The sequence below is a fragment of the Hippoglossus stenolepis genome, chromosome 14 (genome assembly GCF_022539355.2).
Source record: "Hippoglossus stenolepis isolate QCI-W04-F060 chromosome 14, HSTE1.2, whole genome shotgun sequence".
NCBI lineage: Eukaryota > Metazoa > Chordata > Actinopteri > Pleuronectiformes > Pleuronectidae > Hippoglossus > Hippoglossus stenolepis.
This window is the reverse complement of record NC_061496.1, coordinates 27,617,230-27,905,587: the sequence shown is the minus strand read 5'-3', so window position 1 is coordinate 27,905,587 and position 288,358 is coordinate 27,617,230. Positions and strand designations below refer to the sequence as shown.

At 40.3% G+C, this 288,358-nt stretch overlaps 2 protein-coding genes across 5 annotated transcripts; both read left to right on the top strand.

Moving 5' to 3' along the window:
• Window positions 1-68,973: 68,973 nt before the first annotated feature.
• ptprfa (protein tyrosine phosphatase receptor type Fa) lies at window positions 68,974-255,393 on the top strand. Its single transcript, XM_035177244.2, has 33 exons — window positions 68,974-69,130; window positions 85,178-85,323; window positions 95,854-95,995; window positions 138,323-138,511; window positions 145,248-145,358; window positions 156,330-156,599; window positions 158,409-158,990; window positions 163,100-163,236; window positions 163,508-163,652; window positions 168,366-168,671; window positions 173,349-173,542; window positions 189,579-189,696; window positions 190,053-190,634; window positions 191,804-191,913; window positions 194,209-194,465; window positions 198,245-198,326; window positions 202,052-202,264; window positions 209,312-209,475; window positions 212,391-212,402; window positions 214,387-214,496; window positions 216,747-216,782; window positions 217,450-217,547; window positions 228,998-229,121; window positions 229,291-229,466; window positions 236,454-236,573; window positions 237,875-238,029; window positions 240,631-240,916; window positions 242,339-242,517; window positions 245,582-245,708; window positions 247,469-247,594; window positions 250,449-250,603; window positions 253,022-253,157; window positions 253,296-255,393. Exons 1-33 carry the CDS (start codon window positions 69,037-69,039, stop codon window positions 253,362-253,364), a joined length of 5,751 nt encoding a protein of 1,916 aa, XP_035033135.2. The 5' UTR covers window positions 68,974-69,036; the 3' UTR covers window positions 253,365-255,393.
• A 5,918-nt stretch (window positions 255,394-261,311) lies between these two features.
• Window positions 261,312-283,360, top strand: kdm4aa (lysine (K)-specific demethylase 4A, genome duplicate a). Of its 4 annotated transcripts, none has more exons than XM_047342887.1 (22): window positions 261,312-261,430; window positions 262,716-262,885; window positions 263,896-264,071; window positions 264,246-264,360; window positions 264,617-264,810; window positions 268,081-268,130; window positions 268,437-268,540; window positions 268,916-269,053; window positions 269,262-269,494; window positions 270,081-270,235; window positions 271,647-272,047; window positions 273,072-273,177; window positions 273,323-273,507; window positions 275,299-275,503; window positions 275,787-275,863; window positions 276,815-276,870; window positions 278,204-278,312; window positions 278,672-278,860; window positions 279,792-279,962; window positions 280,559-280,678; window positions 281,876-281,968; window positions 282,115-283,360. In XM_047342887.1, the coding sequence occupies exons 2-22, from the start codon at window positions 262,748-262,750 to the stop codon at window positions 282,253-282,255; spliced, it is 3,156 nt and encodes a 1,051-aa protein (XP_047198843.1). In that variant the 5' UTR covers window positions 261,312-261,430; window positions 262,716-262,747; the 3' UTR covers window positions 282,256-283,360. The 4 variants fall into 4 exon arrangements, with proteins under 4 accessions (XP_047198843.1, XP_035032252.1, XP_035032253.1 ...); XM_035176361.2 differs by having other exon boundaries at window positions 261,312-261,434; XM_035176362.2 differs by having other exon boundaries at window positions 261,312-261,434; window positions 262,713-262,885; window positions 273,075-273,177.
• Window positions 283,361-288,358: the final 4,998 nt, after the last annotated feature.

Sequence of the window (288,358 nt, the reverse complement as noted above, 5' to 3'; positions counted from 1 at the left end):
GTTTGCCAATTATCTACAAAGCCCACAGCGTTTACAGGACACCACCTCGACAGCCAGCGGTTAAAAGACAACATGCGGCTAAACATGTCATCACCTGTTGTGTTAGGGAGAGGGCCAGAGAAAATTACTGTGTCCGACATCGTTTTTGCAAAAGCACACACCGACTCCACATTAACTTTAGTGACCTCCGACATACGAAGCCGGGAGTCGTTGCTGCTGACGTGAATTACGATCTTACTGTATTTACGTTTAGTTTTAGCCAGCAGCTTCAGTTTGGATTCGATGTCGCCGGCTCTGGCCCCTGGAATACAATTGACTATGGTCGCTGGTGTCGCTAACCTCACGTTTCTCAGAACCGAGTCACCAATGACCAGAGTTTGCTTCTCAACGGGTGCGTCGCTGAGTGGAGAAAATCTATTTGAAACGTGAGCTGGTGGGTCTTTAATCGTGGGCTTTTAAGGGTAGCACTATGCCCCTCCGGACAGTCACCCAGCCGCCCTGGGCTCCCGGCTGCACGGGACAAGTCGAGGGACTGCTAGCGGAAGCTAAGCTAGGTGGCTCCGCGGCGGCTAGCGGGGGCTGGCTAACTACAGCTAACGGAGGTTCTAAGCAGCGGAGCCGAGCTTCTAAGTCGCTAAGCCAAGCCTCCATCGCTACCAATACACTACATTTCATTACATGTAATAAAATGTAATGTAATGTGAAGCGATTTGAGTGGCTATATAACTCTAGTCCATGCCACTATTCCATTACAAACATCCAAAGACATTCTTATAGGTTAGTCGCAGGTTAGATATGCTTTTTCAATTAAGTTCAATATCATGTCATTAGATGAAGAAGAAGTGGAATAAGGAGATCAAGGAGAGGAAAACGTAGATAAAGAAGAAGAATATATGAAACACTGTCTGTATGAATCAGTTTGTCTGAGATTGTCATCAGTGCATTTCTGAGGTGATAATATAAAAACATCATATGGACACATAAACAAGGCGTAACACTGGATTTGCATTAAAGGGGGACTAAATTCTGTTTATCGATGTGACACAACCTGTTCAGCTGCATCTATTTCAAAAATGACTATTTTGATTTGAGTGTGCTTATAAAAGTGCTGTATTATGTGCATGATGTATGGATGAATGTGAATTGTAGTGCAAAACACTTTGAGTGGTCGTTAAGACTAGGAAAGCGCAACCGAAATGTCTTTTCAACCAGCTTTTAGGGAACAAACAGCGCAACCAGGGCTGTAAGGGGGGCTAAATGATGGAAGCGCCATTTACATACCTTTGTAAATATAAAATAGCGTTTATGCACCTTTTTATGGTGGTTTACTCACTTGTTATTATCCGATTTTTTAAAGTTTTAGTCAAATTCAACACCATTGTTTACTGAGCATTATTTGACAGTTCAGAGCACAACCTTCCCTTGCCCCCGCCCCTTCTCACTGTTGCCTGGCACCCAACCCATTGCTCTCCCGTCTCCTTAGCATACAGCCCTCACACACTCTCAAAGTCCAGAACTCTCTTGTAAACTGACGGTTTCTGTGGGTCCCACCTGTATGCTGTATTAACGGTTTCAAAAGATGGAACAGCTCATTTAAACGGGACACAGACATACGGTGGACTTTACCTTTTTAACAACCATACACAGATCAGCTGTTTACCCACCTTTTTTTGTTACCACTACAGCCCTGGCCACACCACAGGTCTGTTTGAATCACAGACTAAAATAGATAGTCTGATTTGTAAAGCTGTGTAAAGGACAAAAGCTTCTCCACATGATAGAAGTCTCTGGCGCAATTGCTATCATGTGAAATAACAGGTTTTCTTCATCTTAAATGTTTGCGGAAAAGATTTTGCACTGTTTTCCTCGCACTCATCACCCAGCTGAGGGCTTATGCTGCGGAAGGACAGAGCAGTTCTGCTTATTTATGAAGGGATCTGGCTGTGCCCCTTGAGGCCCACTGGAACAGCAGTCTTTATCAGTGGTAATGCATCTGAAAATGGTTTGGCCAAGACAGGCTCACCACTGCCTGATTTATGGCAGTGCTGTTTTAACATTTAGTACTACTGCTGGCAGGGATTAAAGCATTTTAAAGCAAGATAATTTATGACTCAGGGGATGTTGTTTGGGAGCTGTCAGGAGGAGGATGTGTTTTAATAAATAGTCACAAGGATTAATAGTCAGTCTGCCCTCTTATCTGTGTTATTTGTCCAAAATAGTGTCAAAATAAATATTCTTATCCTACAATAAAAATCAAACATATTTGTCTTAAAGACAAAGGGTGTTATAAAGTGAGTATGACTATTTTAAAGCTGATCAATCAATCAATCAATCAAATTTTATTTGTATAGCCCATATTCACAAATCACAATTTGTCTCATAGGGCTTTAACAAGGTGTGACATCCTCTGCCTAATAAATATGACAGTGCTGTATGAATGCTTATTGGGAGAGAGTGTTTCATTCATTCATTCAGTGAGATGCTGGATATCCTTTGTGAACAGTTTGTATCACAATTTTTTGTATTAATTAAAATGTTTAATATTTTGTACGAACCTGTTGTTGACACTGAGATGCAAAAGAAAACCCCACTACAATCAGCCAAACTCTGGGATATGTATATCATATAAATGTAAATAGCAAGTGCAAAGGTTAATTTTCTCGAAAATTATATTTGAAAAGGTCAGGATCGTCTATGTGAGGACTAGACAATAATGTGTTCACAACATCAGATAGAGCGATGCTGTGTAACACTGTCTCATAGTGTCTTGTTTGCCCAGTTAAACCTACAAAATGTTTTAAATGCTCAAGGAAAATGTTTCAGTTTGATTTAATTGAATTCAATAAATGTTTTCAAAGGAAAACCTGACTGGTTATATTCTGATCCCTCCAGCCAGTTTAATTGACCAACCCTTGATCTGATCAAAACACCTGATGGCTTAGGGTGAATTCTGGTAATCTGGGACATTGGGTAAAAATCTGTTTAACAGGACATTTAATATAAGTTAGCATGGACATCATGTGACTGAAATCAGAAAGGGGCAGGGCACATGTCAATCAGAGGCTCCCCCTCGGAATTGCATGACAAGTTCAATGACATAGGATTCTGACAAGATTAATGTAAAGGATATAAATCTGTCATAAATTAGACAATGTTCTTGATTCTTATCAACATATGTTTGTGATGTATTCGAGCAACAAAATATGCATTAAGTTGTATGTTTGTGTTTTCCTATATTTTTTGTCTCACTTTATGAAAACATGATTGATAATGTGGAACAGCAAAAAATGACCTTTACATGTTCATACAAACAAATTACATTTCTATGAATAATATACATTTTCTTATTCCTTTTGTTAGTCATTTTTTCATTATGCTTACAAATGGGTAATATTGAGCTTGGCATGCATAAAGCAAGGTGATTTAGGCTTCTTTTTAAAGCCAAATACAAGTGTCCTAAATTACAAAGTGACATATCCAGGCTTATCAATTGAATGCAGAATTTTCTTATTTGCCACAAAGAAGACTAAAAGCTGTGCCATGTCTACTCTGAGTGTGATATCTCCATTCTTTCTTGTGGTGTGGTTAGAAAATATCTTTGGGATTACAGAAAGGTATAATATGTTGATCTAATGTGTAAAACAGGTATCGGAAAAAGCAGTGTTGTGCATGAACGTGTTCAATGAACATGTTCATATTTTTTGTGAATGCTGAACTGAACTAATCAGTTTACTCCAGCGAGAGTGAACGCCGCTCAAGTTCACATTCATTTACGACACCGTTTTACCACATGCCGCATGAAGTCTCGACAGACACGTCCCAGCATCGCTGGTGTTAGCTGTACAGACACAGTTACTACTGCTGAAGCCAGTTTGTTTGAGATTGGGAGCGATGAAAAAATGAACACAAACTAGTTCATTTTTTGAACTGTGAACTTAGATCAACATTTTTGGAAATGAACTATGTTCTAGTTCATTTTCATCCTTATGAACTGAACTTTGAACTAGTTCTAAATTAATTGTGAACTGGCAAAAAACTGGGAATAATTTCCAAGATTATCTAAATTCACCCTAACTCAGAGGCATCAGCAGAGTCGTCGTCAGAACAAATCTAATTGAGGGGCATTAGGGTTACTGCAGGGGGCACAAACTGCCGTTCGAATACTCAATCTATGATGTAAATGCTTGATTGTATAAGTTTGCCGTCAACAACCAACACACCAACCCAGCTCCGATTCCAAAACATGCTAAAAAAGCTCTCTCTTCCACACACACACACACACACACACACACACACACAGACAGCACACTCACACTGCACAAAATATAGCCTTGGTGCAAGCCAAGAACATCGTTTAAAATAGACCTCATACTCCAAACTTGCCAAATAAATTCAGACAGACCAAAAAATCATTCAACATTTTGCGTAATAATCATGAAAGCCAAGGCTGGCTTCATAAAGTGAATTAAACCCATGGCTCACTTTTAGAAGGGTTGCATGCGGTGAGTGTTGGTGCTGAACCTCCTAAGAATGGTGTCTTTCCACTCATTTTCGAGTTAAGTCCCTCTCAAATGCTAGCTGAACCAACTGGGCCTTTCTTTTGTGGAGCATTGCACGTCTGTGGACGCTTCCTTCCACTGAAAATGGTGGCAGGTTACTGTTGTAAAACGATTTGGTCGGGCTGGTCAGTCCCGAGGTCATCGGTGGGTGGTCTTCCACAGCTAGCGCTTATGCTAGCAGGTGCATAATGACGGCTCACATGACGCGGCTCTTGCTCTTCAGAGGTGGCAGTGCTGGGCATATTTGCTCCCTCTTCCATAGGTGGAGCTGGAGGAGGCCGTGAAGAAGCAGCACTGTGTAACCACTTTCTCACAATAACTCATTTTGGGGGGCATGGCCCACGAATGCATCAGTGCTGCTGTGACTTCTATCTGGTTAGTCAACCTGTGAGTGATTCACTACACCTCTCCAAAAAATTAGGGGAACACTTAAATCACACATGGAATCTCAATGATCAAAATATTCAGAATGAAAATCTTTACTTATGTACATTGTGTAATTGTGGAAACCATAATCATTTGCCCTTGAGGGCTGGATTCAAAATCATACCTAAATCAAAGTGATAATTTTCATCACAGGATGATCCATCCAAATTTTCATCACAACAACTCGTAAGGTTGTTCAGTAGTATGGCCACCACGTGCCTGTATGCAATCCCAGGACAGACTGTGGTGCTACTTGGCGGCAACTGATACACCGATACATAATTTCCCAGATGCTCTCAATCGGGTTCAGGCCTGGGGAACATGAGTCAGTCAATGGCATCAATGCCTTTGTCATCCATGAACTGCCTACTACACATTGTCCCGCAGCAGGAGGAACCCAGTGCCCACTGCACCAGCATAAGGGCTGACAATCGCTCAGAGGATTTCATCCCACTACCTAACGGCAGTCAGGGTACAGTTGGCTATGACAGGTTTCTCCTCAGCACTGTAGCCAGGCTGACAGAGAGTCACACCTCCACCGAACCAAGTATTCCTAGATCCCTAAATAGAAATATCTATATGAAGTTCTTTAATGATAAAATTATCACTATTATAAATAAAATCAACCATCTCCTGCCCTCAATTGGCACTAATACCCTATCAAGAACCAAAATAATCTCATGTTCTAAACCAACAACTTGTATCTTAGATCCCATTCCTACAAAATTACTTAAAGAAATTCTGCCCCTAATTGATAGTACGTTACTGAACACAATCAATCTGTCATTATCATCAGGATATGTACCACAGTCCTTTAAACTAGCTGTAATCAAAACCCTTCTCAAAAAACCCACCCTAGACCCAGAGGTTTTAGCCAATTACAGACCGATATCTAACCTCCCCTTCCAGTCTAAAATCCTTGAAAAAGTTGTAGCCAATCAGCTGTGTGAGTTTCTCCAGGAAAGTAATGTATATGAAGACTTTCAGTCGGGGTTTAGAGCCAATCACAGCACAGAGACAGCCTTGGCAAAAGTCACTAATGACCTTCTAATAGCTTCAGATCAGGGGTTTGTGTCTGTCCTCGTTCTGTTAGATCTTAGTGCAGCATTCGACACAATTGACCATCACATTTTATTACAGAGACTAGAACAGTTAATTAGCATTAAAGGAACCACCCTAAACTGGTTTAAATCATATTTTTCAGATCGATTCCAATTTGTGCAAATTAATGATGAGTCATCTGTGCGCACCAAAGTTAACCACGGTGTTCCACAGGGCTCTGTGCTCGGCCCAATTTTATTATCATTATATATGCTTCCACTAGGAAACATTATCAGGACACACTCGGTAAATTTCCACTGCTATGCGGATGACACCCAGTTATACTTTTCAATAAAACCTGAACAATGTAATCAATTAAACTAAACTCCAAGCATGTCTCAAGGACATAAAAACCTGGATGACCCGCAATTTTCTCTTATTAAACTCAGATAAAACAGAGGTTCTAATACTTGGCCCTAAACACCTTAGAGATACATTATCTAACAATATAGCTGCGCTAGACGACATTGCCCTTGCTTCCAATGAAACAGTCAGGAACTTGGGAGTGATCTTCGATCCTGATTTATCCTTTAATTTTCACTTAAAACAAATTTCTAGGACCGCCTTCTTTCACTTGCGTAATATCTCCAAAATCTGACATGTCCTTTCTCAAAAAGATGCAGAAAAACTAGTCCATGCCTTTGTTACATCCAGACTGGATTATTGTAATTCCTTATTATCAGGCTCCAGCAGTAAGTCGTTAAAGACTCAATGCTGCAGCATGTGTCCTGACAAGAACCAAGAAAAGAGACCACATTTCTCCAGTATTAGCTTCGCTACACTGACTTCCGGTTAAATCTAGAATAGAATTTAAAATTCTCCTCCTCACCTTCAAGGCCCTTAATAATATGGCACCATTATACCTCAAAGAGCTGATAGTACCATATCAACCCACTAGAGCACTGCGCTCCCAGAATTCAGGCTTACTTGTCGTCCCTAAAGTCTCTAAAAGTAGAGTAGGAGCCAGAGCTTTCAGCTATCAAGCTCCTCTCCTGTGGAATCATCTCCCACTTTCAGTTCGGGAGGCAGACACCATCTGTACGTTTAAGAGTAGGCTTAAAACCTTCCTTTACGATAAAGCTTATAGTTAGAGCCGGTCCAGGCTTGTCTTAGACCTGCTCTTAGTTAGGCTGCTATAGGTCTAGAATGTCGGGGGACACATGACACACAGAGCTTCTCTTCCCAGCTTCTCCTTCCTCTTCTCCATCCTTATCACATCAAAGAAATTAATATCTCATCAATACATGTAACTGACTTGACTTCTTCCCCGGAGTCCCTTTGCCTTTGCGTCTGCAGATCCAGGGCCGTGGCTGTGGCCACATCGTGGATTATGATCTGTGGATCGCGTATCAGAGATCGTGATCGTAATGGTGGATCCTGTATGGCGGATTCTGTATCGTGCTGGCTGATCGTGATAATAATGGCGGATTTTGTATCATGTTGGCATCTGATAATGGTGGTGGACCACGATTGAGGTGGCAGCTGATGATGGATCCTGATGGCGGCAGTGGACAATGACTGAGGACTATAGTGGCATCCGATCTTGATGGTGGATCATGATCGTGGTGGCTGCTGACCATAGACTATGATTACAACAAGACTGCTTGATATATAATATTTCTCCTCACATACTCGACCATTACTGACAATAATCCATCAATTCATTGACCTTCCATTATGCTACAAAATGTTTATTCTAATCAATGCTACAAAAACCCTTATCTTTCTGATGTTCTCCTTTACACATGACATCTACTGCACTTCTGTCCGTCCTGGGAGAGGGATCCCTCACATGTGGCTCTCTCTGAGGTTTATACGTTCTTTTTACCTTGTTAAACGTTTTTTTTGTTTTTCCTACGGTTAAAGGCAGAGGATGTCAGACCTTGTTAAAACCCTATTAGACAAATTGTGATTTGTGAATATGGGCTATACAAATAAAATTTGATTAAAATTTTATTGATTAATGTCTGTGCAACCCTCCAATGATATGCCTCCCCAGACAATCAATCAATTGTGCAACCCAAAACTGTTTTGTTCACTGTTGCTAATTGACATGTAAATCAGCGTTAAGCAGGACTTCAGTGGAGATCCATTGTCTTAGAATCAGTTTAACACTGAATATTGGGGAGAAAATTTGCGTTAGGAGGTATTTAATTTTAAATAAAGTAGTGCAGTGCAATAATCCTGCCAGTTTGGAATATGCGGTTTGCTTGGCCTGTGGTAAGGTTAGTTGCACCTTTCTTTCTGAAACTGTAAAAGTTACCTGCAGTAATTTAACCGCAGTATGTAAAGACCGGCTAAGGGACTCAGTCCACAGAACCCTGAGCCACTGCTGCTGCACAAAGAGCTATTCGCCTGTTTATTTAAAGTTCAGTGAAGCTAAACTCAGTATGCAGAACCTCAAACAAGAGAACCAGTTTGTCATGAACACGCTGTTGTATTGATCAACACATAATCCATTACTTGTCACGCTGTTTATACAAAGTGTAGTATTTAACATGTTGTGTGTCCAAATCAAAATAAATTCAATGCACTGCACTTCTTTGAGCCCTAACAAGACACATGTCAACTGAGGAGCCAATAGGAACTTTCCTCAAGATATTTGAAAACGAGTGAAAGATAGGTGCTGTCTTATAATCAGGGTCATCTAATGCCAGGTTACTTTGTTGATACATTTCCCTACAGAGCTTTCAGTGTCTAAATCCAGCCTCCTCTGCTCTCTCCCTTATCGCCCATTAGGGCTCACAGACTGCAGTCAGTTCCTGACATTTGTTGGCTGCAAGATAGTCTGCGGTTTAGTGAGCTGAATGGAGTGAGTTGTTTGCTAAACCTAAGACAGGAACATGAACAGTTTAATTAGTATCTCTTTACCTTGTTGATTGAAAGTAGAACCACTGTGCATTCGTTTTTTTACTTGACACAAGAAAATCTATTTACAATCCCTCTTGTTCAATGTGAAAATTGACAATATATATTTTAAATATGTTAAAATAATTTTGCTTTGTACTTTCTTTGATTTGACATTCATTTGTTGTCTATACACAGACATTGATACAATCTAATGTTGCAATATATAATGCACTAAATCATAACACTAGTTAGAAACTATGATGTTCAGGATTGTTGCTTGAGGAAACTTTCTCTATCTGGATTTCTCTGCATTTCAATTGACTGCCCCAGCTATAAATATATTTTTTCAAATGCCAACATTTCTGTCTTATATAGAAAGAAGGCACTGGACAATGAACACACTGTAAATTTAAGGCCATTCTACTGCAGAGACCAGAGAGTGAACAACACAAAACCAAAAGCTCGGATATGTATGTGATAAAGGAAGCTGTTTCACAGGCAGCAGGTATCAAGGCTGATAAACAACCCTGTGGCTGCTCAGAGTTGAATTGTCTTACAAGGAAACTGACAGTTGCTGTTCTCTGAAAGCTCTGTACATAAGGCCCAAATGTCTTTTTGCTTATTTCAAACACCATGCTCCCACAGACAGCTCCCCCATGACAGTGGCACCCTGAATGCATCACATTACAAAAGGATCTACAAGCAGAGCTCATTTTATTATATTTTGCCAAAATTTGTTGCATTCCAAGCAATCTAATGGACTAATCTGCCTCAAACAGCACAACTAAGTGGTTATTTTAGTTGTTAGGTTAGATATTAGTTTGCCCTCCTAATGCAATATCATTATTTTGAACAATAATGACATGTTACAGGTAAACAGGATTCTTTTAGTCCTGTTTTGTCATAAAGTTGTCATTTCAATTTGATCACCCATCCATTTATTATTTATACAGCTTATCCTTTAATGCAGCGGTCTTCAACGTTTTTCAGGCCAAGGACCCCCAAACTGATGGAGAGATGGAGCAGGGACCCCTACTATATATATGTGTGCATTGCTGACCGAAAGATAACATCTTCTTCCTCCATTTATCCGTTCGCTACAATATGTTGGGTTCATGTTAATGTGTATTTAAAGACATTTAAATTTGTGGGGAAAAATTTTTATTAATAGAAAATTTTAAATTCTCTAATCAACCAAATATTTTGCGACCCCCCTGCAGTACCTCTGCGGACCCCCTGCGGAGTGGGTAAAACTTTTTTTTTAAACTGCTGAGCTGGTGATAACACACATATGATGCATTGTTAAAAAAAATGCAGCTTTAAAGAAATTATGATTCAGTGAAGAAGATAGAAAAGGACACAACGCAGACACATACTATACACACTTTAATGTGAGTTAGCATGCAATAGGGATAGAGATAATGAAGAATGGGTGGTCATATAGCTGACATATCCATCCGTCCATCCATCTACACTGCTTATCCTTCTTACATGTTGAGAAGGATATTTCGGGTCCATGCAAAACTCAGCTCATCTTAATCATCAGCACAAAGCAAAGCCTTTGATACGGTCATTTTTATTTTCACACCTGCATCTTCTCTACTGCTAATGCTTTCCTAGCAATAGAGGGTGCTGGGCCCCGGTATAAAGTCTGCAGAAAGTCCATCGGAGCCGATGTGAGAACACAGCAGGAGGGGGCAGCGCAAGACCCTAAGCGTCCAGAGGTTGGTCGGGCTGCCTTGGTCGACCGGGGTCAATCAGGCTGTACCGGTAATGACCCCTCCGCAGGTTCACCTTCAGAAACATTGTTTAGAGTTTTACTTCCTCTAGATAGTCAAGTTTGATCGTCTGCTCGGCGCTCAGCCAGGGCCGTGACCAACTCTGGAGGGGCCGATCCGAGGACCTCACTAAACCATCCAATGGGTAGTAGCGGTGTGTGTACAAAGGGCAGGGACTTAATCAACGTGAGCACATTCCTCATCCATTTATTCCCTTTAGAATTATCCAGGTGCTCATGCAGGAGCTCGGTTCAGTTCAGTCTGTATTATTCTGTCTGAAATTTGGCCTGCAGCAAAACTAGACTGTCCAGTGATTTTTTCTTCTCTGTACTAGCACTGTCCAAGTTGTTAACAACAGAGGAAAACTATCCTATTTTGTGTGCCTAGAACTTGTTTCCTTTTGCTGAGTTATCATAAGGGGCATTGTGTGTCATTCCTGCTACTGATTAGAGAGTGCAAGGTCCATGTTTAGTGATATTTGCAGAAGTTTGTAGTGGTTATACTGTGGTCTATTAGTGGTCTTAGGCAGACACAAGAGGCACTTGTTTATTCTGTTGTGTTGGTTCTTTGTTGTCCCTAAAAGTTCAGATGCACAAGTCCATTACTATTTGAACCTCAGCATCTGGGGTTAAAAATTTGTAAAATTATACAGTATATGTATATTTTTGTTATAACTTTTCAGTCAGTTGAAATAAAGCCTGAAGAGAACAATTTTGGGTTGTTTTGTGTCTGTATAGGCCTACTATAAAAAGCACTTTGCATTTTTAATTTTGGTACTTTTACTTTTGATACTTAAGTACATTTCAACACCAGCTACTTTTGATACTCAAGTACATTTAATATGAGCTACCTTAAAAGGGGACATATTATGAAAATTCCACTTTTTTAGTGCTTCTACACGTTAATGTGGGTATCTGGCATGTCTACCAACCCAAAAACTCTGGAAAAAAACCACTCGCGCGTTTTGTTATGGTTCCTCTACGTCAGAAACGTCATGCTTGAGTGACTCGAATGAGCTTCCTATGTATTGTGTTGTCACAATATAGTGGGAGTCTCCCTACATGGCCTTGGCCCACCCCCCACCTCATCCCCCCCCGCCCCCCCACACTCGTTACGCCAGGTTTACACTGGACGTGTAAGCGCCACGCCGCGCAGCGCCGTTCTCCAGCACGCAGCCGCCTGGCTGTTCACACGGGACGCGCATTTCTCCGCTGGTCAGCCCCATAGACTGTATATATAAGGTCAGCCCGCGATTCTGCTTTCTCCGCTTGTTGTTGTACCTGTTGAATGTCGGGGTTCGGGGGTAAATGATGGTCTTCATAGCCCCCCCCCCCCCTCTCTTTCTCTCTCTTCTGTCTGCTTGTGTGCTTGTAGTGGATGGGCAGAGGGGGACATTTAATTATGTGATTGGGAAAATTGGGAAAATTAAAACTCCAGGACAACAGAAGGGGAATACAAAGTATGGGATGCATATTTGATAATTTATATCATATAAAATATGTAATTTATATCGTTTAAAATCATGGGGGGGGGGGAGGGGAGCTGGCTCATTAGCATTTAAAGGAACAGGCACTCAAAACAGGTCACTCTGTGGAGGGCTGTTTTATACAGGGTAAAAAGGGTGCTGTTTTATATGATCCTTGTGGTATTTTGACCAAAGTATGTTACAGACATTTCATTAAGACCCCAAGGAACCATATCAACTTGTGGTAAAATGGGCATGCTATGTCCCCTTTAAGACTTTGACTCAAGTCATTTTCTTACGGGTGACTTTAACTTTTACCGGAGTCACTTTCAGGTGATATCTGTACTTTTACTCAAGTATGGCTTTCAAGTACTTTATACACCACTGGATTTAACGCAAGCGAGTTTGATCAAGTGATTTCTGCTGTGGAATCAATACATTACTGCCTGCCTCCACCTGCTACACCACCCCTCACCTGAATCCTCCGTAGGATTTGTTGCTGTTGTGAAAGCTTCTGAGCGGAGAACCTCCCGCTGTGTTGTTCATGTGTTAAAGGCAAACTGTGGAGAAAGTTCGGACCCTATTCTCCGGAGTTCCTCTGCAAGTCATGCCTGAAAAAAGCTGAAGTAAAATGAATCTTATCTCCATCAGTGTGGTTTAGCATAAGCCAACCCTATGTCGTAACGATCACAAAAGCAGTTTACACCCACCTGTTTACTTATTGAAGCACAACAATGATTTACTTAAAAGCTAACAGCAGCATGCCAACATGCTCACAATCACAACACTAACGTAGTAATGACTAGCAGATATAATGTTTACAGTTAATAAACTTTGCCTGATCCAAGAAGTGTTTTGGGTTTACCTAATCTTGGAACCCGGTGTGATAATGTTTGTATTGTGCATGGAACCAATGTTTGTTCTCTTACTAATGATTTAATTCATAATGACAAAAAACAGTTGAATTAAATCCAGTTTAATTGAACTTTAATGTTGCAGTGGTAAAGGTGTAATTCACATTTTAAATATAATGATGGCAGCTTCTTTGGTGCCAAATGAGGTTGTATTTTCTGTAGTTGCAGCTATACACTCATTTTGTTGTGTCTAAATTCTGCTCTTGACGGTTTGTTTGGTGTACTAAGACCTAATAGTTACAGTCTGAGCTAAATGATCAATAAGCATAGTAGGATATTTGAGCACATATAACATTCATGAAAGGCAGCTTTTTGTTCACGGCCACTGATTTGTATGCCTCTGACACGAGCTGCTCTCCTGCACCAGTTGTCTTGCAGAGCTCATTCTTTTCTGTCACAATTGTCTTTCTCTTATTTGTCTCTACTCTGAGGTTTACTGCTTATATTGTCACATGAGTGATTTCTGTGGTGGATATGAATCATGACCATATGTCCAGTACATGATGTGCCCATGCAGTCAGCTTCGAGCTGAATAAGGAGAGGACTGGCAGGGTGCTGGCTCTGTTTCTCAGGGAGCGTGACGTCCCTTGTGGCAGGAGGTTTGGCTTCTGGCTTGACTACAGCCTGGACCGGGCTCTGAGGGGATGTGACCCACTGAGCCTGGCAGAGCCCCTGGCTCTGGCAATCTGCTGCTCCCCTGGATACTGCTGGGCAGGGCTGTGAAGTAACGTCTTGTATATGACAGAATCAGGATTATATCATGCACAAAAAAAAATAAGATAAACAAATCAGTATATAAGCACCAAGTCAATTTCCTTAAAGCCATATCAGTATATTGAATGTTAATTTTTTTAACTTTTCAACTTTTCCCAATCTAAAGTCACTATATTTACAAGTACAATTACTGTAAGTCAGATGTCTTTTGGTCGCTTTTGATCTGCAGACAATACAGAAATATTAACATAGATGGACAGGATAAGATATCAATGCATGAGTTGTAAAGTGACTAATTTAAAAAAGCTTATGCTTATGTATTTTATCTTTTACTTCACATGAGCATTTTGAATACTTATCTATAACCCCACCAATTTAATGTGAAAAGTAACAATAAATATTGTTAAATATTATTTACTGACTACACATAAACATTATTACATCTAATATTTCAATTTATATTAAACAGTCACAACGCCTATTTGATATTTTAATATTCCTAACCTTGAAGATTTTTTTCTATCTATCTCTTTTAATTGAATACCCCTTATTTACATTAATATTAATATTAATATATTAAATAATAACTTTAATTGACCAGCTACCTCGGGGCACCACCCTTCAAAAGAAGGTAAAAGATAGTAAGAAAGAAGTCTCATTAAAGTACTAACTACAAATTTGGAACTCTGATCAATAATTAAATTATTCACTATAACCAAAATGAACACATAAGTAGTTCGCAAAGTTGAAGGATATGGAGTTCTTAACATTGTAGAGGTTGGAAATGCTGGAGTGCTTTTATTTTTAAACACATACAGGAAGTGTTGCAACCATTTATGATTGTTACATACACTACCGTTCAAAAGTTTGGGGTCACCCAGACAATTTCGTGTTTGCCATGAAAATTCACACTTTTATTTATCAAATGAGTTGCAAAATGAATAGAAAATATAGTCAAGACATTGACAAGGTTAGAAATAATGATTTTTATTTGAAATATTAATTTTGATCTTCAAACTTTGCTTTCGTCAAAGAATGCTCCATTTGCAGCAATTACAGCATTGCAGACCTTTGGCATTCTAGCTGTTAATTTGTTGAGGTAATCTGTAGAAATTTCACCCCACGCTTCCTGAAGCACCTCCCACAAGTTGGATTGGCTTGATGGGCACTTCTTGCGTACCATACAGTCAAGCTGCTCCCACAACAGCTCAATGGGGTTGAGATCTGGTGACTGCGCTGGCCACTCCATTACAGACAGCATACCAGCTGCCTGCTTCTTCCCTAAATAGTTCTTGCATAATGTGGAGGTGTGCTTTGGGTCATTGTCCTGTTGTAGGAGGAAATTGGCTCCAATCAAGCGCTGTCCACAGGGTATAGCATGGCGTTGCAAAATGGAGTGATAGCCTTCCTTATTTAAAATCCCTTTTACCTTGTACAAATCTCCCACTTTACCAGCACCAAAGCAGCCCCAGACCATCACATTACCTCCACCATGCTTGACAGATGGCGTCAGGCACTCTTCCAGCATCTTTTCACCTGTTCTGCGTCTCACAAATGTTCTTCTGTGTGATCCAAACACCTCAAACTTTGATTCGTCTGTCCATAACACTTTTTTCCAATCTTCCTCTGTCCAATGTCTGTGTTCTTTTGCCCATATCAATCTTTTCTTTTTATTGGCCAGTCTCAGATATGGCTCTTTCTTTGCCACTCTGCCTAGAAGGCCAGCATCCCGGAGTCGCCTCTTCACTGTAGACGTTGACACTGGCGTTTCTGGGTACCATTTAAAGAAGCTGCCAGTTGAGGACCTGTGAGGCGTCTATTTCTCAAACTAGAGACTCTAATATACTTGTCTTCTTGCTGAGTTGTGCACGGGGCCTCCACTTCTCTTTCTACTCTGGTTAGAGCCCGTTTGTGCTGTTCTCTGAAGGGAGTAGTACACACCGTTGTAGGAAATTTTCAGTTTCTTCGCAATTTCTCGCATGGAATAGCCTTCATTTCTAAGAACAAGAATAGACTGGCAAGTTTCACATGAAAGTTCTCTTTTTCTGGCCATTTTGAGAGTATAATCGAACCCACAAATGTGATGCTCCAGATACTCAACCAGCTCAAAGGAAGGCCAGTTTTATAGCTTCTCTCACCAGCAAAACAGTTTTCAGCTGTGCTAACATAATTGCACAAGGGTTTTCAAGGGTTTTCTAATCATCCATTAGTCTTCTAAGGCGATTAGCAAACACAATGTACCATTAGAACACTGGAGTGATAGTTGCTGGAAATGGGCCTCTATACACCTATGTAGATATTTCATTAAAAACCAGACGTTTCCACCTAGAATAGTCATTTACCACATTAACAATGTATAGAGTGTATTTCTGATTAATTTAATGTTATCTTCATTGAAAAAAACAGTGCTTTTCTTTGAAAAATAAGGACATTTCTAAGTGACCCCAAACTTTTGAACGGTAGTGTAAATTCACAGATAAACATCAAAACTCAGGTGAAAGAAAATTTTCTCTGTTTATTCTGCTGTGAACCACAATGTTTATCTGTCTTTGTCCCATACTTACATATTTCGAACACTTCCTGAACCAATTTCAAAGTAAAAGCACTCCAGCCTTTCACTTTCTGAATCCATACATTTTTTCTAACGGGGCTCTGATTGTTATCGCAAGACCGAAGATGCACATTTTCATACCTATAATACATAAACAGACTTGTGTTCAAGGAAATGCATGAGATCTACCAGCAGCTCTGCCGCCAGTAGTGAAAATGCTGCCCGTGTGAACAACAGACAACCAACACACAGCTGATCTGCGGCGCAACCGCGATCGACGGGTTTGCGACCACTGTTCTAGACCTATTGCAGCATAACTAAGAGCTGATCCAAGACAGACCTGAACCAGCTTCATCAAAAAGCATGATTTTAAGCCTACTCTTAAACGTAAAGAGTCCACAGGAGAGGAGCTTGATAGCTGAAAGCTCTGGCTCCTTCTCTAGTTTTAGAGACTTTAGGGAAGACAAATAAGCCTGAATTCTGGGTGCGCAGTGCTCTAGTGGGGTGATTCACTGGTTACAAGTGCCCAAATCCGCTTCACGACACTAGTAATTAAGTAGCTTGCTGTGAACGTATCGGGACCAGCCTACATCCAGGACATGGTTAAACCTTACACACCCTGTCCCCTCTGCTCTGCATCGGCCAATCGGCTTGCTGCCCCCTCACTGCGAGGGACACCTAGCCACTCTACAAAATCACGACTGTTTGCTGTCCTGGCTCCCAAATGGTGGAACGAGCTCCCCATTGATATCAGGACAGCAGAAGGTCTACACATCGTCTGTCGCAGGCTAAAGACACATCTTTTACGACTACGCCTTGGCTAAAAAAATGATGGTCTAAAAATAATTAATAAAAAAATAAATTAAGTTGCTCTTACATGTTGCACTTACAAATTGCACTTTGTAGTTTGGCTTTTTTGAAGCTATTGTACTTTTGTGCTTTGGACAAAAGCGTCACCTAAATTTAAGGGAATGTAATGTTATGATATGGTACTATGAGCTCTTTAAGGTATGATGGTGCCATATTTTTAGTTAGATAGTTAGTTAGATAGTTCACCCAGAAATGAAAATTCATTCATTATCTACTCACCCCTATGCCCATGGCGGTGCGGGTGAAGTGTTTGAGTCCACAAAAAACTTTGGGAGTTTCAGGTGTAAACAGTGTAGCTGATTAATGACCTATCTTCAGACGTAATAAAACAACAGAAAAAACATAACGTGCCTCCATACTGCTCGTGTGGTGTCTTACAAGTGTCCCGAAGCCCCGACTTTCATATTCGACTTGAAACGAGGTCATTTACACCAAGTTTTAAGTCTTAAAGTCCACCAGAAGTGACTAAGCTGGCAGACGTTAGCATTTCCGACAGTCCCTGAATGCACCTCGTCGAAAAATGTCAGAGGACATTAAGGCAAAAAAAAAAGTTCTCTGTGCCATTTTGAGTCGAATTTGAATGTCGTGCTTACGGACACTTGGATGACACCACAGGAGCAGTATGGAGGCATGTTATGTTTTGATTCTTTCGTTTATTTGTTTGAAGAAGTGGTCGCCGTTTACTTTAATTGTATTGGAGTCCATCCATTAGGATGGTAAATGGTTTGTACTTATATAGCGCTTTTCTAGTCTTGATGACCACTCAAAGCTCTTTACAGTACAGTTCTACATTCACCCATTCACACACACATTCATACAGTGCATCTATTAGCAGCACTTTTTTGTTCTATGAGGGGCAATTTGGGGTTCTGCATCTTGCCCAAGGACACTTCGGCATGCAGATTGGGATCGAACTGCCGACCTTCAGGTTGGAGGACGACCTCTCTACCCCTCAGCCACAGGATGAGGCATTTTGAAAATTGGCTATTAACACCTAGGTTTTTGGTGCTGTTGGACCCCTTTCATGATTCACTTGGCAGAGAGGCTTTACACGTTGATGTTGTGAAAGGGATTCTTTCAGGGGTGTGGAACCTCTGATCTGTGGGCAATTGATACATAGTGGGTGATTGTGTCTTAGGAGGGAGAGTGGATCATCCACTAACTGGATGGTCGATGGTGGTTTGCATGCCAAAGTGTCCTTGTGGAAGACACCGATCCCTGAAAATTGCTCCTGACAGCTGTGCTGGCACTGTGTGAATGGTGTGTGATAGAAAAAGCACTGTGTGATTTTGTGTGTAAATGGGTGAATGCGACATGCGCTGTGAAGCGCTTTGAGTACTTGATAAGACTAGAAAAGCACTACATAAATGGAGTCCATTTACCATTAAGATACAAAAAACAACTCAGCATAAAAAACAACCTCATGACAATAATTACTTTTCTTAATCAATAAAAGAAAATATCCTTGCACAGTAGTGAAAGGGTGAAGGAAACGCTCACTTTGCTGTTATGTGTCATTAGTAATAAGCATCATGGCGAATGTCGTCAAAAGAGCAGTTAATGCGTAATGTTTTTCTAAGACAATTTTTTGGTTTAAGTAGCCTGAAAGACAAGCCAGTGTTACTAGTTTGTGTGAATGCAGCTTCAGTAAGAAAAAAGATAAATATCTGCATCTGATATAGCTAAACGAATGACCTGCCAGGACAAATGATTTTGGATAAATATAACATTTTTAAGTGGACTTTGGTGCTTGCTTTCACAAGACCACACTCTGACAGAGACAATGTTACACGAGCGAGTTTATTGTTGAGTGAGCAATGAGCTAAGAAGTTGAAACCTCATTTGTTTAGATGCCTTGTTGCGTACAAATATAATTGAATTGCTGCTGTGGCGGTGCTAGAACCAGACAAAGCAAAGTATCAGTTTGTCTCCAAGAACCATGAGCAGATTATAGATAGATATAAATAAGATATTTTTAAAAAATGCTAATGGACACTTCAAGAAATGTTATTTTTTTCTCTGATCTACAATGTAACAACAAACATAAAAATACAGACCAACTGTGAACTACTCTACTATAAGTATAATTACAATTCTGTATGTCTCTCCAAGGATGTTACAAAAACCGAAATGATCCTTGATCTATTTTTACCTAAACCATGGTCTTCTAAGCTAAACCAAAATCCAATATAATGACAAATAAATGAAAAACTCATCTAAATTTAAAATAAATCAATACATATTTTGATTCCATACAGGAGTTGAACCCCAGTCTCCTCTTTGAAAGGGTGACTAAATCAATCAATAAATAACATTTTATTTGTATAGCCCATATTCACAAATTGATGACGGCTGTAAGGCCAGAGAAATTCTAAATATACTTTATCTATGATGCATAACCCCTGACTGTTTTTTAATTAGATTCACTGGGTCCAGAGACTCAGAGATTCAACTGTCTAAGACAGCCTGTTTGGACTGCAGTAGTTTTGCTCTCAAACAAATCAGCATCTGCCCTTGAAAAAATTATCTCCGACCTTGGCCAGGTCAGAGTCAGTTCAACATCATGTGTTTTTAATGTTGCCGAATGAGCAACTGGACAAATTAGATTAAGTTTCCTTGTTGCATTTGTTCACTGCTTTGAAAGAAAAAACGTCCTGAGTATGTAAACCGAAACCTGAGTAGAGAGAGACACTTGAGCTCTGGCTCAGGAAGAGAAAACACAAAAGCAATGGGCCTCATTCCCTAATATCTTCTTAAGAATTTTCTGAAATTTGTTCTTCTAAGAAAACACTACATCAGATTCACGATGAATTCTTCAACTGCCGAATTGTTTGCATTTGTTTTCTTATATTGGCAAATTCACTGTCTTCATAAGTTCGCAATTAGCATAGGTAAACACCCCGCCAATGCCCATAAAAGGGCATGAGACTGCAGGGTTGTGTGCACACAGAGAGATCACGGAAACTGAAAAGGATATGAAAGAAGTAAAGAATGTCTAGACGAAAACCTAAAGACGATGACACACATGACTCAAACCGTAAAAAAAAGCTGGTATATTTTGTATTGTCAGCAGTGGATATAAAAGAAGATACATAGGATACAATTAAACATTAAGTTAAAAGCTGTATCAGGAGAGAGTCACAAAGTGGAAACTATTTTTTTTATTTGATCTCAAATCTGAAGTCATAAGAAATATTGTCGAACACTGAGCAGAGAGAAAGAAGGGTTATCTGAGCTGGAACAGCGCATCATTGGCAACACAGTATTACCTGTTTTAAATAATATTTGTGTTCAGTCGGTCACTTTGGCTGGTCAGAATTTTTACACTGCTTGTGTTTGTAATCTGTGAAAACAAGCAATAACCATTCGTGTCAGGGACAGAGTAACACAAACCCAGTGCAGCTTACTTTAACTGCCTCAGGCTCGGGTCACACAGGTTAGGGTTGGGCTCGGTGCGCGGTGCACTTTGCACAAGTGAGCACCATTACCTCCCTGGGCATTTCCTATCTCAGAGAAAGAAAGTCACCTCGTCTTTCAGAATAAACAGGCTACAATTGAATGGGACATTTTAACTAAAAGGAAAACGGTGGAACATGTGACACATCTAACACATTTTACACAACCAGTGTGTAAAACCTCATGATGGATGACTATTTTTGTGATTGAGTGTTCCCCTTTTTAACATTTGGAAGTATTTAAAATCACACACACACTTAAAGAAGCGAATAAAAAGTTGCAAATAAAGAAATATACATTGCAACCTGAAAATATTATGGTAATTCAAATCTTATTATAGAACTGTACATTAAAGAAAACGGATTATTTTGCTCAAGTCAGTAGTCAAATGTGCTTAAGAGTGTGCATAGACTTTGTTCTTACCTAAGAACAAATCCCATATAAGAAAACATTGGTGAATGTCAGAATCATTGTAAAAACGAATAAGTAGTAAGTGGGTCTATGTAAGGACTATGTAATCATTAGACTGCCGCCATACCAGTGCCAAATCAATGGCACTCTCTGTGTGTGTCATCTCTACTGTAGATGTGCAGACAGGTTCAGGGGCCCATCTTCATCATCATTTTATGACCGCACAGAAGTAGCCTGTAAAATGACCTCAACTACAGGTCAAGGTTACAGATATTGTCTCCTTGAAATAAAGATAATAGTGTAGTGTCCATTGTAAACATGTCTTTTTGGAATGGGCTGTTTGTTTGGCCTGTAGTTATAGTCCAGAGCCAAAATTATTGTTTGTCATTAGTGACAGTTCTACAATATACTTTCTGTTGTTTTCATGCTGTACGTTGTCTGCAGAGCTTTTTATTTACAGTCTATGGTGCAGAGTGAAGTTAGAAAACTTTGCTTTCATCATACTGGTTTGTCTGCAATGAAGATTTTATTGTCAATATTTTCCTTAAAAACTTTTAAAAATGTATTAATGTTCATGTGTATGGTTTATATATAAGTTGGAATGATTTACTGAACTGCTGTATATTTTTCGTACATTACTGTTAGTTTAGAGGTCTTTTAAGTGAGCGACAAAATCTCCCAAGGTTTACAACTTTGCGAAAATAAAAGCTCTGTAAAAGCTCGATATAAAGCATTGCAGCAACAAAACGAACTTGCTTTAACTTTGAAGATAAAGTGCTACGTTATAAAAATGTGTATTGCAGACAACAACATAAAGCACACTGTCTTGACAGTAGGACACTGCATATTTCTGTATTGACCTTGAACTGCACTTGAATGCTTGTGTTAAGTTGTCTACATGAAACCTGGAGATGAACTGTGAGGCTCTTTAATACAAATCTATATCAGTTGCTACTGTATGTAAACTGAGGCTGCAGCAAGTAGCCAGCAGAGACCTTATCTTTCTCATTGTGCCGCCAGGACATGAATGTGCACGCGTTGTCTGATGTTTCACTTGGCTGTGGTTATCAAAAGACAAGAAAATCCTAAAACTTTTTTGTTGCATATCCAACTGGAATTGGTTGAGTTTCTTGAAGACGTTTCACCTGTATATATCTCTCCTCATTTGTTGTTGCTTTCTACATAGCAAACTACACATCCTAGACATTCACAGTGATAATAAAGGTCAGCTGAAACAAAACTCAGAACTTCTTTATCAATCTTCATTAGTCAGCTAAAAATCTGGATTTTGAGTAATTATGAGTTAAATACAGAATCGGATCAAAATAATCCTTAAATAACTTCCTCTCCATCCACAAAATCCACAACAGAAGCACTGTATCTTCACGCACTGGTGTCTGCCCAAAATCACTAATACCACATTGTAATCTGGTACTAACATGAACTCTTGATATCTCTATCAGAAAAGTTCTCTGTAGTATGATTTCTGACTGTTAGACTGGTTTGTTTAAAACCAGTACAAACCACCCAAGTCCATTCTAAAGAATGGTCTTAACAGAGCCAGACTTAACAGGTAAGACCAGTCTTAGCAAACGGCAGTTGGTGATACCATCCTCATGTAGACAATCAGTAGGACATGATAAGAAAGAGGTTTTGTTTGGCAAGGACTCCAGACTGAATCAGCAGTCAGAGACAGAGCTGGATGTGATAGTAAACTGCCAGGAGGAGAACTGCCAGGTGGACCTAGAGCGCCGGTCTGCACTCAGCTCATCAATTTCCTCAACTATCGTTTACAGTTGGTGCACCAATCCCACTAACCAGTGCCTCGAACAAACTACATTAAATGACACACATAATCTTTTAAAAACTACACAATAAAGGTTTTAAATTAATGGCTTGTCCTCAAATTTTCTTTTGCAAACAGCCCTGCAATTAACAACAGTTAATGGTCAGAAGAAAGAGCCCATTAAAACCCACCAAACAACAAAGCCACTGCAATCCTGAATATACAATTTTCTTGGGGCAATTTTCCTTGAGTTGTAGAAAAGCCATTTTTATCTGACAAGTAGATCAGAAAGAATACCTCAAATAAACATGAAGCAAGTGTCTTGATTCAAGGGAAATATTATTGTAAATGTATCGAACTAGCAACAAGTACGTTGCATTTCTCCATGAATATTAGCAGAACCCTTATCTGGGATATTATTCAACATTAAGCAAGATGCTAATAGAATCTCACAAGGGAAATATCCTACAGGTAAATGATGAACATAACCAGGTTTGAGTGAAATATTGTTTTAATGCTGATCTAAGTAATATGACAATATGAGCTGAAACACGACCACACAACCTTAAACCATAAGGACAAAATATAAGTTAATTCCGCCCATAAAATTGTATCAAGTTATCACTCAGTATTAGCAACAAGGTCAACACGTGCCAGGCAACAGCAAAAGAGATAAGTTCAACTGCTACATGAACTTCATTTGAATAGTACAAATGCAGATGAATACACATACTTTGCAAATTAATTCAGAGAAAAGTCAGAAATTCATCCAAAGCATAGCATCACCTGCAAGCATGTAGAAGCTATTAATGCCATTACTGGCTGTCTTGTATTGCCAAGAAAATACTTAAATGTAATGGTCAGAGTGACACTAATGAGATCTCAGTCTGCAGTGTACACTTAAATGAATATGTCACAAACATGAATAAGCCACACATATATATAATACATGATAATTAATTCCTCTCACCCTAACCTGTATCCAAGTTCTGCAAGTACTGTATGATGCACTACAGTGTACAGGGATTTTATTTTGTCTTAATTCTTGAATTCCTCAGTACCTTTTTTCGCACCTATAAGAGTTCCACAGCTCCAACTTATGTGCAGTTGGTTGACGCTGTGGATATGCTATAACAGTACACACTCATCAACTGTAAAAACTCAAGACTGAAAGGGCAGGGAGTCAGAGAGAGGGGGCACATGAGGACTGAAAATATGACTTACTGTATCAAACAAGTAATTAAAGTGGCAACAGAACAAAAGGGCACAGAGGACAAGGCCCTACTCATTATTTACAGCTCTTTATCCCAGATTTAATAGGAACTCAGTGTTGAAACTGCTAATTATTTAATATGCAGTGCTGAGCCTTTGACAGGACTAATTTCTTTGAAAACTGTCTTTCGGGTGAGAGCACACAAGTATATAACTCCTAAAAACCATGTAATTCACAAACAAATGCAAAATTGGGAACAGCAGTGTACAAAGTCAATAATGTCAATCAACATAGATGAACTTATTTGAGCAATGTGCTAACACTACACACCATCATAGAGGTCACTTAAATGATAAGTTGGCTCCTATTCTATATTTTTGTTATAAAAATCCAAGTCCACAAATCTCAACACTTATTAACTTCCCAATAGAGTTTATGGCTTTTTATCTAAAAGCCTGATGGTTTCTTCTGAAGGCATAAAACAAGTCACATACTGTAAATATGTGACATTTTAATGCATATGCGACGGCAATAGCCAGTGGCCGGAGGCATCAATATTTTCTGGTTGTCCATTTGTCAATCCCATTATCGTGGACGCGATAACTCAAGCATGACTCAAGGGAATTTCTTCAAATTTGGAACAAATCTTTGCTTGGACTCAAGAATGACCTAAATAGAATTTGGATGTCAAAGGTCAAGGTAATGGGGGCCTCACATGATATCTTCAGCTTGAGGTAATGTCTTCAAATTTGGTACAAACTTTCACTTCGACTGAAGATTTTGGTGCCTGGAGGTCAAAGGTTAAGGTCAAAGTGACCTCAGGTTCATGTGAATGTGATATATTTAGGTCTGTCTAGTGAATTTCATTACATCTGGTACAATTCACTTGGACTCACTTATTAACTGAGGGTCAAAGGTCAAGGTCACAGTGGCCTCAAAAAACATGTTTTTGGCTTCTTGAATGTGATATCTATAAAGTGATTATGTTTAAGTGTTCAAGGGTCACAGTGACCTAATAGGAATCTATTATTTGATCATATACTGATCAATCTGTTCAATTGTCTTCACCAGACAACGAGGACAACTGCTTGACACACAGATGACATCTTAACCAAGAACCTGAACAACCTCTTTATCCTGATCTTGTGTAAATACAAATGATAAATAATGTAAAGAAATGTAAAACCATGATTTTACATTCACCATTTACTATGACTGTTTTCTATAAGATTAGATAAAATCCCCTCAATTCATAGAGCCAACACTGGTCCTACAAATTATCACAACTCATTTTATAAGTCATCAAAAATTTGTTTATTTTTATTTTATTTTTTATCAGAGGATGGTTGTGTAGTTTGAAATTTGGTATGGATATTTTGGGTTAGATGTCTCAGATGCGATGTTTTTTGTGTGCACTGCACATACACTCACTGACGCATACACATGCATAAAGCTTAATAAAAGATTTACATTACTTCTTTATATATAACTTGCCATTTTCTCTGATTTTATATAGATATTTTACATACATGACATAGTTTTTAATATAAAAGACCAAGAGAGAGGCCAAATTATTATTATTATCTAAAATTTAAACATGACAGACTTTCAAGATAAATGGTATAAAATTAATATGAAATTCAATTCCAAACTGTCTGCTGTGAACCACATCTTCTTTCAGTCCACTGCATTGAGCTGCTTAACTCCTGTACTAATGAGTTTCCTGTAGCTAATAAAGTTATGCTCAAACCAATGTTTAAATGTCCTAAACAAATTATATTTTCTAATGAACCTTTGAGACTACAGCCAGCCACTTCGCTATACCACTCAAGCTCAACTCAGATGGTGTAGCTCCACCTGCCTGCTTTATATATAAAATGATGAAGATCATACACAAACAATGTAATGAAATGGAAAAGGCATTGGTTTTCCTGACCTCCTTCCTTACTGTAACAACTCTGGTAAGAACAGAGACCCAGGTGCTCATGCCCAATATCCAGTGTGAACTGGCATCTGGTATCAGTGTTCTCTATATTGTTAGTGCTAGCTTGCCTAGTGTTGATAGACAGGTATTTCCTTTACTTTCCAAGCAAGATTTAAAGTTGGAGTAAGTGAATCTGGGAATCTGTTGATATTTGAATACAAATTCAGCCTCCCCTCCCTGCTCCTTCAAAAGCTCCACCCCATGTTCATGCACAAGCATTGCCAAGGCAACCACTGATCTCAAAAGTTGAAATTAGCCACCTCAAACATTTGCATTATCTGTAGACAAAATACAACCTCTGTATTTAAACTATGTGTTCAATGACCACAATTATCCGCAAACGTGGGTGTTTGTATGCCCTCGAAGAAGTAGACTGTCAAGATACCATTGATGTACCACTAGCGCCCCACACCAGGAAGTATGTTGTATATGTATTTAGACAGAAATTAACCAAATACAATTTGAAAACAATTTCTGTTGAATGCTCACAGGTGCTTATGGTCTACCAGGTGCATTGTAGGAGTAAACTATTATCATATATTTAAATTATGTTTAACATTTTTAAATATATAAATTTTGTCTCAGGATGTTGGAGGGGTGGCGCCCCACAGCCCCATATTAACAAGCCCCCACTGACTTAGTCCAAAGTGCATCGGTCCCAACTTTACTCATCATTCTTCTAACTTATTATTCTCACGTGTTACCGCCAAGTAGAGACAGAAAATTCACCTGAAACAAGAAACAATGCAGAAAATGTATTATCTTATAGGATAATGATTGAATTACTGACATTTTAAATAGTGATTTTCAGTTCCTTCTCTGTTCCTGTTAAGTCATAAAAGGCCAGGGGTCTCTTTATAAAACAGTGCGTGGGATTCATACTTAAAGTGTACGTGCGCACAAAAGCCGGAAATGGTGAATGCAAAAGAAAATTCTGATTTATAAAACCATGCGCACTCACACCTGTCCGCAATGTTCACTTTATAAATCACAGTCCACCTGGAAACGTTCGTACTTGGATCTGCCTCATACTCCCCCCACTACATGCCCACTTTATTTCTATTTCATTCATTTATTATTGTTCTTCAAGTGAAGATGCAGTGTATAATGAAAGCTGTCAAAAAAATAAATAAAACAATAAAACACAAATTAACATCACAAATCTCAGATAAAATTAATATTAGATGTATGTTCAACAGTATTAATTTATGAATGGGGTGTAATCTCTCATTTTGTTACATCTTGCCAAGAATGAAACAATATGATGGAAAAAGCACATCTTCATACTGTACAAAGGACCACTTTTAGACAAGGAAATACAGTGATCACACCAGAAATCTCAGAAAGGCTTATTATAAAAAGTTATATTAAAGGTTAATGTAAAAAACCTAATGTGAAGGACATTAGGCTCTTTCTCTCTGTCTCTCTCTCCCTTGCTCTTTCTCTATCTCTCCCATGCTCTCTCTCTCTGTCTCTCTCTCTCTCTCTCTCTCCGTATCTCTGTCTCTCCCTCTCTCTTCCTCATCTCTCGCTCCCTTGCTCTCTCTCTCTCTGTCTCCCTCTCTCTCTCACGTACACACACAAACACATTTATGGCCATTTTCAAGGTAACCTTACCTGCTTTTGAAGGGACCCCCTCCCCTTCGCCTTCACAGTGCTGGGAAAAAAAAGAAAAACCCCTAAAGCACGTGGTTGCAGCTTCACATTCACATCAGTGAAGTTATGCTAATAGCTGCAGGACAAGTTTCTGCCATGTATATCCATAAATTTAAGGTTTTAAAAGCTGAACCCTCTTTTTGTACCTAAAATACTTAATTAACTATATTTAATTAAGGAGTGTCTGCTTGATGTAAAAAAGTGGATGTTAAATCATTTTCTTCTATTCATCCAAATCAGAAATTCTTATCAATGGCCCCAGCAACACAAAATACTATTTCTACTTGATATCTGTCGGAACACATCAAGCCTGTTGTCAGAAATCTTGGTGTTCTGTTTGACTGCAACATGAGCTTTGAACAGCACACAACAAAACTTGTAAACACACGTTTTTATCAACTGAGAAATGTTACGTGTTAAAGATACTCAAATAACTTTACATTATTTAATCTCATCACGCCAGGGTTACTGCAACAGCCTTTTTACATGCTTAAAAAGCAAAACAATATACCCTCTACAAACTGTACAGAACTCAGTGGCCAGGCTTTTAACCAGGGCTAACAGGTTTGAACATATCACAGAGGTTTTGTAGGCTAACACTATTTGTCAACAAGTGACTCTGCTCCTCTGCTCTTTACTAATCACTCACACTTCGAACTGATCTTTAGAAAAAACTTTTTATGTTCCTGTGTTACGGGACATCGCTTCTTCTGCAACAATGAAGTTAAAACACAGAGTTGCTTCTTAATCTGCAGGGAGAACTTTTCTCCTGTCTGCAGGAGTATATGTCTGCCCACCGTCTCAGTCGGTCTTCACACAAACAAAAACAATCACATTCATTTCTTAATTAATCAATGATGTCAGATCCTGAATCACTTTAACCCTGATGTCCCGGCTGTGTGCGTCAGGTTTTGTTGCGTTTTGTGTTTAGCAGGTGGACATAGAACAAAATGGTGAACCTTTTTGTCAATGTGTTAAAATACAAGTAACATAAACTCTTGAGTGAATCAAACTAACATCAAGTAAACTTCAGTACTATGCGTGTCCTAATAACTTCTGATTAGTGTCTGTGTTTATAATAATAGTGTAAAGTGAGCACAGGTCATCAGGAGTGTAAGAAAGGAAGACATGCGGCAGGTACAGCACAATACAAAGATACCGGGTCTATAATGTGTCTGCCGTGACACCTAAGCAGCGGCGGCAATTATTTTGCATAACCGACGGGCAAAGCAGAAGTTCGTCACAAGTAGAAAATAAGTTATCAATGAAAACACACATTTTTAAAAATCTGATCTGTAGCCTAAATGCAATTACAACGATGCTAAGAGAGGTACTTATACCTTCAAATTGAACCAATTGGACCTTCCAGCCTCAACAAATGTGAAGAGGATTTTCTGCAATAAATGTAAACAAAACACAGATTTCTTAAGGATTAAAAGCGACATGATTTAAAAAGACTATTTTATATGTCGAAGGGCTGAGTAGGAGTTCAACAGTCTTACAGCCTGGGGAAAGAGGCTGCTCTGCAGTCTGGATATGCGGCAACGGATGCTCCTGAAATGTTTTCCAGATGGCAGTGAACAGGCTGTTGCTAGGGTGGGTCCTGTCTTATAGGATCTTTTGTGCTGTGCGCATGTAGTAGTGGTATGTTGTTGCACTATATTATGAACAGGGTTAGAGAAAATTCCCACACAGAAGTACATACTTTTATTTTGAAATATGCAGATCACCACTTCTGTTTATTTTGTTTATTAAGTATTGTTGAAATCTCATTAGTGTGTTATTTCATAGTTGGTTGGGCAATATATCAAGGGTACATGTTTTTCTAAGGGGTAAAATGGTAAGGATTATTGCTGGAAGTTTAGCGCGCTTCATGGAAATTTACTTCCTCTTTATTTATGACTTTCCTGCATTTTCTTTGCTCTTGCTACTTTCTTTGTTTTTGAGTAGTAAATGTGACGTTAAGTTACTGAAGATGATATGTAATGTTGTAGTAGTGATGTTATGTTTTGTCATTTGCTTTTTTTTTATGTATAAACCTGTTAGTTGGAGAAGAGATTTGTGGAGACATGTTTGTGCTGCGGAGCTGCTGTGCAGGTGTAACGTTAGGATGCTCTGTGGAGAACGTACTTCTTAGTATTAAGCAAGTAGTAATATTACTCATGTTATGCAAGCGCTGAGTCCATAGTATCCACACAAGAGAGACTGTGAACATGTTAATCTTCACGATTACAGATGTTGAGAGCCAGTGTGCCAAAGAAAGTCTGTGAAGGCCCTGGTATCTGTTACTTTTCGCAGAAAAGTTTTAGTAAAATTCAACAACACATTATAGTCTAAAAGTTAGGTAAATGTTGTAATAAGTTTCATCTCGGAATTATATGCAACAGCTGAAACTTCTTGTTTTGTCTTGCCTGCTTATCACTTAAAGGAATAGTTCACCAAAAAATTAAAATTTAATTGTTTGAGTCCACAAAACACTTTGGGAGTTTCAGGGGTAAACAGCATTGCAGCCAAATCCAAGACAATGGAAGAAAATGGTGATTAATTAACAGAAAAATTTGCTGCACACAAGAGCTTGTGTTCACAAAGATGCACTGTATAATTCTGTGTGTGAATGGGTGAATGGCAAAAACTGTACTGTAAACCTATATAAATACAGACTAATTACCATTTACCAATGGTTTGTGCGAGGACAACTCCCTTTCGTGTAGTAGATTGTGGCGGTAGAAACATCACTTGAAAAGATTGTTAGCTTGCTGATAAAAGCTGTCCATGTCTCCAAGACAGTTTGCCCTGCACCTTGCAGTGGGAGAGTGTGCTTGTTGAGGTGTGAAAGTTTCACAACCCACTCCTCAATCCTGGAGTTAGTTTAGGCCTTTTTCAGCCAGGAAGGCCTTGATGGCATTAAAGCAGCCGACAAACTGCTCCAAAGCCTTTCCACAGCTTAGCCACCTGCTGAGCACAGAGGAAAGTCTTTGTATCTTTGTGCAGTCCACTTCCTCTAGCAGGGAGTGAAACTGTTGGTGTGTCAGAGAAGATCACTTAACTATGAAGTTACTAATGTTAACCACTGTAGCCATAACCCCTTTATGATCTGAATTTGACATCTTTGCAAAGAAGTTTTCTTGGTATATTATGCAATGGAGATTCATGATGAGGTGCCCGACTTTTTCCTCAATTAATCTGACTACTCCCCTCTGTTAATATACAAATGTGTTTTGAATAATAATGAAAAAATTATGTATTGAAAGTAAATTTATTGCTGTGGAATTATTCATATTTTTTTAGTGGTTTTTCCTTACTCTTGTTAAAGCCCTATGAGACAAATTGTGATTTGTGAATATGGGCTATACAAATAAAATTTGATCTGATTGATTGATATTGAAATATTTAATTCCTGAGTACTCTACACAGCTCATAAGAACATAAAAGCATACTAACCTTCGTGATTAAAATAACCCAAAATATATGTGTACTGTAATTAGTAGAAAGAGCATTGTACAAGAAGTCAAAGTTGATTTTTGAAAAAACTGCTGGTAAAGATTAGAAAAAAAAATATTGATCATTAAAACAGCCCTACTCAGAAGTTTGCATTGGTTGGTGACATGTAGGAATGTTCTCAAGGCTAAGTCGAGGAAATTTCATTGATTACTGCCAAACTTAAAAACAGGGAAAAGGGATGTGTTTTGCTACATACAGCTGGGATGATACTACATAGCAATCTCTGTCTCTCCCTCTCTCTCATACACAGGGTGCCTCTCTCCTGACCACTCTCACCTGTTAATCCATTCCACATTTATTTATTTTATTTATTATCTTTGTTCAAGTCTCTTTTCCACTTTTTTTCTCTTTACCTTGGACTTGCAAGGTTTAACTTTATTTAGCAACTCTATTTAAGCCTTTTTCAGTGGATTTGGATCTCTACATTAATTTGAATTAGATCCACATTTAAAATTACATAATTGTGGTTCCCAATAGGAAATAAATGGAGCAGGTAAGGTTTACACAGTAAGAAGAGTAAAGACTAAATGGCCTCAGGTTTTCTCAGTCAGTTCTGGGATTGAAACAAATAAGTTTACACTGGAACCATATGATGGTTTCAGAGAGTGTAAATGTTTTCGTGTGTGGTCTTGGTTTCTGTCAGAAGTTTCATGTGAGCAACCTGCCCCTAAAGGGGGTGTCAGAGCTCTCTCCTGGAGGATAAGAATGATGTCAGAGGGTTTGTTGACAGGCAGGTCACGTCAATAATCACAGATGCCAACCTGAATGAAAGGAAAGAAATTGCAGCCTGTTTCCTATACCAGGTGGCTGCTCTCTTTTTGGGGAACTACAGCTTGTTTTATGTGCCTTTTGAGCCTGTGAAATTGCAGGAGTTAATTTAGCTGAAATGATTAATCTTTTAATAATCATGTTTTAGAAAAAAAAATACATTTCAGCTACATACTAACATCTAACACTTATTATGTATGTGCAATGTCAATGTTAGTTGTAATACTTTCTAGATGTGTATAAAATTTGTGCAGAGGGGAAATTAATCTGCTGTTTTTCACCGATTGATTGTATATTTCATCAGTTTGAAGCAATTATATATGAATATATAAAGTAGACTTCAGCTATTTGAATTAAGGGTGTTCCGATAAGGATATTTGGGGCTGATCGCCGCTCACATTGTTTGAAGTTGTATCTGCTGATACCGATCACTGATCACAGGGTCTATGGCCCTGTTTATGCCTGATTAATATGCGTCTGGGGTGATCCAAGTGACCACTTATGATCGTATTTCTCTTCCCTGCTCTATATGCAAATAAACACTACAGGGCTGAATCCTACTCAGTTTTATCAGTAAATGTCCATTATTTCTGTCAAGTTGTTCCTTTTTTTCAATTCAGCGCCACATTAAACTACTGTATCAGCCTGTCTGTGTCACATATTTCACCTGTGCTTTCAGCGCTGACTGTGTGGAGATCAGAATTTTACACATAAGAGATAGATGAGGAAGAAAAGCATTAATACCAGAGAAAGGAGAAAGGTGCATCCTGTTCACACCGCATAGCATCTTTCCTGCCGGGGTGTGACAGGCTCTCACCCGGGAGTCACACACAGTGGGCCGCTGTAGAGGAGTTTATACCACCTGATCAGACAGACCACTCGTGATAGAATTCCCTGCTCTATATGCAAATAAACATGTACATCACCCCATTTGCAAAGATGATAACTGTTAAAAACAAAAAAAGACAAAATGCATTGCGTTTTAACCGACTGCAACAATACTGAGCTAACAGTAGGACAAACGCACACAAACGTTGTTTACACAGAGAAAGAAATAACTTTGTGTATAACATTTGCCTAATTTTCAAGAAGGCTCAAACGTGCGAAGCCTATAATGCAGCCATTACCATGTTTAATCGATACTGCGCAGAGCAACTCTATACAGAGATGAGAAGAGAAGCAAGATGTCTCTCTTGTTAGCTATTTCCACCATCAGCTCCAGGAAAAAAATATAAAGTTGTCATCAAATATCTACCTAAGTATGACTAGTTAGCCATCACAATTCCTTCTCAACTCTGTTGAGAGTTGAACTTCATGAGTGGCAGCTGTTTCTTTTGCCTCATCTAATCGTCTCCTCTTATCTGCGTTTATAGAAATTGCTGATCAAACTAATTACAGGGAATATTGGCCGATACTGATCGGTGGCCGATCAATCAGAGCTCCTTTAATTTGAAATATAATGCAACTCAAAATGTATTTGTGTACCTAGATTTCCTTATGGACAGGCATGCGTTTTGCACAAGGTGAGATTGGAGATGGCTAGTGTGACCTTTCAATTGTGAATTTTTGCTGCTCAAGCTATTTTCTGATAATTTACCCACAATTCACGAATTTATCCAGGCGATTGATGTTTAAACTCTCTGTCTCATGACAGCTCTATTCAACCCGCAGACAAGACAGGAGCATCATCACAAGCATCATACGAGCACTCATACAGTGGTAGAGCGCACAATTGGTGATGAAAAGTTCAGGTGGATGTACCTTGCCAAAGCTGGTCTAATCAGCATCAGAGTAGAACACCACCCATTATTGCACACTTATTTTTTAATATATACCACTGACGTAGACTTCACCTTGATCTTCTTCTGTTGCAGTCATCAATCGAGACTCTTTTTTTTAAAAGCCAATTTCAACATCAGACCAATTCTTCATTTCACTCACACACGACCGACCCACAGCTGACATTTTGACACAGCTGATATAAGCACATGCCATGTGGCTGAGGATGTAGAGCCGTTGTCCTCTAACCAGAAGGTCGGCGGGTCGATCATAGTCTTCATCCCAGTCCCCATTCCGCATGCCGATCTGTCCGCATAACCATACTCCTGCACAAATTCAGATACAGAGATGTAGGAAGCATAGTATCTAACAAGAAGAGGATGTTCATCCTCATCCACCTATTGCACCAATACATTCCGTGGTTCTAGCGTGGATGGAATACATTTCAGGGGAAGATGGAGAAAAGGGGACTAAATGTTGCCCTGTGCATTGTCCATAACAGAAATCTTCACAGGCACCAATTGGCCACACCAGGTCATAACCATTGTTTCATCCACATTCCAAAAATCTTAGGTTGAAGTTATACTTACAATATGCACAATATGATAATACGAACATAAGTGTGATTAAACTAAATAAACCATAAAGAATAAAACAAAACACTTGAATTAAGCAGATGCTCTTTCTAAGTATTCTCCGTGCTCCTGCTCTGTGCTGAGGACCTGGCTGTGTCTGAAGCAATCCACAGTAGCAGAATTGAGGCTGTCTGCCTGAAGACTGCCTGTCTGCAGTCCATCTCCTCTGGGTTACATATGAATGGAGGGTCAGATGGCAGATCTCCCTAGCAGCCATACTAAACAACTCTCCACTAACTATACCCTAGTTGTTTTTCCTATTTGGTGTCTTAGTCTTTTAGTAATTTTTATTTTTAAATGAGAGATAAATAAGTTCTTGTCTTTGTTTAGGACAGGTGGCTTAGTTGTAATTGCTGTTTAACACCCAAACCTGCTGTGTAGAGGTTGTACCTATAAAAGCAACAAGATGTTGATTAAAGTAATATAAGGTTGAATTTTAGGATTTAAACACAACTCACACTTCTTGACATTGTGGTACATCATAAAAAGTCCATGTTAAATGTTGTGTTAAGTTGTTTCTGCCCTCTGCTACTGCTGCACAGATGATACATGGTCTTGTTTATTTTAACAGGACAGTCTCTGCAATGAGCCAACAGTAGCCACAACAGTTGAATGTGACAGGCCGTGACATCCATCAAGCAGAGACTTGTACAGTAAGTGGCTCATTCTACTGTTCTTTTTCCTTCACTAAATCAATAGTGCTACTTCTATTAACACAAATTTGGAGAAGTATTGCTTGACTCTTTGTGATTATGTCATTTCTCCAGTGGCTGAATTTGGAGGAAATTGCTACTTTGCTAGTCATTTTGTCTGTGATTAACAGAGCAGGTATGTTTATCTGAGGTTCATATTCAAATCCATTTGTCTGCTGAGAACAATCACATATAAAAGCAATTCAAAGTGCACACACACACTGTCACTGATACATGCCTCCTGTACTAGGTCTCATTAGAAACTTCGATCCCAGTCTTCTCCATTCCTAACGCCGAAGTGTCCTTGGGCAAGATACTGAACCCCAAATTGCCCCTTCTCAGAGAGAAAAGTGCTGAACATAGATGCACTGTATGAATGTGTGTGTGAAAGGGTGAATGTTTAAAGTCAGTTCTGATAAACAGTTTCTTCCATTCTTTATGTTTAAATCAGGGCTCTTCAACTAAAATTGCAAGAGGTCTAGAAATCAGCCCTCCTCCCCTTCTGGGGTCCGGATAATTAGATACGTACAAATACAGGCTTATGCTTTTAACCAGACTTAATCAGTGTTATTAACATTTTTATTGCACAAATGTTGTCCCAAAATCTACTGTATTCTCAGTGAACACTCATATGTCTGCTGTTGTGCAGAGAGGGACTGAGAGAGGACCTGTGTAGATCGCTCGTCCTGACCTCGCACTGCTACGGGTAAGGGTTTTCAAAGTGCCTGTCTTTAGTTTCATAATGGCATTTCAATTTGCCACTTTTGACAACCGCAACAGACAGAGCAAATGAGACACACCAGTCTCGTTGAGCTCACTGCAGGAAGAATAAACACATACTTTTCTGTCCACTGACTTTTAATAAGGACATTTTTCGCCTACATCTGAGTGTCTCCGTCTGCGTGCTTCTCACTACCTATTAACCTACACGGTATATGATATTAACACATAGGACCCAGATGGCTCCACTGGGCTGGCGTCATTATGCCTGATTAAAAGTCTTTAATATATAATATATCAAACTAGGGCCGATGTCTTTTTTGTTTAGTTTTTTTGAGTGAAGGGGTCCAGATGGAAACCTCTTGCATTCCAGATTTGGACCGGAGTCCGTCAGTTGGTGACCCCTAGTTTAAAAAACCATGTCTCCCACAAATTGGTTTGGAATACACTACATTTCTGCCACTGTTTAGAATCTAGTGCCCATAAGGGCTTCTTTTTGTACTTTTACATTTACTTCAGTTATTGACCATGATCATGGCTAACCAGTGTGTTACCACAAAGTACAGTATAAAGAAAAAGATGTAGGTATCTGTAAAGATTGGACCAGACTCAGAGAATTTTAGAAACAATGAGAGTCAAGAGGATGGATAACCATAGTGAAATAGAAACATAGAAACAAAGGACACAACTATAAATTTTAACTGCATGTATTAAAATGGTTGAACAGGATAATAAGCAGGTGGGACCCCAAGATAAGTTCAACAGATCAACTAAACAGATTCACTTACCAAATAACAAACAAAAGTAAACTGTGTGCACAAAAATAATGATGATCCAGGTATATTGTTCAAAGTCTTTTTAAGAGTCACAGTTCTCAAATTGAAAGTTCACTGTCTCCAGAGATGTGTGAGTGTACAGTTTCTTACTGCACTTGACGTAAGTGTTCGGTTCACAACCTCCTTTTGCAGGCAACAGATTCTGTATCTCGTCGGCTAGGCTCACCATCCAGTACTGGAAAAGGTTTTCTCTGAAATTTCCTCTGATGGCACTGAGATCTTCTCTGTAGCCTCAGCTCATCTCAAAGAGGACTCAACAAAAAAAAAAACGGACCAGTGCAATGCTGCTCATTAGCTATGATAATGGCGTCAGGCCGTGGCACACATGCTGAAACTGATAGCGTTCTCTCTTTTTTTATCCACACACTTTGACTTCAATGGTTTGCTCACATCGCAGATACAACAGGCATGATTCTTAAGGCCTTTCCACCAGCGTGGCCAGTCAGGGGACAGTCGGGAGGTGGGCCTAAGCATTGGATTAGCTAAATTGAAATTACACTTAAACTCATCGGCTATTCAATGAGCCATTAAACAAAATAATAACATACATATTTATGTGTTATTGCATAAAAGTGTTTTTCCGATGGAAGATATTTATTTCATGGCCCTTTAATCAATCTGGGGTACACCAGGCATTCTAATTTACTGACAGAATGGATTTAAAAGCAAAGGTCAATAACTAGAGTCCTTCATATATTGAAAAAAATGCATCAGTGCTATTGCAAAATTAATAGCTATTAACTATTAAACTTACCAGAAATTATGACTTTAAAAAGAAATACATCATAAATTCATGGCTTTTACTATCATATCACAGTTATTTTTAGCAGTTATAGCAGAAAATCTGAAATATACAATGAAATTATATCATTGTTATGTATTTATTTTATTGAAAACTAACCTATAATCTAGAGAATCACCATTAAGAACACAATACTTCATTGCCTATAAAAAATAATCATTCAGGGGGATGGACTGTAGCCTAACAAGATATTGATGGACAGTGAGACATGTTGGCATATGATGGAGGAGGATGTCAATTTACTCTAGCTAAAGAATTAATTATTTCACTGTATTGAACTCTGATTAAGAGTTATTGCACTCTATGCCAGAAGGGGGAGACAGTAGTTGTGCACCGCAAGTTAAGAGCTGATGTTGTTTTGTTTGTAACATCCAGTTTTGTTTCTGATTTTGGACCCCATCACTATGGAGGTGGCTGGGCTGGGTTGTTTATCGTGTCATTTACTTTTTTTGCCGAATGCTTTTTTGTGCTTATGAATCAGAAAGTCCATTTGGTCTTTTTCCAGACAAAGCAAGCAAATCTCCCCTGCTATCCTCCTCTGAAGGAGGAGCCTGTCTCACCTGTGCTGGGTCAAACCCTCAGCAGAGTGTTCCCCAGCCTCCAGCTGAAACCCAACACCTCTGACATCATGCACATAGGCATTGGCTGCTGGATGACTTGCCCTAATCACAGAGTTGCAGGCTGTTCACTACACTTCCCTCCCAGGAGAGCTCAGCAGCTTTGACCTGCGCTACCAGACACAAGGAGGTGATCCGTGTTCAGATCAATCACACTGCCGCAGAGCTGTGAAGCCTCTACCTGTGGCTGACCTCAGCGGCTGCACACCTCCCCCAGGCTCAGTGATCCGCTGGCTTGGAGGAAAACTGTTTTATGGGTTTTGTTGAAGAATTTTTCTGTCACTTCTGAAGAAAAGAAATGAAGGCATCCAGCACTAATTCTCGTCAGGATACTGTTGTTTTCTCCATGGAGCTTGATGCAGGTAAGCACTTGCCATTCAGCAACTTGCAAAGTTTTCGTGCTGAACGTGGCCACCTGCTCTCAATCCTTTTGAGACTTTTTATAATAGCATTGAAAGGGGCTCATATCATCCTGTCAAGTTTCAAGGTTCTTTATTTGTCAGAAGTACAGAAATAAAGAGTAAAACATGCATTGAAACATAAGAGAGGCTCAGTTATGGTGCGAGAACAGATTGATAAGTAATAATGTTAAGTGTATACAACTTGTGCAAAATCAATTAACCTACAATAAACTACATCTTTACATGCACATATATATGAATCTATACTCTACAAATTGTATAGATCTATATACATAGACTTGTATTAATAAAAGTGACCTAGTGTGCAAGTAAATTGACAGTGGCAGAAACAGTCAGCACTGCAGAAGTGGTGATGTCTGTGTGGTATTGAAGAGTAAACATTGAGGGTCCAGATGGCCTGAGGACAGAAACTCTTCTTCAGCTTTTTGGCTTTATCCATGTGACCGCACAGCCAATTGTTGAGGAGTGAATTGTCTCTAATAATGTTTTGGGAATTAATCCTCACCCTCCTGATGGATTAGAGGGGGTGTTCTGGTGGTGAGTGCAGTCCAGGGGCCTCATTTATGCACTTCTCACGCAAATGTTTGCGCATTTCCAGGCAAACTGACCCATGCGTACGAACATTTGGAGACGGGAAAGTAGCGACGCAGATGTGGGGTGGTGAACTGAAGCCAGATTATTGATCCACTTCATCATTAACATTAAAACCAACAGCTTTAGTTGTGCTCGCGTGACATAACTGTTCCACACAAACCTTTTAATTGCAAAAATATAAAACAACTTACCGCAAATTACGTTCAGATTCCATTAAACAGCAGAGTTACAGAGCCGAGTCATTAATAGTTTTTAATAATATCTTCTAACTGTGTGTATCATCAAATCACTGCAGTGAACGTGACTGTGCCACCAAGTGCACAGAGCGCACTGGAGATCACTGACAAAAAATAAAGAAAAACTATTCACTTTCCAAATGGTTAGGATCCACTGATGTGTGGTTATCGGTCCGATTGCTCTAAATAAATAAATACTGCCATGACACTCGAGCGTAATGCTGCGTGATGGATGCACGCGAATGGAAGGATGAGGAGGAAACGAGGGTTCAGCGATCATAAAGTTTTTGTCCCACTGATCAGCTGATATACACAATTGGACAAAATTGTTGGTACCCTTCCGTTAAAGAAAGAAAAACCCACAATGGTCACTGAAATAACTTGAAACTGACAAAAGTAATAATAAATAAAAATTTACAGAAAATTAACTAATGAAAATCAGACATTGCTTTTGAATTGTGGTTCAACAGAATCATTTAAAAAAGAAAACTAATGAAAATGGCCTGGACAAAAATGATGGTACCCGTAGAAAAGATTGAAAATAATTTGACCATAGGGACATGTTAAACTAAGGTGTGTCCTCTAATTAGCATCGCAGGTGTCTTCAAACTTGTAATCGGTCAGTCTGCCTATTTAAAGGGTGAAAAGTTGTCACTGTGCTGTTTGGTATCATGGTGTTTACCACACTGAACATGGGCCACAGAAAGCTAAGGAGAGAGTTGTCTCAGGAGATAAGAAAGAAAATTATAGACAAGCATGTTAAAGGTAAAGGCTATAAGACCATCTCCAAGCAGCTTGATGTTCATGTGACTACAGTTGCACATATTATTCAGAAGTTTAAGGTCCACGGGACTGTAGCCAACCTCCCTGGACGTGGCCGCAAGAGGAAAATTGATGACAAAATTGAGAGACGGATAATACGAGTGGCTACCAAAGAGCCCAGAACAACTTCCAAAGAGATTAGAGGTGAACTCCAAGGGCAAGGTCCATCAGTGTCAGATCAAGACAAAACTGGAGCTTTTTGGCAAGTCACTAGCTCTATGTTCACAGACGCAAAAATGAAGCATACAAAGAAAAGAACACTGTACCTACTGTGAAACATGGAGGAGGCTCGGTTATGTTCTGGGGCTGCTTTGCTGCATCTGGCACAGAGTGTCTTTAATCTGTGCAGGGTACAATGAAATCTCAAGACTATCAAGGCATTCTGGAGCGAAATGTGCTGCCCAGTGTCAGAAAGCTTGGTCTCAGTCCCAGGTCATGGGTCCTCCAACAGGATAATGACCCAAAACACACAGCTAAAAACACCCAAGAATGGCTAAGAGCAAAACATTGGACTATTCTGAAGTGGCCTTCTATGAGCCCTGATCTAAATCCTATTGAACATCTGTGGAAGGAGCTGAAACATGCAGTCTGGAGAAGACACCCTTCAAACCTGAGACAGCTGGAGCAGTTTGCTCACGAGGAGTGGCCAAAATACCTGTTGACAGGTGCAGAAGTCTCATTGAGAGTTACAGAAATTGCTTGATTGCAGTGATTGCCTCAAAAGGTTGTGCAACAAAATATTAAGTTAAGGGTACCATCATTTTTGTCCAGGCCATTTTCATTAGTTTGTTTTTTTAAATGATTCTGTTGAACCACAATTCAAAAGCAATGTCTGATTTTTATTTATTATTACTTTTGTCAGTTTCAAGTTATTTCACTGACCATTGTGGGTTTTTCTTTCTTTCTAACCCTAACAAACACTTCGTTGTCAGTGTCAGAAAGTTTTGCTTCCTCTTCTCTGAGCATTGGTAAACAGTTAACAGCTTAAATTAAATCATAGCTTTCCAGTGGTAGGAATACTCATGTTATATATAACACATGTTTGTAAAATGTTAGTCTGTAACTCTGTACTACAAATTTCAGAGAAATGAAGTGGAATAAGCACTTTCCAGGAAATTGAAATCAGCAGAACACTTAAAGAAACAAGGAAGCCAAAATATCCTTGGATACAGGCGCTGCCATCTTGTGCTGGTGGCATCATTTGGAGCCATGTGTGGGCTCTAGTGACCATGGTGTGGTGCTGCTGTATTCATGTCCTCTCAATGCACATACCTGACTAATGTTAAGTAAATCTCAGTTCTCAATCATGATTTCTAAGTCTGTTATAGCATCAAATAATTGATTAAAATCAAATTTATGTGAAACATTAACTCTTGAACACTAAGATTCACTGTATTTAGAATTACCTCAAATGTCAGAAACCGTCTGTGAATAAATTATTTAACTTGTATTTTGATTTTAATTTGGTCCATTACCCATCTGCTAATAGTATGACCTATACTGCAGTCACCAGATGCCGATTGAGATGCTTTGCCTTCACTTTTGGGGGGCTGTCATATTGTCCATCCTAACATGCAGTCTATGTTTAGAACCCACAAATAGCCAAGTTTTTAAAGTTTGTGGATGAAAAACTTAATTATCATCAAGCATTGAGATGCTTTACTGGCAGTGTTTAAAAAAAACAAGGAGAGAGCATGGGAAGGCACTGGAAGTGGAACAATAGTTGAGGCTGGGCAGAGATAAAATCTTCCACTAGGATCATGTGAGCCAGTGTTAGCTGCTGGAGTCGGTCATCACCTCATCACTGCTTTGTATACCTGCTGACATGTGTTTTTGACTCGAGCATTAAGAGCTTTCAAAAGTACCCCCCCCCGACCTCCTGTCGCTCTGCCTCTTGGCACCACATGCTGGAATCTGAGAAAGGGCTTTGCTCACGGCGGGTTAATTGCCTCTAAGATTCCTGTGCTAATGGAGCTAATCCTGCTTTTGTGTAGTTTGCACTCCAGATTTGAGCTTGTTTGCCAAGTTACTGTGTAGGGTTGCATGTATTAATTGATTAGCATTGAGGTTGTGTGCGCTCTTGTCTGTATGATGAATTAACCAAGACACAAAACCACTATTAGAGACAGACACAAGGAAAATACATGCTCACTCATACACACATACATTCTGATGTCTTAATTCCCTTTTACCAATGTGGGATGGAGATCAAACTGACGTTGCCATCAACACTGGTAATGTGATTGCCTTATCAAGAGAGCATTTCACTCTTAATCTACTTTATAGCGACATACAAAACTTTTCTCAGACAGAGAGGAAGGGTACAAATTTTCAGTGTCTATTTCTTTGCTCTTGGATCAGTTGCCATGCAACTGGGGGGACTCGGCTCCTAGCTAAAAACAGTGTGACACAAAACCTCCTGTAAACTGCCAAAACTGTTTTTATAGTTTCCCTACAGAGTAAACAATGTTTAGCCTCATGCTAAGCTAAACTGGTAGCTTTATATTTAGAATTCATACATGGGAGTGCTTTTGATCTTGTCATGTAACCCTCATAAGAGAAAATCCAAACCACCAAGGGCAAATGACCACATCACAGAAAACATTTAACAGCTCAGTTAATAAGTTTGTAAAAATAAACTAAACAGGTTGGTTGATTCCTCACAGTCCCAGAAGAATGAACACACACACACACACACACACACACACACACACACACACACACAGTAATGAGGGAGTTAGGAAAATGTACCTGTATTAGGTTCTTGTCTGGCAGTCAGCTTGGAAAGTTTGATCTTCAATATGGATGGATTTCTTTGCCTTTACGTCAAGCTACAGAATAAGTAGCAATCCACAACTCACACATAATGGACAATAATTAAAAGAGGACCAATATATACTAATTAAACTATATAAATAAAACCTGAAAGACAAACGGCATATGACAAAACAGTACACCAACCACTGCTCGTGATGAAGATTGATGATTGAGACAAAGGCCTTTTTACACTGTTGAAACAGTGAGTGTAGTTATGATAGTCGAGTCTGTGGACGTCCAAAGCTGATGCACAACACCTCTTGTCTGTCAAGTCACCAGGAAAGGATGAGTCTCAACACGCCTCCTGAATGCAGCAGGGGGAGTTCACCTGACTGTTAAGACAGGATTCATGGTCCAAGACAACCACTCTTCTTTCATTTCACTAAGCCAGGCTGAATTCTACAATGAAATGGAGATCAGGGGAGGGCTGAAATTCTTTGAATATGTGTTATCATTCAAATACGAATGTGGTTTATCCACTAAGGGGCGATCCTGCTCACAGCCAGTTTGTCTGTCAACATTAGTATGCCAATGGCTGATGGAGAGGGAAAAGGTCCAATAACAAAGGGACTTATACTTCACTATTATGTTGTATATGACAATATTTGGATTTGAAAAGGGTCATGTAAACAGCATATTCTTTTTGTATATTCCAAATTTTCAATTAAGATGTGTGAAATGCTAATGTTATTCAAGTTTTAGGAGATTTCTTAGGACATGTGTACAATAAATTCAGAATGTGTTCTTGATTAGGGTTGAAGATAAATAGATAAAACAAAGTTAGGGAGGTTCTAGAGGAGATATGTTTAGGCATCATCTCCAAGTTGCTTTTTTCCTCACTGCAAAACTCATTTATTTTCACTTATTTCACTATAACAATTAATTGAATCTAAATATAACAGTTTTTCAAGTGCAGTACAGGCTCTCTGAATAGCGCAGCATAGGGGCAGCTGAGCTCTCATGAGCGTATGATAAACAGGAAGATATCTTGGCAGTCCATTGGTCAATTTAAACATTTGATCCCTCTAAAGGACTGTTACAGCCAATAGAGTCGATGAATAGCCTCTACATCCATACCAGCAACGCCATTTGCCAACTTTAAGAAAGCGATAACTTGCACAGTGACAAGCCATACCATGGATAACATGGCTGCTTTCGAAAAAGTCAATTTTCTCTTGTTCATACCATAGACTGTATATAAAAGATGGACGTAGCTTCCGGCTCCAAAAGAAGAAGCCTATGCGGAAGTGCTTAAAAGTGTAATACCGCCGGAGATCCAGCAGGAGCTGGCTCAACTGGCTCAACTGGCTCCAAGAAAACTTTGGCTGCATAGACTGCCGTTCAGAAAACACCAATTTCTCCCATGAATATTCCGTCAAAACCTTTTTTCCCCAACAACAGACACGGTTTGTCCGGTGAGTAAAGTCTTGTTCTCTTGAAGTTTTACAGTCTTAATCTTCACATGTGTTCTCTATGCTCCACAAAAGTTACTGTGTGTTTCTATGTGTTTTGACCAGAGTAGAGGAAACTGTTAGCATGCTAGTTACTGTCCCAGTGAATGTGAATTACGATGCCAATAAAGCTAGCTAGTTAGCCGATAGCTTTGCAATGCTGGGCCTATCAATTCCCTCAGGACTGCAAATCTGTGTTAACCAGGTGTGACAGTAAAGCTCAATAAAAAGGTAAATTTACAAAGTCCACGACGACGTGGTGATAGTTCAGTTTAACATGATGCTAAGGTAACTTCTTACATGTGGTTAAACTAAAGCATTAACTTTCAGTGTTTTGTTGTGATCACTGCTCTATGTCTAAAGCTATTCAGGTAAAACGTTGTGGGTAAGTCTACTGTATATAGTTATGTAGTGAAGCTGTCAGATTATACACTGTGTAGGAAGCCCAGACAGTAAGTTAACTACATTAGATTTTTATGATTACATTCAGTTTTAGGATTTCTCCTGGATGTTTGATTTCTTGGTGCCAGTGTATCTGATGATTTAATTATGATGTAATAATGTCTGATTGTTACCAACTAATTCATTAATTCTATTTCTCTCTGCTGACGTGCTTTTGTATGTTTTTTTAATTATCCATGAATCTACCAGAGGCTGAATTGAAAGAAGCTTTAGTTGATGATGATGACGTGAAACAACTGGACCTCATCCAACGATCAGATGGAAGACCTCATGTATGCAGCAGAATATTTGGTGCCATTCTTCAGGATGTGGAGGAGAGAGACTGGATAACAACATCCTTAATTCTGTATTTAGATGATGTCAATAAACCACCTTTAGTTGCCTCTGAGATGACAGACCAACAGTGTTTGGTTCTCTATATTCTCAGATTCAGTCTTACCTTTTACGCAGATCAGGTGGTAGTACAATTTCTAAAACATAACTTGCAAATGTATTTACCTAGAATTAGTAAATAGATCACTTTTAGCACTCACAACCTTCACACGAAGTGTTTACCAATGTGAAATGAAGAGTCCTCAATTGTAAACAATTGGAACTGTACAACCTGAGGTTCACCGGGATTAACTGTGACTAATATAACAAATGTTTACTGCTGTTAACACTTTAAAAGTATGTATTAGATAAACATGATTTAATTTGTACTTAACCTCTGATATTTATGATTAAACTGTATTTTACATTGACAGATGACTTGCCTGGTTTTTGCACATTTACCCTTTTCATAATAAATCAAACAGGACACTTTGGTGGATTCATGTTTTCATTGCCATAAAATGTTGTCATAAGACACATAATCAAAGTATTAACTCATATCTTAACTATCAATGATTGATTTGATTAAAACCAAAATGTAAAAGGCCTGTGATTAATGTTCATCAAAGTGTTTTTGTATGATTACAATACTGTGCATGTTGCTTCTGTGACTTTTTACCAGACGTGCTCCTTAGAATCATGAGTAGTAAAATAGAGTTTCATAGATAACTTTATTGATACACATTGGCTCATGTTGTGCAAGGAAGGTCACAAAGTTCAGCAGTTGCAGTATTTATTTTACAAAGAAAACTAACTTAAAGTTAATCGTGATAACCAGTTCTGTGGGTGGGTGTATAGAAGTAAGAGTCACGCAAATGCCAAGCTGGGATGTCCATGGGGAGGTAGACCTGGTGAAGGAGAGAGAGCCAGAGCCCATATTGGTCAGCCCAGGTGTGCCACATCCCTGCTGATCACTAGGGTCTGACTCCGCCTACAGGAGCCTGAAACACAGACACAAGCACAACCCCACAGCAGGACAACTCCAGGGTTGTCACACACATTAAACTACATTAATTTATAATCCGACAAAAAATGTAATACAGTTGTGGATCAAGGTAAACATGATCTTCACTGTAGGAAGATTCATATTTAGTGCTTAATATTTAGTGAGTATAATTTACAGTAGAAAAGTTAGAATTTAGAAAGCACAATATAAATGTTACAGCACTTGATGCAGTGGTCTGTTTACTATAAGAGTTAAGTCCAAAGCCCGGAGGAACACGAGCTTTAAACGTAAGCGTTTAAAATGTTTAACAGTGTGTAGTGTGTAGTGTGTAGTGTGACTGTAATGATGGTGATGGAGGAAAGATGCAAACAATCCAGGAGCCATTCATCACAGTTCATGTAGCAGCTCACATCTGTTCTGCAGATTAAAACACAGTGTTAAACAACACTATTTAACGTTAGCTCACATGCTAATTTCAGCTACAACTCTGAAATATGTGGACACCATTGGCTTTTCACATTATTAAACATGAACTTTACCTCAGACGATGAAGCAAACTGTGTTAGCAGCTAGTTCTCAGTACAGTGAGGAGCTCGGTGGTCAGTAGCCAGTGTAGGTGGCCGGGTTGAGAGGTCAGAGTTCAGACGCAGCTCCTCCCTTTTATTCAAATATGGTAACATCCACCTCAGCCTGGCTCAAAACCGCCAAGATGGCGCTGATCAAATTCGAGTTCACAAACCAGTGGGTGATGTCACGCTAGGTTGCCACTTGGTTGTAACCCTTTTTGTGACCATGACAGAAAATAAGAGAAAATCTGACTCTTTTTTTTTTTTTTTAAACCAAATTTATTTATAACAGAAGGTATGACAAATTTGGTACAAAAGTGGAAGCAACGATGAAATAGATATTTAAAATAATATCTTTCCTTTCATAAAGAAAGGTCCAGTGTTTCCTATACTTAAGGAGATAAGATAGGAAGCTTTGGAGGAGCCTTTAATCACGTCTCGAATGCAGCCTCTAAACGTTGGCGCCAGTTAATTGTGACACAGCTAAAAACTCGACAGAAACAGCAAAGGAATTATTCTAATGTAAAATAGTGACTGTGGTCTCCCAAAAACAGCCAGACAACAAGCAGTCACCATATAACATTATTTAAGTGCACCTGAACCAAAATAAATTACATCAACATAAAATGTCCAAAACAAAACCTTTTCCAGTGGCTCGTCTCATCTCAGCCTTTATCTCCTCAGTCACTGCATGTCTGTCTCCTCTTCAGTTGTTTCTCCCTCTGTAGCAGCTTTTTTTCCCCTGCTGTCTTTTAAACCTGAGGAGTAATCAGCTAACAGCCATCAGTTGAGCTGATTACTCCCCTGGTACAGCTTCAGGTGCACTCTGAGCCTCCACAGTGACATTAGTGTGTTTGCTAATTGCAAAATATTGATCAAAACACAACTTATGTTGAGAAAACTACAAAGGCAAGACGTGATTTACGTATATGGTTCTTTGAAATAACAGGCTGTCCTTCAGCTACTGGCTCAGTGAAGTTTGATTGTAGAGCGCATATGACATATTGTATGGCATTTGTGTTGTTAGTATGTATCAGCATGATTGTTAGCTGCAGGAGATACAGTATGTGTGTTTTTGATTCATGCTGATTTAGTCACCTGGAGTTGGGACTGTGGTTTGGGTGAATATGGTTGAGTGCATTTAGTGGAGCTTCTCCCCATTGCAGCTTGCCTTTGTTGCTTCATATGTAGCATTCTCAAATATGATATGCGAGTTACAGATACCGTTCTGCTTTGAGTACTGGGGGCTGTCAGATATGATGGGTTTTTGAAGACCTATTTCATATCCAAACTGGCCAAAAAGTATGAAGGATATTTCCAGAATAAATAACCGAAAATGACATGTGTGGACATTTGTGTAGGGAAGAGTGATAATGTGTGTATATCATTTAAACCCACAGTTTTTAATGGGTATTATTTTGGACAACGTGCAGCGGGCTTCAAATTTGTTATTCTCAAGAGGCTTAAATCAAGTAGTAAATGTATTGCCCTTTAGCTAGATCTCATTCAACTTGCACTTATCTACATTACAGCTATGTAACATAAACCAAGAAAGTTTTAATTCTTAAGGTAGATATTATTTTGATGAGAGGGGATATCATGTTAGCCTACACACCACATTTTACACACTAGCTTAGTGTCCTTTGCTGAAAGCTTATTGTTTCCATATTAGTTTAGTCCTGGGATTGATTCACACTTTTCCCCAAAACACATTTAAAAGTGAATGTGATGTAGCTACAACTTTTTAATCCAATCAATCAAATCGTATTCAAGAATAGGGCTGCACCTATCAATTATTTTGTTATCGATTAATCTAACAGTTCTTTTTTAGATTAATTTTACGATTATTTTGTAAGGTTTTGTTATAATATAATAATGAATTTATCAAAAATACAATTTAAAAAAGTTGTGCCATTTATATTTATGATCTTCTCTTAAATACAAACAAAATATGCACTGCAAGGCATAATTCCACAACAAAAAATAACCCAGTCTGAACTGCTAATCAGCCTTTTACAGTCCAATACAAAATCTCTCCAAAATAAAATGAATGCAAGAGCTTTTTCCATTCAAGTGAAAGGAATGTATCAATCTACATTAAGCTGTCCAACAACAAAATAAATGAAAAGTAACTTTCTGGGGGAATATCAAAACACTGTGTAAATTCAAGTTTAGCAGTCTATCAAAAAGACTAAATCATTTTCACACTGAACTGGAGGGTACTAACAAAATAATAAAATAATGATAAAATAAATGTTCTTTACTCGTTTCAAGTAAGCAAGTAAGGTTTTCATTTAAAAACAAAATAAAGAGCTTTTGAAAATGTCTTCTTAAAATGAAGTGCTTCATTTTAGAAAAAATAAATAAAAACATGTAATTGAGTTTCCCCTTTTCTTCTTTTTTCTTGATATATAACTACATTACACATATAAACAATCTCAACAAATATTAACAACTAAACAGCTTTAACAACATTTCTCTTTGTTCTCACTTTGTCTTGTACAGTGAGAGAAGTAAAGTCTACTGTGTGCAGCCAGGATTTACAGTACTACCCTAGACCTCCAAGATGGAAAAAGCTGCTCAGGTTAAAATAAAAACGGTCCGTCAGTATCTAATAACAGCTTCTGGGTCCATATAGAACAGCGTCTGGGTCCGGTCCATCCACGGTCCACCTATGCTAGATGATTGTGGGTGATTTTTTATGATTCAGCTTGCTCTTCGGGGTCAGTCCATGCTTTGCCTGTGCGCAGCCAACTTCCTTACGACGTAATTGACATTTTAAGGATTAGACATAACAGACATTTAAAGACCTGCAAAGACCCTGAACCTGACTGCCTAGTGGAGGCATGCAAACACAAGGCTCTAATTCTACTCTGTATGTTAAACCAAATCACAGTATTTGCCTCACCATAACTAAGTGCTATTGATGCATCTCCATCCTCCACCTTCACCCAGTACGTCATATGCCACACCAGAGACAATAAAACACTAGACCTTTTCTATGCCAACACCAAGGAGGCATATAACTCAACACCCCTCCCCCTTGGGAGATCTGATCACAACCTGGTTCATCTCCTGTCTGTGTAAACCTCTGGTGCACAGGATGTGACCAGCACAGTGAAGAGGTGGTCAAAAGAGATGAATGAGGCTCTGAGGGACTGTTTCGAGTCAACTGTGTGGGAAGAACTCTGCGAGGGTCATGGGGAGGATATCGACAGCCTCACTACCTGCAACACGGATTACATTAATATCTGTGTGGAGAACACTGTACCCACCAAGACTGTATGGTGCTTCTCTAACAACAAGCCATGGATTCATCCGGACGTAAAGGCCCTCCTCAAGGAGAATAAGAGGGCTTTTAGGTCAGGAGACAAGGAGTAGCTGAGAGCTGTTCAGAAGGAGCTGAGGAGGAGGATCATGGAGGGGAAGAACAGCTACAGGAGGAAGATGGAGGACCAGCTGCAGCAGAACAACATCAGCGGTGTCTGGAGAGGCTTGAAAACGATCTCTGGCCACAAGAATTCTGAGTCCCAGGTTGCAGGGGACCAGAAGTGGGCAATGACCTGAATTCAGTAGAAACCTATACACCACAGTCATAGTGTTCATCATTACTGTGACTCCCCTCAGTTAAAACACGAACACAAGGCGTTCCTTTTGGTTACTGGCATTTATTTGCAGTCAAGCATGCCGAGAGAACTAAATAAAATAAATACAAAAACACAAAATTACTTGTGATTGAGCAGCTACAATTACACACTCAATTGTTCCCAATCTGGTTGCACGAGTTGCAATGGATCACGTCAAGTCTTCACGATCAAGTCTTCAGAGGCCTACTTAGACCAATTGTATTTAGAAGTTAACAGAGTATCATTAGACCACACTGATCATTTGCGAACAAGCCCATCCTCTGCCTTCAGTGCTTGGAGAGGTCACACATATAATTTTCAGGAAATGCTTCTATAGTTACTAAATTAAAACTGTTATAATCCAACTGATGTTGACTCAGGTGCATTTTTTTTACCTTTTTGGCCATAGTAAAAGATGTATGTAAAAACAAGTATTCACCTCAGACTAATTTCTCACGAACTTTTAGGAGAAATGCAAACTGTCAACAGCATATCTGTGACAAACCGACCAAAACATACATGTTCCAGCCATTTGATTCTTTCATTGTGCTATTTCACCAGTGTCAACAGGTAACTGTTGACACTGGTGAAATAGCCACGGTGATCCCAAACCCTGCCACATCTGCCCTCAGGTGGTATTGATGTTGCTGGCCACAGAAACACTCAATACTACAATCTCTCCTTGCAGTATTGGTTGCTTCACTGACTTGTAATTTGCTATAATATACTGTACTGTTGCTGTCTAATTACATCATAATTATGGAAAATTGGAAGTTGTAATTAATAGGCCCTACCACAAAATGTAATCAGCAGCTTTTCTTCTAGGGGAACATTTTAATTTGAGCCTGTCCCACGGTAATACCAGGGTTGCATTGTGTCAGCACAAAGCCTTTCATTTCACTCTGTTTCATTTCATTTTTAGCACCAGCGATGCTAGTGGATGTAGCGATGCTAACGCGCACCCCGCGCTTGGGTGAGAGCTTGTGTGCTGATGGGACCAAGTATTTTTTTGAACTATAGTTCGGCTTACATGTGTAGCCAAAGCCTACAACCACATGTTTCTTTGTTCTGGAGACAAAGGAGAGCCTCCAGAACTCAGTCTCCCAGGGTGCTTCAACTTCACACCTAGGTGTTAAAACTGCCCCTGGACATAACTTTCAACCACTATTGGTCACTCTGGGCCCCATGACCCATGAGGTCCCCAGGCCAATATAAGCCCAGTTCCCTCTCTCATCTTCCTCTTTCTACTCAATTCTCCTGGAGGAGGGGTGTAGATCTCCAGCTCACCCAGCCAGGGAAACTTCCTCCCTACCCAAGCTCTACCAACCTTCAAGCAGGCCTGCCTGGAGCAGGCTGCTGAAACCTTCCAAAAGGCAGCCTGCCTAAGAACTTCAGCACAAGAGCTGCATCGCACAGCAGAACCACAACAACAGGAGCCACAAACCAGCAAGACCACTTCACTGGACTTCAAACAGCACATAAACCTTTTTCCCCTTTTCATGGACTGGTAACACAACTGGGCTTAATAATTATACTCGGCTAAGCAAAGACTGTTCAATTCTATTCATGTCATGTTTATAAGTTTGATTTGTGTTGTTGTGATATTTGGTTATAAGTTATTTGAAAGTTAATGTTAGTTATGTTATGCTCTTCACGGTCTTTCTTTGCATGCAAATAACTACTTTCTCTAACCTGGCACCAAAACACACACACACACACACACACACACACACACACACACACACACACACACACACACACACACACACACACACACACACACACACACACATCTCCCAAAACTTAACACATACATGTGATCTCAGCCACATGTTGTAAACACTCCAGGGAGTCTTTTGTCTTCATAGTGGCCAGCCGCCATTTTGAAAGCACACTCACTCACTCACACACACACGCATACTCACATACATCTGTATATAGTAAGTACACTTTTAGTAGTTTGTGTTTTTATACTTTTATTATCTTCATAATAAATGTTTTTTCTTTAACAAATGTTGTCTTCATTAATGTTGCATAAGTGTGAATTTTGCCAACCTCTACACTGTCAAGAACTCCATATCCTTCAACTTTGCTAACTACCTATATGGTAATTTTGGTTATAGTTTAATTTGATTATTAATCAGAGTTCCAAATTTGTAGTTAGCACTTTCATGAGACTTAATCGATAAATTGGCTATCTTTTCCCTTCCTTTGAATGGTGGTGCCCCGAGGTAACTTTAATCAATTAAAGTTATTATTTAATATCAATATCTTTAATATTTTATATATTTTAATTAATTTAATGGTGTCACGCTTAAGGTATCATATGCACAACAGTGCGTTTTTGGTGTGTGCACGTGAAAAGTTGATCACCAGTTACTTCAGTTGTTTTGGATTTGGCTGCAACAGTGTTTACCCCTGAAACTCAAAAAGTGTTTTGTGGATGCTTCACCCACCTCTCCGTCTGCACGGTGGTGAGTAAATAATGAGCGAATTTTCATCTTTTGGTGAACTATCCTAAGAGCAGATTATGCACACTTTGTTAAGCCATGTGAGACAAACATTACACAAACTACTATTTATAAAATGAAGTTTTGTCAATATGAATATGATGTACCTCATTAGAATGGGTAGACGTAAAGTAAACAATTCAAACACCAAGCAAAGAAATCAGCAACAAACACAGACCTCAGATTCCAACAGTATCTTTTTTTATCTTTCTACGACCACTACTCACTGAACCAGCAGCTGAAAAAGATCAAAAACACCCATGTCTTTACCCCTTTCTCTTTCTCGACAAAAATTGTGTTTTAATCCATAGGTTCTCTTTCACCAAAAACTGTAATGCCTCTTTCATTTCAGAATCCTGTATTACAATATTTTCTGCCTTTTTTAGTTTGAAATGGTCCCGAACTTTGAACAATTTTTATTTCTCCGCATCAGCGACAGCCAGTGGCCCAGAGCCATTATGTTTTCGGGTTGTCCGTCTGTCCCATTCTCGTAAACGTGACATCTCTTGAACGCCTTTCAGGGAATTTCACTTGCACTCAAGGATGAACTGATTACATTTTTGGGGTGAAAGGTCAAGGTCACAAAATGACCTCATAAAGTATATTTATGTTTTTCTTGAACGTGATAACTTAAGATCAGCTCGAGGGAATGTCTTCAAACATAAAATTAGACTCAAAGCTGAACTGATTAGATTTGATGTGCCTGGTGGTCAAAAGCTAAGGTCACAGTGACTTCACAATTTTATTTTTGACTTGAACACAAGTGAACGCAATATCTGCTGAATGGCTTGAGGGAATCCTTTCACATTTTCACATTGGGCACAAACATTGACTTAGACTTGGATTTGATTTTGACGGCGAAAGTCAAAGGTCAAGGTCATGGTGGCTTCTAAAGATGTGCGGATTGGCTCTGACGACTTTATGTAGAGTTTATTTTTGTAAATTAAAATGGTAACAGGTACTTATACCTCCCTTTAAGGAGAGTGTGTGGTATCTTAGGTCAACTTGAGGTATTGTCTTGGTACAAAAATTCTCAAAGATGAATTAGTTCGATTTTAGTTCCCGGAGGTCAAAGGTCAAGGTCACATTAACCGCATGTTCCTGTGAATGTATCAGGACTGTCCGTACGGAATTTTATTACAATTTGGCAATTCACTTTGACTCATGGATTTGAAGGTTAAGATCACTGTGACCTCCAAAACACATGTTTTGCCTTGTGAATGTAATATCTCAGGAACACCTAAAAGGAACTCTTTCAAATTTGATACAAATGTGCATTTGGACTCACTGAGGTCAAGGTGGCCTTAAAAAACAGGTTTTTGGCCTCTCGATTGTGATATTTCAAGACCGCCTTGAGGGCATTTCTTTAACTTTTGATCAGTTGTCTCTTGGACTCTAAGATTAAGTAATTACAATAATCTAAAAATAAAAATGTAGAAATATGTAGACAGAAACTAGTTGGCGGTAGGCATCAAACTGCCTTGGGGTAATTATAGTTGTCTCCTTCTGTGGCTTGTCTTGCGGCTTTGCTCCTCGCTATTTTTGTGTTTCGCAATCGCAAATTTTAATTAAGGATTTTTGTAGTGGAGTTATTCGAGTAATCGTTGCAGCCCCTGTGGGTGAATGAGACTTTCACTGTAAATTTGAAGATATAAATATTGATACAAAATGTAAATACAGTCTATTTACAGTCTGTTTTTATAAGGGGTGTCAAAGGTTCAGTAGTAACTGTAGATGCGAAATTTGAATAAGAGAAGAGATGCTTCAATAGTAGATCTGAATAACAAGAGGTAGCTGTTTCCTCTTGATTGTAGTCAGCTCCAACCCACTATGTGACAGGGATAACAATAATAAGTATGATATTTGTCATTTGTGAAATTGTTGTGTACTATGATACACACGGTTTAAGTGCTGCAGTGTGGATTTGGCAGCCTGACTATACTGAATATCTCCATAGTCAAAGACAGATATGAAATTGAATTGCACAATCATTTCAATGTTACTTAGAAGCAACCTAATTCCTTCGAGAACTTTTTGGATTTGTTTTGGGATTTTTTAATAAATTGCTGAATATGGGCTACTGTGTAGTTATTCTTTAGCGTTTGACTCAGACTCATGACTCATGACAATGTGGTGCCATTTGAAGTTTTAATAGCAAGATGGTCAAGTCACTTGTGGAAGTGATTGGAACCATGTAATTTATCTTCATGTAAACCAAGTCTGTGGATACGGAGTGAGATTAGGTTCAGCGTATCTTCTGGTCATTCGATTTTCCTCTCATAAATAGTAAAATAGTCTTGTGACACCAGTGTAATACATGAAATCCTGCAGATACAGGTCGGGACCTTCAGGTGAGGTTTACATTAAACAACAGAATGATTTAAAAATGTCATCTCAGTAACTTTGGCCCTGTTTAGTATTTATATCCGTCCTGCAAGATCTGATCACAAGTGGGTAGTGTTGAGTTCATCTGTTCAGACCTAGTATTACAATGCGTCCTGAATATGTCTCCTGTGATCACTGATGATCAGCTCTCACTTCTTCACTCTATATGCAAATACTCATACCAAATTATATTGTCTTACCCAGTCTGAGTTAACAGATGTGTCCAACGTCACTGCGTTTCTGTGTGTCGAGAGAGAGAGCTAAAGAGTGAGTGGTAGAGAGAGGGGAGTCTGGAAGGACTGAGTGAATCTCATGCAGCTGTGCTTTGAAGAAAGATTTGACCAGTTTAAGAAAAGAATCGATCATTGTGTGGTGGTGTTGATAGATTGTGGCGATGGCCACAAACGTATGGGCACTGATTTGATTTATTGCATCGTGAGGACATCAGCTGAGTAGGTGGTCCTTCATTTGTGGCCCAGAACGCATTCACATTCAAATTCACACAGCGAAAATAATTTGGATACCAAGTGGCAACCTCATCATACATCATGTGATAACCCTCACTCTCCACAATCAATTGTAATACACACCCACTCTATTAGGCGGTCTATTTAAGCTGATTAAATTTCCCATTACTCCCTTTGCTTGCCCCTCTGCTGCGTCAGTATTGCTGCCAGTTGCTTCAGCCCTTCCACCACCCCAGTATCCACCTGTAGGCTCCGACGGGGGGTTATAAATATTTGCTCTTCACTCCCATCATGTATATGTAATCATATCTGGGGGAGTGATTAAGTCGGTGCCTAGACGCCAAACAATAACATGTTCTACTGCAATAAACCTAGCTCCTTAGCCTGAGCTAACCAGGTTTGGTTGAGCACTGTGGGCGTGGTTCAGCAACCAGTTTTCATTCGGCCTACCTCAGCTCTACTCATTTTCCACTTTATTGCCCATTTTTGGGCCAGGAACGAGGTTCCATAACTGTACTGTACGTCGCCATCTTGCCAGTAAGGCACTGGCAAGATGGCCTTGTGTAAGCCGCCCACCATGAGATTCAAATTTACTCTTCAGTAACCTATGGTGCATCCCAGACAACTCTGAATGTGGAATGTGGTGAGTTATTGAATGTCAGGAAGCATTCAGGATGCATTTGGGTGCATTTAGACCTGTACTTAGCTGACTACTTGTGATCGGATCACTCAGGACATACGTTAATACCAGGTCTGAACAGGTTCTTGTGACATTATGGTCGGTTCAAGTGTTCCTGCTGGTCTGCCGGGGATTTTCATACACAACAGTTTTTACTCAGAAGGAAGCCAAAAGCAAAAACCATCCTGTGTGCAGCAGAGGAGAATTATCACACTGTTTGGAGCTGACAGAAAGGCTACTCAGATAACCACTGACCACTTTACAAAGCATCCAACAACACATCCAACCAAGAGGTGGATGAATATTTATTCTTCCTAATGTGGTCTACATGTTAGGTTCCACACCTGTCAGCCAAGAACAGAAATCTGAGGCTGCAGTGGACACAGACTTGATTAAACCCTAAAATATCAAGGCTAAGCTGCATTTCTCTCTGGAGCCAATCTCCACTCACTGGCTCGGACCTTTTTCTTTCCATTTAGCTGAATTCCTTGTGGCCTCCTCATGATTTCCATTTGCCTGTGGGATCCCAAGGTATTTATAGCCATCCTAAACATCTGCTATGGTGCCTTCTGGTAGGTCAATCCCTTCAGTTCTGATAATCTGGCCTCTGTTAGATACCATCCGACTGCACTTGTCTAGTCCGAATGACATTCTGATGTTGTTGCTGTAGATTCTGGTGATGTGGATCAGTGAGTCGATGTCTCGCTCACTCCTAACATACAGTTTGATGTCATCCATGTAGAAGTGGTGTCTGATCACTTTGAAAATCTGTATCTGTAGCCACTATTTGTGATGATCTAGCTCAGGGGGTCATTATATTGACTTTACATCAAAGAGAAGCTGGAGTTTTTTCTTTGGTTGTGTCGTGTTCTTTTATCCCGAGATATGAGAAGAGCCGGTCTCGGTTTGGTTCAACAAGTATTTATTCAGAAGCAATGAAAAGGTACAGCATAGCTATGTGCACATACAGTGCCTTGCATAAGTATTCACCCCCCTTGGACTTTTTCCCATTATGTACTGTTACTAACTGGAATTCAAATAGACTTAAATAAACTTTTTCCCGTTTGATCAACAAAACATGCATAGTACTTTGGAGGTGCAAAATAAATTTTATTGTGACACAAACAATAATGAGAACAAAAAAGTTGACATCTGTTGGGTGCATAAGTATTCACCCCCCTGTGTCAATACTTGGTAGAACCCCCTTTCGCTGCAATTACAGCTGCAAGTCTTTTGGGGTATGTCTCTACCAGCTTTGCACATCTAGAGATGGAAAGGTTTGTCCATTCTTCTTGGCAAAAAAGATGAAGCTCAGTCAGATTGGATGGAGACCGTCTGTGAACCGCAATCTTCAAGTCTTGCCATAGATTCTCTATTGGATTGAGGTCTGGGCTTTTGACTGGGCCATTTTAAGACATTAACATTCTTTAATCCAAACCATTCCTTTGTAGCTCTGGCTGTATGTTTAGGGTCATTGTCCTGCTGGAAGATGAACCTCCGCCCCAGTCTCAAGTCTTTTGCAGACTGCATCAGATTTTCTTCAAGGATTTCCTGTATTTGGCTCCATCCATCTTTCCCTCTATTCTGACCAGTTTCCCTGTACCTGCTGAAGAGAAGCATCCCCACAGCATGATGCTACCACCACCATATTTCACTGTTGGGATGGTGTGCTCAGGGTGATGGGCAGTGTTGGGTTTCGCCACACATAGCGTTTTGCATTGAGGCCAAAAGTTCAATTTTGGTCTCATCTGACCGAGCACCTTCTTCCACATGTTTGCTGTGTCTCCCACATGGCTTCTGGCAAACTCCAAACGGGATTTTTATGGATCCCTTTCAACAATGGCTTTCTTCTTGCCACTCTTCCATAAAGGCCAGATTTGTGGAGTAGACGACTAATAGTTGTCCTGTGGACAGATTCTCCCACCTCAGCTGTGGATCTCTGCAACTCCTCCAGAGTAACCATGGGCCTCCTGGTTGCTTCTCTGATTAATTTTCTCCTTGTCCGACTCTTCAGTTTGGGTGGACGGCCTCCTCTAGTAGGTTTGCGGTTGTGCCATATTCTTTCCATTTTCTTATGATGGATTTTATGGTGCTCAGAGAGATGTTCAAAGCTCTGGATATTTTTTATAACCTAACCCTGCTTCATATTTCTCCACAACTTTATCCCTGACCTGTTTGGTGAGCTCCTTGGTCTTCATGATGCTGTTTGTTCAGTAATGATCTCCAACAAACTCTGAGTCCGTCACAGAACAGGTGTATTTATACTGAGATTAAATTGCAGACAGGTGGACCCTATTTACTAATTATGTGACTTGCAAATGTGACTTGTGAATGCAATTGGTCGCACCAGATCTTTGTTAGGGGTTTCACAGTAAAGGGGGTGAATACATATGCACTCAACACTTTTCAGATTTTTATTTGTAAATAATTGTGAAATCCATGTAATATTTCCCCCCATTTCCAAATGATGCACTATTTTGTGTTGGTCCATTACATAAACTCACGATGAAATAAATTTTAATCTGTGGTTATACCATGACAAAATGTAGAAAAGTCCAAAGGGGGTGAATACTTATGCAAGGCACTGTAGCTATGGGCACTCAATACACAGCCTCGGCTTTCTAGTAGCACGGGGTAGTCAAGAGTCGCCCCGAACGGACGGCGGATGCAATACTTATAATAGTAGGTAGAACTTCATTGGTCAATAACGTGGGGGAGTCACCATGGTTCAGACCTTGGCTCTCCCTTGCTGGTGCGCAGGTGTGGTTCCCATCCTCTTGGCCCTGGAGTCTGCGAATGATGAGGAGCTGCTCCCAGGTTCGCCCCTCCTGTGACAGTAGCTGGGAAAATCTTCACATTCTGACAGTGTTTGGCTTCTAGTTTTACAGACAGGCCTTCAGCTGAAGCCTTGTGGGTCTTCAGTATTTTTGCAGATATGGTGTTGTTGTTCATTGGAGTGAGAAACCTTGCGTTCCTGCTTTATCGGCTGTATGTTCTGTGTGCGTAAGCATGCACATTTTCTAGACAAAACAACGCCTTTCCCATCTGTCCTTCAGAACCTAGTGGCAGCTGCTTGAATTCTTTCTAAGGGTAGGTCACAGTTTCTTATGAAAACAGTGCATTCATGTATGTGTGATGTTTGAATAAAGCTAATGGAGTTTAGGCTGTAATATAGTAAGTTAGGTATGAGAACAAGTTAAAGTACAGTGTATTGTATGCCACAGATGTACAGTCTCCACAACAGGCATTATCAGACAGGTGCGAGACTGAACTGCGATGTGACGCACACACACACACTAACCAACTTCAAGATTAAAACCAGCCAGCAACGGCTACTAAAAGTCACTATGTGAAGGCCACACATTCTCCACATGTTCAGCCCAAACTGCCCCTGCCCCCACTCCTGTCTAACATACTGCATTTGTTTAGAGTGCAGTTTCATTGCCATCTTCACAGACACACACACAAAGAAAAACATAGATTTTAGTCTTAACAGTTGTTAGGTTTCATTTTGAATTCACCCCCATCTCAACCACTGTTTAACATTGTCAATAAAGTCTACCCTCTCTTTTTTTCTTTATTTATCAGATTTCTTTTGCAGACTCAGCAGATAATTTTCCTTTTAGAGCTTTAGGTCCATTTAGACTGAATTGAGTGTTTATTAATGCAAATTAAACCCCTTCAGATTTGCAACTGATGGTTTAAGCAGCATTACTGAAAGACTACAATTGGCGCCCCACAGCACTTTATGTGAAGTGTTGTCAATATAAAGACAAATCCTTAAAGTTATGTTAATTAATGCTTATTCATAATCAAAATAGATTAATGTCAGAAATTATTTATGTTAACTGTACATATGGAAATGGCAATGAAAGTAATACAGCCTGCAATTCTGAATTGACATAACAAGCGAAAATAAAATGATGAAGTGCCTCTTAAGTGTTTTGTGGCATTGCAACCTTACCATCTGAACTGAACGCACCGCACTGCAGTACTGGGTCACATGTTATTACAATATATTATTAAAGTTCCACCCAGGGCATGATAAAATAACCATCACAAATGTATGTATCAAAACCTTTAATTTGCTGGAACACATACTGTAGAGTTTAGCTCTCTGCATTAGGTCTGCCTGGTATTACAGCCTAACTCGGCAATCATATATATTCACAAAGCTAGGCTGCCTTTAAGGAACTCCCTCCAAAACAAGTGTTTCTGCTAATGGTTGTCTGGAATTTAAAATCACTCAGCAGCAGAGAGATTATCTCCAATTTACAGTATTTCTCTGATTTCTTTGGGGTGTTTTAGCCTTGGCCCCACAGCTTGAAAATATTGCAAGATACTTTTTAGTATCAGACCACTTAGCGTTTAGGGTTTGTGGTTTTTATTACCTCAGTTCTACAGTAAACACAGCTGTTTTTTCCACTTAAGAGCACAAGGAGATTCTTCAGTCAGACGTGTTCACAACAGACATCTCCAGAGCATTCAGGCAAAGGATGGGCCAGCAGGTAGGTGGCAAGACATAACCTATAAATTCTACTAAGATCACGTGCAAATTGCAAGTGCAAAAAAAGTGTCTCCGAGAATTTAAACAAACGCACATTTTGAAAACACTTTCACAAAATGTTTTACTCATCTTCAGCTTGCTGTTTATATATTTAATGTTTCTCATGTGACATGGTTTTACAGCTACAGCTTTTAGTTAAAATGTTACATCCAAGTGTATCCTGTTAATTCTGATAAACAAGTTTATATCTGATTCTGAAACAAGAGATAACGCAAGAAATGCAACCGCACAAAACGGTTTGCATTAAATCCAGGTCTGTAGATACACTGTGCATCAAGCTAGGCCTGAACCCGGCAGGTATTCGAGCCCAATGCAGTTAATGTGGCTGCACAGAGATTGTTTTACTGAGTCCCTAACACAGATGGTTATTGCCTACATTCCTAATTTACAGACCTGTGAGTGAAAAAATAGGCTATAGGGTGTTTAGTTGAAAAGAAAATTATCAGTGGCTATTTTGATAGCTGCATTTTTTAAAATAAACACGTTAATCTCTGTTATAAATGACAATTAACTTTATATATATGCCCAAAGGCTGTTGGTTTGACAAACAAGACACGTGAAAGTGTTCAAACAGGTTTGTTTCCTTGTTTTACTTACACAACAATATATTGAATGGGAAAATATTCAGCAGAATAACCTATTATAAAAGAATATGTGAATTGTACTTGGATTTCAGACTATTGTTCAGACATTACTTGATATCTAAACTAGTCAACATGGGTTTGAGGAAGTTCTAAATGTCATTTTCTACATCTTACAGACCTGGCGATCAATTGATTAATCGGGAAAATTTTACCTGAAATTGAATGGAATGACAATAATCGACAGCAGCAGATTTAGACACGTTGGTAACTGGATAAACTGAGCAGACAACTGATTGTCAGATAAGAGAGGCCTGGTCCAGCTGGTAAACTGATAAATGGATAATGATCTCTGTAGGTGTGAGCCTGCTAACAACACCCTAACCTTTGCAAGAGGCCGACGATCCGGCTAAACTGAGCTAACGTAAATGTCGATCCGATGAATTCTGTGTGTGAATTTAACGTTTGAATGTTTATTCATTTGCACAACTGAACAAATTAAGTTATGTAGTGTTGGTCTGTCACTACAACTCAAAGCAGATTACCGTTGCCTCCGTGGTCAGGTTCAAACTCTTTTCTCTCTGTAGCTTTTTTGGTCTTGTGGGAACTGCATTAGCGGCCAGGCTAAAGGAACAGCCATGAGCTAAGTGCTGTGTCACCGTAAAGAAAGCGCATTGTGATGTAGCATTAAATGTGGAATAAAAAACGCGCTGTGACCATTTGAAATGCCATTAAAACTATCTTAAGATATCTTGTTCAAGATGCCAAATAAAGTGTTTTGGCAGTTCACTGTGATGTAGGCATTGGACTGTTGAACACAAAATTCAAATTCAATTCAATTCAATTAAATTGTATTTGTATAGTGCAAAATCATAATATACATTATCTCAAGGCACTTTACATTGACCAAGTCAAGACCTTAAAATTTCTTACAGAGAAACCCAACAGTTCCCACAATGAGCAGCACTTTGGCGACTAAGGAGAGGAAAAACTCCCTCATTAACTGGAAGAAACCTCTAGCACAGAGGTCACTAACAGGCGGACCGCGGTCCGGCTCCGGACCCAGAAGCCGTCCCGTACGGACCCGGACCTACAGCCAAAACAGAAGGTTATGATTTAAAACCTGACGGGGCGCTTCTATTTGTAATCAGCGCAGCTTTTGTAGTCTTTACGGTAGTGGTTTAGCGGATGAGAAACGCACAGACCAATTGCATGCGAGTTAAGCCATCCCACGTGATACTACTCAGCCAATCAAGTCTGTGCATTCCAGGCAGTAAATATTGCGACTCTACAGTGCAGACAGATGAGAGAGTTAGAGGCAAGTTACACACGAAAAGACGGTAGAAAGAAAAAGAAAGATAGAGAAAGTGGAGAAACAGGAGTGAGCCGGAGAAAGGGAGAGAAACAGACGAACAAAGTGGGGGAGTGAGATATAAGAGGGGAAGAAAGTGATTCTAAAACTGTTCAATTGTTAAGATGTGTTGAGATTCATTATCTGTAAAATTGGTTGAGACTTTTGAGTCAAGATGTGAAACAGAAAAAGGGAAATTCAAGCTTTTGCTCCCTTTATTTAATTTTTCTGAAGTTAAGCCCTTTATTTGAACATGGCCATCTGCCTCAACCGGTTGGTGTGAGCAGGGAAAAATGGGGAGGAGAGCAGAGTTGGGAGGAAAAGAGGGGACAGAAGAGAGAGAGAGATAGGGGGCGGGGGAGAGAACAGAGAGGGAGACCAGGAACACTTGTGCAGCATCAGGTATCAGCTCTGAGTAGTTATAATGAAAACAATAACAGTGTAAAGATGCTATTGATTATTAATGATAGCAGCAACAGTTCATATATTAATTAAGTAATAATAGGTATTATTGTTAATAATAATAGTAATAATAATAATAATAGTTGTTATCCTGCACCTCTGGATTCGGGGATACCTGCAAAGAGAGAGAGAAAGAGCGAGAGAGAGAGAGACTATGGGAGGAAAAAGACACATAGTTAGTAGTATCACAAAGTTGACAAATAAATGAATGTGGGGGCAGAGAGACAGAGAGAAGGGTAGAAATGCTTAGTGGATGATAGGAGTTCCCCCAACAGTCTAGTCCTATAACTAAGGGATGGTTCAGGACTCACCTGATCCAGCCCTAACTATAGGCTTTATCAAAAAGGAACGTTTTAAGTTTAACCTTAAATATAGAGATGGTGTCTGCCTCCCGAACCCAGAGTGGGAGCTGGTTCCACAGGAGTGGAGCCTGGTAGCTGAAGGCTCTACCTCCCATTCTGCTCTTACAAATTATTGGAACCACAAGTGAGCCTGTGTTTTGGGAGCGAAGTGATCTATTGGGATAATATGGGGTTATGAGCTCTTTGATATATGAAGGGGCTTGATTGATTATTAAGGGCTTTATATATGAGGAGCAGGATCTTGAATTCTACTCTGAATTTTACAGGCAGCCAATGCAGAGAAGCTAAGACTGGAGTAATATCAGTTCATCCTTGAGTCCGAGTAAATGTTTTTACTAAATTCCCTCACATGCATTCTTGAGTTATTGCGTTCAAAATACTGGGACGGTGGACGGACAACCCTCCAGCTTCTGGCTGTTACTGTTGCTAAGGCATACAAATACACAAAATGTATTATGCTAGCTCATGCTAACGACAACCAACAATATGTAGAATATATATGAAAGCCCGGACCCTACAGATCTCAACAGTATATTTATCTACGCTCTAGAAAGAAACTTCACTGAGCCAGCAGCCGAAGAAGAGCAAAACTAATGTTCACTTCAAACTATCCTTTATACAAATCATGTCTTTTGTTTGTTGTTTTCTCTCTATAATTTCCATTTTAATTCATATTTTACTGCTAGCGGATACAATAACATGTCACTTCGAAATGATTCCTTTCTGCTTACTAGTATGTAATATCAATAAATCAATCAAATTAAATTTGTATAGCCCATATTCACAATCACAATTTGTCTCATAGGGCTTTAACAAGGTGTAACATCCTCTGCCCTTAACCCTCAACAAGAGTAAGGAAAAACTACTAAAAACCCTTTTAACAGGGTAAAAAGAACGTAGAAACCTCAGAGAGAGCCACATGTGAGGGATCCCTCTCCCAGGACGGACAGAAGTGCAACAGATGTCAAGTGTAAAGGAGAACATCAAGATAAAGGTTTTAGCAGCATTGATAAGGGTAAACATTTTGAAGCATAACTGAAGGTCAAAATAATTGATGGATTATTGTCAGTAATGGTCGAGTATCTGAGTAGATATATTGTATATCAAGCAGTCTTGTTGTAATCATAGTCCATGGTCAGCAGCCACCAAGATCAGGATCCAACACCACAATCAGATTGTACCAGAACGGCCATTTGGAGAGGACGCCTAACATATCTCTACTAAAACCCCTTTAACTCTGCTCTGTTTCACTTGATAAGGAAAACATTTGGCACAGATAATGTCCAGATGTTGTGCTATGCATTGCTAGAGGTTTTGCTACATCTGAATGATTTCATAGGGGATATTCTCTTTAAAATTCTAAATTAATGTTTGGTGGAAATAAAATATTTGATTCATCTTGTGTTCCATCTTCATTTACACTGATCCAGTAACATCTATTCCGATGTTTACACCTCTGCAGAAATCTAACAAGTTGTACCTTTAGATAGACACTTAGATTTTCATAAGTTTCAGAGATATACGCTATTCATTTTAGTCATGTCATTTGTGAAAAGGGGCTTGGAAAAAGGGCCTAGTCCATAATATGTTTTAAAATTGTCTATGTAACTCATAGATTATGCTTGCATTAACATTTGTCAAGTGCATACATTTTTCAGTGAATTTCTCTGAAGATTCAACACCAACATCTTTTCATGACACTTTGTCAGTTTTACAAGCTGTGTTTAAAATTAAGTGGACACCATCTCTTTATTAACATTCATGATGAGAGCTAATAAGGCATGTGACCCTGTAGCTAATAATTCTAATCAATCAAATTAAATCAGTTTCAGGGATGGAACCAGAACCCTTCTGATCATTAGACGAAAGCTCTACCTCACTCCCAGTCTTAATGATGCAAAGTAACTTTTAGTCCCACATTTGAGTGATGGTATTTAAATATGTGTCAAATATACCAACCACACGGAATGTCATTTTAGTTACATTCCGACTAGTGAACTCAAGAGCTTGATGTGCTGCATGAGGGATATGTTGTGATTTGTGAGATGGCATGAAAGTGTTTTTGCAGCAATCTCTGCTGCACAGCAGAGACATTGGCATTGCCAACATTATGCCATGTTGGCAGACATGGCATAATGGTATGGAGAAATGCTGTTGAAATGTACCATAGTCTCCATCCTCCTTCCTGTCAAAGCACTAATGACTCTTCAAAGACGTTGGTAACTGTCCCCAAACTTTCTTTCAACCCTTTTTGTAATTGTTCCACTGTCAGAATGAATATTGAAAGTGGGTGGAAACATCAAATTAAATCTTCAAATCTGTGCGTACATTCCCTTTTTTTTTTTGCAGTGGAGTAGATTTAACAGTCAGTATACTGAAATATGTCCAGTCTATCAGTATTGGTGTGCCTGAGTGAAGGGTAATGTAGATGAGACTCATATTCAGAGAAGGCAGCTTGACTGCTGCTTGTGGCTGTGGCTGAGGGGTAGAGCGTCGTCCTCCAACCAGAAGGTCGGCAGTTCAATCCAAGTCTTCCCTATCTGCATGCCGAAGTGTCCTTGGGCAAGATGCTGAAACCCGAATTGCCCCAATAGAAAAAAAGTGCTGCTAATAGATGCACTGTATGAATGTGTGTGTGTGAATGGGTGAATGGCAAACTGTAATGTAAAGTGTAAAAATACATATATATAAATACAAACCATTTACCTTTTTTACCATTTGTTTGTGTGCTGCTCAAGGCAGAAGGAAGTGATCCATGGATCGTCAGCATTCTTTCTCAGCACATACAATATGTGATCTTTAAGTGTAGTTGTCACAGGGTTAGCCCGTGCCCTTTAAAGTAAGATGCACACTCGTATACATACACACAGCAAAGGCCGACTCCGAGGCATCTGTGTTAGTGTAATGATTTGCTTGTAGGGGTCATAGAATACATAATGACTTTTAAAATAAAAGACACAGCGACTTTATTGTTAAAGACAAAGACAATGAATTGTTTGTCAACTGTTTACTCTCTACTGTGCATGTGCTCCGCTGTTAGACCCAGGACTGCCGAAACATTGATGGAGGATACCATCTGATTATGAACAGGGGTTCCCGGTGGAAGGTACCAAGTATGGTAGAGTTGGAGGGGGGTTGAGTGTGTCATTAGAAAAGTGCTGTTTTAATTTGTTTAGAGAACTAATATGGACCCACAAGTGTGTTTGGTATGGTTGTTATTTAGTAGAGTATTCTGATTTTTCTGTGTACCAAGTGTAATCTCCCTATTATAAAATGGATTATTAATTATCAATCCATGTTCTTGGTAGGACCCAGCCAGAATAAAGGAGGAGGCTGAAGGTCAGGAGGAGGAGTGATCTTACCTTGGATTGAGTTATGCCAGGGAGACTGCAAGGGCCCAGCTGTTAAAGGGGCATTGCCTATAATGCAGAGCTCAGTTTTTTTTGGTGTGTGTTTCATCCAAGTTTGATTTTTATTTATTTTTGTAGTTTTGTTACCAGTATTATGTTTTGTATTTTTCAATTTGTTCCTTCTGTCTTTTTTTAATAAAGCCAGCACTTTGCATATTGCTGCACGGGGAATTGAGTTGCAGCTGAAAAATAAATACACTTGGACTGAAAGACTGAAACTGCTTGGGCCAACCTTACATTAGTCATTGGAGTTGTAAAGATTGGGCTGGGCTTGTCTTCCAGTAGCAAGCATTTCAGTAATTACATGGAAATCACGATAAACATGTCAACAAGCCAGGCAGCATGCACATTTGCATTTGGAGTGCAGTATTTGTAATGACTGCCTCAGAGTACATTACTCTTCGCATACCTGCACAAGTAGCCTAATATATTTTGAGTAAATCCGTTTGGGGTCTCCCCATCGCCTAGAAATTTAAGATGAGAACTGTATAGGCACGATGTCTCTGGGGAAGGTGGGGACCTTAGTTACATGTCATCTCCTTTGTTTTTACTTCAAATGTCAAGCAAAGATAAAATAACCAAAACATGAATAAAAAATGACAGACTGTCAATTGAACAACCTCATAATTGCTCCCAAAGTATGTAAACAGAAATCTGAAATAAATATAGATTTGATGCAAGTGTGAAATATAATGTAATCCACTATTATACACAAGAACGACTTGACATGTAAAACAATATCTTCAATAATTATGTGGCCAATAGCTCTGTGGTCCCTTGAATGTATCCAGGAATCTGTGGTGTGTCTGTAGCATTCAGTACTCTTCAGAATATTGATGCAGTACCACATGTACAGGAGGTGTTGAGGACAGTCAGATACCAAGTTGAGTTGAGCTGAGATGAGTGTACAGGTTTGTGGAGACTTGTACTGGAGAGTCTCAGCAGCGACGCATACAATTTAAGTATCTGAGTGTCACTCAGTCACCTCCATGAAGCTGAACTTTGTCGCAAATTTCTCAAGTGAGTGAATTACACTATAAATGGGTGTAATAGATATAGATATGATGCAGATGTGAGCATGCAGATGTGAATGCAAGGTAGGCTACTGTTATGCACAAGAATGATTCGACATGATACAGATAACCTTCACTAACTATTTCGATTAATGTGAGTACTGCTGTAACAGACAATGAGAAAAGGAAGAGTTCATGATGCAACAAGGTGTTGTGCTTCAACAGCTGTAAACCATATATGCAACAAATGTACACTCAGTTAGCTGTTAGAACTGAATGCAGTCAAGTACAACAGTCCTTCAGTAAACTGTGCTTTCATGACATTTAACTACTGTTCCAGATTGGTGGTAGTTCTACTTTCTGAAGGCTGCATTTTGAAATGCTGTTGAATTGTGTTGCTGTGTTGTACGCAGTAGTGATGAATCAGTGCCACCCAATAAGTATATTGGCTGCCAAAATATTTATATTGTTTTCATCATTACAACATTCACTTACACAATAAACAAAGGTGTATTTTGAAGTTTTTTCATTATATGACTATATCATTATAGTGACCCTTTTGGCTATAATAATCGTGTAGACAAAGTCTAATATAACAAGCCTAGTTCACCTAATAACTTGGCAGCTGTTTGGACAGATGATTTGGGTGTCTGCTCTGCAGGTTAAGGTGGATGGGCAGCTGAATAACATATAATTTACTCATTATTGTAAATAAAGTATACTAGATCGAAAAAATCCAAAGAACTACTGCCTATAACATCAATTCTCTTGTGTCTTTGCAGGTGTCACTCTCGATTGTGTGAGTTCATAGCTAATCAGCAGCAGTGCTGGGTCCAGAGAGGAGTCACAGCATGGACCTTAGATTCAGACTGCTGTCACCTCTCACCAGGGGAGCTCTTCATCTCCTGCTGCTGGCCAGACTGGTGCTGCCTTCTCACTCAGAGAGTGAGTACTAATATTATTTACACAGCTCAAGGTTTTGTTAAATGGTTTATGGTCTGTATCTATATAGCGCTTTCTATATCACACACACTTATACAGTGCATCTATGTGCAGCACTTTCTCTATGAGAAGGTGGCAATTTGGGGTTCAGTATCTTGCCCAAGGACACTTTGTCATGCGGCAAGGGGAAGACTGGGATCGAACTGCTGACCTTCCAATTAGGGGGCAACCACTCTAAACCCTGAGCCACTGCACTCAAGTCAATTAGAAGCACTATTTATGGGTAATGTTTTCATTTGAATGGGCGGCAGTTAGTATGGCAGAACATAAAATGCGAGTACGTGGAGAAAGGTGAAAGCTTTTGTCAGTGTAAGACACAATGAGTGGGTGTACAGTTATTTTTCTGGAGGCAGTTGTGTCCAAAAGTAAGAAAACCTCTTCAATGTTTAATTTTTGAACAACAATGTAATGTCCATGTTTATATAACATTTCTTTTTAGATCCTAAATAAACACAAGAGTGTGTTAGGTTTTATTTATGAACACCAATTCATTATGTTAACATGGAGCAAGTATACACACAACTGTCAACAAAATACAGCCTTTGTTCTTAGGAAATTATTCAGTTATCCTCATTTTCTCAGCACAATTTTTCATCCGCTCACAGGCTGAAATATGTTACAGAATGAACTGCAATACTGATCAAATTAATTTCAAAGACAAGAATTGGAAAAAAATGTATATGACCTTGATTATGCCCAATAAGGTTAACAGAGTTGAAATAATTTCTTTAATTAATCTATGTGTAATCAAAAGGGCATCAAAAAGTTTAATTTGGAGACATTATGTTGACGTAGAAATGGAGGCCAGCCCAGAGATAGTCACAAAGACTCTGTAAGGTGAAACACACTGTTGGATTCATTAAAGAATTAACTACGCCAAATGTTGGTTATGGCTGATAGATTTGTGAACATTTCTAGCCATTGCACTCTTCAGTTCTTACCTTCAGTTACTTTACACAGTATTTTTGCTTTACTTTGCATCCAGTGATGTGAACAGGAACTCTGTCTCAAAGTGGGGGTCATGGCTGGGTTTTGAGACAAAAAAAAAAAGCTGCATCCATTGACCAGACCCTGGGTAATGCAAAGATGGCTCTATTGTTCACCCATGAGAATCAGCTTTGTGTAATAAGCACAACATGACACACAACAATCAGGTCAGGCACAAGTTGAAAAGGTGAAAGGTTTGAAATTAAGAAAGGTGAAATTGATTTTATATGCAGCAAATAGCAGGTAACGAATTGTGGCCTTGGTGAAAAAAAAATTTAATTTAAGAAATGTTATAAACTGACTCTAGACGACACACCAATCCATTTAACAAAATCATCAGATTTATAGAGGACAATGTGCATATGTTATAATTGCATCATAATAAGCAATTTATAAAGTGCTCAAGACTAAAGCTTCCAGAGAAACAGACAAACACACACACACACAAAGGGCTCATGTTAGAACCCAGCTGGATTGTTCAAGTACAACAGTTCCTGATTTCTCATGTGTACAACTGAGTGAATCTCTGAAAGAGTGATTGAGTGAAAGTGTGCAAATTATCCCCTATTCAACAACAAAAATTACAATAATACCGATAGTAATAGTACTAATGGATCTTGAGGAGGATCATGGGGGCAACGTTTATGTATACATTTATTTATATATTTCGAATTTTATCTATTTATTTATACTGTAATGGACTGGTAGTTAAGTTTATGTTCTGGTTGACTGCTATGTGGTTGTTGTTATGACTTATGTTCAGCTAAGTTACAATGCTTGATAAATAAGTACTGAAATGTCCTGAGTGTCAGTGAACAGGTCGGGGTGGGGCACGTGTCAGTTCTAGACCAATGGCTGTGGGGTTGTGTGGGATGGCAGGCTCTCATTGGCTGGTTTGTTGGCGGGTCAGGGGTGAATGAGGAAGGACAGTGAAGAAGATGAGTGTTGATGTGAGTGTTGGAGTGGAGACAAGAAGTGTGACATGTTCTTTGGCTTAATAAAGTTGTAAATAAGGAGAGAAGTTCTGTGTCGTCTCTGAAGCGAGGACGCTACAATACATTTATTTAAACTTTTATTTATCCTTTGCGTAACCTGCTGGACAGAACAAATTAAAACTGTCAACTCAGTCATTAAAAGTCAGGGGGCGGGTTAAAGCTTCTGATTGGTGGTTGAACATGAATCTACTGCTTCTGCCTAATTCAAGATGGCAGCGGGCATCTGGTTGCTAACCGGCAATCAAATTGAATAAGAATAAGAAGAGCCCTGCTGCCCTAGATGATACATGGAAGACATTCAAATCATTGACGGGGTTTTCTGTCAGTGAATCATTGTTCGGAAGAAGACAAGAAGAGAATAGAAAGAAAACAGATATTCGACGTAGCCGCGTCACTCCGTCAAATCTTGCTCCGCCTCCTCCGACTAAATTCTACTGTGGAAACTTCTATTGATCACGTTTGTCCCAGGTCAGATTCATCAATATGAGCGGTTGATTATATAAAAGAATTCTGAAGCTTATTTATGATCCTACTACCTGAGGGAAGATGTGTGTCTCTCTCTCTCTCTCTGTGTCATGGTTTTGTCTTCTAAGTGTGATTTTTGCCTCTTTTATTAAGAGTGTTTTCAGTTTAATTATAATTACCTCCTCGTGTTTCATGTTTATCCCTGTGTTTATGTTTGTTTATGAGTTGTGTCTGTGTGTCATATTTGCCCACTCCCTGTGTTCTGTTTCCTGTGTTATTTTGTAGTTTCTGCTCCCAGTGTGTTTTCTTTCTTCACTTCCTGTCTTTGCCTGCACCAGTCCTCATGTGTTCCACCTGTGTTCAATTGCCCCTGCCTTCCCTGTGTGTATATAAGTCTCTGTGCTCCCCTTTGTTGGTTCGTTGTCGTAATCTCCTGTCCTGTCGTAATGCTTCTTCTCCTGTGCTCGCGTCCCCTGCTTCTTCTCGTCTCTTGTAAGCTTCTGGTGTTTTCCCCCGTGTGCTCTGTGTTTTTTAAGTTTTGACTTTTTGAGATTCCTGTGTTTGTTGTTATTTCTCTGTTGGACATTTTCCATTAAAAATTTTAAAAAAATCTGGGTCCAACTGCTTAACCAAACCTGACACTCAGCTGACGTCTCTGACACACTACAGTTTAAAACAGTGGTCGCCAACCCGTCGATCGCGATCTACCGGTCGATCTCGCAGTCTTCACTGTCGATCCCCGAACTCTCTGAACTCTTTTTATTGTGAAATATTTGCAGGAGCGGAAGACGCACGGCTTCGTACTGTATAGTACTTGTATTTATTTGAGTACAAGGGACTACTTTCATACAAGGAAATAGTCATATTTATTGCCATATTCAAGGCAAAGCCTATGTAAAAACATTGTGCTGCAGTAGCAGCTCCTCTGCAGAGTATATTGTTGAACTGAAGCTAAACATTGTGCACTGAACAGATACTGTAAATATGAATTGATATTGTGCATTGAATAGATAAAGTTGCACAACTGCCTTTCTTTGTGTATATTTATGCTTGTACATTCAGCCTTTAACAGAAATTGCAAAAACTAATAAATATGACCCTTCTTAATGGGTTTCTTGGAAGATATCAGGGTGGTAGATCTCGGCTCACGTTTGGAATTAAAAAGTGATCTTGGGCTTGATAAGGTTGGTGATCACTGGTTTAAAAGTTGATTTCGTTATCGTCACAATATCAACAATAATCATCACATAAAGATCTATAATTTTATTAATGAGTTAAATCTTTATTCAGAGCAGCGCATTCATCAGCTGCTTGCTCCCTCTTTTCCTCTCTCTCGCTCTCTCTCTCTTACTTGCACACGCACACACACACACGTGTATATACTGTATATTCAGTCTGAGTAAGTGCAATAGATGCCACGTGTAGTGGAGAACATCAGAAAGATAAGGGTATTTGCAGTATTGATTAGAATAAACATTTTGTAGCATAATGGGAGGTAAATTAATTGATGGATTATTGTCAGTAATGGTCGAGTATCTGAGTAGAAATATTGTATATCAAGCAGTCTTGTTGTAATCATAGTCTATGGTCAGCAGCCACCTCGGTCGTGGTCCACCACCACTATCAGATGACAACACGATACAGGATCCGCCATTATTATCACGATCAGCCAGCACGATACAGAATCCTCCATACAGGATCTGCCATTACGATCACGATCTCTGATCTGATATAAATGTATAAATAAACATTTAGTCATTTATTTAGGCATTTAATCATATAATTATGTATTTATTTATAAATTTTTTATCGTTTTATTTATGTATTTATATAACTATTTATGTATTTTTATATACATGTAGTTCTGGCCCAGAAAACCCTCCATAAATGGGTGCCTTCCTGATGTTATGTAGAAGCTAACGTCCACCATCTGAATTTCTGGTGACTTGACTTGTATTTGCTCAACAGGGACTCTATTGCTTGATTCTCACCACAGTAACTATTGAATACCTTCAGACTTAAAGGTTAAGATTTGACTCTAGCTTGTGACTTGAATATGTGACTTCCTCCCACCTCTGACTGATAAATGTTGGCAGCATTTGACAGTATGTAGGCCAGGCTCAGTCTCAGAGGTGAAGTGAGAGATCCTCAATGGGGCAATGTTTTTGACCAACAGGTTCATTATTGGGGCTAAAACTTCCCCCCTGTAATTTTACACATAGGATTTCTTTAGCGGTGATGTGTCAGCAGTTACCTTCCAGGGTTTGCACTCTACACTCTTGCAAAAAAAAAATTCTCACACACAGTTGAAGTTTTATCAGATTCTTATAGAAAACATTGAACCTGACTGACAGGTCATGTTCAGTTAGATATTGCACCATATTCCTGCTCAGAATTATAGACCAGTCAAATTAGAACACACAGACATCATACTGCAATGGTATAACTTTCTCCAGTGTCTCCTAGATCAACTTACATCCTGCCACAGAATCATCCTGCTCACACTCCTGATTTTACCCATGGTAGAGAAATCTATATTGATTTCTAAAATAAACAAATTGTTGTTTTATTTACCCTAGAATGGGCCCTTTATATTGAAATACTTTATATTTACATTGGGGGGGTCCTCTCTATGGAGGCCGCCATGTTTGTTGTAGTAGCCCAGACTGGACAAACTAAACACCCTTTGAGTTTTAATGAAAACTGAAGATTACCACAGGTTGTCTTTCATGTTTGGAAGGGGAGGATGAGGTGAGGGGTGTTCAGCTGCAAGATGCAACTTTACCATTTTATGTCACTAAATTCTACACACTGCAACTTTAAAGGGCCCATATTGTGTAAAATACATTTTCTGGGCTTTTACAATGCGAAATTCCTTGAAGGGGGTCAGTAGGTACCCTCAAAGTATGAAAACAGTCACTCCGCGGACTTTTTCACTGAGTCCATTCTAAGAAATATGTTATCGAAACGTCGCGTTTCGTACTTCCTCCCCCATGTGAGTCATGAGTTCGCACTCGTCTCTCAGCCCCACCCAGCTGGTCCAGCCTCTGAACCCACCACCCTCACTCCCCGTCACTTCCACCACCACCCCCGCTCCACATCGAACGTGACACCAAGCAGACATGATGCTTAGCTAGCAGCTTGCTAGCTACCACAGGCTAACCACAACAAACAACACTGAAGAAACACTGCAGCGTGGAGGGATGCAAGGAATAGTTGGATATTTCTTTGCTTCACCTTGTGCATATGTTTTTCTTTTATGATAATATAGATTTTATATATGTGATTTCACCTTCTGAATCAAGGGGCACGACACCTGTAACCATGTAATTGTTTTGTTGATCTACCTCTTAGGAAAAAAAATAGGTAAATGGTAAAAACTTTTTTTTGAAAAAGGACAAAAATTAAATAAAAAAACAATAAAAAAAACTGTTGCTCGAAAGAAGTATACCATCAGCTTACCATCTGTTAAAAAAGTTCTTCCAACCTAAATGAGATTTCTTCATCCAATTTACATTTTCTTTTCTTTATTTCATTAAACTTACACTTAAAAAATAAATCTCAAATTATCCTTCATGTTTTATTTCAAATTTTTCTGGAACGATGGAGACAGTAATGTTTGGCTAGGTTTAAAAAGAAAAAGCACCCCAAGGTTCTGCAGTTGCATCTGGGGACTTAAAAATGTACATTTGTTTTTTAAGTGCACATTCCTCCTAAGAACGTTACTGTTCGAGTCCAGTGTTTACGCTTTATGCGTCGGTGTGCTCAGAGTTGAAACTCCATTGTGAAACTCCGTACTGTAACTCGGGACGTTACTCCTACATCGGCTGACTGTCCTGCTAAAACTTGAACAAACATGAGGACGGTGTAACTTACCGTTCAGAAACATCCTGTTGTAACTGACTGTAAATATGTGGCTGGTCTTCTATAGCTGTATCCAGACATAATGTGACTTTCAGCTCTGTTTAGAGCCAGAGATTGTCAAATGCACCAGAATGTGACCGGTGATAGGCCTGGTCGCATGTCACTCAAAGTGCAGTCAGCCAATCAGAGGAGGGGCTCTAGAGGCAGGCGAAAACAGCCTGTTCTATCTGCAGCTCCAGAGAGAGGCAGAAGAGAGGACATGGAAATACACATTGCAGCAGTTTTTTCGACTTTAAACCACTGATATATCATCTTAGGGTCACCAATACCTCAAATTAAATCCCAGAAAGGTGTCAAATATGGGCCCTTTAACTGAATCAATTTTAGCCAGTAGCATTTAGGAAACTGATTGCCTTAGATACATGTCAGTGTCCTCTATTACTGCATCCTTTAAAAAGCAACTGCACCTACCACAAACATCATGGTAATTAAATAAGTAGAATGAATCTAGAATGATAAAATAACAACTCTTGTCTACAACATTGTCTCAGAGCATGCTGGGAGCAACAATAACAATAAAAATGCTGGATGAATCCTGTTCTGCTCTACTGCACATGCACACTGCTGGACGATGTGTTTTCTTCAGGATTTCAAGTCCAGTTTTCTAGAATTAATTCAACAGGATAGTGAGAAATAAGTAAAGAATACTAATGTAATCTAAGTAAGCATAGGTAATATGTTTTAATAAAATTACTTAACCTGTCTTGTAATAATGTATCACACAAATATACATCTACTATGGGAAAATAAGCCAACGAAGAAAATGTTATAATTCTTCAGGTGTCTATCAGTTGCTTGAATACAGTCTATTACTGCTTGTTATTGATTCATTGATTTAAAAAAAAAAATGGGTCTTTGGGCTGTACAAAATGTGTAGCAGAGCATTTTTTACTTCTGGCTGCATGTTTAATGAGGTGGCTGTTGGTTTGGATTAAATACCATCGACTGTTAAGCTAACAGAGCCAACCTGAGGAATACAGAAAGTATTCTGTAAAAAATGCCCCAGTGACGAGGAGTAAAAGTCTAAAATCTGAAATGTCAAGGTGTTGTTTTGATGCATCAGTTCAGTTCCACTGTGTTCAGTATTTGAGCTGTTCGCTCGCTCTTCAGAGACACTTTCTATTTCCCCTCAGTGGAGGCAAATATAAGACCTCTAAACTGCCTCAACTGTTACACCATGGAGCTGCTCAGAGAGCAGCACTGGGGAACTGGGAGGATTTTCTGTATTAGAGGGCAGGAAAGTTGTGCTGTTCTCGATACTTTTCATGGGTTATAACATCATCATAGCACATTAAATCTATGGATTTATGGAAAACTCATGGTTAAATTGAGGCAGCTCAAGCAATTAGTCAGGATAAGAGAAAGCAAAGCAACATAAATGTTTATTGCAGTTCTGTAATGGATTGCAAACTTGTGTACATCCAACATCCTTAAATGCTGCTCTAATCACTGTGCACTGAAAAAATGACTTCATGTTAAAAGTGAATCAGTCTCTATTTTCTCCCCTTTGAATAAAGCTACAACAAAAGGGGAAATGCTCCTTTTTGAGTGTAGTACAAGGCAATTATGAATAGTGTTTTATTCCTGCTAGAGGCACACTGTATTGGTTCCTTTTTCCATCTAATCCCCTCCTCAGATAAAGGTTAGTGACAAAAACAGTGAAAGGCACTGCGGTTTTACTGCTTCGGGTGTCCAGAAGTTGGGAACCAGATTGTTTATATGTCTCTTTGAGTGATCAGAGGCTGATTTGCATGGCTGCTTCCTATCAGTTCCACACCCTAATGAGTCTGTGAGGAGAAGACACTTTGTGCAAAACTGCTGTCACTTGTCATTGTGAATTACCTCTGAAACACAGCTTTATACCACTTACACAACATTTGCCTGCCTGGCTGCATGCCTAGACACCATAACATTTTTTAAGGCCAAATTAGAAACACGGCTGTAAGACAAGTCTCCTGTAGTCAGTGACAATGAGACACAACCATCCATCTAAACCTTCTGTACATGAGGAGGGGAAAGGCTTGCATTTGAACAGCAGCAGTGTGCTGCTGCCACTACTAAAAGAGCAGTGCAAGAAAAGCCCAGTGTGGAGTTTACTAGTTGGACATTAACTGTGTGATACGTTAATCCAATGGCTCTGTTTTAGCCAAGTGTTACAATTTCCAGAGCATGCTTACCTTCCCAAAGTGCCAGTGTTTGCTGATATATACATTCAGTGCAGCCACAATGTACTAGGCACATTTTAAATAAGGAAAAATATGCTCAACAGTGCACCAGTGGCTGTGTGGAACATTGTAGTGTTTCTTTTGATCTATTGATGTGTTATTTGAAAATTTCATCAACTATTTCTTACACCAGCAAACACTTGCTGTTTACAAAATGGAAGCATTGTGCACTTCTGGTTGTGAACAACCAGAAGTGCGCTGGAACATTGTTGCAAGCGTTTTTGCATTGAATGTATCCCTATTGGGTTTGCTTGAATTTAATTGAATTATTGAATTTAATTGAATAATTGTAATTTGCCATCTCATGATCATTTAAATGTTCCATTTACAGGACACACTTCACCATGTGTACAGATACAACTGTGCTAGTAATGCATATAATTAAAAAGGACCTCCCTAAAAGAAACACAGTAACAATTATTATTGTGAAATAACAATAAGGAAGATAGTAATTGTAATCAACTTCTTCACTTCTCTGCATATTTACTAATTGATCAATTTGACAATTAAACAATTTCAATGTCTCATTCCAAATGATCCATGTCTATCAGCTCATATGAATCCTTTAGTTTAATTAACAAAACTACCCATTTGTTAAACAAGGACAATATAAAACAAAATTAAGCTAATTTCCTATCCACCCCATATAATGAAACCCATTTCTTCTTCCAAAGCAGCATACAACCTGGATCAACACCAAGCAACAGTATAATAAGTCCTAGAGCTGAAATAATCAGAGCAGAAATAGACCTATTGAAACAATTTCAAATACAAAAAACATATAATTTTACAACTCAGATCCGTCCATTTGTCTGTAATCTATGGCCAGATCAGATGACTTTTGCAACTCCCTTTGCACCCTCTCTTGCAGCAACCTCTGCCACATAATCAAAAACTGGACAAAATGAAAGCCACAAAAGGTTTGACGCAAATGTTAATCAGACAAGGAAGGTGGCAGGAAAAGTCCCGTTTCTATGTGATGAAGGACAATCTGGATCAAAACAGTCACAAACAGCTGGAATTGTGGAGTTATGATGTGACTGACAAAAAAGCTGCTGCACTCTACCTCATGTCTCTTGGGCCAGTGCAGCAGCTGCTCAACAGTTTTAACAGAGTTAAAGGGTAGATTAAAGTATTTATGTAACCCTTTTCTAAGTACAGTGTGAAGTTCTTAAGTGTAGTCTGACTATAATTTAGTGTATTCTTTGCTGTTTTCTGTTTGCTTTTTTCATTTTTGCGTCTGTTGCATGTTGAGAACATTATCAACCCCCCATTCATTTGCGGTGAATCCTTCTGAGGATCTCTTACTGTAATCACAAATGAGGGCCTCTGAACATTTTGCAGACTTGATAAGTGGGGGCCACCCGGAGAAAGACTGCAGTACCTCCTTATCTTCAGCAGGAACATAGCCTCTGTTTCTCAGTATGTGTCACTATTTAGGGTTGGTTTGTACGTTTTACCTCTGTAATTTTGGTTGTTAGGTTTGTGAATTGTTATAGAGGATCATTTTGTATGTCTGACTTTTGTATTGACAAGTTCGCAACAAAGCTGCCTAGATAATTGCAAGAATAGTTTAGTCGACAACAGACGTGTCCTCGCTGACCCACCCTTTTCAGTGGACACTAATCTTTGCCTGACCTTGTGGATTACATTTAATAAGTCATATTGACTAATTTCTAAGGAAATAATTCCAAGAGAAACAGCAAGCAAAGGTTCATAGAAGAATGCAAGAGAGAGGACTCATAGTTGCCTGTGAAGTGAGGCGAGGGCACCAGCATGTTTTACATTTAGAGTGTCAAGCCTCAGAGTCAGCCAGCAGCAGCCATGAAAAATAAATAGCTTTATAATAGTACGATCCACCCGCTTCTCCTCCACCCTCCTCCTCTGCCTCCTTGACACCTTTGATAAAAGCTTCTGTACTGGCTTGACCCTTGAGAGGCTAACTCATTTTAGCATAGTGCATTATTTTCCTGATGCACATTGGCCATATCATAACCTGTTGTACTGAATTTCCATGGAAGTACTGTATACCTGGGGAGCAGCTTTTGGCTCTGACTGCACAAATGGGCTTTGAATTACACTGAACTTTAAAGAGCACACTCATCTTTTGCCACAAGTTACTGTGGAAATGTCTGGTCTTGCCTGCAAAATGCCCTTCATGGATCCTTGTTGGGGGGAAAAGGATTTCACCCAGCATGAAACATTCATGTTTATCTCTGCAGCAAGCCATTTTTAAATGATTATTTAGTAAGTCATCATGCTATTGTAAATGTGGAATACTGACTGATGGTAAAAATGGATGACAAACTGCTCAGTTTCGGCTGTTTCATTAAAGGCAACTATGTCTCAGAAACATGTAATTTCTTTACAACTAAACTGCAACAGCACATACATTTTGTGCATACTTGGCTAAGGTAAGTGAAACATCCTGATCTGGTTTAATACAGGAAAAGTTCAGCGCTTACATGAACAATGTGTCTTATTACATTTAACCAAAACCACAATATTTCTACCAAATCCTACCAAAATGCTGTCTATGCCTATCATCCACCCCAATCACGTTGTCAACAGCTCAACTGCACAGTTTAATAAAAAAATCAATATGTTGTACTTGAATGTATTCATTCAGAAAATGTGTAGCCTCTGAACACAACCCTGTCTGTGACCATTTTTCCTACAAACGTATACTGCTGCACTTTAGCAGTGCCGCACACACAGCACATTATGTGACTTTATAAATGTGTGTGTAAATCGCCCAGGAGCTAAATCCCAGAAAGGTGCAAGCCACCAGATACCTCATTTAGTTTCATCAGATCAAAGGTGCACAGCAGCAGTGAGACTGGGCCTCAACCATTGACTGTATAGTAAAAGCTTCAACACAACATGACGTAATTCTTTCATATTTGTGATTCATTTTAGTGACATTTTACTATCATGCAACAGTCATTGAAGTTTATGTGGTCCTTGATCACCCACAACTCATTTGCTATCCCAAAATGTTTGCTAGAACCTGCTTGGAGTGGAGGAGAGGACTTTAACATCAGAGACATTTTCCTAGGCTGAGGGCGGTAAAAGTCTTGATTCAGCTGGTTCAGAAAGCAGCAGCTAGTCTTGTAACTGGTAAGGAAGAAGAAGAGAAGGGAGAACACACAGAAATTCCCATCACAGGCCTTCTCTTCGTCTCTGGTTGGTTACCACTGAAGTAAAGAATTGATTTTAGGATTCTTTTTTATTTGTTTTTAAAGCACTGGCACCATGTTTTACTGTATCAGATCTGCTGACCAGGCACTATTATATCAGATCGCCTCCCCCCCACCATTAGTATATGTTAAACCCATCTAATGACCCATCTTTTTCTTCAGTTAAAGCAACCTTTTTACCAATGCAATGTTACTTTCATATTCCAAAGTGTCCAAAGAAATGCTAAAAATAAATACAATATGTTCACTTTGCTAAGTACCTTATAACAGACCACCATTTCTCTAAATAAATGTCCATCCGAAATTGTAGTTTTGCTGTTATATTTTCCATACAGTTTGCAACCTTGAGTCTTTGGGTCCATTGGTCCAAGGTAGGTGGCTGGGGTTTGAGGCAGTTCATTGTGATCATTTTGTGGGCTATTAACACCAGGGCTCTGCACATATACTCCCCCCCCAACCCACTTGAAGGTATATTCCCTAAAACCAACCCCTGTGGTTCAAGTAATATATTCAACTCTAAAATCTCTCTAATTTCACTCACTACCTTCTTCCAGAATACTTGTAGTTTTGGGCAATCCCAAAAGATGTGTGAGAAGTCTCCTTTTAATCCACATCCTCTTGTTTATTCTAATCAATGTTGCAAATACCCTTATCTTGCTGATGTTCTCCTTTACACTTCTGTCCATCCTGGAAGAGGGATCCCTCACATGTGGCTCTCTCTGAGGTTTCTATGTTCTTTTTACCTACCAATCTAAGAATTGGAGCAGCAGAGAAGCTGTGGAGGAGCTCCGTGACTGCCTGGACAACACAGACTGGGACATTTTTAGAACTGCTTCCAACAGTCTGGACGAATATACAGAGGCTGTGACGTCATACATCAGCTTCTGTGAGGTGTATTCCAACACGCACCAGGGTGAGTTACAACAACAAGCCCTGGTTCACAGCAAGACTCAAACAGCTTCGTTTGGAGAAGGAGGTGGCTTTCAAGAGTGGGGACAAGGATAGGTTCAGACTGGCTAAATACTTGTTTGGCAAGGAGATTAAAGAGGCCAAACGACAGTACTCCAAGAAGCTGGAACATCAATTTGCAGCCAACGACTCCTCGTCAGTCTGGAAAGGCCTTTGGTGATCACAGGCTGCAAAACCTCAAGCCCACCCATGACAAGAAAAGGAAGTCCCTTGATTTTGGATTTTTAGCTCTCCAACTATCAACCAACCCCAACTCTTCCAACATGTATTTTGCTGCTTTAGATTTTTTACTGGGGGGCCCATGTACCAAGGGCAGTTTGTCTAAGTTCAGATTTAATACACAGTTAAAGTCACCCCCCAGAATTATTATACCTTTAGCTTCCCTAGCCAATATGGATGATATGTCTTTGAAAAACTTCTCATATTCATGATGGTCAAATCAGCCCCACCTATTGTCCCAGTGACTACTGTATATCTGCCCTGCTTGTTCTTTACTTCCCTCTGTACAATAAACCTACTGTACGCCTAATCAAAATAGCTACCCCTCTTTTTCTTCTATTTGGACAAAATGCAGAAAACACCTGTTCAACCCATTCTCTCCTTAAAGTCATGTGTTCAGCCTCACTTAAGTGAGTTTCCTGTAATATGGCTACTGAGCATTTAAAATTTTTCAGCTGACCCAAAATCTTTTTCATTTTTTATGGGGCCCTTAAAGGACCCAGCTGAAAGTCACGTTGTTATGTTTGGATACAGCTATAGAAGACCAGCCACATATTCACAGTCGGTTACAACAGGATGTTTCTGAAGGGTAAGTTACACCGTCCTCATGTTTGTTCAAGTTTTAGCAGTCGGCCAATGTAGGAGTAAATCCCGAGTTTCAATACGGAGTTTCAGTGCGGAGTAACAAGTAACGTCTACGTTACTCCGTACTGAGCACAGCGACACGGCACGTCAGAAGAAATAAAGCGTAACCGCTGGTCTTGAATAGTAACGTTCTTAGGAATGTGCATGGAGACATTCTCTTCCTTGAATCCTTCCACGCTGCAGTGTTTCTTCACTGTTGTTTGTTGTGGTTAGCCTCTGGTAGCTAGCAAGCTGCTAGCTCAGCAACATGTCTGCTTGGTGTTGCATTCAGTGTGGAGGGGGGGATGGGTGGTGGGGAGCGGGGTTGGTGGGTTCGGAGGCTGGACTGGTACCAGCTGGGTGGGGCTGAGAGAAGAGTGCGTTGAATAAAATATGCCTGGATCACTGAGGGATGATTTATGCCTATAAGCTAGCAAATTTAGTTTGGATTTGACTGACTGCCCTTGTGTCCCATTCTTGTGAACGTGATATCTCAGGAATGCCATGAAAAAATGATGGCTATATCATAAAAATGCCTTGAGAGAATCTAAGTCTAAGGGAATAATTTGATACCTGTTCAAGCCTTAGTTTAACCCCTTTGGATACCTTTGCCTCTTTTTTGGTCTAAGTGTACCATCCATTTTCTAAGCCATTTGTAACCGCACGTTCTGGCCACTTTTGAATCAGAAGACTCTCATCCTGTGCGAGCTGCTCTTCAAGCCCAAGGGAACAGTGTGTCACCCTCCTGCCTGAAAGTCTGTGCTGACCAGCTGGCCCCCATCTTCACGCAGATCTTCAACCGATCACTGGAGCTGTGTGAAGTCCCCTCCTACTTCAAACACTCATTTAATGACTACAGGCCCGTTGCCCTGACGTCTGTGGTCATGAAATCATTCGAGAGACTGGTGCTGAGTCACCCGAAGGACATCACAGGCCCCTGCTGGACCCCCTGCAGTTTGCCTACCGGGCAAACAGGTCGGTTGATGATGCAGTCAACATGGGACTGCACTACATGCTGCAACACGCAAGGGTTCTGTTTGTGGACTTCAGCTCGGCGTTCAACACCATTATCCCGGAAATACTTCATCCCAAACTCTCCCAGCTCTTTGTGCCAGCCTCCACCTGTCAGTGGATCACTAACTTCCTGACAGACAGGAGGCAGCAGGTAAGGCTGGGGAACATCACATCCAGCACCCGGACCATCAGCTCCGGCGCCCCCATGGATGTGTGCACTCCCCACTGCTCTTCTCCCTCTATACCAACGACTGCACCTCAGGAGACCCATCTGTTTGCAGACAACACAACATTCATCGGCCTCATCAGGGACGGTGATGAACAGCTGGCCCTCTGGTGTGGTCAGAACAACCTGGAGCTGAACAAGCTCAAAACTGTGGAGATGACAGTGGACTTCAGGAGGACCCCCCCGACACTGCCCCCCAGCATCTGCACTCTGCATCATTGCACTATTTCTCCATGTTATTGTCATTTCTGATGTGTATTATTTTCATATATATATATATATTTCATACTTGAACATAGGTAAATGTTTGCTGAACCTTGTCCTTGTTGCTTTGTTGTCCTGTTATTTGTCTATTTCTGTACATTGAGCAACGAAAAAAACGGAGTCAAATTCCTTGTATGTGTAGGCATACATGGCCAATGATTCTGATTCTGATTATGTTCATTGATTCACTGAAGTAAATTCACTTAACTTTATAAAAAACTTGTTCTGAATAGTTCTCTTACTCTTGTGATCAAAAACATTGATCTGAAGCTCAATTCTAAGGCTGTTCTGTAAATAGTTTTCTAATAAACAATAAATATAGCAACTTCTGATCAACCCATATCCATGTCAGGCTTAAAATACCAACTTCCGGTTAGGTCCCGCACACTTCAGGGTTAAGCCCCGCCCACTTCCAAGTATGGATACGGATACAGATAATTTTGTTGGTTGAACAGATACAGATACAGATAATGGTGTGCTCTCTCATCCCTAGTATCCAGTATTATTATCTCAGTGCACACCCTTAGTACAAAGTGGCCCTCAGTGTTGATTTATAATAGATGTTTGTTAATAAATGCAGATTTTCAACATTTCTATCCATCCATTCACACCTGCCTGCTCTCTACCTCTATTCATAAGACTGACAACGGCTGCTTATTAAAAATTGGATGCTGGTTCTGGGCAATTTTTTACAGGTGTTGCATTTCACTAGGTGTTGCTACAGGCAAGATAAAGTCTTTGAAAGAACATTTTGTTACTCCAAGACTTACAGCAGATGTTTTTTTTGTCACAACTCATCATCTCACACTGGTTAACACCTTTCCCCATTTTCCCTCACTTGATTCCCTCACCTTTCCTTCAATGTCTCTCCCTCTTAGGCATGCCCAGCTTCATTAAGTCACCGGACGATCAGACAGGTATATCAGGAGGAGTGGCATCGTTCGTATGCCAGGCAGTGGGTGAGCCAAAACCTCGCATTACCTGGATGAAGAAGGGGAAGAAAGTCAGCTCTCAGCGCTTTGAGGTATGAATCAGGAGCTTTCCTCAATCCTTTGTTTTCTGATGTCTTGGAATTTGCAGCATCCGCAGTGTCTCACACCTTCACTGCTCATTTGTATTTGTCTAAGAGAGTGAAAGGGTGGCTCTCATTTCATATTTTCAGTTACAGTGTCAACTGTATCAACTGTCCTTGTCAGGTGGATGTATGTGCAGCAGTTGGGCTGAACTGTAGGGTGCCTCAATATGTGCCACCATGCACAAAACCATTACAACAACTTTCCTCCCATTTAGTGCCTTCTGGAGACACAAATCAAGGTAGTTGCAGTATTCTGTTGATAACACCTGAGACTAAGGAATACAGTGGGTGTAGACAATCAGAGTGACAATGTCTGCAAGTTAACACGGTATAGAGTGAAACTGTGTTAACTCGGTGTCACTAAAACTTGATATAGTGACTTATCTGTGAACTGAGTAGTTTTATTCTTCTTACTTTTTTATTGTTTGAAGGTGTGGTGGTGGTAAGGCTCGTGGATGCCCCCCTTACCTTAGTTTACTCGCTTAGTTTCTTTCAGTTTCTTGATGCCTTTGTGATCATGATAATGTCATTGAATCCCACAGAAGGGTAACAATCGAGCAACGGTAGTATTGCTTTTTGATATAACTTCAGACTGCACCAAATGCATAAAAAAAATATTTTTTAAAGTATTTATTAGTGTCTAATTCTGGCGAGGTGGAAATAAGGTAAGAAATTCCATATCTGTGAACAATATATTAGACCTAATAACACATCTTTAACTATCTCCTTTTGAAAGCTAATGTAAGAGCTTCTTCAGTTTAGAGCACCCCCACCTCCCAAACCAAGAAACTTCCTGAAATTATAAATCTATATTCGGAACATTTGTGTAAAGCTCTGAGTTTTTGCTTTCTGTTCATGTTTCTATGAAGCCAATTAAAATTGATGCTTCATTAGTTTTTGTTAAGTCTAATGCTATTTTACATTTGTGCAGGTGAGAAATGGGCCAATTTTTTTTAAGATTAACTAATAAGGAGGGGTGAAAGTAGATTCAAGTTTTTGCTTGCACTACTACCCTGATCTCACCCAGCTGCATGCATCCCTGAACACACACGTTCAAACACCTGTAGGGTGAGGCAAATGTTTATTTATTTATTATTATTTATTTAAATGTTGATAAATCTTTAAAAATCACAAAAGTTTGCTTTGTTTTGTCAAAATTAATCAAAAGTAAACAGTTGACCGTTAACAAGTTGCTCATAATAATGAGTAAAATGTCTCAAAATGTCATGTGCGCACAAAATCTAAGACGTTTTCTTCATAGCAAAACACTTATTAGTTATCTGAGTGAATATGGCCATGTGTGTCACGGTGTGGGGGGCAGTTGGACCCAGATGCAGAGTTTAAACTTAAAAGGTATAATTTTAATCCAAACAAGTCTTTAACAAACAAACTGGGAGCACAAAGGGAGAAAATACAGGAAGCTTACACGGGGGTGCAGAGGTGCAGAGGCTCAGGAGACACGGGATACAGAAGTACAGGGATAGCAGGGCAGGAGATCCGGACAGGAGGACAGGAGATTGGGACGGGTATACGGGTAGACACGAGAACACATACGACAAGAGACATACGACGACGATCCGACCAGGACAAAGGGAAGAACCGAGGCTTAAATACAGACACACAGGGAAGGCAGGGGCAATTCGACACAGGTGTAACACATGAGGACTGGTGCAGACAATCACAGACAGGAAGTGAAGAAAGAAAACACAAGCAACAGAGACTACAAAATAAAACACGAAACAGAACACGGAGTGTGAAAACATGAAACAGGAGGAGATACTAAATAACTGAAAACACCTTGGAAATGGTGGAAACTAAGCACTGGAAAATATTAAACCCTGACAGTACCCCCCCCTCAAGGGCCAAATTCTAGACGGCCCAAAACGCGCACTGCGATGGGAGGGAGGAGGGGGGATCCGGAGGAGGGATTCCTGGACAGAGCACCGGGGCTCGGGCGGGCGGCGCGGAGGCCGGTCAGGGGCAGAGAAGGGCTCAGGGGGACGGCACCGTGGCCGATCAGGAACAGAGTACAGGGGCTCAGGAGGACGGCACCTTGGCCGCTCAGGGACAGAGTACAGGGGCTCAGGGGGACGGCACCGTGGCCGATCAGGAACAGAGTACAGAGACTCAGGCGGACGGCACCGTGGCCGCTCAGGAACAGAGAAGGGTTCAGGGGGACGGCACCGTGGCCGATCAGGAACAGAGTACAGGGGCTCAGGAGGACGGCACCTTGGCCGCTCAGGGACAGAGTACAGGGGCTCAGGGGGACGGCACCGTGGCCGATCCGGAACAGAGTACAGAGACTCGGGCGGACGGCACCGTGGCCGCTCAGGAACAGAGAAGGGTTCAGGGGGACGGCACCGTGGCCGATCAGGAACAGAGTACAGGGGCTCAGGAGGACGGCACCTTGGCCGCTCAGGGACAGAGTACAGGGGCTCAGGGGGACGGCACCGTGGCCGATCAGGAACAGAGTACAGAGACTCGGGCGGACGGCACCGTGGCCGCCCAGGAACCGAGAACAAGGGCTCAGGTGAACGACCTGGAGGCCGGTCAGAGGCGAAGCATGGAGCCTCAGGCGGACGGCCCGGAGGCCGGTCGGGGATGGAGCACGGGAGCTCAGGAGATGACCGCCGCTTCTGCCGCTGTCCCGAAACATGAAGGGGCGCAGACCTCAGCCCTGGACGTGGGGCAGGAACCAGAGTCGCAGCTGCCGGGATCCCCGATGCCGGAACAGGAGTGGCGTCTGCCGGGACCGTCCGGCGCAGAACAGGAACTGAGACTGGCGTGGTTGCTGCCGGGACCCCCGACGCCGGAACAGGAGTGGCGTCTGCCGGGACCGTCCGGCGCAGAACAGGAACTTGAAGAAGCACTGCGAGGACCCCCGACGTTGGAACAGGAGTGACGTCAGCCGGGATTCTCCGGCGCGGGACAGGAACTGGAAGAGACGCTGCGAGGATCCCCGACGTCGGAACAGGAGTGACGTCAGCCGGGATTCTCCGGCGCGGGACAGGGACTGGAGGAGACGCTGCGAGGATCCCCGACGTCGGAACAGGAGTGACGTCAGCCGGGATTCTCCGGCGCGGAACAGGAACTGGAGTATACGCCGCGAGGACCCCCGACGTCGGAACAGGAGTGACGTCAGCCGGGACCCTCCGGCGCGGGACAAGAGGGAACTGCGGCCCAGCCAGGACGGGGGAAAGCTGCGGCCCAGCCAGGACTGGGGAAGGCTGTGGCTCAGCCAGGACTGGGGAAGGCTGTGGCTCAGCCAGGACAGGGGAAGGCTGTGGCTCAGCCAGGACTGGAGGTGAGGGGTTCCTGTTGTGGGCTCCCCCTCTCCGACGTCTGCCACCCCCAGCAGAGACTTTCTCCCTAAGGCTGCGGGGTCCTCCAAACGCCAGGAGGCTTCCCACGTATGGGTTTGTGGATGGGGCTGGAGGGTGGTGCCTGTGAACAGGCCAGAGAGGAGGGGGGTTCCTGCTCCGACATCTGCCACCCACAGCAGAAGCTTTCTGGAGGCTGCGGGTCCTCCCGAGCCAGGCGGCTTCCCTACGCAGTTTGAGGATGGGACTGGAGGGTTGAGGAATTCTTTAAGTCTGTCCCTCACCTCCACGAGGTACGGGACGAAATGGCTCACCCAAGGGCGGTCTCTCAGCCATGCCTCAACAACAGAGATCTCCTCCAGGGTCTCTGCTTGGTGCTGGGTGCCCGGTGAACCCAGCTTGTCAACCAGACAATCCAAATAATAAACTTGTTCGTAAAAAAAACTAATCTCTGCTGGGTCCATATCTTAGGTCGGATCGTTCTGTCACGGTGTGGGGGGCAGTTGGACCCAGACGCAGAGTTTAAACTTAAAAGGTATAATTTTAATCCAAAAAAGTCTTTAACAAACAAACTGGGAGCACAAAGGGAGAAAATACAGGAAGCTTACACGGGGGGTGCAGAGGTGCAGAGGCTCAGGAGACACGGGATACAGAAGTACAGGGATAGCAGGGCAGGAGATCCGGACAGGAGGACAGGAGATTGGGACGGGTATACGGGTAGACACGAGAACACATACGACAAGAGACATACGACGACGATCCGACCAGGACAAAAGGAAGAACCGAGGCTTAAATACAGACACACAGGGAAGGCAGGGGCAATTCGACACAGGTGTAACACATGAGGACTGGTGCAGACAATCACAGACAGGAAGTGAAGAAAGAAAACACAAGCAACAGAGACTACAAAATAAAAAACGAAACAGAACACGGATTGTGAAAACATGAAACAGGAGGAGATACTAAATAACTGAAAACACCTTGGAAATGGTGGAAACTAAGCACTGGAAAATATTAAACCCTGACAATGTGTAGGCTTGCTCTTCTTTTTTGCCTAGTGTCAGCCAACCACAAAAATGTTCGGAATTTGGGTGGAATCATTTATCATTTGTCCTTGCCCGGTGCAAATGACATCAATAACTTGCCTAGTTTGGTGATGGAAAAATTCAGGTAGATCTATTGGAACAATAATTCATATGCACTTTTGTTTAGGAAGTAAAGTTGCAATTGTTATCATGCCAGAGTTACAGAGCAGCTGATGGAAATTGCGCAGCCTGTTTGCTGTCTGGTTCATTGGAATGGAACTAAGCATTATGAAATATCTCAACTTTTTTTGTTTTGTCATTTTACTTGAAGTATTTTTATTTTTGCAAAAAAAACAACTGCCTGCCAAAACACACAGCATTTGATATTATGGTCATTGCGGTATTATTAAAGTCAATAAGCCAACAGGAGGGTTGTACAAAGGACAATTTTAATATTAGTGGTCTCATACATGGGCAAGTGCAGAATCTTTGTGCGTTGTGGTAAGCTGACCAGAATCAAGACATTTTATGCATTCAGGTGTATTAATGCAAACATGCTTAATAAATTTATTTTGTAAGAACCTACCTACAGGACTGTGAAGCAGCAGAAAGGCTCATTAGCTGCTAGCCAAACCAAATGACTTAAATTGAAGTGACTCGTCATGAGTCCTACATATAAATGGAGACACTTGGTTCCTGTCGAAGTGAGTTATAGGAATTATCTTCCACCTGCCTGCTCAGCATAACTCAAACTGATGGCTACCCTGTGTACGCACTGAATTGGAGGGTAGGGAAGGTGGGGGTATACTGACTCCCTCTGAAGGGAGACAGTCCAGCTTTCTTTAACTTATATATATATATATATATATATATATATATATATAAATATATATATATTTCTATAGAGCCATATATAACCTTAACTTCATTTCTAAAATCTCTGGAAAAGCTGTCGCTATCCATTTATGTGATTATTTGCACAGGAACTCAGTTTGAAAACTTTCAATCAGGTTTTAGAATCCATCTGATAACTGAAAGTTACCATTGACCTTCTCATGGCCTCAGACAATGGACTTGTCTCGACACTCATCCTGTTAAATCTTGGTGCGCCATTTGATACCATAGATCACAAGATTCTGTTAAGGAGACTGGAACTACATGTAGGGAATAAATGAACAGCACTAGGCTCAGCACAAATAGGAATCTATATCTTATAGATAGATATCTTATAGATCTATATCTTATAGATTCCTATTTGTTAATTTTAACAATGGAGTCATGGAGTTCCACAAGGTTCTGCACTTGGCCCGATACTTTTTACTTTTTGTATGCTTCCTTTAAGCAATATTATCAGAGAGCACTATATTTTCATTGTTACACAGATGACATCCAGCTGTATTTATCTATAAAGCCTGATGAATCTTATCACTGAGTTAAACTTCAGGAATGTCTTAACGACTTTTCAGACTGGATGATTCATAACAACTTCCTCTAAATTCAGACAAGACTGAAGCCATTGTCTGGGTCACAACACCTAAGAGAAATATTATCTAACTTGAGAGTTACTTTGAATGGCATTAGCTTGGCCCCCAGCTCTACTGTGAGGAACCTTGGAGTTTTGTTTGACCAGGACATGTCATTTGACCCACATATAAAGCAAGTCTCTAGGACAGCCTTCATCCACCTGCACAATATTATTATCAGCAGGACCAGTATCTGCTCCTTTGTGTGAGGAAGAACAGGAGAAGCACTGCCGGAGCCCTTCAAAATTACCTCCAGTAGGCTACTGGTGCGCATGTTTCTGACCAAACCGTCAGAAACAGACTCCATGAGGGTGGCATGAGGGCCCGACGTCATGTAACGAGACCTGTGCTCACAGCCCAGCATCCTGCAGCTTTATTGGCATTCACCAGAAAGCACCAGGCCTTGGCAGGTCTGCAACTGATGTTTTCTGGCAAATGCCAATAAAGCTGGTGTTCTCTTCACATATGAGAGAAGGTTCATACTGAGCACATGTGACAGGCGTGAAAGAGTCTGGAGATACCGCGGTGAACGTTATGCTACCTGTAAAATCATCCAGCATGACCAGGTCGGCCGTGGGTCAGTTATGGTCTGGGGAGGCATATCCTTGGAGGGTCGCACAGACCTTCATGTCATAGCCAACGGTACCATGACTGCTGTTAGGTACCAGCCACATGTGGCCAGAATGTGTAGGCAGTTCCTGGATGACGAAGGCATTGACTGGCCCTCACATTCTCCTGACCTAAATCTAATTGAGCACCTATGGGACGTTATGTATCGGTGCATCCGACGCTGCCAAGTACCACTTCAAACTGTCCAGGAGCGCACTGAAGCCCGGATCCAGGTCTGGGATCCCCCAGGACACCATTAGGACCATGCCTAGATGTTGTCGAGAGTGCATACAGGCACGCAGAGGCCATACTGAAACATTCTGAAGTTGGATCTGCCTGTGATTTCAATTTTTTACTGTGATTTTCAGTGTGGTTTTGAATCCTACCCTCAATGGGCTAATGATTTTGGTTTCCATTGACTTGTTAAGTCATTTTGTTCTGAACAAATTATAGAATGTGCATAAGTAAAGATTTTCAACTTGAATATTTTTTTGTTGGAGATTGTTTAATAATTTTGTACAGACACAGGCATGGATTTCTTTCTGTGCTTTAATTTTACATATGAATCCATCATGTTCTTTTTAGATAATGCAATGAGAGATGTTAGATTGGCCGTGCAGTTGGCCTCTGCAAAAAGCTGCTCAGCACTTTTCCAGATTGCTCAGTGCCCCACAAGGTGGATATCAAGGCAGGCCATGATAAAACGAGTCCTGGAGCAGTGTTTCTTTTGTGAAGCCAGTCCTTCACATTTTTCAGCTCCTTTGTCCTGAAAGTTAAGGATGGTGATACTGCACTAACATGAGCCATCAAGACCAAAACCCTAAGAAACCTGGATGAAAAATACAAGGACCCCCTGACACAAGAACTACTTGACATGGCCTGTGCTCTTGATCCACGGTTCAAGTTGAGATGCATCAGTGTGGACAATGTGGCACAAATCCAAGTCAGACTTACTTCTGCGATGGCGAAGAATGCACCTTCAGGTATGGTAAGTAATTATTATGATTTCATACAGACACATCATTTATGTGAATTAATTAAATGAAGTGTATTAAAATGTGTTGCAATTTAATTTCTGAATATAGATGTTACATGTTGTTATAGTGTAGCCATCTTAACAAATATGTCTCTTGACAGTGAAGACGACCCCTTAGTCTGGTTGAGGGACAACAAGAGCCAATATCCAAAGCTGCCGGTGCTGGTGAGGAAATGGATCTGCATTGGTGCTACAAGCTCTACTTTGGAAAGGGTTTTCAGTGGAATATTGTAACATGTCTTTGTTTCTCACTGAAGCCTCAAAATGTTGATAGAGTTGTCTTTTTAGCAAAGAACCTTAAGCAGCTGGTTGAAATAAAGGGACTATGTTTGTTTCCTTGCTGTTGTCAAAAGTTGATATGCCAGTCCTGAATCAGGCACAGTCATATTGTTAGTTGTTTCATTTTGCAGTCCATTGAGTGCAATAAATATTTATAGGCTTTTGTGAGAATCATGATCTGAACTATAAGCAACAAAATCCTAATTCTCATTTTGTCCAGAATCATGCAGCCCCAAATCGGATTTGACTTGCTTTTTGTAATTTCGAGTTCACACCCTGAATTACATACCCTTTCTTCATGTCTGAGATCTTTACAATGGCTATATAATCTGCTCATGTCATTCTGAGTACGTGGAATGTTTTTTACTCTTGGTTAAGTGTTACTCAGACTGATGTCTCCGGCTTCCCTGTGTATAGGTTTGACAGACCCCCTACCAGGACAGGAGTGCAGCTCTGTAACTCCTTCATTAGAGCAAAAATGTAATTCTCGCTAGTCGGTTGGTTGGGTCACACACTGCAACAGAACGGAAGTATAAAGCCCGGTGCCATGACCTCTGAGTCTTTATGCCCCAAGCACCTCTTAAGCCCCTCACATACCCGATATCCACTCAAGCTTGTCACTGTCTACCAGGGCCTTCAGCTGTTGAGGGTCAGGACACTAGTCATTTCCAGTATTATGTTCATACCTTCTACTTTCACCATGGATTTGCTCACCACACTTTGACACTACTGAGATCTGATAACTTGGAAATCAAGTAAATAGGAAGCAACAGCAGTCGGGTTATATGACAGCTTGTAAACACTCCAAAAAAAATAATATATATATATTTAAAGCTTCACATTTCGAGTAATAATAATAATAATACATTTTATTTATAGGCGCCTTTCAGAGCACTCAAGGTCACCTTACACAGCACACATATGGATGAAGAAGGGGAAGACAGTCACAACATAATAAACAATGTATCAAAAACATCAATAAAATGAAATGAACATTAAATAAAACATGGAAGACAATCAAGAGATGTATTGTTAATTTGTCATTTTAAATTCACTTCTTTATTGTGATATATAATTATTATGTAAACTTACAAACTTACACACCATACAAGTGACAACATTTGCAATGAAGTGTTTGGATTTTGAATTTCAGATGATGCAGTTGTCCTTTTCCTGTCCAGCAACCCTTTTTTAACAACAAAACATGCATTATATAGCACTGGTCAATATTAAACCAGTGTTCAGGTGCTTTTTCAAATAAGAAAATGAGTGGGTCCAGGGGGATGTCAATTCCTAAGATTTTATCCATTTCTTCCTTGATGTCTTTCCAGAATGTCTGTATTTTATGGGCAGTCCGGGAACATATGAGTATGATCTCCCACCATACAACAGTGTATATATCTATATGGCCTGCAAATGCCCCCCAATGACACCGACACTGCCTCACATCAAGGAGGATGTTTCTGTGTGGAGTTTGCATGTTTGAGTCTGCGTGGGTTTACTCAGGGTAGTCTGGCCTCCTCCCACAGTCCAAAGATTTGCAGATTGGGGTGAATTGGAACTCTAAATTCTCCAGAGATTAGATGGTTTATCTCTCTATGTTTGCCCTGCGATACAATAGCAACCTGTCCAGACTGTACCCTATCTTTTGCGCAATGTCAGCTGGGATTGGCTCCAGCTCCCCCTGCGACCCTCAAAGGATAAGCGGTATAGATAATGGATGATAGGAAATATGGATATGAGACACATGTTTACATAAAAGTGAAACATGTTTATAGAATGATTTAGTGTAGTGGTTTACTGACTCTTTCTGCTGATCACTCTTCTACAACAAATGTTTCTCATAATCCCTGAACCACCTTGGGTTGATGATTCATCTTGACAGAAGGATTTGAGGATACAAAGGTTTTGCTTGTCACATTTATAGGCAGTATGTTAAGTGACTTTCAGTGTGCCTCTCATTAAGACCCCTAAAAGACACAAATCAACAACAGAAAAGCCTTTAAAACAGCCCACACCATGGGATTTATTAACATCAAATGACAACGCACGCAATGTTAAAATCCCAGGCTGAGGCCCAGCAGAACCAGCAGTCCCCAGAGTGGAAGCCTCCCTTCTGATCCTGACACAGGAGTTTTTAAAGAACCTCAATTCACTGGCCAGGTGCACCTCATAAATGTGGAGCTAGAGGAGAGACAAGAGAAAAAACAGGGACACAGAACAGGAACACATACAGCCGTAACAATAGGTACCCAGACCTGATGTACATTTTCACATATTTATGAATTTTTGTATGGTGAAAAATATATGGTTGGATACTTTCTTAGGATCTTCAATTTATTTGTTGTGCAAAGTGCTGTGGTTGCGACATAAAAATATGGGAAGTAAAGCCCAAGAATATTTTTGACTTTGTCAAAGAGACCAGTGGAAGACCGATTTATGGAGAGATAGTATTGGTTTTGCTGCTACCTGCAGGCTAGTTGTTTCCCAGTTCCTGATGAAACTCACTCTCACTTTTTTTCTCTCGCTCTTTTAAGAAGTCATATTTTTATTTTTTTTTCTGAGGAAGTTCCTTGAAACTTGTGTCAAGAGCAGGCAATCCGTTAAATACTTGTGCCATATGGTTCTGCACCAGACAGACATGTCGCAGATGAGCTGTTTAATCATTCTTTGTTGTTGTCTCACAGGTCATTGAGTTCGATGATGGTTCGGGTTCTGTGCTGCGTATCCAGCCTTTGAGGACCCACCGTGATGAGGCCATCTATGAATGCACAGCTACCAATAGTGTTGGAGAGATCAACACCAGTGCCAAGCTTACTGTGTTAGAGGGTAAGATTCTGTCTGCTTTACTCCTTGTCTCACTTTTTGTCCAAATGCTGCCTCTACTGGTGCTCACCTCTTTGAACTAAAGGGTTTTCATGGTTATGTAACTCCATTTCACTCTCATATTAGAGCTTGTCCTCATGTGCACACACAGCCTTTCTTGACTCAATGTGCCTGGCTGTGTTGTGCTTTGGACATTCAGTTCAGTTACAGTGCTGCACTGAGTTATGGTTTTTGAAGATGCGTGATTTGAAAAATTATGATGGGGAGTCTTTTGTGACATTTGTCACTACTTTGCTACATCAGTCTGTGTGCTTTTGAAAAAAAATAGTGCAATCACTTTGCTACAAATATAAAAAACAAAGTTAAACTTAATTTAAGTACTTTTTGTGACATTTATCACTACATTCTTCCATCACTATACTTTATAAAAAATAGATAAAAAACAAAGTTGATAAAGTTCAATCTGAAACCAAAAATAACACATGCAGATAGTTGGCAAGAAAGATGGGCAAGTCACTATGTGAGAACTCAAGTCTTATCAACTGTATTAGTGGCTGCAATGATACTGTTTTGCACAGCACATCTTTTCAAAATGGGGTTGCAGGCTTGATAATGCCACTCTTAAGTCATGTTCAATGTTGAGCCTAGATCTGTACTTTGTTTTCAGTGAGGCAACAGCAGAAAAGCCCATCTCACAGAGATACGATGTGGCAAAGGGAAGCAGAATCCTCACAGCCCTCTGCCCTATGAGTGGACTCTCCCTCTCCACACCAATCCAGAATTCACTCAGTGTCTGTGCCGTAAATCTCAATCTCAGGGTGGAGTCAGACGTCATCTCAATGAACTGCTCCTCTTCAGTACAGCTGAAATCAGCAGGTGGTGCTGCATTGAATGGATCTCTCACCCAGTCATATTTAGCGCTGTTGTTTGGGAAGTACTTTTGAAAGAATCACAATCACATGGAATCACTGTGGGGGCTCCAGTATCACTGGTTTCAGCAACACACTCAGATTCTCAAAGGAATCAGTATTTCCGTGATCACGTCGCCTGCCCCACATCTCAAGCTTTCGGGTGAATGCACTGATCTTGTCAGCCAGGTGTGGAAGGTGCTTGTCTCTGCCTTGAAGCTGAAGATTAAATTTGTTCAGCTTTACAAATACATCGCTGAGGTAGGCCAGTTTCATCAGTAATAGTTCATCACTAAACTTGCTTGCAAGTTCATTCATCCTCTCCTCCAACAAAAACACCCGAATTTCCTCTCTGAGCTCCAAAACTTGCGACAACACTTTACCTCGTGAGAGCCACTGCGCTTCGCTGGGAAACAGCACTGCTGAATGTTGAGCTCCCATCTTCTCACAAAGCACAGAGAACAGTCGCACTTTCATTGGTCTTGTTTTGATGAAATTGACCATGTTAACAACATCAGCCAAAACCTTGTTTAGTTCAGAACTAAGCTGCTTTGATGCTAGCGTTTCTCTGTGTATAACACAGTGGGTCCATTTCACATTTGGCGAGACCCGCTTAATCAGTGCCTGCAATCCCCTCCTTTCCCTGCCATGGTCTGTGCTCCATCCGTGCAAACACCTTCACAGTTCTCCCACTTCAGTCCACGTTCTGTCAGGTAACATTCAAGAAGCTTAAAGAGCTCATTAGCTGTGGCTCTTCTTTGGGCGTACTTGCAAAATAGCAAATCCTCACACAGTGACTCTGATGTGACAAAGTGAACATAAGCAATACATAAGCAGTCTTTATTGCTATCAGTAGCCTCGTCCACTTGTAGGGCGAAACGTTTGTCTTTCAGTTTTTTTCGGTGAGTTGTTCTTCGAGGTCATTTTAAATGTCGCATATATGTCTTGCAACTGTGTCATTGGACAGGGGAACAACCTTCAGTTTTGAGGCGCTGGTCTCATCAAGCATCGTTGACACAATATCTAAAGCTGCGGGGAGTGTGAGATCCTTTGCTATCGTGTGTGGTTTTTTGCACTAGGCAATACTGTATGCGACTTTGAATGATGCCATGGTTGCTTTGCAGTTCACCGCTGTAGCTTTCACAAAGCTTTGTTCCAGCTGACGATATTCTTCAAGTTTTCTCTGAAAAAACTTGAGTGGCTTATCAATGTGACTGGGGTGTAATGTTTCTAATTGTCTTCTTAATTTGTTAGGTCTCATACTGTCAGCTGCCAGAGTTTTCAGACATAAAATACACACTGGTCTCTTCTCATCTCCTACCGCATTCACTGTACAAGAGCAAGATAGGCTTCGTCATACTTTCTTTTCAACTTGATTTTTGAACACTGTGTCTGGTTTGTCCCGGAAGCATTGCTTGATTTCCTTTTCTTCTCTGTCAAATATTTGTTCCTTTCCTCCACGCCACGACCGAACACTATAGCTACTGTTCCGCCGTAAAAAAGATTCCGACGTCAAAACATTAGATCCATCACAACTTTAGTTCCGCATCACATTTCCTCCTCCCGGTCGTGCTCCCAACCTGTTATGCCTCCGCTCCCCACCGGTGGGGCACACAACACAGTTTGAGAATCACTGGTCTAATGGCATTTGATGCTCAGATAGAGTGGAAAAACAAACAGGAACTTTGGTTTGGTTTAGTTTTTAGTCTCATCCCTGAGTTTTAATTGTGAGCTGGCTATGATGGGGTTTGTATGAACAATTAACAATTTTGAACCTACTGTAGTGTCCCGCAGTAAAGACGACACAAGACTTCAGCTCTCCTCGCTAACAGGTTCATTTGTGACCGTACACAGGTTACTGTAGGCCATAACCGATGCCAAAATAACCAGAAAACTGGTTGCCTCTCTCTAGCTCCGGTCCTCACACACAATAAGTTTACGTCTCTTAACCCACCTTCTCCCTCGTTCTCACACTAACCTGAGGACAAACCCTGTCTCCCAGCCAATGGGAAGCACCCCATCTCACCCAACCCACAGCCATTGGTCACTGGAACTGTCCCACAGTGTCACATGCCCAAACACTGACATGTTCACTGACATTCTGGAAAACACTGTTATTTAAACAACAATCCTTCTAACTAAGCTGAACTCTATTCCTAAACCATAAACACATTATAACAGTAAACATTAACAACTGCCAGTCCGTTACACTATTTTTCCACTCCCATCAAGTTCAATCAATAAAAATTAGCCAGCAAAAACCATCAGCAGCACGGCCATTACAATTATGTGATGGGTTTCAGTTTAGGTCTAAAGTTGAACCAAGTGACAGCTTTGAATGCACTAATGTTATCTTAATAAACGATTTCACTCATAAGGGAGGTGTTGTTTAATTTGCATTGGTACATTACCCCCACTCAAACAACATATCTCCACGTATGCTCTGTGGGTTAGTTGTTTGACCACAAGGTTACTGTGACTGATGTGTCTTCACAAGTTTTACAACAGAGGAAGCCAAGATGAAATTTCAGTGCAGGAACAGTCATGTCTGATGTGACATTGTGAGATTAGTGTCACATACTGTAGGCTATAACTGACTGTTGTTTCCAAATGGGAGGTCTCCAATGTCAATTTCCTGTCTTTTGCTGAGACATCCATCCACCTCAACCTCCTCCTCCTAATGTGGACTTACATTTATCACTCTCTATATCACCTAACTTCTTCCTATACTATGGCTATGTTATGGTATAATGGAAGATAAATTGCAGACAGACCTGGAACACTTAAAATCCTGATGAAGTGTTCAACAGTGGAGGGACCAGACAAGAAATGAAGACATTTGTCACTGTATTTTCATGTATTAATAAGATAAGTGAGGTCATACTTCAGTGTTGGTAAGGGATATCACTGCTACCAATGTGAACAATTGTCTTAGAACACCTCAGCACTCGGAATTTCGGATATCTCCTCACGCCCCTTATATTAGTCTGACCAATAATTAATGAGAATAAGTAGCAGACTGAGGAAGATATAAGCAGGCTGGTCATTCTTGCTTTTGCTTATTTATCTCTAAACACAACTTTTGCATTTCAAAATGTAAAATATTTGTCATATGATGCATCATTGTATGACATAAATGACGATGCATTGTTTGTCACTTTTGGGCTCTTTGTTATGATTATTTAAAACAATTAATTTTCTGTTTTGCCACAGTGTCTACACTTAAGTTTTGAGCTGAATTCCCTCTTTTTTGTTTTATTATTATTTTATTTTGCACTTATTTTTTACAATAAAACAAGCACACACAACAGGCACAAAGCACTCCGTAGAGCACAGGATAACAGAAAAAGGACAGGGCAGGGGAGTAGTATCCTAAGCTCCCAAGAGCGCTACAGAGCTGCCAGTCGACAGCATTTAATTAACCAAGACAAGAGACTGCCCTTATCAAAATGAGGATCGAGAGTGCCAGAAAAATAAGATAAAAAGAGCAATAAGAAAACAGACAAATAAACAATCAATCAAAAAACAAAAAGCAATTTAAAAAATTTGGAGAAAAGATAAAACATACATGGGTTGAAACCTGTCAGAATATCAGTCAGTAATTGGATAAAGCAGAGATACACAGTGACACAGAGTCAAGATACTCAACATAGCAATAGCACAGAGGTCTTTATACAATTAGGTGTCATTAAGAAATGCTAAAAATGACTTACACATTTTCAAGAAAAAGTGTTGTAGCATTTCATTAAAGGGGACATAGCATGCAAATTCCACTTTGTTAGTGCTTCTACAGGTTAATGTGGGTATCTGGCATGTCTACCAACCCAAAAACTCTGGGGAAAAAACACTTGCGCGTTTTGTTATAGTTCCTCTAAGTCAGAAACGTCATGCTTGAGCGACTCGATTGCGCTTCCTGGGTATTGTTTCGTAACAAGGAACTGGAAGTCTCCCTACATGGTCTTGGCCCACCCGTCCCCCCACACTCGTTACTTCCGGGTTTACACCGGAGGCTGCGAGGCAGCGCAGCGCCGTTCCCAAGCACGCAGCCGGGCTGTTCACACGGGACGAGCATTTCTCCGCTGGTCAGCCCGCGATTCACTCACATGTGGCATTTGTCTGGATCGTTGGGACTGGGAGGCTGCAGCAGCTGCTCGGGAGCGACCGCCGCTCTCCCGTAAGCTGGAATTTGTGTCAGCGCCACACAGCCCTGCTGGCTGTGGAGGACTTCCGCAGTGTTCAGCGCTACTGTAACCCCGAACCCCGACATTCAACGGGTACAACAACAAGCGGAGAAAGCAGAATCGCGGGCTGACCTTATATATACAGTCTATGGGGCTGACCAGCGCGAGAAATGCTCGTCCCGTGTGAACAGCCAGGCGGCTGCGCGCTGGAAGACGGCTGCGCTGCTACCTTGATCTTCCACACTGCCAGCTGTGTGGAAGACTTCCGCAGTGTTCAGCTCTACTGTATGCCGGGTTACAGTAGTTCCGCCGGGTTACAGTAGTTACGCCGGGTTACAGTAGTTACGCCGGGTTACAGTAGTTACGCCGGGGTACACCGGACGCGGAAGTGCAGCTGCGAGGCAGCGCAGCGCCGTTCTCAGCGCGCAGCCGCCTGGCTGTTCACACGGGACGAGCATTTCTCCGCGCTGGTCAGCCCCATAGACTGTATATATAAGGTCAGCCCGCGATTCTGCTTTCTCCGCTTGTTGTTGTACCCGTTGAATGTCGGGGTTCGGGGGTAAATGATGGTCTTCATAGCCCCCACCTCTCTTTCTCTCTCTGTCTGTCTGCTTGTGTGCTTGTAGTGGATGGGCAGAGGGGGACATTTAATTATGTGATTGGGAAAATTAAAACTCCAGGACAACAAGGGGAATACAAAGTATGGGATGCATATTTGATACTTTATATCATATAAAATATGTAATTTATATCGTTTAAAATCATGGGGGGAGAGGGGGGAGGGGGGAGCTGGCTCATTAGCATTTAAAGGAACAGGCACTCAAAACAGGTCGCTCTGTGGAGGGCTGTTTTATACAGGGTAAAAAGGGTGCTGTTTTAAATGATCCTTGTGGTATTTTGACCAAAGTATGTTACAGACATTTCATTAAGACCCCAAGGAACCATATCAACTTGTGGTAAAATGGGCATGCTATGTCCCCTTTAAGCCATCTCCTGAAGCATGAGGGGGATGGGGACTTCCAATTTAACAATATTATGTTTTTTAGCTGCAACCATGTCTGTCTTCAGAGCCTGCTTTTGATAAGAGGGAAGGGCTGAGTGTTTTATTTGTATTGATTGAAAACCAATTGGATATGTCACACCAGAAATTACCCAGTACTGGACAGTACCAGAATAGGCTATAGCTGTTAAAATAGTTACAAAGCACGTTTGTATGTTTAGAGTTTGGGTTTGAGGAAAACAACTCATAAAAGGTGTGGCCCTTTGGTTTTATTATGAATTCTGGGATGCACTCCCGAATGAAATGCCTGACTTTTAAGGTAGCTATAGAATGTGATTGGGGTAGATGGTATTTAGTTTGGAGCTGATGGAAAAGGCAAATTTACTATCCATAAAAAGATCACCGCTACAGTTCAGACCCTTCTCCCTCCAGTCTAGAAACACTCGATCCATCCAGGCTGTTTTGAACAAATTAATGTATGCTATGGGAGTGTGAACTGAAACTTTTGGCAGACCAACGATGATAAAACAAACTTAAAGTGCTTCAAAAACTAAAATAAATATATAAACCAAACAAATATAACTCAAACAAAAGGAGACGATTTCATACTCTTTCGTGGAAATGTCTGTGTCTAAATCATAAATGAAATGTACATGGAATCCGCGATCTTGAGAGACCTCTTCTTTTATGAGTCAGTGATCACTCCGATGAACTGTGCGCAGGCAGTGTCGTTGGCATAGGTTGGGTTGACATTTAACCCGTTCTTTTTGATGAGGATAGTCAGTGATTTGAATTTAGTGAAGGGCAACTCCTCTTTTGCTTTATTGTAAGCAGTGTTAAATTTGATCATTATTTCTGATTCCTCACTTGTTTGATTTGCTGCTGCCTGGCACTGAAACGCTGCGGTGAGTGGAGCTCAATTGTGAATGCTGATGTCAAAACATCAGTAGCATTTTCTCCCACAATGCTTTGGCCGCACTCTTTGCAGTAAATGCAATGCATCGAGTTGGTGGCTTTTTCATGGCACAGCTATGTTTTAGTAGGCTCTGGATCTTGATTTGGCTCTGAATCGGATGAAGCCATCTCCACTGAAGATGGTAAATCAGGATTAGGAGGCAGGTGTAACAAGTGGAACGACATCCGCCGAAGATGTCGGGTCTGCGCTGGGCATTCCAACCTCGGGGACAGGTGCATCGGGCACCGCAGCATTTTTATTGATGAAAAAAGAATCAATTGTTCTCTTCATTGTGAATATATACCCTCTTTTTTTTGTCCTCTCGTTTTGTGTGTTCTGTTTGCCTACAAGGAATGTGGGTGTAGTCGACACAGCGTGCTCTCAACCCTTTAATAATGCACATTGCGCATGTGCTCTCATTAAGCTTGCAATGCCTGTCTGTGAGTGTGTCGTAAAATCCCCGCTATACGCTGACAAAAAAATCATTATTAATCAATCACTTTAATGTTTGTCAAAGGCAAACGTCCATACCCCCAGTTGTTTTTTATTAAAGAAAAAGTTTTGGGACGTAATGAATTTCTGGTGCACTGGTGCAACTAATTAAAATATTTAGTCACACTCATCAGGTTTTAGTCGCACTCCGCTGGGTGGGGAGGTTTCTGAAACTGACAGTTTAGACTTTTAGCCAAAGTGAGGAGGCAGCAGGCCAGTCATCAACAGGGAAGCCCTGTTGCAGAGTGTAAACAATTGAGCCATGGCTGAAAGTATCTCCTAAAGTTGGTTTAAATAGTCTGAAAAATAGTAAAGAACTATTACTACATATAACTAGCCTCAACAGTTGTGCATCCCTAGGCACACACAGTTGACCAGAACCAGTGTCAATGAAAACACATAGAAAGTACAAAAACACAGAAAAGAGGTCGTTGCTGCTGTTACTAGCTGCCACTCGTACGGCGCCATTTTGTCAGATGATTTATTACCTTCTGGTCATAATTTAGAAGAACAATATGTCTGTAATTCGCAGGGTTTGTCTCCCCTACCTACCCTTTTTTAGAAGCAAGCAAAGATTTGCATCGTAGAGTGAACTTCTTATTCTTAAATGAGTCATTTACCATCCTTGACATGAGGGGGAATATTTTGTCATGGAAGACGTTGTAAAGCTTACAGCCAAAGCCATCTGGGCTGGCTGCTTCTCCAGAGGGGAAAGCTCTGATAGCATCTGAAAGATCTGCCTTTGAGATCGGGTTGTCAATGTCCTCTCTCGAAGCGTCATATAATTGGGGGATATTTAGGCTAACAAAAAGGTTACAAAAGTCTGCTTCAGAAGCCTTTAATTTGCTAGCATATAGTTCCTTATAAAAGTCCCTGAAGCAAGCATCTACATCCTTTGGGTTAGTTATCAAATTACATGATTTAGATTTTACCTTATGTATGGCTTGATGAGCGTTTGCAACTCTGAGTTGACTTGCAAATAGTTTCTCTGGTTTATCCCCTAGTTCGAAATGTTTCTGTTTGAGCTTTACTCTAATTTTATCGCTTTACAGCTGCTGACCCATCTACTAAGGATAGTGTTATATTCATATTTTAATTTTAGAATTTTCTTGTATTCAGACTGTAGGAGGGAAGATCTGTTAGCCTCTTCAAGTAGTGGAAGCATTTCTTCAATATATGCAAGGCGACTGTTAAGTTCCTTTTTTTTAAATGATTCAAATTAAATAATGTGGCCCCTCATCACGACCTTGAAGGCCTCCCACAGAGTAGAATCAGAGACCTCCCCATTATCATTAGTTATAAGAATTCGTCTATACGTGCTGTCATATGGTCAATGAAAGAGCGATCTTCAAGAAGGAGAGGGTTGAAGCACCAGTTGTACATTTGCTTGGGCAGTATATTTGACAATTGAAGCGAGACTGGGCCATGGTCAGATATAAAGATATTGTGATGTAGAATTGGCAATGCTGGGTAAAGGTTCAGAAGATATCAGGAAATAGTCAATCCTAGTATATGATTTGTTGACATGAGAGTAAAAAGAAAAATCTTTGTCTGTAGGATGCTGCAGTCACCAGATGTCGACCATGTTCCTTGATTTAGTTAAATAATTCAAGGTTTTAACTGAGGCTATGGCAGGGGGCAGTTTTGTTGAGTCTGTCGAGGGTTGGAACCAAATAACAATTAAAGTCCCCTCCAATAATGACATTAGGGCTGGAAGGCGGTATCATATTAAAATCCTTAATAAATTAATCAGGGTTATCAATATTTGGAGCCTATATATTGGGTATTGTTATTGGAAGGGAATTCAAATGATCCCAAATCATTAAATACCTGCCATGTGGGGCCGCTGTCGCGAAATGAGATATTTTTTCGAAAAAGTATGTAGCCTTGCCAGTAAAAGGTGCTTGGAAAACCTGTGAAATCTCATTTGCACTGACATGCGTTTCCTGTAGCAAAATTATGTCTGGCTTCAATGATTTGAGATGGGAGAAAACGCAACCTCACTTAACCACCTGACCAAGACCCTTAACATTCCTTGAGACCAATGTTATTATTACTGCTGCTATATGCAATGTTGTCAGATGTAGACATAATCTCTGATGTATAGAAAACCCGGCCGGCCTCCACCCACAGTAACAACATACATAACCAGCATAACATATTGTAAACTAACACACTTTAACAAACCCATGACCATATTACCTATTACCCACCCACACAGTGCTTCCCCAAATGAAGCACAGATATAGCCCTGTAAGTTCGGGAACGCTAAGCACACGTCTGGTGAATAGCTCCCAGGGGAACAGTAACTAACTAAGAAAGCTAATTTTACAGAAAGAGCTTGGTCAACTCCGGAACAGGCAACAGAATGGAGTAAATAGAGCAAATGGACAGTCTCAAACTCAAATTCAAACTGAAGCATCCGGATGGCAAATGGCCATGTCAGAATAATGTGGTTGATCCTCTGTACGAACAAAGGGTGGAATCAACGTTCTTAAGATGCATTCTTTAAGTCAGTATTCAAAATTGTCATTGCCTCACTCGGCGTTGTGAAGATCTTGAACTGGCCATTGTGTAGGAACTGAAGCCTCACTGGGAAGAGAAGACTGTGCTCCACCTTGAGCTACCACAGTGCGCCCTTGACCTCACTGAATTTGCGTAGCTGACGCAGCACTTCTGGCGTGTAGTCCAGGAAAATAAGCACCTTGTTGCCTTTATATTCCAGCCGTTGTGCCCTCCGGAGTCGCAGTATAAGCCCCATCTAAAAGGGTACCCAGGCAATGATGGCGCAGGGCTTGGCTCCATCCGATGGTGGTGGTCGCTGGGACCAGTGTGCCCAGTCGATAACCATCAAGGATTTAAAGGTGTCTTCTCCGAGAAGTTTCAGTATCAGTTCCTCAACAAATTCCGTAGGTTTACCTCCTTCCTCCTTTTCAGGTATGCAGATAAATTTAATGTTGTTGCGGCGTGACCGGCCCTTGAGGTTGTCAACTTTGAGCTTGAGTGCTGTGTTTTCATTCTGGAGGCTACAGAATGCCTTTTCCAGGTAACTGATGCGGCTATCCTGCTCCAGAACTTGCTCATAGATGCACTTCCTTGTGAGAGCTTCGTACCGGCTGAAGTGTCTGTTCCAACTGGTCAAACTTAGCATTCACGTGCTTGAGGATCTTCTCCCAAATTAAGGGCGGTTCATCCATGTTGTCACCTGTAGCATGTCTAGCTGAGTCGCCGCTAGCATCATTAGCATTATCGTTAGCTGAAGTTAGAGAAGATTGATGCATTGCTGCGCCTTTGAGCTTCCTAGGTATATTGTTGCAAAATGTTGACAGAGTAGAACCGCTAGGTCAGGGATGTTCTTGAGGCTAATGAGAAGGCGTATGAGACTGCCAAAATAGTAACTTTACAATTTGGCATGAAGGAGCATCTGGAATCCCGTCTACTCCACGCGCTGCTCGATAGCACCCCTCTCCCAAGCTAAACTCCCTCTTTGATGGAATAGAATGTTGGTGTGTAGTTTTGCCACTGGTCCCAATTAGAACCCAGTAATTGGGTGTAATGGTTTTTTTGAGAAGGAATATGTTGAAAGTGATTTTGGCTGGGAGACACCTGTAGGTTGGTCTCTAAATAGCACTGTTCTTGGCCAGCAGCAAGATGGAGACCAAACACATTTATTTAATCAATACTCTAATTGATAGACAAACAACCACAGACATAAAAGGATTTCTTTCTGGCAGCCTTTTCCAAGTCAATTAGGAACCCATTACACTTTTTCTGCCATGCGGATTTTGTCAACAGTAAACACAACAAATGGCTGCAGAGCCTGTTGCACCAAACAGATCCTTTATGAATCACTCAGGGTCTTGTTAAGAGAGACTTATGGCAAGCACTGATAACCGCTGGTTACACATTAATATGCGGACGGCTATAAAACACAAAGGACCTGTGCTCTGGCACACATGTACGTGTAAACAGTGTAAATAATTCACTTGTGTTTATTGTTAAATTCTTGTTCAACTTGGGACTGCAACCATAGTTTTACCGTATGGGTTTTATTTTGAAAACCCACAGTGGAAGTTTGTGTTGTATTAAGTGTGGCGCACTTTGATTATCTCACAGTAGCAAACGCTCTTGCAGTGGTTAGAGCGGAAACTACCAACTGTACTTCACAACTGTGGTTGTGTGTTCTCCAATGTATTGCAGTTTTGCAGAATAAACCAGCCCAACTGCTCTATACAATCCGGACTCCTGTGAAATGCATGCAAATAGCAGCAGAGCAATATAGAGAACGTCACATTGGTGCCATGACCCGTCGATTCTCTTGCTGGATGGTGGTTTCTTCAGCGCTGATCCGGGGATTGTTTCTGCTGCTGCTGATCTTCTGTGTGTAACCAGGTGGACACGTAACTTGGACTGTGTTGAGCTGAATGCACATAGATTAAGTTTTTTTTCGCTACTCGTCTCTACTTAACCTTTTGCATTTTGAGTGTTTCATCTTTATTTCTGATATTGTACATTTTTTATTTGATGATGAGTGTTGGTCGGGAGGATATTAGCACACCCCGTGGCTTTGGTAGGGGTAGGGCAAGGGGATTGTTGAGTTCTCCGATGTTCTTGCAGTTTGAAACTCCTGTTCAGGGGCATGGTAATGTTACGGGGGATAGTCAGGGTACACCAGAGTTCCCTTCCATCAATAGGGATATAATGTTTCCCCTTAGTCGCCCTGTAGGCATTACACATGAGTCTCAAAACGCCAGTTCTACTATTCCTAGCCCTGATGCCCTTGCTACTGAGATTGTCAGTCAGATGGGAGATGTGATCCAGCACTCACTCTCACTGTGGTTCGAGCGGAAACTAACAACTGTACTTCACAACTGTGGTTGTGTGTTCTCCAATGTATTGCAGTTTTGCAGAATGAACCAGCCCAACTGCTCTATACAATCCGGACTCCTGTGAAATGCATGCAAATATTAGCAGAGCAATATAGAGAACGTCACATACGCATGTCAAATGATAAGTGATGTTGATACTTTTTTGAGACTGGTAACCAAAACATTTGACATGTTTCGGAAAAGAAATATGATAATCTTTAAATGTCAGCTTGTAACCCTAACCCTCCTGTTAGAGTTCCATCCCTGATTAAGTTTTTCATCTAAATCAAAGTACAATATAGAGCAGCTCATTAAGGCAGAAGGGATTCGCTTTACTTGCCTCACAGAGTAACCACTATATGTGTCTGCATGGACTAACAGTGTTTCATTTGAACACTATTGCTGATGGTTAGGGTTGGGTTAAGGAAAACTTATTAAGGTGAGACACACTTTGACAAAGCAGTTTGACAGTGATCTCCATGTCGGACATTGTAGAGATGTCTCCTTTACTGACCGACTTAGGTGCATGAAAACTGATGAATTTCTATGACATTTGTACTGTTTTTCTTTCCATGGAAAGAGGAGGAAAAGTAAAGTTTAGAATGTTGTTTATTGTGTTAACACTTCACCCATTGGCATAGTGGTGAGTAGATGATGAGTGAATTTTCACGATGCCTTTAAGCTAACCCTTACCCTGGAACAGGAAAACAGAATTGATCAATGTGGCAGTTGACCATGCCACGGGGCTCTCCCACTCACAGCCAGAGACACACACATACACGTGAACAAACATAAATAAACTAACTTCAAGGGTCTAGCTTTGCAGCTCAGTCCTTTCTGGGTTCGTGCCTCTGTGACTGCTCTGAGTCCGAGAGTGTCCTCCCGAGGCAGCCCAGTCACTGTCTTTTAAACGTGAGGACCAATCAGCTAACAGCTCTCACCTGTGCTGATTGATCCTCTGTGGTGCAGGTGATGGTGCTGTCTCAGCCTGGTGATCTTATCTGGGTCTGGGGCCACACCATCACTGCTAACGAGGTGACCAAGGAATTTCACCTGTCTTTGTAGTAGAAAACTGACTTTCTTTCAATTCACCAGGACTTCCAACTGGCGGCACGTTCCTACAAATTCTGAATGGTTGCTCTGAGTTGGACCATTTTTGTTTCCTCCAGTTACCTGGTCCTTGGGGGCTGGAACTAATAGTTAAAAGCTGGCCTGGGCGCCATCCCTCTACACGCCACCCTTGCTTCAAATAGGCCGCCCTTGTTGATCCCACTGGTAACCGGCTTGATCGCAATGGTTCAAGGAGCAGGATCCACACCTATTTTCCGGGGACAGCTCTGGCTCTTTGGAGGGTCTCCTGGCAGAGTGTGGACCAGAAGCTTGTCCTTCCACTTCTAGGACAAATTGGTCACGCATGTGCAACTCAGCACAGCGATGGTCTTATGGTTCTTTACTCAGTAGTCGATGGACCAGTTCTCTTTGACGCAGAGCATATATTTTCACAGACTCCTCTGGTCTCTGTCTACAATCATAAAACATAGCACGTAATGTACCAACAGCAGTCCTGTCCCCATAAAGTTCTCTCAGCTGGAGGACCATTTTATCTGGTGTGTCCCTCTCGGCCTGCTCCAGAATCTCCTAGCGAGGCTCTCCCTCCAGTGCACTCATGATAAAATCACACTGTTGGTCTTCAGACCACTTCTGAGCACGAAGTATTGCACCCATCTGGCTCTGACAATCTTCATAGTGAACATTTAGGCCACTAAAGTTTGTTACCCATGGTGCACCAATCAAGAATGGTGTTGCCATGTTTGTATGTTGAAAAGAAAGGGAAAGAAATATTGAACTGGTGGTTTGATATACTGGTCACAATCCTGCCGATTGACAACAACGCCATTTGTTAAGATCTGAGGTAATTTGAATATACAAAAATATGAGCGGATATTGATGGATAGACCAGATATAAAACCACCACAACAAACCAGTTATAATTTTTGGTCAATTTATTTTTCTCTTTTTCATTTCTTTAAAGCGCTCATGGAGGTGGGGTCAGCTCAAACTGGTCCAGCTGGTGCAGACTCTAGGCACAAGCAAACAAGATGATTAATTCACTTCCAGTGTATTTGCCTCCAATGGTTGGTTTTAAGTGGGAAAATGAAACCCACCTAGACAAGTTTGGGTGTGCGGCAGCTGGAGGGGAGTCCTTTAAACTTCTCTCCCTGGTTGTCTCTCCTAGTTAGATTTGCACTATTCGGGCAGTGGTGCATGCACTGCACACTGAACCTGATTAAACTTAAAGGGGACATTGTATGCCCATTTTACCACAAGTTGATATGGTTCCTTGGGGTCTTAATGAAATGTCTGTAACATACTTTGGTCAAAATACCACAAGGATCATTTAAAACAGCACCCTTTTTACCCTGTCTAAAACAGCCCTCCACAGAGTGACCTGTTTTGAGTGCCTGTTCCTTTAAATGCTAATGAGCCAGCCCCCCCCTTCCCCCTCTCCCCCCATGATTTTAAACGATATAAATTACATATTTTATATGATATAAATTATCAAATATGCATACTTTGTATTCCCCTTCTGTTGTCCTGGAGTTTTAATTTTACCAATCACATAATTAAATGTCCCCCTCTGCCCATCCACTACAAGCACACAAGCAGACAGACAGAGAGAGAAAGAGAGGGGTGGGGGGGGCTATGAAGACCCCCCCACCATTTACCCCCGAACCCCGACATTCAACGGGTACAACAACAAGCGGAGAAAGCAGAATCGCGGGCTGACCTTATATATACAGTCTATGGGCCTGACCAGCGGAGAAATGCTCGTCCCGTGTGAACAGCCAGGCGGCTGCGCGCTGAGAACGGCGCTGCGCTGCCTCGCGGCGCTTCCGCGTCCGGTGTAAACCCGCGTAACGAGTGTGGGGGACGGGGGACGGGGGGGTGAGGTGGGGGGTGGGCCAAGGCCATGTAGGGAGACTTCCAGTGCCTTGTTACGACACAAGGCACGTGACGTTATGACCATGCAGTCCCTCCGTTACATCGAGCACTACCCGCAACCCCTGGTTCCGTTCTGGGCGTCCGCCGCTCGGCTTTCCGGTGTACACTTGCATCTTCCAAGCGTAGCTTGATTTCGCATCGCAGGCCACCCACGACTTGATCCCGTATTTCGCCGGCTTGCTGGGCATGTACTGACAGAATGGACACCGGCCTAGGGAGGAGGAGAAGAAGATGAGAGGAGATGAGATGAGGACGAGGACTAGCAGCCGCTATCTACATAACATAACATAACATAACATAACATAACTAACATAACATAACATAACATAACATAACATAATAATAATATTAAAAAAAAAGACTAACCTCTGAACGGAACCAGTTGCTCGTCCACGGTCACTTCGGGCCCCGGGTTGTAGAGGTGCGGTAGCCGCGACACCCACGCGTCCCAGACCTCTCGCACGGCCGGCAATTTGTCCGTGGCTCGTCTCGTGCGTCTCGTCTCGCGGTTGTCGAAGCGCAGCAGTCTGGAGTACGTGTGGAAGAGTTTTAGGGGCATCATGGCACTAAATATCGCCCGTCCGCTCTCGGCGTCCCACAGGCTGGCGGCGGCCTCGCCCCGGGACCTGTACACGCCCGCTAAGATCAGCAGCCCTACGTAGGCGCGCAGGTCGGTCTCGTCCATCCCTTTCCATTCGTCACCGTATTTTCGACGACCCTCCCGATTCGTCATCTCCAGGATGATGTTCTCTACCGTCGGTGTGATGAACAGGTGGAACGTCGAGGCTAGGTCACCGGTGCGGGACGTCGCGTGGATCGTGGGGCCCCGGAGGACCCCGCTTTGAGCCGCAGCAGAGGAGGAGGAAGAGGAGGAGGAGCAGTGGCCCTCCTCTCGGCCATACGCCCTCGAGGACCATGTTATTTCCCCGTTTCTTGAGGGGAAGGTCTCTCTTTCCACGAGTCCGGTGGTGGTGTCGCCGTGGTCTGGTCCTCCTTCTTCTTCTTCTTCCAAGGATGACGAATCTGCAGAAGCATCACCCACTGGGTCGTAGTCTTCGTCACCGTCGTCGTCTTCGTAGTCACCGTCGTCGTCTTCTTCGCTATCGCCGTTGTCTCCGTCTCTGTCTCCGTCTCCGTCCTCTCTGTCTTCTTCTCGGTCTGCTTTTCTGTCTGCTTCTCGGTCTGCTTCTCCATCTCCTTGTCCGTCCGCTTCTCGGTCTGGCTCTTTCGCGTCCTCTTCGGGTTCAGAGGATGGTTGCTGGGAGAATAGCTGTCTGGTGAAATGCTCCTGACGCGAGTGCCATGGTCCGTGAGAGAGTGGCACACTGAGACTTATATGTGGGTCTAATGTACCCCCCCTTGATTTCAATTGGAATCAGGTGTGGGTCTAAATGACCCCACAGAGCACCACAGCGCCCTCTCTGGGGGTCTAAATGACCCCTCCCATGACAATCGAAAATGACAATCCATTGGTCTCAATTACCCCAGGAGAATTGGATAATGACAATCCTTGGGTCACCCTAACCCTAACCCTGACCGGCCAGGGCTTGCGTATGATCACACGCACGCACTCACGCACGCACGCACACACACACACACAGACACACACACACTCTGGGTCAATTTGACCCAGGAACAACACAAGGGTTAAACATGCAAATTATAATGTGGCAAAGCAAACAACTCAGATTCAGTAGTGAAGGTGCTGATCATTCTTGCTGCAGGTCTCATAACACAAACTTGTTGGAACACAAACTACGTCTATTGACATTTCAGCATTTTACTATCAGTACTGTACCGTGATGATGCAGACTCTCTGAAAATAATGATGGTAAAATCTTTGCTCGTAACAAACAGCCATTGCACAGGCCGTGGGAAAAAAAGCAAGAGAATGGGATACTGGTCTGCAGCGCTACATATGCAAATTAGACATACAATGCCTATAAAAAGTATTCACCCCCCTTGGATGTTTCACCCTTTTGTTGCTTTTATACATAAAATCATGGTCAATATAATTTGGCTTTTTTGACAAGAATTTGCAAAAAAAGCTTCTTTCATGTCAAAGTGAAAACAGATTTTTACAAACTAATGTCAATTAATTAAAAATATATAGTGTAAAATAAGTGTTTGCATAAATATTGATCCCCTTTAAAGTGACTGACCTAATTCAACAGAGGTCCAGCTAGTTGATGCCAGCAGTGTCACAATTAGTGAAATGGAGATGACCTGAGTGCAGTTGATGTGTGTCAAGTGATTGGAGTATAAAAACACCTGTGTCTGGGAGGTCCAGTCTCTGGTTCATCAGTGTTCCTGCTACAATTGGAACATGAAGACAAAAGAACACTTCAAGCAACTCAGAGAAAAGATCATTGAAAAGTATAAGTCAGGAGATGGCTACAAAAAGATTTCCAACTCACTGGACATCCCACAGAGTTCAGTTAAATCCATCATTAAGAAATGGAAGGAGTATGGCACTTGTTTAAATCTGCCTAGAGCTGGCCGTCCTCACAAACTGAGTGACCGGGCAAGAAGAAGACTGCTGAGGGAGGCCACCAAGACACCTACGACCACTCTGAAGGAGTTCAAAGCTTCAGTGGCTCAGATGGGAGACACTGTACATACAACAACTGTTGCCCGGGTTCTTCACCAGTCAAAGCTGTATGGGAGAGTGGCAAAGAGAAAGCCACTGTTGAAAAAAGCTCATATGAAATCTTGCCTGGAATTCGCCCAAAGGCATGTGGGAGACTCCAAGGTCAATTGGAAGAAGGTTCTTTGGTCTGATGAGACAAAAATTTAGCTTTTTGGCCATCAGACTAGACTCTATGTTTGACGAACACCAAACACTGCACATCACCACAAACACACCATCTCCACCGTGAAGCATGGTGGTGGCAGCATCATTTCTCTGGGGATGCTTCTCAGCAGCAGGCCCTGGAAGGCTTGTAAAGGTAAAGGGGAACATGAATGCAGAAAAATATCGCCAAATCCTGGAGGATAATCTGACTCAGTCTGCAAGAGAACTACGACTTGGGAGAAGATTTATTTTCCAGCAAGACAACGACCCCAAGCATACAGCAAAAGCTACACAGAAATGGCTCAAAGACAACAAGGTGAATGTTCTGGAGTGGCCAAGTCAAAGCCCAGATCTCAATCCAATCGAGAATTTGTGGCTGGACTTGAAAAGAGCTGTTCACGCCCGATCCCCGAGCAACCTGACAGAGCTTGAGCTGTTTTGCAAGGAAGAATGGAGACAAATTGCAGTGTCCAGATGTGCCAGCCTGATTGAGACATATCCACACAGACTCAGTGCTGTGATTGCAGCCAAAGGTGCATCTACCAAATACTGACCTGAAGGGGGTGAATATTTATGCAATCATTTACTTTACCTTATATTATTTTGTAAAAATCTGTTTCACTTTGATATTAAAGAGTTTTTTTTTGCAAATTCTTGTCAAAAAAGCCAAATTATATTGACCATGATTTCATGTATAAAAGCAACAAAAGGGTGAAACATCCAAGGGGGGTGAATACTTTTTATAGGCATTGTATCTACGTGACATCATTACGCAATCTAGCGACTTTGTGCTACATTTCAGAGAGCCAATAGCTACTTCTGGTAAGATTTTTTTGGCAACACTGCAGACGCAGTCTCTATGGGTTGTGGTTGTGTGACTGATCTAAAGGGAGTGCTCAGAAGTGTGTAGGACTGCAGCTGTGCCTTCTGGTCCCAACTCTGGGAGTTATATATCACCTGTATGACTCTGGTAAGACATCTCATCTGTAACAACAGGAGCAACTTCGTATTGGACCTCATGTCTTTATTAATTATTTTGTATTCATTTTAAACAATAGTGAAGGCTGCACACAATGGAGAGTTTCTTGTGTTCCTGTAGACAATGTGCAAGATACGGCACTCAACTATTGTTATATATATATATATATATATATATATATATATATTAAGTCATGTGACTGATTCTTCAATATACCAACATCATAATATGTACTTTGCAGACAGAGTGATGTTTCACTCTCATTGGAGTAGTCATTGTTTTTGTGTGGGACACTTCAATAATAACATCAAGTGCTCAGGGAGGAATGACACTCTTGATAAACACGGGACTAGGACAGTTTTAGAGTCACTCACATGTAATATTAAGATCACCTGACCTCTGAGAAATGAAAGCTCCCATTAATATTGGGGTTTAGACAGCTTTGGGGTTGCAGGAAAGCACATTACTGGAGCTATGCTTTGTTGCTAAGCTATTTAAAGATGAAGTGAGGTCATCGCTGCACTGCAAGCTATCTTACTCTTGGTGAGACAACAAACATTGGAATTTACCCACAATAAAAGACTTGTCCTTTAACACCACATGTTCCTTTAGAGATTGTATTGTTGCCTTGCCATCAATATGAAAATGTATTGGGTCTTTCTGTGTGTGGCTGTGTAGTCGTCATTACTTTATAAATATTAATCTTTCTTTTAATAAATAGTTTTTCATGATATGGATAATGTTCAAGGCTAAATCACCCTCATTTTGTAGAAAATCAGAGATTTCAAAGACACTGCTGCTTTATTATGTTAGCCGTCACATTTCAGAGCTTGTTGTTAGCATATGCCTTCAAGAAATGAGCAAGCAAGTGAATCCGTGTAAAGTACATCAAAGTCATCCTCAAGAATGTATTCATCTCAAAAGTGTGTGTGATTCAATCCTCCAGATAGTAAAAATAATTTTCATAATGACAACTTTCACTCCAGTCTAGGGTTACCAATTTCTTGAAATGGAAATAAGGAACACACACACACACAAAATACGTCTTATCTTCTTTACATTGTCATGTCAGGGAAGACTAATAGTTGATGATCATCAAATCTCAAACTAGAATTTGATCAGTTTTGTATTTTTAAGGAGAACAAGAGGAATACAGGATGGATTTGAATACAGGTGTAACAGGTCATCCTCAAAGTGCAAAACAACACAGTACTTAATATTAGGGATGCACCGATATGGAAATTCTTGGCCGATACCAATATTTAAAACAACAATCTAGCCGATAGCCGATACCGATACCGATATTTGTTTATTACTTGAATAATATAAAAAACAGAAAAATTGACAAGTGTAACTTTAGATGCCATGGATGGACATAGACACCTATTCAGCCAAACATTTAACAGTATCACCAGGCCTACTCAAGACATCATCTCAACTGTAAACAGATGCTTGCAATGCAGCCTTACAAAACACTAGCATAAACCCTTAGGGAATGCCATACAAATTCAAGTCAAGATGCAGTGCTACTACTAGCCTGCTGTGCAACACAACACAATAGGAGGCTCTGATTACAACAAATAAAATAAAAATATTTTTCGATGAAAACTGCCTGCCATACAACTACCTACTCAATGACAAAAATGTTACTTTCTGTACTTACGTAACAGAGTAGACCAATACAAATATTATATTTGTTAAATTAAATAACAGCCCAATAAAAATATTTTGTTAAACTAATTAAATTAAATAATTAAAATGTGACAAGAAAAGCAACATCACATTAAGTAAGTATGAAAAATAAAATAAATACAAAGTCAAATAGGGCTATCTTTCACAGTTTCACCTCTTGTATTTTTCATGCACAATACACCTTCTTGTGTATCCATTGCAGTAGGCTGGCGGAGTTGAACATGGGCCTCAGTCTTTAACAAAACTAAATAGACACAAAAAAAAGCCTTCCCTTATAGTGGGCCTCTACTTCCTAGTAAGATGCATGTTTTTCTTTACAAAGACGAGCATCTCTGCCTTGTCAGGGGCCATCATCCAAAATGTGAGCCACAGTGCTGAAGAGCCGCTCACTTGTTGCTGTATGTAACCCGTTCAATGTCGGGTGTCGGGGGTAAATGACGTACTCTCCAAGCAAGCCTTTAGCCCCCCTCTCTCTCTCTTTTATCTATATGTGGCTGTAGTGGATGGGCAGAGGGGGACATTTAATTATGTGATTGGGAAAATTGGGAAAATTAAAACTCCAGGACAACAGAAGGGGAATACAAAGTATGGGATGCATATTTGATCATTTATATCATATAAAATATGTCATTTATATCGTTTAAAATCATTTTTCAGTCTGTTTCCTGGCACGATACGCTCGCTCGCACGCCGAAACCATCGGTGAAGGGCGCTGGCGTGGCACATCGCAGCCCATGTGAACCACACAAAGGTTTAACAGGGGGGTGGATGGGAGGGGCCTGGCTTTCCTTGGCGCTGCGCTGCGCGGTGCTTCAGTGCCCGGTGTAAACCCAGCGTGTACCATAATCTGGATGCCAGATTGGCAGGCTGCAGAAAACATACCAATGAACATCGGCCAATGTTATCGGTGAAAGTCAAGTTTATTACCGATACGCCGATGGCAGTAAACGAGGCGAATATCGGCCGCTACCGATATACGGCCGATACATCGGTGCACCACTACTTAATATATATAATTTTTTCATTCATTTAATTGAACTATATTTTATATTTTTCAGCAAATAAAAGGATATAAAAACATAAGTCACTATCTCTGGTATGAACTCATTTAAGAACGTGCAACAGTGCAAATCATGCAGATACAGATAAAAGAATGTCAATAATTAGTGCAAAACTTAGATTTTAAATAGAAAAAAGACTAGTGTATGTGGAAGTATTAAGGGCTAATTTAATTTTCTCACAGTCTGAGAGAAGAAGCTGCCTTGTAGCTCAGAAAGAGTCAAGAAAGAAAAACTGATTTGATATGAAAAGTCCACAGTGGCCACCACATCCCTGCAGCGTGCAATAACAACATTAGACTGCTTAACATCTTCAGTGGTGGAGTTTATCAGCCATGAATAAAACCTTTTTTATTTACAGAGCAGTTAACCATTAATGGGGAATCATCGAGCCAGTGTGGTGAGCCATGTCTGCCACAAATTCGAAAGCTGAAAAGAAGTTAAAATGGTGTAAAATGAGAGAGGGAACACTATGGGTTAGAATTATTCTGCAGTAGAGCCAAACGATTTTAAGGGTCTTTCATTTCCAAAGCTGTGTGGAAGTGGCGGCAACTTTAGCACCGTCACAGTCAGACAGTACATAGTTGTGGAAAGGACCTCTGGCCCCACAGTGCTTGGAGTCACAGGGAGGCCGCTGATGTTTTGCACATCATCATATTACCTGTTATATTTGTGATTGGATTTCAGTGGTTCCCTGTAGTTAGTATTGTTAGGCTCGCTGTCCCCTCTCTATTTGGAATACCTGTCAGAAAGCCACCAGACAGTGCTGAATGCCACACATAAATGTGACGGAATCCAATGCAGTGTTGTTAAGCTCAAACCCACCTTTTTCTTTTGTTTTCCTGACTAAGTGCAGGCTATTACGTTACAGATGGGATTACATAAATGGCGAGCATAATACAACGCAGGGCCTCATGTTCACAGACTGACAATATATTATGAAACACTAGACAGAGCAGCTCTCAAATCCCTCATGGAATCCACAGCTCTCTCACGACCCTGGCCACAGAGGTGATAGTACTCACAGGTCATTAAAGGAATACCTCAGGTTTTCCTTACCATCTACTTGTTTGAATGTGACAGTTTCTATAATGGATCTTTGCATGTAGCTGAAAATACACTGCCAGCAGCAGGCAAGCTGCTCACTGGTTTCTGTCTTTGGGATGAGGGAGGGGGGCTACTGAAAGACATGAGAAATTCTGACACTAACAAGTCGAGATGAAATAAAATTGACTGAAATTCATACTTCTTAGTTGTCTCTGACTAAGGTGCTGTTTCAGAGTATTACAGCCCTCAGCAGCTTTCATTGTCATTGTCACATAAAGAAGAGAAAGTGAGACAAAGAAACATTACTTATTTTGAATCAGATTAATTCACTGCATGAGCCCTAATGGGACAATTTGCCAAATTTAGGATGTTACATTTCTACCTAGACAACTTTAAAACAGAAAACCAGCAGAGCATCCTCCGCTCTTTTTAAGAATTTAGTGTCCAGTCAAACCTAAATTTGGTACCAAGCAAAGGCCATTAGCAAACTAGCTTGCATGCTTGAATGCCATCGTGCACCAACAAAGTAATTTGAAGTCAAGTCAGTCTCAGCTGTCAATCATGACATTTCACCCTTTTTTAATAGCGTTGAATAAGTAATTAACCAAGTTTACCCCACCAAATATTATCACTTGTCTGAGAAAAAACTTACTTGCATGTTGACTTTTTAGTTTGGCACATGCCCCACTAACATGGGGGAGGCAGGGTTTATAATCTATACTGCAGCCAGCAACCAGGGGGAGATCAAGATGCTTTGGTTCACCTTTGGGCAGCCATCATGTTGTCTATCTTCATATATATATATATATATATATATATATGTGTATATATATATATATATATATATATATATATATATATATATATATATATATATATATATATGTATATATACATACTGTATATATAACACACAAACACTAACACATTCAAATGGGTCAATGAAACCACATGCATAGCTAAACCTCACTATGCGTGTAGGTCTCAGTGTGTTTTCATATGGGATGGTCCTATTGTGTGAACTGACTGTACATTTCATCTCAGAACAGGCTTTTGAAGACTTTTCCTTATCTTGATCTGATGTTGCGTGGGTATGTTTAGCACATCATCATATTACCTGTTATATTTGTGATTGGATTTCAGTGGTTCCCTGTAGTTAGTACTGTTAGGCTCGCTGTCCCCTCTCTATGTGGAATACCTGTCAGAAAGGCACCAGACAGTGCTGAATGCCACACATAAATGTGACGGAATCCAATGCAGTGTTGTTAAGCTCAAACCCACCTTTTTCTTTTGTTTTCCTGACTCAGACTTTTGACAGATTCCATCCGTCAAAAGTACCTTAGTCAGAATGATGGATAGCTGCACTGTTGGACACATAAAGCTCTCTAAAGATGGAAAATCCTCCTTCATTTTGAAGCAGCAATGCCAATTACAGCTACACATAAGGTCTGCTGGCCCGCTGGCTCCTCTGGTTCTGGAACACTGAGCAATGAAACCCTGACTGAACACTGAAAGATTGGGTTTTTTGTACATTTTTGGTAAAGATGTTGTGTCTGAAGTCACTGTTCAATATTTCTGTATTATAACAGAGCAGGATCTTTCACTAATCTGAGTCTTAAAAGAACCATAAAAAGCATCTTACTTAAATGCTCAGTATAAATTTATATTAACAACACATTGAATAAACATTTCCTCAAGCAGTCTTGGAAAGTGGTTTTAAGTCTCCATCACCACAAAGCATCAGTGGTGCTGAAATGACACAAAGTTAACTTCTAAGCAGTCAATCATTTCACTAGCTGAATCTTAATTTTAGATCATTGCATATACAGTCTTAATTCAGTTCTTAGACTCAAATAAACATAAATTAAAGAGTTTTAGGAATTGCTTCTCATTTCCCAATCAAGTGTATGTTCTTGTAAGAGAGAACAATATAGTAGAGGGTCGATGCTGCTTTAGTGGCTTCTGCAGTGAAGTGATTTCAGTCTCAAATATCTGCCATCTTCCCCTGCTGTTTATCTCCCCACAACAGACCCAACACTCAGCTTTCAGGCTCACAGGCTCATACTGGCAAATATAGCCTACAGTACACAGAAACTCAGGGAGATATTATGAAAAAGACACACATGCATACACACCCTCCCAAGACGTACAGTGCCTGGGTGTTGCAGGCTGATAAAGATGCAATTAAATCCATCAAGGTTCAATTGTGCAAAAGATTAGCTGTTTATTTACTTATTGACCCTCCTGTGTGCCTCTTCCTTATCAGTGACATTGAGAGTTACTTCATTTATGCACTTAAACTTAGTTCTAAGTCAAAGCTCCACACTTCTGTCTGTGCTCAGTAATGTCATCGCTTAACATGTGGAGACATTCTTTAACTTTCCTGTCATGCTGTGCAGGTCCTTCTGTCAGGAAGTTACCTGCAGTCACATCAGAAGACAGAATGACACTCTAGTGATCCCCGTGGGAAACAGTGTGTGGCTGAATTATGCCTCTCTGTCTGTAGGTTGGAGGGGGCTGCAATATCAATCAATCAATCAATCAATCAAATTTTATTTGTATAGCCCAAATTCACAAATCACAATTTGTCTCATAGGGCTTTAACAAAGTGTGACATCCTCTGTCCTTAACCCTCAACAAGAGTAAGGAAAAACTACTAAAAACCCTTTTAACAGGGTAAAAAGAAGGTAGAAACCTCAGAGAGAGCCACATGTGAGGGATCCCTCTCCCAGGACGGACAGAAGTGCAATAGATGTCAAGAGTAAAGGAGAACATCATCAAGATAAAGGTTTTAGCAGCATTGATAAGGGTAAACATTTTGAAGCATAACTGAAGGTCAGTGAATTGGTGGATTAATGTCATTAATGGTCAAGTGTCTGAGGAGAAATACTATATATCGAGCAGTCCTGCTGCAATCATAGTCTGTGGTCAGCAGCCAGCAAGATCATGATCCACCATCAAGATCGGATGCCACTATAGTCCACAGTCATTGTCCACTGCCGCCATTAGGATCCATCATCAGCTGCCACCTCGGTCGTGGTCCACCACCATTATCTGATGCCAACACGATAAAGGATCTGCCTTTATTATCACGATCAGCCAGCACGATGCAGAATCCACCATACAGGATTTCCCAGAAAAATAGGATTTAAACCAGTTTAGGGTGGTTCCTTTAATGCTAATTAACTGTTCTAGTCTCTGTAATAAAATGTTATGGTTAATTGTGTCAAATGCTGCACTAAGATCTAACAGAACGAGGACAGACACAAACCCCTGATCTGAAGCTATTAGAAGGTCATTAGTGACTTTTGCCAAGGCTGTTTCCTGGAGAAACTCACACAGCTGATTGGCTACAACTTTTTCTAGGATTTTAGACAGGAAGGGGAGGTTAGATATCGGTCTGTAATTGGCTAAAACCTCTGGGTCTAGGGTGGGTTTTTTGAGAAGGGGTTTGATTACAGCTATTTTAAAAGACTGTGGTACATATCCTGATGATAATGACAGATTGATTGTGTTCAGTAACGTACTATCAATTAGGGGCAGAATTTCTTTAAGTAATTTAGTAGGAATGGGATCTAAGATACAAGTTGTTGGTTTAGAACATGAGATTATTTTTGGTCAGCTGACCAAGGGTGATCAGAGAGAAGCTGTCTAAATAATTGGTAAGATTCTCAGCAGTTTCTGAGTTTTCTGTTCTTGGTGGGGTATTAGTGCCAATTGAGGGCAGAAGATGGTTGATTTTATTTCTAATAGTTAGAATTTTATCATTAAAGAAGGTCATAAAGATATTGCTATTTAGGGATCGAGTAATACTGTGTTCGGTGGAGGTGTGACTCTCTGTCAGCCTGGCTACAGTGCTGAGGAGAAACCTGGGGTTGTTTTTATTTTCTTCTATTAATTTGGAGTAGTAGGCAGCTCTTGCTTTGTGGAGGGCCTTCTTATATGCTTTAACACTATTCTTCCAGTCTAGGAGATTTTCAACACGGTTGCTGGAGCGCCACTTCCTTTCTAGTTTTCTTGATACTCGTTTTCACTCATGTGTCTTGGAATTATACCACGGAGCTAATTTAATATGTTTTATGTTTCTTTTTTAGTGGCGCTATTGAGTCTAATGTTAATCGTAATGAGTCTACAGAGCTATCGACGAGATGGTCAATCTCAGTGGAGCTAGGGTTTTTAATGAATTTGTTGTTTATATCGACAGAATGTAATGTAATGGAATTATTTCCTTAAATTTAGCTACAGCACTATCAGGTAAACATCTTTACCTGATAGTTTATAGCTCACTTGAAGATTTAACCCACTGGTTGTTGTTGCACTCAGGTATTATACATTACATTTTCTCATTTATTTTGTTACTGACATGTGCATTGTGAAGAAAGTTAGCTGTGTAGATTGGTTTAATTTAATTGATTTAAGTCACAAAACACAAATTTCTGTAGAGTTACAGAAATTGTCAAAATTTCAATTGGCTTCATGTTGGCTGTCAGGATTTTAAGCTAAATTAAACCATAGACATCTCCTTCTCCTTTCATCTAAAGGATGACCAACTGCATTGTCAAATGCTTATCAATGACAACAACACAAAATTCCCCTGAGCAAAAAAGGCTACATTAAGACAACTCTGTGACAGTATAGCAGCTCTCTGTTGTATTTTATTTTATTTTGTCTGTGTCAGTCACAGTATAGAGATGAAGAGGGCTGGAGTGTTCAAGGGACAATTTTTGCAATATAGAGTGGTCACATAATATAATCAGAGCAGATACAAATGTTTACAAACAATTAATTTTGAGTTATATCTCCTCGTTTTAATCTCAAAAAGGTCCCACATTCATAAACTCTGAACTCAGTCTAATGTAAACATTCAATGTAAAAGAAATTGGGTGAGGTAAAAAGCCACATCTTACAAATGAACAAAAATGAAATATTTAATTAACTTTTCTCATTACTCTGGTGCTCATTGCATTGGCTTAATTAGTTAATGTTGAGCAGACTGGATTAATTTAGTTATAACAAAGATGAAGGTCAGACTAGAAGAAAATAATTACTGCTCGTTGTTTTGATTGGGGTAAGTTAATAGCATAATGATATTTCATTACTCTTGCATTAAGGCCAGATTATATTGCCTGCGTTGACCTGGATCAAAATACACAAATGAATTGGCAGATATGACGTTTTTGTCAAAAAACATTGCATACTGTCAAAAATGTGCAATGGAATTGACTGAGAAAACCAAGATCATCCATAACCTATTTTCTTCCGGCCAATATTATTTCTCTTGTAAGAGGGTAAATCCAAAGCTTGCTGCTACCATCGCTAGCTACTAAAAGCCCTATCTTGCACTTTGTAGAGGTTCATTAAGTGATAATGTGGTAAGGGTTTTACTTAGTTTTTCTTTGCAGATGGAGGACTAATCTGAAGAATGTTTTGATTTGTAGTTTAAGATACCCTAATGAGTTAGGGGACTTTTCCAAATTTTTGGTAATTTCTATTGTAGGAATTATTCTTAATGTAATTTACAAGAATTTCGAGTATGACTTTGGATGAGAGAATTAAAAGGAAATTCGTTAGATTACTTCTTAAACTGTTTTTGGAACTGTTGGAACACATAATCAGACTGAAGGTGTAAAAATACAATTCAATTAAATGTTATTTGTACAGCACCAAATTACAACATACATTGTCTCACGACACTTTACATAGTTGTGGTTATATATTATGGGGTTAATATTATAGAGAAACTCAACTGTTCCCACAATAAGCAAGCACTGTGGCGATATGGGTGGGCCATCTGCCTTGAACAGTTGGGTCTAAAGGAGAGAAATGTTGGAGAAGCGAGGTGGGTGGAAGGGGGGAGAGAAGATTGTAGAGCAGTTGTGTAATCATCACATTTAAGCTCTGTCACACTAGTTGTTATAATGCAAATAATAAAAAAATGTTACTAGGTGTAATGGTGTTATTAATGATAGGAGAACCACTTAATAGTAGTTCAGTCAGACAACTCACTTTGAAAATGTTTATTGCAGCAACAGAACATAGTTATAGTTTGGCATCTAGGTTCCAACTCCATCACTTCTGCAGATAAGATTACATTAAATGGGGAGTGATGAGAAACTATCTTTAACCCCTTTGTCATAGCCTACAGGTGGATGCTGGGGTGGTGGAGGGGCTGAATTGACAGGCAGCGCTACTGAGGAAAGCAGGGCAAGCCCAGGAAGAGATGGGAAATCTGTGCAGCTTAAATAGACTGCCAAAGTGTATGAATTAGAGAGGGTTGCAGAGAATGAGGCACGTCACATGCTTAAATATCAGACTGAATATTCTTAAGAATTAAGCTAATTGCTCTTTGAAAGAGTGTTTAAAAAGGATGATATCATTCATCACAATATTTTCTGGGACAATATAACGTTGTAATTGGTTATCGTGGCAGGCCTATCTTAATATTTTTAATAATGGTTTCATGCACATATCCAAGCAAAATTTGTATTGCAAGATGAAATATCCTGAACTGAATCCATTTTGAATTGAATCGAGACCTTGTGAATCTGAAATGAATGGATCTGAGAAATCTGTGGCCCTAATTAAGAAATTACAAATGTACACTGCTCAAAAAAAATAAAGAAGCACTTAAATCACACATCAGATCTTGATGAATGAATTATTCAAGTTGAGAATCTTTACTGATGAACATTGTATAATTTATTGAGAACAAAATTACATAACAATGAACAATGGAAACCAAAATCATTAACCCATTCAGGGCTGGATTCATAACCACATCGAAAATCAAAGTAAAACTCTGTAGTGTGTATGTCCTCTGTGTGCCTGTATGCACTCTAGACAACATCTGGGCATGCTCTAGATGAGTCGGAGGATGGTGTCTTGGGGCAGTGGCGTCCTAGTGGGTGGAAAAGTGGAACTGACTTCCCATGGCATGGAAGGGGAGGGGGGCCTTGAAAAGCCTGAATGATTTTAATATTATTTATTTAATAATAAAGTACTTAATGGAAATGGCTGAAACTGGCTCCAAAAATCGATTGGTTGACTGAAATTTGTATCCAAAGATAGTGGAGGCTTCTTGAGGTCACCTGTCTCACCCCTACAAACAAATGATTCAGTCCTTGCTGCACGCAATCAAAGTAAGTGAGTGACTACTGGAGAAGTGGGTGTTCAATATGTCACTCGCAAGATGTAACAAAATAAGAGATTACACCCCATTCACAAATTTAAACTTTAGGTTGATGGGATAAAAGCTGTGTTTTAAACACGACGTTTATGTTTCTGTAAATAAAAAAAGGGTCTAGTGAAGTCTTTGGTCAGTTGTCTTTTATTATGCAGTAAACATTTTCTCAATGTAGGGCTTAGAAAACAAAGATGTTACTTTTAAGGTTTGTTTTATACTTTAGGAAATACCTGAATACATGTTAAATAATGTTCTTTTGAGCATGATTCTCCAAAAAAACCTCATTTGACTATAGTAAAGCCACTATAGGCCAAATCTGAGAAAAATTGAAATGTGGCGAGATTTCTGTAGAGAATCACATCATTATTACACAAATGTTGTACTGTTCATTAGTGACTATCCTAACAAACACTACAAATTAATTTGTACAGTTGACTCTTTATTTGTATAAAGCACACTAGTGCAACCAATGTAAAAAGTTTGTCTGGAGCCCTGGTGTGATTAATGTGTTGATAATAAACAATTATTTTGTATTGCCCTCGAAGGATGTTATGAAAATTAAAATGGCCCTTGATAGAAAAAAGGTTCCCCGCCCCTGCTTTAAAGGCTTAGTTTCAATAAGCTCCTATTAGGAAATCAGTTTGTGTGGCTTTGTGTAGACAATATGTCTCCCTTGTGTATGTTCAAATATTTGTATTCATGTACATGTCTATTTGTTTGTGAGATATATAAAATGACACAGGCAGGTGGAGATAAATGAGAAATGCAAATCATTTTTGCAACAAATGACTTATTTAAAACAAGTGAAGGTCAGTCCTTGGGCAGGGTGTGTTCTGATATAGCATGGAACAGGTTATGGACTGTATGGTTTTATCTCGAAATACAAATTAAAGAAAAAAGCTGTATTAATGAGTGGAGAAAGATATGGAATGCAGATACTTCTGAAAGCTGCTGAATTGTTATCTGCAAGGGCTTCACAGTCACCCTATCCTAACCCAATTTACCAGCTATGGGAGATCTCTATTCACTAGCGATAAGTGCAGTCTTGCAAGTGCATCTGTGTGCATTTGTGAGCCTTTTTTGTCATCTTCAATCTGCATCACTCTTGTTTTTAACTTAGACCTATCAATTACTGGAGAATGAACAAATAATTGGTGCTGCACAAGGTAGACAATGTTGTAAGTACCCAGCCAAGATCTCTCTTTCCTTTCTTGACCTCGCCAGCCTCCCCTGCTCTCCTCTCTGCTCATACAGCCTTTCTGGCTCTTTTAATTTATTAAGAGTTTATTAAGACTATATAGCGCCTCTTGAAAAGGAGTTGGGCATCTGCTTCATTAGAGGGATAGATAGAGTTGGGAAAGGGCTGTCTTTGAAAAGTTATTAGGCACAGATTGGGGTGTTGTCTTTTGTTCCATGCCTCACCCCGAGGCAGTGAAATATTGCCATTATTAAAAGCACTATTGACTTGGGGTTGATGTTGCGACACTGCTTGAATGTCAAAAGTCTGCTCAGTTATTGGTTAGACTAATGTAAAGGCTGACATTGGTTAACTGGTTCCAAAAGCTGATCATTGTTTTCAAGTGGCTTTGGGGTCAACAGAAAGGACCTGTAGTAAATACCAGGGGGGTACTCCGACCACAGAAACAACTGCTATAATTTCAACCAATGGAATGCTATAGATTTGATCAGAGGTGGGTAGTAACGCGTTAAATTTACTCAGTTACATACTTGAGTAGTTATTACAATAATTTGTTCTTCTGAGAGTAGTTGTTTTGCAGAATACCTTTTACTCCTACTCAGTTACATTTATGATGAGCCTTTGATAACGCTTAAAATCTAGAAAAACTAAACAACGGTTAAAACAGCAGAAACGCTGTAGTGCTTTTACTTTTAAAGGGGCACAGGAAGTGTTGCAAATATTTATGTTTGTGACATATTCAACAACTTTAAAACTTTGGTGAAAGATCATTTTTACTATCTATTCTGCAGTGAACCGCGTGGTAGGTGAGACCTCGATTCAAAAGATGGATGATTTAGAATCAAGTTGAAAAAGCAGAGCAAAGGGTCTATTACTGAAAGGGGAGAGAATTCTTCATGCCTTAGTTTATGATTCATATTTTCAATTGTAAAGATTTACTTTATTTAGTGGAATACGTTGTTTTTGAATGACTGCATCTACGCCACTCCTGCAGGGATTGATAGTTTTTTTTACATGTATATTGTCTTTTATCTTGTTCTGTATATGGTACTGAAACAACATCATGTGCCTTTATTTGTGCTCTTCACCTGTTTATCCCACAATCTAGTTTGGAAGATCTATATGGCATCAAATATTTATTGTTTCATTTATTGGAATAATATTTGTATTTTTGATTGTCCGTATCTTTCTATCTTGTTAATTAGGTGAACATTTTTAAGTAAAATTTCAGTTTGTCTTGGAAACTGAATGCATGTGAACACACAATGCAGGTTGCATCCAAGCCTTTCCTATGACGATTCAGTGAAGGTTTTTTCTTGATGTTTGAAAGCAAACAGTGCTTAACATCATGAATTTCACCTTATTAATTACAATCAATGTGCACTTTACATTGTTATTACCTCTTAATATCCTGTTTGAATGCAAAACATTCTAATGAAGTTACTCACTACTTCAGTATATTTTTATTAGATACTTTTTTACTCTTACACAGGTACTTATTTTAATGAGTACTTTTAATTATACTTGAGTCATTATGATTATAAAGTAACAATACTTTTACTTGAGCACTGTTTCTGTTTACTCTACCCACCACTGGATCAGATAAACCCCCGACCAGCCCATCTTGGCACGCTCCACAAGCAATTCACTATCCAGTCTGGCCAGAGGAGGTAGCAGGACTTATTATAACCTCTTATCTTGTACACACATTTATGACTGAAGTGTTTTTTAAAAGTGTTTTTATTTGGACCCCAAAGCAGAGAATGACACAGGCAGGTAAAAAATAAATAGTTTATTGCTCAACAAAAGACAAAAAGGAGCAGGCAATGGAGGCAGAGAGCATGCTAGCTAGTAGATTCCCAGGGACGGCACGAGGGCTGAGCACATGGGAAAAAACTCTGCACTGAAGACAGAATTGCAGGCGAGCAGCAAGGCACACAGGATTACCGAACGAGACAGAATTATCTGGCAGAGCAGTGGAGTGAAGACCAGGCTTTTAAGGGCAGGTTGATGAGCTGAGTGGAGGTGGGCCTTGTTTGCTGCAGGAGAAGCCAGCCACGCCCCCTACTACACACATACCCTGCAGTAGGAAAAACAGAAAGGGGAGGGGGAGAGAGAACACACAAAAACCTACAACAAAACCAAAACCAACACAGGATCATTACAATACTGTTAATTAGGACAATTTAATTTCACACATTTTTAAAAAAATGACATCATTGGCATGTCATGATCGTGCTGTATCGTGCTGGCTGATCGTGATAATAATGGTGGATCCTGTATCGTGTTGGCATCTGATAGTGGTGGTGGACCACGATCGAGGTGGCTGCTGACCATGGACTATGATTACAACAAGACTGCTTGATATATAATATTTCTCCTCAGATACTTGACCATTACTGACATAATCCATCAATTCATTGACCTTCCATTATGCTACAAAGTGTTTATTCTTATCAATGCTGCTAAAACCTTTATCTTGATGTTCTCCTTTACACGTGACATCTATTGCACTTCTGTCCGTCCTGGGAGAGGGATCCCTCACATGTGGCTCTCTCTGAGGTTTCTACATTCTTTTTACCCTGTTAAAAGGGTTTTTAGTAGTTTTTCCTTAATCTTGTTGAGGGTTAAGGGCAGAGGATGTCACACCTTGTTAAAGCCCTATGAGACAAATTGTGATTTGTGAATATGGGCTATACAAATATATATATATATATCTGTGTTTTAATCAAATTGAATTTTTGGTAAAGATTTGATCTTTAATCATCTATACGACTTAATGATAATATTTGTCAGCCCAACAGCAGTGTGCATCCGGTTTTCCGTTGTACATTTTTAAGCTGATATCAATATATTTCCCACCATGTTTCATGTTGAAAGTATTCCCTCGCAGCCACAGTCAGTCTGGGAAAGTCCTGACTGTAAGTGATACTCATCTGCCATGTCAGGCTACAAAGAGGCCCATCTGTGTGCACCAGGGCTGCACAAGTTCATCTGGGGAATTTTCCTTGACTGGCTGATCCCAGGCTCCCAGTCAGGCTTCAGAATCAGCAGATTTGGCATCATTACTAAAAGATGGCAGCAATGATCTAAGCCTCCAGGTCAGCATTTTTTTCATTTTGCCAGAAGGAACTTAGTTGTTACTCTATCCTTCATCCCATAAAGACATAACAAATAACCCCTTCTTTGTAAAAGCCTGCAAACTATTAATATGTTTGCTATAGTGAACATCACTGATCAAGTGTGATTTGGTCCTCGACTGCTATTGACTTATAATCGACAAGAACAAGGACAAATTTAAAACTGGATTTATCATGAACAGGCCAGGGAAATGAAGTTCACCCTGTATTTTGTATCTTTTCAGATCTGGAGATGATTCTCAAAATTAGATGTCTATTAATACAATCTCCTTGTTTTTCCCATCTTCACATTTATTGTGGTGAATGATCTGTATTGATCTCATCTTGATCACCTCTCAAAGCCATTTATAGTACAGTTTTGCAATATAACTCACATACTGCCGGCACAGCAGTCACAGGCACAAAGGCATGCACAAGGACACAAAGGCATGCACAATGGGGGAGCTGGGGATAACGTATGCTTAGTGGACTACCCGCTCTATATGTTGGGCCACAGCAACTAAATTCCCTCAACAAACATTCAAATGTTTTATGGATCATGAACCTTTCAGCCTGTTTTCTGACCACAAAGGATTTTACTGTTGTCATTTAGACGAATGATTTAGAGACAGATCATATTAGGAAACCTAAATACTGACATACTATGAAATTATTAAGGTGTTATATCGAACAAGGTATTAAACACCACTTCATCTGTCAAATGTAAGTTCAATATTCACATTGCTTTTCATTCTGATCTAGTCTCTATCACTCTGTATCAACTCCTTGCAGCGAGCTGTGATCTAGGTGAGTTAATCAGAGAGCTAATCAGAGTTTTCTCACTATAAACAGCTGTCTGCCACAGCTGGAAATGACATAGATGTGAGGGGTGAGTACTAACAAAATAAATGAATTGTCAACTGTAAAATAGTTCCAACAATGTGTTTCTGTTTTGTTTGCTTGTTTGTTTGATTGAGAACATCTCAATGTGTCTGTCCCCATCAAGAGTAAATTAAATATTAAAAAACATATTAGCTAGCTTAACTAGCTTAGTTGTTGTAAGTGTACACAAAGGATCACTTCATCAACACACCCATTTCATGTTGGTGTAAGATATTTATTTTGTGTTTAGGTCTGACAACCCTCAGGCCTGTAAACCTGTATAAAGACCTATTTCCTGGATGCATCCATCCCCCATCGTTTCCCCCCTAACCTCACAGAGCTGTGGCTGCTGCATTTTCAATGGAATGTGTAGCTCAGCTGGAGCCAGAACACCCTATCATGGCAGAGCAATAAGCTCAGTGTGCACAAGTCTATTTCTCTTATCAGGCAAGTCACCTTACACAATTACACTGACGATGCACTCGGGCTGCACTCTTTACTGCCCAGAACACTATTAAACATTTAGTCAATATTAAGAGGGAATAAGTGAGGTCTTTACCTCTAACAGCTCAATATGACCATGAGCCACCTACTTGGCTGACTGCTGAAAACTCACCTTCTAGCCTCTGTTGAGGAACAAACACTCCAACCCCAACCACTGCAGTTAACAAGACACACCCTCAGTCTTCCCTATATATAGTGAAACTGTGACTTTGTTTTGCTCTACTACAGTTCATTATAGCCCCTAATGATGGCAGGAAGGGGATGCAAAAAGAAACAGGCTCTTAAAATATTGTCACAACAAAAAACAGAGAGATGTCAAAGATCGGTGGGATCCGTGTAGCTAATGGTTATTTATAAGTGGTTAACACATTGTTTATGTATAAGTTATAAGCTATAGGTAATTCAGAACAATTGTAATGACCTGAGTAAAGCTTAAAGTGGTGTGCTCAAGTACAATGTGTGTCCAACTAATCCCAACTGCTCCCATTACTTATTACAGTCTTATTAGTCCTCAGCATGAACAACTCACTAAATAGAAAGAGTGCACACTGGCTGCTCCTGTTGTCAGCTTGAAGCAGAGTGGCAAATCTCAAATTTACAGCAACATAAATATGCAGCCTGAAGCAGATTAGGTGTCAGTGCATGCTGAATTGATGTCTGTTGTTGTGGTGAAAAAAATCTGTCTGATTTGATTTGACCTGGTTTGAAGTGCCTGACAGGGTTTCACCTTGATTGAAGTTTTTGGGAATGCTGCAGGAATGTTGGGCTTGACATAAAACATGGACCAGTGACAAGATGAGAGCAGCGTTCTGTGTGTGGACTTATTTCTCAGAATGATGAACTATTGCTAAATGGTTTTAAACCCCAACCATGAAACAAAGATGGGAGCAGTTGGTAACATTTTGAAGAGTTTATAGCAGGGCCACACACACACACACACACACACACACACAAACACACACACACACACACACACACACTATTTCTTTTGTTACAGATATATACATTTTTAGGTTTGGTGTACCTTTATTTATTTATATATGATAAGCTGGTACGCAACTTATCAAGATGTACCATGTTCTGTTCTAATGTTGTGGATGTGTGTAGGTTAGAAACAATATTTTAACTTAAATTAGAATCTGTATTTTATTAGTATGACTGCAGTGCTAATATAGAATTTGTTTTACTTGAGCTATCTGCAAAATGTTACCCTTTTCAACAGGAACATAGCTCGGAAGTTTTTCACTTTATGGTTAACTCAATCCAAAGTGTAAATTGAAAATGCTGTTCTCCCAATAATGGAGCAGTCTACCCTCTCAATAAACTCTCGACGAATGTGATATATAAGATGCCTTTTAAGGCAAAGTATTTCCTTTTTGAGAGTGAAAAAGATCAATTTCTTTAACTGAATGAAGTGAATTAATCAAGTGCTCTATGAAGAGCCTGAGCTGAATATTAGAGGTTTTCTGAGGTGGCAGGTATAAAGCTGTTAAGCTAAAACAAAATGATAGGCTGTCCCATTAAACATAGCACTTTTTGAGAGTTCAGAATGGATTCCGCAGTCCAGTTTGTTAGTTTTTCTCTCTTTCCTCTTTTTTAGTTTAAAGCACCCAAAGCTTTTTTACACTGAAACTAGGCGATGTTTGCGCTCATAGGTTTACATTCCATGGAGGACAAGAGGATGACTAGATTTTTTGTTACCGGGAAACTGATAAAGGATGAAGCAGAAGTGGACAGATTGGACGTCAACACACTTTTATTCTGCCCGAAAGCTCCCTGTGAGTGACAACCAATCTGCTGCAGCATAATGACAGTACTACTTTATTTCAACTTTATTACTTTATTCCAATCACAGTAAATAGAGACTTCAAAAAAGCCTGATAGTCCCTCCTCTCTCAGATGTGTGGCTCTGCAGCCATCACATACTGTAGCTATATTTGCTGTGAAGTCCTTTCATTCACTACAATCACAGAGATCATGCATGGATATTAGGTGTCTTGGGAGGGGTTCAAATTCCTACATGCATGATAAACATTGGTAAGTTGTTGCAGAGCACGTCGAAGTGTTCTCTGTAAAGTGACCACGCCATCTGAGAAAACATGGAGCTTATAGGGTGTCAGAGTGACAAAAAGGTTTTTCTTTCACTTCCCCTCTTCAAAGAAATGCCAGGGTACTTGTTTCGCAGCTCTATGGGAAAACAGTGACTGTCTTCTCCGCAACTTAGTGGGCAGACACTACATGAACAAAGTTGTTGCTTCTCTTGTTTACCAAAAAGAAGCCCTAACTTGTATTTAATTGTAATTGCACAGCAAATTCAGTTTTTCAGGGGAGAATCTACCAACGGTGAAATTGGCAAGCACATGTCTGGGAAGTTCGATTAATTGTTACACAGACAGATACTAAAACAAAAAGTTGTCAGTTTCAGGAGATGCCCAACTATACAGGATAAACTGGTACACAGCCATCTTTGACCTAACACCTAACAAACATGATTGGGTCCAAACCTAAGGTGTCCTACAAATGTAACCACTGCAACCACTGCACAAATGTCAAGCAGACTAAGACATTTATGGACTGTACAGCTCGAAAGGAATTCACCATTAATCATTACATTAACTGTAAAACAACATTTGTGATCTATAGACTAGAATGTCCTAGTTGCATAGTTTTTTACATCGGGAGAACAGAAAGACGTTTCCAGGACAGACTAGCAGAACACAAACATGCCATTCGCACAGTTAATGTCAACTATCCCATGGCTAGACATTAGCTGGACTTCCATAACAGTTATCCATCCACACTGTCAGCCTTGACCACATCCCTGTTTCCATTCAAAAAAGGTGACATGCAAAGTAAACTTAACCAACGGGAAGCTTTTTGGAACCATAAATTACAGTCTACAAAATACCCAGGCTTGAATTTAGATTTTAGTCTGTGTAGTTTTTCAACTTGTTTTTGTAACCAGTCATGGTTTACATTAGGGATGCACCGATATGGAAATTCTTGGCCGATACCGATACCGATATTTAAAACAACAATCTAGCCGATAGCCGATACCGATACCGATATTTGTTTATTACTTGCATGTGGCCTTCTTGGTGTGTAACGCCGGGTTTACACCGGGCGCTGAAGCGCGCCCCGCGCCGCGCAGCGTTATTCTCAGCCGCAGCCGCCTGGCTGTTCACACCGGACCCGCATTTCGCCGGTCAGCCCGTGATTCTCCGCTTGTTGTTGTATGTAACCCGTTCAATGTCGGGTGTCGGGGGTAAATGATGTATTCTCCAAGCAAGCCTTTAGCCCCCCCCTCTCTCTCTTTTTATCTATATGTCTGCTTGTGTGGCTGTAGTGGATGGGCAGAGGGGGACATTTAATTATGTGATTGGGAAAATTGGGAAAATTAAAACTCCAGGACAACAGAAGGGGAATACAAAGTATGGGATGCATATTTGATCATTTATATCATATCAAATATGTCATTTATATCGTTTAAAATCATTTTTCAGTCTGTTTCCTGGCGCGATACGCTCGCTCGCACGCCGAAACCATCGGTGAAGGGCGCTGGCGCGGCGCGGCGCATCGCAGCCCATGTGAACCGCACAAAGGTTTAACAGGGGGGGGGATGGGAGGCGCCTGGCTTTCCTTGGCGCTGCGCTGCGCGGCGCGGCGCTTCAGCGCCCGGTGTAAACCCGGCGTCAGTGTACCATAATCTGGATGCCAGATTGGCAGGCTGCAGAAAACATACCAATGAACATCGGCCAATGTTATTGGTGAAAGTCAAGTTTATTACCGATACGCCGATAGCAGTAAACGAGGCGAATATCGGCCGCTACCGATATACGGCCGATACATCGGTGCACCACTAGTTTACATGTATTATATTTTTCTGTGATTAATTTGTGACTAACATGTTGAGCTAAACTGAAAAAAGTCCTTCCAGACCGAACTCAGATCAGGAGCCCTCTACAAGTGGGGGTCAAAAGATAGCAAAGCCAGAGAGTTCAAGATAATGTGACAAAGAGCCTTTCATCAATTCATGCCAGGATACTAGTTTTGTGTTCATCTTAACAGGCCCAGATTTTACACTGAGTGAGAATAGCTGCTTTCAGACTTGCACTGACCTCCAGAGATCCTCTGCAGTTCTATGTGTTAACATAGATGTCCGAGGGAAAGCCTTTCTGGAGACCTTCTCCACCTGGCCCCCTAATATAAAGTCATCAGAAAGCCCGCAGAAGTTGATTTGAGAACACAGCAGGGGATCCCCCGCTGGATTCACCATGAGTGAGTAAGTATAGGTTGATGTCGCTTGTAACAAGCAATAGACGCACAAATGAAAAAATAAATAAATAAATACCTCAGGATGAAAAAACCGAGCGATGCACAAAGAAGATATGGATGAAGATGGCAAGAGAGTTTTTGGTGATAAGAACCGACACTGGTGGGATCTCTGGGGCACAATTCATTTGTTGCATCCTGTCTCCGCCTGCTACACCACCCGTCACCTGAATCTTCTGGAGAATTTGTTGCTGTTGTGAACCTGTGTGTAGATGTGCAGAGAACCTCCTGCTATGTTGTGCATGTGTGACAGGCAAACTGCAGAGAAACTCTGAACTCAATTCTCTGGAGATCCTCCAGGGGACATGTCTGGAAACAGCTTATGACAAACAAGTCTTAATTATATTAATTATTATGATGCACCACTATACATTTAAATTTGTGAAATGTATTTACATTTTTGTAACACACTGATGTCGGTCTGCCGAGGGATTGTTTCAGTGTGGACAAACTTAAATATAAGGTGCCATTTTGCTCAGAATTCCCCATGGTTCTGTCAGAGGCAAATGATGGCCTTGTAGACATGTAATCATTACAGCCATTACTAAGTATTAGTTAGAAAGTTTCAGTCTCCTTTGTGACTAGATGATAAACTCCTTTCCCAAACTGTCATCTTGTCATATCATCTGCTGCTCTGCAAGGATCACATCAGCAATGACAGTGTTCAGTTGCAAACACATGTACTGTGTTCATGAAACAAACACACCAGGCCAAAGTCTACCTTTCTCCTTACTGCATATGCATTACATGTAAATCTGTGCAGATGAGGAGGGAGGCAGGTTACTGTTATGTAAAATTCTCTGCCTCAGTAAATCAGGTGTGAAAATAATGCAGATGGTTGTAGTGGAGAAATACACGCACATCAAATATAGTGCACTTGTATGGTGTGCTTATCATAAGCAATATCGCTACTAATAATGTATTAAATATTTGTGTGGAGATGTGGAGGTGAGGGGGCTGGGAGAGCACCTTCACCTGCACCACAGAGGATCAAGCAGCGCAGGTGAGAGCTGTTAGCTGTCAAGAGGAACACACGCAGCAAGCAAAGAGGACAAACACAAGAGACAGAGACATGAGTGACAGAAACTGAGCTGCAAAGCTCAGGAAGTTTAAGTTTGACTTTTGAATTTGTGTTTACTGTTTAGATTAATAAAATATGCTGCAAAGCGACACCTTTGTCTCAGGCTGTGTGTGGGAGAGCCCCGTGGCATGGTCAACTGCCACACTGGCACCAAACGTTGGGCTCCACGCAGCCAGAGATGCGGACCAACAGGAGGACATGGCGCTGGTACGAGTGGCGGAGGAGTTACTGGCCACCTACTGGGAGCAGGTAGCGAAGAACAGACGGCGACTGGAGGTGCTCCAGAAGCAGGCGGCGAAGAAGACTGCGCTGATGCTGTACCCCAAAATGCAAAAATTTAATAAACTTAGAGGTCTAAATAAGACTTCTCAAAACAAGTGTTGCACTGTTTACTTCTGTTTACATTTATACCCTCCTTGGAGGGTTCCGTTAAATTGTCCCTTCGTAATGAGTATCGTGGTTTTAAAGGGACAAGTTTGGGATGAGGCCAGTGTCTGATGCTGAACAGTACAGGGAGACAATATGCCTAACATGTGAATCCTCTACACATGTAAATGCCACATATTGAGGTGTTGTCATCAACATGAAAACACCCATTGACCCTGGTATTTACTGGACAGTTACAAATGCATTGTGTTTAGTGTATGAAAGGGTTGGAGCAGTGGTACTCTCTGTGTGTTCTCAGCAGCATTAACAGGGGTGTGGGATGAGATTTTCAGCACAGGATTTGATTATGTTTCATCCATAATTTGGCAAGACTGACACTAACCACCGTAAACGATTTAGATTATGTGAGGATGGTTGAGGCTTTTCACTGTGAGAATACATTTCACTCGGGGTGAAATTGCATTGCCCCTGCTCTCGTTCACACAGATCCATGACGACAAAATCCATTGAGGGATTAGTCACGCTTTGGCCCAGCAACATTTAAATTACAGCTGGGTTTGGCTGTGATAGGATTCCATTGGGAGAACAAGCTCTTAAATGCCATCATCTCCTAATCACGTCCAGCTGTCGTGATAACAATCTCTGTTTATTTGTGTCTTTGTCACAGAGGACCAGATCCCTCATGGTTTCCCCACCATAGACATGGGGCCCCAGCTTAAGGTTGTGGAGAGAACGCGTACTGCTACGATGCTGTGTGCAGCCAGTGGTAACCCTGACCCAGAGATCTACTGGTTCAAAGACTTTCTACCTGTGGACATCAGCAGCAGCAATGGACGCATTAAACAGCTGCGTTCAGGTAAAGCAATCATCTTTACACACAGGTTTGTGTTCAACACTTCAGATGTTGGGTTTGATGTTGTAACACTATGCAAGACTTGCTCGGTCTTTCATATTTACAGTAACTTTGGCTGGGTGTCAAACTTCAACGCATTTTTGATATGTAATAAAAATGGTTCATACTTTCTAATAACAAAAGCTGTTGATTATTAAATCAAACATCTAGTTAGGCTAAGTTCTAATGGAGAAAAAAAACATTTAATGTACATGATATAAAATAGAAGCAGCAAATTGTCACATTTTAAAAGTTGGAACCAGAAAATGATTAACACCTTGATAAATTACTTACTGATTATGACATTGCTTTAAAGTAAGTTTTTATTGATGAATTAATCAACTAATTATTTACATTTCAAAGCTTATTACTTTTGAAAATTAGGTCTATCAGCATTACTATTAAAACATTTCAAAATGTACCCAGCCCCAGGGGAACTGAGCGGGTGAGTCCTGTGACTGGTGACTGGAAATTTAAGGGAACCACCATAAAAACATCAACTGAAGGAATAATTGGGAATAATTATGAGGGACGAGTTAAGTAGAGTTCCATAGACTATACAGTCCATAGACTATAAAGGTTGATGATATGACAGCTCCTATAAGTGAAGCCAAAACATTAGGAGTGTCCCCTGGTACCTGGCTGTAGTAAAGATGAGAACCCCCGCCCCCTCCATGTTAGTAGTAGTAACCAAGCAAAAAATCAAGCTCCATTTGCTTTTAATTAGGTGCTTAATATAGTGATTGACAGCTGATATTGACCAGTGATTGGCCAGATGGTTGTATCTTTAGGATCTTGATACTGCAGCTCCATTTCCTGATCACCACTGCACAGACTCTGGCTCACCAGTGCAAGATGGCAGCACCCTTGTCTGGTCACGGTTACAGTAATTGATAATTCTTATGTACAGCAATTGGTTCTAGCAGCTTTTGGTGGCCCAACACTTTACTAAGATTTTTTTTTGCCAGTTTTTCCTTTAATCTTTCACATGTCTGTACTTTATCCTGTCTGAGGATATGTTTTCAAGGAGCTATATTTTATTACATATGTATGCATTTCTGTAAAAAGGCCAACATAGCAAAGAACATGTAAATATCATTCCCATAACATATTTAAAACCAGTTGAATAATCTATTTTATAGCTCTAAATGAGACCATACATTCATTTGTGGAGGGGTATTCCTTTCATCAAAAATATATTCTGAATGATCTGAAAGTTGATCTACCTAATTTTCATTAAGATAGTGAGCTTATTAAGTGATTTTTCCACATAGTTTTAGCTGAGCAGCATCTGTGTGGGGAAATTGGCATGTCATCAGTGCTTAAGACAGCACAGACAATGGAATATTAAAGCACAGGCAGCCATGCGGAACTGCTCAGTGAGGTGGTGGCCTGAGGAGCAGAGAGGGCATCTTTCTCCACAAAGCAGAGCTGGATTGCTGCTGGCTGAATAACTGCTCTCCATACAACCTGTCAGCTACCCTTTCTCTCACTGTCAGTGAGAAAATAGAAATGTTTGCTTTTTGCCTAAAAACCTCAAGCACCTACACAAATCTGGAATGGCTGTCCATTGCCAATACGAATCTGATTTCCCCTTACAAGGCAGATGGCCCTCCTGTGGTTGCTCTCCTCTCAGCACAGGCACAGGAAAAAGCTAACAGGCAGGCCAAATATGCCATGTATTATAAACCGAACACCATGGCAACTTGTTTCGATTTGGCTCCCATTGCCTTCATGGTCATCATGTACAGTCCCCTAGCAGCCAAGCACAGATTGTGACTTCCCTTTATAAAAAGACATGAGTCATCCTGTACTAACAAGTGAAATATAAAGTTGTTTGTCAGTTCAATGTATTTGTTTCAATAGAATGATTTAGATTAATCATGAATTAGTGAAAATGTTTCAATTTAAGACCTTTGCTTTCCTTTAGAGCCCTGAAACTCCACTTTGTCTGTCAATAAGTGCAACCAAATAGTTTCCATCAAGGAGTGAGGTGATACTGACCCACTGACTCATTCACTGACTCGTGAGATACTTGACCAACAAGCACAGTGGCTCCTGTTTCCAGGATCTGATCGTCAAAGGGGACTGGGAGAGAAGATCCCCACGATTAGTGTGTCAGGGCAAAGCTTCTCTGTGGTAAACAATGATTAAGACTTCAAGTCCCTGAGGCAGCCAACAGATGTCCAATAACAGCAATAAATACATATTTAAATCATTGACAGCAGGACAAGTCACAGAGGCAGTTGCATAAAATTGGTCAAAATCAAACCAGCAAAGAAAGAGCTATTCTGACTTTTAATTATTATTTTTAATCAAAACTAAATAATCTAGTCACATTAAGCAAAAATATTTAAATCTTCGTTGAGTTTAGGAACATATGCACATAAACTGTAACTTGTCAGTTCCACCAGGAACCATGGAAAACATATCTTGTAACATGCTTAGTTCTACTACCCATGGAAAGAGAACAGATTGTAATGTATGGAATCAATAATCAGTTGATGAGGTTTGGTGTTAGGTGTTTTGATTTCATAATAATTTTTTGGAAATAGCAAACAAGACAAGCACTGGATGCAACTTGTGCATTTCCAGTCACTCAACTGGTGTGAGAAGGGCATATGATGTTCCTATGTGAAATCTAAAGACTGCAGATCCACTGCTACATCCTGTTTTGATCGACCCTACTACAGAAAAACATCCTTCCAATCCAGACATTGTGAAAATATAATAAAGTCCTATTATTTTTCACAATGAACCTTGAAATCTGTCATGACACCCTGATTCCATGCTTAAGTGGCGTAGATTTCATCTGGCTCACTGGCAGCTGTGAAGGAAAGTCATGGCAGGTCCCAGTACTGCCTAGCCCTCTGAAAGCTGCTGATGTCCCCTTCATCAGGCCCCAAGGGACACACAGCTTCTAAGGCCACCCCCTTCTGCCATGTCTTACCACCTATCTGACCGGTCTTTGTCTTCCTCTTGACTCAAGAGCAGCATGGTTTATTATCCAGATCACTGGCATCTGTATAGTAACCATCCCTTGCTCTTCCCTTGGCTAACCATGTCTCAGTGGCCAGAGTAATGATCACTTACATCAGGGAAATGCAAGATTAAAGAAAGAAATGCTCCTACTGTCTTACTGGAATGAATAGTACCAGGGATGAACCATTGATTGAATTGTGATTTGAGTAAAATGTTTAAATCAATTACATCAACGCAATTTTAAAGTAGTGGCTGACGAGTTGTAAAAAGGGAAATGTTTAGGTGGTGAAGGAGAAATTCCTTTTGGTTCAGCAGTTAATGTGCTTAACTGTAGCTAAGAGTGGTGTTCACATTACCTTCCATCAATGCACTTGATTCCCAAAGTGTTTTTTACCATTCTGTATAATCAAAATAAAATAAAAAAATCTATATATACAGTCTGACATAATATAAAAATAGCCTTATGATACAGCTGCAAGGTTGATTTTTGTTTTTGTCAGTTAGGAGGACAGCTCTGAATACAATACTCACAATGCTCAGGAGCTGTTTCTATGCATTTTAATTGTTTGTAAATGTTATTCTAGGTGATAGGGATGTTGATCAGGATTCTCTAGGATTCATGTAGTGAAATTGAACTACAGACTAAGCAGTGAAATATGCACATACACACTCACCAAAGGTAGCAGTTGGTCATCATTACAATAAAGTGCCAAACAATGAGGCTGTCAAGATTTACTTTTAAGTTAGACACAGGGTAGACAGACCCCCACAATAAGCAGCTATTTTAGACATTTGTGATCAATCTTGGTCCAATCTTAACTTTTTTAAACTATTTTATAATTTCAACTTTCAACAAAATATATATGATTAAAATTGCAAGTGCAGTATTGATTGACATATTTTTCTTCAAGCCCAGGGTAGTCTGCAGGAAAAATGGGGCCACATCATTAGATGACCCATATAATATGATTATGCCTATACAAATCTGTAGTATGCTCATTTGGAGCTTGATAGTCCTCCAGCAGTGTGGCAGCAACATCACAGTGCATTGAAAGGCATTAGTTTTGTTGAAATACACCAGAGGGAGAGAAGGCAGTTTGTTTCCTTCAGTGCTTTAGTATGGTCCTGTTGATCTGGTCTATATGTCAACATCCCTAGCTTTCTTTCGTGTATTGTTATGGCAGGATGAAGGACACAACAAGATATTTGAGTTAGAACCCAAACAGGCCTATGGTTGGGGAAATAGGGCTCAGGTGCTTGATAGTCAGGTGTTGTCAGGTGTGGGGAATAAAGAGCTTTATGATCAAAACATGATATTAGCTCTGTGGCGCAAACAGCTACGTGCGTAATACAAATAAGCATCATGTGACAGTAAATAACCGGATGCACAAATGATGGATGTGATGTGATTTATTGTATTAAACAGCTTGTGGGGGAAATAACGCAATGTTTATGAAGGAAAATCAACACATTCTCATTTGTTGTCATTGCTTTAGGTTGAAAGTAATAATTTACCTCTCTCAGCTAATGCTTTGACATCACATAATGTGTTATATATTTACAGATGAGTTTATAAACAGGGTGAGAATACATTTCCCTCTCTGCTTTCCTGCCATTCTTGTCTTTCTCTGATTTATTTTTTCTGTATCTTTCTCTCTATACTAATGATTATCTCTAATCTTATTTGCATTCAAATTACCTCACCAGGTGGTACACCAATCAGAGGTAAGAATGCTGGGTACAACTAAAAATGTCTACATATCCTTCTCTCCTCCTCACCACTCCCTGTTCTCCATCGCCTCTGTCCTCCTCCTGTCACCACGCTGTGTCCTCATTTCCAGCCCTTTGGCCTTTTGGCCCTTGGGCCCGTTCCAGCACTTCCTCTGCCTTGACTTTTTTCAATACTGTGAACTAACCCTTGGAGGAGAAAGGAAAAGAGGGGTGCACACTTGCTTGTGAGGATGTTTAAAATATAAATAGTTTATTTGAAAATTCACCCGGTGATGTTACAGCTGATCAACAGGCAGCAGTGGTCTGCCAAAGGAATACTATAAGGAATGACAATCAAATCAAAAATAAAGGTCCTGTGTAGGTCAGATAAACTGTAGAATGTAGCTCTCTATACTAAAACCTTTCTCTGAGCATATTCAGTTCACTAATAGTTTTGTAGACTGCTAACAATGGGTCATTATTGTGTATAAGTTAGACCTCTGTCTGCATGCTTGAAGCAGCACAGAGAGGAAGTGCATGCATCTTACTGAAGGCTCAACAGCTTAAGGGCAGAGGACGTTTTGGATATAACATATTGTTTAGGGCATCATAGTCTCCATCTGTAAATAACTCAAACTTTCTCTGGCGGCAATGATCAACCTTTTTCAGTGCTAATGTCTATCACCATCCATTTGCATTTCTCGGGAGACAAAAAGAAGCATTTTCTCCTTAAAGGCCTCATAATTGCTGAAAATGCAGTGAAATAGACAATCAACACAAAATGGGAAAAGATGAAGAAAGAAATTTAGTGTCTGCTGCACACTTCAGCAACAGTGTGAGGACTGGTCTACCATCTGCTGGTTTACCTACATGCACTGTATGTGAGCATGTGTATGTGTGTGAGGAGGGGGTGGGGGTTAACAACATCTCAGGCAGAATGCATCCCAGAGTGTTCACAAGGAATGTGACGACACACAAGCATTATTTCAACTACTAGCACTTAACATTGTGTTATAAACCCATCCCATATTGCATTTCAGGATTGTATTCTGAAATATGTACATGTTTAACATTTCTTATTGTCCACTGCAAAACTGCATGATGTATGTCATATTCACAGTCAATATATAATACTGCATTACTGCTTCAGATACTTTAATACTTTATATCTTAAATTTAATCTCTCTACTGACACCTGCATTTTTTATGTTTGTGTAATTGCTTGAAAGTTGTATGACATTTATTTGACAAGTTTATTTTACATGTGGATGTAAATTGTGGTTTCAGGTAAGTTACAACTCATGTTTTCTTCTTTCCCCGTAATGAAATCTCCATGCCACAACTTCACTGTACATTAGGAATTATTCTGTGCTTTTATCAGAGTCACAACTGGAGGTTAGGTTACAAAAGAAAGCTTCTGTTCAATGAAAAAAAACACAGGTTTAGCCAAACTGTGATACTAAAGGCTATGACTAATCACAGTTTTTAAGATTGTGCAGCTAAATTTGGATGTAGAGTACCCCATGTTTCTCTGAAACTGTTGGCTGTGACTCTCTTGTCACATTAGAAGAGCCAATGAGACCACAGTGTTGAGACCACCATGAGACACTAGTCCTAATGTTACTGGGTGCTACACAGTGGACTGTGATCACGAACCAACCACCTGTATGGGAAGGTCTTTTGATTTACATGCAAAAGAACCAGAAATATACATTTTCTATGGTAGATAATTACGAGCCTCAGGATATGATCAGTGGCTGAATGACTCAGTCTATCTATCATCTATCTATCCTCACCAAGCCTAAGATGTCCTGGTCTTAAGCTATAATGATTCAATATAGTGAAGATGTAGCCCTCTACAATATTAAAAGAGAAGAAACATGGGTCCTGGTTTCTTGTCTGCACTGAAAAGATTGCAGGTTTATGTTTCTCTATCACCATTTCTGAGGTATTGTATGAATGTTTGTGGTGCAGACCGAAATAGTGAAATTTTGACCTCCTTCCCCAGGAGCACTTCAGATTGAGAACAGTGAGGAGGCAGACCAGGGCAAGTACGAGTGTGTGGCAGTCAACAGCGCTGGGACTCGCTACTCTGCTCCAGCTAACCTTTATGTTCGAGGTAAGATCCCTCTTGACACTAGCCAACCCTCCCTGCTGCCATTCAGGTCATCACCTCCAGCAGTAAGGCCTCCCTCGTCAACCTCACTGCAGCGATACTCTGCACCCCACTGCTAATAAGGAACCTGGCTCCCTGGATTAAGCTCGGTGAAAATCAAACCTGCTGATACCTGTCTATTCTCTGCTCTCACACTCCTGGTCTCCCTGTCTGTCTCATCTTTTTCTCTGGGCGGATGATTTATGCACTTTGCTCCACTGTCTTTTTTTTTATTTGCTTGACCTGCTTAGCCCCATGGTGGGTGGACAGTGTTAGTGTGTCGGGGGCTGTTTGGACTCATCACGGGTGAACAAGATGTTGACTGCGGTTCTGCTCTTTGTTTTGGGTAGAGATGCGCGGATCGGCCTACGACATCCGAATCCGCTTGACTCATCCACCCATCACCTACTCAAAGGACTTATTTTCTCCAATTTAGAGACCCGCACCAGCTATTTAGCTGTGGAAACAAGATAAATATTGTAAATATGTTCTTTACTAACAAGACCTGGTGAACTGAACTAACAAGGCCTCTTTGATGAGAGATGAAACGTTTCACTTTATCACATGAATTGCCTCTCCAATGGGCTTATGGACCGACTGTCATGTGCCCTGGCTCAGGGAAGGTGACTGTGCGCATTTTGGTGACAGGAGGTGCCGTTTGCAATTTGTAGTCAATGAAAACATAGGGCCCTATTTTTTGCGCCGAGGTCACCATGTAAAGTGCAGTTAAATGTCCAGTCGGCAGAGTGTGACTGTGTGCATTTGGTATTTTGGTGACAGGATGTGCCTGGCGCATCTGGACCCAGGGAGAGATTGAGATGTTACTGGGTGTGTTAGTGGCGGTGGTGGTTTTATATTTCCCTTATCCTTCCCTTTAAGGAGAGTGCGCACCACGCAACAGAGTAGTTTCATTGTGGTGAGGACAGACTCAGAGATGGAGAAAGGGGAGGAAGAGAGGGGGACTGTCACAAGGTAAATCTGTAAACTATCTGTGTATCCTGTCACCAAAATACTAAATATGGACAGACACGCTCCTTGTACACTGTTTTTTGCACAGTGCAGTTTTTGCACACCAAAAAATAGGGCCCTATGTTTTCATTGACTAGTGATTGCGAACCTCACAAAAAGTTGGACTCCGTCTGGCCTCAATGATGCGCCTGGCTGTGCTGAATGAGCACTCACTCGCAGAGCTCATTGCAGGAATGCACAAGATTCTCTCTCTTTATCGTTTACATTTTAGAGAATGCAATTCATATTTTACACATTGATTTTGTATGATGCCTACAAACAACTCAATTAGCCTCAACCAGTATCAGGTTCTCAAGGGCAATTTTCCAAGCAAAGGGGTGATTCATTACAGCTTCAGTCCAATGTTCATTTGAGGTTTCTGTTGAATATGCTCTTTGATGTTGTTTTCGTTAAGAAAATAATGTCAAAGCTTCTGCATGCTAAATCCAGTTACTGCATAATCTTTAATTCCCTTTTACAAAGGTCTCTAGAATTTTCAACATTTTCGCATTAATCCGGACAGCTGGCCGATGTGGACCTGGTGTCAAAAATCTCTAGGCACTGATTTGCCACACTATTAAAGCTAGTTCCATTACTCTTTTAATGCTAAAACTGATAGTATATGATGTTGTTAGTGGCCATGGCCCGGCTCCCAGCTCATGACAAATACGAAGATGGACACAACGGATGACGGTAGTTTCAAGTATTTATTATAAATTAAACAACCAAGAAGTAACGATAAAGGTGGAGTGTGTACGTCAGTAACATCAGTAATGTCAATGTGAGTGTGTGAGCATAGTGAGGTGTAAGGTGTTGTGGAGCGAAAGCATAACAAAGGTCAAACAAAAGCAAAGGGTGCAAACGCTGGCCGGGATGAGTCCAAATGAGAGATAGAGACCCGAGTGCAAAGCCAGCCCAGGTGCTCTGAATAGGCTGGCTGTCACCACTGCGCTCCTCTGGTACCTTCAAGGACACACAGGAAAACACAGTAACTGTCCACCACACCCACATCTCAACAGTCAGGCAGGGCCATCACAGTGTATGTCCCTTAAACTTAGCCTTAAATCATTTGAAATATCATAATGGTTTAAGAATTAATACAATTTAAAGTATATCCTAATAGAATACTCAAACTCCATATTTTCCATGATACAATACCTTAAAAGAGCAATGTCAATTGAAAAAAGAAAGGACAAACAGTGGTTTAAGAATGTATTCTATTGTTGAACATAAAATAATGTTAATCCTGTGGATTATTTCCTGTTCCTGCCCCACACACCACAAGATGTGTGCATTGTGTTAATACACAAACACACACAGGTCAGTGATGCATACAGTTGATGGTGTTAGAAAGGTGCTGTGGAAGACACAAACAACCATGTAATATTAATTGAATCATTTAGTCAAGCACCATACGTGCACTGTCCTCCTGAATCTGAGAAGAGAGAGATATATAGTTGTATACAGATGGGCCCTTTGAGACCCCGCAGCCACTCTGAAGCTGCACTAGCTTTACTGCCCTTCAGCTTATTTTAGAATGCATTTTGTAAACTCAAGAAGTGTGTTTTTTTTTCCCGTCTAATAAAATGACAAATCGGCAAATCTGCCATCCATGATGAACGCTGCAAAGTCATTCTCATATGTTTCTTCATCCCAGTACCAGAGCAAGACTGTAGCAGACTGACAGCCTCCACAGCAGCCATATAATTCAAACCCATGGGACACATTGTAATTTATAATATATGTGAAGTAAAAAGAAATAACGGAGAAATAATGGAGTCCTCCTGGCAAAGAGGCCTGTGTGTGTGTGCGTATGTGTGTGTGTCATGGAGATACATACAGTATCAATATGTATAAGCAGATGACAGAGTGAACATACCTGAGATAAAAAAGATTGCCAAATAAAACACTTTTCAAGAATCTCTCAAAAAATACATTGATTTAAAGATATTCCCAAGGCTGACTTGTTCTTGAAAAGTGTTGACAAAAATCAATATTGTGTATCGTTCACGAGAAGTTTCCCCCAGTAAAGCTACAGAGCCGCAGCCAACAATGTGAAATAATGAAGTACATAACTTGTTTCTAGCTCTCTGTTCAAAGTTCCTGTCTGTGCTTTAACCTTTAACATTTCCAGCTATGCTGATAGCTTATGTTTCCATTTTCATCTCTGTGTAGCTTTCTTTCTATATTTCTCTCTATGGTTTTTAGTTTCTCATGTTTCCCTTCTTCCACTCATATATCATATATGTTTCTGTTCATCTCTCAAATGCTTATCCTTTGAACCACACATGAAGGCAGCTGTTTCTTATTGTTTCATGTGCTCTGCTGTCTTTGTTCCTTGTCTGTTGATCATGTGAGAGTGTATTTTTAGTTTGCTTTTGTGAGCAGATGTGTTTGTGAAGGTTGTATAAAGTAGCCCAATACAAGACTCTGGCGTCTGAGCTATAAAGAAAAAAAACGAACTCAAGATCCATGTACCAGCTTTTCTGGAGCCTCCAACACCATCTCACAGATGGGGACACAACACACATCTTTCTGAACATGTGAATATGAAATGTGTATGTGTTCTTGCTGTCATGGCTAACTTTGTTGCCAGTGCACAATGCTGCGTACAAGTTACTTCCACAGTACAGCAAAGAGATACTGTGTCATTAATTATGACCATGGTACCTTGGTTACTAATTCCAGGTTAGCCAGGAAGTACTGTAACATGGCTAACTTTTCTTTTTTTTTAAAAACCCATCAAACTTGCATCACACTAATCCAAAAACAAAATTAAGACAAAACCAAAACTACAGGCCAGACTAATACTCTTCAGCCCTTGAATTAATCAAAGGCACCCGTAACAGAATTTTAAGTCAAACTAGGCCAAGCAGATTCATTGTAGGTCCACTCTGGTCTGCTCCTTGCTTGAATCAGAGGAGCTGCCAAAGTACCCACTGCAGTTTAAACATTATCTTACACAGACAAGTGTGAAGCTGTGGTACACGGAGAAAGATTTGTGTTAGTAGATAAATGTGTTTGTACTTAGCAAAGTCAGGTATTGACATTTTTTTTGTTATTGGCTCTAAATTGATTATATCATAAATCATTCTGCCTATTGCAGATTATATTTTCACGAATAGCCTTCAAAAGAGTCACTTAATCAGCAGTATATATTTGCATTGTAGCAAATCACAACACTAAATACATATATTGTACATATATATGTACATAGTTGGCCAGAGTCAATGGGGAGGATAAATATGGCCAGTAACACACTCTATGTATTGTGTGCTTAATGAAATCTGGTTGACAGCAAGCCTCCTTTTCAAACACTGCAAAAAAGTTAAGGACAGCCACAGTGAAGGGATGTGTAAGTGCCTGTCCGCCTCTGCTTCTGTGTGTTTATTTGTAAGGGCTGACTGAATACACTGGAAAGTGTGTCCTTCATGGCCTTTTGCTTTGTGTGTTTGATGACTTTGCACGTCACTGGTTGATGTGTGTGTGTGTCACTGCTCTGCACAGGCTATTGTCTCCACTGGGATTTTTTCACACGTTAATGGATAAGCAGATATTTGCCTGTTTTACTCTCTCTGTTTCTCCTTGTCTTCTTCCTCTCACTATTATTTTGCCCCTACTGTTGTTTGTTTTTTTCTTTTTCACTTTATCTTGAATCCCTCCATCACCATTGCACCCCGCCATCCAAAAACACAATCCAAATCTCACCACTCAGATCAACGGGAAGGTTGGTTTTTTCACTCTTTTCTCTCCTAACACCAAGGCCTGGCAGACTGGAGCCGTGCTGCGCCAGCATCTCGCTGGGCGCCTCAGGCCCGTCCCGGCCTCTTTCTCAGGGCCCCAACCCCACAGTGCAACTCCTTTGCTCCCCCAACTGCATCCTTCCCCACACTGTATGCTGTCTTGCACAACATCACATATTGCTTCATGCAGCCTGCTCCTCTAAGATTTTGTGAAATGAGCATCTCTTAAATGCCAATAATGTGCATTACATGTCTCATATACATGTCCCAACCTGGATGGGATTACATAAAAGATATACAACACTTAAACAGCATGGTATGACAGTTTCTTTTTTGTTCAATCAAAGAGTAAGCAAAAAGAGTGCAAAGGGAGTGAAGTCCTTTTACATCTGCAGGGTTCTGGTCCAATTTCTTTTTATTTTCCACACAGGCAATATGCTTTTCTACGACTACAGTTAGATTTACATCAATGGTCTTAGGAGTTGAAGTTGATCAGGTTGAACTCACAGGAATGGACCATTAACCTTTACTTTGCATTATTATTAATGTCAACAGGAAATCAAAGACAACAGATGCACTTGGCATCAACATTGTAATGTACATTGTTAAGTAAAACAACATCTAATGATATATCATATAACCTACTGCCTGCATTTGCTTTCATGTATATATTCATGTGTGGTAGATCACCGTGCCACAATGTTTAAATGATTATGTTTTTAACATTATAGAGTCATATATTACCAGTTAATTAACAGAGCTCTCACAGGAACAACCCCAGACACCGACAGGCTGGGGTTTCCCTGCCACCAGTGTCTCAAACCGGTGTCTCACATCCCTGAAAACAGTAGCCTTAGCATTATACTTACACAACTGCTAATTAGTAAGTAAAAGAATTAGCTGTGATAGTGCTTGACATTTTACAAACACAAGGACAGATAAGTACAGTGTTGACCTCAGGTTAGACAAGTCTTCATGTTGGGGAGACCACCTGACCTGGTTGTCTGATAAAATCCTCTTTCAGATTCTGGATCCATGAATTCAGTTACTGTGGTCCAGTGTTTTGTTAAGCTTTGATTCACACCTCTGACAGGCTTTTTAGATTGTGTAATTATTTGTAGGGTCTTGCACTGTTTCCTATAACATAACCTAATTTTAATTAAAGACACAGAAATGATAATCATGTGTCCAGTGCGTGTTGTTGTTACACACCTCACACCTTTCTTTGTGAAAGAACAGGAGCTTTACATAATAAGTCCAGAGTTTGTGCTCACTTCACAAAATTTTGCACTGTGTCAGTCCCATGATGTCCACTCCAGCATGCTGATCATGTTATTATTGTCCGAGCAAATTCCAAAGCATGGCTCGTCTCAGCTCTCATCTGCTATCTGACCATCATTACACTGAGCAGCAGGCTCTGAGCTCACACTGATTTTACCATGCTCTCCTCTTATCTGTATCTGCTCGAAAACCTCACTCTCCAAGAGAACAAAATAGCCTCAAACATGTTTACAGCTTTTTTCTGGGACTCTTCTGGCTTATTCATTAGTAGGAGAATGTAGAGGAGCTCAGAAAATTGAGGGGGTGGGAGCTACCATTTGAGAGTACTACAGAACCTAGCTGAAGTGTTTGTGTTTGACATGTGGCTATCAATCAATAAGCAGACTTCAGGTACAGCTTGTAGATTGCATTTTATTCTCCAGAGACAGTACTTTTGTGGCTTTTTGTCTGTGGCAGGGAACACAGAGGAATGCTTCATGGGTGATAGGGTCTTAAACATTATTTCAAATTTCAGTAACAATACTTGACTTGAATTTCCTATATTCTTGTTAACTCTAACAAGCCATTTGTGTTTAATGGTAATGGCAGATAAAGGGGCTTTGATTAAGCTGGAATAATGGAAGACTTGAGAACTAAAGAAGCAATGATAGTAAAATACCAGAGGAGAAAGACAAAGAAAATGAGATAAATATAAATTATATACCCTGAGCAATACATAACTTCTGAGGAATCATGTATTGCTCAGCACTACTACTACTTTGACCAAGAATCTGATCCTTGATGTTCTACAACCTTTGTCCTTGGTCCCAGCTTAAACACCTGGTACACAAAGGTGTTCAATTTAGGAAGAAAATTTGAAGCAAATACTGTTAAATATACTTAACATGAATTTACACAGTGAATTACAAATAGAAAGAAAGTTCTGTGTGTAGCTTTCATCCAGAATCTACACTGGTTGTGGGAAAGTTTGACCTATGGTGTCATGAGAAAAAGTCTGACTTGTTTCTGTAGAGTTAAAATAAATTATATTTAGATTGGAAGCTGCAGTTTTAGTCCAGTTGAACAAAAAAACGTTATTTCAACTTGAGATGCCATTCAAAGCACTTTTTGAATCCGTGTCCATGGATCTTGATGGGAGCATGCTGTCACCTCTCCACCTTTGCTGCTGATGCATGGCATCCCAAGCAGAAAATACAAACCTTTACATTCCAACCCATCACAGCTTCCCCCACAACCTTTTCTTTTTTAGAACTTGGCCTTGCAAATCTTCTTCACTCAGCCTTCCTTCCCTATAGCCCTCCTAATCCCTTTCTGGCATGTCAATAAAGATATGAGTCTGTCTGTATTCTGTCAGCTGCCACCTTTTACTGCCAAATGTCCTTATGGTAACTGAGCAACAAGTTCAGTCAAGTCAAACAGTAGCAAATATAAGATAACATCACTCATAACCTCTGACTCTGTAAACTATTGTCATCGCATCATGAGCATTCTCCATGTCCATGGGTAACTCAATTGTTTCTAATTGATCCATTGAAGAAGATGATGTTCCCCTCAGTACTTGCCAGCACATCTGAGACCTTAACTGTTCCAATTACCAACCAGCAGGCACCTCAGTTTGACCTGACATGAATCAAACTGAATGTCTAACTTTCACACACACAAAAAAAGAAGAGAATACATTTCACCACCTGAACAAAGGGATGATGTCAGGAGTTCCTAAAATGTCCCATTCAGAAAACATGAATACATTTAGATTTTTTTACTTTTTTACTTTTTCCCTGGGACTGATGGCAGTGACAGATAGGCAAGTTACCTTGATCATTACCACAGGACTGGAGCTCCACCTCAGGCTACCTAGGGTTTACCGTTTTCTGTGTAATGCTGTTTACTTCCCATAGTTACATGGACATGACAAATAATCATTCAAGTTAGCTCCAGGTTCACATGTTCAAATATGAACAGAGGATACTTTAATGATAATCCATTTTTACATTACATACATTATCTTTACATACATACAGCTTTACATCCAATACTGCAATTCACTCCACACAAAATTGTGCGTCAGACACATTCAGACCACAAAACATTACAAGTCATGTTAAGCTCTCCACTGACTAACACAGCCCCTGCATCAACAGAGCTGTGATCATTTTTGAAGGATTTTAAATTAGTAATTAAAATAAACTAGCACAAAAACGTTTCCACAGCATTGTAGGGACCCTGTAAATGGCTAAAGAAAAAACATTTCCCCTGATTGAACTCCCCCACCGCCACCACTACAACTTTTCCCTTTCCTCCTCTGGCATATCATCCACTCTCAGTCCTAAGCCTTTTCTTCTCTCCTCTTTTTCTACATCATGTTCACCAGCACAACAGCTACATTGGGACTTATTTCTGCCAGCATCTCTGTTTTAGAGCCTGCAGTTGCCCTTGCCATTAGACAGTGCTCTTCCTGCATGAGCAGCAGCCACAAAGACCCAGTCTCTTCTCCCCTACTACAGTAACATTCAGCCCGCGCATGCCCTTCGAAACTCACAAATTGTTGTCAGCCATTGTTCTGCCAAACATACTCCACATACTGCCAGTGCTACTTCCCCATGCATGACTCCAGTATCATCACTTCTCACATTTCCTACACTGAAAGATAGAGTGACTGTATGTGTAACCCTGCTCTTCTTTAGTTAAACCAAGACAAGACCCTAGAAAAGCCCCTGATCCACAGTGAAAACTCCTCAGACTCCCAATCTACCACTGCTTAAATCACTATTTGTTAGTCAGATTGACTTGCCTGTGCTCTGCTAAGTCAAGAAAGCGAGGGCTTCCCTTATGCAACACAGCCATCTGCATGCTTAATGCTCACACAGTGCTGTTGCACTAATTCAGAGATATAAGATAATTAGGAAGTCAACCCCCACGCTAAGGGCAGAATCCTTCAGTATTCTCTCCAGCCCACTTGGTGCCTCAGCTGCAGGATGTGATGGAAATGCCCTTGACTGTCTGCACAGTTGGCTGCAGGTGCATTCTTCCTTGCAGGAAAGCCCAGATTCTCCATAGAAATCAAGTAACGTGCCTCAGGCAACGGCTCCCAATTTGCCACTTTTATAAGTGAGCACGGCCCAGCCTTATTTCACGGTAATATCCAGTAACAGAGCTGGCATGATGTGAGGTAATGCTTTATCGACATCATAGGGCTCTGAGGGGACGAGCCAAACTAATCGTTGTGTCCCACACTTTAGCAAAGAGTTCCTGTAAGAGGTATTTATTATTCAGAGTGTTTTTCAAACTAATTTTATTAAGTGGGCTTAAAACAGCTCTTAATGCAGGGAAGCTGATATCTGCTCTGAATGACCACACTTGAAGGCAGGACATAAAGACTGCTGTCACAGAGAGGGATGAGAAACAATGAACCGTACAGATGGCACAATGTTCTGACAGTTTCCCCTTGAACAAATTCAGTTTTACACAGAGAGTTACAACAGCAGAGGAGTGTAAACAATCCCAAATAGAGTTTGAGATGATTCAGCAACACACTTAGGGGACAGGCCCGGCCAGTGATAACAAGCTCAACCTTAAGGTTTGTTGTTTACATAGAGGTGACCATCTAGCTACAGAGCTTACACATGTAGCTGATGATCCCCTCCTCGACATTGTAACCCCACATCAAAGTGACTACATGTAGACTGCAGAGGAATGGGAGTGTTGATAATGGAGACAAAATGTAACAAGGTGAAAAACCAACATATCATCAAAAACATCACTTCCAACCTCTGTGTCATCACAGTGAATCTTCACTCATATCATTAAATGACTCGTACAGTCAGTGTGTGTAATGTCAGTACTTCAGTACCTCTTTCGTAATCCTGCTGACAAATGAACAAACAAACAGACACAGGTGGACACACAACCTTCTTGACAGAGATAATATATCAGGTGCTAATGACACAGATTGCAAACACAATTTATTAATTTGGTTTAAAACTGTCAATTCATAGTATAACACAGTATTTTAACTTCTTAATGATTTATTAGTAAGATGAATATAAAGATAAAGCAAAATAATATGATACGTAATGTAATATTAGGTCTTTCTTGCTTATTAGCTCATTATCAGAATCAATTAGCAGAGTCACACTGAACACTGAACATTGTGTGTGCTGTTGTCAGAGTGGCTCTTCACTAACCTGAAGGTGGGTGGTTTAAACCCTGAGTCCTTTAGTCTCCATTCCTAAGTGTCCTTCGTCAAGACATTGAACTCCAAATTGCCCAACGGCTGTGCCAATAATGTATGAACGTGTGTGTGAATGTGACTTGAACTGTAAAGTGCTTTGAGTGGTCGATTAGACTGAAAAAGCGCTCTAATAATATGGTTTAGTCCATTTATCTTTAGATGATAATTTAGACATGATGTTCATTGATAATAGTTTACATTGATCCTTAAAAATAGAATTTAAATGAATAGAAAATGTATAAAACTATAGATAAAACTGTGAAAGCAACCAGACAAACTGGAATTAAATCAAAGCTCTCCTTTGAGAAACCTTATAGATTTCTGTACACATCAAATACTGAACAGCAACTAACAGACTAACATTATTGGCATTCGCTAATATGACATGTAGGACTGCAGATCTCAACTGAAACAAGTTGAAAAGAAACCCTTCCCATAAACTTGCTTTAAACTCTTTCAGCTGAAGAAACACAGTCCGTCTCCATAGCAGAGCATGATAGGACAGTCAGGTCTACCAGGGAAATGTTGATCTTACACAGGCTCATTCTTCCTGACCCGTCCACACACACTGCTGCCGGTACAAGTCAGGCCAGTCAAACATGGAGTCAGCTCAGTGGTCGAGCAACCACATCCCCCCTTCGCCTCTCATGCTCCTTCTCTTTACTCCTGCAGTTCGTCGTGTGCCTCCCCGTTTCTCCATCCCTCCCACCAATCATGATGTAATGCCTGGAGGCAGTGTCAACCTGACCTGTGTGGCGGTCGGCGCTCCCATGCCTTATGTCAAGTGGATGACCAGTGAGGTGGAGCTGACCCGAGAGGAGGAGATGCCTATTGGCCGCAATGTCCTGGAGCTCACCAACATCCAACATTCTGCCAACTACACTTGCGTGGCCATATCCTCCCTGGGCATGATTGAGACCACGGCCCAGATAACCGTCAAAGGTGAGAAGCCGTGAAGGTGTGGGGTTGTAAGGTGTTTCTGGTACAATGTGATCTCATATTGCAGAATTTAAATATATTAATAATTTTACTGTTTTAAAGTAAAAAAATAAAATAATATTAGCAATAATAATAATATTAATAATAATAATAATGGATAAGTATTTCCATTTACTAAAAGAAAGAAAAAAATGTTTCAAGACAGCAACTTTCATAATTTATCAATTACTCTTACGCTTAAAAAACATAAATAATCAATAAGGCCGAAGGAATTATGGATTTCAGGCTCCACAGCAGACATACATTTACAACAAAGCCTTAGGTCCTCAGTAATCCCTCTTAATCAACTCATAAAAAGAGTTCAGCTTCATTATTAGTTATTTTCATTCATGTGCATGTGTGAAAATCTCCTGAATAAAGAGTCATACATTCATGGAAGGTGAAATGGATTTGCTCTGACAGAATCTTGATACTCGATAAAACTCCTTTCAAACTGCATTATTTCTCTTTATGATTATTTCATCATTAGATCACTAGCAGTGGTGGACTGATCACTAGCAGTGGTGGACTGATATGGAAATTAACACAAGTACATTTATAGTACACTGATGAAGGTTACATTTGTTCTATGTTAGGTTGAAAACATCCTACTTCCTACTACAAACACATCAACTGAGCTAAACCTGAGTCAACACTTGGCTGCTGCTGACTTGACTTGCTGGCCTACACTGTACATGCTGGGCTTCAGCTCATGCAGAGAATAACAAAGAGAGAGAGCTTGGGAGATGGGAGCAAGTCACACAGTGAGCTCAATGATCATTAGCCTTTTAACATGTGGACACTATATACACCGTCCCATCCAGGCTATCTTCTGTAACTCAGGACAGTCTCCCTTCTAGTTTCTCTGATATCTCTGTGTATTTGATCAGATTTTTTAGTTCTCCTTGTTGTCTACACTATTGATTCTCTAAGTTGTCTTAGTGTGAACTTACCACCTCTTTCATGTTATAATTTACATTTTTAAATGTAAAACTAATGGATCCTGATCGTGGTGGCAGCTGCATGATATACAACCTTCTCACATATTCTACCATAACTGGCAATAACTCCTCCATTTCAATTCTCATTGCTGCTCCCTTCATGTCTGACATTTTCTTATGTATAAATACTTTAAACATTGATACACCTTCCATTATGCTGAAAACGGTTTCTTCTAATCAATGTTGTAAATATTGTAATTTTATTGATGTGTTCAGCTACATGCGGCATCTATTGCATTTCTGTCCGTTCTAGGAGAGAGATACCTCACATGTGGCTCTCTCTGAGGTTTCTATGTTTTTTGTTAGAATTATTTTTTTTAAAACATTTTTCTTAGTACAGAGGATGTTGCACCTCGTTGAGACAAATTGTAATTTGTGAATATGGGCTATACAAATAAAGTTTGTCTGATTGATTGATGGATACGATTGCTGTGAACACAATCCAAGCATCCTAACATGTTAAGTTATTATATAAATCGAAAAGAGAAGAAGGGTGAGATAAAAGATAGTATGAGGAAAGGTGGCAAAATATCCCAAGCTGCGTCAACAGCAATCAATAAAGAAGATCATTATTCAACTGACATTAAAGTCCAGACAGTGACATGTACTCATTTGATAAACAGTGCATCACTATCAGTGCACTGTGAAATTGTATAATCATCCTAAATGCCAGGTTCACATGTCTGTACTGAAGACCTTTATGTCAGAGAGATGAAAAAGGAAGAAGACTGACACTTGTCTGACTCTCTCATCTGTCTCTGCTCTTTAACAGCTCTGCCAAAGCCACCTGCCTCCCTCATTGTGACCGAAACTACAGCAACCAGTGTCACCCTGACCTGGGACTCTGGTAATCCTGAATCGGTGTCCTACTATGTAATTCAGTACCGCCCCAAACTGTCTGAAAACGGCTTCCAGGAAGTAGATGGAGTAGCCACCACCCGATACAGCATCGGCGGCCTCAGCCCCTTTTCCGAATATGAATTTCGCGTAATGGCTGTCAACAACGTCGGCCGGGGGCCTCCCAGTGGTATTGTGGACACTCGTACAAGTGAGCAAGCACCCTCATCCCCTCCTCTTCACGTCCAGGCGCGCATGCTGAGTTCCAGCACCATGCTGGTTCAGTGGGAACCTCCAGAGGAGCCCAACGGCCAAATACGGGGCTACAGGGTCTACTACAGCTCCACGCACAATACCCCACTAAGCGCCTGGCAGAAACACAACACAGATAACAACCAGCTCACCACCATCTCAGGCCTGACCACAGATATCACATACAGCCTGAGAGTACTGGGCTTTACCTCAGTGGGAGACGGACCTCCCTCTGATGTTCTGCAGATCAAGACCCAGCAGGGAGGTGAGAACAAGCAAATTCTGAAGATGTTACAGTCAAAGTGTATTTTCAGCATCATACTACTGGGTCAGGTGTTTGCTGTATCCCTTTGTGGCAACAGCAGAATTTAAAACACAACTTGCCAGTTGCCTAATTACAACAGAGCTACATTAGTTCTAAGTTGAAGTCATGTCTGTGTCTAGCTGATGAATGTTCAATCATTTTAACACTTAAACGTTTTGGTTTGGTTAAAACAACCCCTGATGTTTTTACCCAGTCAGTAAGGTCCTTTATAGAAAACACTAAACTCTGGTATAGCCCAAACAGCTGCACCTATTTTGTTTGAAAGGAAGGTCTTGGACTACATAGGTCTGAAAGTAAATGGTACAACCACACAATTTTATTAAAGGTTCAGTGTGTAGATTATATGAATACTATATAGGGATAGTATGTTACAGGAATAAACCTACAAATGTAGTTTTCAACTTTGTGAAAAATGTTGCAACAATTTACCTGAGTGGGCTAATCATGCATAGTCTTATAGATTCCAATAACTGGAAGTCAATCAATGGGGGTGCTATCTTTAATGCTCAGCCCATTCTGTTGAGGCTGAACACAAATATATGAGGAAAAACATTTTAAATAAGCAAGTAAATAAGACTCAACATAACAATAAAGGAAAGATTAACCAATACCTCAATTTATAGAAAAGAAAATGTAATTGTTTAGCATTAAGCCTTATAGGCAGCTGTTGGATTCATCACAGTTACATAACATGGGCTCAACCTACAAACATTCTAGTTTTGGGGCATAATTGCCAAATTTACCAAACAACAAATTAAATTTATATTGGTATGGTATATTACCTATTCAGCAGAAAACTGGAAACATTGCTGTTGGTCTGAAACCCTTTGTCTCTCATCAGAGATTTACATCTTGGAGGCACTACAAGTGTTTATTCTTGTTTCTGTCATCATATGTCTCATTTCACTTCAACTTGTCGCATTTTCGCTTCTTTGATGACGTTGGTATATGCTCCCTTGTTTCATCTGTTGTAAATGTATATGTATGATCCTCCATTTAGCGTAATTTAGGTTAGCAAACTTCTGACAAACTTTTAATCACATTTTTGCAAAGAAAATCTTCATAATTTTTATATTCTGCTTTCAAGTATATATGTTTTTTTGCATTTTTCAGTTATGTGCATCAGCACGTGAGTTTAGGGGTTTAACCCTGATGAGTCACACAGTTAAAAACTTTTAAAGCTGCCCTTTGGTGTGTTTGTAATCCAAAGTTCATGAAGTAAAATGAAATTAAAAGCAAGTGACAGTGATCACATCTAATAGGCCTACCTGCAGAACAATTCTAACAAAGGTTATAAGTAATACATTAATAATAATCTTGGCAGTTTGATTAAAGTCTAATGGCACATGTATGTATTGTTAGGATATGAAAGATATAGACTTCTTCGTATACTGACAGCAATACTACACTTAACAAATAGTTGAGAGTAACTGTTCTTGGCTACACTGTGGTTACTGGAAACATCAACAACAAGTCATCTACATTGGTTATACCTGCATGGATTATTTTGTCTCCATTGGAAACCACAAGTTAGAACACATGCTCTTGTTCTATCTATACATCCTCACACTTGGCCATATCATTTACAACAATAACCTTACCTGTGACCTTACTTTTAACAGTCACATTAAAGAAATCACAAAATCAGCATGTATCACCTCAAAAACATGGCAAAAAAGAAACTTGGAAAAACTGATTCATGCTTTCATTTTGTCTCTCCTAAAATTGACTACCGCAATGGACTTCATCCCTGTTCTTCAATCTCTGCACTGGCTGCCAGTAAACCACAGGATTGAAGTTTTACTGCTCATTTTAAAAAACCTTTAATGTAGCTGCTCCCAAATACCTACCAGACATGTTAGTCCAATTTAACCCTGCGAGAGCTCTGAGAACACTGGGGAGTGGTCTGCTTGTGGTGCCAAGGGCAAAGTGGAGAAGCATCTTTTAGTCACTATGCAGCACAGTGCTGGAACCCAATGCCTGATCATCGTTGGAATGCTCCATCCATTGAAGTTTTTAGGTTGAACTCAGCTTTTTAACAAGGTCATCATTGTATGTTTATCAATTTTTATTATTTATCTATTTCAACTTATTTTTACATTTTCAAACAAATTTCCTCTTTATGTCTTTAACATCGTTTAATCTTTTTTTTTACCTATTTCTACTCTTGTAAAATGTTTGTTTTAAACTGTCCTTTCTGAGTTTAGTTTTCTTTTAATTTTGTCTCTGTGTGTTTTTTTTTTTGAATGTCCCTGCACAACACCTTGAATCTACCACTGGGTATGATACGTGCTTTATACATAAAAATGACATTGCCTTGCTTTAAACCTACTCCTCAATGAAATGATTAGTTACTGTGCAGCTAGAGTTGTGAAATTCATTGATGCTTGGCTGTTTTTATCAAGCTACGTACTGATGTATGTTTATGGCTGCAGGAACTTATTAGTAGCAGCTTAACTGTCTAGCCATGCTGTGTTACACTCACATCATTTTGAAGTTATATGAAAACAGAGTTGTCAAATATTCACCAGCTGAGGTGAATAGAGTTGTAATATTCAGGAGTGCATACAGTAATGTGGGTGTGTGTGTAATAAGAAGGTCCGACACACGACACAAGTGACTGACTGCACGAAGAGGAATAATAACAGTATTTCCTTCAAACACAGCCTGTTTGTCGGCTTACTGTGCATGGAGGGATTAAAACATGACATCACAGCAGAATTGCAGTAGAAGATAAAGCCACCCAGAGTCAGCCGCCCCACTTTATTTATTTGTGGAATAGAGTTCAGCACCCTTACAGGCTCACATAAATCATTTTGACTTGAGTGCATATAACAAAGTCTAGTAGTAACTGTATCAGAGTGAGAAGAGTCGGCTGGTTCTACACTTTTATCTGCACATCTCTGGGATTAAGGGGAAATTCTCGCAACACATGCCATCTATTATGTAGCTGTCCATGATATCATATCATTAGGAGCAATGGGCTGTGTGTGTGTGGTGTGAATCAGCAGTTCAGGCAAAATAAATCACTGCTTCATTACTGGTAACTTCAGAGAACATTGGGACGGATGTACTTGGACAAGATACTGAACCCCAAATTGCTCCTGACAGCTGTGCATAAAGTCTATGAATGGTATCACAGTTTAAAGAACTGCATATAGAAGTGCTGTATGAATTCATGCGTGCATGCAACATATACTATAAAGTGCTTTAAGTGGAAAAGCGCTATAATAATTCAGTCCATTTACCATTTAACACCTGCACCAAAGTCTGCACTTCGGTAGGACAAAATCCCATTGTCAAGGTTTATAAAATGTAGATTTGTGGTTACTCATGGCCTTTGGCTACCTGTGCTGTGAAACATTTGACATGTCAGACATGTTGCTCTACGTTTGCTGTAAACTCTGATGTCACTTGTCAAAAATTTGTCTTAACTTTTATGGTTACCTCTTAGGACTAAAGGTTCAGTGTGTAAGATTTAGTTGAAAGGGATCAATAGGCAGTAATGAATATAAAATAATCCTAGTGATGTTTTCACTAGTGTGTTTCATCTCAATTGTAGAGGGCAACATATATTAGCAGCTCACCCTGAATTGTATTTTAGAGTGTAATGTAAACTAGCAAAACAACATTTAAAAGTTACTTATGAAGATATATTGTGCATCATGGAGTGTGTTAGCTTGACTGGAGTCCCACTTCAGCTGCAACAAAGCAAAGTTAAGCAAGACCGTGTATCAAATAGCAGAATTCGTGAATGGCTGTAATGATGATCATATTAACATAGTTCAGTAAATGCCTGGCATTTAAGGCCATTATACAACTGTTAGATAATTAGATTCTTAGCTAAGTGACATCACCTTCATCAGCTTGGTTGCTGTTGTAATTATGGACGAGTATTGACTGCAGCCTTTCACATTCTGTTTGACTGAACTCTCACTAAGATCTGACTTTCTTGCTTTTTATTTCCAACTATGAATACATCCTTCATTACCTGCCTCTATTTCTATTTAGCTCTTTGAACCTCATCTGCTCTTTGTTTCTAACTCCAGTTCCAGCTCAGCCGTCTGGGTTTGAGGCTGAAGCAGAACTGGATTCACGCATCATGCTGTCATGGCTTTGGCCAGTTCAGGAGCCCATCATTAGCTTTGAGCTGCTCTACTGGGAGGCCAACAACCCTACAGACAAGGTAAACACCACCTTGAAAACATTTTCCTTCCAGTCTGATACTTTGATGGGAAGGATATTAGTGCTGAAACGGGTACATGGGTTTTTATTTATATTCCATTGTTCTTGAGCTGATTTGCACAAACAGACTTAGAATGGAAGCTAAACTACACCTGCATCGGATTAACTTTTCTCTGGAAACATGTGACAAGATTAGATTGGATAGTTAATATATTCTTTGACAGAATCCTTTGTGTGTGGGTGTGTTTACACACATGGCTTTCTCTCCACAGCATCGCGTCACTTTCGAGCCCGCAGGTTTCTACGCAGTTGATGGTCTGAAGCCGGACACAGTCTATATGTTTTCCCTGGCAGCACGATCTGAGATGGGTTTAGGAGTCTTTACTAGGCCAATTGAGACCAGAACTGCCCAATCCAGTAAGTACTGCAGCCTTTTAACACCACTTCAACACAGGTTCAGTTATTTGGACTATATAAAAAGAAAAATGATCCATTGTTTACTCTTAGTTCTGGTTTGTTTCATGTTTAAAGTAACTTATTGCAAATAATCTAAGAGGAGTAAACATGAAGCCACATTTAATGAAAGGTAAGTCTTACACAAGACAGTGTCAGTGATGTCATCCTGCATCATTAGCTTTCATGGACACCATGAAAGAAAATTCTTAAATAGACATGATTTCTAGTTGTTTAAGAACCTGCTAAATTGAAACAACATGATACAAACACAACACACTTTTTTTGTAACTGCTTTTCACTGACTTATATACAGAATGCGTATGGCGGATACCATGGCTTATACAGCTCAACAGATCATGACTGTTTGTGATCAGGAGATTCATTTCACAATAGAGCTGTGAGCAGAGGGTACACTCATTAATTTACTACATGAATTACAGAGTTAAAGTCAAGCAAAAACAAGTGTCATGTTCACAGGGTCTCATTTATTAATCTGATTGATTGTCACCCTTGTCTCTTACCTAATATGAATTAGCCTGGGGCAGACAGAGAAGGGCAAGAGTAGAGAGACATCTATAGAGGTTGCATTTTGTCACTGAAGTGAATGTTGATCACCTGCATTTTGCCTCGGACCCCCTCACGCAATCACTGTAGTTGTGTTACAATTATTATGACTCAGGTTGTCCTTCCATCCGTCCCATTCTTGTGAATGTGATATCTCAAGAGTCAGCAGAACCTCCCATTTTAACCACACCATCAAGGGCTGACTGGCCATAGGGAGTGCTGGGAGTTTCCCCCGTTGGCCACTTGACAATTGGGTGAACAAAACTATATAGTATTGAAATTATGAAAAAAAAAAAAAACTGAACTTGAATATCGATGGTGTGTGCTTTTATCGTAAGGCCCATAATATTGTGTGGTTACTGGTCCAAACAGGGGGAGAGTGGGCCGTTTTAATATCATTGGCTGTGGCTGGTATCAAATAGTTTGGCATGAACATTCACGTGTTGCGTGTGTAAGTCTATACTGTGTTTTTGTCTGGTCTAATGCATGTTAAATGATAGCCTGGGAGCAGCCAGATGTGTGACAGGCTTTACAGTTGGTAATGCAGATTATTCACAGGCAGGACATAACAATACAAACACCCTGTGGTTTAAGAGAGAGAGAAAGGATGTAAGATGGAATGTGATCAAAACTTACAGCATACGGATATAGATGTTTTTATAGCAGTAACCTTCATTGATTTAGAAAGTAAAATGATGGATTCGGTCCTATGACAATCTGTTGTCCACAGCAGCTTTATGCTCTGACAGCTACAAAGGGCTCCCCCTCTTTACAAAACCAAATCTAACCCCTGGATAATGGCATCGACTATCATTTATGAATACATATGTTGGCTTACTGCTTTGGGTCCGGGTTCAATGAAACAAGAACTACTTAAATGAAAAATGTTGGACTACTTTGGATTCTTAACCCGTTGTACTGTGTAGTTCAAATTAGCATGTTACTATGATTCCTGCCTACCATGCCAAATGGTGAAGTCTGCCTCTTTAGCCTCCCATACTATTAGGTCTAGTAGCCTAAAGGTACATTAATATAGCCTACACTTACAATTTGTACTAATATTAAAGGGTATTTTAAATTTTATGATTTATGAACATAAAAATCATAATCCTAAAACTAATTTCTCATGTAGGCATATTGTTGACAAAGAGAGTAAGGTGAGCTGATTACTTGAGGAGAGATTGTTAAAAGGTGTTTTTGGTTTTGAACTTGTAATTGAATGGTTCTTGTGATGTACTGTATGTACTTTGTCCAGAGAATAGGCTAATCATTTGTGATGAAGTCCGTCCCTGCCCACCATTTGTGAGTTCTCAATCTATAATAATACAGCAATACCAACCACAGACAGGCTGTGTAGCTCACAAAACAGTATAATTGCAAATGTGCAAGTAGACCTTGTTCCACATGTGGCAGCCATGTTTAATCCTCCTGAACTTGCAACATGCAGGTTGACTATGTTATGATGTAGTACCAAGCAAACAGACTGTTTCACAGAGAAGGAGCTTTTATAATGACTCATGTTCCTCATGAAGGAGTGAGAGCCTGTCATGTGGTGTAGAGTCTGCTGCTGTTTGACCAGTATTCACCTACTGACACATCTGCCATTGAAGACCTTTAATTCAGAGTTTAGCTGCATATCTAGCACTGGATCTCTGCCTGTCTGCCATGCTATAATATTTATGACAGCTCCCAGGAGGAATCTGAGCTCTTTCAGCTCCATGTTTTAGGAGGGAAATCACTGAACCAGCAGTCACACTGGTTCAAACTATTTGCTTTGAGTCTCAATTTCTTCTCTTTCTTCTGGCAGCCACACCCATCATGTCAGAATTTTATCTAAAGACCTAGACACTACTGTAACCTCCCTCCATTTTTAATTATCATTTATCAATCAATCAATAAATCATATTGTATTTGTATAGCCCATAATCACAATTTCTATCTATAGGGCTTAGCAGGGGCGGCTCCTGGCATAGGCGCAAAATGCACCTCTGGAGTGAAGGAAGGAATTTGTGTGTGTGTGTGTGTGTGTGTGTGCTTGTGTGCGTGTGTGTGTGTGTGTGTGGGGGGTGCCAATCTGAAATCTCACCTAGGGCTCCAACATTGCCAGGGCCGGCCATGGCGCTTAGCCAGGTAGAACATCCTCTGCCCTTAACCCTGAGCAAGAGCAAGGAACAACTACCAAAAAAATATCCTATCGATGTAGTGGAAGAACGTAAAAAACTTAGAGAGCCACATGTGATGGATCACTGTATTTATTCCACTGAGTCAGATTATAATTGTCTCAAGGCAACAAGTTACTGTTATTCAAGTATTCCCTTTGTGTGCATTCACTGAAGCATAATGGGCTTTACTCCTAAGTTATAATGATTGCAAAGGGGAGTGGGAACAGAGGTCATCACTCCTCTGGTTAATAATTCTACATCAGACACCACAACATCCTCCTTTATATTTTTGGCAGGTTCAGGTTTTGTTCAGCTTAGTTTTGTTAAGGTTTAAATCTCAGAACATACAGTGTGAGGTGAATTTAAGTCAGAAATCACAGACCTCATTCTGAACTGAGAGATATGACACGTTGATGTCAGTCAGTGTGTCTGAGACCTTAATACTTTTTTAAAACTTCCATCACACGTAAACCTCCATTACTTAAAAATCATACAAAACAGAGACTTTAGAACTTGCTGGAGAATCATCACATCGTGAAGCTATCTTCACTATCAAAGGAATCCACGGGTAGAACATAGCTAATTCCACATAATTCAATGATGTCAATTTGTCGACATGTAAACAAACAGAGCCTCTAAACTGTGACTTTGATGATTATTGTGTACATGGTTTTACGGGGTCTTGCTCCCCTGATGTCATATTCGACTGTTCAGAAGTTCTGCACAAGATTAAAATCATTGACTAACACAACGTTCAAATCACCAAACCTCCCCTAAAGAAATAAATGCAATCCGCACAGGGCTGAAGTCAAGCGTCACCAATCAGCAGCTGATTAGATGTCAATGGATGACAAATAATTTGAGTCTCAATAGGACAAAAGCTTGAAGCTTGGGGTTGTGGGACGTTCAGTTTTTATCAGCATATAAACCAGCATTCTCCAACCAGTGGGCCCTCAACACAAAAGGGGGCCCTGCATGCATTTTTGAGGTCATAGGATTGAAGTCACACAAAGAAAATACAAAATTATCCCAAAATGCTTTTTTCTTGTGAAACAATTTCTGATGTAGCTTAAACTGTATTTAAAATGTTGGTGTTTTCCATAGCCTTGTTTCTATAACAGGCTGCAGTGCATCTCCCACACATGTATCCTTGTCTCTCTGATCTATTGCAGCCCTGCAGTAATGTATCTGCAGCTTCATGTGTGTGATAGAATTATAGCTGCTCCTGTACATCCAGCACAACTGGAGGAAGCCACCTCTGTACAGAAAGTTACCTTGTTGCCAAATCACAGACGACAGTCCCCTGTTATATCTCTAACAGCTCCATATTTACTCACTCACTGTATTCTATGTGTCATTGTGCAAACATGCATTTATTTGTCTGTTTTACTTTTCAGTTGGTGAACTTTCACATTTTATTATACATGCATGCATGTGCGAGAGATTGCTGTTGCTTTATTGTGAAGTTTCACCTTTTTTTTGTCTGCCCTCTGGACTGTGACGATCATGTGCTCAAAAGGAGGAATACACAAGGTTGCATCTTAAATCCTAACTATCAATTATCCAATTTTAACCTGGCTTCTAAAAATCCTATTGATACACAACTAATTTGACTACCACTATGCTTTGTAGAAAACATGAAGCTGCCCAAATTGCATTTGATTTTGATTAATATAACAAGGAAACATTTATATTTAAACATGTTGTTAAAGGATTCTTCCTTTGTAACCTTTCATAAACAGAACCTTTTATGAACCCTAATATGACTTCTTTTTTTTTATTTATAAAAATAAACATAGGAGGCAGACTTGCCAGGCTCTGTCAAGCCCAACTTGAACATTCAGACGTTTTCTTTTCACATTGTCGCTCAGCAGTTCAGAGTCAGTAGTTCTATCCTCCATTATCCATACTGCTTGATCATAACACTCCCTCCCCCCCCTCCCATCAGCCCCTTCAGCCCCTCCTCAGGAGGTACGCTCGCTCAGCCTCAGCTCCACAAGCATCAAGGTGAGTTGGGAGGCATCTCCCACAGACAGCCGCCATGCGGAGATAGTGCGCTACTCCCTAGCCTACCAAGCAGTAACAGGGGAAGACATGGAGCGCCACCAGGTGTCAGGGATTGGTGCCGATGTCACCAGTTACGTGCTAGAGGGCCTGGAGAAGTGGACTGAGTATATGGTGTGGGTGAGGGCTCACACTGAAGTTGGGCCCAGCCCAGAGAGCCCAGCATCCCACATCAGAACCCAGGAGGATGGTATGTAAAACATGTTGTAGGGAACAGCTTGTGCTTATCTGGAAATACTAACCCTCCAACATTCTCTCTGCTCTCCTCCTGCAGCATTTTACATTCAAATTGATTCAACTTTTTTGGGAACATGCACCACAATTACACTTCAGTACAAACTAGAACTAACAGTGAAGTATCAACGTTAGGTCTCGCAATATGTACAGTACTTATCTTGTATACTAGTCTTTCATAGGGGGTATTCCCAACAAACCACATGGTGCATAATCCTTAATGCATTTGTATACCCACGGAACCCCAGCTCAACTTGTCCTGGGCCTTTGGATGGGTTGGTCTAGCATTTGGTATATAGGTTCATGAATGACTTTGAATTAAGACTATTGGAGCAAAATCCAAATATTTACCTTAACTTAAATCATGATTAATTTCATTTTGTCCCAATACTAACTTCTTTTCTAAACTTTGACCTGTTTAACTCTAAACTTACTTAATGTTAAATTTGAACTTTGATTTACTTATGTTCAAGTCAAACTAAACTTAGTAAGAAAATAATGTAAATTATTATTTATATAGCAACTTTCAAAACTTAGGTTACAAAGTGGTATACAAGGATACGAGATTAAAGGGGCAATAATTTACATTTAAACAACATTACAACAACATAACAGCAGTCCAAAAAGATAACAACTCAAGTACAGAAACACAAAAAAGATTGAAAAAAGAGAGCTTGCTGACCTGTGTTTTAAGTCTCGAATGTGGTACCACTAGCAGGCCTTGTTCGGAGAGTTGAATCCAGAGCAACTGGACTCAACCTTTTTGGATTAACATGACCTGAATGACTGATACACAAGACTATTGTTGTGTGACTTCTGATGAGATGTATGATAAGTCAGGAACATTCAGTGCTGAAAACTCCGCCTTGGCTCAGATGTTCTGCTTCTAAAAAAAGTGTAAGGATTAAGTTCATATTATACAGTTTTTCAGCATGGTAATGCTAATGTTCAATGCCAGTGCAGGGAATAGAGTAAGCTAATAAAATGGAAAAACCACATCCACAATCTTTTGCCAACCTGACTAACCAAGGGTAGGTACCTTAAACTTTTAATCTACCATAATGTTTTAGTTTCATAGAATGTAACAGAAAATAAGTAGGTCATCATTCTGTCTGGTGACTGGGTTGCATACCACGTAAAAACATAGACATATGAGCTTTAAATGCTGTTTCACTTGCCACTATCAGTCCATTAATTCTTAAATCTAATATTTGCTGCCACTGATCTTTGCCAGTCTGCCTGTTTTTGTCCCAGTATGATGACATGGCTGCAGCCAGTGGCAACATGACATGATCTCTGTCCTCAGTAAGCACTAGCTAAATGGCAATTCAATCCAGTGGGAGTTTTCTGCCATTTGTAGCACACATTCATTTTCTGTGTCAGAAGCTGAACCCAGGCACAGTGCTCACAGGTATGAGTCAGACAGCAACAGACAACTAATACTAACAAGATTCACATTTTTTATGAAATAACAATTAGCAACAACATGACCAGTGAGAGCAGAGAGAGAAATAATGCCTTTCCTGGAGGCATTATAAAAGACCATACTATCAAAGGCTAAGTCATTGATAATGTCACAGAGGCTTAGAAAGCCCAGCAGCACAGCATGGAAGCTGCTCACTGATGCCCAGGCCTTTGACACTTCTCACAGATTGACTCCAGCTATACATTTCTGTATCACTTTGATTGGCTCATATCATCATTATTTCTTAATCTGTCTGTCTCATCTTTGTACCCATCAGTACAAAGATTTGTACCCATCAGTACAAAGATGAGAGAAAACTGATATAAAAAGCAGATCTAATATTGAAATATAAGAATGTTAGAATGATTGAAGCTGAATCCCATAATTCTACCATTACAAAAGTGAAGTTTCTCGAAGGCCGTGACGTAGCTGTGGTCAAGAGAGATGATGAATTATGTTACAGTCTCCCACAACGCAAGTCAAATTAATTTATTATTATTTAGACATGCATATACACATATGTTGGTATATATGTGTACACCTGTGTATGCATTTATAACATGCCGGTTTTTGTTTTTTTTATTAAATACAATGTATTATTTTGCCTCTTTCATGAATATATTTTGATCTGCCTTCTACTGAAAGTGAACATACATGCTCACACTACAATTGTGGTTCTAAGATTGACCACTGTAGTCTTCTGTCTTGTTCATCAATGGCATGTCATATTGTAAAAGAAGATGGACATGAAATCATAAAGATTCATTCAGTCTAAATGTAATTTTAGGAAAGCAGATGCTGACCTCTTGTGACTTGATTGTGACTAAATAAAAAATGCAAATACTGCCAGGCTGGGTGATTGGTACCCTTACAATGGCTGCCACTGTAGCCTATATACTTAATATTTGAATGAAAATGAATCACACCACCATGTTGAGGTCGTTCAGGCTGTGGATTTCTTTCATCTGAGGGAAGCAGGGGAAGAAAGAATGTAGACACACACACACACACACACACACACACACACACACACACACACACTGGACACAATGAGAGATACAGAGGAGACAATTAGTGGCCACAGCAGCTTTTGACAGCCGCTGCAGAGAACTCCCAGCACCCACACCCACGATCTGGCCTCCTGCTGTCAGAAAGGATGGTGTAGAACCAGCAGGAACTACGTTAGCCTCACAGAGTGTACATTTAGCATCACACATCTCCATGTTAGAAACGACATTCATTACAAATAAAATCCAAGTGCTTCAGTTCCCCAACTCTTACTGTACCCTAACTGTAGTTTAGTTGCCATAACGAGAATATTTCCATGACCCTAACAATGTTATAGTGGTCATGCAAATATTGTAGAAATCAAGAATTGTGTAGAACGTTGTCTGTGGCCAAAAACCAATGTTGTCATTGAATGTAAATCATTCGATGTTTTGCAAAATCATCCATTTATAACGTGTCTGGTAAATCTAACTGTGGTTTCTGTGTAACACATTGCTAATATTTCTGTGTGCTGATTTCGGTGCTGTGCTTATTCTGCTTCTGGATTCTCCTCTTTTGTTTTCCTTCCATACTGTACACATTGTGGCTTTGTACTTTGCTGTTAACACACAAGTTTATTGACATTTTCCTTCAAAGCTTGAACCTTGTTTCTTGTAGCTTGCTGATTCTTTATGAGGTTAAATGATTCTAATGAGTCTAATGTGCACAGTGCTGACATCACAGAGCTTCTCTATGCCTGTCGAGCTGGCTGATCCTCTTCCTCTCCTTGTCCATTTATACTTGCACAGCCTCACCAAAGTCAAATCTGTATTCATTCACACATCCCACTAAAGCTGACCAGCAATTTAAAGAAATCTTCATATGTTCATTTTAAAATTCTATAAAGGGGTAAGTGAGGGCCCTAAACCCTGCTCCAATCATCCTCCTGGGGCTCCAGGTGACAAGCTTTGATGTGCATAACCTGCAAAGATAGCTCAAATCCTTCACATTACCTTTGTCTAGCTTCTGCAGGTGTAGAACTGTATCAAATGTTCAGTCTCTGATGTCTCTCATCAGATGGAGATGAAGAGATCACTACACAACCTTTCCTCTGCTACCAAACCCAAAACATTCAAGCTGGTATTTTGAGTTTGAACAGCTTCAGGATGTGCAATCACACTGAGACAAAGTCTTAAAGGAGAGTGTTTATATCACCATACCATGAATCTGCTCAGACTTTCTGTGATTATTCATTTTAAAGGAGGATATAAATGGTGATCCAGCAGAGCTGTTGTCATAAACCTGAGTGCATGCTGATTTTGTCTTATAATGTTGCAGGCATGAAATAATCGGTCAGTCTCTTACTTACCTACTCCTTTACACACACACATGTTTCACTATATGCCAAATATAGGAAAATGGATCAATATGATGTTTAATTGTAAAAAATATCATTTCGAAACCATGACCTTAGAATGAAAGCCTAATAACGTGGAATGCATGTTTTTTTATGGAGACATTGTTGTCATTCTGAGAGGGAGTTTTTTGTAAATACTGTGTATTATAGAAGTACCGGTTAAAATTCCATTCAAAATATCATCACAACCAAAATTATCAAACAATAAAAAGTAATTTCGATTAGACACAAATTTTCAAATTTCGACCAGTTATCGCTGCACTCAAAGACGAATTTAGATTCGATTTCAGTGGTCAATGGTAAAGGTCACGGAGCAGTGAACTCATATGATGCTGGAAAAAAATGTGTTATATGAAACTGCACTGTTCGCCGGCATACATACAATGGCAGGGTAGTAATTATAGTTTTCTCATAGATGTAATCTCAAAGTTTTTGAGATTAAAGTTTTTTAGTTTTTTCTTTCTGAATTTGAGAATTTGTAGTTAGTCTCATAAATTGACCATTTAAGAAGAATATCTTAGTTAAAACATTTCACTATCACCTTACATAAAAACACAATATAAGAAAAATATGGGGGGAATTTTCAATGATTATTAAAATATGAATTATCATATTTTTGGCTATAATGCAGAGCTATTCAACTCTCATACTTTGTCATATTTATTTCTTAATTTATATTTAAGGAAAACACAGTCACACAAAATGAAACCTTTATCTTTCCCAAACTATTTTCATTGTATACTGTGTGCTGTGTTGCACTGCAGTGCCCGGAGCTCCTCCCAGGAAGCTGGAGGTGGACACCCTCAACTCCACTGCTCTCAGGGTGACCTGGAAGCCTCCCCTGTCTGTGAAGCAGCATGGCCAGATCAGAGGCTACCAGCTGGTCTACTCCAGGCTAGAGAACGGGGAGCCTCATGGCCAGCCAGTCATCGTGGACATTTCACTCCCTGACGCACAGGTACTGTGACAGTTTTTGAGTTAAATCCAGTGTAACTTTTAAGGGGTGACTTTTGTTTACTTAACATATTAGGAACCATGGCTGACTGAGGGCTGAGAGAGGCTTTGTTTGGTTAAAATCGCAGGAGTTACTTCTTATAACTGTGTAAGTGTTACAAAGTGTTTTTGTTTTGGATGGATGAAAAAGCACTCAACATAGGCAAAATATAGAAATAAATCACATGAACTCTGTCAACATACTACTGCATCCAGCAGAAAAGTAATGGTACAACTTTCACTTTTCACATCCCAGGATATGCAGCTATCATTCAAACCAGATATATAGATAACAAATTTAATTATTCTCAAAACTTTTTTTACACATTTGATCAAATAAATAACTCCAAACGAATCTGTCGCCTATTGAAAATCACAGAACAATTCACTCTGTGACAACATGAAAATTGTCCTGCAATGAGCAGCCAATAATGAGTATCAGCAGCAATACCACGGTAGTCACTGAACATGACTTCACTTACCTAAGCCTGACTTAATAATGTGAGTGGCTGACTAGCAAATATTTGTGAAACAAATCTCGTGACTTTCTGGATAAACCTTATGTCCTTTCTATAAGAAAGTCTCCAGAGCTGCCCTGTGAGCATAACGCTGGGTTCCCTCTGCAGGTAAACTCTATATAGCTGCTTTTCAGACAGGCACTAAGCAGTGGATAATCCCAAGACATTCCCTGTAGGGGCTGTATGTGAGAACCTAAATGTCAGAGTGAGAGGCTCTGCGTGTTCTCTGGAGTTTCTCCTGCCAGCCCTCTAGTAAAAACTCAACTCAAACCGAATGTCTGAGTCATCATTATTTAACGGCTTAGTACAACACGAGACTCAGTGTTAAAGTGACCGGTGCGACATGCAGACCTGATCCGACACCATCTCCCCTGTAAACCACTTAGTTTCATTTTTATTGGAAACGTTAGGATGTAGTAGATGTAGATGACAAACTTATGATCATGTATTTAGTTAATCGATGGTGTCGGATCATGTCTGCGTGTCGCACCGGTCACTTTAACACTGAGTCTCGTGTTGTACTAAGCTGTTAAATAATGACTAATTTTTCATTGTGTTTAAATGCAGTCTCATGAACTCTAAGTTACTTCATGTACTGATCAGGTCCTAATAACTAATGATGAATGTTTAATAGCTACAGTGAGAGCAGGTTAGAGTGGAGGAGGACACAGGATCAAACCAACTGATTTGTTCAGTTCAGCGTTTACAAAAAATATGAACAAGCACAACACTGCCCGAGATCAATATATTTCAACAACAAACTTCAATAGTCGCCTCTTATTATATTCACAACCAAATAATTTTGGTCATTTAGACATGCTGCAGGATCCACTCAATGGATTTGAGGACAATCTCTGATAAAGATGAATAACATTAAATTGAATCGACCACTGGCTATTGAGAGCTGGGGGCGGGAGGCAGTGAAAGAGGTGGCTGCAGCGTGATTGACACCTTCCTCAGCAATTCACATTTCGCCACCCTTGCCAAAGTGCCGCTCTAGGCAATCGCCTAGTTCGCCTATATGGACACGCCGGGAGTAAAGAGAGTAGAGACTGGAGAGAAAATCTTTGCAGCAAAGTGAAACCAGGGTTTAAGGAGAAAAACGGTGATGGATTTGCAAGTATAAGATAGAGTCCAGCGAAGCAGAAGTCGAAGGATGTTTAACAGCTCGCCATGAGGTGGAGTTCAGCTCCTCTTCTCTCAGCTTGTTTTGTTCTCAACGAGCTGCGCTTAAACTGATTCCCTCTATAAGCAGCATTCCTGTCTTATCTGTGCAAGGCAGGATTCCTGATAAGGAGCCCACATCTCACAACCCATCTACACTTCTCTCTCTCTCTCTCTCTCAAGCACACACACACAGACACACACACACACAAATTGGACTTGTACCTTTTGATGTATTTTCCTTACTATCTATGATCTGTGCTTTACATTAGAACAGAGCCATTGCATATCAGGTGCCTTGATCCTTTGGACCAAGGTTATGAAATATGTTTTTTCTGTGGATATATACGATCTTGCATGTAAATATGTCTATCTAGAAAATAAATGTTTGTTTAAAAAGTGAACTTAATATAAAGCACTTCAGGTTTTTATCCCTACCTTGCAGATCAGCAGGCATGAGCCCATTTGTTACACTTGGTGACATGCTTATTGTATTGATGTCACACATTCCCTTTGATTAATGGATTCAGTCTCTTGTGTGCTGGTGAGTTCTTCAGGAGGCTCAGATCTGTGTGCCAGTGGATCCAATTATAACCCATGTGTCAGGGTGACGGACAGCAGCCAACGAACTTCAGTTCCTCATGCAGCGTCAGTGAGAGTAGAGTGTGAATAGCAGCATTTGAAAATCACTGAGCTGGACTGTGAGTGCTGAACTGTTCAGCTGCCTGAATATCCATCAGTTGTTTCACTGACTCTTGGCTAGCCAGCAGTCAGTACAGATTACTTTTGCTTTTTTGTTACGAAAAGACCTTGATAAGGAAATACATTCAGTCATGCCAAATTATAGGAGATTATAGGCAGTAAGCAAATCTTTAATTGGCGGCTCATTCCCAGTCTAATGCTGTTGCTGTTTGCTTTGACTTGATTCCTTCCAACTCTCTTGCTTTTCTGCTGCCAAGCTTGTGGGTTTTAAGATCTCAGTGAGGCATATTTGTTGATGGCTGAAAAATACTAAAAGGAGCCTCTCACCCGCCAGAACTAATGGCTGTGAAGCGTGAGCATTGTCTTATTTGATAAGATATGGTGACTTCTCTGAGGCTCATCGTTTGTTGTGGCCCAGAAAAACAAACCCAGATCATGGTGGTGCACGAGGTGCCAAAGACAATGTTGTCTTTGTCTTTTCACATGGCCCTTAGTGAACCCACTGATGAGTTTATGAGGAACACCATACCTGTACTGGCTAGAGCCTCCCTTTTTAAGTTTGGCACCAGATTTTCATTTGTTTCATGCATAATAGCTTTAGTTCAATTTTACACATAGTGATATGTATTTATTACTATAGTAACACAATGACATGCATAGATAGAAACTAACTTTCATAATGTTTTATGAGATCAGTTCACCGTCAGCAGATGGCTTTCATAATTTTAATAAAATTACATATCTGACATCAAATTCTGCAGTTGGTCCATTTTCCCTTTAGACTTTTTTCCAGCTTTTGTCATCAGCATTCACTCCAGCCTAAGAGACACTGTATTAATGCAGTCACATGACTATTTACCATAATTAATAATAGTGTCTCTACTTGTCATCACATCATGATGGTCAAATAATGAGGATGTCAGTGTGGAACAAGTTGTGTTCAGCATTCTCATTAGTTCTCTTCTCCCCCTGTCTCATCTCTTTGTTGTTCTGTTGGTTGCCCTCTAATTGCACATCAGAAGAACAGGTAGGACAGGCAAGAGGACACTTTAATAATAATGTTGGGTAAAGTGAACTTTTCATGATGCCCTCAGGATATTGGCAAAGACAATATTAATTTCACTAATAATCCTCCTTACAATGGTTGCATTTTTGGTTTTCAAGCAGTAATCATTCATCCAACACCAAATTTCTACTGAATGTACTGTCACACTGACGATTCCCCACAGCAGTCTGAAAAGAATGACCAAACCTGTAATATCTACATGGGATATTGTGACATGGATGAGAGCCTCAGGTCATTATGCTGAAAAGAAAACTGCAAACATTGACAGCCACAATGTCACATGGTCACTGTAGTGTGGGAACAAGCTGCTGCCCAAGCTCTTATAATAGCCGCTGCAATACTTCCAGGTCACTTTAAGGCTCAAGACTAACCTTTTTTACGAGGAGCTTTAATAACATTTCCCCCCATACATACACAACTTACAGAAAACTGACTTTTTCCACTAGTAGCACTGGTTTTAGGGGCACCAGCACGAAATTTAGACTCACCACCTACAGCGACATGCAACGCAAAACACATTCATATTTTTCCCATCCTAACTGTTTAACTGATAAATGTTTTGGTAATAAATAGAAAATTTACTAAATAACAATCCCCACAAAACAAGTATACATGGAACTTCTCTTACAGAATGCCTATCCTTCACCTCCCTTTAGAGCACATCCCCCTAAGGCCCCTCTGAAGGCCAACCCTTGTAGTTGGCTGAACCTCATCTGTTCAGCCTCCTTGGCATTGACCTCCTCCAAGCTAGTTCCCTCAAGACTTATTCTAATGGGTCTTCCACTTTGTCCACATGCAGGAACCCTCTGACATCAGATTTATTCCTCTTCTGTGATGAGAATACTCTTATATATGGTTCTGAAATTGGCTATTGTGCACTTTTACTGTATTTGTGTTACTTTAAGTACATGCTGATTAGTATCGCCACTGATTTCCCTAATAGATTTGATTTGATTCACAAGGTTTTGATTCAATATCGGTTTGGGATATGTCAGTCTACCAATTATATACCAATTTTACTTGGATATTAAAGAAATTCTCAGAGAACTAAAGCTGTTGTCTGTGCAGGGAAACCTCTAACTTGGTGCATTATTGAAAATATTAAGGTAGGCCTGTCATGATAACAAATTTTGTTGGATGATTTATTGTCCCAGAAATTATTGTGATAAATGATACAATTTCATACCACTAAAAAAATAATAACATTAGACTCTGTGTATAGACTCCACCTCGCTCTCAGCCTGAAGAGTCTGGGAGCGCACACACAAATTGTTTTGCTTGCTCCTGGTATTTCACGTGATGGCCTATACAATGATGATTTTAACAAAAAACTAGTTGTAAAATGTACTCGCGCTGTCTCCAAAAATAGATTGGCATCGGCCATCTTCTTTTGAGTGATCTGCTGGCAGAGGTAAGAAAGTGAACTATGAAACATTGCCGACGACAGAACAGATTCGGAGAAGCAAGACATTCCCAATCCTTTGCATGAGCAGTGGATGTTGGCGCACCGCACACTTTTACGCATGGCGACCCTCTAGCTCACTCGCTTGCCCCCTGCCTCGGGAGACAGGCAGGCCCGGCGGTGTGTGAGCCATCGGGGGGGCAGCGCGAGACTCTAAGTGTCCGGAGGTTGGTCGGGCTGGACACCGTGGTCGACCGAAGTCGAGCGGCTGTACCGGTAATGATCCTTCCGCAGGTTAACCTATGGAAACCCTGTTACGACTTTTACTTCCTCTAGCTAGTCAAGTTTGTTTACGGTGAAACCACACTGCAGTCTTCTATAGCAAGGGTTGGGCGCGTTTCACTCAACAGCTAGTTTTACATAATAATCAAATAAACACCTTCATTCACAACAATTCTTATTAACTAACAGATTAATTGAACAGAACTGAAATGCTAATCAACTAATTGATACAAATATTTGGCTCCAACAATGACCTCTGAGTACTAAATTTACTATTGGCTACTGCAGGCTCATGTCAGAATGTCATCATGTTGAACTGTGACCAGATAACCTTTAGCTTTTTTGCATGTGTGCCTTCATCAGAAGTTTCAGATCAAACTACTGAACAGTATAGGCATCAAAAGTATATGCATCATAATCAATTCATAACTATTAGGAAAAACATCAAGGATACCAAGTTTAAATTGTTGGATTTTCCCTCTGTCATCATTCAAATCCTAAACTTTGTCAGTGTAGACTGACTCTTTCGGAGTCTCCCTCCAAACCAACAAGGATGAATGACAAGCATTAAAGCAGGGACCAGTCAGGATGACTTGAGAGGAATCTAACCTCAAAATGTTCAACACGAACAGCGTTAGTGATAAATCAAGGGGCAAAGTACATTAGTTATTATTTGAAAGAAGGATGGTTACTGAATACTGAGGCCACTTTTAGTCCCTTGCTGCTTTATATAATGTATCTTTTCTTGATTTAGAGCATGAGCAGGGATGGTATGGTTTTAACCTCACTGTGAACAGCTTACATTGTTTACGATGCCAGCTTAAATTTATTTCTTCTGAGAAGTTGTGGAAGCAAAGCCCCTTGTCTTTTCTTTTTTTCTGGTTACTCAGCAAGGTCAGAATATAAATGGCCATAACCCTGAATCACTGACGTTACATCTCTTGTGTTGAGAATAACACAGGCTGACTAATTTTCTTTGGCCTTTTCTCAGTCTCAGCACTAACAAAAATAAGGTTTTCTTGAGGGTTGGTTGTAATTGATTTATAAGTGTGTCAATCACTGTGTATACGTCCTGTACAACTACTTCCTCTTATGGTTCCACAGACCTTTTTTCAGTCACATTTTGTATGAAGTAGTGCCGTTGCACTTTAATAGGACACCACCTTCATGCTGAAAGTGTTCAACAGAGTAGATCCAGTAGAGTGGATTAGGTGAGTGATATTTACATTTAAACTTTATCACCATTGAATAATCTCCAGCTATCAGTAGAATAAAGTGGTAATAAAGAATGCACTATACCTATTATGAATGAACAATTTCATCGCAAATTTCAGGCACTTTGGTTTTGCACTTCCCTTGGATATAATTAACACATATCTCAGTCCATTTTAATCTGAGAAGGATAGTTTGGAGGGTTGTTTCAGGTGCTTATCCTTCATCAGTTAATTTCCTTTAGGCCTTGTCCCAGTTTGCAGAAGCAGGCAGAGGTAATGGCAGGGTAGCTCAGCCATGTCCTGCTGTGGACATGGTAAGCAGCAAAAATCTATTTTAAACAGCTAAAGAAACTATATTATTCTAAGTGCACACAATATTTTGAATATTTTTGCCTACTACCACAACATCTTTCAGTCAGAAAGCCTTTTCATTTGTCACTACATTTTCTTAATCGAAAAAGTGCTGAACAAAGATGCCACATGCTTGTGCAAGATGCTGGCATTCGGTAAGACAGGGAACTATGCATGGTTGGAGATGCAGACTGGATGCGAGGCACTGCCATCACAGTAGTTGTAATGAGTCATTTTAGATCTGTTGTTAGCAGTCAGGATTGTGTTGTATTAAAATGTTGTTCATGAGTTGTACCCATATTAACTAATATATCAGCCATGCCTGGAGTCTGACAACTGAATATGAAGGCAATAAATGCTTCATTTACAGTTCAATCAGGAGAGACTTGATTCACAATTTAACGATGTTTATTTGACAAATGCACAGAAGCAAAGTGAATGTTTATAGTCTTTGGCATTTTAGACCCCTGTGTGATGTCATCAGGATTAGAAGGGGGTGGAGCAGAGCGTCGAACAGGAATGCCCCCCGGGGTCTAGACACTGGTGGTGGTTCATCAGTCAATCGATTGTTTTGGATGGCCCATATTCGTGAGAATTGTCCTATTGGACTTCGCCAATTGTGACATCCTCTGCCCTTAACAAGAGTAAGGAAAAACTACAAAAACCTTTTTGACAGGAAAAACGTAGAAACCTCAGGAAGAGCCGCATGTGAGGGATCCCTCTTCCAGGACGGACAGAAGTGCAATGGATGCCACGAGTAATAGGTATATTGTCAGGCAGTCTTGTTGATTTTTTAGTCCGCGATCAGCTGCCACCATGATCAGGTGCCACCGTAATCCACGATCCCTTGTCATGATCCACTGATACTATTGGGATCCATCATCAAGGTCCATGATCGCTGCCAACACAATGTGGGATTATACATACGATCAGTTGAGGTCGGGATCTGGAAGAGGTGAATATTCTGCTGGAGACTGGAGGAGATTGGGGTGGAGGAGGGGTTATGCGCGTCACTGAAAGACGGCTGACTGCGGAAGAGAGGAGAAGGGATTTTTAAAGTTTGACAGGTGCTGAATGATTGGCTGAAAGAGACCGCGGCAGACCTGATTGGATATTTAGGAACGCCCACAATCAGCTGATCAGTATGCAGGTTAAGCCCACAATCAGCTGATCAGTATGCAGGTTAAGTCTTCCTGACTGTATTTACGCTTAAGCTTCATTTGTATGTCGCTTCTCATAAATCATTCACACAGAGCCAATTGTTGTGCCATAATGCATCAAACATGATACCATAAAATGGTGTGCCTTTCGGCATTCAATAAATTTGGTTATCAAAATAAAATATTAAATATTAATATTTTAGTATTAATATTAAATAATAACTTTAATTGATTAAAGTTACCTCTGGGCACCACCCTTCAAAGGAAGGGAAAAGATAGCCAATTTATTGAATAAGTCTCATAAAGGTTCTAACTACAAATTTGGAACTCTGATTAACAATTAAATTAATAACTATAACCAAAATTACCATAGAGATAGTTAGCTAAGTTGAAGGATATGGAGTTCTTGACAGTGTAGATGTTGGCAAAATTCACTTATGCAACATTAATGAAAAAAAAACATTTATTATGAATATAATAAAGTATAAAAACACAAATTACTAACGGTTTAATTGCTAAACAAAGATAGGTATGTGTGTGTGTCTGTGTGAGTCAGCGTGCTTTCAAAATGGTGGCTGGCCAAAGAGATAACACCCCTCCCCCACCTATTGGAATGTTTACGACCTGTAGAGCTAATGAGGTGAAGAGTTATGCGTGTGTCTGTGTGTGTGCCAAATTAGAGAAAGTTACTAGATTGGATGCAACGAAAGACTGTGAAGAGCATAACAGACTAACATTACTTTCTCAATAACTTGTACCCAAAATATCACAACACCACAAATCAAACTTATAAACCTCACACAGAATCGAATAAACAGTCTTGCTTAGCCTAGTATAATTATTAAGCCCAGTTGTGTTACCAGTCCGTGGAAAGGGGAAAAAGCTGTGCAGTTCGAAGTTTTGTGTCGTCTTGCTGGTTTCTGTTGAGCTGTGTAGCTAAGTTGCTGGCTGAAGTTTTCCTGCAGGACATCGCATCGCTGCTAGGACGTTGGTAGAGCTTGGAGGGCGAGGAGGTTTCCTTGGTGAGATGAGCTGGAAGCTGCACCTTTGTGCTCCTCTCGAAGAGTTGGATGGGAAGAGAAGATGTGAGCTGGAGAAGAGGCTCGACAGCCTTCTCTCCGTGGAGGGAGTTGTAGAAAAAGAACAGAAGAGGGGGAAACCTGGCTTTATATTGGCCCGGTGACCTCACAGGTCATGGGGTCCAGAGTGACCAATGGGAGTTGAAACCTGTGTCCCTGGGGGGGTTTTCACACCTCTGATGCCCCCTGGGAGACTTAGTTCCTTGCTCTGGTTTTTGATGGCCCCTGGGAGACTGACTCTTGGAGGAACATGCGGCTTCAGGCTTTGACTGAACATGTAGGCCAAAGTGTGGTTTCACAAAGAACCATGGCCCAACACAATGGTACCCTGACTGCTGGTGCAGTGGGCCCTAGGTTCCTCCCGCTGCAGGACAATGCCCGGTCTAATGTGGGAGTGTAGGCAGTTCCTGGATGAAGCATTGATGCCATTGGCTTGCCATTTACGTTGCCCTGACCTAAATGATCAGCCAAGTTCTGCCATAGACAGTCCAGGAGCTCACTTACGCTCTGATCCAGGTCTGGGAGGAGATCATCCCAGATTCATCAGGAGGATGCCCACTAGTTGTCTAGAGTGCACACAGACAGGCAGAGGGCATACACACTACTGAGTCACATTATGAGTTGCCATTATGAAATTCACGCAAGTTGGATCAGCATGTGATTAAAATTTGTACTTTGCTTTTCTGTGTGGTTTTGAATCCAGTCCTCAATGGGTTGATGATTTTGGTTTCCATTGACCATTGTTATGTCATTTGTACATCAAGATCTGATGTGTGATTTAAGTGTTCCCTTAATTTTTTGACCAGTGTAGTTATTCAAAATCTTTTTTAATTGTTAAATGCTGTGGTTATTGAAGAAGTTGCCCATCAGCACTACGTAACCGACAAAAAGGTATTAGATGTAATGCTTTCAATAAAAAATATACACATGGGCTCACTCAGTGAGATCCCATCAGAATGTCTATCTAGACTGCTCAGATAGGGGGCAATGTGTGTGTTAGTGTTTGAGTGAGTACCCCGCCTCACTCTAGGTGGAGAGGACTCAGTAAAATGTTGGTGTTATTCTTGTGTAAACAATGGGGTCACCCCTCGACTGATCCGTCCTTTTTATGGATCGATATTAGATAATTAAAATGAAGATACATTTTAATCAGAGAATAATTGTTTAAACCCAGCCGTATGTCCAACCAAGAAAATCAAGACATTCTGATGGGGCGAATGAAATAAACGTGATCGGCCGAAATGGCACAGAATAAAGTTGACCAATTGGTTAGGCAGAGAATAAATTTGGGGGGGCATTTCCCACCCCTGCCAACCTCTAGATCCGGCCCGATGAGAATCCTACTATAATTGGCTTTAAGTACAAAGACTACATAATCAGATTAGATATATCATACAGACTACATAGCTGGTGAAAGTGGGTAATTGATTGTAGCACATTAAAGTGAAAACACTTTGTCCCATAATGTCCTAAAGACACATCTCTTCCGACTACACATTGGTTAAGACGATGATGTTACAGCATGTTCAGGGTGCAACAATCCAATATATAGTAACATTTCCAGTGATCAGGATGTCCATATGTCACAACTTTAGTTTGCCTGCCCTGAGCAGTCCCACTCTTCAGAGTTCACCCAATGTGAGAAATCCTACAGAAAGCCTTCAAAGCCCTATAAGCCCTACAGCCAAAATGAGATCTCTGCTGCATACACAATGTCAGCTTGAGAGCACGGGAGAATATTCAGCTCAACTCCCTAACTTCAAACACTTCTTGTGTTTCTGGGGTCAGTACCATTCCATATGTCCTGAGACTTGGACTCTATTTTACACCTGACATTAAAATGTGAATCATATTCAGATTTAGTTATCATTTAAACCTGAAATACTTTGTCCACACTGAGACCTGCCACGATCTGATCTCCGTCCAGCTCATGTTGTAGCCTCTCCTCCTTTGTCTAAAAAGCAACAAACAAAAGAAGAATAGAAGTAGATGTATCCATCCATCAGTGAAGCTGTGTGCTATTCGTTTTTCTTGTTTTTCAATTGATATCCTCTTCACTCCATCCATAGGTGACTGAAAAAAGATAACTGATTCCTGTGTTTACTGGCTAATGCATGTTATCTGTTTAGCTGTTGATTCCTTGATTGTTTGAAACAATCACATGTGCTTTTCTCCACCAATATAGTGGTTGTATGTGGATTGACAACATATTTGTATTTACACTTGGATGGGGTTTGACCAATCACAATCCATCCTCATTGTGTCTTTGGCGCCTTTAAACCTGTACTTTCATGTGGTCAAACTCTATCTGATTGTAATGTGATCACCAAAAACACATTTTAATGTCCGGTGTAAATGGAGTAGTAGAAAAGTTGTTCAAATTAAAAAAACATTTCACCCGAAATATAAAACCAAACATGTTTGCTCTCGTCTGTTGTGGTGCAGATGGCATCAATGCAGATATTTTTGATTTGATGTTAACAATATGCCTGTTACTATACTTCTGCTAGTTGTTCCAAATAGTCAACTAAAACTGAGACTGTTTGGTTCCGCAACAGGTAAAGAGGTGATTCACACAACAGACGCATAGATGAAAAAAAGACCAAAACAATATAAATATCTCAGGTTGAAAAAGCAGAGCCATACACAAAGAAGACACCAAAGAAGATGTCAAGAGAGTTTGTGGTGATAAAAGCTGACGCTAGTGTCGATATGCCGTAAACAAAAACATGTGTCTCAGCACCGGTCGAATGAATGCATAGCGTCCTGCCTCTGCCTGCTGCACCACCCCTCGCCTGAATCCTGTGGAGGATTTGATGCTGTTGTGAGTGCGTCTGAGCAGAGAATCCCCCACATAATTGCATTTATGTAGCAACAAATCACATCATTTATTTTTCATAGTGCCTTTCACAGTGTTACATCATTTTGATGAGTTAACAGCTTGTTAGCTAGCAGCTAATTAGGTAGAAGTAATGGGAAATAAACAGAGGCTTTTTTAATTATGGGTTGGGCAACACTTCTTCAACACCTCTGAAACAATTTTAGATGTCGTTCTGCTTCTTACCCAGTCACTGATGTTGCCGATTTGACAACACCACATGTGAAAGAAACAAGGGCAGAGTGGAAATCTGAAACTGATGCTGTCAGCAGGTAGTGGCTGTGAGATTTTGAGCCATAGCTACTCTCAGTAGACTCAAATCTACTGCTTTCAGAAATTATCTGGAGAGGCTGTATGAGAGAACGCAAATGTCCAAGTCAGTTGCTGGAGACATTCTCCTGCTAGCCCCCTAGGAAAAGCTCCAGATGATGTCTGAATGAACCCAAGTGAGAAAACAGCAGGATATTATCCAGAGGATTTACCGCAAGCCAGTGTGTGCATTGATGACATTTCTAACACATAACAGTTGCAATAAAACAAAAAGAAAAAGAAAAAGAATAGGTCTGTAAACGGCTTCAGAGTTAAGCGCTATTGATTGATGGATATTCTATTTGTATTCAGTTAATTGTTAATTTATATTTTATCTATATCAAGAAATGACTGCTTAAAACCTTACCCAATTATCAACAAAAAAAAAATTAACTAAGAAATGCGCTTTGTCTCTATTTTGTCTATAGCTAGTGAAACTGAGTTCTCTTTCTAAAACTTAATGATTTGGTATAGTCCATGGCTGCCCACACAAGTTTTATGTCCACCTGTATGAAAACCTGAAGTCATGTCTGCTTGACATGCTTTCATGTCTGCCATTTAGCTGTCATCTTCACTGTGACTATACCTGCTCTCCAACATTCATTAAAGCCACAGTAAGCAGTGTCCCTCCCGTTGTTTTGGTGAATCAACAGAGTGTGCTGAATGCTAATGAGCATTTGTAGTTGAGTTCAATGGTAAATGGTCTGTATTTATTTAGCGATTTTTCTAATTTTTAAAAACCACTCAAAGGTCTTTACAGTACAGTTTTGCCATTTACCCATTCACACAATCATTCATACAATGCTTCTATGACCAGCAATCACACATGGCCAGCATAGCCGTCTCTGTCTATTTTCGGGGTTCAGTATCTTGTCCCAAGGACACCTCGGCATGTGGAATGGGGTGGACAGAGATAGAATCAATGACCTTGTGGTTAGTGGATGCCCCGCTCTATCTCCTGAGCCACCCCCTGAGTTTAGTTGTCCCCCTCCCCCCAACAGTGAAGCTTGAAACAGGAGGGAGGTGGAGGACAGCAGCAGCAGCATTTGATTCGGACTCACTGGATGTCACTGCTGACCGATTGGCTCCTGTTAAAGTAGCTCCTGAAACATCTTCAGTCTTGAACTGTTTCATCTGTTCAGTCCTTGGGAATTCATCCCCTCTGACTCCTGGTGTTCCGCATTTCAAAAAGACACATGAAAGCCCAATTAGATTTTTTTGTTGCTCTCTACAAATGCAAGAAATTCTCTCAACAAAATTGAAAAAGGAATACCAGCAGATTACAATTATAAGCTTTTAAGAGACTTTAGAAGCTTTGTAAGCTCGACAATTGTCTCTTATCTTTCACCTTTGTTGCCCTGCAGAGAAAATAGGCAGACAGGAAATATCTGAACTCCTTCGGTCTTGCACATGCCTTTTGAACAACACATAAGGAAAATATACATAAAAGCCAACAAAAATATTCATAACATTTTATATAAGTTAACTATATGTAGTTAATTAACCTGTGTATGTGGAGTTTTTTTCAGAATCTGAATTATTTATATTTTTTACTTGATAAATTTGTTGTCTTCTTTGGATTTTACCATTACCTATAGGGGATTAATCTTTGTATGAAAAAGGCTTTAAGCTACAAAAAAATCATAAATGTAGAATAGCCTTTGTTGTGCATATGATACATTAAGCATGACACCATTAAATGGTGTGCCTTTGGGCATAAAGAAAGAATTTAAAGTAAAACATTTATTATGAAGATAATAAAAGTATAAAAACACAAACTACTAAAAGTGTACTTACTATTTAAAAATGTGTATGTGAGTATGCGTGTGTGTGTGGGTGTGTCTGTGTGCTTTCAAAATGGCGGCTGGCCACTCTGAAGACAAAGGACCCTGGAATGTTTACACCATGTGGCTGAGATCACATGTATGTGTTAAGTTTGGGAGATGTGTGTGTGTGTGTGTGTGTGTTGGTGCCAGGTTAGAGAAAGTAGCTAGTTGCATGCAAAGAAAGACCGTGAAGAGCATAACATAACTAACATTAACTTTCAAATAACTTGTAACCAAAATATCACAACAACACAAATCAAACTTATAAACATCACATGAATAGAATTGAACAGTCTTTGCTTAGCCGAGTTTAATTATTAAGCCCAGTTGTGTTACCAGTCCATGAAAAGGGGAAAAAGGTTTGCTGTTTGAAGTCCAGTGAAGTCGTCTTGCTGGTTTGTGGCTCCTGTTGCTGTGGTTCTGCTGTGCAATGCAGCTCTTGTGCTGAAGTTCTTAGGCAAGCTCTCATGTCGCTGCCTTTTGGAAGGTTTCAGCAGCCTGCTCCAGGCAGGCCTGCTTGAAGGTTGGTAGAGCTTGGGTAGGGAGGAAGTTTCCCTGGCTGGCTGAGCTGGAGATCTACACCTCTCCTCCAGGAGGGTTGAGTGGGAAGAGTTTAGTCGAAAGAGAATGAAGAGAGAGGGAACTGGGCTTATATTGGCCAGGTGACCTATAATATAATAGTGGTTGAAAGTTGTGTCCACGGGCATTTTAACACCACCAGAATTAGGTCTGCACTATTTCCACAGTTTGCCTTCACATGCACAACACAACAGGAGATTCTCTGCACAGATGCATTCATAGCAGCAACAAAACCTCTGCAGGATTTAGTCAAGGGGTGGTGCTGCAGGCAGAGGCATGACAGAGTTCACGTGTTTTTCTTTACAGCAATCGGCACCGGCGCTAATCACCACGAACCATTTTGACATCTTCGTCTTCTACGTGTATGGATCCGGTTTTTCATCCTGAGATATTTTTGTTATTTCTTTTGTTTTTGCTTGTCACATGTCAGAAGGCTGTCATCAACTCCCCCACTCACTTACTGTGAGTCCTGCAGAGGATCTCATCTTTGTGTACTCTCTATTGTATGTTATTTCCAAAGGGTACATGTGTTTGCAATATGTGGATGAGAAGTATAAATTACCAGTTTATAAGAAACATTTTATCGGATTTCTAACTTAAAGGATAATTCTGGTTAATTTCAAAGTTCATCAGCTGTCAGTGGACAGTGGGCACTAAGTAGAGGCTGTTGCTTATCTCACTTGATACTCATCTAAGTCACCATTTCCATTGTTGTGTTGCCATGAACCCCTCCCCTGATGGGCTGTGAGTCTATGTCCTTGCAGCGAAGTGATCTCTAATCCTGTGTAGTGATGAAATGATGGGGTCAGATCCTAGGAGCCACATTTGAACCAACTCTGCTCATATGCAAAATATGTTTTGGATGAGTCAGCTGTATGAAATAAGCAGTACCTGCCATTTCTGACAGGTTTCACATTTCAGATTTATGATACATTTAAAAAACATGGCTAAAGATAAGTTCAGACAGGTTGTACACAAACCTCCAGGTTAGTTAGAAATATTTTAAGATCAACTAGAGAATAGAAAATAATGGTTAATGATAATGATGAATATAAGACACAAGTTGTCATTTCCTACCATTTTAGGAGGCACCGATTATCCAGTAAAGGGTCAGAAGCATTTATAGAGCACATCTATTTCACAGCTGCTTTCAGGAGCTGATTTGTTACCAAGACTTCCCACAGTTAAACGGAGCTTATACACTATCTCACAATACAGCCAGGATCAAAGAACCATGTGCTCTATCGAGCATTACATTGAAATGGATTCCAAGTTCCCCTGCACATGACTTTTTCCTTAAAAGATCAGTTGAAATATCTTGGGAGCTGATGTATGTTGTGTGTGTGAGGGCCTGGCTGACAACATTCCAATTTAACTTAAGACGTTGCCTAACCAGAATGTTGTTGGCCTTTTCTCTCTCTCTCTCTCTCTCTCTCTCTCTCTCTCTCTCTCTCTCTCTCTCTCCATGCAGGATACCATTATAACAGGTCTGCTGCCAGAGACGACCTACTCATTGACTGTGGCTGCATATACCACTAAGGGTGATGGAGCTCGCAGCAAGGCTAAGGTGGTCACCACCACAGGAGCAGGTGTGTGTTTAGTTTACAATTATACACACATTATAAACACCACAAATTCAATTGCTCTCCATGAAGGAATGACACATTCTGCATATGAAAATGAAAAAGGTGAATCCATAAGCAAAACACAAGCCTTGAATCCGGGCAGTGTCACTGAACCTCACCACCAGACTTCCCCGAAAAAAAATGCCCATCTTTTTGCCCTGTCTAACCCATTTTAATGATATTTCAGCAACAAACATGTACATTTTTAGATTTGTACAAAAAAAATCAATCCATCACCAAAGAAAGTTGGGAATGAAAGTGCTTCAAATGAAGAGAAAACATATTGTTTCATGTTCTAGAGAATACTTCTTGTCTTCTAGTACCTGGTAAGCCCACCATGATGATCAGCACCACTATAGGGAACACAGCCTTGATCCAGTGGCAGCCTCCTAAAGAGATGGTTGGGGAGCATGTGGGATACCAGCTGCTGTACAAGAGAGTAGAGGAAGAAGCTTTCACCATCAAAGACTTCAGAAAGATAGATGACCATTTCACAGTCACCGGCCTCCACAAGGGTGCCACCTACATCTTTAAACTGTGTGCCAAAAACCGAGCAGGCAATGGGGAGGAATATGTGAAGGAGATCAGCACCCCTGAAGACATCCCCAGCAGCTACCCCCCAAATCTGAGTGTGGTGGGACTGACCGCCACCTCCACCCAACTTGCCTGGGACCCCCCTCCTCTGTCCCAGAGGAATGGGAAAATTGTGAAGTACGTGGTGGTGTATCGTGATATCAATATCCAGCACAATAACACCAACAATACCACAGAAACACTGATGACCGTCCAAGGTTTGCAGCCTGACACAACCTACGACATCAGAGTCCAAGCTTTTACGAGTAAGGGGGGAGGTCCCATCAGCCCCAGCATCCAGAGCAGGACCATGTCCACCTCCATGCCAGGTGAGAAGTGCAAGCTTTTTATCAGTGCTGTCAGTGCTGTACTGTGCTCGCTGCAGCTTCATTTGTGACCTCAGCACTCTGTACATCACTCCATGATTTCAACATTTAGGGCTTTGTTATCTTCTAATATGCAAACACAAACAAAACCTCCCTGCACAGACTAACATGAGTGTAACCAGAATAGTTGTATAATTTTGTTGAGGGCAGCTTTTGGCGTAAAGCTAAAAAAGTGAAGGAGAGGCTGCATGCATTAATAGGAGGGAAGGAAGATCACCTAGTAGAGTCAGTAAACCTCCTTCCCGTCTCTTCAGCTGGAGCAACAGGTGAATGAAAGTACAGAGCCTCAGCAGAGGGGGAAAAGCCGTGTGTAAATCTGAACTGGAGCATTTCATTGATGACCACATTTGCCAAGAGTCCCATATATTAAGATTCCAGAGTTAAAGCTATATTGTGTCTAGCATTCTACAACTTTGTATTTATTTTGCTTTTTACCAATCTATATATATGGTTTACAGATCGATGGATTAAGTCAATAACCGGTTTGTAAACAGTAAGCTGCTGTTTGTAGGCAGCTTACTGACAGAGAAGATTCATTTCTATATAGTTCCAAAATACATTGAACAGTTTAAATGAGCAGCCAGACAATGTGGCTGCAGCTGCTTAATATTGATCATATTTGCGCAAAGTCACGCTGCTTGCGCACTGGACATCTAACTGTGCTTTGCACGGTGCCTCATGGCGCACGAGGACAGGTCACAATGTTTGTCTTGACTCTTAATTGCAAATAACCAACCAAAATGTGGCCTCAGTCAGAGTCTGTGTGACTGTGTTTGTCAAACTAAAGCTCATTATAGAATCTACATAATGTGATTAAGTGACACGTTTCATCTCTAGTCCAAGATGCTTCCAAGTTCCAAGTTCGCCAGGTCTTGGTATTAAAGAACAGATTAATAACTCGTGGCTAACTATCTTGTTCCCACGACTTAATAACTCGTGGCCACACAATTTATTTTTTCCAGAATGTCACCAGAGGGGCTCTGTAAATATATATAGTGCATCGAGATAAAACTTCTTTTGTACATCAACTGTCATTTCTTTGCTTTTGTGCACCAACTCATCAACATCTCAGTCATTTCCACAATTAAATTAACCACCTAATAATCATCCAGACCTTCCCCCAGTGTTCACCAAGAACTTTGGAGTGAAGGCTGTGACGAAAACCTCTGTGCTGCTGACCTGGGAAGTGCCAGAAACATACACATCTCAAGTGCCTCTCAAGGTAAGATGAGCCCATTGTTCCAGCCAGTCACATTACAGACACTGAATCTGATAACTGGTCATCAGGTAGTCAGTGATCATTCAATCAATCAATCAAATTTTATTTGTATAGCCCATATTCACAAATCCCAATTTGTCTCATAGGGCTTATGAGACAAACCATTTATTGTTCATTGTTTCATGTAATAAAATAAATTGTGACACAGGAAGTGTATGTCATACCCTTAACACAATGCAATGTATTGGCTGTGATGACAAAGAAATACTTTTATCTTTCAGCCGGGTATCACTAAACAAAATAGTGACTTTGTGAAACTTTTTTTGTTTTGGCCTCTTTAATAGAACAGCTACAGTATTAATCGTCAAAAAAAAGGAACAAATTTTCACCATATTCAGTTCTGTCTGTGACTGCACTTTTGGACTAGGATTTGTCTGCCTTGTTGCTCAGCCAGTGGCACCATGATGCTCTGATGATAAACTAAAGTGCAAAGGAAAAAGTTTATGATCATGGATCACTAAGTGAATAATAGCAAGCAGCTAAATCATACTTGATTTATTGAGCACCTTTTAGCAAAAAGCAGTTACAGAGCGCCTCACAAAATCATGAACAGAGAGCACAGGAAGCACAAAGTGTAATGTACTGACTCACTCGCTCAGAGAGACACACACAGTCATATCAGAGCTCGTTCACGTGAAGCAGCCAGTCACTGACTTTGTTGAAGAACAGTGGAAACAGTAAAAACACTGTTTCTCTGGTCTCAGCTGCTCAGTGATCAGCGCCGCTGCGTCATGATCAGAGCAGAAGCTGCAGTTGGTTTGTACCGAGCTGGAGTTCCTGTGTCCTCCTCCACTTTGACCAGCTCTCACTGTAACTAATAAACACTCATCACTAGTTATCAGGACCTGATCAGCACAGGAAGTAACTTAGTGTGTTTGATTCGCTCCAGAGTTTATGAATCTGCATTTAAACATCATGAAAATGACTAGTCAACATTTTGTGCTCAGTACAACACGAGACGTGACGCTCACAGTCAGGACTCAGTGTTAAAATGAGCGGAGCGACACGCAGACATGATCCGACACCATCGATTCATAACTAAACACATGATTGTAAGTTTGTCACCTAAATCATCCCAATAAAAAAATAGAACAAATGAGCATGAACTAGTTCATTCTTGAAACCGTGAACTTAGTTGAACTTTTTTTTAAATTTAACTATGAACGTGAACTAGTTCATTTTCATTTGCATGAACTGAACTTTGAACTAGTTCATTTTAAGTGTGAACTGGCTCAACACTGAGTATAACTATATATAAGACTTTATAAGCTGTATTATCAAATAAGTTTTTCGGCTCCAGACAAATTTTATTTGGTGGAAGAGGGCAAAATGGCTCTTTTGATAGTAAAGGTTGCTGACCCTGACATAGAAGGTCGAGACCTTAAAAATTGCAGAGAAACCCAACAGTTCCCATAATGAGCAGCACTTTGGTGACTGCGGAGAGAAAAAACTCCCTCAATTACTGGAGGAAACCTCTAGAACCAGACTCGGCAGGCAGCCATCTGCCTCGACTGGTTGGGGTGAGCGGAGAAAAATGGGGAAGAGAGGAGAGATTGGTGGAAAAGAGGGGAGTTGTTGCAGATGAGTTACACATAAATGTAATTATTAATAGACAGGGATGTTTTACTTTGGTATTGTAACAATTTATTGGCAAACTACATCGTCAGCAGTGACTGTGAGTAGCTTCCAAAAGTCTTACTGTCACACTGCCACACACATTGCCAGCTTTAACCATATTTTGTAACCTGTGCTATGGCTAGAAAAGCTGTGTAGAGGTGCTGCACAAATGGATTAATTGTTGTTTTAGAAAAGTAAAATCATAAATTGCCAAATTGTCCCAAAATGTCTATTTGTGTAGATTAAACCAACAAGTTCAACATTGTTGGTTTACATAGAGTCAGATGATCTGCTTCGAACATCTAATGTAACCTGCAACAAGAAAAAACATACTCTACCATACTGCTAATTTCTTTTTCTAAGATCAGTGAGTTTAATGCAAGAAAGAAACGATGGCTCATGAATGAACCATTTCACACTGATGATATTCATCATTTTTATAATACATGTTGCACAAATATTTCACTTTAACCTAACTGTTTTACTTCCAACAGTTTTATTTTTGTCAGGGTTATTTAGACAAAGGAAGAATCAATTCATATCACAGACAGTCAATGTAAACATTAAGTATTCAGTTGGCCTGTATCTGTGTTAGTAAAACATCCTCATCCTGGCTTTCAGATATTGTACAACCAGAAGAGTGTGGAGGTCCAGGGGAACCTTAAGAGGAAGCTGATCACTCAGCTTCAACCAGATACTGATTACTCCTTTGTGCTGATGAGTCGGGGGAACAGTGCCGGTGGTCTCCAACAGCAGGTGTCCATCCACACAGCTCCCGACCTCCTGAGGGTGAAACCTGCTCTGTATCAGCATGATGTGGAAGAGGGTGGGAGAGTGACCGTCAGTCTGCCCCGGGCCCCTGCTGGAGCCCCGATCAGGTCTGTGCTGTTCACAAAAATTACGAAATCGTCTCTGCACATGTCACTCAGATTTTATAGTGGTACAAAGACATCAAGGCGGGTTGTGAATAACATCAAATGATAGTTGTAATGATTGGAGTGTAAAACAGCTGCATTCTTAGTTGAAAGCACTGAGATATTTTACTTTGAAAATCAATCAATCAATCTCCCCTTTGTGTACAGTGTCGATAAAAAACATGAATTTGATTGTTTGTGGGGTTTTGGCATGTTATGTAATCTTAAACCCCCCATTTAGACTTGATCAATATTACAGGGGAGGAGGAGAGTGGTGTTCACTGTGCAGTAGTTCAACTCAGAATCAGCTTTATTTGCCATGTATGTGTACACATACTAGGAATTTTATTTTGAATTGCACTCAGTAACTTACACAAATAGACATACTGTAAAAACTGACTACAACAAAGCTCACAAAATAAACATAACTATTATGTGCAAATAAAAGAGGCCAATAGAGCAAAGGTGCAGATATGGATAAATGTTGCTTATATATATGATGTAGGTGAAGCATATGACAGTCGATCTGGTAGATATTTTAACATCGTTACAGGATATGGTTCCCCTAGTATCACAATATCGCAATAATCCAGTGATAGCTGTCTGTACATCACTGGGTACACTACAAGCGGGAATTGCTAATTTAACAACATTTAATGGAGCTACAGTATAATTTGCCAAACTCTGAACAAATACAGCCTGAAAGTTGGGTTTGTATGGGTTCATGGTGGCTTTAATTTTCTCTGCTCACTTTCTGTTGTTCCCAGATAGACCTACAGAATGTTTGTGTTTAAGATTTGTAACAGGTTAGAGAAACCGGTTTGATTTTCGATTTAGATTTTTGAAGTCATTTTTTACACAAAGCTGATAAAAAATCAAATGTACAATATTTGACTTAATATTTAATATAAAAAATCTGCTGCTATTATTTTAAAGGGTGGCTTAAACTGTTTAGTCTTGCTCATTTCTGAACTGTCACTTAAGCAGCAATAGAGAGCAACTAAATACATTGATTCAAGTATTGCACTGAAGTACAAGTTGGAGCTATACTTTATGTAAATGTATTTCATATTCTTACTCTAGTACATTAATGTGACTGCTGTAGTTCCTGGGTAGTTTGCAGATTAAAAGTGTTTTGTTTACATTATACTAAACAGTGTACATTTTGTTTCAGCTCAACCGGAAATCAACATTAAAATGCACCTTACACGTATATAAAATAAACAGCCTGTATCTATATATAACCTTTATGACCACTCAACACGCTCTACAGTTTTGCCATTCCCCTATTCACACACTGTATCAATGTGCAGCACTTTCTCATGGTTGGGGTTCAGCATCTTGCCCAAGGTCAGTTCGGCATGCGGAATGGGGGAGACTGGATTCGAAAGGCCGACTCTCTGCTTAGTTAAAAACCAGCTCTACCTCCATGAGCCACAGTCACCTACACATTATGATAGTTTAACACTCTGCAGAGCTACGTTTTTTTTTCCTTCAAAGTAGATTTCATTGCTAACACTCAGCGCTGTGAGGAGAAGTCGAGTGGAGACACATAAAAGTGAACACAGACAAGGATTTTTTGGTTTTAAATCAATAGCTAAGACACAAGCCTATAGGGCAGCCATAACAACAGCCACTTGAAGCCTGCTTTATTTACCTCTTGTCTTGTTACAGCCAGTTTATAACCAGCCAATTACCCATTGCTGCAGAGTTCTGTCAGGTCAGAGTAGTTTAAAGAACAAACAAAACATTAAGACTCAACAATACAATAATTACTACCCATTAACTACACAGCCATTTGACAATAGCCCAACTGTTGTGTCCCAGCTCTCTCCTGATAGCAGAAAGCTATTTATTTAAGAGTTGAGCTTTAAAAACACAATTAAACAGCCAAGAGAATCGTAATGCAAAGGCTGCAATTGAGGAGAAGACTATTATTATTATTATTATTGTTATTAATATTATTACCCTGCTCTGTCAAGAAGACATGCACTGCCAATTACTGTGACTTAATTGTGTTTCAAGTGTAATAGTAAGCTGTATAAAGTAAAAAAAAAATGAATACAAACACCCCCAAGTTTACAGTTTGTGTTGATGTTTCAGCCGTCCATCGATAATCTTAAATGGTATACAGGTAAACTGTACACTTAAAGGGTTAGTTCACCAAAAACTGAAAAATCACAGGAAACAGGCTTTTTCAGGGATGAAAACATTGGTTAAGTTACTGCTTTAGTTCAGCAGTAAAAGCAAGGCCACAATTTTATAATCAAAGACTTACAGTATATACAAAGGCAGTGTTAGTAAATCTGACACATTGATAGGACAGTAGTGCACTGCAGGAAGTAGTACTGCTGTCGGAGTGGTGAGAGTAACAAAGATTGATCAGAGGTTCATCCTACAGCAACATAATGAGCAGCTCTCTCCAGACCTAAACCTTATGGAGCTCCTATGAGATCAGCTGGACACATGGTGCAACATATAAATGGGAACCTCTGCTATTGTGATGGCACAAACTTTCTCAACCATGTTCTTTTTTGTGATAGCTGCCAATGCAACTTGCAGTGAAACCATAGTCCTTAGGATAAGTGGTTAAGCATGTATAGTTGGCTATTATTTTTATATGATTTTTAGTTGTGATGGTTTTATTTGAGGAATAAGTTAAACATGATGAAACATGATGGATCTCAAGAATTATAAAGACTGAACAATAAAACTGAACACCTCCATATACATCAATGCTTCACATACTGAAAAATAGTAGTGATAGTGCCACCATGTGGTTTTCAGATATGGTAAATGGTCTGTATTTTTAGCACTTTTCTAGTCTTGATGACCACTCAAAGTGCTTTACAGTACAGTTTTTGCCATTCACACACACATTCATACAGTGCAACTATGTGCAGCACTTTCTCTATGAGAAGGGGCAATTTGGAGCTCAGTATCTTGCCCAAGGACACTTTAGCATGCAGAATGGGGAAGACAGATCGAATCGCCAATCTTCTGAGCCACATCCGCCCCCGAGATGAATGACCAAACATTGCACGTTATTTTGGTTAACAGTAGGAAATGTGTTTTTCCACAATTTTTAATTCTTGCTAGAATTTGCTCATCCACATTGATTTGAGAACTCATGTATTATCTTTCCTCAATTGGTTAACAAACCTATATGGGTGTGCTTAAATCAATTCAACATTCAATACCTCTGAAATGCTTCTAGCAAAGTTTATGGACTGAAATATATTTTAACAGTTTTAATGCAGTTTCACCTCTAGGTGATGGTATGAGAAATACAAATTGCTTAGTATATTTCATTACTATACACCCAGATAGTGAAGACTAAAATATAAAGATATATTATCTTGTTATCAACAATGCAAAACAGTGAACTAAGAGGATAATAAGGCATCAGCAGCAGATGCAGCAATCAATCTGTTTTCTTCAGGAGATACAGATCTTCTACTTTTCATCACAAGTTGGCCCAGGTGCTGCATAGGTCAGAAATGCTGATTCAATTTAGGATTTAAGATTCCATTTTTTAAAAATTATTTATTTGTTCTATTCTTTCATCTAAGAAATAGGTCACAGACCTTTTCATTAATCCCAGAACAAAAAATGGTGTTTAGCAAAGATGAGTGAATGATAGTCCACACATTAACAATAGATGACTAAAATGGAAGCGTATGTATGAAACTTTGTGTTTAAATGTGTATACATGACACAGTTGAGTTTCTGTGTTGATACAGGTGGTACTACCTAGTGGTTGTCCCTGTCACCCCAGCTTCTCTGAGCAGATGGGAGAGCCCAGAAGACATGGACATACATGAGGTGAGTGAATGAGCTCTTTTATACTAGTCATGTACAAGAGCTTGTTTCCAGGTAATGCTGGTTAGAGGTGGGGTCAGGCCTCTAGTGGTCATGGTTAAAAGTACAGACAGCTCTAAGTACTGGTGTGAATACACTCAGATCGGATAGCGCTCCAATGACGCCAGACCACATTCGTCCACATTCTATTAGCAGTGTGAATGTGTCCTGGGCCACATATGAAGGACTGCCTACTCAGCTGACATCCTCTAACCTGCTACAGTTTCACTATGAACTGAACCTATTTTAACTCTTATCTGTACCCTTATGCTGATTTGCCAAAATGTCACCACTGACCACGACATCATTACTGATACTTTTCTTAAACTGGGGAAATCTTTCTTCACTGCAGCTGCACCAGATTCACTAAGCACCTCCTGACTCTTCCCTCTCTCATGCCGACACGCAGACACCCACAAACAGTGACATTGGACACATCTGTAAACTCAGACTGGGTCAAAACAACATGATTTGTTCTTAACTAACACAAATGACATACACTACCGTTCAAAAGTTTGGGGTCACTTAGAAATTTCCTTATTTTTCAAAGAAAAGCACTGTTTTTTCCAATGAAGATAACATTAAATTAATCAGAAATACACTCTATACATTGTTAATGTGGTAAATGACTATTCTAGGTGGAAACGTCTGGTTTTTAATGAAATATCTACATAGGTGTATAGAGGCCCATTTCCAGCAACTATCACTCCAGTGTTCTAATGGTACATTGTGTTTGCTAATCGCCTTAGAAGACTAATGGGACTGAGACTGGCCAATAAAAAGAAAAGATTGATATGGGCAAAAGAACACAGACATTGGACAGAGGAAGATTGGAAAAAAGTGTTATGGACAGACGAATCAAAGTTTGAGGTGTTTGGATCACACAGAAGAACATTTGTGAGACGCAGAACAGGTGAAAAGATGCTGGAAGAGTGCCTGACGCCATCTGTCAAGCATGGTGGAGGTAATGTGATGGTCTGGGGCTGCTTTGGTGCTGGTAAAGTGGGAGATTTGTACAAGGTAAAGGGATTTTAATAAGGAAGGCTATCACTCCATTTTGCAACACCATGCCATACCCTGTGGACAGCGCTTGATTGGAGCCAATTTCCTCCTACAACAGGACAATGACCCAAAGCACACCTCCACATTATGCAAGAACTATTTAGGGAAGAAGCAGGCAGCTGGTATGCTGTCTGTAATGGAGTGGCCAGCGCAGTCACCAGATCTCCACCCCATTGAGCTGTTGTGGGAGCAGCTTGACTGTATGGTACGCAAGAAGTGCCCATCAAGCCAATCCAACTTGTGGGAGGTGCTTCAGGAAGCGTGGGGTGAAATTTCTACAGATTACCTCAACAAATTAACAGCTAGAATGCCAAAGGTCTGCAATGCTGTAATTGCTGCAAATGGAGCATTCTTTGACGAAAGCAAAGTTTGAAGAACAAAATTAATATTTCAAATAAAAATCATTATTTCTAACCTTGTCAATGTCTTGACTATATTTTCTATTCATTTTGCAACTCATTTGATAAATAAAAGTGTGAGTTTTCATGGAAAACACGAAATTGTCTGGGTGACCCCAAACTTTTGAACGGTAGTGTATGTGTGAATTTGCATATGGTGAGAGAAAGTGAAATCCAATCGCAAGTGGTCACAGGAGTCACATTCAGGATGCATTTTAATGCAAGGTGTGAACACCCGTACTTAGTGCTTGCCACTTGTGATCGTATCTGTCGGGACAGATTTAATACCAGGTCTGAACAGGGTCTAAATGGACACTTATGAGTGTATAACTTTGCAAAGTGTGTATTAATTGCATACACACTTTGGTTATGATATATGTGTTGCTCCATGTCTCTTTGATCCTGGCTGCAGCTCCCAGGCAAAATGTGTTGGTTTGTCATTGACAAGCAGTGTTGCAGCTCCCAGCAATCAGAGGGGATAATGTGACGCCCCGTCTCTGAAATCCCTTACTTTTTATAGGACAGGGTTCATGTTGTGCCAATTACTTAGTAATGAGGGTATTGTGTGGGTGCTCATTTTGAGAGAAAAAAATCTAACATGGATGGGGGGGCAGGGTGAAGTTTATTCACTGGTTTACCTATTGTCTGTTGTTAAACATAAAGAACAACTCAGCCCACTTTCACAAACTCTATTATTTGCTTCACATTACAACAGCGTAAAATCTCCGTTTGGATTTTGTGTAATCTCTGCATGGGTGGACAATTAAATGCCAAATCCACCCTGCTAGTAAATTGTCCAAGCACTGAAGACTTCAAGGTGTCACGACCAAGGATAAAAGTTTAGTGGTGACCAAAAATGCCTGGACCTTATTGATACAGTCTTTTATCGTGTAACCCAAGACTTGTGCAGGTACCCATCCAATACATGTGTGTATGTAGGACCCCACAAGTCACAGGTTGTGTTAAAAACCAAGTCACGACATCCAGGAAGCCCTTTGTCTTTGTCATAAAACTGTGGTGGGGTACAGTTGAAGGCAAGGTTATAAAACCATTTATAAGATTTGAGTGTTCCCAGGAGTACTATGACCTCAATAACTATGAATTGGAAGAAGAATCTGAGTAGCTGGGAAAAAAGGGCCTTTGTCAGAGAGGCGACCAAGAACTGTCACTCTTAACAGAGCTTCAGATGTCTTGTGCAGAGATGGGAGAGCCTTTGTACCATCGTACACAGAGACACACATACTTGGACGGAAAAAACCCAGCAGATCTTCAGTAATGAAGCCATGACCCTCTGCACTCCCTTTGAAGGTCACAAAAGGCCCTCAAACTCGACAAATCCTTACATGTCTCATAATTCATTGTCTTGTATCCACCAAAGTGCCTTTTGCCCACAACTAGGGTAGTACTGTAATAGGTTTATGAGCTTATATAATTAGGAATTTATCACATTATTACTTGAAATTTTTTGTGGTAGTAATGTGAAAATATCTAGTGAACATTTCATATTGTAATCTGATACATGTTTTTCTTTTTCTTGTTAACAGCAATATGCTTCTGCAAACAATAGAGGGGTTCTTATTAAACATGACTGGGCACACATCAGGGAGGTAGCAAATCACAAGATTGTAGTCAACCGATGCAATGAATGTATACTTCATTTTTTAAATTATTGTTGCTTCATTGCAATTTCAGAGTTGGATCTGTTTGTCCATTATACAATCAATAATGCACACACAGTATTGGGGCAGACACACACGTCATAATAGCGGATTATTTTCATCATTATCAATGGACTAATGAATAAGAGCTCCCCGACAAACATGTTGCATCTCCTTCATAACTTCATCATAAAAGTCAACATTTATTTTGTTAATTGCTTTTGATTTGAAGTTATAGTCAGCAGTAACTTAAAATAGTTTAGTTTCTGGGGATGTCTTCACAGACACTCAGTTCATAAAACTGCTAATTTACTTTCAGTAATACTTTCAGTGGACAATATAGGCTCCGTCATTATTGTGTTACCCCATTCACCAGTAGATAGTGACTTAACAAATGTTTGTTTAAGTGAAAATCTTGCTATATTTTCCAATGCTAAGTGCCAGGTAGTTCTAGTTGCAAAACCTTGAAAAGGTCTCCACAGAGATCAGTTTTGTTCTGTCACGTTAAATTATTTTCCATGGTCATGATATGTCAGTTCCAAAGTCTCCTGATGTGTCATCTCTCTGGCAGCTCCTGGAGGCTGGTGCTGACAGCAAACTGCAGAGAAAGAGAAGACAGAGCCAGGACTTCCTGCAACCCTACATCACTGCCAAGCTGGACGTCCTGCCTGAGATCTTCACTCTGGGTGATGAGAAGAAATACAATGGCTACTACAACAAACCCCTCCCAGGCCAGCAGCAGTATCGCTGCTTTGTCCTGGCTGACCTGACGGACCATGAGTCTGTGAGTGACTTCTTTGTTTTTATAAGTATATGAGCACGTGTAGCATCTTAAATGTTAAAACTTCAATGGTTGATCCTGAATACATATGTAAAAGCCAGGAACTCCTTCCTAATAATGGTGTATAGCCATGTAGAGTTCTTATAGTTCTTTGGTGAACTTTGACCAGGTCCAATCCTCAAAAGCATTCACAAAAGTGAGCATTTCTATGGTAAATATGTGAGAGGAAAGATCAATGTACAGCAGCAGAGGGCAGGAGTAGATGAGTATAGACTGGTCTTATTTGAGGTGAAGTTTAATTGCAAAATGTGGTCCTTTAGTGGGAACTACCACAAACGCAGTTCTGATAAGTTTGGCAAATCTGTCTGTCTGTGTACAGGTTTTGTCACCACAACAGCATCTCAACAGTGTAATTGAGTTAAAAATGAGGGCTGAATTGGAAGATAGCTGTTGCCAAACCCATTAGTGCAGAGTACTAATGTAATGTGATTAGTGTGATGGAAGTTTTCTGGAATTCAGAAGATTTTAATGTAGACTTGATTGATCAAGGAGACCAGAAGGTGGAACAATATACCAACGCCAACAGAGTAACATGGGCAATTGTCACCCCCAAGTCTGCCTCACCTCACATCACCCATTCCAACAGCACATCCATGAAAGGCTAGATTTTCTGTCACTCTCTGTGTTACATGTAGATGTTCGCATCCTAATGGACTGTTAAGCCTAAAGTATGCATTCCTAAATCACATTGTGTCCTTAGTTCAACTAAATCTTTAGGGAGATCATATGCATTATATAGGAAGGGGTATCTTGGTAGGACTATAATAATAAATCCTTTTCCACAGGGGCTCTGACCATCCTACCCCAATTATTTTATGCCACATACTCTTTTGCATTTCTATTGCAGTTAAAGCCCAGCTAGCTGTGACCATGTGAGAGAGAGGCAAAGCGAAGCATTAGACACAATTATGCTGTTGCAGTTACTGCCTTGTATTCAGCAGGGTCAGAAATAGTTCATCAAGACAGGGCCTACACATGGCCCCATTCACCTTTAATAAACCATTAAACCACACCAGAGAACAAAGGGGTGGATGGGGCTTTAATATGTGAATCTCTTGCTATTTTGCTGAAGTTTCCAGATGAAACATTTTTGTGTAAAAACTGAATTTCACCCTGCAGATCACATTACGATACTTCCACCTATAGTGTGTTGCAGAGGAGAGCTTGTCATGAATGGCAATGTTTTTCCTCCCCAGTGTTTCCTGTGTGTGGAACAAAAGAACTGCCCTGTAGCAGCAAAACACACATGTCAGGCACTTGCAGGGATGCTTACATCCTTGAGTCATGCGTGCATCTGCAGGTAAACCTCTCAGCCAGTGATGAGATCACCCCTGCTGTCACTCACAGTAACTTAGAAGCACAGCATCTTCAGAGTGCCTCTTTAATTTTAAGTGCGTTTCTTCCGTTGATCAGGAATTTGTCGTTGTAGTTTTGTCATGCTAATGTGTTGACTCTGAGGAGGTTTTGGTCCAGAATACTGAAGAATGTGTCTTTAGACCACATTACAAACATTCAATTGGACTCAGATTTCGGTGACCAAGGGTCAAAGGTCAGGGTTACCTCACGCCCCGTGAATGTGTTATCTTAAGAATGCCTCATTTCAAATTGGCGCAAATGTTCACTTAGACTCATGAATGAATTGATTAGAATTGGGTGGTCGAAGGTCAAGGTGGCAACACAAAAAAAATGTTGGCCTCTTGAACATGATATCTTAAGTCTGCCTTTGACTAGTTGTCACTTGGACTTAAAGGTTAACCGGATCAGTGGTCAAAAGGTAAAAGTCACAGTGGCCTCATATTATTGTGAATGCAATGTGTCAGAAAAACCTGGAGGAACTGAAACTGCATTGGTTGGTGAAAGCATAGAAACCGCAGGGCAGTAACTCTCGTTAAACACTGTTTTGTTTTTTAGAAGTGCATCTTTTACTTCTCCACGAACACTAAAAAACAAACACAAAAACAGAAATGCCACAACAGATAAGACATACTGTGTCTACAATACATTAAAACACAAATCAACACAAATTCATCAATGTGTTTGTACTGTACTGAATACTGCTGACTTATGAAAGCTTGTGGCTGCTATATTATTTCTCCATAGTGCTTTAGTTACAGCTTTTGTCAATTGTGTAGACAATACATGTTTCATTGTGTTAAGATGAGAGCCCAGATTCAGTAAATGACATAAGCTGAATGTGATTCAAGCCTGTACCAAAATAGACACCTAATCACATTCATTGAAAACATGGGAAGTAAGCCCAGCTTTTATTTGCTACTGCAAAGCTGCTGGCAGAGTAGAGGCGAAAGGAAAAGAGAGAGTAAGAAGGAAGAAGCAAGATGGAAGGAAGGAGAGGAGAGGCTGGAGACTAAAGCAAAAGGGCACTGCAGCTTTCTGTGGCCCTCACTGCTGGTAAACAAGCTGGGGTGTGTGAGATTGGATAAAAGAAAAGGGCCATAGTGGGATCCCTTACTGCAGAGGAAGGAGGAAGAATGGTTTCCTCGGAACGCAAAGCCCTGTACGATTGACAGAGAGGTGAGGAGAAGAGTAAGAGACAAGAGAAGGAGCTTAATGGGAGGATAAGATCAGGTGGGGATTGGTTTAAGGAGGTGGCAGGGTGCTGAGGGGAATTCACAAACGTACTTGAGAAGCCAAGAAATGCTGCAATCATTGGAGACAGAATGTTGCAGATGCTGGTAAGAGTTTCTGATAAAGCAGGATGAGAGCTACTTAAATTAGTTGAGAAAAGAGAGAGAGGAGGAGAGAAGGATGGCAGAGACTGAAGGCTGTGGGAAACACAATGAGCCTGCTGGATAGCATCCAGTTTGTTTTAAAGAGGCGAAAATGGAAATCTTCATCATTCTGCGAAATAGAAACAGAATTTTATTCACGTCCTCTTTTTTGAGAGGAGATTATGGACAATAGAAACAATAGGAAAGTGTTCATCCTCCCACTGTTATTAAAGTGACATTTCTTCCACCCACCTCCTCTCTCTAGCAGATGTAACAGCATCACATTTTTCACCCATAAAGAATTACTATCTATCTGGTAGTGCCGCTGAGATTGATCACTTCCCCCCTGAGATTTTACAAATATTCTTTAGAATATGCTCCTGCAGCGTAAAAAAGCAATGGAAAGTGTCGTTTTTTTCAGAAAAAGCTGTTTTCTGACTCACGGGCAGTACTTTGCTAAAAGTGCCAAAACTGCTCCAGAGAAAAGAAAGCTGAAAAAAGCTGAGAAGACAGATTGTCAGGGTGCGGTGAAGCAGTAGGACCCAGAAGCAGAGTATAAACCAAAAGTGTAATTTGAATGAAAAAAGAGTCTTTAACAGACAAAACACAGGAAGCTTACACAGGAGATGCAGAGGCTCAGGAGACCAGGAGACCAGGACAGGCATGACGAGGCATAACGACGGTTAGACAAGAGATCACAACTAACATACGACAATGATCCGACAAGGACAAAGGGGAGCACAGAGACTTATATACAGACACACAGGGAAGGCAGGGGCAATTGGACACAGGTGGAACACATGAGGACTGGTGCAGACAATCACAGACAGGAAGTGAAGAAAGAAAACACACAAGGAACAGAGACTACAAAATAAAACAGGAAACAGAACACGGAGTGTGAAAACATGAAACACAGGAACAACTCAAACAAACATAAACACAGGGATGTACTAATAAACAGAAAACACTTCTTCAAAAAGAGGTGGAACCTAAACACTGGCAAATACAAAACCATGACACAGATAAGCTGAACATGTTATCAAGCCCTACACTTTTTAGCAGTTAAGGTTTCAAGGTTTCTTCTGAACACTTTTTCTAACAGGTTTGGAAAGGTTTGAGCTCAGTCTTCAAAAAAGAAATGTTCCAGTTTGTTAAAAGTTAGTTGGCTGCACCCTATTGCATTTATATATCACTGTTATTCTGAGTAGAAGCTTGTTGTCTGTGGATTAATTTGGTATATTTGACTTCATGCCTTAGTTTCTCCAGAAGCGCGATAACATGACCTCCAAAAGCTCCAATAATCTGAATACAGTTTTATATTAATGTGTATAGCAATTTTTTCTTTTTAGGAACATAAATATGACGGATTCTCCAAAAATCAGGATGGTGATGTTTTCTTTTTAATTTATGTGCATCACAATACTGTCAACAGTACTTGTTAAGGAAAGGCATATTCACCCCTTTCCCATTTAAGTGTGTCCACTGCTATTTGGTGTCTGGAACACAGCCCCGGGCACAGGTCTCGTCACCAGTAAAAAGCACACACCAAATTCTGGCAAGGAGAATTTGGTGTGTGCTCACTGCTCATGTTTGAAGTTCATGATGAAATCACAAGCAAATCACTGCTGCATGCACTTCACTGCACACAACAGAAACACACACAACTTTTAGTTTGATGTGAAAAAAAAGCATGATCATAAATCAAGTGTCCTTGACCTTTGAATTACAGTTACTGCTAGAACATATTAATTACAAGTACATGGATTGTCATAGGGATTACAATGCTGAATCCCAACTGCAGGGAAAACCTATATACCTTTCCAAATGTATTAGATTCATGGTATGTGTGTGAAGAGTTTGACATGTTTGGAAGGGTGTTGGGTCACACCATGTCAAAAAGCATTTCTCTTATATTAGCATTCCACTACATGAGGAATGTTTAACACATCTCTTACAGCCACAAAGTTCATGCATAATTCATCTACAGCTGTCAGCCTGATATCACAACCCCCTGACAATGAATGTTAGAGTGAAAAAATGTGCTGAAATTAATGAATCAATAAGGAAGCAGAGCTGGTCTTGGGCTGACATTGTTTTAACAAGCACCATACTTCAACTGTGTTTACACTTTCACCCAGAGGAGCTGCAGCCAGAGCCCAGTCAGGCTCACAGGAATATTTATAGTATCATTCACTAACAGTCCAATTTCGTACACTCGACTTTATCCATGTAACTTCTATTTAACGTTTAACATCTTGCCAATTTTCTACTACTTACAAAACTGCAACTAAATCGTCACGACAAAAGGAGCTTTGATAGACTGGATCTCTGTTTTCTTTGAAAGGAAATGATGCAGTGATAACTTTGATATCACTATCAACAGAAATGACACAGAAGGTCTGATTTATACAAACTGTATTCTGGAGTTTTAAAGATGTGGGCATATACAGAAATGAACATTAAACTACTGGGGTACTCCTCTAAACAGCAAGAGATGGTAGCACAATGGGACAAATGAAATGTGATTCTTCTCTTCAGTTAGATAAATATTTTTATGAATATCACAGGAACAGACTTTTGTTCATATTGATGCTTATTTTTTGTTTTTTGATTAATAATGTCTTTATATTCCACTTTTATACCGTATACTATTAACATTGCTTTGGGAAAGCAAAAATTAACAAACTATGTTTGCATTGTGACTAGTTGTCACATTAAATGGTGAAACATACTGACAGTAACTAACAAATAACAGACGCTATAATGATCAGCGAATATTGTGAAATGGTGTTGTTAAATGTAAAAAAGACTTGTGTTGAAGTGTGTTGCGTTAGGCTATGCTAGTCCCAGTTACGTTATGGAGACGATAGAAAGAGAGGAGGAAAGGTCCTGTTGGTGTGCTGTTTGAAGTGAACTGTTTGTGTTGGCTGGTTGATCTCAAGTAAGAATATGCTGCTCAATTCTGACTCTAGTTTTTGGTTAGACTAGCAAGAGAGACAGCATAAAACATAATGTTATCATACCACATTCTCTAAGTTTTACTTTATTTTAGTTTTTATTAATCGATCAATAAATAAAATAAAATTGTATTCATATAGCTCATATTCACAATCAAAATTTGGTTCATAGAGCTAATTTTTTTTAACTACATTTTTTATTGTAATGGGTGGTCATGCTTACATTTCTGTCACAGTTTAGTGTTTATTTTATGACTTTGTTTTTATCTGGTTGTATGTTATTTTTTATGTGATCTTACTTTTTTAAGTGGGTAAGGTTTCTTCTACAGGCTTTCTCCTCGGGAACTGTCTCTGGAAAGGGGGAGTCAATTAGTTGCATGGGTTCTGGGCATCATTGCTCCCCGCTGACCAGTTCCATCTGAATAATCTGCAGTGCCAGATATATCTATTTTGTCAGGTTAAAAGCAGTTTGTTTGGAAGAACAGCACCCCTTGTTTTTGGTTTCCTGTCTGAAGGTTTAATGTGTGAAGATTGGACAGAGGTCAACCTAAAGATCATAGGATCTGGTTTTCTACATCTTGACTCGTGGCTACGACTTATTATCTTGTTTCAACGACTGTGAATCTGCTCCTTAATAAGACCTGACCAGTTGGCTACATCTCAATCTCTCCGTTTCCAAATGCACCAGGCACATCCTGTCTCCGAGGTTTCAAGTACGCACAGTCAGGTGTCCCTGCACACTGGGCATTTAGCCGTGCACCATGACACAAGACGCAAAACATGGTTAAATAGTGGATAGAGGATAGGGCCCTTTGTTAAAGTCCAAACATTTCCACAACAGTGTGGCCTCAGATTCAGTGCAGGCAGTGTGTGTCAAACCGAAGCCCAGTTGGCCAGGTCTTGTTATTAAAGAGCAGATTCATAACTCATGACATAACTCACAAATTATTATTATCTTGTTCCCAGGACTTAATGACTTGTGGCAATATGTCTCCAGAGGGGCTCCGTAGGAAACTATGTGGAACACTAGGATAAAAAAAGCACCACTGACGATGTAGAATACAAAGCAACGTACCAGCCTGGGGTAACTGGGATCAACACTCATATAAATGCTGATCATTGTTTCAACCCGAGCACATTATTACTCAAGATATGTTCAACCAGGGTTAACAAACCTCAAAACTAGAAGTATTGTTTTAGCTGATAAAAGCATTTTAGGATGATGTAGTAAAGCCCCAACAGATCGAATCAGTTCTGCTGTTTGTAACCGAACTGACCCTGGATCATCCTCTGGTCCTTTGCAGCAGAGGATGTTTGCAGCGAGCCCGTTCTCCGAGCCCATCATGGTGAAGCTCCACAGTGGGATGAGCCGACACACTGAGGACCCAGAGATGCTGTGGGTGATGGGTCCAGTCCTGGCTGTCATTCTCATCATCATCATAGTCATTGCTATTCTACTCTTCAAAAGGTGAGAGAAGAGCAGACACTGTCAATACTGAGAACACTGTTATAATAAATGCTTGGTTTGCAAAAAGTATGTTTTTATTTGTATGAAGGAAAAGGGAAAAAGAAACACTAGGACATTCTTTTGAATTAATAAGTCACATATCTATGACAAAAGAGAGTTAAAAAACTTGGCAAGATTGGATAAACCTCACTACAGATGTTGATAACCAACCTGCAGTGGATGACAAAATCATATTATACTTTGCCATCCGATTCAGCCCAGAATGGCCACATTATCATGAGCATCTGGACTGTAAAGAATTTGGATAGCAGTTAGAAGAGAACAACGTAGTGATTTGGATGAGTTGACATTGAGCTGAGGTGAGTTGGGTGAGCTTTTGTCCATTAGGAACTATATCACAATGGGCAGCTGCAAGGACATCACGTAATAGTGGACGTGCAGCGACATTTGTGGTGCGATGAGATCGGTCCCACCTTGTAAAGGTTAGCAGTGTAACTACTTGGCATCAAAGCACTGGTCTCTATCAGCAAAACAAAATGTGATATGAACTGGTGTTGCTGCAATAATAACGATGTACGTAGTTTATATTTTATTAATCATTTAAATAGTGCTAACCAATTTCTGTGTGATTTTTCTCAGTAGATAATAATTCATATTAATACAAGCCAGTCAAACAACCCACTTCTGATAAAAATCAGACATCATCCATGTTTATTGAAAAATACATTTTCAATAAATTAAGTTCAACAAATTAATATCCCAGCAAACTTTTAGCTGTGAGAATGTTTGCACCCTCTAACTCCCCGGAAGTGTCTGGCATTAAACACTAGTATCTACATATCAATGCTGCTTTTCTGTCATCTGTTATAAAAGAAGATAGCAGTAGTTGAGTGGACCTTGAAGGCAGTGTATGCTCATTAAGTTCATCCTCATATCATCTATATGGACTATCATTTTAACACAGAGAGAGACCAGGAGCAGTTTCTTCATTGCAGCAGATGACAATAACAGAAGAGGCACGCAGCAAGAAATGGTTCTAGAGTTCAGACAGACATTTATCTTGGCTGAGCGGGCCCAAGGACAAAGGTCCTCCATGACACATGGGAGCAAGTGGCTGTCAGTTGCCCTGTAGTCCTGCTTTTCCAGGCCAACAGTTGGTTTGTGCTTCTTGTGCTTGGGTGAAATATCTGGACTTGCTGACTGAGCTGACGGGCACATCCATATGGTTGTTACTCTGCCCAAATGGCAACACTCCTTTTGCTCTTGTTTTCATGTGTGAGAATTTGTTCTCTTGGGGAGGGAAGCATGAACTGAATGACTGAAGTCACCTGCTCTTCATTACATTACTGCCAACATGGTCCTACTAATATGGCTTTTTAAATGTATTTTTCGTATCTTCCAGTCAAACAGTGGGTTCCTTTTGTTACAGCACACTATGAAAATTTACTTCCAAGCCTTAAAGTTTGCATTAGTTGTGTGATCCATCTGTAGAGTTAAAATATGGTTGCACAAACCTGAATTATGAAGATGCTGATGAACTATATTTTACTGGAAAATTATATTGGTGCAAAACAAATCCAGATCAAATGTATTTATACCCCATAATATGCTAAGCATCATGACAATGCATTTTAGAGTTCTGCTGATGGGTTATTAAAGGGCTGATGGGCTTTGTTCATCTATGAAGGAGAATATTCTCAACTGTAGTACTCTCAAAATATGAAGCTGTAGTTTTCACAGAAAAAGCACAGTGTGGTTTAAATCTATCTCAGTAATAGTTATACCCCATTCTGACATAGTTGTTCAGTTAAGTTGAGCTCTGAGATTCACATCTTGTTAATGAACTATTGATGGAAGCACTGTTATAGAAGAACATGTTCCATCATAGGTAAAAAGAACTTTGTATTAATTCAGAGTGACCCTTCACTCTGAGGGGACAAGTCATCATATGTGTTGAATCCACCACAGTTCATGACTTTTTACTGACGTCTTTCTCATAGATCAAAAAGCATATGGCACCTTAGTTTCAATGGGTATGCATTCATTACATTTCACCACTCATTTACTCTTTTTTTTTCCATATATGCGAATGTCAGCACAGTATTTAATCAGACTTTAAAAGTACAAATCTTGACTTACACCATTTCTGACAAACCGTATATTCCTCATCCTTCTCCATTAATCTGTTAAATGTGAATATATAATTTATTATATATATAAAATCAATTGCTTTCCCTCCAAAGTTGACCTACTTTTACTAAATATGGTGTAAAGTGCAGTGTTGGAGCTCATAGATATTATATTTCCTGCAAGATTACAGCACAAGAAAAATGGGCTCACTAACCAAGCATAGTATCCAAAAGTTAAGATGGTAATTTATATAACCATAAACATAATAAAAATACAAATACTATTTAAAAAGGTTATGCCGCTCAATATGTTGGATAGTGAGAACTAAATAGCGAATGCAATGCAAGTACATAACCTTTTATACGAGTAGAATTCATGAATGGAGTACAAGAACTGATCACAAAATTCAGAATTAAAGGTTAAATAAAAAGGTTTTAGACGCCCTCTTATGTACTCTTACAGTACATGTGAAACTCACCATATCCATTGTAATGTGACAAATTGATATATGTGACACTTTAAACACAGATGTGTGTGGGGTGAGATTGTGAGTAGCTGGAGGGTGAAGCTGCTCAGTTGCTGAAGATCAGCTGAAGAGCACAATCAGGGACAGTACATTTACATTTTTCATTTAGCTGACGCTTTTATCCAAAGCGACTTACAATAACAGTGAAGTGCTCTGTTAACACGGACACTCTGTGGTGATCCACTGCTGACAACTTGGAAATTAATCTTTTGTCTCTCTGCTCTGTGGTTCATTGTCTGCCTGCTTCCTGTGGACACAGCAAACAAGAAAGGTTAGTGACTCTGCTCCTACGTCACTTCACCTCACAGCTACCGGCCTGCCTCTGCACATCCTTGCATGTTTTCAGTGAGAATGACAAGTCAGAGGTGCTCGTTGTTTCTGTTACACTTCAACACCACCATGCCAGATGTCTGAGCTGTCTTCTTACGCTTATCAGCTTCAACTGAAAGCACTTGTGAGCATGTGTGTCTTTTCTGTCCTTTTGTTTCTCGGAATAATCCTGCCTCACTGTTGGCAATAGCCCCGCTTTGTCTAAAGTTAAATACTCTGCAAATCATTCGTCATCCCCTTTTCTTTCACATTCAAATATCAACTGTTTGGTTTCTGTATCTTTTTCATTTTTGCTTAGTTAGTTTATTTCAAATCAAAATTTAAATAAAATCCACATTTTCAGAAATGTTTTGTAATGCTTACATTTCATGATGTACTTCAGCAGTGGTTTTCAACTGGCAGCAATACTATCTGACCATCCACATAATTAAGAGAATTAGAGATTTTTAAAATATCAGAATATCGGACAGAAAGATTAACATTGTTGTGCCTCTATGAGCCTCATTGACTGACACATCTAAATAGGTTACAGTAACATTGCTGTAATACCTGCTTTTCACCAAAGTCAGTGGTTACACAAGGGTTTTTAAACTCGAGTTAACCTGCTAAAAACGTGACTGACCTTTCCTATGCCAATAGAAGATTGGCCAAAAAACAGATTCCCAGTGTGTCATGTTCGTTGTCACAAATGCACCAAAAACTTAATCATGCTCTTACCTCGCTGTCTTGCTAAAATTTGTGTGTTCACCCGGATTTCATGTGCAGTATACTGTACATCAGTGCCAAATGAAGCCAGAGACGATGACAACCTGTGTCTTCTGCAGAGTCACTTGACCAGGGAGTAAATGCCGATTGGATCTATTCACATTGCAGACAATAGCCAGATTTTTTGACCAGTGGAAAAGGGGCTTAAAGGGATAGTCCACAATTACTCATTATCTAGTCACCCCTATTATCTACTCACCCCTATGCCGATGGAGGGGTGGGTGACTGATGAGTCCACAAAACACTTTTGGAGTCTCAGGGGTAAACAGTGTTGCAGCCAAATCCAATATAATTGAAGTAACTGGGACTCCTTTTTCAGACATGAAAAAACAAGAGAAAAAAACATAACATGCCTCCATTCTGCTCGTGTGGTGTCATCCAAGTGTCGGTAAACCCCGACATTCATATTCGACTTGAACCAGCTTCATTTACATTATGTTTTAAGCCTAAAATTTCTCTGATATTCTCCTCGGAGCTGCTTTCACGTTCTCATGGACACACCGATAAACCGCACACACTGCACACAAGCTTAAGGGCACACGCTGGGTAAGCATTGCTACGTCCGCTAGCATCACTTCTTCTGGTAGTGGACTTTTAGGCTTAAAACACATGGTAAATGACGCTGTTTCGAGTGGAATATGAATGTTAGGGCTTGCGGACATGGAGGCATGTTGTGTTTTTTTCTGTTGTTTTATTATGTCTGAAGAGGGGGTCACCTTGGCTGCAACGCTGTTTACCCCTGAGACTCCAAAAGTGTTTTCTCCATCTGCATAGTGGCGAGTAGATAAATAATGAATTTTCATTTTTTGTGAACTATCCGTTTAATATACACACTGTATACATTCTACATTGGGGCTTTGTATAGCTGTTTTAGCTGAACTGTATATTCTCCTCACAGCTCTGGATAGAGTCTCATGATCAATTAGCCCATTATAACATTGGAGTTAATACTAAATTAGACTTGTTGCTTTAAAGAGAATATTTCGCCATTACAAGATTTTAGGGGATTTTGTTTTTCAATATGGCAGCTCAGCATATATGGACGATCATCTGCTGTCTTTTATCGTGTTTTCCACTTTGTTTTTAGTTTTTATTTTCTGTATGATTGTTTTAAAATGTAAGTAATTGCTGCTCATCCTTCTCTCACCACGTCGCTTCAGGAAAAGAACGTCTCCAGCCAAGGATGAGCACATGGCAGGGGTCAAGGACTCACTGCTGGCCCATTCCTCAGATCCTGTGGAGATGAGGAGGCTCAACTACCAAACACAAGGTATTGACACACAAAAACAAGCAAATGTTGCCAGTATGTACAAGCTCATGTTTATTCTAACACACGTCTGCAGGCAGACTGGTAGCGTACCAAATGATCTTGTTGTTTTAGCACTGGCACATCCACTTACTGCTTCGGTTTGTGTACTTTTGTCTTGCTGCCCAAGTGACAAACTATGACTCCTAATTATAAATAATCTTTTCACATGAGTCACTAATGTCAATCTGCACCCTAAACCAGTTCACATGAAATTTCTCAGTCACTTTGGATTAAATAGATCTTTTACTCTCTTTATTATTTTTACTGCATAATTTGTGCATAATTTCTCCATGGGACCAGCATCTGAGGCTCATGGGTATTGCATTATTAAGAGCCACAATGACAAACAATACTTTCTCTGAAAAGATAGCAATAATAAAAGAAAAACATTATTATTATTTTTATTATCATTATTATTATTATAAGCCACCGCTGCCCCCAGAAAAGTGCCATATAAAACAATGCATTTGTCATTAAGAACAACACAGCACATAAACACAAAAAACTTTTTTTATGTAACAGCTTGCTCAGGTTTCAGGAACAGATCCTGTTTTGAGATGAATTACAGTCAGTTTTTTTTATTCATTTACAACCACAGTCACCCCTACAAACTAATGATATCTTGTTCATCCATCCACCTTCCCAAAACTTAGTGGCCCTAAAATTAAAATCACCTGACTTGCTCCTTTGCTCCCAAAAATAAGTTTAAAGTATTACGAACCCTATAACCTGTTTCGGTTTTCCTTGTTTTTCCCTTTAACAGTAGGATTTGGCAGATGTTGTTTATATCAACATAAATTCCTCAATTCACTCAGCTGCCAACCTTTGTTCCCCACTAGTGAAACCTTACTGTGTGGCCCTAAAAAGCTCAAGAAGTTCCATTATTCACAGCAAACACACAACAGGCAGACAGATGATAGCATCTTTACCAGTGTTCTGAAGTCTAACAACACTTTACTGTACTTGAGTATTTCCATGAAGCTTTTTTATCCTCCTAAAGTTAAATATAGTTCACTGATGTTGCTCAGGTGAGCTTCCTTTGAATGTTAGAGGGTGTGCGGTTCATTCAGCCGTGCTGTTTATTATAGGGCCCATATTATGTAAAATACATTTTCTGGGCTTTACTATACTTGAAGGGGATCCGTAGGGACCCTCAAAGTATGAAAACAGTCACTCCGCGGACTTTTTCACTCAGTCCATTCTAAGAAATATGTTATTGAAACGTTGCGTTTTGTACTTCCTCTCCGTATGGAGTCATCATGGAATCACACTCTTCTCTCAGCCCCACCCAGCCGGAACCAGTCCAGTAACGAAGATGTTACTCATTACTCCGTTCAGAAACTCTGGACTTACTCCTACATCGGCCGACTGTCCTGCTAAAACTTGAACAAACATGAGACGGTGTAACTTACCATTCAGAAACATCCTGTTTTAACCGACTTTTATTATTGGCTGGTCTTCTACAGCTGTATCCAGACATAACAACGTGACTTTCAGCTGTGCCTACCAGAGAGATCGTCAATGCGCCAGAATGAGACCGGTGATAGGCCTGGTCGCTAGCACTCAAAGTGCAGTCAGCCAATCAGAGGAAGGGCTCATAAATAATTAAAGAGGCAGGCGAAAACAACCTGTTCTGTTTGGAGGGCCAGAGAGATGCAGAAGAGAGGACATGGACATGCACATCGACTTTAAATGACTGATATATCATCTTAGGGCTACCAATATCTCAAATTAAATCCCAGAAAGGTGTAAAATATGGGCCCGTTAAAGACTCACATTGAAATGTTAAGCATTTACTTTGAGAGCGTTACTTTCACAGAATGATATTTCTGCTTTCATTGACTTGGCTGAACTTGAATTCTTTTTCCATTACTCTTCTTATGGAATGATAAATACAAAAGGCACTTTTTCATTGTTTTGTAAATACAACAGTACACACACTGTAAGATGTGTCCCGTTATGAATGACAGCCTGGTGGACTGTCAGACCACCACCCACTGACCAGCATTGCTTCCTTAGAGCCACCACAATGATGTAGCTAAAAACTGAAGCCACTTCCTCCATGGTAGGGCGAATACATGAATGACACCACAGGAGAGTGCAGAGGACAAAACAGACATCCAGCCCCTACCCCAGTGCTCCTTGTCTTCTTTTCTTTTCACTTGTCTTCTCCTAACTGACCCCCTGTTTTGCCTGGTTTTTCTCCGACAGGTTCCAGTGCCCTCAGTTGTTGTCCCAACACTCCAAGTTAGTTTTCAGTCCTGCTGTGTTTTACTAATGTGTCCTCCCATTCCCATCTCCTTCCCTTTCTGTTTTACAGCCATTTGAACTGAGCCTTCTTTTCTAAACTCGGCACCGCCTTTTCCTCTGCTCTGTTCATGTCAGCCAGTTATGGTCACCCAAACTGAGAACTGAAATGAAATGTACTATAAAAGCATAAATGAATCAAAGTTACAATCACATACTCATACGCCCTAACCACCTTTGTGATCCAATCTGCTCACCTAGTGATTTGTGGGAATTCTTTAACCAGTCAGCATGCTCAATGATACTCATATCACTAGTGTGGTTTTAACCACAGCTGTGAAAGAGCTTCGCAGCCAGACATCATCCGAGCACTGAGCACATAGCAGTCCCACTATCACTCCAAGTCATTGTGGCCAGTTTCCTCTGAGCTTTCTACATGCATCTGCACCCTGGTTACACTCTGGAATGTGTGTGTGTGTGTGTGTGTGTGTGTGTGTGTGTGTGTGTGTGTGTGTGTGTGTGTGCGTGTGTGTGTGTGTGTGTGTGTGTGTGTGTGTGTGTGTGTGTGTGTGTGTGTGTGTGTGTGTGTGTGTGTGTGTGTGCGTGTGTGCGTGTGTGTGTGTGTGTGTTTGATGGGCCGTACTTACTGCTCCACCTGTCACTACAGGAATGAGGGAACATCCTCCCATCCCTGTCTCTGACCTGGCAGACCACATAGAGAGACTCAGGGCCAACGACGGACTGCGCTTCTCTCAGGAATATGAGGTAACATTTCCTGTTCTCATGATGCAGCACAGACACCTTTTATTTTCTTAGTTTAGTATTTTGTTTTATTAAAAGGGTTTGGTGACAATATGAGATAGAAGAGATATGAAAGATATGAAAGATCTATTTGCTATGATATTTATATGTCTGAGAATTGATAATTTTATCTTAGTAACAGATATCTTTCTTTGAAGATGTGAAAGGAGGAAAACAACTCTCCAAGTTTACTAAATAGCAGACTGTTGCACTGCATACTGCCAACATTGTATTATGTTACATGAACTCTTCTATTATTAATAATACAGTACAAATATATATTTTATGTTCATTAGATCAAGTGTAAATCAAAGTGATTACTTACAATACCATAACCCCCAAACAAACCTAAGATATACTCATGGAAAAGTATGGTTTGATCTATACTGTGGCTTTTTCTATCCCCACCAGCACTAACCAACAGGTTCCATCCTACACCTTATTATGAACTTTTATCTGAGCCTTCATTCCAATAATTCCTTTTTAGCTGCCTGTGGTCCTTGGACTATGTAAGGCTCAGTAATCACTTGTGATATTTGAACACCGTTTTCTGCTCCAAGGCCCCTCAGGTAATTTCAATGTTCCATGTTTTTCCATTTGTCTACATACAAAATTTATTTTAATTAACAGTCAATTAAATCATGGACAGGGGCCTCCTTTGTAAAACAGTGCTTAGCATTCATTCTGAAATCGTACATGCGTACAAAAGCTTAAAATGATGTCCGGCAAAAATATTCACAAATGTAAAATCGTGTGCACGCATACCTGAAGGCAGTTTTACTTTTTTAAATCACAGTCCACCTGGAAATGTATGTACGTGAATCAACCTCACATTGCATCCACTACACATAAATGACCCTCACATGAAGTGAGAACCAAGACCAAGAAGTGCAACTCATACTTGTCAGCTAATTCCCACCAGTAACAGCCAGTTGCCAGAAACTCCAGAGTGGTGTTGTGCCATAATGCATCAAACGTGATACCATAAAATGGTGTGCCTTTCGGCATTCAATAAATTTGGTTATCAAGATAAAAATATTAAATATTAATATTTTATTATTAATATTACATAATAATTTAATTGATTAAAGTTACCTCGGGGCACCACCCTTCAAAGGAAGTGAAAAGATAGCCAATTTATTGATTAAGTCTCATAAAGGTTCTAACTACAAATTTGGAACTCTGATTAACAATTAAATTAATAACTATAACCAAAATTACCATATAGATAGTTAGCTAAGTTGAAAGATATGGGGTTCTTGACAGTGTAGAGGTTGGCGAAATTCACTTATGCAACATTAATGGAAAAACATTTGTGAAAGAAAAACATTTATTATGAATATAATAAAGTATAAAAACACAAATTACTAACGGTCTAATTGCTAAACAAAGATAGGTATGTGTGTATACATGTGTGTGTGTCTGTGTGAGTCAGCGTGCTTTCAAGATGGTGGCTGGCCAAAGAGATAACCGCCCCCACCTATTGGAATGTTTACGACCTGTAGAGATAATGAGGTGAAGAGTTATGCGTGTGTCTGTGTGTGTGCCAAATTAGAGAAGTTACTAGATTGGATGCAACGAAAGACTGTGAAGAGCATAACAGACTAACATTACTTTCTCAATGACTTGTACCCAAAATATCACAACACCACAAATCAAACTTATAAACCTCACACCGAATCGAATAAACAGTCTTGCTTAGCCTAGTATAATTATTAAGCCCAGATGTGTTACCAGTCCGTGGAAAGGGAAAACGGAAGTTGCTGTGCAGTTCGCAGTTTTGTGTCGTCTTGCTGGTTTCGGTTGAGTTCAGTTCAGTTGCTGAAGTTTGCCAGCAGGACATCGAGTCGCTGCTAGGACGTTGGTAGAGCTTGAGGCGAGGAGGTTTCCTTGGTGAGATGAGCTGGAAGCTGCACCTTTGTGCTCCTCTCGAAGAGTTGGATGGGAAGAGAAGATGTGAGCTGGAGAAGAGGCTCCACAGCCTTCCCTCCTGTGGAAGGATCGTAGGAAGAGGCAGAAGAGGCTCAACAGCCTTCTCTCCTTAGAGGGTTTTAGCAAGAGAGATCGAGCAAGAAGCTGGAGAACCTGGCTTATATTGGCCCGGTGACCTCACAGGTCATGGGGTCCAGAGTGACCAATGGGAGTTGAAACCTGTGTCCCTGGGGGTTTTCCACCCCTGTGTGAAGTTGTTGCCTGCTGGGAGACTGAGTTCCTTGCTCTGGTTTTAATGGCCCTGGAGACGGAGTCCTGGGGAACATGCGGCTTCAGGGTTTGATGGCACATGTAGGCCGAGTGTGGTTTCACACAAAACCATGGCCCAACAGTGGTGAGTATTTGTGTTTGCACTGGGATGGAATGGTTCCATCAGGTCTGTCTAATACTGGACCCAATACAGCACATAGATCCAAAATCACAGATCTAGAGAATATAAATCAGTGGATTAAATGATTAGTCATCATCATGGCACAGGAAATCTTCCTGGTCTCAGAACACTCATTCTCTCCTCATCCTTCTATTCACGTACTCCTCTACCAGGGCCAGTGAATCCATCATGTAGTATTACACACAAGCGTCACCGCAGTATTTATGTTAACAACGATCGGACTTCACACCTTGACAAATTGATCATCTTGTCCCTCTATCCTGGGACATCATTTGGAAATGGACGTTTGACAGGTGAACACAATTTATTTATTTTTAATTGGTCAGTGTGCTCTGTGTGCCTGACAGCAGTCATGTTCAATGATTTGAAAACTAAGGTGGTACTTTGTGTTAGATACACAGTGAGGGGAGATTATTTAAATATTATTTATTGCTTGGTTCTGCAACTCGTTATCGCTGTTATTACCTGTGCGTAATTTGCTTAAAATTGGCTCTTTTACAATTGAAGGATCAAATGGAACATATATGCTGGACAAGCACAAAAAGCACTTCTGGTTTTAATGTTTACGATAAAGGATCTAAAATCTGTCTTTTCACCACCTCGCATCTGTGTTGCCAATTTCACCTGACTCCTAAATGTTCGGTCACAGTTTGTGAAGAGGTGAACAACTTTTGTGTGTAAAGTGGCATAAGCATCTTTCAGAGCCCATTTTGTGTATATGCAACATTTATAAAGGAGGCCCCAGAACTCCTTTCTATTGGTTTTAGGTTAGTTTCTTCTTTTTATGAGAAGACAATTTTAATGGCAAAGAAAATAAATAAATCATTAATTTATTGTGTTTTTCTTCTTGTCGAGATAAAACACCTGTGATTCAGCTGGTCAGGAGGCATTAACTTGCAATTTTTCACACATTTTAATATTGAGCAAATAATGATGAGTAGCTACCATGAGGAGAGGGAGCCATGTAATCAGCAGCAAGGTGCTCCGACTTTATTAGATTTGTTCTGTGGTTGTCAGGGGGAACCTCTACAAAAGTAGTGAATGTCCTGTCTGTCTGAGGAGGGTTTTCAGTCCCAAGAGAGATTTTACAGCAACTGTATTACAGTCTTCTGGAGCAAGCCACGTTCATGGCTCTGATATGAAATGTTAGAGATACACAAATTTACTGAGCACACACACACACACACACACACACACACACACACACACACACACACACACACACACACACACACACACACACACACACACACTTGGGCCGACGGGTTTAAACTGACCCCCAACATAAAACTAAACCTAAACTTAACCTTGACTTTAACCTTAAAGAAGACAGATTTAGGTCCCCATTACACCAGCTATACCTGGACACACACACACACACACACACACACACACACACACACACATCAAAGAAACATTGTACCTTTACCATCAGTAATGACATAAAATGGCTGATTCAAACTGATCACCATGGCCTACAGCGGAAGAACTGCTGGACAGGTCAAACCTCAGTACAGTTCAACGAGATGTCAAATATCTTGAACATCTGGTGGGCAAGGAGAGGGCCCGTGGTCGCCAACACCGAGAGTGGAGACTCACTCTTTGCCAAGCGCTGGATGAGGCCCACGAAAAGTTGGCCAAACTGCAACCCCCGAAAGAAAGCTACTGCAACACGGACAAAGAAATATGGCAGCCTGAGGATTGGGAGGAGGAGGGTGACTGGGATGAAGAAACACAGCAGCCTGAGGATTGGGAGGAGGAGGGTGACTGGGATGAAGAAACACAGCAACCTGATGATTGCGAGGAGGACAGTGAAACCCTCAGCACTACAGAGATCCTCACTGAGACCACCAAGCAGAACCAGGAGACAGACCTCCACAGATATTACAAGGAGCTGCAGGAGGCTTATATAATCAACCAGCAGAAGTTTGCTTTGGATCTGCAGGTTGAGAGGAGCAAAAACGAGGCTCTCCTAGATGAACTGGAGAAACTAAGAGCTTCAAACAATGAAATCATTTAAAGTAATGAAGCGGACGACCTCACAGCCAGGCAGCAGGCCACCCACCTGAAGGCTGAGCTTGAGAAAGCAGTCAAGTCTCAGATGCACACCTTCCAGGCTGAGCAGAACCTCCTCCGTCTGCAGATAATGGAGGAGATGAGATGTCTCCGCAAAAGTGCTGCTGAGGAGAAAATGCTTCTGCAGAGAGAAGTGGAGGAACTGACGTCTCAACTCTCACTGAAGAAGGAGAGAGAGGATGTCAAGCATCAGGAGTGGCAGGAGGAGAATGGAGAAGCAGGAGGAGAAATAGGGGGAGGAGCAGCAGGAGAAGGAGGAGGAGAAACAGCACGAGAAGCAGGAGGAAGAGAGCCTGTGGACAAATCTGCAGATAAAACTGTACTAAACAACCAGCAGGAGTCCCTCTCTGATGCTCTCCCTGCTTCAGAACCTGTGGAGACTGAGGCGTCTGAGGAGACGCCCAAAAAGAAGAAGTCTTCAATCTGGAAAAGAATCAGACAGACTCTGGGACTGAGGAGGAGGAAGAAGCAAAAGGACGCCCCACCTCACAACTAATTCACACCTCACACACCAAGTATTTAATTACTGTAACACTGAAGCTGATTTTAACTGGTTTTATCAAAGCATCTTAGACAAACCTGCTCAGGAGACCATCTGCACCAGCTGCTCGTCTCCATTCACCTTCTCCCAGGCCTCAATGGATAAACTGTCGAGCTGAGCTGCAGACGAGTCAACAAAAGCCACAGGGGGCTCTGTAGGGAGAAGGGAAATAGATACATGGATGTTGTGTTTCCAGGACAACAAACACTGAGAAGATAGTTTTACTATAATAAAGTTCAAAATAAAAATGGAGAGGTGTTGATGTATGACAGTAAAAAGCCTTCCTGCTCTGCATGTCTATCATATGATCATATAAGGCCAATTCAAACAGTTGATTACATTATCTTCATAGATGAAGTTACATTTCTTCCCTTCTAGAAATAAAATGGCACACAATTTACACATTCTTGTATTTCTTCAATTCTATATTGTTTCTTGGTTCTTACAATAATAACATTGTGTTATATGACACTGATAAGAGCAAAGGATGTAGTCTCTAAGTGATGCTACATTTAGACTCATATCGGATCCTTGTCACAAGATCCATTCATAGTGTATTAACCTGTATTTGGTTCAACCCAGGGACTAAATCATCTAATATTACATTTCATTTAGCTGACGCTTTTATCCTAAGCGACTTACAATAAGTGCATTCAACCATGAGGGTATAAACCCAGAACAACAAGAATCCAGAAAGTGCAATTTTCTTCAAGAAAGCCAAACTACAAAGTGCTATAAGTAAGTGCCATTTAAGTGCTACTAAAGCGCTACTTTTTTTTTTTATTCGAGGTGTAGTCGGAAGAGAAGAGACGTGTTTTTAGTTTGCGGCGGAAGATGTGTAGTCTTTCTGCTGTCCTGATGTCATTGGGGAGCTCATTCCACCATTTAGGAGCCAGGACAGCAAACAGTCGTGATTATGATGAATGTTTAGCTCGCAGTGAGGGAGCAACAAGCCGATTGGCAGATGCAGAGTGGAGTGAACGGGCTGGGGTGTAAGGTTTGACCATGTCCTGGATGTAGACTGGACCCGATCTGTTCGCAGCACAGTACGGAAGTACTAGTGTTTTGAAACGGTTGCGGGCAGCCACTGGTAACCAGTGACGGGAGCGGAGGAGCGGTAATAAACACTTTCAATTCTCAGACCTAATTTCATGTTATTCAGCATCTCCTCCTATGAAGGTTTCATCCTGTCCATGCCCCTCTCCTCTTTCTCCCACTTTCTCTCTCTCTCTTCTCTCCCCTCTTTTCCATCAACCTCTCCTCTCAAGCCCATTTTGCTCCACTCACCCCAACCGGTCGAGGCAGATGGACGCCCACATTGAGTCTGGTTCTGTTGGAGGTTTTTCTTCTCTCCACAGTCCCCAAAGTGCTTGCTTATCGTTGGAACTGTTAAGTGTCTCTGTAACATTTTAAGGTCTTGACTTTACTATGTAAAGTGCCTTGAAATAATGAATGTGATTTGGCGCTTTAGAAAGTAAAACTGAATTGTATTATTTCACACAAAAAACCTGAGAATAATACTGCTACTTTTCTGCAGACATGAATGATGAAAAAAAAAAACTGTTCCATGTATTTCCCAGACACATGCACATATAAAGCTAGTTTTTGCATTAGATTTAGATTTACTTTCAGTTTGCATTTTCAAGTGATGAAATTACTACAGTCCAAAAATCAATTTATGGATTAAAACAGGGGTATTCAACTAAAATTTAAAGAGGTCCAGTTAGAGAAAATGTCTTGAAGCAAAGGTCCGGAAGATCATAATGTCTAACTATTTAGTGTGATATATATTTAAGTAGCCTAGTAGTTCTATCAACATCTGCATGTACTAAATACCTGACTGTCAAATCAAATGAATTCAGTACGATTCAAAAACTTTTGGACAATATTTATTGTCACGTAACATAGAACTGAACATATGTATGATTGCAGATATGTATAATGTTCTCTCATTAACTAAATAAAAGTAGGGCTGCATTTCAAAATAAGAGAAAATAAATAAAATGTGAAAATTGTGCATGTTCAATTAAAGGGCTTAACTTCAGAAAAATAAAGGGAGCAAAAGCTTGAATTTCCCTTTTTCTGTTTCACTCCTGTTTCTCCACTTTCTCCGTCTCACTCCTGTTTCTCCACTTTCTCCGTCTCACTCCTGTTTCTCCACTTTCTCCGTCTCACTCCTCTGTTTCTCTCCCTTTCTCCGTCTCACTCCTCTGTTTCTCTCCCTTTCTCCGTCTCACTCCTGTTTCTCTCCCTTTCTCCGTCTCACTCCTGTTTCTCTCCCTTTCTCCGTCTCACTCCTGTTTCTCTCCCTTTCTCCGTCTCACTCCTGTTTCTCTCCCTTTCTCCGTCTCACTCCTGTTTCTCTCCCTTTCTCCGTCTCACTCCTGTTTCTCTCCCTTTCTCCATCTCACTCCTCTGTTTCTCTCCCTTTCTCCGTCTCACTCCTGTTTCTCTCCCTTTCTCCGTCTCACTCCTCTGTTTCTCTCCCTTTCTCCGTCTCACTCCTCTGTTTCTCTCCCTTTCTCCGTCTCACTCCTCTGTTTCTCTCCACTTTCTCCGTCTCACTCCTGTTTCTCCACTTTCTCCGTCTCACTCCTCTGTTTCTCTCCCTTTCTCCGTCTCACTCCTCTGTTTCTCCGCCTGTTAGTGACCTCTGGATTAAAGAATATAGATTGCAATGCAGCCAAAGAAGAACACATGTTGGTGCCATTAAACACTATAGCTGTGGCCTGAGTTTGCCCAACACTATGAAGTAGTCTTTGAGAGATTCAGGAGCTCTGTTAAGCACTTATCCTGAGTTGTAGTTGTATAGCTCATCAATTTGATATATTTTTCATATGAAGCCATAATATAGAGATAAATGTGTATTTTGGCTGAGATTTAACCAGATACAGACATTTAGTATATTTGATTGTCTAAGTCAAGAGCGAGACACCTTCAATTGATGATGGGGAAATAATTTAAAACCACTATTTTAGTTTTTGTAGTTAATTTTGCAAATGTAAGATTTTTTTAGGCCATTGACTAACTACTGGACTTAAAGTAAATGGATAGCCAGCACTTCCTTGTGTTTTCAGATCCTGATATCATAAAAACAACCAAGGCTTAAGTGCAGCCTAAGCTGCTTTGTATTTTCCTTCATGTCTGAAGCACCACAAAATGTAAATAACAAGTTATTAATCACACTTAAAGGGACTATGGGCAGCTATACCTTGGTCCTAGCAGCTGTGCTCTTTATCAGTGAAGTGGGCTTGAGCAAGAGTTGAAACACATTTTCTCCCAGTAGTTAGAACAGTTCAAACCTGTACTGTAAAGCACTTTAAATGATCATCAAGACTAGGAAAGTGCTGTATAAATACAAGCCATTTACCATAAGAGCTTGCTTTAGGGTAGTAGGCATTTCTTTCAAGTCTCAGCATTAATTTGAGCAGGTTTATGTCAAAATAAAAGACCGTGTTTGAGATACAGTGATTAAAAGCAACAAGAAAAAAATGTTGAAAAGCAATTGAACAGCAACACATGAATTAGAACAAAATCAACATAGTTAGTGGAAATGCCTTTGCTGTCAATGACTTTGGGCATATTTTTTCAAATTTGGTCGACACTCTCCCGGAGATTTTCTCTCATACCTATTTCACACCAAAATTAGCAGGTAAACACATTTAAAAAGGCGATAAACTCATTACCCTTGTCAGTAGAGGAGTTTGCCTTTCAGTATTTTGACATGACAAGCAAACTGAGAACTGATCCTACTCCAGAGTTTTAGAGCTACTAAAAGAGAGGTTTTGGAAAAGCTACTTTTAACTTACAAGATATTATTCGAGCAATCCATTCCATTATTTATTTTTTTCAAATACTGCAAAGGCTACAGGCCCAGTGTGCTCCAGATGTCACATGTCACTATGTATCGCTGAAGCTATAGAACCACATCACAGTGCACAATTTTACTGCCTAGGAATATTACAAAAATATCAGTAATAAAACACAAATGTCAGTGAAAGCAGTTGATTAGTAAGATGCTCAGTTGCCATCAGATTCTCAATCAACTTTGATCTGCAGGCTTGCAAGACAATAGCACTGGGTTCTCTCACTGTAACACACACAAACACACACACACACACACACACACACACACACTCTCCAGCCATTAGTTCATAGTGAGACTAACAGGGCTTGAAATGAATAGCTGATAATGGTTGTGTTTAAAATGGGTCTGCCAGAGGATCTCACAGCTTGTTGCATCTGATGAATGAGCCAGTCTGTTTTGGGACTACTAGAGACCACTTTACATCATGCATATGGCCTCTATAGCAATTTGCTTTGTTGCATGATAATAATTATGTCAATCTTTTATCAGTATTAAATAGATAAAAGCTGGTTTGCTCGAGTTAAACATATTTTTTGCTTTATCTGATCCTGATGGCTCATTGCCACATCCAATATTGAAATATCAATGTTCCATCAGCAAGAAATATTGTCCACACTGTTGCTATTATTAATATGTATTTCTGGACGAGTAGCTGTACTGAGTATATCATAACAGTCTTTTTTGTAAAAGAGACTGAGTATATCATAACAGTCTCTTTATAAAAACAAAAATCCTCATTGGGCCCAGTACATGGATACATACACAAACACAGTAAACACATATTTTACAAATAACATAGGAGGAGCCCTTGTGTCATCTCATCTTGGAAGTAGAAATATAACTATGTACTGGGATGACACTCAGTAGAATGCATTACTCTGCCAAGGGGCCTATCTCACAATGTTAAAGATATTATTTTAAAAATCCTGGGTCTGCCCCTTTGTCCAGATCCAGGCCAAAATTACCTTACAGTGGTTGTTAAAAGCCGCTGCTGTTTATTCAAAGTTCAGTGAAGCTTGACTCAGTCATAGAACCCAGAGCTGGTGAATCAGATGTCATTGCCACTGTCATGAACACGCCCATTATTGTGATTGTCAATGTCACTTACATTGATGAGTCCTAGCCCCTGGTCATTTGTTAAATTCAAATTGTATTAATGTAGAACGTATCATGTGTCCAAATCCACCAAATTCGACACTGCACTTCCTTAGTAGATAGATATGCTGATACATGTGACATAGTATGTGAGAGATGACGCCGAAGAAAAGGAAAAAATGTTTAAACAACATTCACTGAAGTTGACGAAAATGTTTGGAAATGTAATTACCCAGGTTTAATGTTAAGAGCAGGCAATTCATGGCCAAGCAGAGCTGGATAAATGATTGTAGTTTACTCAGTGAGTGTGGCATCAGATGCTGAATGCTGGCCTTGCTATGATATACACTAATCCACATGCTTCATGCCTGGCTGTTCCCCTGCCTGTTACCTGGGTAGTGTTGTAGAGCTGAAGCTCTGTGACTGTGATTCAATTGACGGGCAGAATAACTGATTGATGTGTCAGCAGTGATGTGACTGGTTTGTTGGTGCAGCGTGGCGGAAGCCTTACCTATCAGGATTTTGAATAAGATGTGCATTCAACCTATTTCTCCATTGTCATTATTATCAGTTGTTGGGGTTGTGGGGAGGCTGAGTAGCCATCCAGCCAGTCAGGGGGAAAGGCAGCAGGATATGAGAATCCTTGTCTCTGTCTTATTTTGCCTGTGAGTGTGTGTGTGCGTTTTCAAATGATGTAAGATTAGTAGCAGGAGCATGAAATGCATGAATAACAATCCTCAGCTGAACCTGTGCCTGTGTTCACACCCAGTAAACAATGGAGAGCAGCTCATATCAGTGCTCACCATCACTGCCATCACAGGCATGGGCTCCTCACTGCTCACCAATGACTGAACTCATGTGTCTTTGTCTAGAAATCGAAAGAAACGTATAAAATTGTGGATCTTTGTGGTTTGAGCTCTGTTGTATATAAACGTTGTTCTAGCAAGAGATTCATATAATATCAATAATAATTATTGAAGCAAAGAAGCAGTCAGTTTCTAAGGAATATTTGAAATAATTATTTTAGATAATGGACCAAAAGAACATCATGACTACACCCGGCTATCCACAACACATACAGCTTGTCACACATTCCAAAAGGCCCAGTGTCTGCACACATGGTTGCAGCTGATGGAAATGTAATTTGTAAGTAATGGACAAAGTAAAAGTCATCTATGTCCCAAAGTGTACTGCATTACTGTCCTTCCATTACTACATCTGTTCTGTAATATCAGGCCCTGAAATGGAAGGTAGGAGGGGGTTTAAGAGTGCATATCCAGGGTGCTTACAGATCATCCTGGACTTTTCATATTGTAAGACCAGGGGATGGAGGGGGATGGCACATTTACTTGTAAATAAGAGAAGAATTCAGGTACTGATTTAATAAATGGTTACCTGCTTTCTCTCCCTTTGTGTGTGTGTCTGCCTCTGTCCCCATCCCTGTGTGTCAGTCTGTTGATCCAGGACAGCAGTTCACCTGGGAGCACTCGAACCTGGAGGTCAACAAGCCAAAGAACCGCTATGCAAATGTGATCGCTTATGACCACTCCAGGGTCATCCTCACACCTGTGGATGGTGAGAGACATCGCACAGCATGGGACATCCCATACGTTTCTTTATACAGAGAGCAGCAGACCTTTATTTTAAACCTTGTAATTAGAGATAAAGCTTTTTAGAAAACCCTCTGTTTTCTGATTGGTTCCCATTTTCATTTGCTTTCTGTTCAAATTGGTCCTCACTTCAGGAGTTCCAGGTAGCGACTACGTTAATGCCAATTACATTGATGGCTACAGGAAGCAGAATGCTTACATCGCCACACAGGGTCCGCTGCCAGAGACACTGACTGATTTCTGGAGGATGGTGTGGGAGCAGAGAACCTGCACCATTGTAATGATGACCCGTCTGGAAGAGAAGTCACGGGTGAGCCTACTTGTCTTTTCTAGTTTCAGAACAATGCAGTTGTCATTTATCCCAAAAATGTGCACCAATGGGCGTGCTCATACTAAAATTGGGTGTGGTCAGGCTCATTGTTGGCACAATGTTAACTTTGAGTTTTCAAAGGACTCATCATCAACACATTATGATCTGCTCATGTGCATACTGATACTGTTTCCTCTGCAGAGAAATATTCTCTCTCTACTTTGCAAATCCACCATTATAATAGCAATCAACCACAGCATGGCGTTTAAAGGGAATGGCACTCACTGGTTTACTGCATATTATGCTTAAAACACACCCACGAAAACTATAGAGTCTAAATACAACCCTTTTGAATCGTGTACAGATACATTATTTCTGCCAGCGTATTTTAACATTAAATAAATGTATTTGGTGTATGTACTTTGGAGTATGAGCGTAAATCATCAAATAGAGCCCTATGTTGTTGCTAACAAAAAGGGTGGGGCATCATGGTCTAGCTGTGAGTGAAGCTGACACTGAAGAGCTTGCACATTAAAGCCACATTAACGACAGGGGAATGAGGCTTTTGGAGGGTGGGGACTTCCGTTGCATGTGGATGGAGATAACATTGCTTTGGGTTACACTTTAATTACCACACTTGGCTGTGTCCAGCATTTGTAATGCTCATGTTATCTAGTGGCTTTGCATGTTATCATCACAGCATGTGGGTAGAAACAAAGAGCACTTTGTTGCATGTGATATTTTTGTTCGATCCTAGATGTCCGGTAAACCTCGTTAAATCAAGTTAAGGCTAGTAAATATAGTTTTATGAAGTGCTCCTCCTCTTATCTGAATTCTGTGCCCTGTGTTTGAACACTTGTGTTGCTTAGTGAGCATGTTCTAATACCATTTCAAGATTCAAGAGTTTATTGTCATATGCACAACGATAACATTAAGCAGTCGCTTGCAATGAAATGCTTGGGTCACAGGCTCTCTTATAACAATGCTCAATCAAAATTTTAAATTTAAAATAAAATATACATATCTAAAATATATATATACACCTAAAGAAAAAAAGAAAAACAATAGTGCAAGTGTGTGCAATAGTGCAAATATGCTAAGGTGCAGAGTTATGACAGATTGGAGGAGTTTAAAAGTCTTGTGGCCTGGGGGATGAAACTGTCTCTGAGCCTGGTGGTGCGGGCCCGGATGCTGCGGTACCGTCGGCCAGACGGCAGCAGGCAGAACAGTTTATGGCTGGGGTGATAGGGGTCTTTAATGATCCAGTTGGCCTTCTTCCTACACCGCTGGGTGTAGAGGTCCTCCATGGATGGTAGCTCCGTCCTGGTGATGTGCTGGGCAGACTTCACCACCCTCTGTAAAGCCTTACGGTTCAGGGCGGTGCAGCTGCCGTACCAGGCGGTGATGCAGCCAGTCAGGATGCTCTCTATGGTGCACCTGTAGAAATTGCAGAGAATCCTGGCATCCATGTTGAGCCTCCGCAGCCTGCGGAGGAAGAAGAGCCGCTGTCTGGCCGTCTTCCTGATGGAGTCTGTGTGGTTGGTCCAGGTCAGGTCCTCACTGATGTGGACCCCTAGGAACCTGAAGCTGCTGACTCGCTCCACCGTAGTCCCGTTGATGGAGAGGGGGGCGTGTTCTACTCCTTGTCTCTTCCTGTAGTCCACGATCAGCTCCTTTGTTTTGCTGACGTTGAGATGGAGGTTGTTGTCCTGGCACCAAGATGTCAGGGCTCTGACCTCCTCTCTGTAGGCCTTCTCATCGTCGCCGGTGATCAGGCCTATGACAGTCGTGTCATCAGCAAACTTAATGATGGTGTTGGAGCTGTGGGTGGCCACGCAGTCATGCGTGAACAGGGAGTACAGGAGAGGACTGAGCACGCAGCCCTGGGGGGCACCGGTGTTTAGAGTCAGGGTGGAGGATGTGGTGCTGCCTATCCGCACCGCCTGTGGTCTGCCCGTCAGGAAGTTCAGAATCCAGTCACGGAGGGCGATGTTGAGCCCAAGGTCTCTGAGCTTGGTGACGAGCTTCAGGGCACGATGGTATTGAACGCTGAACTGTAGTCAATGAACAGCATTCTCACATATGTGTCCCTCTGGTCCAGGTGGGAGAGGGCAGTGTGAAGGGTGAGGGAGATGGCATCTGCAGTCGACCTATTTGGCCTGTAGGCAAACTGAAGAGGGTCCAGTGAGTCAGGGAGGGAGGAGGTGATGAAGGGTTTGACTAGCCGCTCAAAACACTTCATGATGGTGGAAGTGAGTGCTACTGGGCGGTAGTCGTTCAGGCAGAGGATTTTTGTTTTTTTGGGAACAGGGACAATGATGGTCTCCTTGAAACATGCAGGGACTACAGACTGGAGCAGTGACAGGTTGAAAATGTCTGTGAAAACATCTGCCAGCTGATCTGCACACACCTTGAGAGCTCGGCCAGGAATGCCATCAGGTCCAGGTGCCTTGCGTGTGTTGATCCGGTTAAGTGATCTCCACACATCTGCCCTGGGGGGCAGCGGTCCTCCTGGGCCTCTTGGATGTGTGCCTGTTTACTTGTTTAAAGTGTTCAATAATGGTGTGGGTTTGAAGGCTGTGAATGATAACATCCCAGGGCTGTGGTCATTCACCCTACACTGCTAGTGATGTACTGCTCTGTATGTAGTTCACTATAGTTGATATGGCAGATGAGCTTGGCTCTATGACAGCATCCCCCTGCTGGTGGACATGAGGCCTTCACAGCTTGTCACATGGCAGATGCGAATTAGCAGGGCAGGAACGCTGTTTATATGAGTAATGATGTCAGCCGTCCTTCACACTGTTAATAACTCCACAAGCAAAGGGCAGAACTGCAGCAGGCCATTATTTGTGACAGAGACCATCAGCCCTGTGCCACAGCCAGTAACAGCCGTCTGTAGTTCAACCAAAGGTGCAGGAAATATTAGATGTCTCTGACCTGTGACCAGGATAATAGGTGCTGCTGATACCAAACTCAATGTGTGTCCACTGTTGATGTGAGGGACCTGTGCATAAAAGCTTTTATGTCTCAAATTCAGTTCAACTCTGACACAAATCTAAACTTCTAAGTGTCAACAGAGCTGAGCCTGCAGGCTGAGTTACACTATAGGCGAAAAACACACCATACCAACAGATATGCTCTTGAGTTTTCCAAACTAAACAGAACAAGTTGTTACTCATTGCGTTCTAAAATGCCCTATGTAGTGCATTCTCTAGTTATCACACGACTAGATTGATTTTAGTGTCTTCTGACACTGCTACGACTGTTTATAGAAAATTCTGACACTTTGGTATGGCTTCCATGTAACCAGTAATTCACCAGCCCTCAACTGTCAGGACAAACAATACATTCTGGATATATTTTTGCACATAACGAGAACTGAAGGTTTTGTCCCCAATTTCTTATAGAGAAAGTCGCAAATGTGCATCACTTAAAAGTCATCTTAATAATAAAAAATAAAAACATTGACCATTAGTACAAGAGTCATGGTCTTTTGCACTTAACCACACGTCTTCCCTAACAAACATGGAAGCACCACACATTCTTACAAAAGAGAACTACTGATGTTTTTCTTGTCAGTCTCTCAGATTTGTTTTCTCTCCTTGCATCACTTTGACCAATGGCCATGTAGCCTTGTAGTCTGCTGCAAGCCTCGCCAAACAGCCTCCATCCCTCCACCCCCTCCACTGACACCCGCATCCAGGTCTCTGAAGCGTAATCATGCCATCTGTTCTACCCAGCTCCTGCGGCCTGCAGCCAGCAGTCCCCTCAAGTCAGCACTGATGTCCAAATGGTTGTTTCTATCATCATCTGTGTCCAAACCTCCCTGAGCATAGAGGCAGCACTAACACATGCTGACATGACTAACACAGGGCACATGCTGATTCTAGCATTTTGTTCAATGACTCAGTGGTTTTAATATGACTAAACCTGTGAAAACTCAAATGTTGTCCTTTTTTCATTGCATTAATATACAGTGCATGTCTTTCTAACCTTAATATATTACAATAACAAAGTATAAGATGACAGTGTGAAAACTGTGAGTGTGAAAGGGGTTCTTTATGATGATGAACCAACAGAACTTAAGAGTGAGTTTCAGCTAATTGTTTATCTGTGCTGACCAAAAAGTAAAGGCCACAACCTGCTCAGCAGCAAACAAGAAATAAACCATAGACCAGGGGTCGGCAACCTTTTTGTTTATTCCATCCATATTGGCTATAAATAGAACAACACTTTAAAGAAACATGTTTATCTCATTATGATTGCAATAATAAGTTTGTCATTAACCCCACCAACCACACTCATATTCAGATTTGCGAAAGCTTGCTTCAGTCGCATGGTTTTTGGCAGTGGCAAAAACTTTGAGAGAGTTGGTTTGCTTCTCATACCTGGACACTGCACGATTGATTGATTCTCCCTTGTCTGCCTGATCTTTGAAACTTCTTTCATGCCTTGTCTCAAAGTGGCACTTAACACTGGACGTTCGGAACACAACATTTTCTAAACATAACGTGCACACAGCACGGCCCTTATGAAAAACAAAGCCCTAGTCTTCTGCCCATGAGGGCTGAAATGCCTGTGGCTTTGGTTCTTTAGCTAGCGGGGTTGCCATCATCAATGCCTATGGTGCATTACATGGCAGCTAGTGGCTGGGAGGTGTTAACATCAATCAAGCTAAATAATACAGGCTGCGTGACTGCAAAACCTCTTTTATAAGAAATCGCCTGAGTTGCTGACCCCTGCCATAGACTGTATGAGACAGAAATAGTCAGAGAACAGCTGCTGAACACAGCAAAGTATTTTGTAGCTAAAGATCCAGCCATTTACCAGAGAGACCAAAAACAGAGCTAAAAGAGAGTAAATATTGGTCTACAGATGAATGATATGGGAGACGGCTATAAATATGACAACAGAGATCCCCTAACCTGAATGATTTAGTAATTTCAACCCACATAACCTTTCTCAGTCCTAACAAAGTAATCATTTTAACCCAAACTATGGTTTCTCCATAAACCAAACTAAGAGCTTAAAAAGTATTTTGGCTTGGTCCTTGGATATACAACCTATAGAATTGTACCTAGGCCTGTACTACGAAAGGAATTTCTCCTACCCTGATTTGATTTGAGGTTAACAAAGGAAGTCTTGGTTGACTTACGCAGGTTGTCTGTTGCATGTGTTTAATGTTTTGTGAGTGTTATTGTGTCGCTTTGGTCTGTGTGTTTCTGTTCCAGCCTATATTAAATGTTTTGAAAAAGTGATGTCAGAGTGAACAAGAGTATTTAAGCAACTGAGAAAAGCTGTAATAAGGTGTACAGATGGGGTATAAAAGTGTGTTGATGTGTTCACAGCCACAGAAAGAAATCTGAAATGAGTGAAACTGGGGGAGGTTCACCTCCTGCAACATATTCACAGCCAAAACTGTTACCCAAATAATAAGGGAAGGCCCATAATGGACACTGCAAATGATCTGTGATCACATAAAAACCCTCTTTTATGTTGAGAACACTGAAATGGCCAGAGAACACAACACATGCATCCAAAAGTTTATTCAGAGTAAAACACACAGCACTGTGGGGGTTAAACTTTTCCTTTCTGAGGCCTTTGTCATTTACAATGATTCATATACACAGCTGAATGCAGCTTTCACCAAGAAAAATCTGGCCGAGCAAAAGAAGCGTTTAACCTCCTCTTAGCTTCCAAGAACTAGTTTTTCTTTACACACAGGGTTTAAGAGCCAGGTTATTGTGACAGTGATCTGTTTAAGAATATGTAAACTCACCAGTGGCTGATTCTACATTTTACCTCTCAACACGGAAGTCTTTACAGTTACTGCACATAGACACTTGGACACAAGACGATTATATTCACTCAAAAACAAACAGACTAAGAAAAGCAAAGACGCTTGATCCAACAGCTCAGCTGCTTACATGGAGCAGTAACTTACGCTTCAGAGTTTGCTACACAAAAAGTAGTTAGCTAATGACTCTGATGCCAGGACTATGATGAGAAGTTACTTGATTAAGAGAGTTACTGGTGGACCGATTGGGAGACACTATATTAATGAATGATGTGGTTATAAGTTGTTCATAAATATCTATGATTTTACTTTCTGACCACTGTCTTTCCTGACTGACTGTGAGCCTACCACTAACTCATGCATGCCTTACATTGGGCGGCTGTGGCTGAGGGGTAGAGCGGTCGTCCTCCAACCTGAAGGTCGGCAGTTTGATCCCCAGTCTTCCCCATCTGCATGCCGAAGTGTCCTTGGGCAAGATGCTGAACCCTGAATTGCCCCTCATAGAACAACAAAGTGCTGCTAATAGATGCACTGTATGAATGTGTGTGTGAATGGGTGAATGTAAAACTGTACTGTAAAGAGCTTTGAGTGGTCATCAAGACTAGAAAAGCTCTATATAAATACAGACCATTTACCATTTACATTCAAAATGAAACTAAACAACAAGTGATGCTCACATGGACCAGATAGAGACAAATTCTCATGACAGAAATTTACAAATTAATTTTGTTTGTGATAAAAGAAGATGATTTAAAATAGGACATCCCCTATGGCTGTATGCCTGTCCGGTCACCATCAGGGTAAAGGAAAGAACAGTTGATGCAAAATTTGTCACTTTCCAAGAGAAATGGACAAACATATATATTTTTTTTTTTTTGAAGTAAAAGACAACCTAATGTGTGCAATTTATGGGGACTTTATGGGGATGGTGAGGGGGGTCACCACAGTTATTTAGGAATCATTCTCTGGGGAGATCCACATCAAAATATGTCTTTGTGAGTAGAAGTCTAGATTCTATCCTACACAAAAGCATGTGAGATGGTTGTAATGACGGATCAATGGTCATATGATCTGATCAGCATTACCAACCTGTTGCCAGCTGGCCGAAGAATGAAAATGAAAAAGGTTCCTAGCCACTCCTGTTCTAACTTCAACAGTAACACTATTCTTAATGTGTCTTTGTGTAGGTGAAGTGTGACCAGTATTGGCCCAGTCGAGGCACAGAGACATATGGGATGATTCGGGTGACCATGTTGGACACTGTGGAGCTGGCTACCTACAGCGTACGCACATTTGCCCTTTATAAGGTGAGAACTTTTTATATTTTATGGAGTATGACTTTGTTCTGTTCAGCAAAGGAAGACCAGAGGTCTGAGAGAGCACTAAAGCACCTTGGTACATCTATCTTCTGTCTACTAATACCAGAAATCTCTGTCTTTCTGTGTGTTTGTGGCTCGCATATTTCGAGAACCCTTCATCCTATCACCTTCGCACTTTTCATGTGTATTGTTGAGGCCCCAAGGAAGAACAGTGTCAAATTTGGTTTAATGTTGGCATGCATGCCTTAAAAGGCGTTTTGCGGATGGAATTGAACACGTCCTGTTATATGTCCTCAGATAACCTACAACAATGGTCAGCAACTGGTGGCCCATGGTCCAAAACTGGCCCACCAGCAATAATGTCTTTCCCACCACATGATTTTGATAATTTGATTGTTGTAATGTTACCATATTGGACTGACGCAGACGTTAATGATATCACGGTTGCTGTTATCCATCGTGGCAACAAAATTCATACAATCTCTTCATCTTTAGCAATTTGTCTGTCTAAGTAAAATCACAACATGCATTTGTTGCTAGAATGCTTCATATCAAGCACAATTACAGAGATTTTATTTTGAAAAGTTTTGAAGTTGGGTCTGCAGTTTGTGTTGATTGTTAAACAGACCTCTGACCTATGTTCAAACATATATAAAAGAATCATGATTGATCATGGATGAACATCAGCTTCATTGCAGATAAACCCTGTAGGATTAACACAACGTTTTCAAGCCTAACTATGCACTATGGACTGTTATACTGCTGCAAGAGGTTTCTAGTATCAGGCTGCAATGATAAAATGGGCTTTTAAATGAATCACTGTGAGAGAACAAAGCAGTCTCCTCTGCTGTCATCTAACTCAACACTGCTCTCACACACAAACCACACAATCACTCAGCTCCTTCCATTAACATTCTGTAATGTCTGAATGACAAACAGTATCTGTACCAGACATGTGAAGCCCGCAGTCTAAGAAGATTTGCACTTGAATGGAGAAAAAGTGGGGACTTTGGCTTGAATAGAAATGACTGTAGCTATACTGTAGATATGACTAAGAGTTGATAGGACTGTACAAGTGTAGTAATTCATAAAGGACTGTTGGAGTAGTGTTCTGTTTAGGGTTTGGAGGGCTGTTCAGAATGCATTTGTGATGTATAGTAAACCTGTGTGTGTGTGTGTGTGTGTGTGTGTGTGTGTGTGTGTGTGTGTGTGTGTGTGTGTGTGTGTGTGTGTGTGTGTGTGTGTGTGCGTGTGTGTGTGTGTGTTTGTACGTGCGTGTGCTTGAACAGAATGGCTCAAGTGAGAAGAGAGACGTCAGACAGTTCCAGTTCATGGCATGGCCTGACCATGGAGTGCCTGAGTATCCCACTCCAACGCTGGCCTTTCTTCGCAGAGTCAGGGCCTGTAACCCTCCAGACGCTGGACCAATGGTGGTTCACTGCAGGTAAATGTTTTTCATATCAACACAAAGGCCGTTAATATGCTTCAAACAAAGTGTGTGTCGGAGCATCAAACATGAAATCCCATTTCCTGTGGCATCCAGGGGTTTGTTCTGAAACCCTGACTGGTCACTTGTGTGGAGGTAAGAAACTAGATGTCGTGCTGTGATTTGTATAACTGATTGCAACACCATTTATCAGAAGGACTGCATGTTGGGTGCTCAGGGGTTCGCTTACAGGTCGTTTTTGAGCACTAATGTTAACATTATACTTTGAGGTCAGCAAATCAAAAGAATATTATCAACGTCAAAAGGTGAATAGAAGATTTACCATACTGCCAAAACAGGCTGCTTTGATGATCAACTCAACTTTCTTCTTGTTGTTTGACAGTTCTATAAGTAGTGAGCTCTCTTGAGCTGCATGTGTTATGCAAAGCGTGTTAGCCAGTACCCATTCATTTATTAACAACCTTTTTTGAAAGTTTTGTAGACTTTTGAACACCTAAACTAGAATGTAAAGCACATACTTTTGCCATGGCCAAACAATCCTGCACATGTCTGTCTAGATCTTATATAAGAAGAAGAAAAGTAAGTTGTCTTATATACTACACCAAACTTTCCAAACTGCTCCAACTCAATCAATATGCCTGTTTGTTTCACATCAAGTTCTGAACAATACTTTACCAAGATAAAAATGCTTAGGAGTGATAAATAAAATCCTGGCTCTGTCCTTTGAACCAGAAACACCAAAACGTTATGAGTTTGTCCCTTACCTATGACCCATCACTCCTCAATGGACATAGGTAACAACCAATCAGAGCATTGGAATTGGGTAAAGTACCAGAAAGCAATTGTCTGGAAGCACTTAACCGCAGTGTGTATTATATTTGGTTGAGGGTTCTTTGTTCTTCTTCCAGTTTAATGCTGTCATGATACCTGATTCAACCTGGTTTTGGAAAACAAAAATGCACACAAAGAATACAAGTATCTCACAATGAAAAAGCGGTGCCATACACGTAGAAGACACAGACAAAGATGTCAACAGAGCTTGTGGTGATAAGGGCCGATGCCGGTGTCAATGTGCAGTTAACAAATACATGTGATCTCCACAATGTCATTTATACATTACACTCTGCCTCTGCATGCTGCACCACTCCTCACCTGAACGCTCCAGAGATCTCTATGTTGTTGTGAACGCATCTGAGCAGAGAATCTCCTGATGCGTTCTTCATGTGTGAAAGGCCAACTGGGAAGAAAGTCCGGACCCAGCACTCTGCGGACATTCTTAGGAGTTAATGTCTGAAAACGGCTTGTGGGAGGTCTGATCTCAAAGCAAATAATTGCGTCATGTGTTTTGTAAAAATATTGCTAGTGGAGGATTTATTTTGTTCATCAGGGTTTATTTGCATTCAAACAGCCAATGTGTATAACATAGGCTGTTTATAGTTAGCAATGTGTACAACAAAAATGCGCTGAGTGTCTTTGAATCTCTGTTGGTCCTGATGCTCAGCCTATAACTAAGCTCAGCTATAATTCACTGATGAGCACATGTTCTTTGCTCATACTGAGACTTTTTCAACTTGCAGTGTAAACCCCATTCCAATCTGCCTTCCACAGACTTCAGATACTTCTAGAGTCCGCCTCTAAATATCAGTAACAAGTGCAGAAGAGTCACAACGTCAGCAAGGAATATTTACATCTGTTTTGAAGCAATGTCTATCTTTGTGTTACTATCTATCTAACAGTAGCCAGAGTAAGTTACTGGTCATGCCAATGTGAGGACAGCAGTTGTGTTGGAATTAATTGCTAAGTATTCTGGTTTATGTTGCTAATTAGCGGCACGTGATGGTTAGGACTGTCACCCCACAGCAAGAAGGTTGGGTTCAAGAAGGTTTAAGTTTTTCTCGAACGTGATATCTTAAGATCAGCTTGAGGGAATGTTTTAAAATTTGATACAAACATTTACTTGGACTCAAAGATGAACTGATGAGATTTTGGTGCCTGGAGGTCAAAAGTCAAAGCACAGGAACATAACTTTCCTATGAATGTGATAAATCAGGACTGCCCATAGGGAATTTCATTGCATCTGGCATACCTGTGACCTCTCAAAACACATGTTTTACCTTGTACATGTAATATCTCAGGAACACCTCATGGGAATTATTTCAAATTTGATACACATGTTCACTTGGACTCACACATTAATTGATTCGATTTTGGGTGTCAAAGGGCGAGGTCACAGTGGCCTCATAAAACATGTTTTTGCCCTCTTGAATGTAATACCTCCAGACTGTCTTGAGGGAATTTCTTCAACTTTTTATCACTTGTCACTTTGACTCAAAGATGAAGTGATTACATTTCAGTGGTCAAAGGTAAAGGTCACAGTGACCTTATATGAATCTGGAAAACAAATTATGTTGAGGGAAACTGCACTAGTTGGTTAGAGGCGTACAACTGCAAACAGCAGTGCAGTATTTGTAGATATTTGTAAGGTGAACTTTTTCTCTGTCAAAAGTTGCTGTCTTGCTTTAACTAATGTTCATTCTTCTGCTTGAAATACTTTGATGAGTAAGGATTAGATTGAAATTTCTTTCTGTGCTCTGTCAGTGCTGGTGTCGGGCGGACAGGCTGCCTCATTGTGATTGAAGCCATGCTGGAGAGGATGAAACATGAGAAGTCCGTGGACATTTATGGTCATGTAACGTGTATGCGAGCTCAGAGGAACTACATGGTGCAGACAGAGGAGCAGTACATATTCATCCACGAGGCCCTGCTAGAGGCTGCAATATGTGGCAATACAGAAGTCCCTGCACGCAGCCTCTATGCCCACATCCAGAAGCTCACCCACACCCCCCCTGGAGAGACCGTCACCACCATGGAACTGGAGTTCAAGGTACCTTTTGCTTGTCATTGTATTTTTCATTCAACAGCTATTATTCTGTCTGTGCCATGGTGTGTGAAAGTATAAGAAAAGATCTGATCTTAGAACAGGTGTCATTTGAATGTGACCTGTAGCAGTAACTGGGGAGACAAGTGACAAAATGTTGTTGAAATAACATCATTATGAACTTTTCTGTCATCACTTTGTCTAAAGTTTTTGTACACAAATCACAAAAGTCAGAAAGTGAGAGCAGGAAATGCCTCTTCATGTTTTGGTTTGATGGTTTTGTTGACTCGGTGACCATCACCTTCTGTCAAAACGTCATTATGCTATCTTAATACATGTTGCTAACCTGATACTCAGTAGCCTTGCCAGCATTAGAGAAATCTTGGGTATGATTTTGAATGGTCTTTTGAGAGCAGACATTTCAACTTGTCTTACCAGGCTAGGCATTAGTGGTAAAACTAAACTTATCAGAAACATCAAAAGTTGAACAAATTAAAAAAAGAAATCATCTTTTAGGAAAAATGTAGTTGCCTTGTACTTAGATTTTTTGTGTGGTCAGTGTCCCATCTGCTAACATGGAATGGGTGAAGTGAGTGAAGAAACCAAGTAATAATTAAATATAAGAATGATATACACCCAAGGTCTATGCAATAACATCCATTTTGACCACTTTTTAATGTCAGTGTCCGTGAAGTATTCAACATCATGAAAGTGCGCTATGAAGTGGTGGGGGTGCCTGTTTGACTGCATTACGTAGTGGAAGCTAGGGAAGATGAGGGATTTCCATCTTCAGCCTGTGTAACAGAGATGAATTCTGTGAGAGCTTAACCTCTGAGCTCCAGATGACAGGAGGAGAGGCAAAGACTGTAAGCGTGATGAAGAGAGGGATGTCTGACAGCCTGAAGATACGCTCCTACTGGGTTAGGTTGTCGGGGGAGAGGCTGCAGCACTCCACTATCCCAGACTGCTTGCTATGCAATTATTAGGCCACTGTGTATTTCTTTCACAACCACTTGCATCTTGACACTTGCCCTTGCAAAGCAGAGTCATCACATTAGAAACAATAAAGAAAAACACACTCAGTTGGGATTCAAAAAGTTTTCTTCTCCTTAGTGAGTCATGCTTTTTGTAGCAGCTTGTCTACTCCATCTCACGGTAAATATGAGTGGATTTGTTCTGACTTGTATTCACAATGAGTTTTAACACACCACAGCATCAGGCGTGTTTTTGATGTCAGAGAAAAAAGAAAATCAACTTACAGTGCATCATTTTCATGCATCAATAAGTGTCAACACCCTGTGCCCTTTAACAACCTTGTTCACCCACTGATTGTATTAGCACTTTAAATTAGCTGAGGCAGATAGCAGAGACTGATCAGGTGTCTGCTGAACATCAGAGACAGATGCATCTTCCGCTCTGTCTCCTCAGAAACTGGCCAACTCAAAAGCACATACCTCAAGATTCATCAGTGCCAACCTACCGTGTAACAAGTTCAAGACCCGCCTGGTGAACATCATGCCTTTTGAGTCCACCCGCGTCTGCCTACAGCCAATAAGAGGGGTGGAGGGCTCAGACTACATCAACGCCAGCTTCATCGATGGATACAAGTGAGTAGTATTAGTATTTTATAAAGGTGAGCTAAAAGAAATGTGAACCACAATGCAGAATGGGAAACACTGGGCCACACAGAGGTGACGGTATATAGGGCAACTGTCTGTGGATGGTTGAACTACTGCAAAACAGAATGTGTTGAGCAGCTCCAGCACTAATGAGTGAAGAGGGGAACCTGTTCTCTGGCAGCTGACACAGTCCAGGGTTTCACTGCCTCCAATCCTTTTGGATCAATCTATCAGTTGTCAAATACAAATTGGTCTCATTGCAGGCCTGTTAACTTTCCCCTTGCTTTCTCTCGTCTTAACATGCGGTTTAGAAAAGATGACAAGCCATAGAAATGAACTGATGACTCCAGTGTTTCTACTTTTTCACTCAAGAGGTGTCAATGTATCCCTTTGTGTCATTTAATCAGTGGAAATATTACAGATACAGGTAAAATGTACATATTTTTCTTTGAAGGAGTAGTTCAACATTTGTAATTACAGTAATTATCTTTATTATTTAGAAGGATAGAGGAAGAGGAAACAAAGTGTTAATTACAGATCTGGAGTCAGAACGTTGTTCGTGCTTAGTATAAAGACCGAATGATTAATACACATTTGGGGCTTTTGTTGGGACAACCAGGACTTGAACACACACACTGTTATGTCTCCACATGTGGATCTGTTTGGAAAAAGAAAAATCATTCACAGCAAATTAATGTATGTGTATATTCTTCATGTGTGTGCATTAACATACTTGTGTGACAGCTCAATAGAGAGTCTGGCTGATTTGCCAACACGTACTGGGCATCAGCTCTGATATTGGTCTGTGTCAGAGAAAGAGCCAATCACTTACCTCTCAAAGAAGCATATCTTTTTTTTTTTTTAAACACTAATTAGATGATTGAAAGTAAAAAGCAGCATATTTTTGCCTTCACAGAGTACTTGACCTTTATTGTTAAAACAGAATTGGATAGACTTGTGAAACTGTATTCCCAAGTTTGATTCATGCCTAAAGAAGGTTCAGGCCAGAGGAGTGAACAGGGATTTGCATTTTGCAGCTTTTTCAGTTCAGACTAAAATGAGTTCCTCTGAAGACCTCATGCTGTCACTTCTGTTTCACAGACAAAGGAGGAGATGAATTCATTTTAATTCATCTGAATCCTGATGTGTAAAATCTAGCAAAGTAATGAATCAGGACTTCCACTTTTAAGTCCCCTGGGCACCCCCACCTAAGGGAGAATGGAGAAGGAGGCAGGGGTGTCCTGTAATTCCTCACAACCTCCTCTAGCAGTAATTAAAAGAGGGTGATTCTGGGAATGGCAGCACTCTCTGAGCTCTGCCTTTAAAGTGCACAGTGAGGATTAGGACAGATTAAGGTGAGGGGGAGAGACATGATAATGATGATCAGTGGAGGTGTCCAGTGACCTCTCAGTGTATCAACTGGAGTCAACCCAGTGCCTGTCCATGATGATGCAAAATAGAAAGTGTGACTGCAGCCTTCGACCAGTTTATCATTACCTCTACATAAGAGGAGGATTAAATAGAATGGACTCCCTGCTTAAACAATGTATTATCTTTTATAGCTCTCTCTAATGGCTCCCTATAGAGGAGCCTATTAAAATGTGCAACTGTGACACTGTTGATTGTTTTTTACGTGACTAAAGGAATATTTTTTCATTATTCACTCATCTATGAACATGTGTGTATTATTCTTCTTTGGTCTGGCTATTGTTCCAATTGGTTATTTCTTTATACGAATGATGTAAAGCATCAATTGGTGATCAGGCTGAAAGTGAGTGCATCTGAAATGTGGCTTTCAGTCCTTCAGGAAAACTGTGTTCACGCAGCTACAGTAAGTATAGTGGGTCAGAGTTGAAGTAAGAACTTTCTGGAAGAGATGCCTAATGACTCGTACTGCTCCGGAGGGAAAAGCCCTTTTCACAGACACATATAAGACAGATATGTCCTTTAATCTGACTTTTATCTTCCTTTTCAGTATGATACTGTATATATTTTTTATTATATCGGAACATTAGCTGGTTAAAACTGGTTGATGTTTTGGGGTTGTATTAGCAGCTGCACTATTTGTTGGCTTGATTGCACAGAGGTCACAAATGATGTCTTTCTCATATTCAACCTTCCACATCTGAACTTAAACAAACTTAAGCAGGATCAGCTGCTGTTGACATTCCACAGTGCTTAGGCACAAGTAACAGAACAACCAGGTGCTGCAGCTCCAATAACATACAGCAGCGTTCGCTTGTTGTTTTATGAACTGTTCAAATAACATCCATAGGACAGGGGCTGACAGACAAACAACAGGGCCTCCAGTCATCCCCAGCAAACACAAATCACGAGCATTTCAGGTAACTTCAGATACTGAGGCACACAGGTTTGAGAGAATAACCTGAGCCATGTGCTGCATGGCTCAACACTGCCACCTAGTGGTAGTGTCCTGTGCATTCTCCAGTGGATAGCCCAGAGCTCAGTTGAACAGCTGGGATGGCATCTGTCCTTTAACAGTGCTGTTAAAAAGGTTCTGTGCCAAAGCAAACCAAATAAAATATCAGTGCAACAGCTAACTCATCAAATCTATTGTTGAGGTTGCATACAATTTAATTATAAACACCTGATAGCTGCATTCAACAGTTATGGTATGTCATTGAAGCTATTTAAAGGGATGTGGCGTACAGTAAATCCTGCTTAACTGCTTGTGCTTGTGTGTTTGTTGTTGTGAAATGACAACAAATGCAACCAAACAGAATATTTCTGTGAACACATGTCACACAGACAGTCTCCAGTTGTGCTGGACAGACAATGTCTGGACCGGATTCTCTTGTCCTGGAGAAAACAGCTTTTGAAAGACATTAGTTAAAAAAATTAAGTTTTGGGATAATTTATGACATAGGCATCATTATTCATCTGCCATAACCTGTATTTTTGTTACAGTATAATGTCAGGCTGCAACCACCACTTGGGCTGAAAAGGAAGAAAGCTGAAATTGAATCCAAATAGGAGCAGTGCTGCTGAATCCTGAGGAGTAATCACAGACTGTCTCTGTTCCAATTTGCAGGCAGCAGAAAGCATACATGGCCACCCAGGGCCCGTTAGCTGAGACCACAGAGGACTTTTGGAGAATGTTGTGGGAACACAACTCCACCATTGTAGTGATGCTCACCAAGCTCCGTGAGATGGGACGGGTAAAACATCACAGTCACACCTTATATCATGTCATTGAGTGTGAGCCAGTATCACATCAAATTGAATAAAATTGAAGCCTGAAATCTTATCAACACATTAAATGTACTGGTTTTAAAAATTTCATTATTTTCTTGCATTCGCCATTTTTGGCTTTTGTGTGCACGTACACTTTTACTATGAATACTCAAAGCATTACAGTACAGTTTAACCATTCACCCGGTCACACAAACACATTCATACAGTGCATCTATGGGCAGCACTTTTCTCCTATGAGGGGTTCAATATCTTCCCTAAGGACACTTCAGCATGCAGATGGGGAAGACCCTTACCGTCCATAAATGAGGCCAAAAGACCTGCATCATTTTTTGCAGACACATTTTGATCTTTTGAGAGCTGTAATGCTGAGCTTACTGACAAAAACATTGCATTTTCTGTGATTTCATAATAATATATATAATTAAAGTCAACATTTGCCAGATAAATGCTTAAATGTAAAACTGCAGCAATGGGGATGGTGGTTTGCATTAGCACTAACTCAACGAATTTATCTGGACCATATAGGCTGAGTCCTTATTGTTACCTTATTCAGAAATAGATTGTGACTTTTATGACATTTAATGACATTGACATTCACTTAAATCAAAATCTTTGACACTGCCCCTAGACACTTGATACTTGATTAAATTTATATATAATTATACCTTTTATAATAAATGTATACTAAATTCACAAAACATACACAAACACACACACAAACACACACACAAACACACACACACACACACACACACACACACACACAACACAGTTTCCTGCTGTTCACAGTGATTGGTCCATCTTGTCCAAACTGCTCCTTAGTTTTATGGACCTGGCCTATAAATAAGAGGCATATGTGAAAATTGGCTATACAAATACAATTTTATTGATGATTGATATAATGAGCATGTTGTCACACAAATATGCTCAATTCATCATTCCTGAATGTATCTGCACATATTATTACATACATTTGCAGTATACAAAGTCCTTCATCAATATGTATGGAAGAGAAAGCAGCAGCAAAGACAGATATTAGTACTTCATCCATCACTCCATGTCCATCATGTCAGCAGTCACATTAAGCCAAGTAGTGTCAGAGCACCACAATCCACCATCTGCTTGTCATTTTATATTAATGCAGGAAAGAGATGAGAGCCCACCACATCAGTCCAGTTTCTGTGCTGCTCTTAGTATATCATGTATTTTTATCATGAGCTATAGCAAGGCTTTCTGCCATGTGTATGTACTGTACATCTCATTAAAGCAGGTAGTTCAGACCACATTCTCCAATACATATTCCTTTTCCTATTTACATACAGTATGTAAATATCACATTTACTGCACAACTATCTCACTTACTCATAGTTGGACTAAGCAAAATGGAAATCTGGCCTGGGGCCCCAAGCGAAGAGGGGCTCTAAAAACACCCAGTTTAAAGTATTTCAAAATTAAATTTAAAGACAAATAATGACATAAATACAGGACACGTAATGAATGTGACTGCTGCGACAGTGTGCATACGCAATGACACCGAGTTTGGGGCCCCAACAGCTTATTTTTACAGGTAAATCTAAACGTGCCCTCACTTCGCAAATTGTTCTTATGTCCCTGAACAACTGTTGGTTGCACAACATGAATCTGTTGCCTTGTCTTACAATCTTCTTTTATGTCCTGCTTAAATGCACCATGTCGTGATTTGTCTTCTCTGTTCATTCTTCAGGAAAAGTGCCATCAGTACTGGCCTGCTGAGCGTTCTGCGCGCTACCAGTACTTTGTTGTGGACCCCATGGCTGAGTACAACATGCCTCAGTACATCCTGAGAGAGTTCAAAGTCACAGACGCCAGGGTAAGTTCACCTCAGGAAGGCTTTGTTGTTGTTTCATCAGGCGCTTTCAGAAATTTGGCTTCAGCTTAGCTAACTTGGCCACTGAGGCCATTATTTTATAACGTGCTAGCAGAGTGACACTTTCATTGCATGCCAAGGTTCCTTTTTCCTTCTGTGTATTTAGCATGTTGTCATTTGGGCTGTGTGTTTACCACACATGTGTTGATGCTGTACAATAGGCCTCCCTGCACACATTTAAAGCAGAAATCTGCCACTTTGTCCTGTGTACCTGCATGTACTTCAGGGCTTGACATAAACCACTGCTTCATGAAAACACAGTCTTCCTTCTTTGTTATGAAACTGATGTAGTGGTCGAAATGTTGATGTGAAAGTTAAACTCCAATCGGGTTCACCACATATATCCAGAATAAACGGGACAGAGGCTGACAGCTCCAAAAATAGACAATTTATTAATTTCTGAGATATGATTTAAAAATTCTTATTAAACAGTACCAATTGTGAATGAGAGCAACACAGTAGCAAGGTTGGAAATGTGCAACATATGGAGTACTGACAGCTCACTTCATATAAATAGCAAATATGAAAAGGGGAAAAGTTAAAGGCTCTGGACCCAAAGTCTCTTGCGGGAAACAATCACTGCACAATTTAATAATCCTAACACAGGTGCATTTGCAAAAGTGGATTATCCCTGCAAGCGTTATTATACCATAAACCAATAGAGGAGGGTCTGTAATTTACAGAGCCAATAAGTCACAAATCTGAAGGCAGCCCCTTCATTCATTAAAATAGGACGGAGACCCACGCCATCCTTATTGTCTTGACGACAAGTGAATTATCGTTCCCACTCGTTTGTGTGTACACGCTGACTAGAGGAGATTACTGCGTGCCTATAGGGCGATGCTGATACTGTCTCACACACAAAAACACACACCCACACACCCACACACCCACAGCTGTGCTCTGGGCTCCCAACAAACACTTGGCGTCCACACCTGCTGCCCCCACAACACACTACACTTCCTTACAGGACCAGCAGTGGAGAGAGAGAGAGAGAGAGAGAGAGAGGGAGAGTGCTACCACTGGTGTCCCTAAATAATCTCCCCCCGCTCCCCGTGTCCTATAGGCATCGCCCTTCTTTCAGTGAAATTAGAGCTGTGATCTTTCATCAACCATGACATATAAACATAAATGAATAAAATAAATGAATTGAATAAATAAAAGAAAATATTTATTTGAAATCTATGGAAGAAATTATATTCAGACTGCTAAAATTATCCTGTTTTAGCTACAGTCATCTGAGAATTTTATTTAGAATCAATCCCATTACACTGAGGAGGTTCACAACTGCTGCGCACAGCAGAGATGATGAACTCCATCAAATATGAAGTTTGAAAGGTAGTCTGCACTTTAAAGCTCTCATGTGCAAATGTCAACCTCTAGTGGTGGCCTCACACAAAGCATGAATATTTGCATGTAGATGTGTTCAGGCCAGGACTTTAATCATAGATCTGAAGTTTGGTGCAGATTGGATAATGTACACTGAAGTTACAACAACTTCCTCTTTCATGGCAAAACCTACAAATTAGACACCACGGAGAAAAACTCACGAAGAGTTCAACTTTTCATCATCAGGTTTAAAGATTGCACCCAGCAAATTTGAAGTGGGTTGAAGTACGATGTGTGTGAATCGCAAAAAAATACCACTTAATTCAAAATGGCTAACTTCCTTTACTAAAACTTTCAGTAGTGGCTGCACATTGGGGCACTATTGAACCAATAGGGCACACAGCATGCGTGAAAACCATTTCACACATAAATTCATTGTACATCTGAATTTTGTGTTACTCAAATATGCAATTGATTGGGAGGATAAAAAAGATCTCTTACTTAGATAAACCAGAATTATCAACGTAAGGCATGATTAGCATTTAGCCAATTAAAAAAACCCTGATGAGGCTCAAAACAACAAACACACTACAACAATTTTTAATATTTGTTAAAAGCAGCCATATTAACATTAAAGTTGTTTACATAGGGGAATCTATATTTTGAATGGAAGTTAGATGGAGACCACAGACTTCAAAGCTGACGACTTGAAGGTAAATAAGAGACATTATGACATCATCAAGGTGTTATTCTTGCTGAAAGATCAGATCCAGGTCATACAAACATCTCACAGTTGTGTAGTGGAATGCAAAGCTAACTGGAATAACACATTACATAAAGGAGAATGTGGAGGGATGAGAAAATTTAAGCAATTATAGGTGGAAGGATATTACAATGTATTTTTTCGTAACAGTAGCAAATAAGGAATATACCAAAGATATTATAATTTACTTTGGTTAACTTACAGGATACAAGACATATATAATTAAACTACTTTTTCACTTTGAGACAGTACAATACAGTCTTCATAACAAAGAGGGCCATAAAAAGATCAACGCTGAAGAATGAATGTCAAAGGTTCACTGCACATTTTAGGGCAGGTTTTATGTAGTTCCATGAATCTAGTGTCTCCTTGGATCCAAGGTTTGGTTATTTCTTGTATAATAGGCAGTGAGGAGCGTTGGAAAGGTAAATGCAAAAAAAATGTAATGGTTTTGTTATTTTCCTGTCAATTTTATTTGAAAATACAGAATATGATGTGAAATTGTACCCGCTATATCGTATGTGACAATTAAAACACTGGTCTGGAGGTGAAAGAAAAAATCTCCAGTCTGAATTATTAAAATGATGGTTAACAGTAAAGTAAAACTTTATTACCCTCACACTGGTCTCTGCCTCATCTAACAGGAGGGGGCTGTAGAGTTGTGTTTGAGTTACTTACAGTGTCTGTGTCCTGTATGTTTGTCAGGATGGGCAGTCGAGGACCATCAGACAGTTCCAGTTCACTGACTGGCCAGAGCAAGGAGTGCCAAAAACTGGGGAGGGATTCATTGACTTTATAGGCCAGGTCCATAAAACTAAGGAGCAGTTTGGACAAGACGGACCAATTACTGTTCACTGCAGGTAACTGTGTGTGTGTGTGTGTGTGTGTGTGTGTGTGTGTGTGTGTGTGTGTGTGTGTGTGTGTGTGTGTGTGTGTGTGTGTGTGTGTGTGTGTGATTGAGAGAGGGACAGAGAGCGACAGGAGTGAATTTTTGTAGGCATGAACAAGAATGAACATGAGCAGATTTTTTTTTTGTTATTGTTTATTACAATCATCGATTCCCAGCACAAAATAAAAACAAAGTAAAAATTCACTATTGCTATTATTATCAATTGTGCATGTATTTCTATGTGTCAGGCTTTCTAAAATCCATCTCCTTATTCCATATCCCTTGTGTTTTGCGTTCATTCTTTTCAAATAGCACTGCAGTTCTTTTGGAGGGTGTTTGACAACAGGAACAAATATATTCTGATTCAGTGCAAAGCAGCTATTGATGTCATTGACTGTCAGACTCCTGTTCTCATGTTGACCTATCCTTCAGATACACATCTTATAGTGAATGTGTGTGACACTTTAAATTAGGTTGACTTACTCACCATTAGCTAGTTTCTTGTTAACATGCATATTAGTAGCATATTTATTCTTTATTAGTAATTAAAAAGGACTTGTGAATATTGTATGATGTGTGCAGCCCTTTAGATTTGGTTAAAACTCTTACAGCTGACTTTTGGATGCCTGATTGTATTTGTATTAAGTCCTGTTAAAAGTCCATTGCAGTAGTCAAATTTACTGGAGATAAAAGCATGAATATAATCGTTTAATTAAATGTTTTCTTTTAGGTGAGAGGCAACCCTGAGTCGCTCATCTTTACTCCCAAACACAATTACTTTTACTCCAACTTTCAAGTCTGTGTAAAAGGATCTTGTGAGCTACTGTGTCAAATGCAGCAGATAAGTGGAGGAGCATCAGGATAGATGACATTTTCCATGCATCTGGAAAGATTCAGGAAACTCTTCACATTTTATTGTGAGGCAGGACATGTATATTCAGATATATGAGATATTCTGTACCACTTTTTCTTGTGCTATCTATGATCACTTAAAAAAAACAACAACATTGATCTGACAGGTTAGTGTCAAAAATCTTTTTAATCTACACTTTGGGGATCACTAAATCTAGTGTGTGGCCATGGTTGTGTTGGCTTGGCAATATGTTGAGTTAAATCCAAAGAGTTTAGAAGAGTTTACAGGAGGTGTCATCAATATGCAGATTAAAATCACCATGATGATCCTGTCATGGTTAATTAAACATAGTGACAGCAGCTCAGACAATTCTGATAGTATATAGTCCCTGCCTTCCAAATATGATTTTATCCATTTTATTCTTAAAAACCAACCCAGTTTACGAGTATATGTAAATGTTAAATGTGATCCACAGTGTCAAAGGCTGCACTTACAATTAGAACTAAAATTGATGATCTAAATATGCTTTGCTCAGTTTGAGCCTACTGAGGTAGTAGAACCACATAAATAGACCTTAACCCGGCTAAATAATTATGGTCTGTTCTTATCAAACAATTGTTTTGACAGTTGTTTTCTTTACCCTTTATATTTAAATACTTTGTATTTACATCGTGAGCGGGTCCTCTCTATGGAGGCTGGCATGTTTTTTACAGTAGTCCAAACTGCACAAACTAAACACTTTTGAGTTTTTATGAACTGAAGGCTACCACAGGTTCTCTTTCATGTTTGGAAGAGGGGTTAGGTGAGGGGTATTCAGCTGCAACACGCAACTTCACCACTAGATGTCACTAAATTCTACACACTGAACCTTTAACTAATTCACAAGTAGTTTCCGCAGCTCTTCCAGTCTACATGATGAAGTGTCCTTGGGCAAGACACTTAACCCTTAATTGCACAGAAAGTATCTGAATGATGTGTCATAGAAGCTCTGTGTGAATGTGTGTGAATCGGTGAATTGTATTTTAAAGTCCTTTGAGTGATCAATAAGACGAGAGAAGTGTTGTACAAATACACTGCATTTACCATCCTACAACTGAATAGGCATAGAACCGGTGCATTAGAGATAACCTCCATTATTTGCAACATGTAACCCATCACTTTAGAACATGCTCTGTTCATTGATGGCATGCTATGACTTTGATTTTTGATGAACTTGAAAAAGAACTAGTGAAGGTCCTGACCATTACCTGAACCTGGTTTAATCCAAATTGGATTAAAACTGCCTGAGATATTGCTGTGACAGAAAGACAGACAGAAAAACAGACAGATGTCACCAATTCCAATACACCCACCTGCTACCAGGAATAATAAGGGCTTCATAATGATAAATATGACAAATAAAAAGCTAAAATGTTTGCACAAAAAGTAGTCAATGGTGAATAAGTGTAATTTTCAATATCTTAATAGTACTACAGGGCTACAGTGCTACTGAACGTGCATCTTTGTAATAAAGGTCTAATAATGTGTGTCAATTAGTGCTGGTGTTGGGCGGACCGGTGTGTTCATCACCCTGAGCATCATCCTGGAGAGAATGAGGTACGAGGGAGTGGTCGACCTCTTCCAGACTGTCAAGATGCTCCGCACTCAGAGGCCAGCCATGGTGCAGACAGAGGTATGATATTCTGCTGCTGGACAGCACGAGAAACACAACTTAACAACAGATGCAAGAGAACGTTGTGTTAATAAAAAGTGTGTCAGAATCAGAATATCTCCCACTTACAATTTGACCAACATATTATTTTCTTATTAGGACCAGTACCAGCTGTGCTACCGGGCTGCTCTGGAGTATCTGGGAAGCTTTGATCACTATGCAACATAACCCCACCCAGAAGGAACTGGTGTCTCCTCTGAGCCATATTCACATCAGTCCCTTTGGCCTGATGTGGAGGTTACAGAGGACTGTGTGTGTGTGTGTGTGTGTGTGTGTGTGTGTGTGTGTGTGTGTGTGTGTGTGTGTGTGTGTGTGTGTGTGTGTGTGTGTGTGTGTGTGTGTGTGTGTGTGTGTGTGTGTGTGTGTGTGTGTGGGCATGAAACAGGGGAGGAGAAGAGAGGGAGCTGGACAACCCCCCCTGGACTGGTACCATGATTCTGCCACAGACCCAACACCAAAACCTCTCAGAATCCAACCCTGAATGACTTTTATCCATGCCTCATTCTCCTATCACTTCCTGATATCTGCCTCTTCCCAATAGCAAAAATATTTTTCTGCTATTATCATTTATATTCACTATTACTATGTTGTTATTAATATTTAGAAATTATTTTGTAATCACTTACACTGGTTATTATATGTCTTAATCTTTTTATTATTTTTGTTAGCACTAAGAACATGTATTTTCAAGATGCTCAAAGTTATTAACACTGGAGAGCGTATACTCACAGCTGCTAACGATTTTATTTTCTACCATAGATATGATAGTCTAATGTTATCATTACTCCATTGGCCCTGTTCAGAGGAAAATGTGTCTTTGAATTCCTGTCTTCACGTCACATCTATGATGATGGGGATAATTTGTCATAAACTCTTGACGATTCACAGCTGAACAACTGCTGGTAGAAATATTCGAATGACTTTCTCAGCTGTCTGAGATCTGGAGAAAATAGAAATGTGAAGCTGTGGCACAGCCCTTTTGTGAAAACAAAAGGGGTTAGGTTGACTTGACTCACTCTTCTTTGTGAGTCTTTGAGAAAAACGTGACACGTTGCATGAAAAACAGGAATTCCCAACACCTCAATTTATGACAAGATGTTTTCTTATGAGAACATTCAGTCACCATTCAAGGCTAAATCTAAATCACTGTGTTTTAGATGCTAAACCTTGATACATAAGGCTGACTCCATTCTACATATATTTTCATTTTTGTCAACTAATCCTAAAACACAACCATCAGTGTCGATCACCCCAACTTTCTGACGTCGAAAATGCTTTCTGTGGCTCTCTGCGCCAAGCTATTCCTATTGGGAAAATATATTTTTAAATTCTATATAGAGTTCAGTAATTTGCTGTAAAAGCTTGACATGGTTGAGAGAACAATTCATTTGTTGGAGACTATTTTCAAAAGCAAAGTAATTCACATTTGGTGCTGTAGTGAATATTTGAGGCTGCAGGGTGGGTAATGATGAGTGTGTTCAGTGTGTGTTCATGGTAATGAAAAACATCTCACCCAATGCTATAGTGTGTCTCACTAATAGTTTTTGGAAACAATGAGTGACATTTTTCACCAGTTCACTGTTGGTTTGAGTCAGGACTTGTTGACACATTCAGAATATCATCCAAATTTTCCTTAAAACAAATCCCCAATTTTGTTCGAAAAGATTGATGCCGCGAATCTGAGAATGTCCATGTTTTTAAAACCATTCCAGTTCTCAAATACAAAGTATTAACAGTGAGTTTAGAATAAATGAACAATTCAGCATCACTATTAGGTCATATGAAAATCTCACAATTTAAGTATGAAGGTCAAACTCAGCAATAATCACAATTATCTCAGCCAAACTGATTTTTATGGTTAGAAAACACTGTTTTACTAACATGCAGTCAGATTTTCTGGGCTTGTAATCAGTTCACAAAATGTCCAGATATTGTGTTACAGTTGAAATATACATTTCATGTTATATTACAGCTCTATTTTATCACTGTGTTGCAGAAAGACAAACAACTAACTTAATTGGTGGATCTCTGGCTTTACTGGATGAGATGACAAAGTCAGATGGTTTTGGATGAAGTGAAGTCATACAGAGGTCCTATCTGTTGTGTACATGATCTGTTTTCTATTTGTTAATAAAAAGCAGAAAAATGTCCTGAAAATGTTGTTAATAAAGTTGAATAACTGGGTTTGTAATATAAAGGTTCTCTTTCACTTCTTATCTCTGTGACAATGTGGTGTTACCTTTTAGTGAAACTCAGTGGACCTGTGGGCCTGTTTGCTTCTTCAAGGAAGATGTGACAGTAAAAAGAAGACAAAGCTGCATAATACATACATGCTCTCTCCCCCCTCCCCCTTTTGTTTTTCTTTTGTTGCCTTTTAAGATGGTATAAGATCATTTCAAGCTGAACAAATCCTAGTGAATTATCTACCAGCGTATCAGGATATTTCAAACTCTAGAATTAGTCATTGACTGTCAGAGAATCAATTTTATTAACTATTCCTGCAGGATGATTTATCATCCTACATCATTCCAACAAGACTCCTTTACAAGAGAAACATAACACATTTTTCTAATGAACGTGTTATTAGAGCCATGCTGTTTTGCGTAGTAAGATACTTTATTAAGGTAAAAGTAGGAAAACCCCATTGTATTTTTTTCTTAAGTCTATAAATAAACTAATGAAGAGCAGCAGTACAGTGGTGAAATTGCATGTTGCAGCTGAACACCCCTCACTTCACCCTCCCCTTCCAAACATGAAAGAGAACATGTGGATCCTTCAGTTGTCATAAAAACTCAAATGTTTTTAGTTTGTCCAGTCTAGGCTACTGTAAAAACCATGGAGGTCTCCTTAGAGAGCGCTGATTTCAATACAAAGTATTTCACCTAAATCTTACACACTGAACCTTTAAATGAAAATACTTGAGTGACTTGCAAGTCACTCAAAACTACAGTTTCATTCCGCCACTTGCTTTTCAGATTCAGGTACGATTAAATCGCTCCACCAGTGCATCACTTTGAGGGTGGAGCGTGGTTGTCTTGTTTACCCCCAACCTTTGGCAGATCTCACCAAGGACCTGGGACTCAAAAGTGTTTCTAGGCAGTGCATGATTCGCAGCAGTGCACATGTAGTTCCACATCACATCGACAGCCCGGCTAATAGAACTGTCCTTTTGAGGCTGTGGAGAGTCTTGAAATACCTTGAACTACCTGGAGAACATGGGGGCGAAGTCCATGGGGCACAAGAAGCTGCAAGATGTCGTTCCCTCGTCCGGGGGCCTGCTTCCGGTACATCACCCCATTATGGAGCTCTAAATTACCACATTGAGAGTGGTAGGCTTTCACCTCGGATCCCAGCACCGACACCTCTGGGTACTTGGGGCGCTGCCCTGTCTCCAACAAGCCTCTCACCAGTGCCAGGGCCACGTCTGTCTCCTGCTGTTGCCTTAGTGGTTCGATGGTAAAGGGGAGCCACCCCTCCTCTTTGCTGGTGGCCTGGACAGTTGCCATCAGTTTTATCTGACCTCACTCCTCCGCTGGCAGTAACGGCCGTGCCGAGGGTTATGGTTTTCCCCGACACGTCAACCCGAGCTCTCCAGTGGGTCATCAGGTCAAGGCCGATGATGCACGGGTCCTGGAACTTGGCAAGCCACAGCTCACTCTTCAACTCCTGGTCTCCAACCCAAACTGTCAGCAACTTCTTTGCCCCAACACCAGCCTTTTCTCATGTCACTGTCATCAGCTGGATGTGCGCCGGAGTCCATGTCACAGGAAGGGGCTCAGTGGTGTCTGGGAGCACGCCAGATCGCACAAGGGAAATGGTAGACCCTATGTCCACCAGCATCAGGCAGGGATGACCATCAAGTTGACAGGTCAGATAAAGTCCTTTGGTACGACCCAAGTGACCAACCACTGTGCATCGGCCTTGAAGAGGGGTCAGAGACTGGAGTGGTGGTTCCCCTACTACACCACTCTGCTGTCGTTTCCCTCCAACTGACTAATTCAGGGTTTTGGCGCGGGGGCTGGACAGTTGCGGGCAATGTGGCCAGGCTCATCACATCGATAACAGCGGTCGGTCATATGCTGTGGATGTCACCTGGAGGCTGGGGGCTGCTGCGGTTGAGGCCAGACTTGACAGACCTCCTCCCCCTTCAACATCACCGATGGTCATCCTGATGTGTGGTCGGGGAGGAGAGTCTCTAGGCTGGGTAGGCTGTGTGGATAGCATCCCTTCTGCCCGTTCAGACTCATGAAGGGCCTCGCCAAGAGATCGGGGCATGGCAAGGTGAACATGCTCGCACAACCTCTAAGGTGTCAGCCTCTGCAGGAAAGCATGAAGAGCCAACTCCTCTTGGAAAGTAGCATCGAATTGGGGGGAACCATGATGGGCATACAGCTGCACATCTGTGGCAAAAGCACCCAGGCCCTCTCCAACCTGACGGTGGCGGCTGGCCAGTTGCTCTCTGCTCTGATCGTTGTAGGGCCGCCGCCCGAATCGCCTCTGCAGAGCTGTGGTCAGGGCATGGAGGTCCTGCTGCGCTGCTGGGGTGAGATCATGCAGCACTTTCCTTCCAATGCCAGGGCTAAGTGTGTGGCAGCCTCTTCATTGCCCCAGCCGCTGTGTGATGCTGCTAGTCGAACTTGGGAGAGGTACGGTTCTAGCAGTGTCACCGCATTGTACTTGGGCAGCTTGGCTGGTGACTTAGGTGTAGCAACAGGGTGTGGCGGGCTTGGATTAATTATCCGCGGTGCAGGTTCATTAGCAGAAGCAGCATTTTTGTATTGTGATGGCTCACCATCGGTGGCAGGCAGCAGTGTGGGAGCAGTGGCAGTCCTCCCCTCCTCTAGAGTGCGATGGAGCCAGGTGCACTGGAAACATCAGGGTATGCAGGATAATGTCTGACTCTAGGTGAAGCCATCTGGGTCTATGCCAAGTTTTGAAGGAAGGAGAAGTTCTTCTCAATGGCCTCCTCTAATTCTCTGATTTCTTTATCCATCCCACTTCTGACACAAATGTGGCGAGTACATACTAGAATGGCAAGGCTTGCACAGAGAACTTTCTTCCAACATTTTACTTGTGTCCCATACACTGCACGATAGCTAGCTGGCTGAGTTATTTATGAACAGTGACTGGACCCCCTCACAGACACTACATCCCACAGTCCCGGTGGTTACAAAAGTGAACTCAAATGAACACACCACTACCAACCAACAAACACAAATACACAAAATCCACATGAAACAAGTATGAACATCAACCAAATATCATTCAAAACAGCTAAACATCACCAAAACACATAACAGTCCCATGAGCCCTTGCAACATGCTGTCCAATCAGAGCAACTGGCTCACCAGTATGACAAAGAAACTTTGGATAGAGTAAAATAAGAATTTCTGCCAGTTTGTTTAGTCTTTGACAGACTGGGCCTTTTCCCTTCATCATACGAACATTCATGTTCATACTTTTATGGCACATTTTAATAATCAAACAACATATCAGTGTGGACGGCAGATGCAAAAATTTAAGCCATGGGCAGCACCCGCCCACCCTCATAACTCACTGGCCACCCAGTCAACTTTGATTAAAATAAGTTTTGTAAATACAAAATTTGTAATAAGAATTTAAAATTCAATTCAAACCTCTGATTAAAATGGAACAATTGAAACTCGGTATATTAAAGAAAAGAAAGTAAATAAAAAGAAAGATAGAGAAAAGGAAAGCAATAAAACTGTGAATTGAGCATATAGGAGAGGAGAGCGCTGCCCCATTCCACCATTAATTCTACTAGTACAAAGTAAGAATGATTCAAATAAAATGAATAATGGTAAAATTAAAGAAAGAAAGTGTGTGGTAGTGCGGCCTCCCCTAGTTTTTTATTTTTAATAGTTTTCTTGTTTCTTTTTGACTGATTGTACCAGCCTTGGGTCGCCCCATACCCTTTGGGTCGGCCCATTGTGGACTTCATCACTTAAGATAAACCGCTCCCAGACCCTCAGGATGGGGCAAGGTCAATAGGGATGAGCGGTCAGCTGGTTGGTTGGGGATTGTTCGGTAGGAGGAGTAGGTTAATCCAGCCGTCCATCCCCTGCTGCCCATTCCTTCATGCACGGAAGAGCAAATAACTTGAGTTAATCATTTAATGCATTGAAATGAGGTTTAGCTTTTAAACATTAACATCTATGAATTAAATACTTACTTGACAGATCACGTTTTTTATCAGAAAATACAGGATTTTTGCTTCATTAGACATCCAGCATTATTCAGAACTAGTGCTAAACCTGCCCCTTTGGAATGGGCTGTTTGATTGGCCTGTAGTAATGCTCGGGAGCTGTTTCAAAGTCATTCCTTGTCATTATTGAGCCCTCCTCAAACTGTTCTAATATACAGTCACTTTCTTTATTGTTTCCGTGTGTGACGTTGTGTATAGAGCTTTTTGTATAGTCTATGGTAAAGAGAGAAGTTAAACAACTTTACACCCATCCTATCTGGTTTATCTGAAATGAACATTTTATAGTTAATGTTTTTTCATAAAATGAAATTTAATTAGCTTTAAATGGTCTGTAAATGGTTTGTATTTATATAGCGCTGTTCTATTCTTGATTACCACTGAAAGACCTTTACAGTAGAGTTTTGCTCTGCATCTATGTGCAGCACTTGCTCTATCACACTGGGGTTCAGTGTCTAGCCGAGGGACACTTCAGGATGTGGAACGGGAAAGACTGATATTGAACAGCAGACTTTTTGATTAGTGGACAACCCGCTTTGCCTGAGCCAAAGTCGCCCCTTTATTATTGTTAACTTACGGAACTGAAGTCATTCTTAATACACTGCAGTTACAATGACAAAATGAACGTTATGCTTTTACTTTGAGGGCAAATTGCCATAGAAGAAAATTATATTATGTATGTTTCTCCATGATGGAGATCAGAAACCGCGACACCCGTTAACGTTTGTGTCAGTTCGATACTACTGAGTCATTTTGTTTAGTGTGTGAAGCTGAAAAAGATGAAGGATTCATGAGATATGTGTTCCACATACAGACAGACAGACTCAAGAGTTGTTAATTATTTAGCTGTAAGTAGGGTCAGTTTGGACAAATATTATTTTCCTTATTTTCTTAGCCATTCATCAATGTTTTCTTTTCATCTGATTAGAGAACAATGGTGCTGATAAAGGCTTACAAAAAGCTTGCTGTACTTTGCACATTCAATACATTGCAGCCTTATTTCTTATACTGTGTAAGAATGCACCAAGAGCTGTTGGCTTTGTCACTATGTGCTTCACTTCCTAGAGTCTGTAAGATGCGAGGTAGAGCCTTCAGCTACCAGAGTTATAGACAGTCAATACAACGGAGGCCCTGAAGTCCCAAAAGATTATATTTTTTTACCTTTAGCGCACAAGTTATTATCTTGTGGTAACAAGTTACTATCTTGTGCGCACAAGATATTTATTTTGTGGGAACACCATATTTATTTTAATAGGATGTTTGTGTTTAAATTAGTCAGATCCACACAGCCACCAGATTTGAACCATAGCGTGGAGAAAACTCAGCAAATCAAGTTTTATTTTCACCTGGAAATCTCACACAATGAAGTTCTTGTTGCTCCTGCACAGAGATACAGGATTGTCAGCAATCAGTTGCTGCGCATATTGAAAGACAACAGGCTCAGGGAGGGAAGGACTACTTTTCAATCATAATACTTGAGAAATTAACAAACTCTTAAAAGCTATGAACGCAACTTATAGTCAAAGAATCGGCCAGTCATGTCTTTACTACGCACATATTAACTCATATTAACTTATTTATATTGTTCCCAGATGATACTGTGGTAACTTGTTCCCACAAGATAATAACTAACTCATCTTTTGGGACTTAAGGGGCTCCGTTCAATTCCTCTCAGAAATGTTAGGTCTAGAACAACATTTATAAAATGAAAATGCTTGGCACTCAGAACCTGGTGCAGCTTCATCGATCAGCTGAACTCTGAAACGAAAACACAGAAGAGGCATGGGCTGGAAAACACAGCATTGTGATTGGATGGGCTGGAAAAGAGGCCGCCGTGATTGGTTGGATGGACCACCGAACCCCCTCCTCTGAGTTCATGTAAACAAACACACACTGAGCATGCGTCAGTGGAATAATGGAGGACTGTTTCCTCTACTCGGACTGATGATGTCTGTGTTTCTACTCTTACTACCTGGGGCCTGAGAAAACAACAACCCGTCGACATTTCAGCGTGTGTAAGTTGATGTTTGTTGGTGTAGAACTGCTTCGTTTGTTGAAGAGCAGGAGCGCCCCTGAGTTTGTGCGCGAGAAAGTGACGCTCAGTGTTTGCTAGTAGGTTAGCTGAGAGCGTAGGCAGCTGTCACAGCCCTGTCCCCGCTGCTTTCTACTTTCTATAAACTATTATCCGGTTTTACAAGGCCACTCACGATGTCTGCCAATGCTATTTACTTGTCGTTGAATACTGAGTGTGACAGTAGTTTGGGTTTTGTTGACTACACTTTTAGTTCCTGAGTCGCAGAATAAGCTATCTCGAAGTTAGCATGTTAGCTAGCGGACGAGCTAAATGTTTCTTTCGGGAAGCAGGGCTGTGAGTGGGCCATCGGGTTTGACAGACGTCATATTCACACAATCGCAGACTGAGGAGCTGCATCCGTTAGGATTCGCGACCCTCCCCCAAATCTCGACAGTTACTTCGGAGTTTGCTGGTGTTGGTTTGGGGTTTGGCAGCTAAAAGCTCAAAGTTGCCTCTGTTTCGCGAGACTGTTAATGCACATCCCAGAACTAATGTGGTCAAGATGGACTTTTAGGTCTTAAGTTACGTAGTTGTCACGATAATTGCAAAAATAACTTACTGATTTGTGTTATTACACGAGCGTGTGCTTTGATCATTTTGGATCAAGTTTTTCGTGTTTTTATAAATAGATTAAAAGTATCATTCAGGTGTGTGGTGCTCATTGAGCTCGACTTGGTCTAATGGGGTCTAAGTAGTGTTTAATTTTCTTTTGGAGCAAAATGATTCCTCTCTTATCAACAAATAGTTTAAATCTAAAACCTTACAGAGTTTTAAACAGTGCATGATGTGTATTTGTTAATCTAGTCCTGTCCAGATGTGGTGGTCTTTGAGCTAGTGGTGATCTAGATGAAACAAATAAATTGTGAAATTGAGGTTGAGCAAATCCGACAAGAATTTGAGCAGCATTAAGACTGTAAATAAGATATCAAGTACTTACATTAATTAACTCTAAATGGTCTAAGAACAGAGAATTTGTCAGAAATTGTGATCTCTTAACTTTCTTCTTTTAAAACTCATTAATTACAGAGCAACTTAAGCAGTGTGATTGATGCATCTATGACAGTCAGGGATTGCACAGAACTCCAATAGGGTGGGAGTTACAGGGACCCCCGTCTGAAAAGTCTCTAAGATGCTGCTTTAATGTGAGTCAGACAGTGTCAAACTTGTGACTGTCAAAGTAATCTACATATTTATGATCATGTCTGTGTTTTCCACCCAGCAGATTTAAGGTCAAACAAACAGTCCTAAGACAAGATGACCACAGACTCGCAAGCCCAAAGCATAGCCCCCAGGATAATGACGTTCACTCCCTCCAAAGAGGAGTTCAAGGACTTCAGCCGGTACATTGCCTATATGGAATCACAAGGAGCACACAAAGCTGGAATGGCAAAAGTAAGTAGCATCTGTTGTGATTTTTCAGGTTATTATGATCTGTTGTGTTGACTGATTATTGGTCCTTTTAATGTAATTTTTACGATATAGCTTATACTGTTTGTTGATTGTATAATATATAGTTTTACAGTAGTTGGTATCTAGCAGGGCCAAACCAATGTCTTACCGATATTGGGGAGTTAAACATTTCTGATATAGAGAAAATACAAAAATATATTCAAATTGAATTAAGAATAAATTTTTTCTGTAAATATAAATGCACATCTGTTTAAATATTGTATTGATCATTTTATACATCTAAAATAATAACTAAAACCTATTTGTTGCGACACGTTTCCAACAGCAAAAGTTTTTTTCTGCATTGTTTAGAGTGTCAAATAAAAGTTTTGATATGGGGAAATTAACGCCTATACCAATTTGTCTGTGAAAAGCTCATATTGACCGCTTTTTAATTAGCCAACCGATAATAAATCATGCCCTAGTTATTAGTTGTTCACAGTGAACAGGCCAGTCAGTACAGACAATAGATACATATATGGAAGAATGATGGATGGACATTTCCATCTTTCCGGCTTCAGATGAAAATACAATCCATAATCACAATCAAATCCATGACAAAAAAGAAAATTAAGTCATTGGGTAAACGTTATGCTGATTGATAAGTGGGTATATACCGTATACCTGCCTACACCCTGCATTACTCCCCTGGCAACAAGGCCAACACGTGCCTGGAAACAGCATAAGAGACAATAACTTAATTAAATAAAATGTACATACATTGCATACCATTTGGTATTGCTGAAAATCTGCTGTCACAGAAAACTCCTATATTTGATCTAATCTGATGAGGACGTATTGAGTTTCACTGACGGTAGCAAAGTTGAAGCAGTCGTCTATGATTATGGAGGCATGCATTGAGTTGCCTTGATATATTTTCAACATGTCATGGTCACAGCTCTGCTGCTCTCCTGCTGCTGTCATTTAGTTTTTGTTCCTTTCATCTCTTGCAGGTTATTCCACCTAAAAGCTGGAAACCTAGACAGACATATGACGACATTGATGACCTGGTGATTCCTGCTCCCATTCAGCAGGTGGTGACGGGTCAGTCAGGACTGTTCACCCAGTACAATATACAGAAGAAACCAATGACCGTCCACGAGTTCCGCAAGACCTCCAACATGGACAAGTCAGTTTACATAGTCAAATGACAGTTGACAGTTGTTAAATAATAGTTTTTCACACATGTAAAATATTATAATGAAGACAACCTGATGCAGTGTGTTTCTTCCATAAGCCTGTTTCTTTGAAATGAGACTTCAGAATGTTTTCACTGAAAATCTCTAAATATTGCTCTTTGTAGGTTCTGCAATCCCAGATATGTAGATTTCGAAGAACTGGAGAGGAAGTTTTGGAAGAACCTGACCTTCAATCCACCGCTCTATGGGGCTGATGTCAGTGGAACGCTGTATGATCCAGTGAGTGGTATTGGGCTGGATAATGCCAACAACTCTTAATTGTGCTACAGAAACCCTTCAAAGTTATGCTGACACGCTCAACCATCTCTTGTCATTGTTTTTTTGGTCAGTTAAAAATACTATATGCTGCATTTTCATTTTTTATGTTTTATTTTTCTTTGGGAAAAGTGAAAAGCCTCCCATTATTATTTATGGATTATCTGAGAACAAAAGTGTTATTGTGACTTACAGCCTCTGCTGAATCCTTCCTTTTCAGGATGTGACTGAATGGAACATTGGCTGTCTCAACACCATCCTGGATACTGTGGAGAGTGAGAGTGGGATCAAGATCAAAGGAGTAAACACACCATACCTGTATTTTGGGATGTGGAAGAGTGCCTTTGCATGGCACACTGAGGACATGGATCTGTACAGCATCAACTACCTGCATTTTGGAGAGCCCAAGTCCTGGTACAGTTAAACCTCTTTTTTGTTTTTCAAACATATTACAAAAGAAATACTACTTGAACATAGGACAGTGCCCCCCTTCCGAAATACTGGACCATGTTAACATTTTTGTAAAACAAAATATATATAAATGCATTGAAAGTGAAACCATGCAGCTTGGGAAATTACTAAAACATATGTAGCAGTGTGGCAGGAGCCTACTTGCATCAATCAAATGTCAGGTCAAAATCTGGTTTTATCTTAGTTTCTCATTGGTCCAATAAAGAATGTCTGCTATCTTAAACTAAACCACAGTGTGTTTGAGGGATATTGAGGATGAGTAAATTCTCTGTATGATTTGCCAGGTTTCCTCAGGTATTATTTCCTCTAGGTCTTTTTCCCATTTATTTTTAAGAGAATCCCAACTCGTCTGGTTGTGCATGTTTTGTAATGTGTAAATTCTGATTATAATTTGTCTTTGTCTGCTTTACATTTAGAAATTAAGTCCAGCATAGATGCAAAAGGACACAATGGGAAGAACAAAAATCTCCAAAATAACTTTAAAAATATGACCTTCTAATGTAGAATTTCTGAGACAGCTCTTATTTATACTTGGTTGCTTTGTAAAGGATGATATGTGACTGTACAAATTAGAAAAAATAATCTTAAATAGGTAAATTGGTTAATGAGAAAAATAGGGCTGTCAAACGATTAACATTTTTTAATCAGATTATGGTGATTAGTCACGATTAATCACCATTTCTAAGTGCCTGAAAAATCCCCATTTTCTGTGCATATTGTTGTGGGAACAGAAAGATAAATGACAGAAGGTGGATATATACATTTAAGATTTGTTTTTTTATTGATGACATGTCCAAATGATAAGAGTTATTAAGATTTTAAAATGTAATAAAATCAAACAAAAACATACCACACCATAATTAAATCTGGCTGTCTCTTTGCTATGCCTCTGAGCAAACAAAGGATGATGTTATTTAGAACATTTTTTTTTTATCAAACTCAAAGATAACCTTTATCCTAAAAAATTGGGGCATCTTAGCCTTTGCTCTTTTTTTTAGCAAGTATAGGATGGTTGAATACAACTTTTTTTCTTTTCTTTTTTAAATCAAACAAACAACCAAACCTTTACACAATTAAATGTGAATGTGAAATCTGAATCTGTAGAAGCAGTGTTGAGCCAGTTCACACTTAAAAAGAACGAGTTCCAAGTTCAGTTCATGCAGATGAAAATGAACTAGTTCACGTTCATAGTTCATTATTTATTGGGATGATTTAGGTGTCAAACGTACGGTCATGGGTTTAGTTATGAATCGATGGTGTCGGATCATGTCTGCGTGTCGCTCCGCTCATTTTAACACTGAGTCCTGACTGTGAGCGTCACGTCTCGTGTTGTACTGAGCACAAAATGTTGACTAGTCATTGTCATGATGTTTAAATGCAGACTCATAAACTCTGGAGCGAATCAAACAAACACTAAGTTACCTCCTGTGCTGATCAGGTCCTGATAACTAGTGATGAGTGCTTATTAGTTACAGTGAGGTCAGAGTGGAGGAGGAAACAGAAACTCCAGCTCGGTACAAACCAACTGCAGCTTCTGCTCTGATCATGACGCAGCTGAGACCAGAGAAACTCTGAGTTTCACTGTTCTTCTACAAAGTCACTGACCGGCTGCTTCACGTGAACGTGGTCTCACTGAGTGTGTCGCTCTGAGCGAGTGAGTGGGGGCGGGTATGGGTACATGGAGCGGGTCATTCTGCGCAAGCGTCAATGGGTTAAAAAAATTAACGCGTTAATCCCACAAATTCATCATCCCGCATTACGCGTTAATTTTGACAGCCCGAGAAAAAAACGTATTAAGCAGATTCATTTTAACCATACTTATTCATACCATTCACACCATTCATATTGCTGTCATAAAAAGAGACTTTATGCTCTGAACCCCCCGGATGAATCCCCTTAATAAAAGAGCTTTGTGTCAGGGCTAATGCAAGTGGTTAAATTTCGGCAGCAAATAAAATGGGTGAAAGAGGGCACCCCTGTGTCGAATCTTGCTTGTTCTAAAAGTAGGTAGATAGGTTCATATTGGTGCATACTTTGGCCACTGCGAGAGTACATCGAATTTTGGGACATCAAATCTTCCAGGGCAGAGGGACTAGTAGGTGAATCTGAAGTGTATAACGCTTGATAAAACTTTCTAAAAAGTGAATCGATTTTTGCATTGTCGGATCATTATTAATTGCAGGAATGGTTTGATTAGCAGTTCTTTGGCGCAGCTGGCGAGCACGTTTTTGTCCAGATTTTCCCCAATGTTCATAGGGGATTGTGTATTAGGAATATGCATTTTCATATTCAAGGGGCCTTGATTTGGAATGACTATGGCCAGATATTCACATTCATTTTTTCTATTTTGTCAAGGAAATCTTTTTTCTACTTCTTATGAACTAGGGAAAAGAACGAGTATGCCCTGGCATTACTAAACCGCCATACATCGGCTATGTCAAGGTTGTGCCTATTTGGACAGGGATGCTCCCTTAGAAATGCTCTGATACATAACAAGAGAAAGTGAGGAGTTTTTGTTGCCGCCAAATATAAGTTACTGTGTTGTCATATCTGGTAGATGAGAAAGAAAATTGGTGAAAAAAAACAGGATCGTCCCATTTTGGGGTGTAGACGCAGGCTAGAATAACTGGGTGTGTATAGTTTACCAACAGAAATGACATATCACCCAGCCAAGCAAGCTTGGAAATTAGCTGCAGTGAATGGGGTATTTTTTCTCATCATAATAGCTACTAACCCTTGACTTTGAATCGAAGTTGGATTGAAACATCTGACCAGGCCATTTCCTACCAAGGTGACAGTTATCAGACAGCGTGTGTGGGTCTCTCTTCTCCTGCAATGTCGGCATCAAGCCGTTTCAAATGCGAAAATATTTTTTTTTATTTCACTGGGTGATTGACCAATGTTACATCTCCGCTTACGAAGTTAACTGGGCAACAATCATACCTTCTCGTACTATTTATAAAAAAACCTCAAGTGAAACTTGTTTACACAATATAAATTTCTGCTAAATAATTATTAATTATTGAAAATGCTCTCATATAGTCAAGGTTCAGATACACTGAACGGAAACCGCACTAAGATGAAACTATCTGTCTCAGTGTTCTTTCTTCAAAGCAAACAACAAGCCAAGGTCTCATCGGAAGTAAAACATGAAGGCAACGTTTGCTCTTCTGACATTATCATATTTGATAGACTTTTACTTTTTCTCCACAGGTACGTTGTCCCACCAGAGCATGGGAAAAGACTGGAACGACTTGCCAAGGGTAAGTTGTGGAATCTTGCAGAACTTCTTCGATTGAATTTAAAATGCTACAACATGCACTCACTGACCATTCACACTCTTGTTTCTCTAATTTTTACTAATGGGTGCCACAGGTCTCCATCTTGTCATACTCTGTGGTTTTAAAGAGGAAGTCAAAACTGCTTTCAGTGAACCTCTGTACTGTATGGAAAGTACCTCTGAGACCACAACAGCAATTATCTGTACTCATCCCATTTACAGTTTAAATAAAAATACATGAACCCAAGCACAGTGTACTGACGATGTTAGTGGTTTCCTTTATTTCCAGGTTTCTTTCCAGGAAACAATCAGAGCTGTGAAGCCTTCCTGCGCCACAAGATGACTTTAATTTCACCCTCAGTTCTGAAGAAATATGGCATACCATTTGAGAAGGTGACCATTTCAATCATTAAATAATGTAAATATTAATGGTAAATGGTTTTGTATTTATATAGAGCTTTTCCAATCTTGATGACCACTCAAAGCTCTTTACAGTACAGTTTTACATTCACCCATTCACACATTCATACAGTGCATCTATTAGCAGCACTTTGTTGTTCTATGAGGGGCAATTCAGGGTTCAGCATCTTGCCCAAGGACACTTCGGCATGTAGATGGGGAAGACTGGGGATCGAACTGCCGACCTTCAGGTTGGAGGACGACCGCTCTACCCCTCAGCCACAGCCGTCTTTTTGATTAAGATAAAAAAATTTGAATAAACTAAAATGGTGTCAACCCTTGTAACTACGTATGTTGTTTTGTTTTCAGGTCACTCAGGAGGCTGGGCAGTTCATTGTGACTTTCCCGTTTGGCTATCACGCTGGTTTCAATCATGGCTTCAACTGTGCTGAGTCCACCAACTTTGCCACACAGCGATGGATTGATTATGGAAAACAGGCAACACTGGTACACATGATCAGCTGTGAATATTAATCTAGTAATTCATCACATATAAAGGCTCCAGCCATATTTAAATATATACCAGAAAGTCTGAATTACTCCAAAGAAAACTGTCAACCTTAACAATAAATGCAGCTTTCATCAGAGCATTCTTTTTCACTGCTCTGAGTACCACAGTTCAATCCTGCACTAATGTCTTTATTCATTCTCCCAGTGTTCGTGCCGTCAGGACACAGTGAAGATTTCCATGGATGTGTTTGTACGCAAGTTCCAGCCAGATCGTTATAAGTTATGGAAGGCAGGGAAAGACAATGCTCCAATCGACCACACCAAACCCACACCAGAGGCTGCTGAGTTTCTGAAAGAACACCAGTCTGAGCCTCTAAAAGACGATTCTAGTGAAGCTGGACCTGAGGAACACACTGCTCCCATCCAAGAGGACAAAAGGTCTGGATTTACACTCGCTACTTACACGTCTTCATAGGCAGTGGTTAGTCAATTGTAGACAATGTTAATGATCAAAAATCCATTATTGAATGCCTTAAATTTCCTCCATGAAGCCTTTACTTAACCTATTTACATCACAATCAATATCAATCTTTCTTGATCTTAATACCATGGTGGAAACTCAGCCTACTGGTGATCTAATGGGACCTTTTAGTTCCATTAGAAAAGTTCCAAGGACTAAAAGTTCCAGGAAGGTGGCTTCTGATTCATCTACAAAACTTGGCCTGTACTGAAGAAGCATTGTTCTTAAGGCTTAGCCAACTATCTGCAATAGTTATCACACTTTTGTAATAACCTTTAACGTAGGAAATACTTTACTGTGCATCACAGCTGATCTGAGAACAAGTTGCCACTGTGGGGAGATGTACCACTTTAAGATATGGACTAGGTCATTGAGAGTGGTGATTCAGTAAGGGGACCACATTGGAAAGACTCTACCTCACTCAGGATTGTAGCTTGACTGTCACCATCTCATGATAATGTGTTTGAGAACTGTCAGTCTTTACTTATGTCTGCTATGCATCAGTTCAAGGCTTCAGACTGGGACAAAGCGTCAACTTGAAGTTGTTGAAGATGTCAAACCTGAGCTGATCGTGAAGGAAGCTGAGGAAGTGGAGCCAAAGAGAGCCAAGTTGTCACGAAAAGAGTCTCCAACTAAAGTCCCTGTCAAGCCAGATAAAGGTACTGACTGCACTGTTCGTAAGGTCTTTGTTTCAAGATCAGTTTCTTGTCTTTTAAGACACGAGCCTCTCGGCCATAGCTCTGGTTGTCTTTTGACCTGATATAAATATTGTTTGGTGTTGGGTCATTCTATTTTATAGTTGGAATCGTCTAAACTGTAGAGCCAATAACATAGGTAAATAAGGAATAAGTAACTATACGGTAAACCAGTGGTAACCAACCTTTTCAAGCCCAAGATCACTTTTTATGTCCACCCGATATCTAAAAAAAATAAATATTTATTTTTGTTTTCATATTTATTGTTTTTGCAATTTCTGTTACAACAGGCTCAATGTACGAGCATACAAACAAACAAAAGAAAGACAGTTATGCAACTTAAAATATATTTAATGTTTTTACATAGTGTTTGCCTTGAATATGACTATAAATGTGACTACTGTATTTCCTTGAAAAATGTAGTCCTATATACTCAAATAGACACCAGTACTACACTGTGAAGCCCTGCATCTTCCGCTACTGCAATTATTTCACAAGAAAACCCTTTTTGTACTGTACCTAACTTATTTCGCTATAAAATTCCAAAACAATATTTATATGTACATTTCATAGAGCAGATACTACAACTGGTAACTCGTAACATTAGAAGTTCTGCCTACTGGTTATTTGCTGGCTTGGTTAACAATCTGCTTTTGAACATGTTCATATGAAAGAGACACAGCTGAAGAGTTGATAATGATTATGGGGCAATGAGTTAATTGCAATGGTAAACAGCAAGGTAAACCTTACAGAATATAATCACATAACTATAATAAATGAGAGGTAAAATCCAAATATTAAAACAAGGCTAAGAAAAAGCATTGCAGTTACTGACACGATGGGAGGATTAGCTAATTACTGTATACATGAAATAAGACTGCTTCCAAAACAGAGAATTTAACAGATGATCTGACTGTGTGACATAAGCTTTTTGAATAGAAGAAACGTGCCAAATAAGTTCAAACATTCCTGGAGAACAGCAGGAAAATAAAAAGTATGGGATGCATATTTGATCATTTAAATCATATATATATATATATATATATATAATATGTAATTTATATTGTTTAAAATCGATTTTCCGTGTGTTTTCTGGCGCGATACGCTCGTGAAAAAATAGACCAGGCGGCTCGCGCTCTGCACTGAGCCGAGGGCTTCCGCGTCCGGTTTGAACCCGGCGTAAGCTGTCTGTCGGAATGAATGTTTTGCACATGGTATGTAGACCTGAGCAGTGTGTATTTGGCTGGAAATACTTGTTTCATAGGGTATAACAAACTGGAGGGAGAGCATACACAACAGACATCCTGGATTAAATGCATGTAGTTGTATCAGTAGTTGCAGTAATATGGAACATTTTCTAACTCTTCTTTTTCAGACACAGGAATTTTCCAAATGGAGCCTAAAAAGGAGAAAGACACCAGGCAACAGTCCAAATCTCAGTGCAAAGCCGGCGCTAAGAAAACTTCAAATAGACGGAGCCAATCAAAAAAAGAGAGCAGCGACTCAGCCGACATCTGTCCTCCTGATCCTTCTGAGAACCAAGTGGTGGCTCTGAGCTCTGAGGAGGCAGGCAACAGTGTGGAGCCTCAGCCAGGCACCGTCTGCAGCCCAGCACACAGGCTGTTCCAGAGAACACTGAGCCCTGCAGACGTCCTGCACGTCCACAGCTACGCCAAAGGAGACTACGGAGAGGGAGAAGCGCTGCCCAAGGAGGAGAAGAAGAGTGAGGGCATTGACAACGTGGCGGAGAAAGACAACAGACCAGTTAGCAAAGCAGTGAGATACAGATGTTACACACACACACACACACACACACACACACCTAATACCTATTACACATGTTAATGGAGCAGAGCTCTGCTTTCAGAAAGTGCAAAAGTTATGTGAACTTTCTGCACTCTTTCTGTTGTGAACCTTTTCTCCACTGGTTAAGAGAGGTTTATAAAATCTTTGTAATGACAAGGGATGGATACTCACTAATAGTTACTCTCAATTTGTATCATCCTGTTAACTCTGTGTGGGCTCCACACTTGGACAGATTGCTTGTATTTCAACCTCAAAAACAAATGACTTGTTGCACTTGTGGCAACAAGCATTGTCAGCATTGGCTATAGAAAAGTGTAATCGCAATTCTAAATGACTTCAGAGTTTATGAGTTATACAGTCTTCAGAATTTCAATCCCAGGGCCCATTGGATACTGGGTTTCAGTATCATCCTTAATTAAGACTTGAGTCTTGAATCCATAGCAATGATCGATTCACTGCCCTCCTGTAGTTTTAACTTGGTATTACTTTCCAGAAATATCAAATTCAAAAATGTGTTTTTCCTTTAGCCTCTTCAGATTTGCTATGTAAAATTACATCAGCACTGCCAGACATTTCGTTAACATCAAACATAAGAAAAATATTTGATGACAGAATACAAAGCTTGACAGTTGCAAAAACTGCACAATTATACACACTTTAATCATAACAGGGAAACAAATTAACTGTCATATACAAATGACGAAATAGACAATTGCTCTTGTAGTTGTCCCCAACACCACGTAATCACCTATAGGGAGATACAATTTAAGTTAGTTAGTTTTCAAATGACGGAAAAGAGCTCAAATCCTGTGTTTCATTAAGACACGGTAAAGTCATTTCAGTGTCTAGTGGTTAACTTTGACCCTCGCTCAAGAGGTTCCTGACACCAACCAGCAACCACTGTGCATTTGGAGTTGTGTACATTACCAGGATGGTCTTCTGGAAAAAACTTCCAATATGGATCTCGATGCTAACATTTGGTATTTGTCTCCAGCAGGTGGTAGAAGAGGAGGCTGATGTTGGAGATGTACTGCCAGAGAGTGATCTGGGACAGCTGCCAGGCCACCATCCACTCATAAAGGATGGCATGAGTGATGACGGTCAGTAACATCAACAGTAACAACTCCAGTGGGATGCCACACCATCACAATCAATATTGGCACTCGATATGAATGAAAGATTTCTAAGATACTCCGTCTAGTTGTTAGTTCATCTAATTATGAATTTTAACTTTGTGGTGTGCAGAGGCTCCAGAAAAGACTCCCCCTGTAGAGGAGGGTGGTCTGGAAGGGGAAAGCTGGGCCAAACCCCTGGCTCACTTGTGGCAGAGCAGACCTCCCAGCCTGAAGAAAGAGAGAGAGTACAACCAGCGCATGGGCTCCAAACCTCCATACTGCTCCATTTGCATGTTGTTCCACACATACCAGCAGGTAACGTGCACCAAGGCAGACTAGCAGTCCTCTGTGCAGCTGAGACATATGTAGAGCACAGAACAGCAAGTATCTTGTAGTAAAAACAAAAATCTCTATTAAGTCCTTTTATTGGTGGGTATTATTACAGATAACCTTGATGATGGGGTTTAAAGAGGTGACCATTTCAGAGGCAGGTAGTAGAGTTGCTAGCTGCCTTGTGGGAAATATAGGTCCAGTGTTTGGAGGGTGGCCCTCACCAGTAAGATGGAAAGAAGGAGATACCTATATTTTTGAATGCGCCTCACACTAATCCAATAGCTTTATAGTGGTAAAACACTAAAACATGAGAAAGTCCCTTTAAATCTGAGGTTAGCGAGTTAGCGAGGAGGGATCTGAGTGTTGGCAGTTGTGTTTAGTTGTGAGGTATCTACAAATGTATTCCTTCATAATAGTTTTAGATTAACTGATGACATTTATCCCCCCGTTTGTGCAGTGCTACTGTATACAATTAGTTTTGTTTCAGCAACACTGGCTGCACATCAACCACTGTGTTGCCTTTATACAGTTCAAAATCATCTGTGGCAGACAAACTAATCAAAATTAGCATTGGCTTTGATGCAGTTTTGTTTATATTTTGGAGGCAGATACATTGATTATAGAACAGATTGTCATTGCCTACCTGTGACATCCATCAAAATTGAACCGATGATAAGGATAATGTGATGTGGTCTCACTATACAGAGCAATTTAGTAAGTTGACCTTAAAATTATGTTCTCAAATGTTTTTTCCAAATTGAGATAAAATTTTCATTATATTCTGTGAGTCTTGCACACAAATGACAAATTCAATAGTATGTATTTGGCCCCAATAACAAAGGCTGATATTGTTGTAGCATTTCCTGTTTATAGTTCTTTAATAGTTTTGTATGTACATATTTAAGGAGATACATGTTATGGTAGGAATAATAGGAATAATAATTAAGTTATATATATATATATATATATCTCACCCTTCAAAACACAGTTACAAGTGCTTTACTAGTTAAAATGTTTGAATTGTAGGCAAACATTTTGAAAAAAAGTTAATTAAAAGCAATTTGATGATCACACAGCATTAGAGCAAAATAGTAAAAACAATATTAAATAAAACATTGTAAAATTATATAGTCAGTTAGATCAGAACTAAGACAAAGCCCACCGATAAAAATGTGTCTTAAAAAAAGATTTAAAAGAGGGATCTCCCCTGTCAGATTGTTCTAGAGTGGGAACCCTGAAAGAAAAGGCCAGACATATTTGGACTTCAGCCAGGACTTTGAAATGGCTAGTAGGGCCTTTGCTGAGGACCTCAGAGCATATATAGTTTAGAAAGATCTGAAATTTACTTAGATGCAAGTCTAGAATGTGCCTTAAAAGTCAGCAATAAAATCTTAAAATCTATTCTAAAATTTACTGGAAGCCAATGAAGAGAAGTTAAAATCAGAGGAATTACTTGTTTCTTCTGGATAAAAAATGCTGATCTTTGAGAGTTTCCTGAAGTGTAAAAAAAACAACTGAACAACTGTGTTCAATGTGTATGTATTGACTGTTTCAGGACAAAAGTCATTATGAAGGTCTTGTCAATATTTAGCTGCTAGTATTCTTCTCTTATTAAATATTTGGCACAGAGGTACCAACGGAGATTAAATAGGACAATAATTTGGATGGTTGAAATGAAAGCAAAGTAAACTCTGTTAGTATTTATTCAAAACAAGATATTACTTGTTACTCATTGTTGTAAACTTCATGTGTCTGTGCTTTGCCTGCTGTCAGACGGAATGTGCGAAAAATGTAGACAGCCCTGTCATGGTGCCTGGTGGGCGGATGCGGACCAAACCTCTGATCCCAGAGATGTGTTTCACCACTACCACAGAAGAAGACTCTGAGTTAGAGCAGCAGCAAGTCACACCTCATCTAGAGGAAGATGGAACCAGCCTCCTCATCAGCTGTTCTCAGTGCAGTGTCCGGGTCCACACGAGTCAGTACACGCACTCACACACACACAGCCTGACCTGACAAACCTAACCTGACCAACAGTGTTACATAATTCCAAGCACATAATTAAAGTGCCCTCCTCACACACAATATTCTAATGCGTATTTGGTAACCACAGAAATGTGTTGCTGTAGAATTAGACAGCAGAACACTATCTGTGGGAGGCAACACATGCTAACAGATGCCTTTACATATGCAGACATGACAGTGAGTCTCAGTCTGTGCACCAGGGAGTCAGACTGTGTTCTTGTGTTTGCATACTCCAGGCTGTTACGGTGTGGATCCAGCCAGTGTGAGCAAGGAGTGGAAATGTGCTCGCTGCAAGGCCAACGCCATGACTGAGGTTAGTGAGCACTCCATAGTCCATTTACTCTACAAGTCATATCCCTGTTTAATTAAACCCTCCTCAGTAGTTCAGTTGCCAATTTATATCTGACAATCAACTCTAATCACAGCAACGAGGATTATCTACATATCCACATGCAATTCTGTATAAAACTTTATCTGCCAACTAATAGCAGTTTTTTGCCAGTCAACAGTAAAGCCCACAATTTCTTTTCATTCATAAATTTGGTTAGTAGTGTAGGTAAAACCTAAATGTGATTTGTCTGTGATAACACCACTTGAGATGTAAATGGTACATTCTCTGTATTTATATATACATGTACATGAAGAGGCCCCCACACAGCCTGACTCAATCGTCTTCCCCTTTTCATCTACAAGCAGAGTAATTATACTGAAGTCACACAGAGCTGAGCTCACAGTGAACAGAAGGCCTGTTCACTGTGAGCTCAGCTCTGTGTGACTTAATGAATGTAAGCAAGTGATTGCACGAGACAGTGAAAGAATGTTTAACGTTTCTCCTGTAACTCCAGTTCAATAAATAAGGAGTAAAGTAAATGAAAGAAGGAGATATATATATATATTATATATATATATCACACACACACACACACACACACACACACACACACACACACACACACACACACACACACACACACACACACACACACACACACGCACACACTCACCTGGTCATACACAACAGTTTGACCGAGTATGTATGAGGTAGGCAAAGTTACATGATCCTTCAATTACTCAAAACCGTAGTTATATCGATTATGTTATAGTAAAGTTTATCTAACACTGTTTTTAAATTATCAGCTGCTGGTTTTTGTATAGGCTGCAGAAATATATGGGCTTTTTAAAATACTACTACTGTAACAATGAGAGAGATTTAGCTTGTTATTGTTTGTCTGGGCAGTTGAAAAATGACGTGCCCTCTTTGCAGAATTGCTGCTTGTGTTCATTGAGAGGTGGAGCCTTGCAGAAAGCCAACAACAACAAGTAAGTAGCTTCTGTCATCAGGAAAAATGCCTGAAAGGACACATTGAACAATTAAACAAATGTCCATGGATTATGGTGAAAATTTGAACCACACAAACGGTGTTCGATGTAACTTCTCAATGAAGTCTTAAGTTTTATTGAACTGAGGTCAGATGTGAACTAAAGCCTAGTTCAAACTACAACATTTTCTGCCCAATTTTCCAGTCATCAACGAGTTTTGGAAGTCGCTAATAAAAGCCCCAGATCGGAGCCAAATCAGAGTTCAATCGGCAGACGTCAATCGCTATGTGAACTCGTCACCCGAGGGGGTCACTGACGCATTGCAGACTCCTACTAGATTTCTAGCAGTCTAAATATCTAGACGAGTTGGAAACAAATATAGCCAGTCAGAGTGCAGGACAGGGTGAAGCGGGTGAAAGTACATGTATTGGGGAGATGCCACCTGATTTTTTTTTTTATACATGTACATGTCATGTTGGAGAAAACAAGCATTAACCATGCATGTGAAGGACAGGGTTGGTTTCTCTCCGGCTCAGATGCGTTCGGACAGGTAAATGAGGCCCAAGCTGCTCTCTATTCTTTACAAGTGCGACGTCCACTGAAACTTTTCACCTCCCCTCCAGCTTGGTGTGTCATTCTGTGAACAGGATGACACAGGATGTGTAGAATAAACTCGTAGTAGTTTCATAGTAATTTGGAAAATAATTTGGAAAATAAACAGTAAAGGCAGCATACTGAGGGCTGTTAGTTTTTCCAAAAATCACGTTTGAATGGATTTGACGACACACAATTCGTTTGAATTGGTTCACACACGTAGTTAGACAGGGTTAAACACTTGATTTTCACAGTTTCCTGCAGAATGAATTCAATCTATAGCTGTAACAGTGGTGCACGGGCATGAAGGTCACTCTGACACACTGCATTTTGTTCATTATGAAACTGGCTGGACAAATTATATTATGGCAGTCCTCACCTTTGATTGTCAACTGCTTCTCAGATGTTCTGGTGTTACGATTGTCCACTCAGTACGGCTTTGCTTGCTGGCATCCTCCATTTTTATGTCAAAAATAACACAACACAACAGGCTTGCTCTACTGATAGGTCAAGAAGCAGGCAAGCAAGGTCAAAGTTACAGTGATTGCCCTCTGCTGGATCAGGAAACAAACTACTGAAGACGGTCTGATACGCTTCTAGACTGTATATTTTGAATTCAAACAGATCATTACAGGTGGAAGACCGTCTTCCCCTTCAAATGATTGTTCAAATATTGTATAAGAAGTGACAGCGACAAAAAGTGTCTTCATCAATTTGTGTGTGTGTGTGTGTGTTGCAGGTGGGTACATGTGCTGTGTGCTGTAGCTGTGCTGGAAGCACGCTTTGTCAACACCACTGACAGAAATCCTGTGGATTTAAGTGGAATTCCACTGCAGAGATTTAAACTGGTGAGTAACAGTCACACTTATGGATCAGGTAACAGCCCACATGAGCAAATAGAGGCTAATGGGGGTTAGTTATTACTGAGGTTGTATTCTCATGACCATAAACAACAACCACGTGACCATTAACGAAGAGCTTCTCAATAACCTCCTAATTACTCATTACTCATTGATAGTAAGTAAGGATTGTTGATGATGAGTAATCCAGCCAGCAGTACTGCAAGTTCTTGAAGGCCTATTGGTCTAACAAGATCTATGACATGTAAAGGATTCATCTGTTCTTGACCAAATTCATTTTTTTTAATTCATTTCTAACCTGATGCAGTTTCCTAAGGCCTGGTGCTTTTGTTTTTTCTCTCTAACAGAAATGTTACTACTGCAAGAAGCGGATGAAGAAGGTGTTGGGCTGCTGTGTGCAGTGCTCCCATGGCCGCTGTCCTACTGCCTACCACCCCACCTGCGCACAGGCGGCTGGAGTACTCATGCAGCCGGATGAATGGCCCTTTGTGGTCCACGTTACCTGCTGTCGACACAAAGGCCCCACTCAGATTGAAGTAAGGAACCACTGAGAATCTGATAATCTCTTCTTCAGGGACTTACTGTATGAACTAGATGGAACCTTTTTCCTCTGCTTGTACACCTTTGTCCAGTACTGGGAAATTAAAATACCCTAAGTGTCAGAGATTAGTGAAGCAGTTTCTAGTCAAAGGCTCTGTCCCAATTCCTCTCCTTTGATAAGAAGTGCCCTTTGCTGGGAGTGTCCCCCTCCAAACAGAGCCACAAGGGAGAAGGCTAAAAAACCACTAGTGACTGGGACACCACTCAGCAGCCAATCAATGTTATTACAGTGACAAACAGTATCAATTAACAACAGTTATTAGCCAACAGATGGGAGTCACAGGACACATTAATATATTGATCAATACACAGTCAGTCAGCGTCTTTACATTGGTTATTTTAATGTAATGTTAGTCCTGTCCATAGAAACTTCTGCTCTGCACTGAAAATGTTAATACATGAGCAATGATTTTTTTTCAGACTTCATATACGGGACACAGGAGTAATGAACGTTACTGTCACTCAGACTGTTTACATGCTTGTTTTGACGGCCTGAAAAGGGATTTTCCTGAAACACTTGTCACAGTGATTCCATTACGTTTTCATTTTTTCATGGTACTTTTGCGAGATTGCATACTTACATTTAGTATTTTACCAGTAGCAGTCGCCATGTTGAATGACTTCGTTCGTTTGTAAAGCATTCAGGAATTTCCGTCTACCCCTTCATTTTTAGGGGGGTCCTGAATACACTACAGTTGAAGGGGTGTTTGAGGGGCTAGATAGCCACTACCCCTACATCACATAGAGAAATGGGACAACACTACCCCTTACGGCCACGCGCAAAATGGAGGGGTAGGGCCAAGTGGTAGGGTTTAGGGGTGAATTGGGACAGGGCAAAAATGTGATTTCTTTCATCTCCTCTGACAGCGCAATAAAGCAGCCATGCACGAGCTTACTGTGGGACAGAAGGTGATATGCAAGCACAAGAACGGCCGCTACTACCAGTGTGATGTGGTGCAACTATCTAAAGAGACTTTCTATGAAGTCAACTTTGATGATGGCTCTTTCAGTGACAATCTCTTCCCTGAAGACATTGTGGTAAGTGTCACTAGTTTGATATTTAAAGGAAACAAAAGCTAATGAAGCGTCCTGCAGTAACATAGATGTGATCAATACATTTACCCACATCACATTTGTGGTTTATCTTGTCACTGAATCATTTTCTACATCTACATACAAAGTGAATATTCTTTCTCAATAATTCCCAATTTTATTTTTAGGTTACTTACTGCATGTCAACAATGATATAAGAAGTATCATTAAAATATGCCATAATCAAGATCAATGTGAATGAAAGAACAGTGGTATTATAATGTACCAGAGGCATTAAATTAGGGTCTAATTGACTGGATATTATGTATGGTATTACATTTTGATGTACCAGAAATTCAACGTTTGAGTCTTTAGGTTGTCATATACTGGTCTTCACCTCTGATGATGTTTTTTATTAGATTTTCTATAAAAGTAAAATTGTTTCAGATTTTAAGCATTAACATTATCATTTAGTTTTTACTTTGATACACAAGGGGATCAGACGTTTGTCTATATTACAGTCCATTTTTACATTAGAAACATGATCTAAATATCTGTCTTTGTTCTGTTTTCTAAGAGCACTAATCTTTGTGATTTGTTAGAGCCGAGACTGTGCTCAGCTTGGACCCCCACCCCAGGGCGAAGTAGTTCAGGTGCGATGGACAGATGGCCTGGTGTATGGGGCTAAATTTGTGGCAGCTCATGTCACCCAAATGTACCTGGTAAGAAATAAATGTTTTTGTTGTGGGTTTGTTGTCACATATTCTCCAACGTCTCCTAGACTTGGCAGCTGGTTTTGATGTTAAAATGCTTTATGAACAAAAACTTAGGAATCCTCAAAATAGGACTGAAATGTCCCTTATTTTTAGGATTGTCTTCCAGTTCAGCCAGTTAGGAGCTGCATAGAAGTCATAGGATGTTTTGTGAAAACGCCCCTAGGTCTTTACTGCCAAACCGATACTCACAGAAAAGCTGCCCATGTTTACACTTAATTGGCCTCATGCAAGAACATGTTTGCATTCTCATCTTAAATTTCTCCTTCATTTGTTCGCACAGTGAGTTCGAATGAACAGGGCACGTCAGATTCAACAAACGCATCTATCTTCAGAAAATTGTATAAATGATCTTCGTAAACATGATGTATTTGAGTGAGTGTGCATGATAATAGAAAATTAGCAAAATGAATGCCCCAATAGTACCACATATGGCGCTACGCTTCCTGTCCAATGTCAGAAGTGCTCATTTAAAAGAAATGTCAGCAAGTTTTCAGAGACTGAAGTCCTGATTTCACCGGACAACTCAAGCAGCGTCGTAATGCTGAGTCAGGGTGTAACACTGTCACTGAGCTAGATAGGAAAATGGCTGACAAAAACGTCTTGTCACAGAGAGGCGATTGATGACTGAGAGGATATCATGGTAAAGTCTCTGTTATTGGTCTGGATGGAAAATATGTGCAATTAGAGGTAATGTTACACTGCCATGTTTTCTACTGGTGCTGGATCAGACAATGGAACATATTGTGCGCCTCCTAGACATCGCAACATTTAGCAGCTACACTGATAGATGTAGAATTATATTAGAATTCATATTGCCGATTTAAACATAAACATAACTATGAGGTATAAGTTATATGTTTATTTATAATTGCTTCAAGCTAATGAAATATACAATTCTCTACTCCTACAACAGGTCTGGACCACTCATAAAGAAACAAAACTCAAATTATAAAAAAATTGTTAAACGCGACAAGTTGTGCTAAATCACTCATAGGCCCGAATCTGAACAAATCTGTTTGTACAATTTGTTCTTGCATGAGGCCCCAATGATTTTTTTCCACTGTTGATGTGATGTTGGCTGCTTTTTTGTTGTCGTTATTGAGTCTCAGTGACTGTATTCTGTGGTACATGTCTGGAATGCAGGTGGAGTTTGAGGATGGGTCGCAGCTAACAGCCAAGAGAGATGATGTCTACACTTTGGATGAGGAACTGCCAAAGAGAGTCAAATCCCGACTGGTGAGTGCAACAGTCCACACACATTTTCATCCAGTATGTTCTGTCGCATCATATGGGCTCATTGAACATAAAATGAATGTAAAACCAGTGTAGACAGTAATAAGATGTGGTGGTGTTGTCATGCAGCCTTGTGTTTGTCTCTGCAGTCGAAAGCTTCAGACATGAGATTTGATGGGATCTTTGAGGAAAAGGAGATCATCAAGGAGTCAAAGAGACAGAGAGTGATCAACTCGCGTTACAGGGGGGACTACATAGAGCCTGTGATTTACAGAGCCATCATGGAGTAACCCTCACTCCCTGTCTGCTCACCCACACACCACCAGCACTGACAGACTGAACTTTGCTCACTGTCTTAACTTAGCAGCTAGCCACTGAGGCAGTGTAGCTCCATATGACTTCCTTCAAGATCCACTTTGGACTGTTCGCTACTTTTTACTTCTCGCTCCTCCATCTTTGATAATGTCAAAGAGCATTCTGTTTGCTTTCTTTGTTTTGAGTGTTATTAAGGAAAAAGCAGCTATGTTTTCCATAGGACTCCACACAGAGCTGAGTAGGCTGATGTTCAGCCCTGGCATTCTGCAACAGTAGGAAGCAATATCAACATGGTATTTCACATTCAGTAGGACAGTAAGGCACCAATAAAAAAAAAGATAAGATCGGCATTGAACTTGATGTGTACTAAACATTTCAGTGAACTTGAGTGTTAACCGAAGTTTAAAGGATAATATAGTATAATTTTTAATTTTTTTCCTTCTGCCATCAGTGCCTATGACGTGGTGTCCAAAGCTTTCCAAAAAGCAAGAGTTGATTTATTTGTACCTGCATATTTACAGTTTGTATATGTCTAAATTGTGCCCTAAAATGGTTGAATTAAAGGTTCAGTGTGTAGGTTTTATGGGCATCTAGTGGTGAGGATCCAGGTTGGAACCAAGTGAATACCCCTCTCCTCCCATTCAAGGGTTAGGTTTGTCTTCTCTGGGCTAATGTAGAAACTTTAGGGACCAGCATGATGGGCTGCTACTGATGTAGACATAAAGAGCCATTCTAAGGTAATGAACACACAATGATTCTTAGTTTTAGGGGATCATACACTGGTGAAAACAATCATAAATATTATATTCCATTTCTGCCAATACATCGTCCGGAATCTTGCAAAGTTTCATTTAGTTCCTGTCCCCTCCATAATATTTTATGTGGCCTAATTATTCTTTTAAGGCTTAGATTGGCCAAATGTTGTGTTGCAATGACGAAAGATGTTTGGGGTTGCAACTAACTTATTTTCTTTTTCAGTTTATCTGCCAAATATTTCCTTAATTAATTGACTAATCATTTTGTTTTGCTCATCACAATTTCCTGTCAATTGAATAATACATAATCATCTTTTCAACTCTATTCAGACCTACTCTATTACCTGCCAGGCTTCATTTGCCTTGTTCTTTAGGAAAATGCTCTATAGTTACCTTACATAAACAAAAAGAATTAGGGCCTTGTTTCACACCTACTCTTAAGGACACAACCCCAATTTTACACAATAACACAAGCTCTGTTTGAACAATATAAGCTGATGGAGGAAGTGCAAATCCACTTCATGGTAGTTGAACGGCAGCTGTGCCAGTTGCTTTAAAAGGATTGTGTTTTGGGTGAAACATGCAATAAACCAATCACAGCTCCCATTCCATTTTAATAGCCAGGTTTTGGTGGATTGCTATTAGAAGGTTGGAATTTCCAGAAAGAGAGAATCTTTTTCTGCAAAGGAAACAGTTTGACTTCATATAAGGCAGATCATCTGTGTTGGTGTGTAGGGTTGCAAAGGGGCAGACAATTTCCAGTAAATTTCCGGAAACTTTCCATGGGAAGTTAAGCTTGGGAATTTGGGAAATTTTGACACTATTTTTTCAAATGTTAGCTTATAACAGGTAACTTAAATGTAGTTGAAAACAAGACTAGGCAAGCCTAGCTCAGCTGGAACCTGGATGCAGCTAGGTGGGAACATTGTCTGCCAGAAACGTAAACCTATGACTTTCTGTTGTCTTTGAACGTCTTTGTCATTACCTAGCATATTGATTACTTGTTACACTGAAGCCATGTTCATTTTAATACCAAATTTATTTGTATACAGTAGGCTAACTTTTTACAGCAGTGAGAGTAGGATGTATGTATGTCCACACAAGTACACCATCACCTCGATTACTCGCGGCTGTTGGGGTCCATCAAAAAAGTGAGAGTTGGGCTACTTATCAAAAATAAAAGTAATTACCGCAAATTAAAGGCTGAGCAATAAAAACGTCATTCAAAACTCTATTTTAAAGATGTATGGAATGCAGCACACGCTGTGTTTCTTTGAAAAGGATGTAGCTAGCTATTGTAAACCAAATTGACAGAATTAATGGATTGTTTTATTTTTCTCTCAAAGCGACATGATCAAATGCGTCCGAGAAAGCATGCTGTATCCATTATTGATTGACAACGCAAACAGGTGACTGTATTTATAGTCCACAGGAACAAAATTGTCTTGCTGGCAAGTGGCTAACGTTAGCAATTCTAGATCTTGCAGCATGATCTTGGTTAAAACAACCAAGATCATGGTCGATGACATCATCAACACCGCTTTCTCCTCCGCTGAGCCACAGGAGACATTTAACACCTGTGAACTACTTCCCATTAACTGACGTTTATGTGTAAAACTACTTCCCCTTTGCACTTTACATCCATTTCCTCTAAAGTAAAAGTATATTCAGAAACCACCAATACTCATCTCCAACATACTGTCACATAGAGGAAACTGCTGAGGTCAGATTTTCATATTTAAGTCCATCGTTCCTGCAGGTTTTGATAGGTTTTCACTGACCGGGTTCTATCCTGAGATCCACATAGAGACGGTAGAGTTCTACTCACAAATGGATTAAGTCAAAAATGTCACTTTTTTAAATTTGTATTAGAAATGTTTGCATGCATGTCTGCTTATGACAAAACAAAATGTTTATATTTATGTCTATATATGACAAGGTAAATACAGTTAGTATAAATTACCCCAAAGTTTCCAGTTTATTCCCATTAATTCCCGTATATTCCCGTTAATTCCCATGGAAAGTTTCCAACTTTGAATATTCCCGGAATTTTGCAACCCTATTGGTGTGTAACGAGCAATGTTCACTTGTTGTGCACCCCCCTATATAGATGCATATGTTGATAATGAGCCTTAGAATAAAATTCTGCACTTCAGACCAGGATTTTTTGGGTCAAAACTACAATCGCTTTCCACTGCCTCGAGATAGTAATGCACCAACAATACGCCTGAGCACACTGTATTTGAAGAAACAACACACTCATGGGGGCTCAGATGAGGACTGTTCTATTCAAATAATGTTGGGAGTGAAAGTTTCAGATTTTTTAAATTATTTAAATTAATTTTGACATTTTTAAGATTTTTGCAGATTTCTATCATTTCTAGCAAGAAACATAAGAATGTGAAACTGTTTTCCAAAGACAAGTGGCAGTACATGAACATATAATTTACATGCTCTAAAAACAAATTCAGTTGTAATGAGGAATGATTTGATCAGAGTCCGCCAGTAGCTGGTGCTTTTGGCCCCTTGACGTCTTGAGCTGTATTTAGAATATAGCCCTGTTTTTGAAGCCATTCTCTTTTCATCTTCAGCTTTTTTTACAAATGTGATGTCGGCTCACACAATGGTCTTAAGATTAATGGGTCAGCATGGGTCAATGCTCAAGTCACTTTTACAAAGCTCTTAGTACAGTCTGCTTCACCTACATGCATCTCACCTCATCAGATCACTGAAATCATCAAAGCACTTCATACATGTGTCTGATAAAGCATGTTCGACCATAACACAACTATTCTCACTCAGACACTGACTTAGGAGCACTTACAACAACGAGAATCACGTAGGTTTTATCTTTACATTTTAAATGACTTTTTCACATAAATCACTAATGTATTTATATATACATGTACACACATACAGTATAATCACTCATGCTGTACAGTACTATTCGGGTTACACTCCTGCGTTAGTTCACAAGTTCTAATCATGTCTTATGTGGTGATGGATCTTGCAGTATCTTCTGCAATGTGTAATCAAACTCTGAGTTGCTACTGTCTAACAGTTTTAACTGTGTGGCCATTTGAAAACTACTAATATATTGTTTTGTAGTTGGTAGAGTATGAATGGGTTCCTGCATTTTGGAAAACGTGGTCTTTGAATTCATTTTGTGTGAAATCAATGAAAACATATTCATTGTTAAGTCCACATAGACTTCTGTTCCACTGACTGTGTAAAGAGTTTTGAAAAAGTGACTTCAATTTTGATCAATACCTCTTAGCAATTGAAAGAAAATGTCTTCCCTCTGCCAGTAGAATATTCCCTGGCTGCAACACAATCCCAAAGCATGACCGATTCACTCCCATGCCAACCAACTTGACAGGTGATCTTTAGCTGAAGTTCTGCTGTTTTCTCTCCAAATACACCTTTGCTCATTGTGGCTAAAAGTAATTTTTGTTAATTTTAACTTCATCAGTCCACAGGATTTGTTTCTAAATTGCTTCAGGCTTCAAACGCTGTTCATTTGCAAACGGCTGACTGACTCTTGTTGAAAAGACAAAGCAGTGGTTTGAACCACCTGCAAAGTCTCGATTGGCTGTGATTGTTTTTGCGAGCTGAAAAACTGTTTAGCAACTTCGTACTCTGTCTCAATTATAGGTGATCGTGACAGGTCCATAACAGGCTTCAAAGCCTTTACGTCAAGAAATGTGTCACTTTCTGGATTCAGGGCAACAAGTGCACCAGCCAACTGTGAGTTGCACTCGCTGAATCTGTGATCAATCTCTCCAAGCACTGAATCAATAGTGCTGTAGTACATTCTCTGAAGCTCGGTTCTCTCGTCATCATTCCTCTGACCTGTAGTTCCCACAACAACATGCTCATCCATATTCCTGTTCGCTTCGCGTCTCCGTTTGGGGATCGTGGGTCTCAGTGATGCACTGGCAGCCGTGGACATGTCCCACACCTTATTAAACTCCGCATCACAGCGGATTTTCCATACACAAGCTGTTGCACTAGCCACGATACTTAAACCTGCCATCAAGTCAGTGTCCTCTCTGCACAAACGTGTTTGGTGGATCCAGCAGGGCAAGAAGTGTGTGCAGTAATTTAGCAATGAATGATAAACTGTGCTCGGTCATCTCGCGCAGCAGGCCCACAGCCTCTATTCGTATCTCTGCGCCATAGGCCACCCTTTTAGTTCACAGCAATTGTGGGTTTCTACAAAAGAATTTGTAAAGGGCATTACACACATGAAAAAAGTCCACTACAGCTGTCTCTGCTGACATTAAGTGTAGCTGGTGGTTAAGACAGTGTACATAAGGTATCTCGTGACCAAGTTTCTCTTGCAGTAGCTTTTGGACACCACCATGCTTCCCAGACATCTGAGCATCCCCATCATATACCTGGCTTAGGAGCTTTGATGTTCACAGTCCAGCCTCATTTAGCTCTGCCAAAACGGTGTCTGTTAATGTCTGTGCGTCAGCTGTTGCTATGGTTAGCATGCGCTCTGTAACCTCTGTAAGACTCATTTACAAATTGAATGAAAATCTGTATATTTTCACATCCTGTAGGGTCACGGGTTCCATCTACTTTCAAAGTGTAATATGAGTCGCCTACTTCTTCCACTATTGCCTCAGTCACCACACTGCTGAGTGTACTTATGAGTTTGTTTTGCATGTCGTGACAGATGTTAGTGGCGTTGCGAGGGATCGCTTTCACAACCTCAGCCAATTCAGGGTCCTTTTTAATTGTATCGTCCAGTAAGGAGAGGAAAAGCCCCCTCCGACATGTTATCAAAAGCCTCTATCTTCCCTCGTAAAGGCAACTGGTTTTCCGACAGAAATCCGACATCAATGAGGGCAGAAACCTTGTACCTGTTCTTTCCCAATTGGTCTACGTTGACAAGTGTTGAAATCTCCTTTCCAGTATTGACACGCCTCTCCCACTTCTTCCACTGTGCAACGCAAGAGAGATGCTCTTTTGAAGATTTATGTTTATGAAATCCCTGATCTCTTTCCGCTGCAATTTTCCAGTTACGGAAGTCCACATCCACAAAAGCATCCAGTGTCCGAGACCTCCGGGCGGTGCAATATTGCCGACAGCAAAAAACGAAATGCTGCATCGGCCTTCACACTGTATTCAAGCCAGTCCCGGTTGTGGTACCTAGCGGAGACAAATGAAGGCTTCCTCCCACTGAAAATGCTGGCAGGGCACTGTTGTAAAACGATTTGGTTGGGCCGGTCAGTCCCGAGGTCATCTATGGGTGGTCTTCCACAGCTAGAGCTTATGCTAGCAGGTGCATCGTGACTGCTCACAGGAGGGGCAT

Coding starts and splice junctions, on each gene's coding strand:
- ptprfa (XM_035177244.2), top strand. CDS start 69,037: ATGGACCTTAGATTCAGACTGCTGTCACCTCTCACCAGGGGAGCTCTT. Junction 95,996..138,322: donor CAAGCTTACTGTGTTAGAGG/GTAAGATTCTGT, acceptor TCTTTGTCACAG/AGGACCAGATCCCTCATGGT. Junction 253,158..253,295: donor CAGCCATGGTGCAGACAGAG/GTATGATATTCT, acceptor TTTTCTTATTAG/GACCAGTACCAGCTGTGCTA.
- kdm4aa (XM_047342887.1), top strand. CDS start 262,748: ATGACCACAGACTCGCAAGCCCAAAGCATAGCCCCCAGGATAATGACG. Junction 269,054..269,261: donor ATGGAAAACAGGCAACACTG/GTACACATGATC, acceptor TCATTCTCCCAG/TGTTCGTGCCGTCAGGACAC. Junction 280,679..281,875: donor ATGTCACCCAAATGTACCTG/GTAAGAAATAAA, acceptor TCTGGAATGCAG/GTGGAGTTTGAGGATGGGTC.